This window comes from Calliphora vicina, chromosome 2 (assembly GCF_958450345.1).
Source record: "Calliphora vicina chromosome 2, idCalVici1.1, whole genome shotgun sequence".
Classification (NCBI taxonomy): domain Eukaryota; kingdom Metazoa; phylum Arthropoda; class Insecta; order Diptera; family Calliphoridae; genus Calliphora; species Calliphora vicina.
Window position 1 is genome coordinate 49,321,431 of NC_088781.1, and position 288,358 is coordinate 49,609,788.

General features: G+C 30.6%; 1 protein-coding gene, 1 long non-coding RNA gene and 7 other non-coding genes across 10 annotated transcripts in view; 4 read left to right on the top strand and 5 right to left on the bottom strand.

Annotated features, from left to right (window-relative positions):
* Positions 1–5,900: 5,900 nt before the first annotated feature.
* On the bottom strand, positions 5,901–108,622 carry LOC135951623 (uncharacterized). Its single transcript, XR_010575984.1, has 3 exons — positions 107,543–108,622; positions 42,034–42,074; positions 5,901–6,031 (listed from the first exon to the last, which is right to left on the bottom strand). It is a non-coding gene; the product is annotated as an uncharacterized LOC135951623 (long non-coding RNA).
* On the bottom strand, positions 19,691–19,763 carry TRNAK-CUU (transfer RNA lysine (anticodon CUU)). The gene has a single exon. It is a non-coding gene; the product is annotated as a tRNA-Lys (tRNA).
* TRNAK-CUU (transfer RNA lysine (anticodon CUU)) lies at positions 20,304–20,376 on the bottom strand. Its single transcript has one exon. It is a non-coding gene; the product is annotated as a tRNA-Lys (tRNA).
* TRNAK-CUU (transfer RNA lysine (anticodon CUU)) lies at positions 24,534–24,606 on the top strand. The gene has a single exon. It is a non-coding gene; the product is annotated as a tRNA-Lys (tRNA).
* Positions 24,761–24,833, top strand: TRNAK-CUU (transfer RNA lysine (anticodon CUU)). The gene has a single exon. It is a non-coding gene; the product is annotated as a tRNA-Lys (tRNA).
* TRNAK-CUU (transfer RNA lysine (anticodon CUU)) lies at positions 25,339–25,411 on the top strand. Its single transcript has one exon. It is a non-coding gene; the product is annotated as a tRNA-Lys (tRNA).
* On the top strand, positions 26,195–26,267 carry TRNAK-CUU (transfer RNA lysine (anticodon CUU)). The gene has a single exon. It is a non-coding gene; the product is annotated as a tRNA-Lys (tRNA).
* On the bottom strand, positions 27,361–27,433 carry TRNAK-CUU (transfer RNA lysine (anticodon CUU)). The gene has a single exon. It is a non-coding gene; the product is annotated as a tRNA-Lys (tRNA).
* Positions 108,623–219,406: 110,784 nt separating the features above from the next.
* CadN2 (Cadherin-N2) overlaps positions 219,407–288,358 on the bottom strand; it is a 408,037-nt gene continuing 339,085 nt past the window's right edge. For both annotated transcript variants that reach the window (XM_065501890.1, XM_065501891.1), the window contains exons 7-12: positions 287,182–288,358; positions 274,421–274,591; positions 255,120–255,361; positions 227,762–227,983; positions 227,218–227,388; positions 219,407–219,558 (exon numbers count right to left, since the gene is read on the bottom strand). The exon at positions 287,182–288,358 is cut by the window's right edge and continues 1,131 nt beyond it. In XM_065501890.1, the coding sequence (XP_065357962.1) occupies positions 219,407–219,558; positions 227,218–227,388; positions 227,762–227,983; positions 255,120–255,361; positions 274,421–274,591; positions 287,182–288,358 (2,135 nt within the window). The remainder of the gene's footprint in view (positions 219,559–227,217; positions 227,389–227,761; positions 227,984–255,119; positions 255,362–274,420; positions 274,592–287,181) is intronic.

Consider the following 288,358-nt stretch of genomic DNA (forward strand, 5'->3'; position numbering starts at 1 on the left):
ATCAAAATTGTGCAGTGGTTTAAAAAGCATCTACATTTTTATCGATTTTGTTGCCCTGTGTAAGCTAGTGGAAATCAGAGTAAAATTGTTCATGAAAAACCACATTCATCAAAATCATAGTATCATAGCACCAACTTTTGGAACACTTAAATTCAGAAATTCGATGAAAACAGGTTAAGTTCGGAAGGGCTTATGTAAGTTTTATTCTTTATTTATTTTAAGAAATTAAGAAATATTTTTTCTATGAAGCAAAGAATAATATTATCAGTTTTTCGGCCACCAAATGCGAATATTGACAATTTTTTTAAAAAATTAAACTTTAAAATTGATTATTTTTGGGCTCGTAAATGTTATTTGTACAGTATAAATTTATTCAAATTATTGTCGATTGTTAGCAGTGACTTTTTTCCATATTTCTGGCAACATATGGATTCCGAGCCAAAAGAGCTGTTCATCTTTTGAGGCGTAGAATGAATCAAGCCAATATGGGATACTCTGTTCCAGAGTGAAGCGTATCCCAGAGAGAGCTTTCTACATCGATCGAAACAAATATTATACGGACGGGACACTGTCTGGAATATGAATTGGATGAGGCAAAACTTCCCAACCACTTCATACTAAATACTTTTTAACAGGTATTGCAACATGGGACCGAGTGTTGTCATGATGGATTATTACGGCTTCTTATCTGGCCGTATATTCTGGGTAGTTTTGGTCCAATTATCAGTTCGAATGAATCAGTTACGTTCAGTACAAGTTCCCTGTAATGGTGTGGTTAGATTTCAGTAGCTCATAATACATAGGACCCTTTTGCTCCCACTAAAAACAGAAAATTACCTTAGCGTCATGGATATTTGGCTTTCTTGTCTTTTAGGCTTGTTGGCTGAGCTTCTCATATGATCACTCATGCTCATCTGGATCCGTAATGGATCCATTTTTCATAGCTAGTAATGGTTCAGTGAACAAATTATTTTCTTTTATAACGATCAGCCATAATTTCGGAAATGCAAAATTCTCTTTCAAGGTCTATCGGCCTCAATTCGTATGGTACCCAATTTCTTGATATTTCTATTGATTGCATTCCCCTGTTGAGGTTTACAACAATCTTCCTAGAGTATCCGATTATTGACCTTAAAATTATTTTTGACTGACCTGGGCGGTATTTGTCTTGAGTGTCAAAATAACAACTTCTGAACCGTGCGAAAGACATGTTTAACCCTCCGGCGGGTGAGAAGGTCCCTGGGGACCCTTTTCATTTTCAGACTGAAATTACTCCTTGATGCTCCATGGGAAGTATACCCGTATGTATTCCAAGGTAATTTTATCTAGAATCGTTTAAAAAAAATCAAAGCGATCCGACCAATAGTTTAGTTTCTATTGAGATTTAAATGTGTTTAAATCTGAAAAGGTGAAAAGGTCCCTGGGGACCATTTTCATTTTCAAACAGAAATTACTCCTTGATTGTGCTTGGGAAGGTATACCCTCCCCCCACATGTATTCCAAGGAAATTTAATCTAGAATCATTTAAAATCAAAGCGATCCGACCAATAGTTTCTATTGAGATTTAAATGTGTTTAGTACGCAAACGTGTGAAAAGGTACTTGTACTGAAATTTCAACAATAGTTTTTTAGGATTTTTTCACATAAAACTCATAAAAAATTAATAATGTTATATATAAAAGAAAATTTTTTTTCTAACATTCATTATACATGTATAATTAGTAAATAATAATAAATCAAAACAAAAAAAATGTTTAAAAAATGCGTTTTCATATAAAATTCCCTAAAGGTCCCTGTGGACCTTATACTTCTCCTCAACCGTCGGAGGGTTAATCCGATGGAACACATACATTGTAAGCTTTGGTGAGCAATCGGTGTTCTTCAGTGGTACTTTCTTCGAAATAAAGAAGTAAAGCTTAACTTCCCGCATATGACGCTTTGTTGGTACAAAATTCGACATTTTCGAAGCAAAACTTGGTTGTTTACACTATAAAATTCAATAACTAATCATAAAAATCGCTCACTATACACTGTGGTTCCAAATCAAAATCTAGGTGGACAAAATTATGAAAATCGGTATCTTCAGAATTTGGAAAAACTAAGTTTTTTCGGAAGCTGACAATCTGCTCTCCTCCAATACAAATGGGGTTTTCAATTGAACATTTTGTTTTCTCGACAGAAGCGCTAGAAGTTCAACAAATTTTAAATCATATTTTCGTTATTTTTTTAATATTTTACTGCTTTACTAAATTAAATATATCTCAATGGTTTTACCATATAGAAATTCATACTTCAAAACATAGAAAAACATTGATATAGGCTTTTATTAAATGTATATCTTATATTTATGGGCCTCTCCATTTTCCTGTTATAGTCCTTTAAACTTGGTTCTCAAATATACTGATATTTTTTTTTCTAAAAAAAAACCGTCGAATCCCGTCCAATGACTATATACATCATTTAAAGAAACTTCTGGGGAATGTCTTTGTAAAAAAATTGTAGCCGCCAGCACCCGCCGAAATACTTTTTTTTAATTTTTACGGAATGGAATTTTTAGAAATATTTCTTTATTTATTATTGATTTTTATATATCTAGACCCTACTGTAACTTCAAATATAGTAAATACAGACCTTTTTAAATATTTAGTTTCAGAAAGACATGAAAACGTATTTTTTTTTAATTTTTTATATGTATATCTAGACCCTACTGTAACTTGAAAAAAAGTTTATATTGATCTTTTAAAGATTTTTTTTGGAATCGGAGATATCAATTCTATATAAAAAGAGCACCAAATAATATTGTCCACCTAGATTTTGATTTGGAACCACAGTGCTATAAAGAGAAAAATATCACACTTAAGAATGTTTTATATAGGACTAATCGATTCTTTTTGTACTTAGAGAGCCCACATCACCACTTCGACCTGTTAGAATTGACAGATTTATTCGCAAACAAGTAAAAGAGCTATATTCGGCTGTGCCGAATCTTATATTCCCCTTACCAAATTATACTTCAAAATAAAAATTTTAAATATTTTTAGGTAAACAAAATTTTTTTTTTTCAAAAGTTGTTTTTTTTGAAAAAAAAAATTTTTTCGAATTGTTTTTTTTTTAAATTTTTTAAATTTCAAACATTTTTTTTTGTTTTTTAATATTTTTTTTAATATATTTCCTTAAAAAATTGGGTTAAAAACTTACTGTGGTCTTATATACGCCGCACGGTGGCTCATATCTCAATTTCATCGGCCAAAAGTCCAACTTTTTGTTAACTCCGATTTTAAAAATTTTAATGCCATTCAATAGTAAACACATTGAAACTAAGGTAGCCAAATAATTAGATAAAAATATTGTGAATTCTGTGCGTGGCATGCTGTTAAAGTCAAATATTTTATAACATTTTATAAAAATGTGATTTTTGTAAGTTTGATTAGAAGTAAATTATCATTACTTGGTAGGATAATAGTCTTTAATAGCTCATATGATTTGTCATTGTACCGTTTATACCTGATGTGTTATTAATTTTTTTCTCAGGTACTATACTTTAGCCAAATTTGAATTTCAGTGGAGTAAAAGTGCTTAGGGTCAAAAGGGGTTAAACAAATTTTACAACCAAGAGAAAGTCCAAAGTGTCCTCTTTAAGCCTATATATACTTGTTGAACTTTTTTTGATCTGTTTGTTGAACACTTTTTTCATTTGATGAAATTACTCCCAAATTTTTGTTCTATTTTTATTTTATTTGTTCATATGACTGGCGCAAAGTACAAGTCGCAATTTTGAAGATATTGCGATAAAATTTGGTACATACATTTTTTTCGGCCTGAGGACGAAGTTTATTGAAAATTACTGAAATCGGTTCACTATTTCACCTAGCACCCATACAAATGTCCTCCCGAAGTTATACTTTATCGGTCGTAAATGGTTAATTTATATATGTATCTACACAAATTTTGCTCCAAATAAGTTTTATATAAACTGAATTAATGTCACCTAATTTTATGAAGATCGGTCCATTATTAGTCATAGCTCCCGTATAAGACCCGCTTCCGAAAATCACTTTAACGAGCATAAATCTATTAAAAATGTTGGTATAAACATAAAATTCAATAGAAATAACATTCATATAGACGTAAATCAGATGACCTAATTTCATGGCGATCGGTCCATTATTAGTTATAGCTCCCATATAACACCCGCTTCCGAAAATCACTTTAACGAGCATAAATCTCTTAAACATTTTGGTATAAACACAAAATTCAATAGAAATAACTTCCATATAGACATAAATCACACGACCTAATTTCATGGCGATAGGTCCATAATTAGTCATAGCTCCCATATAAGACCCGCTTCCGAAAATCATTCACGAAAATAAATTATAGTGTAGGGTATTATATAGTCGAGCTTGGCCGAACATACTTCCTTACTTGTTTTTATCTGCTGATAACTTTTTTAATAAGTATAGCTGATTCAAAAAACAAAAAATTTGCATTTTCATACTAAATGCTATAATAAATTAAAAGTTCAACTTTAACCTTAAATTGCGCAACAACTGCTGAACCGATTTTAATGAAACTAAAACTGGAGAAAAATTCAAGAAGTTATCTGTCTATCGTCTATCTCTATCGGTTCAAAAGTTACAGAGATTTGGCCGATGAAAAACGAAAATGAGCCACTGTGCGCCGTTGCAAAGGTCTTTGAAATATCTATCATTAGATATCCATATTGTCTATATAAATAACTTAGTAATCCAGATATACCGTGGTGGCCAGGTAATTAAGACAACATTTTTTTGCTAAATTCCATGTAATTGTCAATTATTTTTTCAAATATTTCCACAAATATGTATGCATGAGGACTGTTTTAACACACAAGTGTGTTTTATTCGACTGTATCAATTCATACGTATTCACCACGAACTCATAAGATTTTTCTACAACTTGACCAACAATTTTTTTTTTTAATATTGTTTTTTTACTATTATTGTTATTATTATAAAATATTCGGAACAAATTGCGTATTTTTAGTTCCATTAGTTTCGGTCATATCATATTATTAACAGCGGATGTTCGCCGAGGTGTGTCAACGTATTTCCACATATATTTGTCCATATATGTTTTACCGATTTTTCCAAACATTTTTGAGAAACTAGAAACATTAATAATAAATTGCATACTCTTAGAGGTCCTTTTATTTTGGCTCTAACGTACTTAAAATTCAGTTGATGAAAAAAATTCAAGTATTTGTCTTAAATTGGTGGCCACCACTGTAGGTCAAGAATCGAGGTTGTCTTGGTTTTTTCTTATATCTCAGCCATTTGTGGACCTATTTTCCCGATTATATATAGCAACTGAGCCGGAAGAATTCCACATATACTGATGTATGAATCGTGTATGTAAGTTATTTGGGGGCTTCGGAAAGTTGATTTCCACAGACAGATGGACAGACAGACGGACATGGTTTAATCGACTCCGCTATCTATAAGGATCCAGAATATATATACTTTATATGGCCGGAAAATTATATTGTGGAAATTACAAACGGGATGACTAACTTATGTATACCCTTCTCACGAAGGTGTAGGGTATAAATATTTTTATTATGCCCTATTGTGCATACCAGACAGACACAATTTTCCTCACTATGTGTAGTTAAGCATGATTCTACAGCATTTTTTGCACAAATTTAAAGTATTTTTTATTATAAAATTGTATACACCTACTTGAAAATACTTTACCAATTCTCCTTAAAAAACCTAATGTATTTAACTTATATTCCAAATATTTTATATTGATTTTCTTCATACCCAAAAAACTTTTGTTCAAAATAATCATGAGCTGACATTTACATAATGTTTCCGCTCAACTTCTTACAAAATTATTGACATTTAAGAATATAATTTGGCACAATACGAAAACATTCATAATGAAATCATTAAAATAGAAACAATTTTAAACAATAAATTCTATAAGACTGTGTGGACTTACCTGAACTGAGGAGGCAGGATGTTTGTGAATAAACTTTCATCAACACCTGTAAATGAATCGTAAAAGAAACAAAATTAATATTTTATTTATTTATTCTGGTTCATTGTTGCTTTCGTTTTGTAAGAAAAACAAAGTAAAACCCTAGAAATCAAAATATTTATTTAAAAATTGTTTTTGACTTAAATACTGTTGGCTAAAAAAATAAGAAAAAACCTCCACATTTATGCAGACATAAACGGTGACAAGAACAGCAGAAAACATCCGCCTACATTAAAGATTTAATAATACAACCGAGAAAACAATGAAATAAAAAACAAAATTTAATCTTTCTTAAGTCTGGGGAAATTCAGTTTCTTAAATTTTCTTTTTGTGTTTCCGTTTTGTTCTGTAAAGGAAAAGCCTTGACTGACTAAATATAAGAAAATCTGTGGTATGAACAATAATTTCAAAATATCATTGTATGTTAAAAGGTAACTTTACACTATCTTAATTCTCATCTGAGTTAAACAATTAATCTGTCAGCTATTTTAGAGTGAATATGACTTCAAACTGATTTTTATCTTGGCAGTTTGATATGGAGTTGAGATTGATTTGAAATCATAGCATTTTTCAAATCTAACCTTTGAGAATATAATTGAAAATAATGATTTTCTCAACAATTACGTTCTATTTTTCTCAAGTTTTATTAAAGTGATGATGAGAGCTTTGAAATAACATTTCATATATGATGAAAAAATCATTATTTTTCGAACATTTTGTTTTTGTTTGCTGGGCAGATAGTGTAAAGTTGCCTTTAGCAAAATCACCAACAATTTAATGTGTGCGTTCAGTAGTCTTTGCCATAACAATAATAAACCTAATAAAAAATTATGATACAACGGATAATATTGATAATCTTATATGACGCGCAAAAAATATGAAGCTGAAATAAAATCAGAATCATACACACCCCGCTCATTTCAAATGTATTCTAACATTATCTTTTTTTTTCTTATTTTTTTCATTTGCCAAGTAGGGAGTCATTTTGTTTTCAATGTTTTCTTATATATCTAAGTAAGTGTGTATAATTTGCCAAAAATTGTTTAAGACAAAAAAAAAAAAAAAAAAAGATGGCTCAAAAAGTTTTTGCGTTATAATAAGTGTTTAACATAAATGCTACATAATCATTTTGTGTGTTTTTCTTAGTTTTTCTAAGTAAGTTTTATGATAAAAAGCTAATAATCATTGAAAAGAATTATAAATGGCAAGAATATTTTACACTCGAAGAAAAGAGATTATTCCCTAAGCGTAAATCATTAAAATTTAAAAAAATGTACCAAGACTTTTCCACACCAGTCCATAAAAAAGTTAATGACTCCTCTGACATTTCATTTAAATTCATATTGTCCGAAATACATACATATACACAGTAGCTAATCCGCACTTTTGGAATCCCTTTTTTTTCTAAATATTAACAAAAATACTTAAAAATCTTGATGTTAAAATTTTAGACTATTTCCATAGCTGGATGCCGTCAAACTTTTACTTCTACTCATTGGTAATGGTCCGCTAAAACTTGAACTAATACGGTGGGTCAATAAGTCCGCTAAGTTTTGAATTTCCCGGCTCTTATCTCAAAGAGTAGCACTGCTCCTATCAACAGGCATCTGTCAGTTGACTTCTGTCAAAATTTGAAAAAGCTGCGTCATCTATTTTGTGATTGACAGCAATTGATATCAGACTACCTCGTGACTTGAGGAGAAATTGGAAAAAAGTGAATTTCTTCTGCTTTTTGAAAAAAAACCATCAATTTCAATGGTAAAAAAGTGGTTTACTTAATTTCTTTGTGGCCGTACAAGCACGGAAGATACCGAATGTTCTAGATGCCCAGTTGGGGTCTCTACACCCGAAAATATTTAAAGTCTTTTTGATATGGTGCTGGCTGATCGAAGATTGAACGTGTGAAAGATTTTGAAGGCCGTATTCACATCACATGGCTCAGTGGTTTCAATTTTGAATGATCACTTGGGTTTGAGAAAGCTTAACTCGGCAAATCTTATTTTTTGAAAAAGATATTCAAATTGGAGAAAAGCTTGAAGGAACCTATGTAGAAAAATAAATTAATTTTGTATCCAAAAACCTGTGTTTCATTCAAAAAGGCAAGGACTTTTTGACAACTACTCTATTTGTGCAGAGTTTAGTATTATTTGTATAACCTTTAATTGTCCATGACGTTGAAACCATTTAACGGAAATACGTTTCCTTAAGAAACCATAGGTCTAAAATCAAATCCTATCTTGCGCATTATAGGATAAAAATAAGTACTGAAATATCATTGGATAAAAGACGAAATGCGCAAGATAGGATCTGATTTTAGACCTATGATTTCTTGGGGAAAATTTCTTAGAATTTTCGTAGAATACCTTTCCTGCCACACGATTTTTCGTGAAAAAATCGACCCTCTCTAACAGCCTATCTATCAACCGAGAAAGTTACTTCATTTCCGCTTGTGACGGTGACCATTACAAGCTGTGCGGCCGACAAGACAACCAGAAATATGCCCTGAAAAACACTTCTAAATCGGAAAGTCTATAATATATCCAATTAATTGTTCAGGTTATGTAAACCCCAGATCCAGTACTAGCGTGTGTCTTTAATATATCTATGAACACCGGATAATCGTTGTGAAATTTATCAAACATCATTTAGACTTCCCTATCCTTTGAGGATGTCCAATCAATGTTTCAATATTCGGATACCCAACATCGTAACACATCCCCGTTGACAATGACATCTTCTTGTCGTCACTCCCACTACATAGCCCTCAATTTATTGTAAATATAACATGATATATGTTGCCGTGAATAATGTGCTTCTTATGACACTAATAATATCAGTGTTTTCTTATGAAACTCTCTTTTCATAGTTTCCTATCCAAGAGCACTAACCGAGCTTTGAAGGCCTGAAACGCTTCGCTTCATATAAAGTCACATAGCTTCGCTGTCTGATTCTGCTGGTTGGAATACATTTTTCGAAATTAATATCACCACGTCATCGCCATAGAGACATTCGCGGATTCAGGAAGGTGAAATATTGAAATTATTCGCAAACCGATAAATCTTAAAATAAAAAAGTATCTGGATTCGCACCTATTTTGGGATCTCCTTCATAGCCTCAGTATTAACACACTCTACTATCTCACTTGTAATTTCCATCCGGGTCATGTTGTTGTTTTTGTGAGGCTAGCAATACCTGGTGAGGGACTTTCGGGGAACACTTGACGACGGAGGTTTAGAATTAAATCGACGGAAAGGATTCTTGGTTAAATTGTTAAAATTTAGAATAGTGACTTTGACCATACGAATATCTGTCTAGCTAATGTTGTCATTCAATAAGGCGCTTAGGTGGTGATGGTTCGTTGGAGTCCGTGGCTGAGGAATGAACTGGCGGGGACGGTTTTCGTACTGTATTGATCTAGCAAGCTTTCGGATGTAGTCAATCATTTGATTAGTTAGGGCTACAAATTTTTTAAATGTGACGGGGGCAGTAGCTGTCGGCCTGTGGCATGCTGGGCTATTAATTGCCTATATCTCAATATTAGAGAACGGTTCTTACTTATGTTTGCTGAAAACCTTGTTCTACGCCATGAAGTGCACTCCCAACAGATTAACCTTCCCTTTACCAATACCCACCCGGTTGATCATTACGGATTTAGTAGTTTAATATTTTTTTTTAATTTTGTTTCGATTTAAATGAAATTAAGACTCACTGAAAAAATTTTAGAGTTCGTTAGAATTTATTAAAATCATTTTGAACTTTTTATCAGGTTTTTTTGATTTTTTAAAATTTTTTTAGTCGCATATATGTGTAAAAGTGCTGTACCAGCCGGGTGGGTATTGGTAAACCATGAACATAAAAAAAACTTTGGTAAAGCGAAGGTTAAGCTGAAGGAGGATTGCACTGGTAGGGCTATCATTCAAATATGGCGATATTCTGCATGTAGTTTTTAACAAGATATATATCTGTTGTTGTAAACGATGTTCTAGCCATCTTATTTATATCGGCCTGATCACTGTGATAGCCTCCAAAAACTCAAAACAGTTTCCCTAGTTGCATCCACAATTATTCTGCCCGTACCATGATCTGCTCACGTCATAGTCAGCGCAGTTTCAAAACTTCTGACTCGGGACATAATCCCAAATGAGAAAAGAATATCCATAAATTATTACGTTTTCATGTAATACTTAGCATAATAAATTTGTGTATTGTCTAGGGTATTCATTCGACTAATGATCGTTAACTAATAATCGAATATTTTTTTATAATTAAAAATATAATAATTATTTGAACAATTTAAAAATTGCCATTTTCGAATAACGAATAATTCGAAAAATTTTATGTAGAATAATCGAATAAAACGAATAAATGTTCATATATATTTAAGTTTTGTAAATTGCTTAAAATTTTTCATAATTTCAAATTTAAATAAGTAATAAAGACTCACAAAAATTGTATTGTTTCTGAAATTCGACAAATAACTAAAGACAAAGGGACTTTCGATCACTGTATATGAGTGCAAGAAGTTACAATTCTAAAACCAAATCTTTCAAAATTTTTAACATAGGACTTGAACCAATGAAAATAAAAGGTACGGAATAAAATATTTGTTATTTTGCTGGCTAAATATTAGAAAAATCGCAATTAATAATCAAAATATTAACTTAGATTAAAGTGGAGTTGAATGTGATTTAGAAACGGTCGTCGAAAGTGATATTTAGGATGATATTTATATGATGACATTGAAATACATGAAGGTCATGATCTTAAAATATATGTATATAAGTGATGTTATTAACCGCGTACGTAAGTGTTGCAAAATATTTAATAAATCGAATGATAAACACAAATATTGCAAACTAACGTTTTGTTGCTTGATTTTGAACATCTTTGAACATCTTTGTCTAACATGTTAATACACTTTTTGCGTATTTGTAAATGCTTCAGTCTTGCACTGCCTGACTTCAAATTAGCCACGTTCACTGGCAATGATATCAAACTTTGAACAGATTGCCTTTATTGTGTAATTCTCCAAGACCACTTTATTAAGTAAAGTTTCGGCAACGTTGATAGAGCTTGATATATAATACAATTTGTTATAAATAATTTAGAAATAGTGAATAATTAATTTACTAAAGAATTAGTTACGTTTATATTGTATTTGAATTCAGGATCATGTCCAACTAGCTCAAATTTTTTAAAGTATAGCTCCAAAACGGAAACTAAAGGGTTTGCTAGTCAATTGTTTTGTAGATTGTTCCGAAGTTAATCTGATCAGAATATTTCTGTTGAAAATTTAATGATGGACTTTGTTTTCGAATGTTTTTTTAACATTATCAATACTTGAATTGTTAACTTTAACTTTAACATTATTTTTTGTTTTTCTTTAACAATTAAATATTAAAAAACCGACATCAAAACTTAATTCTTTACCTTTTTTAAAAAAAATAAATTATTCGAATAATTCGATTAATTTTAAAAGTGTGATCGAATTATTCGAACAAGTTAAAATCTCTTATTCGAATTATTCGTTTTATTCAAACAAGAGAAAAATCGAATAATTCGAATACCCTAGTATTGTCTGACTTTAATGAATGTTTCAAAAATATATACATATAAGGAATAGAAAAAGATAGTGATGGGTTTCCTTTTGAAAATAAAATAATGGTCAGGAAAAATACAATGAGTGTTATAATACATTCGTTTTCATAATGGAAAAACAAAGAAAACTAGTATATTTTCAGATAGTTTTTGAGATTTACTTTAAGGCGACACATAATCTTCCTTGCCACTGTTTGAGTTCATTCGTTAGGCTTAGTATGATATCTGAGTATTAAGAATCCGCCATTGATGTCTGACTCTTCTTTTCTTTCTTATTGGATACTCTAAAGGTTCTGGATAAAATTTAATGAAATTCTGTGAGAATCGAACCATAATTTACCATACATCGCACATACTTAGGAAAATCGCACTTTTTTCTCCATTTTTTTTTTTTGATCCTAAGTAATTAAGGTCTATAAATATTTTTGGTAATCACAAACTCTATTCCTTAACTTGACAAGCACATATATAAATGGGCATCCATTTCTGCCTACATGATACGTATACGATTTTATTTGACACCCTCTTCCTAGTTTACTCTTTTCAAAAAAGATTTATCAAAAGAGTAGCAAAATAAAATCTAAAACAGTTGTCGGCACTCATAGATCCCGCATTTATCAGAATTATTTTTTTTTGACATTCAGTGATTAATTTCATTTAAATTCATACTTTAAGTGTAGCCATTAAAAACTTAAACTTTTTTTTGATAATATGGAAAAAAAAGAACATAACTTAATATTTGTAAATATATTTCTCTCTTTTTCTATAAGCAAAATAAAAACTAACACATATTGAGTAGTTTTTCAATTCTTTTATAGACTCGAAACTTTACTACAAAAGTTTAAGTAAAATAAATATGATATCATTTTAACAACTTAAAAGCCATTTCCTTTAAAAACATTATACAATTACGGAAAAGAGACGCTGAGGAAAAACATTCATTATATAAACAAGTAAGAGTGCTATATTCGGCTATGCCGAATCTTATATACCCTTCACCTTTGTTGTGGATGCATTATTATTTTTTATAATTAGTATATAGTTATGTATGTACATTGCCCACTTTCAGCGTACAGCATCCTAAATTTACCAAGAACACAAACGAAACAGAACACCAAAAGAAAAAACAAAATACGCAAGGCAATGAAACCAACACACATCCAAACATACGTTTAATTGTATAAAAAACAACACCAACGCCAAAAGAAACAAAACACAAAAGAAAAACAAAATACGCAAAGCATGCACATTCAAACATACGATTTGTTGATTTTTTGTCAAAAAAACCAACACACAACCAAACAAAAGTTTAGTTGTATAAAAAACAACAACAACGCCAAAAGAAACAAAACATACGTTGCTTGCACATCCAAACATACGTTTTGTTGTTTTTTTGTCAAAAAAACCAACACACAACCAAACAAACGTTTTGTTGTATAAAAAACAACAAAAACGCCAAAAGAAACAAAACACAAAAAAAAAACAAAATACGCAAAGCTTGCACATCCAACCACACGTTTTGTTGTTTTTTGTCAAAGCATGCAATACATTGTGTTTTTTGATGAAATTTTCAGAGGTTGTCTCGGATTTTTGCTTATATCTCCGTTATTTATGGACGGATTTTGCTGATTTTAAATAGCAAAATTCTCGAAAGTATGTCTGACAGAATTGTTGAAGATTTGGATCCCGGAGATATCTGGGGCCTTCAGAAAATTGATTTCAACAGACAGACAGACGGACAGACAGACAGACGGACATGGCTTAATCGACTCCGCTATCTATAAGGATCCAGAATATATATACTTTATAGGGTCGGAAATGAAAAATGTAGAAATTACAAACGGAATGACAAACTTATATATACCCTTCTCACGAAGCTGAAGGGTATAAAAACAAAGACTTAAGCTGCTGAAACAGTAAAGGCTGAGGCGTCCGCAGCAGCAATGCCAGTAACAGTAACTGCTGAAGTAATTCTTGTAATATTAGTAGTTGTGCTTGTAGCCGGAATGGTAATTCTTATATATTTATAACCACCATCAAAAAGTAAGGGAAGTATATTGATTTTGTTATTCCGTGTGTAACATATTCAAATATTGCTCGTTGAACCAAAAAGTATACATATATATATTCCGGGTACTCATAAGATTCTTAAACGATATAGTTGTGACCGTCTGTCTATTTTTCTGTTGAAAATATGATAGGGCGCAAAGGAAAGGAGCTAGCTGGCTGAAATTTTCCACAAATAATCTCTGTTGACATGGTTTATTATTGAAAATGTTTAATATCGGTCCAGGATTTCACTTAGCTCCACACAAATGTCCCCGGAATACTGTTTGAACAACTATAACTATGATAATTATGCGCAATCCTGATAAAATTTTGCACTAATTAGTACTCTGAATTAATACTGTAAATTATGGGGAACATTAAACAACATTTGTCCCTAGTCCCCATAAAAGGTCCCCCCTCAAAAAATGACTTGAATATTTATAATTTTCTTATCTTCGTGATGAAATTTATATGGAAGCTAAAACCTTCTACTAACAGTTGTGAGAATCAGTCCGTAAATAATCCTATCCCCCTATACCAGAAAAACATTTTATTGTCACATATTAATGGTGGGTATACAAGATTCGGCTCAACCGAATGTAATACTATTACTTGTTTGTTATTTTTTTAATTTTCCTATAAAACACTTTAATGTAAACTTTTTAATTTAGATAAAAAGAAAAAGCCATAGAAAAAATAATGTTCATTTTTTTCTCACTATTTCCATTTATTTATTTAGAAAAAAAGACTAGTAAATAAAAAAAAACCTATTTAACAAAATAACCAGAAAAAAGTATAATAAATACAAGCGAGACTTTGAAACATTATACTATATTCGGTTAAAATAAAGAGAGATGTTACTTTAAAAGGAAATCATGGTCAGAAGGACAAAGACAAAAAAGCTGGAAAAATTTAACATGCTAGACGAATAGAAAAAAAATGTATTTAAAACAAAATAGATGATGAAGTTGATGTAAGTACTACTTGTATACACACTATGTAAGTCTAAAGAAAACAACTACATATGTATGTATGTTAATTAGGGTGGGCATTATTTTGCACTTTTTGGATTTTCAATACATCCAAGGTCTGAAATGATTCTAGGTTAGATGAAATTTAGTTGTTGGTTCAAATTTGTTCAAATTTTTTTATAAAAAATAAAATTTGACTTCAATTTCCGTGCTCTGTCTTAGGCCTCTAAATTGTTAGAGTTCCTGTCAGGAACTTTTTGAGCCTTCTACGTTTTTAAACCTGCATATGGTTTAACTTTTTGTACCAAATAGTTCGAGTACTTAGCTAACCGGACTGCTTTTCTACAGGATGTGTTGGGAGCTCTTTTGAAAATGCTTTCTCATTTATTGGCTTTAGAAACATCATTTGGACCATTCCTTCTACCTGAACCAGGTTTTCTATCAACGGACAAGTTCTCCCGATACTGTTTAATAACATTGGAATCAGTTTGACGGCAGACTTTTGACCAAGGACCAAGTTGTTTTTTGTTGAAAATATTTAATAATTTTAGTACGCACTTTTTTCTCGTCACTCATTTTAATCAGATTAACAACAAATGAACATAATTGATACTAAACATAATAACTGACATACTTTTCACTTGGGTTAAAAGTTTTAAGGAAAAACGTGTGTTAAGGTTTTTTCGATCTCATTCCTTACGCATGAAATTTTATTATACCCTACACTACCGTAGTGGGGAAGGTATATTGGGTTAGTGCTGATGTTTGTAATGTACTAAAACATTGTCCCAATAAATTATACCAATATGCTCAGAATCACTTTCTGAGTCGATTTCGTATAAGCTCTTTTTTCCCCAAGGACGGAGCCTATTGAATTCGGTTAGAATCGGTCCATTATTTCTCCTAGACCCCCTACGATTGCCATATCTGAAAATAATTAAGCTCTCATAAATATCTTATGTATATTGATATCCAAACCAAATACAGCACAAATAAGTTTTATATAAGCCTAATTCGCATTGCCAAATTTTGTGATGATCGGTCCATAATTAGTCGTAGCTCCCATATAAGCCCCACTTTCGAAAATCATTTTAAACAGCATAAATCTCTTAAAAATGTTGGTACTTACACCAAATTTTGTAACGATCGGTTCATAATAAGTCATAGCTCCTATATACAGTGGTGGCCACCAATTTAAGACAAATAATTGAATTTTTTTCATCAACTGAATTTTAAGTGCGATAGAGCCAAAATAAAAGGACCTCTAAGGGTACGAAATTTATTATTAATGTTTCTAGTTTCTGAAAAATGTTTGGAAAAATCGGTAAAACATATATGGAAATACGTTGACCCACCTCAGCGAACATCCGCTGTTAATAACATGATATGACCGAAACTAATGGAACTAAAAATACGAAATTTGGTCCGAATATTTTATAATAATAAAATTATAATGATATAAATATGAGAAAATATAAATTTTTTTGGTCAAGTTGTAGAAAAATTTTATGGTGAATATGTATGAATTGACACAGTCAAATAAAACACACTTGTGTATTAAAACAGTCCTCATGCATACATACATATTTGTGGAAATATTTGAAAAAATAATTGACAATTACATGGAATTTAGCAAAAAATGTTTGTCTTAAATTCCTGGCCACCACTGTAAGAGCCACTTCCGAAAATCATTTTAACGAGTATAGATTTCTTAAAAATATTGATATTTAAATAAAATTCAACACAAATATATGTATGTATTAGGGTATTCAATCGATTAACCGTTAATCGGTTAACCGATTAATTTTGGACGGTTAACTATTCGAATAATTTGAAATTGCCGATTTTCAAATAACAAATAAACCGACTAATTTGTGTCGATTAACCGATTAACCGAAATTCCTTTTTTTGCACTTTAAACAATTTGTTTGTATTTATTTTTCCGTTTCAATTCAAATACAAATTTCAAATTAAAATTAGATATTTTTGAACATCCAATAAAAATGATTTGTGAGTATGTATAACAATTGACATATTTAATTTACATGTATTTGAAACTTTGTTAATATGTATTTACATGTATAGACGAAACTTTTTTTTGAAATGAGTATTTTGTCATAACTAAAAGGAATATTCTTTATCATGCTTTTGATTTCTCCAACATATACAATCATCGAGAGAGTTTTTTTCCAAGAAAAGTTTTATTAAATCTAAAGAAAAAAATGGTTTAAATTATATTCTTTTTATAAAAGATTATTTCAGAAGATCTCACTAAAACCCTAAAAAACTCACACATCGCTCATTTGCTGCAACAACGTCATAATTCAAAAAAGTCGTTTCGAGATAAACGTTTATTGAATAGTTTATGACATTTTACTATTTCTTAAATAAATTTTCAACAAATCATGCGATTTCAGAAATATAAATATTAGATGTTAATATCTTTCTAATCTGTATTTAACCCAAATTTTTACTTATCAAATATACGAGAAAACATGAATTTTTATTTTGATGTTTACAACAAAAAAACACTCTCAAACAAAAAATAATTGACTTTTTTGAAAACTGATGAAACTATATGAAAGATTATAGAACAGCGCATATTTTCTATTACTCAGTTCATAACACACGGATTTTGAGTTATGACGTTGTTGCAGCAAATAGGCGATATGTTTACAAAAATGATCTCAAATAACTTATTTGATGTTTTTTATGTTTTTGTACACAAAATTCGTTGTTATATTTTCAATTTAAAATGAAAATAGAAATTATTCGGTTAATCGAATAATTTTAAATTAACCGATTATTAACCGAATAAATCTAAACAGAATAAATCTAAAACCTCGATTGTTTATATTTTTATACCGTAATGTTTATAACTCCAAAAAATATTAGGCTAACGTTCTCCTTAAAGTATACCGATCGACGCAAAATCATTTTCTGAGCCGATTCTTATGTAAACTTGTGCGCATAGTACAGGTCGCAATTTAGAAGATATTTTGATAAAATTTGTCATATGTACTATATTCTTCCCAAAGACGAAGGTTATTGAAGCCGGAAAAGATTGATCTGTTATTTCACAAATATTTGGTTGTGCTCAATCTAACACTCCCTCATCATCAATATGAGACAATAAAATATTTTTCTGATAGATGGAGGGTAGAGTCAACTATGAACCGATCCTCTCAAAAGTCAGTAGAAATTTCAGAGTACTTAGACATATTTTATAAAATTTTATCAGGAGTGGCGCATAATCAAAATATTTATGACTGACTATGTGAAATCATGGACCCACATTTCCAATACATTTCCAAACAAACCATATCAAGAGAGTATTTGTGAAAAAAATCAGCCAACTAGCTTCTTTTCATTGGACAAACAGACAAACAGACGGACGGACACAGGTAGATCATCTTAGAATCGTTTCGTACCCAGGATATACATATATACTTTTTGGTTCTACGGCCAATATTTTGATATTTTACAAACGGAATGACAAAATCAATATATATTTCTTGATGGTGAGTATAAAAAAAGAAAAAAATTACGCTTCCTAATTTAATGGCGATCGGTCCATAATTGCTCCCATATAAGGCCCACTTTCGAAAATCACTCACAAAAATAATTCATTGACATTTTAAAAGGAAAATGTTTCGCTATTTACTCAGTGTATGTTATTATATGGTCGAGTTTGTCGCCCATACTTTCTTACTTGTTTTTATTTAAACATCTATGGAAATACAAAGTCTATTTATAAGTGACATCTTTTTTAATAAACATTTTTTTTTAAATTTTCGTTATCCGATTTTGATCAAATTTTCAGCACTTGATTTTTAGATGATGTAGAAAAATAATCGGCCTTGGGAGCACCGAAAATCAATAAGGTTCAATATAAGGGCCACCCTAATATAATTACATGGAATATTCTGTAATACAGAAAAAAAAATAACTTTTATATGGTATATAATTTAATACCAATGTGTACATGGCTGTGTGTCTAAATGTTTATGTGTAAGTACTTTTATTTAACAAAACAATTTACAAAAAAATGGATTTGCAAAAAAAGTGCAACAAAAAAGCATGTTACTACAACAAAATGCACATACAATTCATAACGAATAGTTTATTTATGCATAAAATATTCACATATTGCTTCATTGAGGGTTGAAGCAAAAGATTTGGGTAGCAAATTTATAAGAGAGTATCGAAGTGTCTATACGAATGCTAATGAAACATCAGTGGAAACATGAAGTCTTCATTTAGGTAATTTACACAAAATAGTTTATAACGTTTTTCTTAGTTTCAGGCTTTTGAAATATTGAAACATTTTTCCAGCGTCCCTCGTATTGGATTTTCAAAAATTTCACAAGTCCATCAAGCAATTGATGTTTTCAATAAAACCATATTTCTATGAAAAAGAATGTCGTTACATGTAGATGAGGCCATAAAAGGCCACTGAAAAATTGTTTTTATTTCTTTTTTGTTTTTTTTTTTGGAATTGAATTTGTTGACTTTTACATGTTGTAAATTTGAGACAATTTCAACTAAAATAATTTTATAAAAAATAATGTTTTTCTTCCTTAGCCATTTTCTTCCTTTACCACCTTGGAAAACATTCCTAATACGATGTGGTGGCTTAGTGGCGACTGCGGTGTTTACCATGATGATGGATTCTGCTGCGAAGTATCAGTTTTCATGATAATGAACGAGATTATTCAATTTCCATTACATCTCCCATCCCCTTCAAATTTCTTTCATTCCTCTTTTTCAAAACTTTATAACCAATATTTTAATATGTAATATTTCGATTTTTTTAAAACATACATATTTTAATGAAAATTCTTTATAAGAACGCACAACCTATTACCATTACTATAAAGATGTATTCACCACCACGAGTATATTCGGAGAAACATTTTCTTTTCCAATTAATAAATACATTCGTCATTATTATTTTCTTATTGTTTTTAAGAAAATCTAATAACAGATTTAAATTTTCTTAAACAAACAAATTTTATTTATTTATTTTTTTTACAAAATTATAAACTCGCCCAACGTGGGGCTCGAACCCACGACCCTGAGATTAAGAGTCTCATGCTCTACCGACTGAGCTAGCCGGGCATATATTTTCCTAGCAGATATCAAGCTACCAAAAATCTCACATACACTATCTACAACAACAAATTCGTTAAATCTAAAAATAGAAATCAGTAGTCGGTTGGTTGTGCGTAGCATGTATTGTTGTTGTAACTAGAACGTGCTATGCGATCACACCTGTAAGATCAATAAGCACATGGGTTTCTCTAGCATAGGCATAGAAATAATGTACAACAGAAGAACAGCATGAATATTTTAGGCAGCCAGCTATCTATTTATAGATTTATATTTTGATACTAAAGAACTATTTTGTGTGTGAGTATGCAAAGAATTTTAATTGTTTTGTTAGAAAATTATTATTATTTTCGTTATTATTTGTTGTTGTTATATTTACTTATACAACAAAATAAATAGTATGTTATCGTTTTTAAATGGAAATAATAAATGGTGCTGGTGAACAAGCAATTTTATGTACGCTTATAGAGTTTTTCTTCAAAATAATTTGACCACAAATTACTTATTATAAAAAGTGATTTCTTTTTATTTTAATAAAAAAAACATATTCGCCCAACGTGGGGCTCGAACCCACGACCCTGAGATTAAGAGTCTCATGCTCTACCGACTGAGCTAGCCGGGCATGTACTAATATATAGATCGAAACACACACTTGTATATCATGTGTCTCTTTTTGAGAAAAAATTTACAAAATGTAAAATTTTCAAATATGTCAAAAGATATAACAATCTAAGTGTACTGTCTGTCTGTCTGTCTGTCTGTCTGTCTGTCTGTCTGTCTGTCTGTCTGTCTGTCTGTCTGTCTGTCTGTCTGTCTGTCTGTCTGTCTGTCTGTCTGTCTGTCTGTCTGTCTGTCTGTCTGTCTGTCTGTCTGTCTGTCTGTCTGTCTGTCTGTCTGTCTGTCTGTCTGTCTGTCTGTCTGTCTGTCTGTCTGTCTGTCTGTCTGTCTGTCTGTCTGTCTGTCTGTCTGTCTGTCTGTCTGTCTGTCTGTCTGTCTGTCTGTCTGTCTGTCTGTCTGTCTGTCTGTCTGTCTGTCTGTCTGTCTGTCTGTCTGTCTGTCTGTCTGTCTGTCTGTCTGTCTGTCTGTCTGTCTGTCTGTCTGTCTGTCTGTCTGTCTGTCTGTCTGTCTGTCTGTCTGTCTGTCTGTCTGTCTGTCTGTCTGTCTGTCTGTCTGTCTGTCTGTCTGTCTGTCTGTCTGTCTGTCTGTCTGTCTGTCTGTCTGTCTGTCTGTCTGTCTGTCTGTCTGTCTGTCTGTCTGTCTGTCTGTCTGTCTGTCTGTCTGTCTGTCTGTCTGTCTGTCTGTCTGTCTGTCTGTCCGTCTGTCTGTCTGTCTGTCTGTCTGTTGAAATCAGTTTTCTGAAGACCCCAGATATCTTCGGGATCCAAATCTTCAATAACTCTGTCAGACATGCTTTCGAGAATTTTGCTATTTAAAATCAGCAAAATCGGTCCACAAATAGCTGAGATATGAGGAAAAAACCAAGACAACCTCGATTTTTGACCTATTTTTTTACCTACATCTGGATTACTAAGACATTAATGTAGACAATATGGATATCTAATGATAGATATTTCAAAGACACTTGCAACGACGTATATAAGACCATAGTAAGTTGGACCTACAATGGGTCAAAATCGGGAAAAAAAATTTGAACCCGAATTTTTTTTTAAAAAAAAACAAAATTGAAAAAACGAAAAAAAAATTTTTAAAATTTAAAAAAAAATTTTTTTTTTAAATTAAAATTTTTTAAAATTTAAAAAAAAATTTTTTTTTAAAATTTAAAAAAAAAAAAATTGAATAACAATCGAAAAAACTTTTTTTCCAAAAAATTTAAAAAAAAACTGGAAAAAAAAATAAATTTTGTTTACCTAAAAATATTTAAAATTTTGAAGTATAATTTGGTGAAGGGTATATAAGATTCGGCACAGCCGAATATAGCACTCTTACTTGTCTTTCTTAAATCTGTTCTTATGTTAACCAAAAACTAATATTTGCTGATTTAAAAACGTATGAAAATAACAGGATTAAGCAAATGCAACAAAATTTGAAGAGAACTAACTGATATGTTACAAACATTTTATTTTATAAACTGTGTTGGAGATCTATAAAATTATGCGCCTAAAAATATGCAGTAACCAGTGAATGTCGAAACATATAAAAGAACGTCATTTAACAGTTTGTTGAAATATGTAAAAGAACGATATTAAAAGTACCTGTTACTTTCTCCATTTGTTACCAGTGATTTTGAATAATATAAAAGAACGACATTTAACAGTGCATATATTGAAAAATGTCAAAGAACGATATTAAAAGTATCTGTTACTACAGTTGTTCCAGTGATTTTTCAAAAACGTTACCAGTGAATGTTGAAAAATATTAGGGAACGACATTTAACAATATGTTGAAAAATATGAAAGAACGACTTAAATGTACCTGTTACTTGTTATATTCAGTAACTGTTGTTAACTGCGATTTTTCAATCACAGTGATTAAATCACAGGTATAATCGTCTCTAGAACTTATTATGCAATAGCTTTAAAATATGAACAGCTTATTTTTGTTTTTTAACGTACTGTGTCTATCTACACAGAGTTGATATCTAAATCAAGAGGGTAGTGGCTAAATTCTAATTCAACTGCATAATAATTTGGGGATTTCCTTAGCTGTAGATGGAATTATCTTGAGTACACTGTATGTTTGTTAACATGACTGTAACATAAGTAATATGGTTTCGCAAATCATAATAATGATTACAGTGTCCATACTATTGTCCATATTTTTTAACCCGAACTTTTCTTCACAAAAAAAATTTTATTATAAAATTTAAAAAATTAAAAATTAAATTTTGGAAAAAAAATTTTGCCATAACATTTTTTTTAATAAAAAAAATTTTGAAATGTAAATTAAAAACATTTTATTTTTATTTATATTAATGAACAAAATTTTATGAAGAAAGGACTTTGAAATATCTATCATTATATATCCATATTGTCTATATTAATGACTTAGTAATCAAGATATGGATAAAAAATAGGTAAAACATCCTGGTTGTCCTGGATTTTTCCTCAGCCATTTGTGGACCGATTTTCTAGATTTTAAATAGCAACCGAACCGTGTATATAGCGGATATATAGATGAGTGAATCATATATTTAAGTTAATTGGGTGCTACGCAGTGTTGCCAGGAGCTGGCGAAAAAAGAAGCTATATTGGCTTCAAAAAAAGGCCAGAAAAAGCTAAACCGCTTTAGAAAAAAAGCCAAAAAAAGATAAAATATTATAAATTAAGAATTTTGGTTTATATTTATTTTTAAATAAAAAATTAGAAAATATGTTCATAAAATTCATCTGCTTTACTTAAAAGAAGTACTAAAAAGTTAAATACTAGATTAACCATGTCAGAAAATGGACATTGTTGGTTCTATATTTGTCCATTTGTAGTTTAATATATTCTGCCCCTGAGCCTTAAGCTTCGTAATTTTATTAGCACTGTAATTTTTCACTATCAATATGACAAAATATATTTTTTTTGGTTTTACTACTTTATTATCAACGGGAAAAAAATTGATTTTGCGTAGAGTTTTCATATGGTAATCTTTGTCGCAATTGCTCAATTAGTTTAATTTGTCGTATTATTTTTGTCATAATCTTCAATAATTAAAACGTTCTTTATTTTATCTCTCATTCATCAAACTAGTATGAAAAATGTGTCAAAAACATTAAACAATTTTCAATTGGCGACGATAATGGATCAAATTCCTTGAATTTAAAATCAGAAAACAGCAAATGATTTATTTACTTTTTGTACTTTGTACAATACTGGTTTTAAAAAAAGATGGTACGCCAAATTATAATCAGTGTATTAATTACTTAAAAGTTTGGCTTTTTAGAATTGCTGGTTTGACGAAATTAAAACAAAATGGGTTTTAACTCGAAGCATAGATCCACAAGACGTTTAACGGCTATTGATCGCCATCGAGTAATCACAAGCCTTCAAGAGTTTGTGGGGCTCTTGTCCATTATATAATGATGAATATAATGTGTAATAACAATTTTGTCTTGAAAGAGAATTTGCTAGACATTTAAGCTTTCAGATATAAAATACTCTATTTCATTTTGAACCACTTGATATTGGCAATTGTTATTTGTTCTTTTAATACTGCACAATTCTTGAGTATGTTGAAAAGCTAAATGAAAATCAGTAATGAATTAAAATGAAAATGGTTCACAAATATAAATTTAGCCTTTTTATTTACTCTTTAGTCTCGAAATTTTTAGCCTTTTTTAATTTCAAAAAAGGCTATTTTGAAATTAAGAAGCTAAAACCAAAATTTCGAGGCTAAAGAGTAAATAAAAAAGCTAAATTTAGCCTCAAAAAGGCTAAACTGGCAACACTGGTGCTACGGAAGTTTGATTTCAACATACAGAAGGACAGGAGGACATGGCTATCTATAACGATCCATAAACGAAAAATGTAGAAATTATAAGCAAAGCCACTCTTGGTGAAGGGTCTTGCTCACGAGCGGCTATCACTGGGCCCAAAATATATTTGGAAACACCATAAAACAACCCTCTAATGTCCATAGGTTATTGGCCATATGAGTTTCGTTAACTGAACTTAATATTAATGAAAAAGTTTAAAAAAATTTCAATGAATTTAAATTATTAACAAATATTCTCGAACTTTGATGTTAAATAGAAATTGTCAACCAAATGAGAATTATATTAAAGTTTCAACGAAATATTTCTGGTTTGCAGAATGTATTAACAGAATACAATATGCCCGGCTAGCTCAGTCGGTAGAGCATGAGACTCTTAATCTCAGGGTCGTGGGTTCGAGCCCCACGTTGGGCGAATTTATTTTGAAGAATTTTAACTTTTAACATTTTCAAAATTATACTTTTAAAATAGTAATTCCAAAAAACTGTGAAAAATATTTAAACAAAAATTTTGAATTTTATTTAAATGCTTATTTAAATAACAAGTATTATTTGTTAAATAGTTATAAGCCCGGCTAGCTCAGTCGGTAGAGCATGAGACTCTTAATCTCAGGGTCGTGGGTTCGAGCCCCACGTTGGGCGCTGAAATAAATTTTTGAAAAAATCTAAATGTGAGATTAAAGTTTTCTGAAATTATGAAATATTGAATTAAAACAACATTTCAGAAATCTATACCGATATTTAAATTAATGCTAAGATCCATTTAATAAAAGGTTTTGAAATATGTTAAAATTTCTAAAAAAAAAAATGTAACTTAATCTATAATAAAAGTAAAATGCATCAGTTTAGAAAGAATTTTCTATATTTATTTGAGAGTTTTTAATAAAACGTTTAATCCATGTAATCAGCAGTTTTGAAATTTGTTTCAATTTCTAAAAAATCGTTTTTAATCTATAATAAAAGTAAAATGAAGCAGTAACAAAGAATTTTCTATTTTTATTTTGGAATTTTTAACAAAACGTTTTGGTATTTTTTTTCAAATAAATTAAAGAAAAAGTCGAAATTTTCAAAATTTGGATTTCAGATATTTAAAAAAAGTGTTTCTGCAATAATTTAAATGTAAAACTTATTCATCGTAATACTATATGCCCGGCTAGCTCAGTCGGTAGAGCATGAGACTCTTAATCTCAGGGTCGTGGGTTCGAGCCCCACGTTGGGCGCTGTAATAAATTTTTTAAGTGCCTTTGAAAATATAATCAAATTTGATTCTTTGATCTCTAATATAAATTATAATTAAGACAATATTTCATAGATATCATCGTAAATATTATATCGTTAGAAAGGTTGGAAATTGTGAGTAGAAAAGTAAGCAGAATTTCTTATGGAAGCATTTTGAACTATAAACACGGAATATATCAAGGAGTATATATATTTTCAACAAAAATTATATTTAATTTTTGCTACCCCACAAAGTTATAGATATCCGGGTCGATATAGCCATGTCCGTCTGTCTGTCTGTCTGTATGTTGAAATCAGCTTTTCTATATCCCCCAAATACCCTACATACATGAATAACACATCGATATATCCGCTATAGACCCAGTTCGGTTGCTATTTACAATCCAGAAAATCGGTCCACAAATGGCTGAGATATAAGGAAAAAACCAGGACAACCTCGATTTTTGATATATATAGCCATTAATATAGACAATATGGATATCTAATGGTAGATATTTAAAAATCATTTACAACGACGTATATAAGCCATTGTAAGTTGTACCTTCAAGGGGTCAAAATCGGGTAAAATATTTTTTAACCCGAATTTTTTTAGTACCAAAAAATTATAATTTTAAAAAATTAAAAAAAGATAATTTTGTTTACCTAAAACTATTTAAAATTTGTATTTTAAAGTATAATTTGGTGAAGGGTATATAAGATTCGGCAAAGCCGAATATAGCTTTTTTACTTGTTTTTGTTAAGTTCTCTTTTAGAACGTCAAATATGCCCGGCTAGCTCAGTCGGTAGAGCATGAGACTCTTAATCTCAGGGTCGTGGGTTCGAGCCCCACGTTGGGCGATTATTCTTTTTTTTATTTCTTCTTTCTATTATTTATTTACCCAAATTAAAATGATTTATAGAAAGTTAAACCTCTTGGTATTTTCTCTAAAGTTAAATCAATATTATAAATCACGTAATTTAAACAATCTTCTAAATTTAAAATAAATTAAACAGCACTTAAGAGCTGTTTCTCGTGTTTTCATTCATGGTATTCTTCGTTTAATATAATTAATTATGTGAAATATATTTAACTGCCTTAAATGTTTTAGACATTTATTTTTCTTTTTAAAATATTGTATTATTTACGTTTGTTTTGTTGTTGTTTACACAATTTTCTTCCACATCCACCAGGTTACTTATCGTCTTTAAAAAAAAAACAACTTGAAACGAACTCTTAATAAACAATAGTTGAAAAATGTTTTAAATGTTAATCAAGCACAAAGTAGTTAATTAGTTTTTAAGTCTCGCGTGGATAAATATTGATTTATGGCAGCAGCAACAACGAGAATCCAAAGAAAACAAAATGAAACGAAATAATATAAAATAAAATTCAATACACATTTAATGTCGTAAACTACATACACACAGATACTCCGTGGTGGTTCACTGGCGCACACCACGGAACTGAGTTATTTAAGGAGTGTTAGAAATGGTGTTACTGCACTGTTTTCTTTTTTTTTATTAGAAAACCAAATGAAAAAAACATGCACCATAAATCAAATGCTTTTAAAATTTTTTTTTCATATTCTTTCCTTGGATTTTGGTGTTAAGAAAACGTCTGTTAAAGCGATAATGTACAAAAAACAAAAAAAGTTGCAGGAAAAACGGAAGTTAAGGGTTTGGTCTAATGAAATGAGATTAACAGTAATTTGTATTAATTTTTTAGTTTTTCGTAAAGAAATTTTTAATCGCTAAAGCCATTGAAAATTGATACCAGCGTATTTATGTAGATGTGAATGAATATATGGGTGGGGTAAATTGAGTTGAGGTGCCTGAATAGAGGGTAGACAAATTAATATTTTAATGGGAAATTAACACGCAGATTAATAAGAAAATGAAGTGAAAAAAATATATATAGAGCATAAATTAATAAATCAATAAAATAACAGTTCGCCCAACGTGGGGCTCGAACCCACGACCCTGAGATTAAGAGTCTCATGCTCTACCGACTGAGCTAGCCGGGCTAATGCGAGCAACTCTGTACAAAATGAAATTTATTTTCCATATTTATCTAAAATATTGAAATTTTAAATATTTTTTTCTAAATTTAATTTTTAATTAAAGATTTTTACCAAATACATTTAAAATTTCTATTTTATTTATTTAAATGACAGATTTATAAAAAATTATTGATATTTAGGTAGTAGTTTAAAGTGTGAGTTTAATATTGTACAAATTCATTAAACGTTAAAAATTTTCCGGAAATTCTCCCATTAAAGATTTATAGTTGCATTCCGTTAACTTTTTGGAAAAACGTTTAAAATCGTATTTGTTCTGGCGTACCTTTCCTGTGTTCTTTAATTATTCTCTTACAAGAGCCCAATAATTTTCCACATCCCGGGTGGATTTGCCTCCTGTGGTCGAAAAATTTACACTATTGTTTGAATAGTACTCAAGGGCCTTTTTTTCATAGTGGAATGATGCCAAATCATGCCAGAAATATGAAGCCACTCTGTGCTGTTTTATGAAAGATAAAAACCTTTTTTGTAGACTATCCGAAATATATATTTTTGTGTTTTTCGTGCCTGATGTCACAAATGATTGGTTGCTTTTGCCACAACTGGAAATGGCTTGCCACACAAGAAACTTCTTGAGGAATTTTGTTTGTTTTTTTTTGTCTGGTATTATTCTTGAACATTACCTAAGTTTTATCATCCATCACACAACAGGTGTATTTCTTTATAAAATTGTATCTCAGTCCTTTACCGCATTGTGATCTGGAACATTCTGAACTTTATACGACTTTAACCCAGCATTAGCTTTGGTGCTGCCCACAAAGAGAATTCAATTTTACGATAGACATAATCCGTGTTTTCCAAAGAGTGGTTCGACTTCTTTTGCGATTTCTGAAGCAGTGCACGGTGGTAAATTCCGGCCAACTTTTTTTTTTTGTTTTTTTTAATTTTTATAAAATTTTGATGGTAAAAATTTCTTAACACTTCAGAATATACAGTATCATAATTATTTTGGCTATAAAGTAACTATATGGTTATTTGTAGAGCTGAAAAGTCAAAGGTTTTTTCTTGTCATTTTAATATTAGAAAAATGTGATTTTTACTTTTGCATTGAAGTAGCATGTGCTTTTTTCTTTAAAGCTTTTTCTTGCAAATTTGAACATGCTTTTATTAAAGAGTTAGCAGGTAACCATTCTACGTAATTATTAAGGAGTTTTTGCGTGTTATTTTTATATAAAAGTGAAATGATTTGGAACTAGTTTAAAATCTATAGAAACAAAATTAAAAAAGTTTGAAAGGCCAGAACAAATTAAATGGGGCTACTAGAGGTTAAGTGTAAATTACATCTAATACTGTAAAGTATCAAGAGTAAGTACTATAAGTTTCAGCTGCAATTATCTGCCATTCTAATAATAAGAACGATTTCAGTGCCTACATATTTTATACCTTTTTTTTGTATTTTTTTGGTCAATTTCAAAAATCATATAAGTTTGAGAGTTATTTACATCTAATGCTATTGGCCAAATCTTGTATTTGTATGTAGAAATTTTTTTTTCAATGGATCATTTATGTTATTTTTAATTATAAACCTAATTGAAGAAATTTACAAAAATTACATACTTTTTTCGATACTTTTATAACATCAATGTTTATTTGGCCAGCTCTCATATGCAATTTGTGATATTTTTTGCGATGGCTCAAGTATGTTTTTCTTAAATGTACACCAAATTTAAAATTTTACATGAATAACCTAATTTTTTCGATAATTTCAAAACATCCACGTTTGTTTGGCCAAACCCTGTATATGTATTCCGAAATTTGTATGACAATTTTTTTGAATCACTTATGCTATTCTTCATTTTTGGACTAAATTTCAGGCATTTACATGAATAACCTAATTTCGTCGATGTTTTTAAAACGTCCGTGATTGTTTGGACAAACCCTGTATATGTAATCCGAAATTTGAATGACCAATTTTTTTTCGATCACATATTTTATTCTTTATTTTTGGAATAAATTTCAGCCGCTTACATGCAATTTTTTGATACTTTTAGAACGTCCATGCTTTTTTTGACCAAACCCTGTACTTGAACATCGAAATATTTATCGATCGGTTGGCTATGTTATTCTTAGTACAAATACCAAATTTCAAACATTTTTATGAAGAAATAAAGAAGTTATGGATTTTTGACCGGAATTCACCACCGTGCAGTGTGACGATGATCCTTCAAATCTTTTGCTATTTTATCGAAAAATCCATTATTGGATTTTTAAAATTTTATTTTCAGTGACCATTTTGACAGAAATAACATTTGAAAATTAATGGTTTAGAAAACAAAATATCTGACATATTTTTAAATTCTCTGCGAGTTGTTAAGTTTTCCTTAATTAATTTGCCACGTAAAAAACATAAGGTAGACTTGTTATGTATCACTGGATAGGGGATTTTATCTACTTTTCAAAAGTATGTATAGCTTTTGATAATTGACAATTGAATATTTTTTTTAGAAATGTAACAAAAAATGCTTTTGTTTGAGTTTTTGCAAAGATAAAAATATTTAAAAATTAAATAAAAATTTTTTTTATGAATATATTTTAATGAAATTTTAAAGTTATATATTTCTATTAAAAATGGATAAAACAGACTTTTAAAATTGTAAGGAATCCCGCAATTCCCAAAAAAGTTTTGAAAAATCCCAAAAATTAAATTTTTTTTAGTTTTTTAGCTATAATATACAAACCAGTGGCGGGGTTATTGAAAACCTTTACAAGAAAATTAAGAACACATTGGGCAATCTAAAAAATGTTACCATATTTTGATATCGACTATGCGATTTGAGAATTTTTGCCCTAAAATTTAATTTTACATAAAAAATAGGCGTTATTTGGATGGACCTGGTCCCCTCGGTATCAAAAATTTTAAAATATTTTTCATTTGAAGTATATTGTGTAATGTTAGCTTTTCATAAAGTATAAATGCCTTGTAAAACTTTTTAGAAATTTTTTAGATAACTTAAAAAGAAAAAAAGTACTTTTTTCTAAAAAAAACTAGACAAAAATTGCCGTTTTTAAATTCCTTGAATTAAAATGCATATAACTTTGAAGTCGATTATGATTTTTCACATAACCTTTCTTTGTTTAATATACACTTTGGCTGTTAGTCCAATAAAATAAAAATGGAGAAAATCGGGAAATAGTTGGACTCGCTATTATCAAAAAACTGGAGTAGGTTGGGTAAAAATTATGAAAATTTAATTTTAAAATTCGAATATCTCCAAAGCTATAAGAGATTATTGATAATTGACTACAAGGTTTTCTATAGACCTCGACGAGTTTCTTTATATGGAAATCAGAAGCCAAACGAGGAAATATGATCGTTTCAAAAAAATAACACACACGAGGTCTCCTAATTTGGCCAGCTTGGCCCATGAGGTCAAAATTCAAAACTTAAACTCGACAACACTTGCTCTTTGGCATGTCAAATTTGAAATTGGACTAAGCGTCTAGAAGTTAGAGATTTATTTCCCTTTATTTTTTTTTTATATACCACTGTGCATCGGTCGATCTATATCTATATCTCTATATCTAATATTCATTGACATCGAGAAAGCATTCGATACTCGCAATCTCAGTGTGATTTGGAAAGATCATAAAGAGCATGTACATTAGGCTGGGTCGATTTTTGTGGCCGATCAAAAAGTAACAAATCGTATAGCAGGAATACAATCTACGGAAAATTCTAAGAAATATTCCCAAAGAAACAATAGGTCTAAAATCGAATCCTATCTTGCGCATTTCGTTTTTTATCCAATAAAAAAACTAAAAAATAAATACTGAAATATCATTGGATAAAAGACGAAATGCGCAAGATACGATTTAACTTCAGACCTATGGTTTCTTGGGGAAAATTTCTTAGAATTTTCCGTAGAATGCGTTTATGCTATACGATTTTTCGTGAAAAAATCGACCCAGCATAATGTACATTAATGCAAGCTGCCGCATTCAGCACGAAGGAATGCTTAGCAGAAAAATTACCTTTGGTACAGGAGTACGGCTAGATTGTGTGTTGTCGCCACTGTTATTTAATATTGTGTTAGATATTGTTATGACCCAGGCTATGTCGGATAATAGAGGGATCATATGGGGCCTTCGGGACCGGTTATGATCTGGAATATGTTTCTCTCTCATCGGTACTCTGACATGACCATAAAATTGCAACGTCTCACAGAGTTTGCTAAGAACGCTGGTCTGAAGACAAAAATTGGCAAGTGATGTGATACAGATGTCGCAAATATCTTTGTAATTCATAATAAGACTTTGGAGGAGGTTGATTCATTATGTTACCTTGGCGCTATTATCACAACATCTGGCGGCTCAGGTACTGATATTGCCAATCGAATAAAAAATGCGACGCAAGCCTATGGCTAACTCAATATGATATGGAATTCTTCAATTATCTCTCGCTGTGTCAACATAAATCTTTTTAACTCAAATGATCGATCTATATTACTTTATGGCTGCGAAACGTAGAATGCTACCCGTCATGATATGAATGCCCTGCAAGTATTTACAAATAAATGTCTTAGAAGAATCCTTCGAGTTTTTTGGCCACAGAATATGTTAAACATCAGATTATGGCATCTAAGGAACTAGTTACCTATAACTGTTGAAATACAAAGGCGAAAATGGAACTGGATAGGTCACACCATATAAAAGCCAAGCTCAGATATTGGTAAAACATTGTGCGCATTCTGGTCCTCAACGAGGAGACAGAGACATATCTAAGTAGCGCCAGATCTGTATACCAAAAGCGGTCCACAGGTTACATTACAACCATCTTGCCAAACAAATTATTTTAACGTTTTAGGATTTCAAAAATTATTTCTGATTTTTGCCAATAAGACAACGCACTGTGCAATGTGGCCATAATTACGACACTGTGTCATATTTATGTTTAAAATCTTTCACTTTTCAAAATATTTTTTTTTGAAAGTTTAGTTTTTCATTTATTTGTAGTGAAAAAATTTCATATTTATTTTCATTTATATTACAATTAAAACCGGCTTTTATTAAACTGTTATATAAAAGAAATCAATACATTTATAGTAAAATATTTATTTTTAAAAATATTTTTGTTAAATAAAAATTGTTGGCATAAATAAAATCACCAACAAAAGCTTGGCCAAAATCAATTAAGCAAACAAGCACTACTCACCTACACATGTACAATATTCTCGCAACCAAACATTTTCAAAAGAATATCTGTGCATATGAATCTGTTTCTATATATGATAATACAAGGTGCATCATTGTACAGCTTCCATTTGGTTTAGTTAGCAGCCGAACAAACCTGAAAGTGATTTTTATTCGACATGTAATTTGGCCTAAACAGAATCTATACATTGCGTGATGTCTAAAATTCATTACATTTCTGAATTGATATCACCTATACAGAAATGGCTTTAACTAAGCAGTGTATTTGAATGGTTATTTAAATGAATTTTACTAATGTTTGTGTTAAGTAAAAAACACAAACGAACACACAACAAAATTGAATCCGCAGGTGCCGCTTTACAATTTATACAATGATGAAGAACAAAAAATATAAAAAAAACAAACACATTTATATCACCAACTTCTACTACTGTATGAAAAATAAATTAATTTGAACAAAATATCAATTTTATTTACATACTGGTTGGTTGATTGGTTGTTTCGTTTGTTGTATCTAATAGTAGTTTACATTATCAGCATCACTATCATGACTCCTCTCATGATACCATGGTATTTGGTTACAATATAAAATACAAAAAAGAAAAAAATTAAAAATAACATTCAAACGAAACAGATATAAAATTCCATAGAAGTGCTTACGGTTAAGATCATAAAATGAAAATATTTTATAAAAACATCAAAGCCCTTTGTTACTCACATTTAGTTGTTTTAGCTTTGGCAGGGTATGGCGTTACAGCGTTTCAGAAATTTGAAAGAATGTGTTGTATAAATTATTGTTGTTTTAAATGGAAAATAATAATTATTTTTGAAATTTCAAAGGAAAAAAGCCTAAACAAGATAATAACGGAGCGTCAAGTCAAGCATACCATTTCGATTGTTTTCAACTATGTATGTATATTTTCATAAAATAACATGATTTTAATTCTTGATTTTTATTTTTTTTGTCAAAAATATTTTTTATTTTTTTTGTCGGAAATATCGGACTTGGATTAAAAACGATTGAAAAATTTTTTCTTCTATAAAATATTATGGGAAAAATTTTAACAGTTGTACATACATGTTTTGGATTGTCAAAGGGACCGATATGAAATTGACAAAATTCGAGTAAATTTTGTTTTTGGACAGATTTTTTTAAATTATTACTTAAAAATACATTTCGTAGCTTATTCTCTAATATTTAATTTCAGATTGTTTTTTTGAATTGCAAATTAATGTATTCGTAATATTAAATTTCTAGGACATTACTAACTAACCCTTTCATATTTGAACTAAAAGTTGTCCAAGACAGCAAAATTATTAGAACTCTACTCCAAAAATTATTAAAAATACACGAATTTTATTTTTTTTTTTAAATTCTGTATTTTTTCGCACAATGGCTTAGAATCCAAATATTTTGGAAATAAATTTAACATTTCTACCTGGTTGCTCTTATTAACGCACGGTGGCTCAGAACTTAATTTCATCGGCCAAAAGTCCACCATTTTGTTAAACCCGATTTCAAAAATTCAATAGTAAACATATTGAAATTAAGGTAGCCAAAAAATTAGATACAAATGTTGGCAATTGTGGGCGTAGCATGATATTAAAGTCAAGTATTTTATGTTATTTTAAAAAAATGTGATTTTTTTAAATTTATTGACCTGTTTTGACCTGTTTGTTGAACAAATTTTTAATTTAAGTGAAATTACACCTAAATTTTTTTATATTTTTATTTTATCTGTTATATGACTGACGCAAGGTACAAGTCCAATTTTGATGATGTTGCTATAAACTTTCGGAAATACATTTTTTTCGGGCCGATGACGAAGCCTATTGAACTGGCTGAAATCGATCCATTATTTTACATAGTACCCATACAAATGATATCCCAGATTTGGACTTTATCGGTCGTAAATGGTTAATTTATATAGGTGTCTCCACAAATTTTGCTTCAAATAAGTTTTATATATACCAAATTCATGTCACATAATTTTATGTTGATCGGTCCATAATTAGTCATAGCTCACATATAAGGCCCGCTTCAAAAATTACTTTAACGAGCATAAATCTCTTAAAAATACAGGTATAAACATAAAATTCAACAGACATAAACTTCATATGAACATAGATCACACAGCCTAATTTCATGGCGATCGGTCCATAAGTAGTCATAGCTCCCATTTTTCACGATTTAATTCCCTATTATACTCTTAATAAATCCCAATGAGATGATCAAAAAATTCTGAAATTTGTTTAACAAAATTTTTAAAAATTTGAAAATGGAGTTTTGAAACTGCCGTTAAAAAAATTAAATTTTTTTGTTCATACCTAAGAATAGGTTAACGGTATCCTACGAAGACAAAAACTCATATACAAGTAAATATGGACATATTTTAAGTAAAAATGAGCTTTTATTTTTTCTCAAAATATGTTAATTTTGTTCCTACATTTCATGTTCTAGTGGCCTGAGACACGTTAATGGCCTGGCGAATTTTTAATAACTTTAACATTTTTTGACCGATTTCTGTTTTTTATGTCTCATTAGAACGACAATTACGTACACATTTCGATTCTTTTAAATTAAATTACAAAAGTAATTTTTTAATGGCAAAATTTTTACAAAAACTGAAAAAAATGCATTTTTTCCCCTTGTAAATGCATCTCAAAACTTCAGAGGGCTTGCGGCACGTCTTAACCCCAACCGATTTACCTAAAATTTTTTCAGGATGATTTTTTTGCTAATGTTCACCAAACTGGAGGGTGAGAATGGCCAAAATCCAACTTTCGTTTATTAAGGGCCACCCTACTGTACACCCACATCGAAATTCAGGTAAACCGCTTTTTTACCATTGAAATTGATGGTGCAGATTTCGTATAGTATGAGACTATATTTGAGAGATGGTTTCCACAAATAGTAAAAGCAGACGAAAAATACTTTTTTTTTCCCAATTTCTCCTCAAGTCAAATGGTAGTTTGCTATCAATGACTTCAAACACAAACTAAATGACGCAGCTTATTCCAATTTTGACAGGAAATCAAAACTATTTCTGATTGCCCTAATAATAGATTTCTTTTAAACTTCTGTCGTGCATATCATATTACAGGTCTAACTGATTCCTTTATTTATATGTATATTTTGTTGCTATTAACATTGTAGGGCCAAGTAATAAAAATAAAATAAGCTAAAAAAATACAATAATATTTATAAATTTTTTGTTTTGATTGTTTCAATGTTTGTATTATCAAAGAAAATTAAATTACCCTCTTAATTGATTCGGTAATGGGCAATAAAAGTGTGTTGTCGTTGTCATCGTCCAAACAAACATTTATCTATTCAAGTGTCCGTCCCTCAGTTTGCCAACGTTTAGTCATTTCAATTGATTCCATAGTAAATATCTGTATTTACAAGTTTTTTTTTGTAAATTTGTGTGTATATTTTCAAAAGCAGAGCACTATTCTTTTGTATTTTGTGTATATATTTGTTTTTGTTTTTACATTTTCTTCTTTAAGAGACATTAAATGATGTTGAACAAATTGTTGATTTTGTCAACAGATCAATTATTTTGTGAAAAACAAAAGTGTGTAAATATTTACCACATTTGTTTTACATTTTAAATTTTAGTTTTTTTGTTGTGTTTTTTTATGAATTTCAATTACATTTTTATTCAAATTTAGTGTGTTTTTTATTGGAAAAAGATTTCTTTATTTTTTTGGTATTTGTTTTTCTTATTTTTTTTATTGTATAAATAAATAAAATTTGTTTTTTTATGCTTGAATTCCGCCTTTTTTGTTTTAATCAAGATAATGATAAGAAAATTTAAGTTGATTTTTTTTTTCTTTTGAGGTTTTTTATTTCATTTTATTGTGATTTGATTTCATTTTGAAAAAGTCTTAGTGGTTGAACTACTTAAATAAATAAATTTTATATGTGACATTCGGTCAATTTGTTTTCGAGTTAATAAAACAAAACTGGTTTTTGGAAAAGAAAAAAATTTAAATTTTTATAAACTAAAAATGAATACAAATATTTTGGGTTTTTATTAATTGGATTCAAATAAATTTGACACCCAAAGAAAGTGGATTGAAAAATTGTAACTAGTTTATGTACAGATTTGTAAATGTTAGCAATTGTGGGTGGATGTTTGAGGTCCCTAAGTCGGCTGAATTTTAAGCATGTCCATAATATATGAGACGAACTTATTTAGCAGAAGGACTTGCTGGTTTGTGAGCGAATGACTGTCTCTCAAAGTTGAGCCTTTTACCCTTTAGCTTACACTAATTTGATTATATCTTCATAATTTTCAGTGTATCTCCCTTCCTATTATAACCCAACTATTAAGCAAGTAGACAATGTTTCCCACTATCGCCACTAACGTCTGACTCCAATTTATACATTATGAATCATTTGACACATATGTGCTCTTTGTAGTGCAGAAAGAAGTCAATTGGTTACTTTATATTCCTAGCGTGAACCTAGCGTGAAGACAATTGTCACTGAAGTGTTTCTAAGTAACCTTGAGAGTAGTCACTTTAAACGTTTATTTTGAACTGCACTTTAGATAGTAGTTATTTTACCCATCAAAATTAATCTTTTGGAGTGATGACAGAGGAAGGTTTGTTTATAAACAATCAATTATTGGACTGTCTATGAGATGTCTTTTTAATTTATCTCTTTAACCAATTAGTAGCTGACCAAGTAACCAGTTAGGTAGCTAGTAAAGTAACTGACTCTATGTAACCTCGTTGTATTAAAAGATACTCAACGATTTCGTCCACTTTCATACAATATGTGAGAATTTGCCGGGTACTCAAATAATTACTGCTCATTCTATTCTTACTACATTTTGCAAACACCTCATTAACCCCATGTTTATTATAGTGACACACTAACCAAAAATCGTTTAAATTTCCTTTAAAATTCCTCAACATTTTTAATCAAAATTCATCTATGTTAGTTCACTTTTGGCATCAATAAACACTACACACAGTCTGTTCATCTTTTGATAATCGACCTATACTACTAACAGCTACAACAATAACAACAACAACACTAAATAAACTTTTTATGGTTTCCAATTCACTTTATATTTAGCAAGGATCACACACCGAAAAAAAAGAGCAAAAACATATAGATAACTTTTGAAATTTACTTTCGCAAACCATGTAACAATATTTTACCATGTCCTTCACATTTAACACTCTCATGCACACTCAACTTACACCTTGAACCCCACACATAAAACACCGAAGCACTAAAATAAAAAAAAAAAACTTTTTGCAAGTGAAAATGCACTCGAAAGGAAATGGTTAGTAAATGAGTGGTTTCCATGGTAGTGTCCAAGCAATAAAGTAGTCTCGATATGACTTGGTTTTAACAAGACCACATTACTTAATGAGATCGATTAACTCGATCGAGACTAGATGCTAGTGGAATACAAAGACACAAAGTTCGGTCTCTGATACCTCAGATTGATCGTCAAGCATATGATCGCTTTTAAATTCAAGTCTTCAGAAAAAAATATATAAAATATAAGCGTTGAAATGGCACTAAAGGAAGTCGAAGTCGGCTTTCATGTTTACTGATCTCTCGATGACTCGTTAACACTGCCACTTGCCTCGAAATGTCCTTCTGGTTGTATTCCATATTTCCATTTGCGCCATATATTATCATTCTTCTGAATGTAGTGTCTAAAGATTTTGATTCTGATACCCCTAAACGATATTGTGAAAGATTCTGCATTTGAGGCATTTAAAGCGGATCCTTTTCAGATCATTTGCTTGGTCAGATAATCTGTCTGCCTGATAAACCACCTTAGTGATTAATAGTCCTTAACGGTATTGTGACAGATACTCCATTTGAGACATTTAAAGCGGGTCCTTCTTAGGTTAGATAATCCGCCTGCTCATTAACATCATAGTAGTCTTTATCCTCAAACAAGGACAATATCAGATAGTTGTCCTTACCAGAACAACTTAGCCTTACACTGCCTCAGAAGACGTGATATAAGATTTAAAAGACATAAGTAGCGCGAATATTCCTTCCACGTAAAATTTTGCATGTATCCCAGAAAAATTGACCTGAAAGACATTATTGAACAAGTTATCTCCCCGTCCTGAAGAACTAAGAACTTTGAACATCAAAATTCGTAAGAGGCATTGTTTAGCCAGAGTTTTTATTTAAGAGAAATGAAGAAATTCACAAGAACCTTGCGTTTTCAAACGTTCTAGATCTCTAGCATCTAGATAAGCTTAAACTCAGTACAGGCGGATATAGACTTAAATTAAATGTACAATAGTATATTAGAGTTAGGTGCCTCTGAAGAACTAGTACGTATGGAACCCTTGGTTCTGTCCGAAAATGAACTTTTAGTCAGAGTTTTGATTTAGAAGCTAGGGAAACATATACAAAATCTTTTCGTATCAATACGTTCTTGATCCCCAACATCCAGCAAATAGTCTCACATCACTACAGACGGATATATACACAGAGAAAACAGATTCGTTATAGCAACCGAATTTGTTGCCAACCGAATTTTACAGTTGTGCCTACAAAATTTTAGAAGGGGTACAAAAAGTTTGGTTGCTACAACCGAAATTCTTCTTTATCAACTGCCCTTTTGTTGACAGAACCGAAAAATTTTATGTGTGCAACAAATTCGGTTGCTACTACAAATCCGTTTTCTCTGTTTACTTTTAGCTAAGATATATTGAAGCTAGCTACAAAATGATGATTAGATTATCTGAATAACTAGTAAAGATATCTCATTTCCTTACAGTTGATCCACAACATATTTCCTTGCTGTTGCAGTCAACAAAACTACAGATCCATAACTCAATATTGGAAGTATTACTGATTAACCAGCTTAGGGCTCAATACCCATTTTGTACCGAGGATCTTGCTAAAGGTATAGTAAGCAACACTTTTGATAGCGAAAGTTCACAGTCCAGTAGCCATGATAGTCTGTATAATGGTATATTGCTCTTTGTGCTAAACAGAACGGGCTCACTCCTATCCAACTCTCTTTGGCTAAGATGCTGAGCAATCCTAAAGTAGTGGTCAAACCTGAGGTAGTGGTAACCGCTAATTGATATATGACGAAACAGCTATGAACCGTATCATCTTAATAGAGATTACAACAATCAGCCAATATAGAACAGAGATCACCAAATTTTAACTGGTCTCTATCAACACCTAGATGCTCTAGGGTCCGTTATTATATTGTTGAAGGTTTCGTATACATATATCTAGAAAAACTGTCTCTTTATTGAGAACTATGGGATTAAATCCTACTTAAGGCTACGTAACTTTTGCTCGGCTCTTCAGGCGGAAGTTACGGCCATTAAGCGTTCATGGATGGATGATGAGGAGATCGACCCCTTTTCTGGTAATTCCCTTGTTAAATGCAAGATGGCTGTTCAGCGGATACTATATGAATCTGCACAAAGCAGGTGGACCAATGAGTCATCCTGTATTATAACAAGGTCTACTTGACCCGTATATGATGCCAGCTGGACGAATCTACTTATGGAATTTCGTCGTGAGCAAATAAGGCTAATTGTTTTCTTCATTACAGGACACTGAATAATTGGGACACATGCCAGGAGATTGGGCCTACGGTACAATGATTACTGTAGGAGCTGACATAATGAAGAAGAGGATAAGACTGTGTCACACCTATTCTGCCAATGCCCGAGTCTGATAAACCTGAGGGAACGCATCCTTGGAATACCATTCCTATCATGCTTAGATGAGCTATCAAGGATGAGTCTCTTTCATCAGAGAATCTGGTTGGTTTAGCATGGAAACACCGGACGTATAGTTAATACCCAGATGTTTACCCCTTGGGGATCATAATGGGTTCAGTTTTGAATGGACCCAAGTGAGCTGCTTGAAGAGTGGCTACCCATGGAACCTAAACTAACCTAGGAAACCTGTCTCCGTATATTGTTAAATTCAAGTGACGTATCAATATTGCTTAAGGCCACAAGCAGTGCAGTCTCCGTTGATCTACACTCAAGCTCTTAGTATTTCCAATGTTTTGTAAGAATTCTGGCGAATTATTTTTCCATTCATTATAATAAAATTAACCTTTACTATCTCCAATAGTCCTTACAATCTTATGAAGAGCAGTATCCGTGATCGCCCTTTAAAGTAGGAATATTGACAGATTAAAAGTCTCGAGAAGCTCTATATATGAGTACATTTTCTATAAATTTTTGAGAGATGCCGAATTTACGATATTTTATCGAACCAGTGAATAATGAATCTACCCCACTCTTCAAAATTTGCCGCAGAATGCATACAATTTTGTACTGGGAGACTATTTACCGTTAGAGCAATTTACCGTTAGCCACATCCGTGCAGGCATGGATTCAAAATAATAATAAGTTATTTTGCTGAAAATTCTGGCCAGAAATCCTAAATTTTTTTTGACATATATTGGATTCCCCCTTGGACAAAATACCACGAAGTCTTGAATTCTCTGTTCGTTGACTATATAAAGAATAGCTTTAAAGCTATTGAAATCAGAGTATAAACCCAAATTGTACAAACAAAAATCCATTAAGTCAAATGTTTTGACACTTAGTATCTAGAGCAAAAGAAGCATCACTGAATATGAAGTGACCTTAAACATTGTTTAATTTTCATGTTTAGTTTTTTTATTAAACATTTTCCTTGAGTGTTTTTTCAAAAACCCCAGCTACAAGCAAAATAATCAAAGTTTTTTCTAACATTTTTATAGATATAGACAACAATATAAACGAAAGAAAAGTTTTTAAAACGAAAATACCTTCATGCTCGATTTTCTTTTATTATTTTCATTTTATTTTTTTTTTTTTTGTGTAAAAATTCACACAAAAGGAAAAACAAAATTACACAGAAATATGAATTTGTAAAGTAACGGATGCCAGTAATTTTGTAAAGAAATGGAAAAATAAAATAAAAATTTTACACACAAAATGTAGTGCATCAAGAGAGAACATCTACAAGAAATTGTAAAAAGTTTTGATTTTTGTTTTTTTCGTAAATATTATTTTTTAACAATTTGTGTGTTAAACGCACAGTAAAGATAATAATACATATTTTTAATAGAAGTTTTCGTAGGGGGTTAGAGGGGGTGAATTGATAAGTTTAAGATACAGACCATTAGAAGAAGGTTTAATTACAATTTATTTTTGTTTTAAGAGTTATATGAAAATAATGCTTGTTATAAAGTATTTTTAAAAGCAGAAAAATATAGAAACTAAGAGCTTGTAGTAGTTTAAAGGTAATTGTTGTTTTTTAAACTGTTAAAAACTTTAATTAAACGCTATTTGTATAAGAAATTTGCTTTATAAACTTTAAAATAATTAATTTATAATTAATAAGGGGATTAGTTTTAAATATCTCTTACCTCTGAATCATTATGTGTAGTCACCTAAATTTGCATTTAACCTAAAAATAAAAAAAATATCAGTTTAGTTATTTATCAAAACTATTTATATTTTTATGATTTTGATTCAAAAGTATTGCATGTCCAAACACAAATGACTTAAAACAACAATTAATTTTAATTATTTTTTTTAAATTCTTATATTTAATTTAATTCAAACTCATTTAATTCTCCATGATGTACAAATATTTATGTAATAGGGTAGCCTTTATTTTCCACTTTTACGATTTTCAATGCTCAACTGAAATCAAATGCTGAAAACATAGAGAAACATAGAACGGAAACTAGAAAAAAACTCAACCCAAAAAATTACTCAAAATAATCACACATACGAGTGTTGTCTTTGTTTTCACATAGTTTTTTCTACTAATACATTCTCACCACTTAGGTTTTTGACAACTGAGTTAGGTCTTTGACAGGAGAGTTTCCGCTTTATGGCTGAAAACGTTAAATTAATGTAGTAATATTTTCAAACAATTTAATGGTGAGAAAAAACTCAAATTAAAACAAGTAAGAAAGTATGGTCGATCAAGCCCGACCATATAATACCTTACACTAAGTAAATGTTTTTCCAAAAACATTTTCCTTTTAAAATATTAATAATTTATATTCGTGATTGATTTTCGGAAGTGGGCCTTATATGGGAGCTATGATCAGTTATGGACCGATCACCATAAAGGTCGTGTGATTTGTGTCTATATGAAAGATATTTATGTTGAATTTTGTGTGTATACCAAAATTTTTAAGAGATTTATGCACGTTAAAGTGATTTTCGGAAGCGGGTCTATATGGGAGCTATGACTAATTATGGGCCGATCGTAACAAAATTTGGTGACATGAATTTCATATATATAAAACTTATTTGGAGCGAAATTTGTATAGATACCTACATAAATTAAACATTTATGACCGATAAAGTCCAACTTTGGGAGGACATTTGTATGGGGGCTAGGTGAAATAACATTTCTGTAATCGGGCCAAATTTTATCGAAATATCTTCAAAATTGCGACCTGTACTTTGCGCACAAGGTTTACATGGACAGACGGACGGACGGACATCGTTTAATCGACTCAGAAAGAGATTACAAGTCGATCCGTATACTTTAAGGTGGGTGTTGGATTAGTATTTTTGGTCGTTACAAACATCTGCACAAACGCATTATACCCTCCCCACTATGGTGGTGTAGGGTATAAATAGTTTTTAAATTGGGTTTAAAAAAACGTGATTCTTTAAAATTTTTAATTTTCATTTTGAAAAATTTGTACAATATAAAGTGTATACAAAATACCTTATTCAAAGTATGGGTCATTGTTAGCTATGATCTTTTCCTATCTTTATGGCAACATATGGATTCCGCTGATCTTTTGAGGCCAAGAACAAATCAATCTAATATAGGATACTCTGCTCCAAAATAAAGCTTATCCCAGAGACAGCGCTCTGTATCGATCGAAACAAATAGTAGCCGGACGGCCCAACCACTTTATTCTATTATTATTACTATTATTATGAGGCTTTACGCTACGTATGAAGCCAACTATTCTATTTGGTGAGATATGAATAACGTCCCCCGGGGCCATAAAACCCCTTCCGAGCCATTTAGATCTGCACAGTGCCAGCATTAGGCAGTCGCATTGAACAAGTTCAGAGGTTCCAGCATGAAGTTCACAAAATATTCACTGTTAATTCTCAACATTACCTAAAGTAAATTGGTGATACTTTAAACCATAGTGTCCGCTGAATAATCCATTAAGTATTCTCCAGTCACCCTTTCCGAGGGAAAGCAACGACTGGGATCTACATCTGGATAGGGCAATGAACAGTTTGGATCGTCATAGTCCTAGTAAATTACTCCAAAATCGGGCAAATTCCGATTCAAGAACGAATATGTTCCATAATGGATCCACATGGGATGCCAAAGAACGGTTCAGGACCTATAAACGAGCATAGAGCACCCCTGTTGGCAAGACAATCAGCTCGTTTATTGTCAGCGCGACCTTCATGCCAAGTACCAAGCACAATGTGAGTTCATTGTGTGCACCGAGTTCAGTCAAGGATGTCAAGCAGTACATAACAACACCAGACCTCACTTCATGTGATGATAAGGCTCTAAGAACAGCCTGGCTATCTGACATAACAAAAATCTTAGTATTCCTTAATCTCCTTTTTAAACAATCATTGGAGCATATAAGGATGGCGTAAATCTGCGCCTGGAGTATTGATGGAAATGTACCCATTTGAAAATTTATTTGGTTTTAACCCTCACGTTTTACCAAAAAGTCGCCGATAGTCTTACATTGCCCTAGTAGTTTTTTAGATAGTGTTTGATAAGTGAGAATTCCAAACGTCCATGGCGCTAATGTAATTCTGCTGCTGAAATCTGAATGCAGCTGATTCGTTGAAGCGAGTATTGGCCGAAAAACGCCTGGTATTTAGAATGAAGTGTTCTCAACCAAAGTCAAGGGGGCCGAAGAGCGATATACACCGGTGGCATAATGGTCTTGAGAAACTAAGGGTAGAGGCCAGACAATACAGTAGGGAAATAAGGAGATCAAAAAGATCAGCGTGGCGTAGCTACTGCGACAACATTGATAATCTACCGGAAGCTGTTTGTCTACAAAAGACCTTATCTCAGGATCATACCAATGGGGTCTGTATGCTGAAACGTCTAGCTATCCAAAAGTAATCACCGGTTTGTAGGTAGAATCTTTTGTGTAGAGTGGATAAAGTTGGCGTTATCTAAATTTAGCCCATTCAAATCCCCAAGAAAGAATAAAATTTGTCCATACTTTCTACAAAAAGGAGGTGACATTATCGAGAATCTTCAAATTAAGTTTACTGGCATATCATGTGCCAATGACTTGGCGAGAGGTTAAAGTGGTCTTTATAGCTGAGGCTGAGGGCAAATCTGAACAACTGCCAAAGTCGTGTAGACGAATTAGTCTCAGCTCGTTTTTCTTGAAAATGAGCTGAGACTAATCCCTTATATAACTTACTCCCTTATAAAACTACTCGATAGTTATATAAGGGATACCTATGTTTTGATGATTCCAGTACAGCGCTTCCAGTCTGCTTATCAACCTGGTAAGTCTATGGTGACTGCCATTCATCATGTGACGACGCTAATCGAGAATGTTCCAATTGTATATCTCTTTGTGCGTTTATTGGCATTCAGGGGGCCTTCGAAAATACGTCAAACGGTCATATTGATCTAGCACTGCATAGAAAAGGGATTATTCCTTATATTATAAGGAAATGGATTTTGGAAATGGTGTCATCTAGGGTTATTAAGTTGGATTTAGGAGAATCATCGAAAACCATTAGAGCAGCTAGGGGAATCTAATTGTCGATGAACTTCTGGAAGAACTTAACAACTTAGGATTTCGTACATATGGTTACACCGGCGACTTAAAATTTCTGTTACTGGGTGTGATGACCTAACGATATTGGATAGGATGCAGACTGTTCTGTATATAACCATCAAGTGGTGCTTGGAAAGAGGACTGACCATTAACCCAGCCAACACAATTCTTATCCCATTTACCAAACGTAGAGTTATTAGACGCATGGAGTGACTCATCTATAGGGTTTTCTAAGTAAGTTACCCTTTTGGTCCCACCAAATACAGAGAACTGCCTTAGCGCCATGGATGTTTTTCTATGTTGCCGATTCGGTTGGTTGGCTGGGCATCACATACGATCTCTTACACTTCGGGTTATCTTACACTTCGGGCGAGTAATGATAATTGGCAAATATTATTTTATTTTAATGTGTTCAAGCATCATTTCGGACAAGCAAAATCGACTTGCTTTTGAGTTATACAACAATCTTCATGGAATAATGCCTCCAATTCTTGGTCTTCAAACTTTTAAGGCTGGCCTGAGCGATTTTTGTCTTCGGTGTCAAAATCACCACTTCTTAGCCCCACAACCATCTCTCGCACGTTGAAACCGATGGAACACATTCACCATAAGCTTTGGTGAGTAATCGGTGTGCTTCAGTGGCACTTTTTTAAATTAAGGATAAAGCAAAGCTTTCCGCATATGACGCTTTCTTGGTGGAGGAAACAATGAGTTTATTGTTTACACTATAATGTTCTATAACTAAAGTTAGAATAAATGACAGATATGTAAACTTAAAAATGACATATAAGTTATTGAAGACAAAAACCGCGTAACCACGTACATCCAATGTAATGATTTATCGACGCACAGTGGCGTCATTTGAGTTTTTTCCTTGCAAAAGTCATAATTTGTGAACCAATGGAGATAATGAAAAAGTATAAAAGGCATATGATAGATAATTGCTCAACCTATGAAATGTGTGTTCGAAAAGGCCTTTTAGGTGCCTTTGGGTTAACAAAGTTGAAATTTGTGGAAAAATCCATTCTATGGGAAGTAAAATAAAATAGTTTTTAAAATTTTTGATTTTTTATGTTTCTTTTTAAAGGATTTTATAATTTAAAATTATCCCAGAAAAGATTTAATTTTTTTATTTATTTTTAAATATTTTGTAAAAATATTCCAGAAAAGAAAAATGTTTTTTATTGCCTAGTTTTTGAGATACTGTATCTGAAAGCGGACTAAATTAACAAAAAATTATATAATTTATTCATTCATTCATAAACATTCCCACGACAGCCAGTACGCACCGGACTGACCCGAGTTCACTCGGCCAAGGGCTGTCAACTCAGCAAGCACTGCTGCTAAAAGAACAACAATAACCTAAAAATAGTATGTTTTTTGCAACACTGAAAATCAGTCAACTTTGAAGAGCTATATCTTCTGAACCAAAAATCTGATTCTAATAAGAGTAGCATATTTGAAATCGATGGACAGTTTCCTGTAAAATAGTTTTTTTTTTATTTTCTCCACCTCACTTGTTCTACAGGCGCCACCGTGCGACGACAGAAACATTTTATATTTAATTTTTAAACATTTATGGGTAAGTTCAATATAAGGTCTACCCTAATATCGAAGCATTAAATTTGTTAGACTGAATTATGTATTTCAGTTTTAATTTTCCTCATTAAAGCTAAAATTGATTTTGGATTTTCTCTTTTTCAACAAAAATTAAAAGGGTCTACAAAGAAAAATACGAAATAACTTAATTAAGCATTTATGCCATTAATTTCAAAGAGATGACAACTCTTTGTTGCCTATTAACAATGTACTAATTAGCGATTTGTTAACAAGATAAAATTAACGAAATTTAATTAATCAAAAATAAAATACAACAAATGAGTTTACAAAAATTCTGGGAATTAGATTTTTGTATTTGAATGAATGAAAATAGTTTATTTAAATCCCTAAGAATAATATACAAGTAGAAGGTAAATGACTGATTTGTATCAATAATTTTAAATTTCGATCCATTTTAGTCTGCAAGAATTTACTTTTTCTTTCTAAAGGAATTCGATTTTCTTACAAATATGTTTATATTTAAAATTATATGCTGCTTACATTGTGACTATATTCCCATACTTAAATATTCTCATCTATCAATACTATATTTGGCTAAGACAACCATTATGTTCGCTGTCTATTGTATACAACAAATAAATGTTTTTATTTTTATTCTTTCTTATTACAACTTTTTTTCTATTTTTTTCTGTACAAATTTGCAATCATTGAATTGCTAACATGTATTTATTTCTCATCACAAAACTAATGACATTTAACATATTTGTAAATGTTTAAAACTAAATGGTATCAAAGATGAATCTTAAAGTACCACTGGCTGTTGTTGTAGTTTGTTCTCTGTAAGAACTCATGAATTTGATGGATACAAACAACCACGATCATTATTGTTTAGAATTGCAATGATCTAAAGTTAAAGAATATATAGATATATTTATATGTATGTATGTTTGTAGTCTGGCATAAAACGTTAAACATCAATACATTATGGAATTAAATAGGTTTGAATGTTTACAATCATTCAACTATAAAATATGCCCACTTTTTTTGTTGTGGCTGGCAATCCATGAAGAGTTAAGTTTTGAAGTAGAAATACATACAAGCAAACAACAGAAAACATCACGATCTTTATAATGATGATATTTTACCAGGTTAAATTACACGGAGAGAAATTATATATTAGTTTAGTTTTAAAAATAATGGTTTATTTCTGTTGAAGTCTTAACATTTTTAAAATTAAACTCAGCATTAAACACAAGTCTTCATGATCGATCGTAGTGATCAAGGTTATTAAAAAATTTGTATAAATTTTCTTAATATTTTATTCAACAACAAGTCACATTAATGCAATATTTTTGAAGGACGGAGTTTTAAAGTGGCATATTTTTTAATCTAATTGAGTTATTGACTTGAAATTATTTTTTGAAGACCAAATGTTAACTTATCTAAACAAAAAAATATAACTCGGAATAAATGTGGATCAAATTGTTTATAAAATTTGCAATCTTATTAAAATTTGGATACAAATTTTAGTTTTATAAACTCCACAAATATGTAATAAAATCTTTATAAATTAAGAAAACTCAATGAAATTTTCAACGTTTTTTAAATCGACCATTCTAAATAAAAAAGTGTAAAAAAGCTATTCAAAAGTTCAAAGGGAATCTCGCAATTCCTAAAAATTGGATCAGAAATCCCAAAAGAGGTATTTTTTAAAATTTTCCCATAAAGTTCACATTTCCTTCGGCGCTGAGAAATTACTTTGGGGTTAAATAGGGAACACATCAATGTTTCTAAAGATTTTTTAATCCCAACATTGGGATTTTAGATCTTGTGGCCCAAATTTTAAATTTTAATAAAAAAATAGGTCACATTCCGCAGGGCGTAGAGACGACATATTCGAAAAATAGGACATGTTTTTTGTACCAAAATTATCTTCGTAAAGATGCCTTACACAAAAATATAAAATTGTTATATGATCTTAAAGATATCTTATTTTAAAAAAAAAAAAATTAAAAAAAATCACATATTTTTGAATATTTAAATTGAAAATCGTTTATTTTTGGATCCATAATTGATATTGCTCTGAAATCTTTTGTATGTTATTCGAAATTTAGTTGTCTAACTAACAAGAAAAGTATGGGAAACAAAAAAATTGCACGTGTTTAAAAAATTTATATGTCGAATGTGTCCTAATTTTAGCCCCCATAGCGCCGCCCCTGGAGTATTTGTAAGACCCATTTTAATAAATTAAACTCGACTACTCCTTTGCTATGCTCACATCAAATTTTATCCCGATCGGACCAGACGTTTAGAAATGCCAGATTTATTTCCAAAAAAATTTAACAGTTTGGTGCACCAAATCAATATAAATATTGCTGTTTGCGTACAACTTCTATTTATATTAAAGCTGTAAAATTTTCAATAAACCTAACAAATTAATGCGCATGTCCAAAAAATAGTTGACTTTTCGTTAACAAAGCAGTACAAGCAAGGTATATTAATTATAACTAGTATAACCCGGTGCACTTCGCTACCCCTACCCTAGTAAAATTAAAAAAATATGAATGGAAATACGAAAATAACACATAAAAAATTTGAGAATCTCTCAATTACAGTTCACTTGATATTCGAAAATAACTAACTAATTTTGTATGGGAGATACCACTCCACTGCTCTGATCCCACCCATTTTTAAACCTCTTATGTAAATATCTAGCTACTAAGCTGATCATGCTTAGCTAAACTTCGATCAGGGAACAGGAATAAATAAATTTTTAGCTAACCTCCGTAGAATAGTAATAAATTGATTGATACAGAGTTAAAATTCTTTTAGAATTATAGTTCTTCAGATATTTAAAATTAATTATTTACATTGTGCCACAACCACTATTTCAATCGCGACCATTTTCAGGCAATCTGTGTAAAATGGTAAGAGAGTTATGCGGACAAAATTTGAAGAACCTTGCAATTATTACTTTGTATGGGAGGTGACTCACCTTCTTTTCCGACCCCTCCCATTTTGGTTCCCCAGATATTCGAAATCAGTATTTACTCTGTATGGGAGGTGCTATGCCTTCTAATCTAATTACGTCTATATTCAGATAACTCCGCACAGTAATAAGAAATTAATTCGATAAAAGTTTAAACACTTTTACAATTATAGTACTACAGATATTCGAAATTAATTATATACTTTGCCCCGCCTACTATTCCAATCCCGAACAATTTCAGCGAAACTATGCAAAATTATAAAAGAGCCATTTAGACTAAGTTTGAAGAATCTTGCAATAATAGTTCACAAAATATTTAGAAATAACTATTTACTATGTATGGGAGGCGACTCACCATTTTTTCCGACCGGTCCCATTTTTCATTAAACTTCTTGCAGTGATAAACTGTTGAAAATCGTCACAATTATAGTTCTGCACATATTATAAAATAACTGTTTACTTATGTACAATTACATATTTACCCCCATATGCATAAACAGTTTTTAAATTTGTCAAAGGTTTATAAAACAAATTTTGAATGGAAATTTTGTTTTATAAACCTTTGATAAATTTAAAAAATTGTTTATGCATATGGGAGTTAGAAAATAAAAAAACAACTTCAAAATATATTTATTAAAGCGAATTTAAATTACTAAAGTCTTCTTCTTTGTTTTCTATAACAACTCTCACTTAAAACAGAGCGAAATCACAACTGTTTAATTGTTTCTCTTATTTATTTACAACAACAAATGGGACAATCACGCATTGCTTTGTTTACTTTTTAGCTTAAGGTTCACATATACACGTTTTTGCATATGTGTTAGTAACATCTTTAAACGCTTATATCTCCTAAAAAAACTGAACCGATTTCAATAAAATATATATTCTGCACTTCTGTGAATAAATCCCTTTAAAATGGTATATTTCTTTCCCAAATTGAATATATAATGTGAGCGTAAAAGGGGTCTAAAGAAATCGACTTGCCTATTAATATTATGATTAATATACCTTGAGTACAAGCACCTACAACAAAACAGTTGATGTTGATTTAAATTCATTTTTGCTCAGGCATGCGCAGTAATGACTAAAATTCGATTATTGAAAAGAAACGCAAGTTTGTGTATCTGTTTGCAGAAATTTTACGCTTGTGCATCAGCTATTTATACTAAAACTTTAAACCGAAGCGTATGGGAATTTTTGTAACAGACATGCGCAGTCAGTTATTTATACTAAAACTTTAAACCAAAGCGCATGGGAAGTTTTTGTATTAAAGTGATGACCGAAAATGTTTGTTTGTGTGGCTGGTTGGTTTGTTGTTTGTTTGTTTGTTTGTTTGTTTGTTTGTTTGTTTGTTTGTTTGTTTGTTTGTTTGTTTGTTTGTTTGTTTGTTTGTTTGTTTGTTTGTTTGTTTGTTTGTTTGTTTGTTTGTTTGTTTGTTTGTTTGTTTGTTTGTTTGTTTGTTTGTTTGTTTGTTTGTTTGTTTGTTTGTTTGTTTGTTTGTTTGTTTGTTTGTTTGTTTGTTTGTTTGTTTGTTTGTTTGTTTGTTTGTTTGTTTGTTTGTTTGTTTGTTTGTTTGTTTGTTTGTTTGTTTGTTTGTTTGTTTGTTTGTTTGTTTGTTTGTCTGTTTGTTTGTCTGTTTGTCTGTTTGTCTGTTTGTCTGTTTGTCTGTTTGTCTGTTTGTCTGTTTGTCTGTTTGTCTGTTTGTATGTTTGTCTGTTTTTCTGTTTGTCTGTTAAAATTTTCTAAATGAATTAAAACATGAATTTATTTTGATTTTGATTTTTTCAAATCTATGGATAAATTTTTTTTAAAAAAATTTTAAGTAAAATTATAAATTCTGTTAGGAATTTCTCTACACAACCTTTAACCCGTTTATATATTGCGTTTCAATCGACTCAGTAGTTTCGGAGTTATAATAACAAATTGAAGCAAAAAAAAATTTTGTACGTGAAAATAGCAGCTTTATTGCAAAACCACATGTAATAGGAACAAAATGAGATATTGATCACAAAGGTCGATGGATTTTATTATTATTATTATTTTACTACGATAGGAGTAGCGAAGTGCACCGGGTTAAACTCGTTGATTACACTGCGGAACAGAGATTTTGGTGCCCGAGATCTGAACTACGTTTTGTACAAGTTGATGAACCCTTATTACTATGTTATACTTGTTTTTTTCCAGTCAGCTCGCGTTTTCGAAATATCGCGGTTTTTATATTTTCATTGAATACCCTATTTTTTTGTGTTTTTCTTCAAAATTTTGGGTAATGCAGCTAAGAATGTGAAATTTTTTTTAGCATGAAACTGGTCTACGTGAACATATGCTTCTTTTGAGTGTAATAATTCTAATGGATGTTTTGGCATATTTTCAGGAAATTTGAAATTTGACTCTTTTAGTTTTATCCTTAATAAAATTGTGCATTATGAAAATTTAAAAAATTTATATGCATATTCAAGGCATTATAGCGAACATAGTTTTTAATTAAAATGAAAAATTAAATAAAAAATTTAATGAAAAATTTAGATAATATCCCGAAATTTTACATCCTAAAAACCAATTTTTTTTATAAATAAATGTTTAGGTTGTTATTAGTCTTATTCTTTATACACATTTAAATCTAACTACAGCAATATAAATACTTCATTTGACGTTTTTAAAATATTGAGAATTTTGTATTTACGTGATTTACAGCGTTTTTGGTGAAAATATCTTAAAATTTTTATTACAAACACTAGTATTTTATAGAAAAAAATTAATTTTTTCAAACATATAGATTTATTTCTACATTATATATCAAGGAATTGTCTAAGTTGCGAATTTGAATTCCAAAGTAAGCAAAATACAATTGGAGAACAGTGTATGTAATTGATTTTCGCTGATCTTTTAACATATATTCGCCACAAATGTAACAAAACATATTAGGATCATTAACACAGCATCTCATCTTACTAGCCATAATGAAATAATATAACAAGAGAAATTAGATTTATTAAAAAATAATAAATTAAAGCAAATTTTTATTTTTGAGACTTTCAGAAAAACGAACCTTTAACCGAAATATTGTTTCTTATAATTTATACAAAATTCGAAGATATTTTGTGATCACGATAATCTACAAAAATAAATCTTCAATTTATAATAATAAATCTTCCAGATGTGAAACATTCAAGTTACGAGCATGTGTATAATTTTTTTAATACATATGGAAAATATTGTAAAACTCTGAGTTATTTGCCAAATAGTTTAGTATATTTTCAACGAATTTTCAATATTTTTATATAAATTAGTTTATTGATATGTTTTTATTGTATATAGTGAAAAAATTTTGAACCCTTTTACCATAGGTCAAACTTATAAGGATGAAACTGAAAAAAGTTAATTTTCAACATCCTTGCGATATCACCAATATATCCTGAAACTTAGATAAACAAAATTGATGTCAAAGAAAAGATAATTTTGTGTAGAATACCAATACAAAGATGCGTTTTTAATTTTAGTCTCCATTTATGAAATAACCCAACAAAAAGAGAAAAAAATACAGAATAACCAAATACAGAAAACCGCGATATCTTAAAAACAAGAGCTCCTCAAAAAAAACTAAATATAGTTTTGACTATGTAGTGTCCCATACATGTATTATCAAAAACATTTTCCGCGGCACCAAACTAAAATGTCAATTTTGTTCCTCTGTGTAATATAAACAATCCATATTTAAATTAAATAAAGCAGAAACATCGGTATTACACCTTTAAATAAAAGAATTTGGCTTTTGCTTTTAAAATTTCTGATGAAATTGGGATATGATTGTTTCATTGTTGAAAAAAACATGTGTAAAGCGCTTCTGTTCTAAAAGAAAGTATTATATTATGAAAATGGTTTAATACATAGGGTAACATAGAGACGGGACGTAATTGTCAGAAACCTAAGTCTGTTGTCAAAAACCTATCTCTGACAACAACAAAATGCATGCTAGTCAATGTATATTGTTTTAGTATCAGACATATGATTTGCTGTATTTTTGTTTGACAAATCGAAATGTCTCGTCTCTATGCATAATTCTCTATGGTTTAATATGTTCAAATGTTACCGAATCAATTACAGGTATTCAAAATAAATTGTTTTATCTTGGTTTTTGAGGACATACTCAAAATTTTAAGTTATTTAGAAGAACCTCTAACACACGCTAGGTCGTTTTCCAAGTTTTTTTCCACCGTAGCTCCGTGTTATATTATTTTTGTTGTATAAAATCCTGTCACATTTATTATTATACTACGATAAGGGTAGCGAAGCTCACCGGATTAAGCTAGTTGATTATTATAACACAATTATGAATGTTCAAGTAATTTTCTAAGATGGATCTTGTCTGGGGTCAAATGTTGACCGATTTTTGCCATAGTTTAGTGTAAATTTCGGAGTACCTACTTGGAACTAATTTGTACAAAATTTAATCTGGATTGCCGCACATAAAATTTCATATCCGGGGGGTTCATTTATATGGGGGCTAGATGAAATCATGGACCGATATTTCCCATACCAAACAAACTATATTAACAGAGAGAATTTTATAAAAATGTCAGCCAGTTAGCTGAACTGTCGTGTTTTCAACAGACAGACTGACGGATGGACATAGCAGTTTCGTCTTAGAATCTTATTAGGATCCACAATATATATATTTTTTCGTTCTATGATCAGTATTTCGATACTTTATAAATATTTTGTAAAAAGAAAAATACTATACAATCGGTTTCTTTAATATATGCAATATTTGATGGTCCTTCTCAGCTTTAAGGAGTTTTAATCGTTTAGCAAGAGATATGTTGCGTTATAAGTTTATTTAGAGAACGCAATGATGGCCGTTGAAGAATAACAAACAAAAATCTCTGGCATAAATTGAACCAGCAAGAACTACAATTGCAGAAAATCGTGCTACCAACTGGGACACTCTGTACATTTCGAATCGATTAATTCAATCTTCTACATAATTTTTAAAAAAAAAAACTGTTGGCTTTTTTCTATTTGGAATAACTATTATCAGGCTGCAAATGACATTTATTGTTTTATAACATTGCTTTGTAAAGCTACGTTTCCGCATACACCGTAATCGGCACCGAAAACGAAATTCCATACATTTGCACCGAAAAAAAGTTCGTTTCAGAACCGATTACGGTGTATGCGGAAACGTAGCTTAAGTGAATTTTAATTTGTGTTTATAAACCGGTTAACCGAAACAACGTTTTTTTGCGAACCGGTTAATTTAAAATGTTGATATTCGGTTAACCGGTTTAAATTACCCGTTTAAAATGTTTCTACAATTAGGGACTAAAATCAATTAATCTCATGTTTTGTTGAATATTCATTTGGTCTGATTTGAAATTCCGCACAATTCCTATAGAATACAATTTTGGGAAAAAGAGCTAATTCACTTAATTGTGAATAAATTCGAAAAGAATCAATAGCTTTTAATGATCGATATCTCATTTTGTTCCTATTATATGTGACTTTGAGATAAAACAATTTCTGCTGTTTTAAATTTTTCATGATTTTTTTTAAAACAAACAAATTTGCTATTTTCACGTAAAAAATATATTTTTTGCTTCAGTTTGTTATTATAACTCCGAAACTACTGAGCCGATTGAAATGCAATATATATGTGAAAAATTGTAAACAACATGGGAAAAATGTTTTGAAAATTCAATCATTCAAAAGAAGAAATTTAACTATTCATTTTTATGTATATCAAACAAAAAATGAGCGTATTCACTTAATTGAGAATAAATTCGAAAAAAATCCATGAATTTTTATGATTTATATCCTATTTTGTTGCTATTATATGTGGCTTTGCGATAAAGTAATATACCTGATAATTTTTTGCCGTTTTCGATTTTTCATGATTTTTTTAAAACAAATAAATTTTTGCTATTTTCGCTTTAAAATTAAATTTGTTATTATAACTCCGAAACTACTAAGCCGATTAAAACGCAATATATTAACGGATTAAAGGTTAGATAAATGTGGAGAAAATAATCACAATTTTATATAAAATTTTTTAGTAAATTTTTTATGCTAAATTCACAATTTTATTGATAAATTCACTGAAATTTATTGTTGGGCGATAAGCTAGTTCATATGCACTTTTCACTGGTTGCTTAGGCCAGATCATACGGAAACCTTTTCCCAAAAGGCTTTATTTAAATTTTTTTTAAAAAAAAAACCTCTCCATAGAACTTAAAATTTCAACCTAAAAAAATATGTTTGATTTTATAAATTTTGAGTTTGAATACGAATTTTAATTCTTTCTATGTAAACAACAAAATTTTTTATGGAAAATTTTTGCTAAGAGTTTTCTTTTCATGTGAAAAAATTAATTTGTGAAAAAGCTTTTGCAAAAAAAAAACAGTTTGTATGATAAATTATGTTTGTGAAAATAAATATTAAAAAATGAAAATACATTTTTTATGAAGTATTTTTTTTAAGAAATTTTCTAATAAAAGCCTCTTTAAATAATATGTGTTTGTGAATATAATTTTATTTTAGTGAAAACGCTTGTTCTATAAAAATCCAACTTTTGTAAATAAAAGCTTTTGGAAATGAAAGTTATATCTCACTTTATGGAACAAGCTTTTGAAAAAGTTTGCCTTTGTCTAGGTATATGTAATATTTTGCAAATAGACGCTTTCATGAAAACATATTTGCTTGGGAATTTTATTTCACTGTTTCCATATGAAATCCTTGAAATAATTGTAAAACGTCTGTATTATAAATAAAGTATTATTTTATGGAAAAGCTTTTGTTCAAACTTCTCTATTTGTTGAAAAGTTTTTATAAAAAAGCTAAAGCAATAAATGTTTTGTTCTTAAAGACAAAATAAAATAAAATTTTAATATTTTATTAAAAAAAAAATCTGTATAAAAAATTTTTGTTTGTGAAAAGAGCTTAAGTTTAATATTTTTTTAACAAATTGTAGGAGTTTTCTTTGAATACAAACTTTTTTTTAAAAAATTATTGGACATTTTGTAGAAAAATGTTTATTGGCTTAAATAATTTGTATCAGTGTACTTCATCAAAATGACATGAACACAAAATGTGTACTTTATATCAATACGCTGGTACTTGATCACTTGTTGTTCAAGTGAGATCATTCGCGAACTTAAGAAGTTTTCACAAGAAGACAAGAGATGTTTTTTTACAAGCGCAAAAACAAAACAAAAAATAAATAAAACAAAAATTAAACCTTGAAGAAGATGGAAAGCAGACAAGTTTCTTTTGTAAGATCTTAAAGAACACTTAGTGAGATTGTGTTGGCAACGTTTGTAGTCAGTTGCATGAAAGTAAGTTTAAGCAACATTCCCAAGCATATCGTTTAAATTTATTTGTATTTGTCAATATGTTTTGACTTTGTTTGGCATTCATACATAATAACATAGAGAAAAGAACAACAGTTGAGGAAAAAAAGTGTATTTTCTTTTTCCTTATTACGTTACATGAAAGACATTCTTCTAGGAAAGGAATATTTTACTCATTTTTGTAAGAAAGATTAAAAAAAGGTTTTGATTTTTTTTTTGCAAATATTTTCTTACAAAGTATGTTGATAGAACCCAACAAACATTAAATCAAGATTTATATCCAAATATAAACAATTAGATTGCATTACAAGAAATATAGCGATCAGAAATGAAAATAGAAAAATGGGTTAATAGAATCCTTAAATGTTTTTGAGAAGATGAATCGAGATTTCATTGCATAAACTTTTGAATTTTGCAGAAAAATTTGATCTTATCTGTAATATTCCATTTGTATAAAGTAGAAAATCTGACCGTCACGCTGATTACCAATAGAAAGTGTAAGTTTATTTTTTGAAAATCGGTTCGAGATAAATTTTCAATCAAACTCTTTCAGTCGCGCTTTGGTTAGTTTATTATAAAAAGTAAAAAAAAAGAAATTAAAACATTAAACAAGGAAGAAAGCATGTCGGTCAAGCCCGACCATATAATACCCTACACTAAGTAAAAGAGCAAAAACATTTTTCTTTTAAGATTTCAATAATTTATATTTTTGAGTGATTTTCGGAAGTGGGGTTATATGGGAGCTATGACCAATTATGGACCGATCACCATTAAATTAGGTCGTTTGATTTATGTCTATACGAAAGTTTACTATGTTGAATTTTGTGAGTATACCAACATTTTTAAGCGATTTATGCACGTTAAAGTGATTTTCGGAAGCGGGTCTATATGGGAGCTATGACTAATTATGGACCGATCGTAACAAAATTTGGTGACTTGAATTTTGTATATATAAAACTTATTTTGAGCGCAATTTGTGGAGATACATTTATAAATTAAACATTTATGACCGATAAAGTCCAATTTCGGAAGGACATTTGTATGGGGGCTAGGTGAAATAATGGACCGATTTCAGCCAGTTTCAACAGGCTTGGTCCTTGGGCTCAAAAAATAATATGTACCAAATTTGATCGAAATATCTTCAAAATTGCGACCTGTACTCTGCGCACAAGGTTTACATGGACAGCCAGCCAGCCAGCCAGCCAGCCAGCCAGCCAGCCAGCCAGCCAGCCAGCCAGCCAGCCAGCCAACCAGGCGGTCGGACGGACGGACGGACGGACGGACGGACGGACGGACGGACATCGTTTAATCGACTCAGAAAGTGATTCTAAGTCGATCGGTATACTTTAAGGTGCGTGTTAGACTAATATTTTTGGGCGTTACAAACATCTGCACAAACGCATAATACCCTCCACACTATGGTGGCGAAGGGTATAAAAACACCCGATTCCAAGGTTTTTTGTATAGTGGTTAGTTTACTAACCACCCAAAACAAATTGTCGTATCGCAGTTATGAATTTTTTTAAAATCGATTAATTCTGACAAAATTTTCTGAACAAACAAACGAAATAGCAAAGTACCACTGAATTCTATGAATGTGCTTTTTTATTGAATGCTTGAAAGTCTCTTAAAAAAACTTCGGTTTACAATATTTTCAAATTAATATATTTATCCAGCACCATCAGTGTGCTGGCATAGTTTTACATAAAAACATAAACCATGACTTCAAAAAATATGTAATTGTTTAGCAAAATGACAATCGAAGCCATTAAATTATGTTTTAAAGACTATAGAAAAGGTGGTTAGTAAAGTGACCACTAAGCCGCAAAGAGTTAACAAATGCATTTATTAAAAAGTCCTACCTATTATTCCATCCGTTTAATATGTTTACTGGGCTCTCTATGGCCAATCTATGTATGTGGACGAATAATGATCTCATCTTCCTTTAGCAGCCATCCATCTAGTCATCATTTAATATTGTCATTGAAATTGTTCATCGTTGATTTCCTTTCTTTTTTTTTGCTCTTCAATACAAAGTAAACAGCATTATGGAAGGGAAATAGTAACAACATAAATAAAATAGCATTACATTGCATTACAGCATTTAATGATTATTTAAACATTTTTAATTTAACCACAACTGAAATAAAATAACAAACAAAAAATTGATTTTTCCATCTAATGGTTGCCATGAAAGAGTCTGCATGTGAATTTGTTTAAAACCTTCATTTGTTTGGTCTAAATAAGGTTGGGAATGTACGTATGTGAATATTTTACAGTTGCTCTTTGTTTTTCAAATTTACTGTATCTGTTCAAGTAAAACAGTCTAGATTTCATGGTTTGTGAGATTTAATATGCAGTTTCCTTGTTGTGCTGTCGCTGTGTCACTAAAATCAGTTCAGTTTTATTGTTGATGATTGTCGATTTTTGCTCCTACAATCCAGCATTTGTGTGTCATGAAAGCACAGATGACGTTGTCTATGTCGATGGATGTCATGTGAATTGGAAATCAATCATTTACAAAAGTTATTGCTTAAAAGATTTGATAATAATAAAATAATTTCATAAGCATACAATGCACATTATTGTTAATTAGATTTGATTACATGACAACAGCAACAGCAACAACACAAACATCTCTACAACCATGTATGGCATTTGGTTTTATTTTTGTGTTGCGCCTGTGTTCGCCTCTCTGTCTGTCCGCATGTTGCAACAATTACAATTGATCTGTTTCGTTACCAACATATATATCACTGCAGGCTTTATCTCTGTATGATTTAAGTATGGCATGTTGCGATTGATGATGCATTGATTTATGTGAAAATGAAATTTGTGGGAAAATTATTGTAGACGGTTTGTCTTTGAGGGGCAAGGAAATGGGAAACATTTTACAACAAATATAAAATACTCCTTTATTTCAATTATGTTTGCAGTTGTTTGCCAACAAATCGCCCCCTTACCCATCCGAATGAGGCATTGTGGAAAATACATATAGGAAATCAAACAGACATTTCTAATTAGCTGGTTAGAAACTAATCGATTCCATATACATTAGGGTGGCCCTTAATAAACGAAAGTTGGATTTTGGCCATTCTCACCCTCCAGTTTGGTGAACATTAGCAAAAAAATCATCCTGAAAAAATTTTAGGTAAATCGGTTGGGGTTAAGACGTGCCGCAAGCCCTCTGAAGTTTTGAGATGCATTTACAAGGGGAAAAAATGCATTTTTTTCAGTTTTTGTAAAAATTTTGCCATTAAAAAATTACTTTTGTAATTTAATTTAAAAGAATCGAAATGTGTACGTAATTGTCGTTCTAATGAGACATAAAAAACAGAAATCGGTCAAAAAATGTTAAAGTTATTAAAAATTCGCCAGGCCATTAACGTGTCTCAGGCCACTAGAACAAGAAATGTTGGAACAAAATTAACATATTTGGAGAAATATTAAAATAAAAGCTAATTTTTACTTAAAATATGTCCATATTTACTTGTATAGGAGTTTTTGTCTTCGTAGGATACCGTTAACCTATTCTTAGGTATGAACAAAAAAATTTAATTTTTTTAACGGCAGTTTCAAAACTCCATTTTCAAATTTTTAAAAATTTTGTTAAACAAATTTCAGAATTTTTTGATCATCTCATTGGGATTTATTAAGAGTATAATAGGGAATTAAATCGTGAAAAAATTATGAAAATATCTCTTATAGTTTTTCCGTACCTGCGATTTAAATTTTGAAATTTTCGAGAAAAACCAATTATTTGGCAATTTTTAGGCCAATGAGCTCTATTTCCTTACTCTTATGAATTTTAAGTAAAACCTATTCAGAATATTATAGTCCAGATAATTCAAAATATACTCTGAAACTTCTACTAAAATCGAAAGACGTTAACCCTTAAATCGTGAAGGTCAAAGGTCAAATTTTTCAATATTTGGAATTTCTCTTGGAAAGATTTAGAAATGTTCGAAATGTTGTATATTTTTGGGCGGATTTTGATGAAATTTAACAAAAATATAACATAAACTCTAGGGTTTATAATAACAGCACAAGAATGGAAATTAATGCTTAATGGCACTTGGGGTTAAAATGACACCAAACTTTTAAAATCATAATTTTTTATGGTTTTAGAAGTTTGGGGTCATTTTAACACCAAGTGCTATATAGGGTTAATTTTAATTTTTCTGCTGCTTTTGTAAATACTAGGCTTTGTGTTATATTTTTGTTAAATTTCATCAAAATCGGCCCAAAAATATACAACATTTCGAACATTTCAAAATCTTTCCAAGAGAAATTCCAAATATTGAAAAATTTGACCTTTGACCTTCACGATTTAAGGGTTAACGTTTTTTGATTTTAGTAAAAGTTTCAGAGTATATTTAGAATTATCTGGACTATAATATTCTAATTAAGTTTTGCTTAAAATTCATAAGAGTAAGAAAATAGAGCTCATTGGCCTAAAAATTGCCAAATAATTGGTTTTTCTCGAAAATTTCAAAATTTAAATCGCAGGTACGGAAAAACTATAAGAGATATTTTCATAATTTTTTCACGATTTAATTCCCTATTATACTCTTAATAAATCCCAATGAGATGATCAAAAAATTCTGAAATTTGTTTAACAAAATTTTTAAAAATTTGAAAATGGAGTTTTGAAACTGCCGTTAAAAAAATTAAATTTTTTTGTTCATACCTAAGAATAGGTTAACGGTATCCTACGAAGACAAAAACTCCTATACAAGTAAATATGGACATATTTTAAGTAAAAATTAGCTTTTATTTTAATATTTCTCCAAATATGTTAATTTTGTTCCAACATTTCTTGTTCTAGTGGCCTGAGACACGTTAATGGCCTGGCGAATTTTTAATAACTTTAAAATTTTTTAACCGATTTCTGTTTTTTATGTCTCATTAGAACGACAATTACGTACACATTTCGATTCTTTTAAATTGAATTACAAAAGTAATTTTTTAATGGCAAAATTTTTACAAAAACTGAAAAAAATGAATTTTTTCCCCTTGTAAATGCATCTCAAAACTTCAGAGGGCTTGCGGCACGTCTTAACCCCAACCGATTTACCTAAAATTTTTTCAGGATGATTTTTTTACTAATGTTCACCAAACTGGGGGGTGAGAATGGCCAAAATCCAACTTTCGTTTATTAAGGGCCACCCTAATATACATATATGCACTAGGATGTTCCCTAATTTGCACTTTTTCCGCCGAGTCACGAACTATTAGGACATTATCACATGATAGGAGTAGTGTTTATAAACCGGTTAACCGAAAAACCGGTTTTTATTCGAAATCTCGGTTTTTTGCGAACCGGTTAATTTAAAATGTTGATTTTCGGTTAACCGGTTTATCCGGTTTTTATCACTCGGTTAACCGTTTTTTAAAATTTGGGACTAAAATTAATAAATCTCATGTTTTTGTGAATTTTTAATATTCATTGTGTAGTCATTATTGGTCTGATTTGAAACCTAAACTGCTGATTAACAATACAAACCTCTTCATATTGATATCTTTAAGAATTGGAATGATTCGAAATAGTAGAGGACGATGAGTTTACTTAAAAACTTGCACATAATGAAACTATTTAAAATTATAATTAAATTCCGCATAATTCTATAAGTTTAGGCTAAATCTTACTAATGATTCATTAAAAATTTAATGATGATTTTACCAAACGTTAAATTGAATTCCATGTACATACCTTCTTTCAATAAATTTGACTTCATTAGTGTGTTTTGTTCTTAAAATTTTAATTTATTAATCATTTCGTTAGCTTTTCAGAAATATTACAGGAGATACAAAAACCTTTCTAAAATCCATGATTTGAAATATTTATACCCTACACCACCATAGGGAGGGTATAATTTTGAAATCTGATAATGGAGTTTTATTAATTGTTTGGCATGATTTATAATGAAAATAATCACAGCTAAGAAGAAGTGCATTTGCATTTTATAGGTCCTTTTTTTGGGACTTGTACATTTTCTTTTTCATATCAGAAAGTCGAGGTGATAATAGATTTCAAAATAATCAAATATTTAATTAAAAAATTGATTTACATTTTTCGGTTCAAATTTAATGAATAAACCAATAATTAAAATAATTATTATATATTTAGTAACATATTTATACTCAATTCCATTTGAATGAGACAATAAATATAAAATTTTTACAAAATAAAATGGACTTAGCACTTTTGTATATTTATAGTTATTTAATATTAACCACTAAACACTACAAATTTTAAAGCTGTATATACTTTATTGGACATTTTATGTTTTTTCGAAGTCGGTTAACCGAAAAACCGGTTTTTTAAAAAGTCGGTTTTCTATAAACACTAGATAGGAGACGTTTTGTGTTGACACTAAACAAAAATAGTTTGTTAAAATAGTATGATCAAGTCCGCACTTCTATGTTGTGTTGATTTATATCTTAGTTCGATCTCTTTATCTCTTTTAGTTCAAGAGATATTTAGGTTAATGTTTCTTTTTTAATGTTGCCTGATCTTTTTTTCGTATTTTCGTCGAATATCACGTATATTTGCGGTAAACTTGTAAAGAAAATAAGACCAACCTGATAAAAATTATCTCGTCCCTATAAATTCAACTTTCTTTTATAGAAAAAAAATCTATTTAAAATTTTTATATGATCTGGAAATAAAATTGGATGCTAGAACGTTTAAAGTAAAATTTGACTCACTTAAGCGTACACTGTACACCCCCAGCCCTATCCAAACTTGGCTAATTTTAAAACAAAATTTTATGTTTGAGTAAAAATTCTAAAAACGCAAAGCACCGATCCTCGAAAACAAGGAATGACAGAAATAGTACCATTGACTTAATACCATTTGGATCAATACAACTTCTAAATTTTATTGTGATGTCGGTAACCGTTAAAATTTTAATTCAAAATTTATAATTTTCTTGATGAAAAATCACCGAATTATAATCTTTTTAGTTTTTAAGGTAAATGACGTCCGAAAAAAAACGAAATTCTTTCATTTCACTCAAACATCAATACTCAATTCCTAAGGTTTCCATCAATATCAAAAACTTATAGAAAAAGCTGATAAAAACTTATAACGAAGCTCCATAAACCTTGACCACTTTCAAAAATTTTAACGTTTTTTCATACCTTGCATCAAGCCAGTCATTTCCGAATCATTAGTAAGGTAATGATCTTTATTTGGTGTGACCAAAAGAGTCCTATCTATTATGAGCTGCTAAATTCTGGTTTCTGATTCGTTTGAAGCGAGCATTGGCCGAAAAACGCGCAGCATATGCGGCCAGACATGAAACCGTAATATTCCACATGTTGCAATACCTGTTAATACCTGTGCCTCACCCTTATAGTTCAGACCTTGCGTCGTCCGACTACTTTTTGCGATCGATGCAGAACGATCTCTCTGGGATACGCTTCACCTTACAAGAAAGTATCCGAAATTGGCTTGATTCGTTATTGGCCACAAAAGATGAGCAGTTCTTTTGGCTCAGAATCCATATGTTGCCAGAAAGATGGGAAAATTTCATAGCTAACAATGACCAATACTATGAATAAATTTATATTGTACAAATATTTAAAAAAAAGCTACAAAATTTAAAAAAAAATCCCACACAACCAATATAAATATGATATCAACTGAAACGTTGAAAATGTGTCGATAACTGTGGAAAATTTAACAATAGCTTTATAACTAACACTTATTGGTGAAAAACCCTTTCCTTGAGTTTTAATTTTCATTAATTTCAATTCATATGTAAGTTGTCTTTTCATCACATCAATATTCCTACACTCCTTTCTAACATTTTTTTCTTTTTTGACTGTTTCTATTTCATTTTAGTGGCATGTGAGCTAATCAATATCAAAATTCAAATTAGGCGGCATTAATAACACAGTACAAAAAAAACCCAAAAAAAAAAATTATGTATTTGAAAAACTGTGAAAAACTCCTAATCACAAAACACGTAAATATGTATATGAGACGCACTCACTCTCTGGCATTTTCAATGTCCGTAGTAAGTATGCAAGTATGTATGTACTTATGATTTGTTTGTGTATGTATGTTTCAGTATTGTATATCATTCCATAATCAAGCGATGCTAAAGCAACATTTTAGAATGTGATAAACAGAAAACTGGAAGAGACAGAAGACAGTCAGTCAGTTGGACTAAAAGCCTGCATTAATTATTAATTAATTAAGCGAGAAATGTGTTACACACATAGATAATACTCATATGCAACTGCATGTTGCTGCTATTAGTTAAAATTTGTTTATCTCTACATTGAAGGCGGTTGCGGTGCTGAGTAATATGGATACCCTACGGATACAATTTGAGGCATAGTACTTAAATGTTCAACAGAAAATTTTTAATTTGATTCCAAGATAAAATTTTACATTTAAACAAACATTTTCTCTATAAAATAATTTCATCTGTTAGATATATGATTTATCGATTTTTTCATTCCAAAGAAAATTTTTGCATGGAAAAAGTGTCTCTGATCCGAATTTAGGTGAAAAAATTTCAAAAAAAAAAATTTTAAATTTTTGTTTTCTAGTTTATTAGTGAACAGAGGATTTTACGGCAAAAAAAAATTTGACATATTTCAGGTCCGATTTACTATGGCCTTATACTATATCCATTAGGGTGGCCCTTAATAAACGAAAGTTAGTTTTTGGCCATTCTCACCACCCAGTTTGGTGAACATTAGTAAAAAATCATCCTGAAAAATTTCTAGGTAAATCGGTTGGATTTAAGACGTGCCGCAAGTCCTTCTGAAGTTTTGAGATGCATTTACAAGGGGAAAAAAAACATTTTTTCAGTTTTTGTAAAAATTTTCCCATTAAAAAATTACTTTTGCAACTTAATTTAAAAGAATAGAAATGTGTACGTAATTGTCATTCTAATGAGACATAAAAAACAGAAATTGGTCAAAAAATGTTAAAGTTATTAAAAATTCGCCAGGCCATTACCGTATCTCAGGCAACTAGAAGAAGAAATGTAGGAACAAAATTAACATATTTTGATAAATATTAAAATAAAAGCTCATTTTTACTTAAAATGTATCAATATTTACTTGTATATGAGTTTTTGTCTTCGTAGGATACCGTTAACCTATTCGCAGGTATGGCCAAAAAATATTTTTTTTTACGGCAGTTTCAAAACTCCATTTTCAAATTTTTAAAAATTTTATTAAACAAATTTCAGAATTTTTTTATCATTTCATTGGGATTTATTGAGAACATAATAGGGAATATAAATATGAAAATATCTCTCATAGTTTTTCCGTACCTGCGATTTAAATTTTGAAATTTTCGAGAAAAACCAATTATTTGGCAATTTTTGGCGAATGAGCTCTATTTCCTTACTGTTATCAATTTTAAGTAAAACCTATTCAGAATATTATAGTGCAGATAATTCTAAATATACTCTGAAAGTTTTAAATTGGAAAATCGTAATCCTTAAATCGTGAAGGTCAAAGTCAATTTTTTCAATATTTTGAATTTCTAATTTAAAGAACGAAGTGTTGTATATTATTGGACCGATTTTGATGAAATTTAACAAAAAATATAACACAAAGCCTAGTTTTTACAAAAAAAGCAGAAAAATTAAAATTAACCCTATATAGCACTTGGGGTTAAAATGAACCCAAACTTCTAAAACCATAAAAAAATTATGATTTTAAAAGTTTGGGTTTTTAATAACATTAACATTTTTTGACCAATTTCTGTTTTTTATATCTCATTAGAACGACAATTACGTACACATTTCTATTCTTTTAAATTAAATTGCAAAAGTAATTTTTTAATGGCAAAATTTTTGCAAAAACTGAAAAAATGCATTTTTTCCCATTGTAAATGCATCTCAAAACTTCAGAGGGCTTGCGGCACGGCACGGCACGTCTCAACCCCAACCGATTTACCTAAAATTTTTTCAGGATGATTTTTTTACTAAAGTTCACCAAACTGGGGGGTGAGAATGGCCGAAATCCAACTTTCGTTTATTAAGAGCCACCCTAATATCCATATTGTCTATATTAATTACTTAGTAATGCAGATATAGATAAAACAAGTAAGAGAGATATATTCGGCTGTGCCGAATCTTATATACCCTTCACCAAGGTAAACAAAATTTTAATTTTTTTTTCAAAATTGTTTTTAAAATTTTTTTTTCTAAATTGTTTTTATACCCTTCACCTTTGTGAGAAGCAACAAAACGTATGTTTGGATGTGCATGCTTTGCGTATTTTGTTTTTTTTATGTGTTTTGATTCTTTTGGCGTTGTTGTTGTTTTTTATACAATTAAACATATGTTTGGATGTGTGTTGGTTTCATTGCCTTGCGTATTTTGTTTTTTCTTTTGATGTTTTGTTTCGTTTGGCGTTGTTGTGGTTTTTTGTGTTCTTGATAAATTTAGGATGCTGTACGCTGAAAGTGGGCAATGTACATACATTTATACTAATTATAAAAAATAATAATGCAACCACAACTAAGGTGAAGGGTATATAAGATTCGGGATAGCCGAATATAGCACTCTTACTTGTTTTTAAATTATTTTTTTTTAAAAAAAGAATTTATGAGAAAAAAAATTTATGGATGAAAAAAAAAATTCGGGTTAAAAAATATTTTTCCCGATTTTGACTCATTGTAGATCCAACTTAATATAGCCTTATATACATCGTTGCAATGAACTTTGAAATATCTATAATTAGATATCCATATTGTGTATATTTATGATTCAGTATTCCAGATGTAGATCAAAAATAATCAAAAAATCGAGTTTGTCCCTGTATTTTCCTTATATCTCAACCATTTGTGGTCCGATTTTGTCCGGAAGAATTCCCTATATATTGATGTATGAATCGTGGACAAACGGGCTGGCGGACATAGCCATATCGACTCCGCTATCTATAACGATCCTTGCCATTCATGGTGAAGGATATAAAAATAGGTCCAAGATCGAGGTTGTCCATGTTTTTTCCTTATATCTGAGCCATTTGTGGGCTGATTTTGTTGATTTTAAATAGCAATCGAGCCGGAAGAATTCCAGATATATTGATGTATGAATTTGTATAAAATTGATTTCAACACACAGACGGACACGGCTATATGGACTCCGCTGTCTATAACGATCCAGAATATATATACTTTGAAAAATGTAGATATTACAAATGGAATGACAAACTTATATATAACTTTGCCACTCATGGTGAAATGTCCAATATCTGAGTTGAAATTTTTAAATAAAAAATATCCTCGATCCGTTATAAAATTATACATAGTAATAATTTTTTTCAATCCGAGGATATACTTTTAGTACAGAAATTGTCATTTAAATGGCAATCTCAAATCTACTTTTACCCACCAAAAATGGTAAAAATTAAAAAACTGTTTAACCTTCGCTTTACCAAAGGTTTTTTATGTTCATGGTTTACAAATACCCACCCGGGTGACACTACACTTCTATAAATATATGCGACGAACGAAATTTTAAAAAATTAAAAAAACCTTATAAAAAATTTAAAATGTTTCTATTAAATTCTATAGAACTCTAGAATTTGTTCAGTGAGTACAAATTTCATTTAAACCGAAACAAAATTAAAAAAAATATTAAACCAATAAAAACGATGTGGTCACCCGGGTGGGTATTGGTAAAGCGAAGGTTAAAGTTACCAACCGCTTCGGACAAGAGGGTCGTATCTAAGAAATGTTTAAAATCCAAAAAAAAACATATACTGATGGAATTTTTTGATATCAGTACAAATGATAATGTTAATTCATTTCACTATCTAATTTCTTTTTTTGGATTTTTTTCCAAAATATTTGAAATTTGTTCGATACAAAAACTTTTAATTTTTTCTATTAACCATAATCAAATAACTACAAAAACATTCATCTATAAAACACAATTCAACCAAGCCAGTCAACCAATCAACCAGCCCTCCATTCATTTGTGCATCCACTAAATTTTTCTTATACCCCGTGTGCGTGAGTACTTGTGCTAGTGGGTGAGTTGGTTGTATCTATTAAAAATTCCACAATTGTATTGAGATTTGGCTGTATGTTTTTCAGTCGATAGTTTTTGTGATCAAATTTTATTGATTAGCGTTGGAAATTTGAATGTTTATGTTTTTTTTTCTCTCATATACGTATTTTGTTTTGTGAGGCATAAACAAAATGTTAAACGTGAAAGTGAACTTGGTGTTGAAAAATGTTTGTTAGAAAGATTTTTCTTTTTTTGATGTATAAAGTAAGGAAAATTGATGTGAGTGATATCACAGCATAAATTTTGGAAAATAAATACATCCATGCATATAAATGAATTTTAGTTTTGAAAATGTACACAAAAAAACGACTAAAATATACATACAGCATAAATGCATGACAAAATAACCTGTTTAAATAATTAACAGAGCGTATCGCCCATTTTTGTTTAGATCAAAAAGAGACCAATTTAGATTTTGATTGAATGAACAAAAAGTTAACGCTTAATTAAGGGTGGTCAAAGACAAACATAAATAATATTTTAGTTTGTTTAAAATATGTACAAATGTACAAAGTAATGGCCGAATATTGTGTGCCCTATTCTATGTTATAACCAACGGTATTATGCCCCATTTTAATATTAGCACATTTTCTATTTTTGATATAAGTGACAAAATAAGAGCTGCTTCACTATTGTATCAAAAACTTTTTAATAATATGAAATTTGCAGCTTATTCTGCTGTGAATACCTTTAATGATTGCGTATTACTTTATTGTTTCAATGCCATTTAGTTTCAGTGGCTTAAAACACACAACTCAATGAGGTTGGTTATTTGTATGTTGTTAATTTTTTTTGTGTCATCGCTGTTAGTTTTTCTACAAAAGGCAATGGACAGACGGTAAAATTAATTGTTTAGCGATTACGGGTGACCATTTGATTAATTGTGGTAGATTAGGTCAACATACGCAGTTAACTGGGACTAAATTTTTAAATTTAGTAAAAAATTAAACAAATACTGGAAATAAAATTTGTGTAAATTTATTTCAATTTTAAGCAGAATGTCTATCTGGAAACTGTCACAGTTAAGAGCAACAATAGAAGTCTAAGATCAGAGCCAAATTTTCATAAATAATTTGTCTCAGATGAGAACAAAATTTCAAAAGAAAAGTTGTTTCAGATTGGAGCAGATTGGTAGTTAATTTTCTGCAGAAAATTAGTTCCAATTGAGATCAACATTTCTATAGAAAATTTTCAAAATTTCTTAAGGAAATTTGTCTCAATTGAGATCAAAATTTCTTTCGAAAATTTGTCTCAATTGAGATCAAAGTTTCTTTCAATTGAGACAAATTTCCTAATGAAATTTTTCTCAATTGAGATCAAAGTTTCTATAGTAAATTTATCTCAATTGAGATCAAAGTTTCTATAGAAAATTTGTCGCAATTGAGATCAAAGTTTCTATAGAAAATTTGTCGCAATTGAGATCAAAGTTTCTATAGAAAATTTGTCGCAATTGAGATCAAAGTTTCTATAGAAAATTTGTCGCAATTGAGATCAAAGTTTCTATTGAAAATTTGTCGCAATTGAGATCAAAGTTTCTATAGAAAGTTTGTCGCAATTGAGATCAAAGTTTCTATAGAAAATTTGTCGCAATTGAGATCAAAGTTTCTATAGGAAATTTGTCGCAATTGAGATCAAAGTTTCTATAGAAAATTTGTCGCAATTGAGATCAAAGTTTCTATAGAAAATTTGTCGCAATTGAGATCAAAGTTTCTATAGAAAATTTGTCGCAATTGAGATCAAAGTTTCTATAGAAAATTTGTCGCAATTGAGATCAAAGTTTCTATAGAAAATTTGTCGCAATTGAGATCAAACTTTCTATAGAAAATTTGTCGCAATTGAGATCAAAGTTTCTATAGAAAATTTGTCGCAATTGAGATCAAAGTTTCTATAGAAAATTTGTCGCAATTGAGATCAAAGTTTCTATAGAAAATTTGTCGCAATTGAGATCAAAGTTTCTATAAAAAATTTGTGGCAATTGAGATCAAAGATTCATAGAAAATTTGTCGCAATTGAGATCAAAGTTTCTATAGAAAATTGAGATCAAAGTTTCTATAGAAAATTTGTCTCAATTGAGATCCAAATTTCTATAGAAAATTTGTCGCAATTGAGATCCAAATTTCTATAGAAAATTTGTCTCAATTGAGATCCAAATTTCTATAGAAAATTTGTCTCAATTGAGATCCAAATTTCTATAGAAAATTTGTCTCAATTGCGATCCAAATTTCTATAGAAAATTTGTCTCAATTGCGATCCAAATTTCTATAGAAAATTTGTCTCAATTGAGATCCAAATTTCTATAGAAAATTTGTCTCAATTGAGATCCAAATTTCTATAGAAAATTTGTCTCAATTGAGATCCAAATTTCTATAGAAAATTTGTCTCAATTGAGATCCAAATTTCTATAGAAAATTTGTCTCAATTGAGATCCAAATTTCTATAGAAAATTTGTCTCAATTGAGATCCAAATTTCTATAGAAAATTTGTCTCAATTGAGATCCAAATTTCTATAGAAAATTTGTCTCAATTGAGATCCAAATTTCTATAGAAAATTTGTCTCAATTGAGATCCAAATTTCTATAGAAAATTTGTCTCAATTGAGATCCAAATTTCTATAGAAAATTTGTCTCAATTGAGATCCAAATTTCTATAGAAAATTTGTCTCAATTGAGATCCAAATTTCTATAGAAAATTTGTCTCAATTGACATCAAAATTTCTATAGAAAATTTGTCTCAATTGAGATCCAAATTTCTATAGAAAATTTGTCTCAATTGAGATCCAAATTTCTATAGAAAATTTGTCTCAATTGAGATCCAAATTTCTATAGAAAATTTGTCTCAATTGAGATCCAAATTTCTATAGAAAATTTGTCTCAATTGAGATCCAAATTTCTATAGAAAATTTGTCTCAATTGAGATCCAAATTTCTATAGAAAATTTGTCTCAATTGAGATCCAAATTTCTATAGAAAATTTGTCTCAATTGAGATCCAAATTTCTATAGAAAATTTGTCTCAATTGAGATCCAAATTTCTATAGAAAATTTGTCTCAATTGAGATCCAAATTTCTATAGAAAATTTGTCTCAATTGAGATCCAAATTTCTATAGAAAATTTGTCTCAATTGAGATCCAAATTTCTATAGAAAATTTGTCTCAATTGAGATCCAAATTTCTATAGAAAATTTGTCTCAATTGAGATCCAAATTTCTATAGAAAATTTGTCTCAATTGAGATCCAAATTTCTATAGAAAATTTGTCTCAATTGAGATCCAAATTTCCATAGAAAATTTGTCTCAATTGAGATCCAAATTTCCATAGAAAATTTGTCTCAATTGAGATCCAAATTTCCATAGAAAATTTGTCTCAATTGAGATCCAAATTTCTATAGAAAATTTGTCTCAATTGAGATCCAAATTTCTATAGAAAATTTGTCTCAATTGAGATCCAAATTTCTATAGAAAATTTGTCTCAATTGAGATCCAAATTTCTATAGAAAATTTGTCTCAATTGCGATCCAAATTTCTATAGAAAATTTGTCTCAATTGCGATCCAAATTTCTATAGAAAATTTGTCTCAATTGCGATCCAAATTTCTATAGAAAATTTGTCTCAATTGCGATCCAAATTTCTATAGAAAATTTGTCTCAATTGCGATCCAAATTTCTATAGAAAATTTGTCTCAATTGCGATCCAAGTTTCTATAGAAAATTTGTCTCAATTGAGATCCAAATTTCTATAGAAAATTTGTCTCAATTGAGATCCAAATTTCTATAGAAAATTTGTCTCAATTGAGATCCAAATTTCTATAGAAAATTTGTCTCAATTGAGATCCAAATTTCTATAGAAAATTTGTCTCAATTGAGATCCAAATTTCTATAGAAAATTTGTCTCAATTGAGATCCAAATTTCTATAGAAAATTTGTCTCAATTGAGATCCAAATTTCTATAGAAAATTTGTCTCAATTGAGATCCAAATTTCTATAGAAAATTTGTCTCAATTGAGATCCAAATTTCTATAGAAAATTTGTCTCAATTGAGATCCAAATTTCTATAGAAAATTTGTCTCAATTGAGATCCAAATTTCTATAGAAAATTTGTCTCAATTGGGATCAAAATTTTAATAAAAATTTCTATAGACAATTTTTCTAATTTTTTTAGATATGAAGGGAAAATTATTTAAATAAAATACCGCAATCACAACATTTTTATAATATATCAATTTCTAGTTGTTTGGAAAAACTTTAAATTATGTACATGAAAAATTTTGATTTCTCTTTACCAAACACATACTCACTTGTGATCAAACATACTCGTATTACCAACTTTTCTAATTAATAAATAATTTATAACAATAAAATCAAATATTTCATACTTTCATCAAAATATATTCCCACATTCATTAATTTTTCAGAAAAAAAACACAGCTACATGTTAAAGTTTTGGCAAATACTCGTTCTTGGCAAAATGTTTTCAACATCCACAAATAATAATTACTAGGCAAATATTTCGCCTAAAAACCTAAATACCAACATAATTCATTCCATCTTCATCATCGTGCTCATCATTCATAAATTCAATACTATGTACAAAAAAACAAAACAGTAAATAAAACTTACAACTCAATCTCATCGTAAACTATTTCAGTTAAAATTAATAAAGACAACTATTTGTTCATGTACGAAAGTTATTTTTTTTAAAGCCTCAGCGAATCATGTTAAAATAATCCTGCTTTAAATAATTTTTAGTTTACTATGCGGCTTATATGTATACAAAAACATATACTAAGTAATATTAATACACCAGTAGATGCTGCTACGGCTCACATTATTTTGGCCATGAATTTAAAGCTTGAAAGCATCAAAGTACCCAAAATAAAGTTGGCAAAAAAAAATTCAAAATAAATCGTGAGAATTTTTGTACCCAAAATACAAAATACACTACAATCACGAAATGAGTCGAAGTAGAGGGGAAAAATAATTCGGCTAAAATATTTTTAGTCAATGAATTAAGATAAACTACTAGCGGAGATATAACGTTTTTGAGTGCATGCATGCATGATGTTAATGACGATGATGCGGATGATTTTAACGCTGAAGCAAAGGATAGCAGATACAACGGAACCAAGAGATTGCAACTAACCTTCAATAGAAAATTTTGTCACAAAATTTCTACGGAAAATTGGTTACAGTTGGCAGCCACATTTCTACAGAAAATTTGTCACAACTGACAACAAAATTTCTATAGAAAATTTATCACAATTGGAAGCAAAATTTCTATAGAAAATTGACGATTTCTACAGAAAATTTGTCACGTCGCAATTGGGAAAAATTTGTCACAATTGGGACAGAATTTCTATAGAAAAATTTGTCAGAATTGGGACGGAATTTCTATAGAAAAATTTGTCACAATTGGGACAGAATTTCTATAGAAAAATTTGTCACAATTGGGACAGAATTTCTATAGAAAAATTTGTCACAATTGGGACAGAATTTCTATAGAAAAATTTGTCACAATTGGGACAGAATTTCTATAGAAACATTTGTCACAATTGGGACAGAATTTCTATAGAAAAATTTGACACATTTGGGACAGAATTTCTATAGAAAAATTTGGCACAATTGGGACAGAATTTCTATAGAAAAATTTGGCACAATTAGGACAGAATTTCTATAGAAAATATGTCACAATTGAGAGCAAAATTTCTATACAAAATTTGTCACAATTGAGAGCAAAATTTCTATACAAAATTTGTCACAATTGAGGACAAAATTTCTATAGAAAATTTGTCACAATTGAGAGCAAAATTTCTATAGAAAATTTGTCACAATTGAGAGAAAAATTTCTATACAAAATTTGTCACAATTGAGAGCAAAAATTTGTCACAATTGTGAGCAAAATTTCTATAGAAAATTTGTCACAATTGTGAGCAAAATTTCTATAGAAAATTTGTCACAATTGTGAGCAAAATTTCTATAGAAAATTTGTCACAATTGTGAGCAAAATTTCTATAGAAAATTTGTCACAATTGTGAGCAAAATTTCTATAGAAAATTTGTCACAATTGTGAGCAAAATTTCTATAGAAAATTTGTGAGCAAAATTTCTATAGAAAATTTGTGAGCAAAATTTCTATAGAAAATTTGTCACAATTGTGAGCAAAATTTCTATAGAAAATTTGTCACAATTGTGAGCAAAATTTCTATAGAAAATTTGTCACAATTGTGAGCAAAATTTCTATAGAAAATTTGTCACAATTGTGAGCAAAATTTCTATAGAAAATTTGTCACAATTGTGAGCAAAATTTCTATAGAAAATTTGTCACAATTGTGAGCAAAATTTCTATAGAAAATTTGTCACAATTGTGAGCAAAATTTCTATAGAAAATTTGTCACAATTGTGAGCAAAATTTCTATAGAAAATTTGTCACAATTGTGAGCAAAATTTCTATAGAAAATTTGTCACAATTGTGAGCGAAATTTCTATAGAAAATTTGTCACAATTGTGAGCGAAATTTCTATAGAAAATTTGTCACAATTGTGAGCGAAATTTCTATAGAAAATTTGTCACAATTGTGAGCGAAATTTCTATAGAAAATTTGTCACAATTGTGAGCGAAATTTCTATAGAAAATTTGTCACAATTGTGAGCGAAATTTCTATAGAAAATTTGTCACAATTGTGAGCGAAATTTCTATAGAAAATTTGTCACAATTGTGAGCGAAATTTCTATAGAAAATTTGTCACAATTGTGAGCGAAATTTCTATAGAAAATTTGTCACAATTGTGAGCGAAATTTCTATAGAAAATTTGTCACAATTGTGAGCGAAATTTCTATAGAAAATTTGTCACAATTGTGAGCGAAATTTCTATAGAAAATTTGTCACAATTGTGAGCGAAATTTCTATAGAAAATTTGTCACAATTGAAAGCGCAATTTCTGTAAAAAATTTGTCAGAATTGGGAACACAATTTCTAACAAAATTTCAATAGAAAATTTGTCACAATTGAAAGCATAATTTTTTAGAGAACAATTGGGAGCAAAATTTCTTTACAAAATTTATCTCAAATGAGAACAAAATTTCGCTCATCTCATTTTTCAGAAGTGGTCCTAGTTTGAAATTAATAAATTAGTTGGCCATATTATTATTATTGGGATGTTTTGTAAAATATTTTAAGTCTTTATCATGGCTGTAGTATTTTGTTGTGTTGTGAAATACGTTTGTATATTGAATTTTCATTCTCGCCGGAAACTATAATAAAATATGTTGGTTTATTTTCCTCTGTAGCTAAGTACTAAATACTTTTGCAATGATATATTTGGCATTGAATTGAAACTATATAAAACAAAACAAAAAACATTTTATTTAGAAACAATCTTGTTTAATGTTTTCTTTATCTGTTACTCCGCCATATACCCTCCCAGCACCCATTTAGCAAATATTTAAGCTTGTGCTTAACAAAGAGTGGGGTCTGTCAAGAGTATTAGTGGGGAGCCGAGGGCGAGAAGTGAAAGAAATATAAATCTTTCAACAATTACCCATGGTAATGTGTCTTCTTCATTTTTGGCTAGATTTTATTTCTACTTGTTTTTTGCTGCTTCTTCGTTCATTTGTGTCTATGTAATACAATAAAATCAAAGTTGCAACATGGATGATGTTGGTTGTGGCATATTTCAGACGATGATGCTGCATTAACACTAGCACTTTAAATGCATTTGGTAATACAACTATAGAGTGGCAGAGGAAGTCTGGTGTGTTTTATACCCGTATGTGTGTGTGTGCTGTTGACGTCGACGACTTTTAGATGACCTTTTATGGGTGATAGTGGGTTATATTGGCAATTACGTTACTTTACAGCAATTTTATCTATATATCATATGTATGTGTGTTTGTATCTGTAGTTTGCTCTGCCATATGCTGTTGGTTCTGCTTTCTGTAGAGTTTGCCAGTTGCTGGTGATTTCTTCTGTCTATTTGTTTTTTGGTGGGAAAAACAGCTAGCAGAAAAATAATGTTTTTAAATCCAATGTTTAGTCATCAATTTGACTTTGAAATTGATATTGTCTATTTGATATTGATGTTTTTAGTGTGTTTTATTTTCATCGTTGATTTCTTTAAAGCTTTTTAAGAGCTAAAAGAAGTTCTTCCCATAAGTATGGGTTGTTGGTTGAATAGATGGTTGTTTGATTGCACATGAATCAATTTGATTGACAGGTCTTAGCTTTGTAGTTTTTTGATTCACTCATTTATACAGAGATTAAATATAAACATATAATTTGGGGTTTGTAATACTTACGTGTTGGATTTTTTGAAAGAAATGAAAAATATGTTTTTTTTTGTTTTTTTATAATTACATGTTCACATGCATTTAGGAATCTGATGTGTGTTTAACAAAATAATTTGAAATTTTCTCCTATTTTCGTTAGGAAAAATATAAATTTATTGGATGCATGACTTAGAATTACGGGATTTTTTTTCTTAAATTTTTTAGTTTTTATTTTTAAACATTTGTGATATTCAAAGCAGTGGCCATTATTAGCTATGACCTTTTCCCATCTTTCTGGAAACATATGGATTCCGAGCCATAGTACAGCTCATTTTTTGAGGCCAAGAATTTCTATAGAAATTTCTATAGAAATTTCGCTCACAATTGTGACAAAAATTTGTCTCAATTGAGATCAAAATTTCTATAGAAAATTTGTCTCAATTGAGATCAAAATTTCTATAGAAAATTTGTCGCAATTGAGATCAAAATTTCTATAGAAAATTTGTCTCAATTGAGATCAAAATTTCTATAGAAAATTTCTCTCAATTGAGATCAAAAGTTCTATAGAAAATTTGTCTCAATTGAGATCAAAATTTCTATAGAAAATTTGTCTCAATTGAGATCCAAATTTCTATAGAAAATTTGTCTCAATTGAGATCCAAATTTCTATAGAAAATTTGTCTCAATTGAGATCCAAATTTCTATAGAAAATTTCTCTCAATTGAGATCCAAATTTCTATAGAAAATTTCTCTCAATTGAGATCAAAATTTCTATAGAAAATTTCTCTCAATTGAGATCAAAATTTCTATAGAAAATTTGTCTCAATTGAGATCAAAATTTCTATAGAAAATTTGTCTCAATTGAGATCAAAATTTCTATAGAAAATTTGTCTCAATTGAGATCAAAATTTCTATAGAAAACTTGTCTCAATTGAGATCAAAATTGCTATAGAAAATTTCTCTCAATTGAGATCAAAATTTCTATAGAAAATTTCTCTCAATTGAGATCAAAATTTCTATAGAAAATTTCTCTCAATTGAGATCAAAATTTCTATAGAAAATTTCTCTCAATTGAGATCAAAATTTCTATAGAAAATTTCTCTCAATTGAGATCAAAATTTCTATAGAAAATTTCTCTCAATTGAGATCAAAATTTCTATAGAAAATTTCTCTCAATTGAGATCAAAATTTCTATAGAAAATTTCTCTCAATTGAGATCAAAATTTCTATAGAAAATTTCTCTCAATTGAGATCAAAATTTCTATAGAAAATTTCTCTCAATTGAGATCAAAATTTCTATAGAAAATTTCTCTCAATTGAGATCAAAATTTCTATAGAAAATTTCTCTCAATTGAGATCAAAATTTCTATAGAAAATTTCTCTCAATTGAGATCAAAATTTCTATAGAAAATTTGTCTCAATTGAGATCAAAATTTCTATAGAAAATTTGTCTCAATTGAGATCAAAATTTCTATAGAAAATTTGTCTCAATTGAGATCAAAATTTCTATAGAAAATTTGTCTCAATTGAGATCAAAATTTCTATAGAAAATTTGTCTCAATTGAGATCAAAATTTCTATAGAAAATTTGTCTCAATTGAGATCAAAATTTCTATAGAAAATTTGTCTCAATTGAGATCAAAATTTCTATAGAAAAGTTGTCTCAATTGAGATCAAAATTTCTATAGAAAATTTGTCTCAATTGAGATCAAAATTTCTATAGAAAATTTGTCTCAATTGAGATCAAAATTTCTATAGAAAATTTGTCTCAATTGAGATCAAAAGTTTTTCTCAGATGAGATTAAAATTTCTATAGAAAATTGTCTCAATTGAGATACAAATTTCTATAGAAAATTTGTCTTAATTGAGATCAAAATTTCTATAGAAAATTTGTTTCAATTGAGATCAAAATTTCTGGAATAAAATGTATATCAATTTGCAAAATTTCTTTATAAAATTTGTGACAATAGAAAATTTGTCTTATATGAGAGCAAAATTGATATAAAAAATGTGTTATATGAGAGAAACATTTATCTAGAAATTTTTCAATTCTATAGAATGTTTATCTCACAACTTTTTTATCTCAGTGTGTCACTGAAACACTGAATTATTATTGGATATCTTTATAGCATTTAAACCAATCCCCTTGATGTGTGACTAACATCACTGGCATTAAGCCTGCATTTCTTAAGGTTTGGTCTTGCTTAACGCTACATAAAAATATATTTAATGACATTCTTCATATTTGACCCGACACAGCAACAACTTAAATGCCATTAAATTTGTTTTTTTATTTTTATTACAACAAAGATCATTGATGAAACATTTTACAGCCAGGGCGTTTATATGCAGCAGCTACTTGTGAATAAAACACATTTAATAAAAACGTCTTTAAAAATGACTAGATACTTGATAACAATAATTAATTAAAAGCTGAGAAGAAAAAATTATATGACACTCAACTCATCGAGATATCGAGAAGAGATAACGAGAGCCAGCATAAGCAAACGTTTATAATTTTAATGCGACGGTTTGGCAGATAGACAATTATAAAATGACCTCTAAAAGTCAAATTTGTGTTAATCAATAAAAATAAAATTCCACTAAACACTAGAAGCTTAAGCTTTTAAAGTCTAAATACCAATGATGATGATAAGACCAGGCAACATTCGCTGAAAAAAATGGAGCTTCAAATGAAACAAATATCTTTATGTTCTAGAGACAAAGACTCATAAATAATACATTAAAACGGAAATAACCAGGATATAAAAGAAATTAAAGACTTAAATGGCAAATGGTTTAAGCGAATATTAATGCATAGATTTGACATAAAAAACTCAAATGCGGCAACATCTTTAGTAAAATACTTAAAGACATTATAGTATCTAGTATGTTTTACACTGAGAAATTTCTTTCTCTTAATTCATAGAAGAAATCTGTCTAGAACAGATTGATATATTTGTGGTAAATTAAAACTTTGTATGCCTTTTATTCAGTATTAATTACCAAAACTTTATTTCAAATTAAACCACATCTGATCTAATTTAACTTTAATTTGTTTTGGGTTAAATGAGATACCTTTTATCGTATTTGCTAATTAATTTTAACTGACAATTTACCTAAAGTTGTAGTATTTTCATTTAAATAGTTGAACTAATTTTGCTTATGTTATTACTTAGTTGTTACTTTAGTTACTGAATATTTTATAAATATATTTGCTTAAAGTATATTTCAATGTAGTTTCGTTTAGTGTAACAGTTTAAATATTGCACGAGTAATAAAACGTGAACGTATTAACAAGAACAGACAAGATGGAAGGAAAACAGAATCATAAAGACAATAATGTGAGAATAAAAACAGTTTATTAAGATGCCAAAAGGGAAGCATAACAGTGACACAATAAAAGAAGAAAAAGCTACCATTAAAATAGCTTAGTAAATTGGAGAAAAGTTAAAGATTAAATAATGTTGGTCAGAAGAGAAAATAATGTCATGTTTATACACATTTTAGGTTAAGTTGTGTGGATTGAGTTCATGTATTTGAGGTTTAAGTGAAGTTTATAAGATCTATTCTAAATTAAATTTAAATAATACAAAAATTTTCTAAAAAGTCAGATGTAACTCGATGAAGTATTTCGAATTCCAGAACTGCATTATGCAGATTTGGTATCCCAGATCTTCACTGAAATAAATGTAGGGCTGTATTGACATATTATACATCCATTGGCCATCTGCTACTTTTTGAAATTCCCGGCTCTTAACTGAAAGGAAAACACTGGCCCTGTCAACAGGCATCTGCCAGTTACCTCATGATAAAAATTAAACAAGCCTCGCCATTTAGTTTATGTTCGACATGTTCGACAGCCATTGATACTAGACTACCTCATGACTTGAGAAGAAATTGAAAAAAAGTGAATTTCATCTGCTCATTAATCATTATTTTTTGGAAAAAAAAACATCACTCAAGCAAAGGCTAAGCTTGATAAATACTATGGAAACTCTGCACCATCAATTTAAGTGGTAAACAAGCAAGAAAGTATGGTCGGTCAAGCCCGACCATATAATACCCTACACCAAGTAAATGAGTAAAAATATTTTTCTTTTAAAATATCAATAATTTATATTTTTGAGTGATTTTCGGAAGTGGGCCTTATATGGGAGCTATGACCAATTATGGACCGATCACCATAAAATTAGGTCGTGTGATTTATGTCTATATTAAAGTTAACTATGTTGAATTTTGTGTGTATACCAAAATTTTTAAGCGATTTATGCACGTTAAAGTGATTATCGGAAGTGGGTCTATATAGGAGCTATTATTAATTATGGACCGATCGTAACAAAATTTGGTGACACGAATTTTGTATATATAAAACTTATTTGGAGCGAAATTTGTGTAGATACATAGATAAATTAAACATTTATGACCGATAAAGTCCAATTTCGAGGGGACAATTGTATGGGGGCTAGGTGAAATAATAATACATATAATTTGTTCGGTCCAAGGACGAAGCCTATTGAAACTGGATGAAATCGGTCTATTATTTCACCTAGCCCCCATACAAATGTCCTTCCGAAATTGGACTTTATCGGTCATAAATGTTTAATTTATATATGTATCTCCACAAATTGCGCTCCAAATAAGTTTTGTATATTCAAAATTCATGTCACCAAATTTTGTTACGATCGGTCCATAATTAGTCATAGCTCCCATATAAGGCCCACTTCAGAAAATCACTCAAAAATATAAATTATTGAAATTTTAAAAGAAAAATGTTTTTGCTCTTTTACTTAATGTAGGGTATTATATGGTCAGGCTTGACCGACCATACCTTCTTAATTGTTTTTCCTGAAAAAGATGCCAAAATATTGAAACATTTAATAAAGAATATATTTAACACAAAACTGACCTCGAGCTCAACTAAATTATTTTTTTTAATATGAAATAATTGGTCGAATAATAAAAACTTCAAAAATTATATTCTCTACCAAACCAATCAAAAAGGAGTATAACATCGACAGGTCTAATCTCCTTAATACAACTAGTACAGATCATTTGAATAGAGAATCATTGGAATTCAAAATAAAAAGGCAATGCATGGAAGTGTAACCTAATGTCACTTTAACATGACAGAAATTGTGTATCATACGAATTTAAACTGAGAGACCTCATTTTTGCACCAAATCATTATTTAGAATGAAGTGGTTTAGCCTTACTCACCTTATATTCCAAACCTGGTCCCTACAAATAGTCGACTACTATTTGTTTCTATTAATGCAAAACGCTCTCTCTGGGATACGCTCCAAGTCGGCTTAATTCGTTCTTGGTCTCAAAAGATGAGCAGTTCTTTTTGCGCGAAATCAATATGTTGCCAGAAATATGGGAAAATATCATAGCTAATACTTTGAATAAATTTATATTGCACAAATATTTAAAAATAAAAGCTAAAAACTTAAAAAAAATTTATCTTAACTTTAAGCAATATGAAAAGGTACCCTTAAAGGTAACTTTAACTATAACGGCAAGTTCTAATAATGGCCATAAAAAAGATAAATTTTTTTAAAGTTTTTAGCTTTTATTTTTAAATATTTGTGCAATATAAATTTTTTAAATGAATCATCCTTTAATTTTGATATTGGTCACGAAATTGGATTAAAATTATTATGAATTAATTTTTTAACAAATTTGTTTAAAATTCATTAATAAATTGTCAACTTTTTGTCAACAATTGTACAAGTGAACCAATCTGTCCTATTTTAACATGTCACAGGACTAGAGAGCATAAAACAGCAAATATCCCGCATGGATACAGCAGTCTCGTATTTTATTGTGAGTACTTATATGTATATAATAAGTCGCTTGTCTGACAAAAGCTCTCAATTAAATAGTAAGAGTGATAATACTAGTGTTTAGAGAATTTATAAGATATTCAGTTGGTGTCATCAGGTTTTTATATTGTTGCTGACTAGACATAATGCGGAGAATTGAAATCTAATATGGAAAGTAAAAAAACCGTTCAATATAAAAATTCTCTAAATTACGTAAACTTATTCAAATATTGTACAAATTCATTTAACATTAAAATATCGACATATTACTCGGAATTTATAAATTTATCCACTTTTTCCGGAAACCCACCCATTAAAAATATAATAGTTGCTTATTATTTTTTTTGCAACCGCGCAATTCTTTTCCATAGGCGGAAGTTCTGGAGAGTTGCTTGGATTTTCCACGCGTGTTACAAAAATTCCATATTGACGTGATGCCAAATCGGGCCAAAAATATGAAGGCACTCTGTGCTGTTTTATGAAAGGTAAAAGCCGTTTATTTAGACACTCCGTATATATATATATTATGTGTTTATCGTGCCTGGTGTTTAACCCAGATATGCCGACGGCTTGAGTTTGATCATTTTAAAAGTAATTTTATATTATTTTGGAAGCAAATGAGAAATAAAAAACAGTGCAATTAAATTTTTTTAAAAGTGGTCACAACAAAAAAACTAAAACGCAATAATGAAACATTCATGCATATAACAATCAAGCTACTCTTCATAAATATAAATTCCAAAAAAATATAGTATTTATTCACTTGTAAATGTACAAAATTTTACTTTCAGAACAAACGAATGACTAAATATGGGCATTTTGAAAATATCACAAACTAAAAATTCAATAACTCAAAAATAGTAGAAAAAATAATGCGATCACACAATCTCCCATGAGGTAGTGGTGAGTACTAAGTATGTGAACAACAAAAAATGATATTCTGATAAACGTGACGTATCCTGTAAACAAGAACTACATGTACTACAAGTAGTACAGTCGGCATATCTGGGTTAAAGTGACTGGCTTCTTTTGCCACAACTGCAAATGGTTTGCAACATAAGAAACTTCTTGGGAAATTTAGTTTGTTTTCCTCGTCCATAAGTCACATAAAAATCTTGACCCGGATATTATGAAAATTCTGCCAGTATATAAGTTTCATCATCATAAAAGTGTACCTAAATTTTTTCGCTCGTTCTTTTGCTTCTAAGTTCTTTACCGGGTTGCAATCTGAAACTATCTGAATTTTGTACGACTTCAACAAAGCATTACCTTTGGCTCTGCTCACAAAAGAATCAGAGCATTTAACTTTACGAGCTGCTTTTTTGATAGAAGTGTTGATACGGCGACTTCTTATGCCGCACAGAGGGATGGCTTCATACATTTTTTGCCAAAAATTATAAGGAGTGGTCGCAGAGCGCTGAAATTTGGCACAGAGCATTATATGAACCAAACTAAGAAAAAAATAAAATTTTATCAAAATCGACCACGCCCAATGCCCACTGACCATACAGTCCAAATGGTTTTTTTCGCATCAAATTTTTCCTATCCAAGTAAAAGTCCAGAAATTTGGTACATATATTTTATATTTTATTGAAACAAAAGAAGAACGTATGCCGAGTTTCAATAAAATCGGTCATGCCCACCGCCCACGAAACCCATACATAGATTAAAATTTTTTTGATATTTCGTTTATTATTCGACAAAAAATTTTAAGTTTTCATCCTGTTCCGAAAACTTCCGAAAACTATTTTTTCTTTTAATCGAAACAAGACACTCCCAACTTTCATTTTATTAAAGAAACAGTTTGGGGGAAAGTGGGGCTACATTTTTTTTTCTCCATGGAAAATCAAAAATAAAATAATTTTTAAAGACTTATAGATTTGGGCATATCTTCTTAACGGTTTATGATATCCCCATAATTTTTTTTTTGTATTTATGGAGAAATGTTATATTTTTAAAATATGTTAAAGGTAAATGGTGTTATTAGGAAAATTATACATATATAAACCACTGAATTGCGTGAAAATATAAGTAAATTTTTGCTAACAACCTTGCATGGACTTTACTTCGATTTTTTAAAAATAAAATAAAATTTTTCTTAAAACCATAAGTGTACATTTCATCTTTAAACATTTCTCTACAAAACTGCATCATTTGATTTTTAAAATTGAGTGTTTGAAAAATTGACTTTTTTGACACCGACTTTTGACATCGGCATGCCGTATCAATATATTTTAGACCTGATCCAGGTTTTCTTTTAATGTTCAAGTCTTCCTTATACTATTTAACGGCTTTTGAAACAGTGTGAAAGTGAACCTTCAATATTTTACTATTTTTTTGAAAGCCCATATTGAATTTTTTGGAAAAGTTTTAATTATTTATTTTCTCTATCCATTTTTACCGAATAACTGTTGAAAATTAATGATTTAGAAAACATATTTTAAAAGCTAATTTTAAAAAAAATAATAATTTGTTGGACAAAGGATAAGTTTTGGCTGGAATAGTGTGTATAAGTTTTTTCTGACCCAATCTTTACTTACTATAATGATGACAGTTTTCAAAAAATTATAAAATCGATTCCAAACTTATTACGCAACATTACATTTTGATAAAATTCTTATTCTTGGTAAACTGAAAGCAACATTTTCTACCAAATAAAAATAGTTATATAATAAATTCTAAACTGAATAAAATGTCAACACATGGTCTCAAATTTCTGCAGAAATTAGAATATTTAAGTCATATAATGTGAACTATGTGATGTGAAGAAATTTAACTTGTAGAAAATGTTAAATCAGTTAAGATTTACATGTACTTGTACTTATATACTTATTTAATACTGTTAGTTTTAAATTTATGACAACAACACCAAAATTTATTATTGCTTAGATGATTCCTCTGACGAACATCATCGTCGTCGTCGTCATGAAGAAGATGTTGAAAATGTGACGTTGGTAAAACAACAAAATTTCTCTGTGTTGTTTTATTTAAGCCACAAAAATTGTAGGTATGTACTGGAAGTTTAAAGAAACAAACCTTTTATAACAGTAACCGAAATATTTACACAATAACAACAACACAACCAAACTGGTGAGATTTTTTTTATAGAGGGTTAAGTCGAATATTGTTTGCCCATCGGTTGATTACAAGGCTGAATAGATTTATTTGGAATTGCAAAAATAATGGAATAACATCAGTAGGTACCAGAAGAACAAGTCCAGTGGAGACTTCTATTTTTAACCAACAAACCCTGTTACTAACATTATGTCATCAGCACTGTTGAGATTTATAACAGAATATTGCCACTAGATTATGCTGGAAATTGTGAGAAGATGCCGCTGGTATATAAATATTGTTAGCGAAAGGCGAATCTAGATTAAGATTGTGATCAAGTAAAAAACTAGAGGTCTGTTATAAATTTAAATGGTAATTAACGCTTTCAATTGCTGAGATTCCAAACCTTTATAAATACTGATCGCTGATTAAAAGGAAAATGCTTAAATCCCCTTCATTGTGACCCATATTTATCTGTGTTACAAACAACATGTCCAATTCAACATGCCATCTGTTCTTATTTGCTGTTGAAAATTCAGTTTTATGCTCGTACTAAGTTAAAACTTAAAGATTTTTGTTATCGTTCTGGGAAACTTTATTCTTGGGTGAAAGAATAAACGACTTCATGTACAACTACGAAACAAAAAACAAGAAAATGCAAACAAATAAGAATTTTTGACATCAGGCCAATGCAGTTTTGCGTTTTTTTATACGGTTGTTATTTAAAGTGTGCAGTAATTGTTTTTGTTTGTTTCGCTGGTTGGTTGGTTGGGTCTTCTGCAGCGTAAATTTATTCGCATTCGTACATATTTTCGAGTGTCAATGTTGAGTGTTGAGAATTTGAAATGTTTGTGTGTCAGGTTGACACTAATGACACTTGAAGACTTGTTTTCTTAACATTTTTTTTTTATTTCTTTCTTTCATTTTTTCTTCTTAGGAAGAAGAATTTTAGGGCATAAAAATCCTGAGAATTTCAACATTTCTGTTTTTTCTTTTTTTTTTTGGTTGAGCAAAATATACTATTTGTATTTTTGATTTTTTGTGCATGCTTGAAATGTTGTTAGCAACAACAGCAAAGTAATACCAACTTTCATTGTTGTTGTCCATGTTGTTGTGTTTGTTAGGATAGTGTAATCAAGCATGTTCAACTGTCAAATAAATTGTGCCACCAGCGCTTTTACGAGATAAAGTTATTGCCGCAACAAGAACAACGTGAACAACATCGACAATGACAACAATAAATAGCAACAAATTATTCCCACAGATACTTCAACCGGTATGACTCTGTATGTTTCCACATTTCTTTTATTTTTTTTTTTTGGTTGCTGCTCTTGCATTAACATCATTAGATAGTTGTGCTTGTTTCTTTAGTTACACTACTTCTTCACTCAACTCGGTTACTACTATGAGTATTTTCTCGTTTTAGTGTGTTTTTGTTGCACTAAAACTGCTCTAAAGACGACCTCTTCCCTTAAGTTGTTGTTTGTCTTGGCTTGGTGAGCCACACTGTCTGAACACGATTTAAAAGCGAAATTGTACTAAACTTTATTATAAACGTTGTGGTAAACTATTGAATACAATGTGGGGCTTTCCATGGATGAATATAATTTTTAAATTTCCATGTAAAGTAGATATTTATTACCTTTTGTCTGAAATCTGAATTGAAAAGTCCTACTATACCGAAGAAAGCATTAGTGATGATCAATAACTCAAATGTCGCATTTTTGTCAGTCATCGCTTTCGTGCGAAAACGCGCTCATTGACCATTTTCAGTTTGAATGCATTTAATTTCAATACTGTTGGAATTGCAAAGTATATCTTCTGACTGCACCAACTATTAAGAAGAGTTGATCGACGACAGAGATCGTTCCCAATTGGAACTTCGTTCCAGAATGATCGGAGTCTTAGTCTTCCAAAGTTTGTCAACTCAGAGACAGCAGTATCAACCGAAAGTTTTTTTCCCCAGAAAGAACTTTCAACGTCAGCAGAACTATTACAACAACAACGAAAGAGCTGAAGCATAAGTGGATGACATAAAAATGCGGAATTTTTAAAATTTTTTAGCTTTTAGTTTGAAACATTTGTACAGTATAAATTTATTCAAGGTACTGGCCATTGTTAGCTATAATCTTTTCCCATATTTCTTGATTGCATACGGATTCCGAGCCAAAACAACTGCTCATCTTTTGAGGCCAAGAGAGGATCAACTCAATTTCAAATACTCTGTTCCAAAGTGAAGCCGTATCCCAGAGAGAACGTTCTGCATCGATTGAAAACGGTATTCGGACGGGTAAAACAAGACTTCCTAACCACTTCTTTGTAAATAGTTTTTAAGGTACTGCAACATGTCACCAATCGTTTTGATGATGAAATATTATTGTTTCATATCATGGGCTTTTTTCGGCAAATTCTAGCTTCAAACAAATCAGTTGCATTCGGTACAGGTTCCCTTTGATGATCTGGCCAGATTTCATCAACACTTTTGCTCCCTCAAAACACAGAGAATTACCTTAGGGCCATGGATAGGTGTCGATTTGGCTGGTTGGCCAGGCTTCAGCTTTCATTCAGCTTTGGTTAGCAATCATTGTGCATCAGTTTCAAGCAAAACTTCTCACATATGACAATTTTTTGGCACAAAATTCGATATTTTCAAATCAAAAAAACTTTGTTGTTCACACTATAATGTTCAATAACTAATTGAGAATCACTGACAGATGTGTATCCTTTAAAATGACATATAAGTTATTAATAACCAAAACGGTGTTCAAAATATACGCTATCTATTGTATATTCCGCTTTAATTCGTCCAGATACTGGATGAAATCTATCTTTCATCTTGCCAAATTCCTCGTTTAGCGGGCTGGTACCAGCATGTCATTGAAAACTTTTCAACAGTGGTATTTCCAATCACTGAGAAGTTGTCAGCGAATTTTGTCTAATGGGATTTTCTCTCACAACTATTACCTGCATTGTGATATCAGTGACCAAGGTACTGGTGCTGATCTTACTGAACATGATAGGGAAGGTTTTCCCGCTACTCCCATAACGATTTTGTTTGAAAATAACTTATGAAATTTGTTCCACAACGTGTCTACCTAGAGCCTCAGATATGCTATTTCATTTCCCTTAATAGTGTTGCGATCACTGATCAGTAAGCCATGTGACTAACAACCAGAAGGTCTATGCAATAAGGGCTGACAACTGTTGATATATCATTCCTGATCCAAACAGCCTTATACAAGGTGGCGCAAAAGTAATCCTCCTATCAGAAAATGCTATAAATTTTGCGATTGGCCCCTAATGTCCGTTCTGTTTTGACATTTGTGTAGTAAACACATGCTAAATACACGTTAATAAACAATGTTACGCTACACTGCTCCAGAAAGCGGAATATTGCTGACTATTTATTTGATCAATAAGGAAGATGATTTTTCATCAAAAATAATCACGAGTGATGAGGCCTATTTCCATCTTAGCGGGTACGTAAATAAGCAAAATTTACGCTTCTGTGGCACTGAAAATCCGCGTGTAACCCACGAAGAGCCATTACACCCGCTCAAAGTCACTGTATGGTGTGCTGTTTTCGCTGGAGGAGTCATCGGACCTTTTTTCTTCGAAGACGTCGCGGGCCAAACGGTTACTGTGAATGGTGAGCGCTACAGATCAATGATCAACGAGTTCTTTTTGCGCCACTTGATGAATTGGGATTGGAAAACATGTGGTTCCAACAGGACGGTGCAACGGCACACACTGCACGTGCCACAACCGATATGCTGAAGGATGCATTTTCCGGGAGCCTAATCTCCCGTTTTGGAGATTTGCACTGGCCAGTAAGATCGCCTGATTTGACCGCTCCAGACTTCGTTTTGTCGCGGGTTTATGTCAACAAGCCTCAGACTCTTGCAGCTCTTAGAGACAATATCCGTCAAGAATGTGAGGACCTATTGCCGGAAGTTTTGGCCAAAGTGATGGAAAATGCCATCAAATGGGCTCAAATGACAATCAACTGTGGCGGCGGCCATTTACATGACATCATATTGTCGACTTGATATAAAAAAAATTAAAAGACCAAATAAAAATAATCCACAGGAAGAATCAAAGTTTTTCATTTTTTTTTAAATTACAGCCAAAAAAACATCGGAAGTTTACTTTTGCGCCACCTTGTACTATGTTTTAGACTGTTAAGGAAATATTTAAGTTATCAGTTGATAGAGCTCTTCACACAGTCTTTCGAAACATAATATAAATGTTTACAAGAGCTCCATATGATAAGCCTAATCCACTTGATATTCATGTCACCAAAGCTGCCAATATAATTATTCTCAATATATTCCGACATATTTAATATTAGAGCCATCATGAGTCTGCGCAACCAATGCAGTTGAATTAATTTCGATGGTGTTGTATCAACAGCCAGACGGATCTTAAGTATTTGATAGTAGTCAGACACTGCCACTTGCTGTTTTGCAAACACCATTACTCAAAGATTGAGAAGTGTGACGATATAAAATATAAGAGATTTACACAGTCCATTGAATCCTGGACTAGAAATCCGATTATGTTGTACCTACAACAGGACAAGAGAGATCTGAGTCTGCAAATATGGTTCAAATATAGAAACACGTAATGGTTCGGGAATTTTCAATGATAATATTTACCTTCTGGTATCTCTCAGATAGCCCTATACCTAACCGTTTTCCTTTTCTATACATTCCCTGGACAAGCTAGGACATCACTATGTGGAGCTAATAGAGGTTCCGGGACATAAAAATATCCGTGAAAATGATGACGAATGCGCAATAAACTGCTCATAATTAGGCTAATCTGTGGTTCGCAAGGACTTTTATATCCATTTGGTTTTGTCTCATGTAACCTAACCTAGCAAGTATAAGTCTTTTCTGGATTCTTTTTTGGAAATACCATTACTCAAGGATAAAGAATGACAGAAGTATGAACATTTAAAATATATCAGTATTATACAGTTCAGTCAATCATGTACTAGAAATCGGATTATATTGTACATACAACAATAATACTATCCTGAAAAGCCTGTCCTTCAGGCTTATGAGACCTCAGTCTGCAAATATGGTTCAAAGAGAGAAATCAGTAATAGTTTGGGAATTTTCTCTGATACTGTTGACCTTCCGGTATCTCTCAGATAGCCCAACACTTGCACAATTTTGCAGGCAGAACTCTCTCTCTCTCTCTTTGGCCTACAGGATCATGCTATCATAAGACGAACACAGATTTCGAAAATTTCCTTGATAATCTCAGCCCTATAGCCTTTTTAATTTTTTCATACCTTTTCTGGACAAGCTGGGACACCATATGGAGCTAATAGAGGTTCCGGCACATAAAGGTATCCGTGAAAATGATGACGAATGCGTAATAAACAGGCCATCCTTAGGCGAATCTGTGGCTCGCAAGGACTTGCATATCCTCTTGGTTTTTTCTCATGTAACCTAACCTAGCCTGTATACATCTACTCTGGATTCTGGGATATGAAGAGAAACGAAATTGCTAATATACTCCGATAATAAGACATGCAATGAATCTTTTCTAGCCAACTTCCCTGCTTTTTATATATAATCACGAGAAGTTCGTGTATTAACCGGTGGACAACATTAGGTGTCTATCATCAAACGTAAGCTTTAGGAAAAAGAAGTAACTGAAAGAATATAATTTATTTATATTAGATATGGATAAGAAATAGTTTAGGTCATTAGTAAGACAAATTACGGTAGCAACACCTAAGAAAAATTCATGTTTCAGATGAGAAGAAATCGGATGATATTGCAGACGGTGCTGTGAAACTGTAAAGATAAGGTTTCGAGTTTTATGTTTAGAACTTATTGAACTTTAAATAATAGCTTACTTTAGCTTTTGTCGTAAATAACGTAAATCTATAAGTTAAAATAATGACGTGATTCGATTCGTTGTTTGCCAAGTTCTGTTAAAAACTGCAGAATGGAGCATAAAAGTACAATGTTTTTGTTTAAAAAGATTATTCTCAGTGTTTGCAAGAACTCCGCGAATTCCAAAATCGTTTAATGGTATCGGTTTGTAAACTAGTGTCCTTCATATTTCTGTATTTACAACGGTTTGAACTGATGAGTAAGGATATGGTAACGAACCCAACAATTTGTTATTCCACAATTCATTCTGGAGAGCGAACATGAAATGGTGTTACTGACGGAATGGAAGGTGTAAATTTGTATAAAAATTGTTCCGTGCTGGCTATTACACAACATTTTCTACACAGAAATTCTGGAAAAAAGAACGTTTGGGAAAGGTTAAAGCCGAAAGCCGTATTACTTTTATGCTCAATTAACATCAGTCAAGCCACAGTTTATTGTTCTTGTTTCTGATAACTAGAATAGTTTTTGAAATCCGTTCATCTGGGATAATTGAGTAACTTCTGGGTTTAGCACTTTTATTCGAAATTGATATCCCCATGTAAACCCCCATATATTTAATGTTTCAAAACGTTTCTAGACCACAACTTTACAACTTATAAAAGTTCCCGTTTAAGGTTTCATTTTTTTCTTTCTTTCTGCACTCTTCCTCAATATATGTTTTTTTTTTTTGCATGAGAATCTAACAAACTACTTATTGCACAGAACAAAACAAGTGAAAATAACAAATGGGACATACATGTTAGCAAGAGATAAAAAAAAACCAACAAATATAAAGAATACAACTATTAAACGACTTCCAAGCATACGTACTTTATGCCTCATACAATGACGACAGACATAGGTATGTACAACACAAATCCTAAGCAGCAAAAGCAATAACTGAATAGAATTACAAATGGAGCAACTGCAGCAAGACATCCAGCGTCACATCCACTTCAAGTGCAACCCTATGAATAATACAATAACAAGTAAAACAGAACCACACCAGAATAAAAGTGTCGTGCGAATTTAGTTTTGGATTTATGTTGCAATTATGTTGCAAGTCTCTTCAAATACGTACTCGTACATTTGCTGGCTTTTTTTACACTCTTCTAGAGTGAAGTGGAGAAGAAGATAGAATGAATGCACTTTTCGAACTGGACCTTTGGCTCTTAGTTTTTAGTTTTGAATGTAAGTTGTTGCATTTTCCTGCTGCTGCTGCTGCTGTTGTTGGTATTATTTGTGATTGTGTTGTTGTAATTGCAGGAAATAAACGTGTACTGGTTGTGACTTTATAAGGGGGGCTAATGTGAGTGTACGTACAAAACATATACAAACATTGTATGAGCTAAATACTTTTGCTATTTCAAAAGTAAAGTGCAGTTGTTGTACACTCTCTTGTGCTGTGACACAAGCCCTAGCCAGTCATTCTTTATGCAACAGAAGATTTCAGGCAGGATGTTAAAGGAATTGCATCGGGTTTTGTGGAATGCAGTAAAACTTTTGAGGTTATGAAAGAGTTCACGTCAAATTACATTATCAGATATTGATCATAAGCAAATATCTTGAAAGTGTTTATGTCTTTTATTCACAAAAAGACTGTCTGTCAGCAAGCCTCAGTATTTGAATTTAAATCTCATCGAAATCGGTTACTTGTTTAATGTATATTGGTTAAAGAATTTATAACTACTAATAACAAAATGACTCAGCCGAGAGCGCAGTATATTACTAAGGAGTGTAAACCATTTTGAAAGTAGAATATCACTACTATCGTCGAGGGATCACGCTTTTCTAAAATTTCAAATTGATTTAAGCGCTCTTTAACATCCATTCCAAAATGTGGCTTCGGTTTGCTCTACTTAATATATTTATAGGACGCCAATGCACGAAAATGCCAATGATTGGTTTTAGAAGCAAAAAGCTATTTTTTTAAATAGCAATATTCAGCTGTTTTGCGATGTGTCGAATTTTCCCAATGCACAAACTCATATTGTCTACAACAACGTATTAAGAGAAAGTGGATATGTGTACAGTGCTATAAGGGACCTTAGTGGCAGACACTCCAGGACAACTATTATTCAAAAGTGAATACTGAGTTATCACTATTCATAAACTAAACGAATACCGTCATTGCATGATTCACCACAATAAGTGTTTTGTTACAAAGTGCATGTAATTGCTTGCATATTCTGTAAACTCTATCCATTCACAAAAGCAGCGAATCAGAGCAGAGTGTTATGAATATACGAAGAGCTTTTTGAGTAAATATACACTTTCTTATATGAGTATATTTGAATTAATTTAAGATTGTATTTAGAAGGATTTTTCTTGCATATTTCTATTTTTTCAATATTTTTTATTATTTCGCAGTTCATTGTATCAAAATAAGACGAAATTTAGTTCTTGAACCACGAGCGAAAATTTATTTAAAACAAATTAATGCATTGATTTTATTTTATGCATTCAACTTATCATCGCGCTTTTATGAATCATTTAAATACTTTGCATACAAATCAAAACACAGTAATCATTTTTGAGTTGTTATTGCTAACGTCATTTAAAAAATTATTGAGTAAATGGCAATCAATTGTGAGAGCGTAAGCACTGAAAGCTATATAATTAGCACATGTTGATGATTGAAAACACAACAAATGAAGTGATTGCATTCATATAGAAAAAAAGCGAATCAACTTATGTACATCTCTGGCTCCTACCACCACCCGCACAGCTCCAGATTTTCTTGTAGTATCTAGCCATCATCATCTACGGGAATTATACACCTCGCCACCCACACAGGTAGAAGTTCTTAAAATCCTCAATAGTCTGAGGTCCGTCGGCGTCGACAACATCCCCGCCGAACTATTGAAGTACGGTTCGTTACCATATCCTTACTCATCAATTCCAACCGTTATAAATACAGAAATATGAAGGACACTAGTTTACAAACCGATCTCATTATACAAAAATATAAAATAATCTTTTTGAACAATAGCACAATAATGCGAAGTGTATGGAACACCAATACGATACCCAAGTCATGGAAAGAAGGAGTAGTTGTAACAGTGTCCAAAAAAGTTGACGTATTCCAATGTAAAAACTGGAGAGGTGTAATACTGTTAAATGCCATCTGTAAGGTTATGTTAATATTTAAACTAGAGAGGCTCAGCCCGGTTATTAAACCATTGTTATCGGACATCCATTGAGCACAACTAGGGTTTTTAATTTCCCGACCTTTTTTGATTCCCGGGAATCGAGAAATTTTTTTCTACATTCCCGGGTACCCGGCTGTTCCCGAAATATATAAAGATACTGTAAATTAGGAATATTATAGCCAAATTTCATATAAAAACTTAGTGTTATAATTATTAAATATCAGAGCTTCGAATTAATTAATAAAATTTGAGCTTAGTTCACTAAATCTTAATCCGTAATTAAAGAATGTCAGCCTTTCATTCCATAAATCCATTCCTAATATTTAATTGTTTAGATTCATTCAAAGCCTTTGTTAAAACTGAATTAATTTTAAAGTTAATTAATAACAGAAGTTATACAAACTTTGAATCATTAAATTTTTGTTAAATCAAATCATTTACAACATTTATTGAAAAAATTGTCTTAAGCCTTTTTGTACTAGATTTGAATTGAAGACAAATTCTAATCAATTAATAAATTTATGAAGCTATTTTGTTATTGATTTGAAGAAGAAATTTAAAGAAATTAGAATGATTCAATAAGAAATAAATTCTATAAATATTGAATTTACTTTTTAAATTTTCATACGAAAAACCCCAAATAAATAATAATAATAAGCGGTCTATTATTGCCGAGATATAAGCAAAAACTGTAAAAAACGTTTCATTGTTTTTGGTAAAAAAATGGAGTTCTAACTTGTTTTCTATGTTTTTTCGTCAGTTTTTAATTCCCGGGATTCCCGACTAAAAATCCCGGGAATCGGGTAGTGAAAAATTGGCAAAATTCCCGGGAAATTTGTACCGGGAATTCCCGGGATAAAAACCCTAAGCACAACTCGCATGTATATTTTCTCTTTGTAGATTTCGAACGAGCTTTCGACAAGGTGTCTCAAAGTACTATTTGGAGAGCTATCGCTATAAAAGGAATACCGGAAAAGATAATAAACATAATCAAGGAGTTATACACAGTTTCAAAGTCCGTATTCCATTTTAATGAACATGAGAGTCAACCATTACAAACTACATGTGGCTACAGTTCGTTTCGGTTCAACTTCCTTCAAATTGTATAATGAGGCAATCTAGGACGTCGAATCATTTTGTTACTCGGAAGTATTCTAAGTAAAGATAGGAACTCTGAAGACGATACACACAACCGAATAAATAAGGCGAGAGTAGCATTCAACAATTTATATAAGGTATGATATGTGTACCAGGCGGAAATCAGATTATTTCTTTGTCAGAATAGATAATACTTGAGTTCATCAGGCTTTGGATTAATAAGAATTTGGCACAATATTAATAAGAAATCAAGATGATACTAACAATTGTGAAATTAATTAACCAACACAGTCTAAGTGGGACACATTAGTTAGTTTAGGGATACGACTACTTCTCTAGCTACTGTCGAAACCAAGATGGGAAGGATAATATTTAACAACTTCCCTGACACATCTCTATTTTGTTCAAACAACAACAATGTACCAATTCAGATAATAATTTCTTAATGACATTTTAAAATTTACGGACTCGAATATGATAACATTCTTCAGAAAAGGACACATTACTTATTAGGTTTATTAATGCTACAAATTCTGAAGTTAAAAGAGAGTCGTAGTTGGGAAGGAGTTTATTATCTTTTCTGAATAACAACGTGTTATATTCGGATTATAATTTCATAATGACCTTTCAGAATTGACTCAATTTATAACACATGATGATAACCTTCTCCAGATATCGGATATATTGGAATGTTGACCAAATATGGTAATATCCCTGGCTCCTTCAGAATGGATATTATAAGAATTCTGAATGTATTGTGTGTATGATTTAAAAATGCTGGATTTATATCTGGCGTATCTTTTGCACGAGGATTTTGTTTTTAATAACTTATATGTCCTTTTGAAGGTCACACATCTGTCATTTATCCTCACTCAGTTTTTTTGCTTCTAAAATGTCGAATATTATACCAACGAATTGCAATATTTTGAAAGAGATTTACTTCTTTGACTTAAAAAAAAGTGCGGCTGTAGCACACCGATTGCACACCAAAGCTTATTGTGAATATATATTTAATCAAGAAGTGGTGATTTTGACACGGAAGGCAAATATCACCCAGGCCAGACAAAAAAGTTTGAAGATCAAGAATTTAAGGTATAACTCGAAGAAGAGCGTTTTGCACCAAATCGTTACTAAGAGATAGTAAGAGATCATGTGAGATTCCCCAACCAGCCGAATCGACACCAAAGCCAAATATCCATGGCACTAAGGTAATTCTCTGTATTTAGTGGGAGCAAAAGGGTCCTATCTATTATGAGCTGCTGAAATCTGACCAGACCATCACAGGGAACCTGTAACGAACGTAACTGACTACTATTTGTTTCGATCGATGCAGAACTCCTTTCTCTGAGATACGCTTCACTTCAGAACAGAGTATACGATATTTGCTCGATTTGTTCATGGCCTCAAAAGATGAGATTTGGCTTGGTATCCAGATGTTGCCAGAGAGATGGAAAAAGGTCAATTGGCGTATTTGAGTATGAAACTTCTTTAGATTTAGGAAATTAAGGTAATTCAGCCGACTATTTCTATGAAACCAACCAAAAGATACTTCTCTCACTAGTTCGTTTCATTCCTTTAAGCCACTGCATTTCTGTTCATAATGAATATGTTTGTTTCTCATACAATCGCACTCACTTGAAAGTAGCAGGGAGCAGAAAACAGAAAGAAGGAAAAAAGTTCAAACAAACAAACAAACAGAATCGTTATTGCAGTTGTTCAGTTCAGTTATGGAAAATGGAGTGACAAGTGCATGTTGTCAACCTAACTAAGCATATGAATAGTTGGGATTTATGCTGCTGCTGCAAATGCTGCCCCATCTTCATCATTCATTTAGAGAATTTTATTCGTTTTGCTTTTAATTTTTTTTGGTTTCTTTTCTCGTTGTCATCGTACATTATGAGTAATTGTCTTTTATTGTCACTTGTGTGTTTGTAAATTCATGAGTATGAGAGTATGTATGTATGTATTTTTATGCCTTAACTTCATATTCATCATAATATTTGTTTGTTTTTTCTTTTGATGAATTCCTTCTACTACTTTATATGGAGCATATTTTCTTGCAGCTATTTCTATTTGCAATTTTATATGTCTGAATGCACGAAAGGAACTTTTTATATATTTTAATGTTGCATTATCTTTTTGTCAATTTATTGCCTTTAACCAACAATCTTCATGTGCAATAATGATGCTGTGCATCACAGATGTGCATTGTTTGCATAGAGTTGTAGTGGTGAGTATGACGACTAGATCTCAGATGTTTAAAATTGTTCTTGGAAATATTTAAATTTTTTTGTTTGACTTTTTTTCATAGTTACGAGAGTCAAAGCAGGAGTTTTTCTCAAAGCTAAAAAAGAATGGCAGCCACCCAGGAGCCAATGACACTTTTTAACATTAAGGTTTTAATATCAAGAATCTTAAATTTAAACACAACGGCTGACTGAAGGAAACATAACATACATATTAAATTCGATTACCACATAGATTACGAGGAAGTTGTTATAGAATTGGTACAAGGTAATTAAATTTGGAGGTGAAAGATTTTCCACACTTGTAATCCATGACGTTTTATTTTAGAATTTCACATTTTTCTTTAGAAATTTAATAATTTCAAAGACTTCCATAGTGACCTTCGCATTTGTATTATTTTTAATTTTCCTTTTTTTGTTTAGTAGGAATTGTGAATTTTTAGATATTGTCATAAACATAACTACCAACTATGATTAATTATGATTGTTTAGTTTATAAAACAAAATTCATAAATTTTAAAGGAATTTTTTAATGAATTGTTTTTACAAATTTGCCAGAATACATTTGTAGGAGGAAGGAAAGTACTACTCGTTATGAGTATCATTTCAAAAAACTCATGTTATTCTTTTAGATATTGTTTAGAGTTTCTAAAAACCATAGAGCAGAAACTAACATATTTTTTAAAATCACATATAAAAGCCCCTTTACATGATCACATTTTACGACACCTATTTGGAACAGTATTTTATTAAAGTCATAGGGTTGTCTGCACTTACTTTTCTTATATTTTCCATAGGATTTTGATAGCAGAGTTTCCTTTATAAAATAATACGATCGGGATGCTTAAAGAGAAACTTGGTCATGTCTACACCTGACGCGGCAAGAACTGTTTAGTGGACAAGCACTCGCAAACCTGAAGTTTTAGTGCGTTTGGTCTGAATGAATTTGAACCGGACATGCAGAAATTGCATAAAAATTGCGCCCAAAATTATCTATTAAAAATAAGTAAGAAAGTAATGTCGGACCATATAATACCCTACACTAAGTAAAAGAGCAAAAACATTTTTCTTTTAAAATTTCAATAATTTATATTTTTAGTGATTTTCGGAAGTGGGCCTTATATGGGGACTATGACCAATTATGGACCGATCACCATGAAATTAGGTCGTGTGATTTATGTCTCTATGAAAGTTTACTATGTTGAATTTTGTGAGTATACCAAAATTTTTAAGCGATTTATGCACGTTAAAGTGATTTTCGGAAGCGGGTCTATATGTGAGCTATGACTAATTATGGACGGATCGTAACAGAATTTGGTGACATGAATTTTGTATATATAAAACTTATTTGGAGCGCAATTTGTGGAGATATATTTATAAATTAAACATTTATGACCGATAAAGTCCAATTTCGGAAGGGTATTTGTATGGGGGCTAGGTGAAATAATGGACCGATTTCAGCCATTTTCAACGAACTTGGTTCTTTTGCCGAAAAAACAATATGTACCAAATTTTATCGAAATATCTTCAAAATTGCGACCTGTACTCTGCGCACAAGGTTTACATGGACAGCCAGCCAACCAGACGGACGGACGGACGGACATCGCTTAACCGACTCAGAAAGTGATTCTAAGTCGATCGGTATACTTTAAGGTGGGTGTTAGACTAATATTTTTGGGCATTATAAACATCTGCACAAACACATAATACCCTCCCACCACTATGGTGGTATAGGGTATAATAATGGGTTTGTGTGAAGTGAGCTGTTAAGAAGAACCCAAATTATTTAGGTCACCTTCACACATATTGATAGTAAATATTCAAAAGATTTAGCTTCTATTACAAATGAAGCCTATTTTTCAGCTTCTGTTTAATAACTAGTGCGTTATTCAGTCAACCACAAATTAATTTAAAATTTCAGAAATGTTCTCTATTAATTTTTTGTTTTTTTTTTCCTTGTAATTTCTAAATTTTGTGCGTAGTTAAAGTTTTTGACAACCTGTCTTTTTTTACACTCCATGTGCGCAGCACATGCAAATCAATCACTGTCAAAACTAAGCCATTTTAAATTAAATATGAATGAATTTACATCTAAATGTTAATATATTTGGCACAGCAATGACAAAGAGTTTAATTAATATTGTGATTTAAAATACAAAATTGATTTTAACAAATTTGTTATGAAATTGTTAATTAAAGTTAATTTGTTTAGCATAAGTACCCAAGAACAAAATAATTTCTAGAAAATATTCATAAATTAATTAATTAGACAATAAATCTTATGTAGACAAAATACCTTTCAAAGATTTGCAATTGCTATAAATAAGATGGGATTTAATGAATTTTCTAGTTGCAGACTCTATTTGGCACAACGTCGTAGTCTGAGTTTCGGAATCCAAAGGAAATACAAGATTTTTTCTGAAAATATTTTCTTGCATATGTCCGTCCGTCTATCTATTGAAATCAAATTTTCAAAGCCTTCAAATTAACGAACATGAATGATACATGAATATAACGGCAATAATTCTGATTATGTTGCTAAAATTGGTCTATAAATGGATTAGCTGCATATGACACTGGAGGTACAGATTAGAAATACTTTGTAGAATACATATCGCACTCGTTCAACAATACTGTATTAACTCAAAATTTTTAAAAATTCACTTTTTGCAAGAAATCAACTAACAACATCAATATCTATCTACTGTAAAAATTGCAACGTATTCATATTACTCTTTCATCTCGAAAACCACATTTGAGACCATTTTCGTGATAATTTGTGACTACCTTGTATCAACAAAAAGGTATTATTTTGAGTTAATACAAAAATTTAAATATAAATCCATCGTATATTTTCATAAAAAAATGTATTATTTTGAATTGAGCCTTTAGTCAGGTTAAAAATAATCAAATTGTTTTATTTAAATTTGGTTGTATTTTGAGTTGATACTGTTTTGTTGATAAAATAATTAAAAAAAAAAATCGAGAAGTTTCAGAAAAATGACATTAAAAAAATAGATTTATTTTGCAATAATTGCAACAAATTTAAAGAAAAACAATGTAAATATATTTTCCAATGGAATTTGCTTAATATGATGTATTCGGATTTTCAAATTCTCTTAAAATGTAATCACAAACAGTTTTTGCCCTCAACTGAACATTTTAAAATTTTGAGTTAATTTAGTATTGTAGAACTAGTGCGATATGTTTAATAAAACCAGACCAATCAGTCTATAAATGTGCGAGATTAATTTTTATGTCGGAAAATATCGGGAATTTCATTACAAGTTTTCTTCTTATAGTTACAGTATTATTTTTACACAGATAAAATAATTAGTTGTGAGTAGTTGACATCGAATCATTCTATTGTATCAATATTTGAAACAGAAAATTTCAGTTGACACAGTTTTAAGTAAGCCCAACTAAAATGTTTCAGACACAACTGAAAAAAAAATTTAAATTTTAAGTCCTTAAACGATTTGTTAAGATACTTAGCATTAAAACTTCTAAGGATACTAATATTGAGTAAAATCAAAAACATGTTTAAGATACATCAACGCATAACATTCTAAAGTTAGTCACATTGATATGTGTTTCGCTGAAATTGGCATCTGAATGATTGGCCGCGAAAATGACTTAGCACCAATTATAGTGCTAATTAAGAGCTATAAGTTAAGCCTATTGTCAAAATAAAAATCTGATTTATTTTGATATTTTTCACTTTAAATGTGAACGACGGTCACGTTCGACATGTTGGAATTGCCAATATGCAAATCCGTTAGTGTTAGTATATCAACTATTTAATTTCCCAATATAATATTGTGATCTATTTATAATACATACATAGATGTATTGAGATATCGCTTAATTATATCAGACTCTTGGAAGACAGCTTAGCTGTATTTTTAGAGATCGGAACAAGGAGCATTTATGGATAAATGCCAAAAAATAAAGGTTTTTCCTGATCGAATTTATTCGGTTGCAAGAACTAACATAATTCGATTAACATAACCGACTAATTCGAATATTTTTTTTTGATTTTCGGTCTGTGGGCGGAAGGGCGTGGGAAAATCAAATTTTTACACTATACCGCTAATAACATCACAAACAATAAAAAAAATTTGTACGAAATAAATTCTACAAGAAAATTTAGCAAAAATAAAAATTATTAATTTTGTCAAAAAAATTTATTTTGTGGCCAAAAAAAAAAATCTAAAAATTGTAATTCACAGTGCACAGTGGGGCGAATCGAAATTTTTTGGAAATAAATCTGGCATTTCTAAACGACTGGTTCAATCGGGATAAATTGGGCGTAGCCAAGGAGCATTCGAGTTTAAGTTATTAAAATGGGCCATACAAATTTTTTTTTTCTTCTTTTTACGAAGAACTTTTTGGTATAAAAAACATGTAAAATTTTTCAACTATGTCGCTCCTACGCCCTTCGGAATTCGACCTATTTTTTTATCAAAAATTCAACTTTGGGCCACATGTTCTAAAATCCCAAAGCTGCGATCAGATAACAAAAAGCAGCTTTGAAAACCTTGATTAGACAATAAATATTCCCTATTTATCGGCAAAGTATTTTCCCAGCCACGAAGGAAATGTGGACCCTATAGGTAAAATTGTAAAATTTAAAATTTTTGGGATTTTTGCTCCAATTTTTAGGAATTGCGGGATTGCCTTTGACTTTTGACAAGTCTTTTTACATCTTGTTATTTAGAATGACAAACATAAAAAACTTTAAAAATTTCATTGAGTTTCGTTAATATATAACGATTTTATTACATATTCATTGAGTTTCTAAAACTAAAATTAATATATAAATTTTATTAGGATTGCAAATATTAGGAACAATTTGATTCACATTTATTCCGAGCTATATTGGTTTGTTTAGATAAGTTAATTTTTGGTCTTACAAAACAAAATTTCAAGTCAATATCTCAATTAGATTCAAAAATATGCCACTTTAAAATTAAGTCTATCATAAATATTGCACTTTTTTCATACTAATTTTTTTATAATTTTTCTTAATATTTTATTCAACATAAGTCATTGGTTCTGACTCAGTCACATTAAGAAAATGTATACAAATTTTTTAGTATGAAAAAGTGCAATATTTTTGAAGGACGGCTACAATTAGTTCCGCTTGAATATACCGTTGATTACTTAAGTACTTTCATTAGACATGTGTTCTCAAGTTGGTCATTGTCGGGCGCCCATGTAAGAACTTCGAACTTTGTATTGTTTAAAAATACCTCTATCTCTTTTTGTCGATGCTAGATCATGAAGTACATTTTCGACCGATTCATGTTTGATGTATTTCTTCATGTCATGCTTCGGGAGATAAAAATATGCAGGGTATAAAAATATATATATTTTTATACCCTGCACCACCATAGTGGGGAGGGTATTATGAGTTTGTGCAGATGTTTGTAACGCCCAAAAATATTAGTCTAACAACCACCTTAAAGTATACCGATCGACTTAGAATCACTTTCTGAGTCGATTAAACGATGTCCGTCCGTCCGTCCGTCTGGTCGGCTGGCTGGCTGGCTGTCCATGTAAACCTTGTGCGCAGAGTACAGGTCGCAATTTTGAAGATATTTCGATGAAATTTGGTACATTCTATTTTTTCGGCTCAAGGACCAAGTCTATTGAAACTGCCTGAAATCGGTCCATTATTTCACCTAGCCCCCATACAAATGTCCTCCCGAAATTGGACTTTATCGGTCATAAATGTTTAATTTATAAATGTATCTCCACAAGTTGCACTCCAAATAAGTTCTATATATACGAAATTCATGTCACCAAATTTTGTTACGATCGGTCTATAATTAGTCATAGCTCTCATTCCGAAAATCACTTTAACGTGCATAAATCGCTTAAAAATGTTGGTATACTCACAAAATTCAACACAGTAAACTTTCATATAGACATAAATCACACGAACTAATTTCATGGTGATCGGTCCATAATTGGTCATAGCCCCCATATAAGGCCCACATCCGAAAATCACTCAAAAATATAAATTATTGAAATTTTAAAAGAAAAATGTTTTTGCTCTTTTACTTAGTGTAGGGTATTATATGGTCGGGCTTGACCGCCAGCAACGCGGACCGGGTTCAGCTAGTACCTTATATAACAATTGAATTTTTCTTTTAGATATACCAATATTTATTCTTCCAATCTCCTCTCCTCTTTGTTCTACAAAATCAAGAGTTACGCAAGTAAACTTATCATGTATGCACCAGCACTTAAAATAGACGAATTAATAGCACACATTTTATTAAAAGCTCAATTCGATTAAACGGACTAATTATGATATTTTCTGAACCTCTATTCTATTGATATTATGGTTTTTCAATTCTAAATATAGAAAATCTGGTAAGTTGTCGTTTAATCTATCTACAATATTTTAAAATTAGTAATGCGAAAGATTTTTTCTGTGAGCAACCTTTTAAAAATCGTTAATATCTCACACACAGTTTCTTTTATTCCATTTCATTATCGACCCTCCTCCTATGCTTGGGGCTACAATTAATTCCGCTTGAATATACCGTTGATTTCTTAAGTACTTTCATTAGACATATGTTCTCAATTTGGTCATTTGCAGACGCCCATCTAATAACTTCGAATTTTATATTGTTTAAATCTATCTCTATCTCTTTTTTCTATGCTTGATTAGTGTAGTTTTGACCGATTCATGTCATGATGCGGGAGAGAACTTTGTTTGATGCACTGTTTGTTTACTTGAATTTCTCAGTAGTCTTCGTCAAGTGTTTCAAATGACATCTACATGCTTTTAAATTTAATATATTGCCACCTAAATTGCAAAATTATGTAACATCATTTCAAATATATTTAAAGTGCTGGGCAAAAACCATTGCAAAATGACATATACCTTTGATAAAGAAGTGGCCACTAAAAATCCGCACGCACTATAGTAATCATAACAACGCCCCCTGTTATCAAAATCAAGTCTTTACATACGTTTTTAACAACAAATCTACCATTATTCTACAATGAACTGCAAGTCATTATGTTTAATTTTAAAAAGTGTAGACATAACGAAAAATAAAGCTAGAGATAAAATTGTGCCCAAATATCTAGAAAATCGGACTTTGTCGGGTTAAAAGATAGCCAAAATCTGATTTTTGGCAGATATCAGGTCAAAATTTTTAGGTCTCAGCAGCTCGAGGTTGTGTGGCCTTTAAGTTTGAAATTTAACAAAAATATTAATTTGGCAGGCAATCCGCAGCTGCGGTTTGATGAGTCAAGCTTTTCAGACATGTTTTTAAAGAATTTTCAGAATTATATATAAAAAGAGAGTTTGGAAAAGCGATTGCTGTCATTTATAAGACATCACACATCTGATACAAAGTTTCAGCCAACTTGTCATTACTCAATGACAAGTTTTCGCATATCTCAGCCATTTGTGGACCGATTTTGCTGATTTTAAATAGGAATCTTCTCGAAAGCATGTCTGACAGAATTATTGAAGAATTGGATTCCGAAGATATCTGAGGTCTTCTGAAAATTGATTTCAACAGACGGACAGACAGACGGACATTGCTTAATCGACTCCGCTATCTATAAGGATCCAGAATATATATACATTATAGGATCGGAAAATTATATTGTGGAAATTACAAACGGAATGACAAACTTATACATATATACCCTTCTCACGAAGAAAAGCCAGAATTAAATTAAGACACATAAACCTACAGTTATATATTTTTAAAAGCTTAATAAATTACCTTTAATTTCATGTATAAAATGTTAACATACGTTGTTTCATTTAAAAGTTATGCTCTTCTTTATAAAACTAATTTCTTGTATTTAACCCTCTGCTAGTCGCAACTGATCTGGCTGATACAGGCAAACCGTTTTTTATTGTAAATTTTTTTTGAACACCCTAATTTTAAGCTATTTTTTGATAAAAATATATTTTTACTGTGATTTTATTTTTATTACTCCTTTAAATACTTTAAATTAATATTGTTTTTATGTTTTCAAAATAAAAAGTGAAGAAGATATTTTCAAACGCGCCTTTTTTATTGATATCAATTTGATACATTGCGACTAACGGAGGGTTAATCTTTAAACACATTTCCGAATTAGTTTTTCTAGTTATTCATCAATCATTCGATTTTTGTATGTATTTTAATAGTCCTTGCACCAACATAATCAAATGTGCCAAATTTCACAAAATTAACTTTACAATAACGACATTTACTTTATATCGACTCAGAAAGCGATTTTAAGCCGATTGGTAAAGGAGAAAATGTTATTATGTATTATATTCAAAAGAGGATTGTCTACTTAATATTTATGTACCTTAAGCATTGAAATGATTCCTTTAAATTACTACGCCACAAATCATTTCACTACCTAAATCAAATATAGAAATACTATGTCCATTAAATCTGAAAATGGCCTCTGGTTAAAATCAAAATTGAAATTATTATGATATAAAACACAACACTTCCACTTCACAACATTAAACAGCTATGCAGAAGGCAGAAAAATATAAACGTAAAAATTGATAAAAATAATTACGATAAAATGTAAATTTAAAGAAGAGTTTAGGAAAATGAAAAAAAATATTCATACATAATAATACTTACCACTGTAATATTATTCCCCATGTATAATGCAAAAGATCTGATAAATGCTGGCTATAGCCCGGGGACGACAATATTAAATAAACCACACAGACTGCTAATAGTTTTAGCAGCTTTAGTCAAAAGTGACTAAGTGCTAAAGTAAGATAATCCAAATAAAATTTGCAAGAAGATTAAACAAAATTAAAGTGAAGTAGATGTTGATGAAGATAAAATCGCGAAAAAAATCACTTTTTAATTGAATACAGTTGCGCAGGGGTTGCAATTTTCTTTTTTCTTAGGAATTTTATTTTCTGTATTTTGTATTTTTTTCTGTTTTCTCTATTTTTAAAACTTCTTTTCTGTTTCGTTTAATAAATTCGAAATCCTCACATGTGGCATACACTTGAATTTAAATTTGTTCTTGTATTTTATTGCTTTCTTTTCACTTTTAAAAATAATTTTTATATTTTTATACAATTCACATGTTGTGCGATCAAAAATATTCAGAAACTTACACGAACACTCACATCACATACAAAATCATTGTATATACTACATATGTACTTGCATAAACCCCAACAAATGGCAGCAGATTTTCTTCTTTGGATGATTTTTTTTTTATTTTTTTCCTTTTTTTTTGTCTACAAAAAATTCACTTATTTTATTATTCTTTTTTATTATTTCGAACATGTAGTGTTTGCACTTTTTATAATGGAAGGGTGTTCTTGGCTGTTGCTTCTTCTATGCATGCTGCATCAGCGACTGCCAAACTCGGCAGAAATTCAAGAAGAAAATGTTACAGACACATTCTTACTACATGTGCATAAAAATTGCACTTTATGTGCATTTGTTTTGATTGAAATTTACAGTTAAAAGTTGGTGGCTGATGAGGGCAGCTTCAAAATGCTAAATATAAATTTCGCTATAAAATTTTGCCGTTATATATTACGCACACAATTACGCACGAACGAACGCATGCACACATTGGCAAACAAACGTACAGCGTCGTATAAAAAAAATCATAAAACGAAGGAAACGTACCGGAAGGCGCTTATAAACGGATGCTTTAGAAACAACAACAACCATAAAAACATTCTCATAGAAATTTATTTTAATATTTCGTGCTAGCCCTTTTTTGAAACACACTCCAAAAATAAATATTTAATTTAAATAACAGAATTTCACTTGAATTTGCCAATTTCAAATTTTTTCTAGCACTTTATTTTCATTCCTTTGAGTTTTATTTCCTACAACATATATTTTTTTATTCACTTGTTTTGCCGTTAGAATTTATTTTCGTTTTACGTAAAACGTTATTTTTACAACCAAAAAAAAACGCATAAACAAAATTCAACGAACAATAATACAGACTCCCGTTTTTTAAACCGTTCGCTATGTTTGTTTACATGCAACTGATGTTGGAAATAAAAAAACTTGTTTTTGGCGCCCCTTGCATTGATCGTGTTTGTGTTTTGTGTTGTTGTTGTTGCCGTCGTTGCTTATTACGATTTGTTTATTTTATTACCCCGAAGATGCTACTATTGTTCTTTGCTGTTGTTATTGTTGTGTTTACTGTTTACTCCATTCTCCCCATTTTTTAACTCATTCTCTCTTGGAGCATTCATTTCGTTTGCTCTTACGAGAGTCTATGTTTGCATGAATCCCCAAAACCAAAGTTAATTTTATCAGCTCCCCATGTTTTGTTGTATGTTGCTGTAATATTAGCACGTGTTTGTGTTGTATTTAATTGGTATTTATGATAGAGTTTATTTTGGTGAATGTGTTCATTTTGTTTTGAAAGAGCAGCAATTTTTTACTCTCATTTAATTCTTTACTCTCTAGAGTTCATGTGGGTTATCGATAATAGATGAATCAATGTTTTGTTTTGATAGAAATGCCGGTATTTTCAAATGTTTCAAATAAATACATTAATATGGGCATTTCCATGTCATCGTATCTGATATTTGTGCGCCTATAGAGTGAAATAGATTTTGCAAAAATTGGATTAATTGAAAAACAATTATGAAAGTATGGTCTGACTGATAAAATAGCAAAAAAAAAATTTTCTTGTTAAATTTCAATCATTTGTTTTCGTGAGTGATTTTCGGAAGTAAGCCTTATATAGGGGCTATGACAAATTGTGACCCAATGGTCATGAGAGTAGACCGCGTGATTTATTTCTATATGAAACTTAATTTCGTTAAATTATATTTGGATTCCAAAATTATCTCGTTAAAGTAATTTTTGGAATTTGACCTTATACGGGAGCTATGACCAATTATGGACCAATATGAACAACTCTTGTGAATATATCAACGCAATCTGAACATGTCTAGGCTCACAAAGATCACTTTGTACCTTAAACATTTTCGCTTTTTACTATTTTTTGACGCGAAAACAAAAAAATGTTGTTAAAAAAGTATGATCAAGTGTACACTTCTCTATTGAACTGCAATACCCAATAATCGGAAATACATTATCAGTATGATCGGGTCCTTCACCTTACCCAATGTTGATCATTCAAATACGGCTTGATGCAACATATGGAAAATCGTTAATATTTTGGGACAAGGTTTGTGGAGCTCCTGAAGGGTAAATATATGCTTTTTATGTAAGTTTTTGGTATTGGTAGAAATCCAGGGACTTGGAGATTAATATTTTAGTAAAATTAAATAATTTTATATTGCTTTTGCCTTCATTTACCTTAAAAACTAAAAAAGATTTTAATATGGTGATTTTTCATCAAGAAAAATATAATCTTTGAATTAAATTATAATATTAACGGTTACAAACATCACAAAAAAATTTGGAAGTAATATAAAGCTAAATGTTTTTAAGTCAATGGCATCACTATTGTTGCCATACTTCGTTTTCAAACACCGAAATTCCTAAAACGGAGAAATTGTGTTCCAAAAACTGAGTTTTTTTTAAAAGTGCCCACTTTGACGTTATTTACAGTGTAATAGTAAAAATGTTCTGTATGTATATAAACAACATATAGGGCTATACAAATATGAAGAGATTTTGAGGATCGCTGCTTTGTGTTTTTAGAATTTTTTACAATTTACAATTCAAATTGTTTCAAAATCGACCAAGTTAGGACAGGGCTGGCAATATACGCTTAAGTGAGCCAAATTTTACATTACATGCTTTAGCATTAAGATCTCTTTCCAGATTATAAAAATTCCCGAAGAAAATTTTTTTCTATAAAAAACGAAAAAGATATCAGAAAAATTAAAAAAAAAATTAAACCTAAATATTTCTTGAACTAAAAGAGAAATTTATGTTTCAGCTCATTCGGATTACAAATGGTTACTGGCGATTTTCTTTTTAAATATGAGATTTTATGACCAATTATGGACCGATCACCATAATATTAGGTCGTGTGATTTATGTCTAAATGAAAGTTATTTATGTTGAATTTTGTGTATATACCAACAGTGATTTAAGTGATTTAAGCATGTTAAAGTTATTTTCGGAAGTGGGACTTATATGGGAGCTATGGCTAATTATGCACCGATCGTAACAAAATTTGATGACATGAATTTTGTATATATAAAACTTATTTGAAGCGGAATTTGTGGAAATACATATATAAATTAAACATTTATGAGCGATAAAGTACAATTTCGGAAGGACATTTGTAGGGGGGCTAGGTCAAATAATGGGCCGATTTCAGCCAGACTTGGTCCTTGGGCCGAAAAAATAATATGTAACAAATTTGATCGAAATATCTTCAAACCTGTACTCTGCGCACAAGATTTACACGGACAGTCAGCCAGCCAGCCAAACGGACATACATCGTTTTTATATAAAAACTATGTTTTAGCGTTACAAAATATTAAAGAAGAAAATTTTTCAGGTACAAAGTGATCTTTATGTGCTATTTAGAGTGCCTAGACACGTTCAGATTGCATTGACATGTTCATATTGATATGTTCACCTTTGCCGTAGCTACAACGTTGCTAAATATTGTAAGTGAAAAATTAGGAGCTGAAAGTTATTCTAAAAAAGTGAAAAACTAATTTTTCTTAAAATTTTATTTCAATAAAATGTCACGAAAAGGCTATTGTTTTTACAAAAAATGTAAACAGAATTTATTTGTTGTTATTGCCATATATAGTCAGCGGTATATCAAGACTGAATTAGCTGTTGGCCAAAAAGTAATGACAGTAATTTTCAGAATTTTTAGAGGCCCATAATATAAATTGGTCACCTAAGTAAATAAATTGCTGAACTAAGTATAGGATTTTACTACCCTTTAGTAGTAGAATCGAATTTATACTGTCATGAGCTACAAAAGACTAAAATTGGTTAAAAAATGTTAAAGTTATTAAAAATTCGCCAGGCCATTAACGTGTTACAGGCCAATAGAACATGAAATGTAGGAACAAAATTAACATATTTTGAGAAATAATAAAATAAAAGCTCATTTATACTTAAAATATATCCATATTTACTTGTATATGAGTTTTTGTGTTCGTAGGATACCGTTAACCTATTCGCAGGTATGACCAAAAACAAATTTCAGAATTCTTTGACCATCTCATTTGAGATTTGTTGAGAAAAATAAATTATTTGGCCATATTTTGGCGAATGAGCTCAATTTCCTTACTGTTATGAATTTTAAGTATAACCTATTCAGATTATTATAGTCCATATAATTCTAAATATACTCTGAAAGTTTTTCTAAAATAAACCTTAAATCGTGAAGGTCAAATGTCAAATGTTTCAATATTTGGGATTTATAATGGAAAGATAGCGAACTGTTTTTGATGAAACTTAGGGCCGATTTTGATGAAACTTAGGAAAAATATAACATGAATTCTAGTATTTATAACAACAGCACAAAAATGGAAATTAACCCTTAATGACACATGGGGTTAAAATGACTCTCAACTTTTAAAAACACTTATCAACAAAAAGTATTTGTGTAAAATTTCAGTTTTGTTTTAAATAGACAGACGAACGGACATAGTTAGATCGTCTTCGAATCTTATGAGGAACCTGAATATACTATTACGTTTTAACCTTTTCAAAATGTTGGTTTATTTCCTTTAAATAAACTGGATACTTTTGATTGCAAATAAAAGCCATTTAGTAGTTTGAAATTTGTAACAACTATTTATTTATTTTAAATGTACAATAACAGAATTAAATAGTCACTCAGTTTTTTTTTTATACACGTTTATAAATTCGCAGAAATACAGACACAATCTACACGAATTCACTTGAAAAATACAGCACACTTTAAGGCACTCAGTTGATGTTTATTCGAATAGAATCTCTGACAAAACTAACTCACGACTGCAACCATGGCCACTATTTATACACACGCCATCTCTCGTGATCTTTAATGTTCTTTAACAGTCAAGACTCTTATTTTCTAGAGCTTTCGAATACACACGCCATCTCTGGTGAACTTTCTACAATGTTCTTTAACTGTCAAAGTTCGAATATACGAGTCGCAGCAAACATTCAGCGTTGCCATACCTACGATCAATGATGAATGAAAGCTTTTATTCAATGTTAATAATGCCCACAGATATGTTACAGTTTGAGAGGCACTGCTGTTTGAAAGCATTATGCAACTTTAAATCAGCCGTTAAAATCGTTATATTTGAATTCAAGTTGAATTTCGTAACAATATGTATACTCCAATGTGAGTCTGCTGCAAATATTTTGACGAATGATGGAGTTTATATTGATGGTGGTTATAAAAGATGCGGCACAGCCGGATTTAACACTTTTAAGTTTTTGTTTTGTATGATTTTTTTTTTGGGAATTATGGCATTATTTTTCTACAAAGTGTGTTAATTTGTATCATTTAAATATTTAGAATTACCTAAATGCATCTGTGCAACATTTCTCTAAGCTGTAGCTTCATATTATATGAAAGATATATTGTTAATAACTAATTAATCAAATCTAACACTTAATAAGTTTACACAAATTTTGCCAATGTAACCGACAAAAGAAATGAAGCGGAAACATAATCCACTTAGAAAGTACAGAATTCAATAGAATTTAAATTACTCTTAATAATGATCTATTTATTTTCACAAATCAGCAATCAATATTAATGAGGATTATTGTTTAGAAAACCACCATCATCTGAAAAAATCACAAATTATTTTGGCTAAAATCAAACACGCATAACCAAAAGGCGCTTAATTATTTATAATTAACTGATAACAACAAACAAGAAAACCAAAGAAATCCAATTTAACATCCGCCAATATTAAAGATCGATGTTGTTTAATTTAACAAAACATCTGTAATTATAAAACACACCTACAAAGAACCTTTAACAGAGAAACAGAAATAACAACAAATTTAACACATTAACTACGTTGGGAACACAGGGGTCTTTTACAGATCATTGCTAACACTGCGGGTGTTAACGCCATTGATTGAAGCTAAAGCTTAACGAGAAAAAGAATTTAATGATTAGATGTATGAAATTACAATAGATGTTTCGTTTGGTAGTGTTTCAAATTTTGTTTGGTTACCGAAAACTAAAAACCGTGTAACATGTAAGTAGTTTAGCTTTTGTTTAATAGATTTTTTTGAAAAAAATCTCATCAGTTGATTTCAACTAGAGACAATTCAGCGGCTTGATAAATCAGTATGAGTTGCATTATGTACCCTACAATAGTTAGAGTTAAAGTGTTACAAGGTATTAGTGTTTATAAAATGAAGTCATTCTGTAATTTAACCCTGAAATGATGATCCTTCGACACTAAAGCCAAATATCGGTTGCGCTAAGACAATACTCTTTATTTGGTGGGACCAAAAGAGGAACCTGTAGCAAAGGCAAATGATTTCTTTGAAGTCAGAATTTGCCGAAAAACGCCCAGAATATGCGGACAGACATGAAACCGTAATATTTTATCATGACAACGCTCGGCCTCATGTTGCAATACCTGTTAAAAAGTATTTAGAGCGAAGTGGTTGGGAAGTTTTGACTCATCCGCTTTATAGTCCAGACCGTACTAATGAAAGTGATCGAGGAAAACTATAAGTATTTCCGAACTCTATGGTCTCCAATACAACAGATTTGCTACATTAGAACCTGTGAACATTTTTGGTGTAGCTAAGTATTATTATTGTTTATATCTGTGATAATTACTTTGATGTTGTTTTAAACATTTCTGTGTGAAAATGAACTATTACCTTAATAAATCTTAATTTTATTATTATTTATTTTCTCATGTCATGTATTTGGTGTTCACATTATAAATTATATACAAATATTTAACTAAACATTGAAGTTCTTCTTAATTTAAGAAAAAAAAGCAAGAGAAATGGGTTTGGCCCACTCTTGTAACTTTACATATTTACCTACATTCATAGCCATAATTTACAAAATTTCCACAGTTTTGTTTCATGATTTCACACTTGCTGAGCTTTTGTCCAAATATTTATTTATTTATAAATTCTGCTACCAAACAAACATCATTAAGAAGATTTATGTAACTTTAAATTAAAAATTAAGCCCGTATCTTAGAATCACAAGCATTAAGCGCCATATGTGGTCAATTTCGTATTCAACTTACAAAAGAAGTTTTAAAAGAAACCACATTCTTGTTGAAATTAGAAAAATTATTAAAGTATGTATTTATTTTGACAAAGCCATAAAAAATCATTAATCGACACAAGAAATCACTTAGAAGAATCTGCTGAATTATAAACATTGACTACTGCATTGATGGCTAATAAAAAAAAAACTTCACTTAAAATAGTCATGTACAGCAGCAACGATATTTTGTCAAGAGTTTCTATTTAAAAGTTGCTTGTTTAATTAAATGCTTTAACTAGCAGCATTTTGTTAAAATGTTAATTAATGTTAGAAGTTTTTATTGGCCAAATGAAATGAATAAGCAGCTATAAAATACAACAAGACACTTATTCAATGCAAATTAAATTTATTTATTTGATAAACTTTTAACTTTATGTTTTGTTAAAATTTGTAATTAAAATAGCAGTAAATTCAAGTTTTATTTCTTGTGTGCCCTGAGGCACTCTTCACCTTTTCACACCTGGTTCCTAAACTTAATTTGCAAATTAGTTTCTGATGGCTGTTCTGAATTTATTGGGTCCAAAAAAAAGTTTGCGGGTTAGAGGGTTAAATAGCAGTGAATTCAACTTTTTTTATTGAAAAGTTTTTTTTATGAACTCATGAAGAATGTCTTCCTCAAGGATCATTGTTTAATAACACCGTCCAACAAATTGAGACTTTTTGATTGGAACTAGTGTTTATAAAAAACCGACTTTTAATAAATCCGGTTTGTCGGTTAACCGAAAATTGGCCTTTTTAGAAAACCGGTTTTTCGGTTAACCGACATCGTAAAAACCGGTTAACCGTCATATATGGGTAGAAAACATAAAATGTCCTACAAAATATACACAGCTTTAAAATTTGTAGTTTTTAGTAGTCAGGAATGGTTAATATTAAATAGCTATAAATATACAAAAGTGCTAAGTCCATTTTATTTTGTAAAAATTTCAAAATTATTATCTTAGTCAAATGGAATTGAGTATAAATATGTTACTAAATATATAATACTTATTTTAATTATTGGTTTATTCATTAAATTTCAACCAAAAAATGTAAATCATTTCATTAATTATTGTGAGAGACCCAACATCCCAAGATTTCCTAAGGACTCTTTGTATTTTAAGACAAATTGGCTAAAATATAGGAAATATATCAGCAGTCATATCCACACAAATCCTAATTTACAGTGTGAGGAAGACATAGATAGGACCGTCAATGACTTCACGTCATTGATTGTTTCGGCTCTGGAACACTCTAGGTGCCAGATCCCTCCAAAAACTAATACGCCTATTTCAAGTTCGGATATTGAAAGACTCCTTCTCGAAAAGAGAAGACTCAGAAGAGAATGGCAACATAATAGATCACCTGCTGCAAAGCAGAGGCTGTCCGCAGCAGTACGAAAACTGAAAAGAGCCCTTCATTTAGAGGAGGATCGCATAAACGAAAAATATATTAAAAGCTTGACGAGTACAAAATACACAAATTTCTCTCTTTGGAAGGCAACGAGAAACATTAAGCCACCGGTAGAGGCACAAAGCGCTTTAAGAAAAGCTGACGGAACCTGGGCACGAAGTGCTATAGAAAAAACTTCAGTATTTGCTGAACATTTAAGTGAAGTATTTCAACCCAACTCCACGGCAAATGAGTTTGAACTAGAAGAACTGCCAGCTTCAACAATGGCTAATGCAGCCCAATTCGATATTAGTCCTGAGGATGTTAATAGAGTAATTAAAAATAAATTAGACTTGAAAAATCACCGGGATATGATTTAATAACGCCATCAATGATTAAGAACCTACCAAATGTGGCAATAGTTGTGCGATCTTGAAACTAGGAATTTATCCAAAAAATTGGAAAATTTCTCAAATAATAATGATACCTAAACCGGGTAAATATTTAACCCTTCCATCTTCTTATAGACCTATTAGCCTACTCCCTTGTTTGTCGAAGCTATTCGAGAAAATATTCCAGGAAAAGATAATACCTTTTTTGAATGATGGAAACATTATCCCAGTACACCAATTTGGTTTCCGTGAACATCATGGCACCATTGAACAGGTCAATCGTTTAACTGGAGAGATTAGAAAATCTTTTGAATTAAAGAAATATTGTTCTGCCGTCTTTTTAGACGTTGCTCAGGCTTTTGACAAGGTATGGCATAAAAAAGGTCTAGTACATAAAATCAAATGTTTACTGCCACTATGTACTCATAAATTGCTGGAGTCGTATTTATCGAATAGACTTTTCAGAGTTAAGTACAATGATTATGTGACGAGAGAATACAAGATTGGAGCTGGCGTTCCACAGGGAAGTGTACTAGGACCTACACTATATTTGATTTACACCTCCGACCTCCCTACGTGCGATAAACTAACAATTTCAACATTTGCTGATGATACCGCCATTATTAGCTCAGACGAAAACCCTCTCATGGCATCTAGTCAACTACAGAATTACCTCGCACGTGCACAGAAAGAAAAAAGCACTTCTAAATTTAAGTTTATTTTACTCAAATTTAGCCAGAAGTGTACTTAAAAATTTAAGTATGATTCATACTCATTTGTACTTAGAATAAGTATAAACGGGATTGATTTCAAAAATCAAGCGGAAATTTTCTTAAAACAAGAACGAAATTCTTGAATTAAGTAAGAAAATCTTGTTTTAAGTATAAGTGAGAAGTTAAATCAAGTAGTTAATTCTTAAACTTCAAATTAAGAGTAAGATAACTTGAAATAAGAAAAAAAATTCTTATATTAATCCATAATAGAAAAAGAGCGGTATCAAATTTACTCTCTGAGCTGTTCTCAAAGTAATTTTCTACTCGCGTAATTTTCTACTGAGCAATTTCATCAGTCTGTATTGTGCATTCCGTGTTCCGTGTTGTTCTCTATAGTTTTTGGTCTTTTGTGTTTTTTTATGTTGTGCGAAAAAAATATGAGTGAAGCAGAAGTGGTTCCGGACAAAGAAGACACCCTCCTGCTCCAGCTTCTCCAGGAATTTGCGCATATCGTTTAGAAACAGGTTTTTTAAGACGCAAACAACAAAATTTGCACTTGTAAACAAATAATACAAGCATTTTGTTCTTAGTTTAAGAATTCTCGTGCTTGATGTTTGTGTGTCTATAATATAGACTCTATATTATAGGCACACAAACACCTATATATGTATTGACATGTGCACAATTTGTTGTTTGCGTCGTTGTGTGTATTAGTATAAATAACTGCGTTTTGTCCATGAACTGTTGGTATTTTTGTACCACAAATGAAAAATATGTTTCTTATTGCAAAAATACAAGTACAGTCACTTAGAAAAAATATAAAAATAACTATACGATATTAATGATTTATCCTCATATCAAAGTTTTATAAAACGAATTTTGTATGGAATTATAGTTTTATAAACCTTTGAAAATTGTTTATGAATATGGGGGTAAATCTTTAATATCGTATAGTTAATATCATATATCATTTGTTTGTACATTTTTAGCTTCTCAGGTAACATACAACAGCTTGCAATGGTGAAAACATTACCTCCTCTTGGTCTTCGAATCGAATTTAGGAAGAAGCTTTTAAGTGGACAAAATTCAGGTAAAAATTTAGTAATACAGATTTTTGCAAATATAATTTAACAAATCTTAATCTATAGTTTGGAGCCAATGACTACACAATTTCTGTTGAATCCAAAGTTGACAACTGGCTAATTGAAGAAGATGACTTCCGTGGCAAACGAGTTTTAAGCAAGGTAAAAATTGTTAAATTGTATTAAATTTAAATTAAAAAAAAAACAAAATAAAATTTATTAAAAATAAAAAATAATGTGTTTTTCTTAAATCAATCTTAGTTTGGCTTACATCAAGTACGAATTCGGGCTTAAAACAATCCTATTTTTGGATTATATCCAGTACGAATTCGTGCTTAAATCTAGTTCAGAATTCTTGAAACAAGCTTATTTTGCGATTAATTCAATCTCGGACATACTTAAATCAATCCGATTTTTGGATTATTTCAAGTACTAATTCGTGCTTAAATCTAGTTTAGAATTCTTGAAACAAGCTCATTTTTGGATTAATTCAATCTCGGACATTCTTGAATCAATCCGATTTTTGGATTATATCAAGTATGAATTCGTGCTTAAAACAAGTTTAGAATTCTTGAATCAAGCTCATTTTAAGATTAATTCAATCTCGGCCGTACTTAGAGAGAGCTAAAATTAAGATTTTTGGGCTTGATGAATCCGTACTTGAATCAAGTAATATGTACTCGGTTTAAGAAAATCCGTACTTACCCTACTATTGACACCGCTCCGGATTGATTTAAGTACGGATTACTCAATTTTTTTTATGAGTGTATAATTTAACAAATCTTAATCTATAGTTTGGAGCCGATGACTACACAATTTCTGTTGAATCCAAAGTTGACAACTGGCTAATTGAAGAAGATGACTTCCGTGGCAAACGAGTTTTAAGCAAGGTAATAATTGTTAAATTGTATTAAATTTAAATTAAAAAAAAAACAAAATAAAATTTATTAAAAATAAAAAATAATGTGTTTTTCTTAAATCAATCTTAGTTTGGCTTACATCAAGTACGAATTCGGGCTTAAAACAATCCTATTTTTGGATTATATCAAGTACGAATTCGTGCTTAAATCTAGTTCAGAATTCTTGAAACAAGCATATTTTGCGATTAATTCAATGTCGGACATACTTAAATCAATCCAATTTTTGGATTATATCAAGTATGAATTCGTGCTTAAAACAAGTTTAGAATTCTTGAATCAAGCTCATTTTAAGATTAATTCAATCTCGGCCGTACTTAGAGAGAGCTAAAATTAAGATTTTTGGGCTTGATGAATCCGTACTTGAATCAAGTATTATGTACTCGGTTTAAGAAAATCCGTACTTACCCTACTATTGACACCGCTCCGGATTGATTTAAGTACGGATTACTCAATTTTTTTTATGAGTGTGTGGAGTCATGGTTGAAAAACTGGCGAATAAAGGTAAATGAGCTGAAAAGTAAACATGTTACGTTCGCTCTAAGGAGAGGAAATTGCCCACCTGTCACACTCAACAACGTTAATATACCGCAGTCTGATTATGTCACCTACCTTGGTATTCATCTAGATAGACGGCTTACTTGGCGCCGACACATAAAAACCAAGAAACTTCACATGAAGTTAAAAGCCTCTAGCTTTCATTGGTTAATCAGTGACCAATCAAAATTAAGCCTTGAATATAAAGTCATCCTGTATAAGACCGTTTTAAAACCAATTTGGACATATGGAATTCAATTATAGGGAATGGCTAGCAACACCAGTATTGATCTTATACAGAGGGCCCAATCTAAAATTCTTAGGACCATGACGGGAGCACCATGGTACATAAGAAATGAAAACATCCACAGAGACTTAGAAGTGACATTGGTAAAGGAAGAGTTTAAGAAAGTCCGTGAGAAATATATTGTGAAGCTGCGAAACCATCCCAATACGCTTGCAAGACAACTTGTGCAGACCCAAACCCGATCCAGGCTCCGTAGAGCAGATCTACCACCCCGCTAAGATGAGTGACAGTTTACCATTATGGCTCTCTTGCTGAAGAGCAAATAGTTTTAATTTTAGTTATAAGATTTAAATACTTATTGTAAGGTCAAAATAGACAGATTCAATAAATCAATAAAGCGTTAAAAAAAAATTCATTAAATATTTCGAAATTTTAAAATTTATTAACACCTCGACTTTCTAATATGAAACAGAGAAAATTTACAGAAATGTATGTTAAGTCCCAAAAAAGCACCTACAAGATGCAAACGCACTTCTTTTTAGCTGTGATTATTTGTCATTTTAAATCATACCAAATAATTAATAAAACTCCATTATCAGATTTCAAAAATATCATGGATTTTGTCTCTCCTGTAATATTTCTGAAAAGGACTTTGTTCACTAAGCTAACGAAATGAATAATAAAATTAAATTTTAAGAACAAAACACACTAATGAACTAGGGTTCCTACGCGGGAAAAATTCCCGGGAATATTTTTTGTTAATTTTCGGGAAATGTTTTTCGGGAATTTCTTCATAAGTTTTCTTCTAAAAGTTACTATATTCAGATACGTTTCGATGGCCAAATTTGTTGGTAATTGAATTGTTCTATTATACATATGTCAGTTGGCAAAAAAGTATTACTATTGAAATAACCGAATTTTTTTCACTCAACCCAAGCCACAGCAGAAAAATTTGGTTATTAAGAGTGAATCAAATTTAAAATTTATGCTTTTAAGGGATATTCAATGATCATTATTAATATTTAGAGAAAATAATAACAATAATAGTGGTTACGCTTTGTTTATCTACAATCAGATTTGAAAAATTTCTCTAACTACGAATGTTTTGTAGATTTAACATGTCCTTTCAAAAAGGACATTGTAGGATTAAAATATTCTACCAAAATTTTTGCCGCAAAATCTCAGTGCAGGCCACTAATGATACAAAAGTTGTATGTTGTCATTCCGTGCGAAATATTCATCTGATACATATTTAAAGTTTCTCCAAAAAAAAGAGTTTTTTTTTTCCTACAAAATGTTAAATTTAGGAAACTGGTAGTTATTTAAGGTTATTCACTAATGAACATTGTTCAAATTAAAACGATCTAATTCATTTAACGTTTGAAAGTCACTGCAGGTTGCTGCTGAGTTATCGAAAGTGTAAAATATTTCCAAAATCTCTCAAAAATATTTATTTTACATTTTATCAATTTTCATCCAAATATAATTAAGAGGTTTTCAAAATATTAAATGTTTTGAAAACTACATTTCATTACCTTTCCATTGATATATAAAACATTATATCTTAGTCTTTATTATACTTTAAAATAATGCATGCAAATCACATACCTTGTAAAAAAAATCTCTATTATGTTAGTCAAGTCAAAGATAGCTTACTATGCGCTTCTCATTTTTTCATGTACCATATGTACTTTTATTTATTGTTGTTTTTTTTGCACAAGCATTTGCGAATGCTTAAGTGCGCTTAAGTAAACTTTTATTAACCGAACATTATCATTTGAATGACTTTGTGCGCGTTCATAAATTAGAAACTATTGCGTTCATAGAGGGCATGATATAGATTTTTCATGACAAAAATTTATTTGCCAAAAAATATTTTTCATATAAAAAAGATTTTTTACTCAAAAACAGATTTTTTACTCAAAAACAGATTTTTTACTAAAAAACAGATTTTTTACTAAAAAACAGATTTTTTTTACTAAAAAATTGATTTTTTACTACAAAATTTCAAAAACAGATTTTTTATTCAAAAACAGATTTTTTACTAAAAAATTGATTTTTTATTCAAAAACTGATTTTTTACTAAAAAATTGATTTTTTACTACAAAATTTATTTTTTATTCAAAAATTGATTTTTTACTAAAAAATTTAATTTTTACTAAAAAATTGATTTTTTACAAACTTATTCAAAAATTGATTTTTTACCAAAAAGTTCATCTAATTTTAGTAAAAATTCTATTTTTTAGTAAATTTTTTTTTAGTAAAAATTATATTTTTTAGTAAAAATTTATAGTAAAATTTAAATTTTTTAGTAAAATTTAAATTTTTTAGTAAAATTTAAATTTTTAGTAAAATTTAAATTTTTTAGTAAAATTTAAATTTTAGTAAAATTTAAATTTTTTAGTAAAATTTAAATTTTTTAGTAAAATTTAAATTTTTTAGTAAAATTTAAATTTTTTAGTAAAATTTAAATTTTTTAGTAAAATTTCAATTTTTTAGTAAAATTTCAATTTTTTAGTAAAATTTCAATTTTTTAGTAAAATTTCAATTTTTTAGTAAAATTTCAATTTTTTAGTAAAATTTCAATTTTTTAGTAAAATTTCAATTTTTTAGTAAAATTTCAATTTTTTAGTAAAATTTCAATTTTTTAGTAAAATTTCAATTTTTTAGTAAAATTTCAATTTTTTAGTAAAATTTCAATTTTTTAGTAAAATTTCAATTTTTTAGTAAAATTTCAATTTTTTACTAAAATTTCAATTTTTTACTAAAATTTCAATTTTTTAGTAAAATTTCAATTTTTTAGTAAAAATTTAAATTTTTTAGTAAAATTTAAATTTTTTACTAAAATTTCAATTTTTTAGTAAAATTTAAATTTTTTACTAAAATTTCAATTTTTTAGTAAAATTTCAATTTTTTAGTAAAAATTTAAATTTTTTAGTAAAATTTAAATTTTTTACTAAAATTTCAATTTTTTAGTAAAATTTAAATTTTTTACTAAAATTTCAATTTTTTAGTAAAATTTCAATTTTTTAGTAAAAATTTCAATTTTTTAGTAAAATTTCAATTTTTTAGTAAAAATTTCAATTTTTTAGTAAAAATTTCAATTTTTTAGTAAAATTTCAATTTTTTAGTAAAAATTTCAATTTTTTAGTAAAATTTCAATTTTTTAGTAAAAATTTCAATTTTTTAGTAAAATTTCAATTTTTTAGTAAAAATTTCAATTTTTTAGTAAAAATTTCAATTTTTTAGTAAAAATTTCAATTTTTTAGTAAAAATTCTATTTTTTAGTAAAAATTAAATTTTTTAGTAAAAATTCTATTTTTTAGTAAAAAATCTATTTTTTAGTAAAAATTTTATTTTTAAGTAAAAAATCTATTTTTTAGTAAAAATTTTATTTTTAAGTAAAAATTTGTTTTTTAGTAAAAAATTTGTTTTTTAGTAAAAAATCTATTTTTTAGTAAAAATTTTATTTTTTAGTAAAAATTGTATTAAGTAAAACTTATTTTTTAGTAAAAAATTTGTTTTTTTTTGCATAATTAATTTTTGTCATGAAAAATCTTTGTAATGGACTCTGTGAACTCAATAGTTTCTAATTTATGAACGCGCACAAAGTCAATCAAATGAAAATATTGCAAAAAAAACAACAATAAAACAAAGTACATATGGTACATGAAAAAATGAGAAGCGCATAGTAAGCTATCTTTGACTTGACTAACATAATAGAGATTTTTTTACAAGGTATGTGATTTGCATGCATTATTTTAAAGTATAATAAAGACTAAAATATAATGTTTTATATATCAATGGAAAGGTAATGAACTGTAGTTTGCAAAACATTTAATATTTTTAAAACTGTTTAATTATTTTTAAATGAAAATTAATAAAATGTAAAATAAATATTTTCGAGAGATGTTGGAAATATTTTAAACTTTCGATAACTGATTAGCAACCTGCAGTGACTTCCAAACATTAAGTGAATTAGTTCGTTTTAATTTGAACAATGATCATTAGTGAATAGCCTTAAATAACTTCCAGTTTTCTAAATGTAACATTTTGTAGGAAAGAAAAAACTATTTTTTGGAGAAACTTTGTCTTCCTTGAATATTTCTCAATGTTACACACGGAATGACAAACTTATATATACCCTCATTCACCACTTGTAGTGGTGGAGGGTATAAAAACAACTAAACATTAAATTGCATTTTTAATTATTTAATAAAAACGCTATTGCAGATATGATTAACTAGTAACAATATAATAATTCTATATGACGAACCTATCATTAAAATATCGTTGTAGACTGTTTTGTTGCTTAATATGACAAACTCAGAACTAACTTTGACATACGGTAGCTCATGTCTTTTTCAAACTTAAATCCTCCTCTAAGATTAGCTCATTCTTAATTTTATCTTTAGTGTAGAAAATACAGATCGTCTCCACTGTGAAACATGAACTAAATTATTTGACCGAAAACCAATATTTTATTGATAACGTAATAAAATTTGGTGTAAAAATTGTGTTGTTGAAGAGTCTGGTCATGGTATCAAGGAATAGCCTGTGTACCAAGTTTTACCAAATTTAGAACGGATAAAGTCCGATGGCTTTTCGAAAAATGTCATTTCCTCCTTCCTTAATAAAGGAGTATCATCAAACAATGTTCTATTGATATTTTTAATGTTACCATGCAGTATATCTACAGCAAAGAAAATTCTTTACTATCCAATACATTACTCAACTACTTAGTCTCCAACATTCAGGTTTACACACAAAAATATAGGTCAATTGAATGCAAACCACCTCTATTACCAACAAACCATTTAACAAAGATAATTTCTATCCAGTTACAACATTTTATTACATTATAATTATTATCTTCATGTTTTTTTTTTTCATTCTCTCATTGCTATTAACCACAAAATGCATTCAAGGAACACCCAGGTTGACACCTTATAATCAAATTGCAAACAAAAACCCACAATGTTCCACATTATGTTGCTGCTTCTGCTGCTGCTGTTGATATTGTTGTTTGTAGCTGTCTTCTGCAAAATTTATATTGCAACTCCTACAATTTCTTCGTTAGCATTTTGCTACTTTTCTTCAACTCGCATTTAGTTGACAACACCAATCAACAGTCAATTAATTTCAATTATACAAGCTTTCAAACACAATTTATGAAACTCACTTTAGGAGGATACAGCAACAAATATAAGCAAATAAAAAGACACAAAATCAGGCTGCAAAGTAAACAACACAACAACAAAAAAAACGCAAAAATTAAGTTAAAATGCCCACATAAGCAAATGTAGAAAGATGAACAGTAGTCCCTATGAAAAAGAGTAACTGCAGAGAATGTATTCTATATTTTAAGCAGGTTTATGAAATATTTGTATCAAGAAATACAACTGCAAAACATCATCGATATATCGGTGTAAAATATTTTAAAATTTAATTCATTTTATTCATGTTCAATTGCAGGGACACCTGTGCTGTTCTTGCGCTGAAAGAAGACGAGGATAATTTGTATTCTTCAATACATATATTAAAAGCTGTACGAGTATGAATAAATGTGAAATAAATAAATGCAAAGAGCATGATAAAAACATCATGCTGCACTTGCATGCTTACAAACGTATATATTAGGGTGCCCTTTTTATATATTTTTTTTGGATTTTCGATGCACCCAAGGTCTAATATTGTCATCTGTCATCCAGAAAATCAAATGCTGATCAAAATAGTATAGAGAAACAGTGTTTTTCAAAAGCAAGTAAGAGTGCTATATTTGACTGTGCTGAACCTTAAATAGCCTTCACCTACTAGCAGAGAAAAAACATGGTTCGACATGGTTACGACAACTATACTATGTTCGTTGTAACAATAAATTGCTGTTGTAAACATATAATTGTTATTTTAAATTCATTTCAACAATATTTTAGTTACTGTAAATGTTTATATATTCATGTACAATAGAGTGTCCCAACAAATTTTTTTTTTATAATTTCGGAACGCATACCCACTAATTTCTTTTTATATATATAAAACCATAGTTAAATATGAAATTTTGTCTTTCTATCATGATTGCAACCCGTGCCGACTTGCGATTTAGTTTTGTGGTGCATTTACAAGGGGAAAAAATGTAATTTTTTCAGTTCTTGTAAAAATGTTGCCATTAAATAATTACTAAAAGAATCGATTTGTGTACATAATTGTCGTTCTAATAAGACATAAAACACAAAAATTGGTTAAAAAATTTTAAAGTTATTCAAAAATCGCCAGGTCATTAACGTGTCTCAGGCCACTAGAACAAGAAATTTATGAACAAAATTAACATATTTTGAGAAATATTAAAATAAAAGCTTATTTTTACTTAAAATATATCCATATTTACTTGTATATGAGTTTTTGTCCTCGTAGGATACCGTTAACCTATTCGCAGGTATGACCAAAAAAATTAAATTTTTTTAACGGCAGTTTCAAAACTCCAATTTCAAATTTTTAAAAATTTTGTTAAACAAATTTCAGATTTTTTTGATCATTTCTTGGGGATTTATTGTCAAAATAATAGGAAATAAAAATGTGAAAAAAATTATGTCAATATCTCCTATAGGTTTTCCGTACCTGCGATTTAAATTTTGCGATTTTCGAGAAAAAATAATTTTTTGGCCATATTTTGGCGAATGAGCCGAATTTCCTTACTGTTATGATTTTTAAGTAAAAGCTATTCAGAATATTACAGTCCATGTAATTTTAAATATAGTGTGAAAGTTTTACTAAAATCGGAAAACGTCAACCATTAAATCGAGAAGGTCAAAGGTTATATTTTTCAATATTTGGAATTTCTCATGGAAAAATAGCGAAATTTTATATATTTTTGGGCCGATTTTGATGAAACTTAAGAAAAATATAACATGAAGTCTAGTATTTATAATAACAGCACAAAAATTAAAATTAACCCTTAATAGCACTTGGGGTTAAAATTACGCCAAACTTCTAAAACCATTAAAAAATAGTCCATTTCAATAGTGCTGATGAAAATTTGTTTTTTATAGGAAACAAACTTTAAAAAATTATGTTGTGTAATAGAAAATAGTATTTCGAAGCCATTTTGAAAAATGTTCACAATTTTGTTCAACTTTGACAACACATTTTTCAAACGGCAAAATATTGTATTCATACCTGATTTTTGCTTTAATAACGTAATTAATATTTTATTGAGGATTTTTGAATAATAAAATTGATTTTAACCCTTTAGTGTACTTTTGATTTATTAAATTTAAAAAATAATTTGAATGATTGAGTTTACTTAACTCTGAAAAACATTAACTCTGAAAACATTCATATCGAATGTGTTTTTCGTGATTTTAAAAGTTGAGTGTCTTTTTAACCCCAAGTGCTATTAAGGGTTAATTTTAATTTTTGTGCTGTTATTATAAATACTAGACATCATGTTATACTTTTCTTGAGTTTCACCAAAATCGGACCAAAAATATATAACATTTCGCTATTTTTCCTTGAGAAATTCCAAATATTGAAAAATTTGACCTTTGACCTTCTCGATTTAAGGGTTGATGTTTTCCGATTTTAGTAAAGCTTTCAGACTATATTTAAAATTACATGGACTATAATATTCTGAATAGCTTTTACTTAAAAATCATAACAGTAAGGAAATTAGGCTCATTCGCCAAAATATGGCCAAAAAATTAGTTTTTCTCGAAAATCGAAAAATTTAAATCGCAAGTACGGAAAAACTATAGGAGGTCTTGACATAATTTTTTCACATTTTTATTCCCTATTATGTTGACAATAAATCCCCAAGTGATGATCAAAAAATTCTGAAATTTGTTTAACAAAATTTTTAAAAATTTGAAATTGGAGTTTTGAAACTGCCGTTAAAAAAAATAATTTTTTTTGTCATACCTGCGAATAGGTTAACGGTATCCTACGAAGACAAAAACTCATATACAAGTAAATATGTATATATTTTAAGTAAAAATTAGCTCTTATTTTAATATTTCTCAAAATATGTTTATTTTGTTCCTACGTTTCTTGTTCTAGTGGCCAGAGACACGTTAATGTCCTGGCGATTTTTTAATAACTTTAAAATTTTTTAACCAATTTTTGTCTTTTATATCTCATTAGAATGATAATTACGTACACATTTCGATTCTTTTAAAATAAACTGCAAAAGTAATTACTTAATAGCAAAATTTAAAAAAAAAAACTGAAAAAAATGCATTTTTTCCCCTTGTAAATGAACCTCAAAACTAAATCGAAAGTCGGCACGGGTTGCCCTTCTTAGTACAAGCTAAAAATGTTAAAGATGTAAACATAATATGTTTATTTTATTGGATCATAATATGATTTAATTGGGTCATAAATATGATTACTTTGGGTCATATTATGATTATTTCAGAACATGTTATGATTGATTTGTATTATAATGTGATTATTTTAGAACATATTATGATATTTCATGATACTAATAATGATCATAATATGTTTTGGACTACAAGCATAAATCTGATCATAATATGTTGCTCTTAGTTTATGGTTACCACAACCATGTTTTTTCTCTGCGTGTAGATATAACAGGAATTACAAAAATTATACTAGGCTATGTCGAATCTTGTACACCCACCATCAATATGCAGTTTTGTCCTTCTATGGGAACTTGAATCAGTTATGGACCGAACTGTACAGAATTTGTGTGAATTTTGAAAACACTGGAAAAACTGGTCGACATCCATGTCAGGAATATCCTTTTGGTACAATTCGAAGATGAAAAATACCATGGTACAACAACGACTCATTTGGTACAATTATTTCTAGCTTAAAATATAAATTTAAAAATTTTATTTCATTAATTAATTCATTTTAGTTTCATTAACGAATAAAATGTTAATAGTTTGCTCTATAAAGTTATAGCAATGTTTGTAATAGTTGTTGAAATAGGAAAGAAATTACTTCAGATTAGGTAGGCAGTAGGTTCCACTCCCACCACATATATCTATTAAGAAGGAATATATTAATATCTTACAAACCAATACAGATACAAAAAACATTTAAAATAGAGAGTAGAAATTCGAACCTTTTAGGAGAGAAAACGAGTGAAAACTTTGTTTTGGTACTATTTTAAGCCAATAAACACAGAAATAAATTTTAAATAGTTTTCTTTGCTTACCAAAAAATACCAAATATTAATTTGGTATTTTTGAACTACGGAGTAAAAATCATTAATATTTGGTACTTTTTCCATAAAATATGATATTTTTATAAATTGATATAGGCATATGAATATTTTGTTATGAGCTACGATACTGATACTCAATGGGGGAAAAGGTACCAAAAAGAGAAGTAAACCTGAGAATAAATTGAATTCAAACCTATTAAGACAATTTTGATAAAATTTTAAACGTTGACTCCTACAGACATACGACAATTAATTAAATCTGGGTCCACAGTTTGGTACATTGTTAAAGATGGTAAAGGGAAATTGGTACTTTTTTTCTAATTATACTTATCGATAAAAAAAATTTATAATCAAGGATTATCAGCATAATGGTATAAAAATACCGAAAAAAGAGGCCTTTTTTATGGCTATGAGCGAATAATATTTTATATTTTATATCTTATTCAAAAAACTACAATTTTTTACGGTTGTTGGTACAATTTATAAATTTCATTTGTCATCCCTGCTCTTCCCTGATAATTTCTCTAGGGCACAATACTCATACCTTATGGGGTGGGATGTACTGGATGTACACTGCGGTCATAAGATATAATTTGACCTATGGGGCTCTTGTTTGATGGAGAGCAAGGCACAAAGACTAGCATGTTTTGGAATTACTGGATCATGGAATTGCACCAGTGTCCGGAGAACTGAAGCATGAACGTATTAGTCACGGCACCATCCCACGAATTTTGATAGAACTTTTAGGGTCACTATACCGACAAGAAATGCTGCAAAAATGACAGGAATTGACGAAGATATATTATATTATACTAGCTAAAACCCGGTGTACCTTGCTACACGTATCGTAATGAAATAAAAAGTATGGTTTTCGAGGTATTTAGAAATAACTGTTTACTTTGTATTTGAGGTGACTCACCCCCTGTTCCGATCGGTCCCAATTTTTGGTTTAACTTCAAGCGGTGATATGAAATTGATTCGTATAACGTATTAAGATTGTCACAATTATAGTTCTGAAGATAATGGTACCGAAATAAATTCCGCGAAGTTTTGCGGCTTTTACAATTATAAATCAACAGATATTAAATAATTACTATTCACTTTTTATGAGAAGTGCCACGCCCACTTTAAATTTCAAATTGAGATATAGAGGAATACACTTAGTAAAAATTTCAAGAGGATTGGTAAACAAAGAAATAAATAAACTGACATACATACATACATTTTTTATCATGTTCAATTTCAATAAAAATACAAAATAATAGTAATTGTTTTGATTGTTTTAGTATGTAAAATCACCATTTTTAATTTGCTAATTCTGATAACGGATTCGTAATCAGCGACACCTAAAACCCCCAATTTCTACATTTTTCGACTTTTGGCCTCACAGTGGGGCTTTTGGCCGCACTGTGCACAGTGGCAAATCATCATGAATAGATTGACGGTACCAAATTATTAAAATTTTCTTTGAAAATCAGTCATCACTCACGATATTTATTGGAGATTTATGCGTAAGTGGACTCTAAATAACCAATACTTAAGATTTTTATTGTATTTTACTTATATTTTGGCATCTGGATATGCATGAAATTTCAGATGACGGAGAACAAGTTTAAACCTTGGGCGCATTAAAAATCCAAAAAGTATAAAATAATGATCACCCTAATGTGTGTCTACAGTACACAATTGTGTGGTTGTATTAAACTTACATAAGTAAGTATCTATAAGATTGCTGCAGAGTTGCTGTTGTCGTGGCTGTTGTTTGTGGTTATTTTAACTAACTGAGTGTTAAAAGACTCTACGATTATGCTGAGTGTACAACAACAATAACAACTGCAACAATTTAGCACTGCACCAATGTCTTTATGAATGTAACACATGGTTTTATCCAATTCATACAAGAATGTACTTATGTATGCTTGGAAGTATGTATCTCTTTCCATGGCTGCCTGAACTCTACTCTGGTTTGTATGCACTAGCAGAGTGCTGTCGTTTGTTTTTGGTAGAATTGTGGTCAACATTGGTGGCTTCTTAAATTGTTGGCATAAAATAAATATTAATCCAAAAAAAGACGTTTTAAAAAAAAAGTAAAAAGAATTTACACTATACATATGTCTACATGGTGGTTAAACATGAACACGTACATATGAACGTATGCACACTCAACCAACTATCATACTAAAATAGCCTGCAACTATAAAAAAGGTCGTCTGCTAACGACCCGGTCAGCAGTCATCGTCGTCTGTCAGTAGTAGTATTGGCTAAATCAACAAATGAAATAAAAATCAGAAAGAATAAAATTTATTCATTGAAAAATTAATTTTGTTGTTGATTTTTTGAATGGAAAAATAATAAGAATTGTTGTGTTAAAAGTAACTTTATGTAAAGATACAATTTAACACTCGCTTGTTTGGATTTTACAAGTAACAAATTTACAGATCATATTTTAGAGTGGCATGATTGAGAAGTAATGCTTGCTTCTCTTAGTCTTAGGAGGAGCATGAGCCTGTTCTTGAAATATGAAATTAAACTGATTTTTAGAAACTGAAAGATTTAAAAACTAAATACACATCCGCTTCAAAATTGCGACCTATATTTTGCGCATAAGTTTGTATGGACAATCCGGCTGACAGACATCGTTAAATCGAAACCGATTTTGGTCCAATTCATCCAAAAGCAGGGAAATTGGGTACCATACTAACCGAAGGCAAGAGACCATGAAATGAATTATGCTTCAACGCTATAAAAGAAAATCATTTTTGCTTGAAGCGATCATTGGCCCAAAAATGCCCAGAATATATGACAACGCTCGGCCACATATTGCAATACCTCTTAACAACTATTTAGAATGAAGTTGTTAGGAAGTTTTGTCTCATCCGCTTTATAGTCCAGCCGTGTCCCGTCCGCCAACTATTTGTTTCGATAGCTGCAGAAGGCTCTCTCTTTCTGGGATACGCTTCACTCAGGGTATCCGATATATGCTTGGCCTCAAACGATGAGCAGTTCTTTTGCCTCAGAATTCATATGCTGCCAGGAAGATGGGAAAAGGTCATAGCTAACAATGGCTAATATTTTGAATAAATTTATATTGTACAAATGTTTAAAAATAAAAGCTAAAAATTAAAAAAAACCGTTTAATGTATGTATTTGTATCTGATTTCAGTCATAGTATATTTTATTATGTAAATTGGACCATTGAATTTGGATTAATCTGAAAAGAGAATAGTAGAAGGGGGATCATAAGCCATAGGGGCACATCTACCAATACAATTAACTTGAAAACAGAGCAATAGATTTTTACATTACATTACCAACTTTTGTTTTCGTTTATTGATGTGTCCTTAATGTCCTCAAAGTTTTGCAGTTTTTTTTTTACATATGATCAGAGGCAGAAGTTATTAAATGTTTTTTCTAAAATTTCCGAAAATATTTTGGTGTAAGTATTTTTATACCCTTCACCATGAGTGGCAAGGGTATATAAATGTTTGTCATTGCGTTTGTAATTTCGAAATTTTTCATATGCGACCCCACACCGTATATATACATATATTCTGGATCGTTAGACATACCAATGCCCTCATGACCGTCTGTATGTTGAAATTGACTTTCCGTAGCCTCAATAACTTACATACATGATTCAGACATCAATATATCGGGAAAGGTAAGGTAGAAACGGCACCATACGCCACTTGTTCTATTCTATTCTTATATTTTTTCTTGTTCCGGATACTTAGATATGTTGGCTTTAGTTTTGTTAATTTCAATCTTGGCTATCTAATCTTAACATACATACTTCTTTAACATTCCTGACTAAAAACTGCGATATCACCCCACCCATGGGGTAAATACGCCAAAAGGATATGCCAAATTTGACATTGACATAAAATAAAACAAAACATTGTCAGTCTCCTTTGTCTAACGTTTATCCAATTTTGTATTCATAATTTTTCGGAGTCAAATCTCTTTTCGCAAAGCCATTTCTTTAAGTTTAGAAACAAGATATAGTAAATCGGGTCTAAATCCGGATAATAGGGAGGATGAAAGAGCAATTTGTTGCCTAATTATGGATTTTTGCCATGGAAACAGCACATGTGTACACTCGATTGTGGGCAAACACGGATCATTCAAAATTGAAACCACTGAGCCATGTGAGATGCCTATGTCTTCCACAATCTGTCGCACTTTCAAATTCTGCAAACGGACAACACCATACACACAGTTACTAAAGTATACGTACGATTGACTTTTTGGGCCTTTTTTAAAAAATCTATATATTTAAAAATACAACTCATTCATTCACTCACTCCCTCATTCACTGCTTCATCAGTCATGATGAAGAAATTTCTTGGGCAGTTTTCGAGGTCTTACTCCCAAATGATGAGTTTTTACAGTAGCTGTCTCACGAAATTTGTTTATAGTTTTTAAAACTGCTGATATAGTAACTGAAAATACATCACAGATAGTCTTTTGCTTCAATCTAGCAATAAAATCATTTAATATTTGGGTTTTTGAATTTTCGCAAATCTTGACTCTTGCCATTTTTACTAAGTATTTAAGAAACTAAATGGTACTAAAAAAAACATAATAAAAACAAGTAAGAAAGTATGATCGGTCAAGCCCAACCATATAATATCCTACACTAAGTAAAAGAGGAAAAAAAATTTTCTTTTAAAATTTCAATAATTTATATTTTTGAGTGATTTTCGGAAGTGAGCATTATATGGGGGCTATGACCAATTATGGACCGATCACCATGAAATTATGTCGTGTGATTTATGTCTATATTAAAGTTAACTATGTTGAATTTTGTGTGTTTACCAAAATTTTTAAGCGATTTATGCACGTTAAAGTGATTTTCGGAAGCGGGTATATATGGGAGCTATGACAAATTATGGACTGATATTAACAAAATTTGGTGACATGAATTCTGTGTATATAAAACTTATTTGGAGAGGAATTTGTGGAGATACATATATAAATTAAACATTTATGACCGATAAAGTCCAATTTCGGGAGGACATTTGTATGGGGGCTAGGTGAAATAATGGATCGATTTCAGCCAGTTTCAATAGGCTTGGTCCTTGAGCCGAAAAAATAATATGTATAAAATTTCATCGAAATATCTTCAAAATTGCGACCTGTACTCTGCGCACAAGGTTTACATGGACAGCCGACCAGACGGACGGACGGACGGACGGACATCGCTTAATCGACTCTGAAAGTTATTCTAAGTCGATCGGTATACTTTAAGGTGGGTGTTAGATTTGGGCGTTACAAACATCTGCACAAACGCATAATACCCTCCCCACTATGGTGGTGTAGGGTATAATAAATAAAGTCTAAATGCAGAATAAAAAGAATTAAGATGCAAAGGCTCTAAGTCCACATTTTAAAATTTTATAGGAGAGACAAACAATGAAACTTTTTTTGCGTAAACATTTTTAAATTCTTTAAACCCAATTTATTTTGTATTTTCTTTTTCCATGTGCGTAAAAGCAAAATGAAAAAATAAGTATTTGTCAAGATAAAAGAAATGGTTAAACTGTACTTTTTATAGGGACTTACAGCTTTTTCTTGTTATAAACTGGACTAAGCGCTTTTGGTCAACACTACAAAACAACAAAAAAAAAACTAGCTAACTGCAATTATTTTCTTTATAATCGATGTATTTTTACTTATTGTACATTACTGCATTAAAATCTCAATTTCTAAAAAAGTGGACTTAGAGCCTTTGCATGTTAAGCCGGCGATATATATTTGGTAAACGGTCATGTTATTGAAAACTGAAATTAAGGAATATAATTCCAAATAAGTAATATTTCCCAAATAATATAATAATGTATGTTTTAACTAACAATTTTTGATTGACATTTTTAAAAAATGTTTCTATTTAAGAAACTTATGATAAGACCCACCAATGAACACTATTTAACAAGCATGAATATGATGATGTTATTTTATTTGTTTTACATTTCAGTCGCATGTTATTCAATGGCTTATTAACACTGCTTAACCAAGTCATGTTGTCATGTTTTTATTTTCGCAAACGCTAAGCAAGTATGTAAAACTGATTTAGTCTGCTTAACATGGCTTAAACACTGGCACAAACACACAAGAATTGTCCTTTTTCTCTCAAGTTACCAATTATGTATTGTGGTTTATGTTGTTTTAGTGTTTAGTGCACTTCTAACAAACATTTACTATGTATATCTATGAATTCACCTGATTTCTTTACACAATTTACAAGCCACGCATTCATTGCAAGTTGCTCATGTGTGTGTTCAACTGTGTCTTTAACGTAAAATGTAAAAAATGCTAAAATAAATACAATAACAATGATTTAAAAATACATAATAGGGCGGTCCTTATTTTGGAATTTTCGATGATACTATTTTGACTTGAAACTTCAAATAAATTAGCAAAATCAAAACGTTATCCGACTGTGCTTACACAGAGAAAACAGATTCGTAGTAACAAAAAAAATTGTTGCCAATCGATTGATTCTGCCTTGGTGACTGAATTTTACAGTTGTGGCTATAAAATGTTAGAATTGGGAACAAAAGGTTGGTTGCTTCAACCGAAATTCTTCTTTATTAACTGATTTTCAATTGTAAATTCTATGTGTGCATCCGAATCATTCGATTGGTAACAAATTCGAATCTGTTATCTCTGTGTATATTTTCACAATTTGATTTTTAGATGACGAATAATAATTTTTGACATTCGGAACATAAAATATTGCAAAATTGCAAAATAAGGCCGCCCTACTACCTACTTACATACATTACTCATACAACTTGTTGTTACACCCAAGGTTCTACTCCTGCTTGACCACCATCTCTACCGCCTGACCCTCATCAATTGGTTGGTGTATAAAATTTTCTAAAAAAAATAAATTCTTATGAAGACCGTATAGAATTTTTTGTATTTTTCCTGTTGCCTGTTACTAATAAGCGCTGTTGAAGTGTGTTAATTCATCATCATCATCAACTCTGCTGTTGTCATCATCTTCATACGCAGCAACAGCCACCACAGACTGCTCAACATCAAGCGAAAGATTTATTTATTATTCTGTTGTCTGTGCAGCATTTCTGTCTGGATGACTTTGTTTTGGTGGTTAGTCTAAAGGCGGAACCTGTTAAATAAAAAAACGTTTATCGCGTGCGGTGCCTCTTTTTGTAATTACATTTTTTATTTGTACCATTTTGGTGGGAATTTGTTTTGTTAAGCCTAATAAAAAGAAGATATTCTACTTCGTGGAAAAGATCATAAGATATAAATTAGACTTGGAAATCAATTTTGAAAATTACTTAAAATTGTTTGCATTCTTAGACCCATATGTAGACTCATAAGATTTATACTTATGTGTATTTAGAAATAAAATTTTAGTGAAATGTTTGCAATAGGTGCAATAGTTTAAATTCTTAGGTTGAAAAACAATTTTTAAAGATTAACAAATGTTCTTGTATTTTATATATACACGTGACAATTTTTTTCTATAAACTTAACAGTTAAACCTATTCTTACAATTACATTCAGGGATTGTCAATTTATACGAATATTCAAGCCCACTTTTAAGTAAATTTAATATGAATCGAAAGAATTTATTGCCGGCACAAAACAAAATGTTTAAATGACCTAACTTTAGGTCAGACATGTCGAAAATGTTGACGCGAAAGATACAACACTAATTATAATAGAACATATTTTGTTAATTTCAATAACTTCTTTTACTTAGGATAAAACACAGTAAATATTTAGTTTCATTTTATTTGATCATGTTTGCTCTTACAAAGCTCTTGCAAGAGTAAACAACAAAATTTACCATGACCACTTTTTCTCGATATATCTAAAATCGCAGAACGCCTGGCTATTTATTTTTAAATGTTCGCAATAGTCTACAAAAGTTTTATACGCTCACTAATACGCCCACTTATCAAATGCTAGAAATATGTGACCAAAGGTAGTGACATGGCCCAAACGCTGTTATACTACGAAATGCCAAGATATTATACTTGGAATAAATCGTCAAAGAAATTTCAACGGCGGAAACAAGGAATTCCAGTTTCCAACGACACATTATATCCATCCGAAAAACGATGAGTGTTTCTAATTGCGTTGGCCAAAAATCGATTTGTTTATATAAAAACTCACAATATCGAAAATCGCTAATAACTTGGTCAATAAGCGTTTAATCAAGAAAAGGAGCTCGATCTGTGATCACTCATATTTCTGGCCAAAAATCGTTTTTTTATATAAAAGCACATAATAATAACTTCGCCAATAAGCGTTTAATCAAGAAAAGCTGCCCGATCTGTGATCACTCTGAACAAAAATAGATTTTTTTTTATATAAAAACTAAAAAAAAATATATAAATTTGCTAATAACCTGGCTCGATCTGTGATCACTCATATTTCTGGACAAAAATCGATTTGTTTATATAAAAACTCACAATATCTAAAATCGCTAATAACTTTTCCAATAAGCGTTTAATCAAGAAAAGCAGCTCGATCTGCGATCTCTCATATTTCAGAACAAAAATCGATTTTTTATATAAAAATTCAAAATATCTAAATTCGCTAATAACTTGGCCAATAAGCGTTTAATCAAGAAGAGGGGCTTGATCTGTGATCACTCATATTTTTGAACAAAAATAAATTTTTTAATTAAAATCTCACAATATCTAAAATCGCTAATGACTTCGCCAATAAGCGTTTAATCAAGAAAAACAGCTCGATCTGTGATCACTCATATTTCAGAACAAAAATCGATTTTTTATATAAAAACTCAAAATATCTAAGCGTTTAATCAAGAAAAAGTGCTCTATCTGTGATCACTCATATTTCTGACAAAAATTTGATTTTTATACAAAAACTCAAAATATCTAAAATCACTAATAACTTGGCCAATAACCGTTTAATCAAGAAAAAGGACTAGATCTGTGATCACTCATATTTCAGACCAAAATTCGATTACTTATATAAAAACTCAAAATATGTATCTACATTGAATTACATGTATGCTGTTGTTGCTTGGACAGGACAACGTCTGCCGGGTCAGCTAGTGCTAAATATTTTTCTATAACAGATACCACTACTAATTTAACAACGAAATTTAAGTAATACGAGATGCAGTGGAATTTGTTCAACCAATTGCAATGAATATTTTGAAAAAGAAACTTTAACTAATTCATAAGAATTTGACTTTAAGGAAACTTACCTAGCAATTCTAGAAGACTTTCCCGAACTAGTGACTTTACCTATCATTTAGGAAGTCAACTATTTTAACATGCCCTAAGTAGGGACATGAACCTTTTGCGTTACAATTAGACTATCTGATAGTTGGCCTAAAGTACCGGATATATAGAGTCAGTTACATTACTAGCTAGTAGCTACATAACTGCTAGGTTACATGGAATGTCAGTATACTTAAGCAAAAAGAAAATAAAATGTATGCGAATTATATTAACAAAATTTGTATACAATTTGTATACTAATTAGAGAAAAGATCAGTACAAAATAAAAGTTTACAAAGACTACACCCTAGATTAGTTAGATACACTTGAGCGAATTGTCTTCACGCTAGATTACATAAGATGTATAAAGTAACCAATTGATTTATCTCTACACTACAAAGAGCACATAAGTGTCAAATTACCCAAAATATATAAATTGGTGTCAGTCAAATGATCAGACATTAGTAATGATTACTGTCTATAAGGTATACATTGACTACTTACTTAACCACTGGGTAATGTTATATTACCTACTTCAATCGGTTATTGATTTAATTTAGTAGGTAAGTACTTGTTTTCTATAGAATTTTTGTTAAAAAGCAGTATTTATGGATTTTATTAATTTTTGTTGGGGACAGATATGAAAAGTACCTGGCAACACTATATGTTGAAAAATACATACTCAAAATTAATCAAACAACTGAAATGGCAACATTAGGCATTCTTATAAGTTGTTGTCTGAACTTAAATATTTAAAGAAATTATATGTATATAAATCACCCTGTTATCGAAATGAATTTTGGATTATTAGTGTGGAACCTTCTTAAAGGTTTGTGAATTGGATAAAAAAAACTACTTGTGTGGAACGAAAATAAACTGTAATATTTTAACAAAAATTTACCACAAGCAACAATTATACCCACCATAGTGGTAAACGAAGGTATTTATCAAAGATCTGCACCAGACAAAATTTTGTACAAAAATTAGACGCACGGTTGCTCAGAATTGATTTTTATTGGCAAAACACAATTTTTTTGTAGACATCGATTTTAAAAATTTGAGTGCCATAATTAGTAAACATATCAAAACTACGGTGGCCAAAAGATTTGATCAAAATATTGGAAATTGTAAGCGTGAAATAATTTATTTAATTTTAGAAAAAAGTTATTTTTCATATTTGATCAGATATAAATGATCATTGCTGGTTGGATTGTAGTCTTTTAATCAAATATACATACATGGAAACTGTTTATTTTTGTCAAATTTGAATTTTAGAAGAACGTTATTTTTAAGGATCAAAATAATCAATCATCCATAGAAAGGTGAATGTGTCTAATTTAGAGAGCCTCAAAACAGAGTAAACGCCACAAACTACATATTTAATTTTTTAAGATAATAAAAATCCTAAAATCTATACATTTATTACAATTTAAAATTTTCGGTTTGTTGGAGATTGGGCTGAGTAATAGATTCGGTTTTCATGTCAGAAAGAAGAAGAAGAAGAAAAAATAAATCTTAGAGATAGCAAAAGAAGAAACAAAAAGAAAAAGCCAAATCTTCGTGAAGATTACAAATTCGAATTCACACTCTACAAAAAGCCAGTGTACTATTATCCCATTTACATATAAAATCCAAAATTGAACAGTGACCGGTTATCATTCAGACATTTATAAGACTACACCTATGCAAGCCAATTAGTGTCTTTGTTGCCTTTTCCTCCAGTTTTGGCAAAAAGGCTTTGTACACTTTACAATCCGTTCCACTATTCCGGGATTAGTTTTTGAAGTCACGGAATCTTTCAAAGATTAGCCTGTTGTAGTGACAAATAATAGGTTTTACTTCCCGGTCACTAATCCAGATCTGAACCATGTATGGCCAGTTCATGTGATACCTATTTTCCCTGTATGTTAAAGTGCACTGGTACCCATCACAATCTGATTGAATGGTATACTAATAACTCTTCAAGAGATGTCCTGCCATCATAAATTGTCACTATAGACCCCTCTGCGACGTGTGCTTTTATCAACTCCGTGGCTTTCCCGGTCACGAAGATCTCTGCCTGGAAGAAGCTGCATGTCTATTACTCGGAAGGATTTCGGGTATTTGACAGTCGTATTCTATACAAAGATATTCAGAAAATATGCATTCGAAGAATGCATATCTTCGAATTCTCTGGAGTTGCCATTTTTAGCTTAAAAATTTAGCCCAAAGACCTTGTGATCTGAATTTGTTCTATTTCGCTTTTTCTCTCTTAATTTTCGAAACAACGTCGTTTTAAACTTCTTACTTTTCTATTTTTGGAGTTGGCTTGTTTTTTCAAAAAAATGTATGGAGTTTTTACATAAACATAAAAACTTTTAAAGGCGTAACAATATCAAAATTTCGATCTGACAGAGTGATAGTAAATGAAACGAACTTTCCTATTTTTGGTGTTATCACAATTTTTGTAAAAAGTGGAGTTATCTAGTTCTTCAATACGGCCACAGAAATGTAAAATTTTAATTTCTTGGAATAAATAAAATAAAAATGAGTACCTGCATATGGTGTCACGATTTTTTAAAATATATACCAATAATAGTCAGATCCACTGTTGCCAGATTTGCCGATTTATCGGCATTTTGGCTATTTTTGATTGTAAAATTTGCAAAGTGCGATTTGCTGATTTTAGTCCTAAAAATTACGATTTTATGAAAAGTCTATATTTACATCAAGGTTTTCATATAATTATTTAATTAACAAATATAATGAATACAAACCAAATATTAATTGTTTTTGTAAGATAGAAAATATAATCCGAATTTAAAGAGCATATATTACTTGATTTTAATAATTTAATGAATCAAAATGAAAATTTTTTGTTAAGATTTTAGAAAAAAAAATTGTGAAATTTTTAATTTTTAGCCGCGCCAATATTTAGCCAAGATAATATTAATAAGCAATTAAATTGTTTCTACAAAAATTACTTGAGGGATTGTTATAAACCTTTACTAAAGACTTTTCAAAATTAATTAAGCCTGATACATGATTTTCCGAAATTGACATATTGTTGGTCTCACCATCGTATACGTCGTTGGGATGTCTTTGAAATTATTTTCGTATGATATCTGAATTGTTTATGTGCATGACTTAGTATTCGACATATAGGTAAGTCATATTATTATTGGATTAGTTTTTTCTAAAAAACCGAAAAATTTCACAAAACACTAGGTATTTATATTTTTCCGATTTTTTTGACGATTTCAAAAATATTTTGCCGATTTTGACGATTTTTTAGTCCAATTTTGACGATGTTATACCAAAATTATCTGGCAACAGTGGTCAGAACACTAATAATACAGTAGTTTTGACTTACCTGCCTTTCACTGAAGAGCATTTTGCATATAAGTGCACAAAACTTGTGTTTTGTATATTTTTTATTTACCAAACTCCATATAAAATCTGCACATTTAAGATAAGTGTATAATACTTTTGGAAGCTATAACTGGTTTTCATGAAAAAAATTTAATTTAGCTGCCTAATACAAAATTAAATCAAAACAAATAAGAAAAATACGATTTTGAATGAAAAAATATGTTGTACACTTCTTAATAATTTTAAAAGTAGCTAAAATATCAGTTTGACTTTTTTTTGACTGAAAAACCACAAAGCTTCGTGTAAATTATTTGCCCTTAGCTGCTTTTTTGGGCAGTAAACTGTAAATGCACTTACCATCAATGAGCAGGTAAGTGCTTTGAGGTTAACTGCATTTTTAACTTACCTGCACAAAATATCGTGCAAAGTTGATTGTGCAGGTAAGTCAAAATTACTATATAAAGAATGTAAAACACCTTATTTATTGTATCATGGATATAAGTGAGGCCACCCTGTATGTAAGTACAGTGTACAGTTTTGGGCTGTATTTTAAGTTATTATCCAAAATATGTTAGAATATTGTACAATATGCCATCCAAATTCTATGTTTATAGCCTTTGAGTGGAATGAGTTTTGTAAAGTCTAGACAACAACCTATTATAAATTATGAAGCAAAGCCTCTCAAATGTTTTTACTTAAACTTTTATTTAACAGTTGGGGAAATTATTCAGTGTTTTATGTTTTCTAACATGAATCTACGGTTGTACGTTATTGACAAAATGTATTATAATTTAACATAATTTATAAATCGTTGGGTAAAGCAAAACCAATGTAATGATAAGAATACAACATAGAAAAAAACTCGTAAACTTTTCAATCTAACTCAATAAAAGTAAAGCAGAAATATAATTAATAAGTCCTTTATTTTATCTTTCTGAAGTGGTGAGGTCAATTGACAATGTTTACAGTGATAGTAATATCGGCACAGGTGGTTGCTGGTTGAAAATCAGTGGGCTCTCAAAAAAAGGTGTCATCAGTTTTTGTCCAACAGCAAATTCCGCCAAATAAGAGTCCATCCACCAAATAAATTTTGTAAACATTTTTTCCCAAAAAATTGCTTTTTCGTGCACTTTTTTTTAAAAAAATATATTTTTAGAATTACTTCCAGGCACTTCTAATTTTCCACTAGCAATATTTAGCGAAGTTATAACTACGGTAAAGCTGAACGACTATTGTGAACATATCAATACAATCTGAACATATCTAAGCATTCTAAATAGATCACAAATATCACATTATTTTTTACTATTTTTTGACGCTAAAACAAAGATTTTTTGGTTAAAAAAGCATGAAAATTTTAAAGTTTTATCATATCTTTCATCAAGCCGATCATGCGTGATCAAGATTGGGTAACGTGGTGGGCCCGGATCATACTGATAATGATTTGACTATTTTTCAATATTGCATCACAATTAAATTGAAAAATAGTCAAATCATTATCAGTATGATCCGGGCCCACCACGTTACCCAATCTTGATCACACATGATCGGCTTGATGCAAGATATGAAAAAACTTTAAAATTTTTGAAAGTGGACAAGGTTTGTGGACTTTCTGAAGAGTAAATATAAGCTTTTTATATAAGTTTTTTATATTGGTGGAAACCTTAGGACTTTAAGAATGATATTTTAGAGAAATTAAATAATTTAGTGTTCTTGTCGGACGACATTTACCTTAAAAACTAAAAAGATTATAATATGGTGATTTTGATCAAGAAAAATATAAAAAATTAATTAATGTAAAATTTTAACGGTTACAGACGTGACAATAACATTTGTAAATAATATAGATCTAAATGTTCTTAAGTCAATGACATTACTATTGTTACCATTCTTTGTTTTCAAACACCCAAATTTCTAAAACGGGGAAATTGTGTTCAAAACAGAGTTTTTATTTTTAGAAACGTGCCCACTTTGACATTATTTAAAGAGTGATAGTAAAAACGCTTTGTATGTATATAAACATGATATAGGGCTATACAAATATGAAGAGTTTTTGAGGATCGGTATTTTAAGTTTTTACATTTTTATTTTTTTCAAAATTGGCCAGGTTTGTATAGGGATGTTTTTGCATTAAGTTGTATTTCCGGTCATACACAAATTTTATATAGTCCGAAAGAATTTTTTTTCTTGTTTTTGGGAAAAAAACTTAAAAAATACAAGCATACAAGGTTGAAAAATTTAACAAGATGCTTCAACTTTGGATGCGTGTAACTTTCTGTAGGGACAAAAATGTCGACCCTCCGTAGGTCCGTCATATATAAAATACGAAAAAAGATGGAGCAAAAAAAAATAAACCTAAATATCTCTTGAACTAAAAGAGATAATCTACATATATGTATATTTTTTGTAGACATTTTCAAGGACTATCTACATTTCAAATTTCGGCTCATTCGGAACAATAATGGATTTTTGGGAAGTTTTTTTTAATCTAAGACTTGTAAATCAACTCGAAAACACCTCAGCGGAGTAAAGATTACACGTCTGAAACTATAAATTTAATGGAGAAAAACTGCGTTTTCAGTAATCATTTCGTGATCCCGTTTGCTTTTAAAAGGACTTTAAATTTTCATAGGAGTACATTTTTAAAAATATGTTTTAAAATACTTCTGATCATCCTACTATGTCAAGTTTGGTGTCAAATGATCAAGAAGAATTGTAAAAAATGTCGTATTATTTTTATTTTATCCTGTAAGGATCAAAAGATGTCTAAAATTTGTATCCTTGAATATCCTTTTAAAAAAAATAATGAGTTAAAGATCCAAATATTGAATACCACATGCCAAAATTTCATCCTTCTATCTTAACTACTTAAGCGTTAAAAAAAAATTTAAATTTGAATTATTTTATTTTTTATATTTTATTTTAATATTTCATTCGAAAAAAAATATAACAAAATCCGTTGTGAAAAGCAACGAAGAAGACTTTTTAATAAATAAGTAAAATTGTATAGTCGGGCAAGCCCGACCTTATGATACCCTACACCGGGTATATGATTATAAAGAGCTTTCTTTTGATATGAAACTTATTTGCGTTGAATCTTATTTGAATACACACATTTTCGGTAGTGGGCCTTATATGGGAGCTATGACTAATTATGGACCAATCGTCACAAAATTTGGTGGGATGAATTGCGAATATATGAAACATATTTGTGTTGAATTTTATTTGGATACTGACATATTTCAGAGATTTATGTATATTAATGACATTTTCGAGAATGTTGCTTATATGGGAGCTATGGAATATTGTTGACCGGTCGTCACGAAATTTGGTCGTGAGAGTTCGGCTTACATAAAACTTAATTGTGCTGAATTTGGTTTGAAGATGATTATAATTAAGATATTTATGAGAGCTTATTTTCAAATAGGACAATTGTATGGGGGCTAGGATAAATAATGGGCTGATTCTAAACAAATTCAATAGCCTTTATCCTTGGGGCAATATAAAGGTTTGTGCTAAATTTTGTCGAATTATCTTTAAACCTGCTACCTGTAGTGATCCTGAGCAGATTGGTATACTTTAAGGTGGGTGTTCGGACAATATTTTTGTATGTTGCAAACAACAGCCCTAACACATTATACCTCCCCCACTATAGTGGTGTAATTTATAAACATGCACTTTTCTTAATCGCCTATTTGCTGCAGCAACGTCATAACTCAAAATTCGTGTTTTTTGAACTGAATAATTCAAAAAAGTCAATTATTTGTTGAGAGTATGAGAGTATTTTTTGTTGTAAACATCAAAATTAAAATTCATGTTTTCTCGTATATTTGATAAGTAAAAATTTGTTTAAAATTTATTTAAAAAATAGGAAAATGTCATAAAACATTCAAAGGCGGTTTTATCGAAACAACTTTTTTTAGTTATGATGTTGTTGCAGCAAAGATCGATGTGTGAGTTTTTAGGGTTTTAGTGAGACCTTCTGAAATAATCTTTTATAAAAAGAATATAATTTAAACGATTTTTTCTTTAGATTTGATAAAACTTTTCTTGGAAAAACACTCTCTCGATGATTGTATATGTTGGTGAAATCAAAAGCATGATAAAGAATACATATTCCTTTTTGGATTGCTTAAGCTTTTGATTAATTTAATAGTTTCGTTTAGTTATGATAAAAGACTCATTTCAAAAAAAAAGTTTCGTCTATACATGTAAATACAAAGTTTCAAAGACATGTAAATTAAATATGTCAGTTGTTATACATACTCACTAATCATGTTTATTGGATGTTCCAAAAATATCTAATTTTAATTTTAATTTGAAATTTGTATTTGAATTGAAAGGGAAAAATAAATACAAAAAAATTGTTTAAAGTGCAAAAAAAAGAATTTCGGTTAATCGACACAAATTAATCGGTTTATTTGTTATTTGAAAATCGGCAATTTTAAATTATTCGAACAGTTAACCGTCCAAAATTAATCGGTTAACCGATTAACGGTTAATCGATTGAATACCCTAATATATAAAGGATGCAATTTTGACATTTAGTATATAATATTTGGGTCTTTAACGCACTATTTTTTTAAAAGGAATTTATTGGCAATCTTAAAGGATATTAAAGGATAAACATTTAAAAGGACATTTTTGATGTTTACATGATAAAATAAAGATAAAACAAAATATTTTACAACTCTTCTTGTTCTTTTGACATACAATTTGTCATTGTTGGAATAGCAGCAGTATTTTTAAATATTTTTTGAAAAATGTACTTCTTAGAAATTTTGAAGTCCTTAAAAAATGACACAGGATCACGAAATGAAAAACTGAAAACACAGTTTTTCTCCATTAAATTTATAGTTTCAGACGTTCGTGTCTAACGATTTTTTTCTCTATTTGTCGGACGGTGTTATAGCACAACATAGAAGAGTTTCAGCGTCAAAAAATAGTAAAAATTAAAATTTTTAAGGTACAAAGTGATCTTTATGTACTTTAGAGTACTTGAAGACAACTTTTTTTGAGGGCCCACTGATGTTCAGAATCTTTGAAGGGTCATAAAAAAAAGATTGGTCACTAAAGTCGCAAAACTTATACTGTCATGAATCAAACTTATACTGGGTTTAATTAAAATTTTTAAATTCAAATCAAGCAATCATTGTAGCCATCATTTCTAAACGGAAAAGGAATGATTGCTTGTGATAAATTTTATTTCCCACCAAAAAAAAAAAAACAAAATGACAAACCTTAAAATTAACAAAAAAATATTCACAAATTTTTGTGTTAAATATTTCACAATAAATGCGTTATGTTAATTATAAATTATTTATATTTTTTATAATGGCGCTATTGAAAAAAAAAAAAAATCATAATTAAATTTACTCTTAATTAGCACAACTTTATTTTTTTATTTTGGTAATGAGAATACCAAAATACAAATAAAATATTATGAGTATGTAAGTATTGTTTAATTAAAATGTTTTAAAAATAACTAAAACATTTAGAGTAATGAGAATATTTAAAATTTATGGCATATTTGTTAAATGATGCCAAAAATTAAAAATCTAACAACTTATTGAAATGTGAAGTCAGGGAAGGAAAATGTGATTAAGTTATAAATGTAAAGAAAAACATAATATTACACTGTCCGACACACAGAGAAAAAATTCGTTAGACACGAACCGGATTATATACGCCTGAAACTATAAATTTAATGGGGAAAAACTGTGTTTTCAGTTTTTCATTTCGTGATCCTGTGTCGTTTTTTAAGGACTTCAAATTTTCAAAGAAGTATATTTTTAAAAAATATTTAAAAATACTCCTGCTATTCCAACAATGACAAATTATTTGATCCTGTAAGGATCAAAAGATGTCAAAAATGTCCTTTAAAATGATTATCCTTTCATATCCTTTAAGATTGCCAATAAATTCCTTTTAAAAAAATAGTGCGTAAATATATACTATATGTCAAAATTTCATCCTTTAAATAAAAAAAAAAATTATTAGTATACAAAAAAGTTTTATTAAGAAAAGTGCATGTTTATAAACTACACCACCAGTGTTGCCAGGAGCTGGCGAAAAAAGAAGCTATATTGGCTTCAAAAAAAGGCCAGAAAAAGCTAAACCGGTTTAGAAAAAAAGCCAAAAAAAAGCTAAAATATTATAAATTAAGAATTTTGGTTTATATTTATTTTTAAATAAAAAATTAGAAAATATGTTCATAAAATTCATCTGCTTTACTTAAAGGAAGTACTAAAAAGCTAAATACTAGATTAACCATGTCAGAAAATAGACATTGTTGGTTCTATATTTGTCCATTTGTAGTTTAATATATTCTGCCCCTGAGCCTTAAGCTTCGTAATTTTATTAGCACTTTAATTTTTCACTATCAATATGACATAATATATTTTTTTTGGTTTTACTACTTTATTATCAACGGGAAAAAAATTGATTTTGCGTAGAGTTTTCATATGGTAATCTTTGTCGCAATTGCTCAATTAGTTTAATTTGTCGTATTATTTTTGTCATAATCTTCACTAATTAAAACGTTCTTTATTTTATCTCTCATTCATCAAACTAGTATGAAAAATGTGTCAAAAACATTAAACAATTTTCAATTGGCGACGATAATGGATCAAATTCCTTGAATTTTAAATCAGAAAACAGCAAATGATTTATTTACTTTTTGTACTTTGTGCAATACTGGTTTTAAAAAAAGATGGTACGCCAAATTATAATAAGTGTATTAATTACTTAAAAGTTTGGCTTTTTAGAATTGCTGGTTTGACGAAATTAAAACAAAATGGGTTTTAACTCGAAGCATAGATCCACAAGACGTTTAACAGCTATTGATCGGCATCGAGTATCACAAGCCTTCTAGAGTTTGTGGGGCTCTTGTCCATTATATAATGATGAATATAATGTGTAATAACAATTTTGTCTTGAAAGAGAATTTGCTAGACATTTAAGCTTTCAGATATAAAATACTCTATTTCATTTTGAACCACTTGATATTGGCAATTGTTATTTGTTCTTTTAATACTGCACAATTCTTGAGTATGTTGAAAAGCTAAATGAAAATCAGTAATGAATTAATATGAAAATGGTTCACAAATATAAATTTAGCCTTTTTATTTACTCTTTAGTCTCGAAATTTTTAGCCTTTTTTAATTTCAAAAAAGGCTATTTTGAAATTAAGAAAAGGCTAGAAAAAAGCCACGAAGCTAAAACCAAAATTTCGAGGCTAAAGTGTAAATAAAAAGGCTAAATTTAGCCTCAAAAAGGCTAAACTGGCAACACTGTACACCACCATAGTGGGGGAGGTATAATGGGTTAGTGCTGTTGTTTGCAACATTCAAAAATATTGTCCCAACACCCACCTTTCTGGGTCGACTAAGCGATGTCCGTCTGTCTGTCCGTCCATCCATGTAAACCTTGTAATCAAACTACAGGTCGCAGGTTTAAAAATAATTCGACAAAATTTAGTAAAAATCATTATATTGCCCCAAGGACAAACGCTATTGAATTTGGTTAGAATCAGCCCATTATTTATCCTAGCCCCCATACAATTGGCCTATTTGAAAATAGTTAAGCTCTCATAAATATCTTAATTATAAACATATTCAAACCAAATTCAGCACAATTAAGTTTTATGTAAGCCGAACTCTCACGACCAAATTTTGTGACGATCGGTCAACAATATTCCATAGCTCCCATATAAGCAACATTCTCGAAAATGTCATTAATATACATAAATCTCTGAAATATGTCAGTATCCAAACAAAATTCAACACAAATATGTTTCGCAATTCATCCCACCAAATTTTGTGATGATTGGTCCATAATTAGTCATAGCTCCCATATAAGGCCCACTACCGAAAATGTGTGTATTCAAATAAGATTCAACACAAATAAGTTTCATATCAAAGGAAAACTCTTTATAATCATATACCCGGTGTAGGGTATCATATAGTCGGGTTTGCCCGACTATACCATTTGACTTGTTTATTAAAAAGTCTTCTTCGACGCTTTTTACAACGGATTTTGTTATAATTTTTTCGAATGAAATATTAAAATAAAATATAAAAAGTCAAATAATTCAAATTTAAAATATTTTTTAACACTTAAGTAGTTAAGATAGAAGGATGAAATTTTGGCATGTGGTATTCAATATTTGGATCTTTAACCCACTATTTTTTTAAAAAAAATTATTGGAAATCTAAAAGGATATTCAAGGATAAAAATTTGAAAGGACATTTTTGACATCTTTTTTACAGGATAAAATAAAAATAATAGGAAATATTTTACAACTCTTCTTGATCATTTGACACCAAATTTGACATAGTAGGATGCTGAGAAGTATTTTAAAACATTTTTTTAAAAATGTACTCCTCTGAAAATTTGAAGTCCTTTTAAAAGGAAACAGAATCACGAAATGAAAAACTGAAAACGCAGTTTTTCTTCATTTAATTTATTGTTCAAGATGTATATCATCCGGTTCGTGTCTAATATTGAGTGTCGTACGGTGTTATATTACAGATTTCATCCCATCTTGGACCAGAATATGACTTTTCTATATATTGTTTAACTAACAGACATTTTTTTTAATAAAATCGGTTATATATTGTGTCCGATATAAATTTGAATTTTATAATCCGTATCTTGAGGGTGCATGGTGTCCGTTATCAAAACAAAATTAGGCCAATCCGATCAGAGACGTAGAAATTGACCCCACTTTGGGACCAGGAGTTTCCACACCCACTGTTTAATGTCCAATTTCAAAACTTGAACTCAGCTTTTCCACCTCTATAGCTATGGGAAATTTTATTAAATGCGGACTACTAGTTTAGAAGTTACAGATTTATTTCCACATTTTTTGTTGAAACATTAGACTTCAATATTGTATTAGCTTTAGTACTAATTAATGTATATTTTCCACCCTTGCGTTCTCATTTTCCCAATTATATTTAATTGGCCCAGTTAAATATTAATTTAATAACATGCTCATATTATGTTTTCTACTATTAAATAGATAAATTGCCAAAAATATGTACATAATGTAAAATTACGTATAAAAAAAAAAAACACACCAACAAATTATAAATAAAATTAAAAATTGTTTGCTGTTTCCTAAATAATACACAAAATATGAAATTGATTACTGCCATGACTACTTGTGCCACCACTATTGATTACTGTAACTAGCACTGCCATTAATAGATATTCCGCACTGAACTATTGTAATTGCATCCGTAACAATGAATTATGCAGTTGTTACAGCAACTTTTTTTTTTTTTTTTTTAGTAATTTTTCACAATATTTTCATTTTAAAACCGACATTATAATGGACTTTATTATAATTATTTTCATTATTATATAACATTTTACTATTTGTTTGTTATTTGTCCCGAAAAAATAGCAGAAATATACATTTATATCGTATCAATTTGCCTGAGAGAAAAAGAAAAAAATTTAATTAATTATTGAAAAACCACAAAATGTTGCAAAACTTACTGAAAACATTAGTTGTGTATATTTTAGTGAAATTTGTAATTTGGGTGGGTGAAAATTTTATAATTTAGATACAATATGGACATTGTGATTGTTGTTGTACCCTACAGCACCATAGTGCAGATGTTTGTAACGCCCAAAACGCCCGTCCGTCCGTCTGGTTGGCTGGCTGTCCATGTAAACCTTGTGCGCAGAGTACAGGTCGCAATTTTGAAGATATTTCGATCAAATTTGGTACATATTAGTTTTTCGGCCCAAGGACCAAGCCTATTGAAACTGGCTGAAATCAGTCCATTATTTCACCTAGCCCCCATACAAATGTCCTTCCGAAATTGGACTTTATCGATCATAAATGTTTAATTTATAAATGTATCTCCACAAATTGCGCTTCAAATAACTTTTATATATACAAAATTTATGTCACCAAATTTTGTTACGATCGGTCCATAATTAGTCATAGCTCCCATATTGACCCGCTTCCGAAAATCACTTTAACGTGCATAAATCGCTTAAAAATGTTGGTATACTCAAACAAATTCAACATAGTAAACTTTCATATATACATAAATCACACGACCTAATTTCATGGTGATAGGTCCATTATTGGTCATAGCCCCCATATAAGGCCCACTTCCGAAAATCACTCAAAAATATAAATTATTGAAATTTTAAAAGAAAAATGTTTTTGCTCCTTCACTTAGTGTAGGGTATTATATGGTCGGGCTTGACCGACCATACTTTCTTACTTGTTTTTTCTGTAACATTTATTTTAAATTTATCACTAGATATCTATATTGGCTATATTAATGACATAGTAATCCCGATATAGATCAAAATATCCTAATATCTCAGAAATTTTTGGGCCGATTTTCTCGACAGATAGAAGAACATGGCTATATCGACTCCGCTATCTATAACGATCCAGAATATACATATATTCTTTGTGGGGTCGCAAGTGAAAAATTTAGAAATTACAAACGGAATGACAAACTTATATACGGAAGCAGGCCTTATATGGGAGCTATGACTAATTAAGGATCGATCTTCATATAAAACTTATCTGGAGTGAAATTTGTGTAGACAAAGCCTAATTTTGGCAGGACATTTTGGCAAGCAAATGTATGTAATAAATGTAATCGAAATATCTTTAAGATTGCGATCTGTACTTTGCGCACAAGGTTTACATTTGACTAAAGTAAGGCTGGATTGAAACATGCAAATGGTAAAGCTAACGTGTTAAGAAAAGTATCAAGTAAACAAGTATAAAGTAAAATCTCATGATTGTTTTTATACTTTCAATGGCAAAAGCATGGTATGAAATTAAAGACTAACAAAAAATTCGGGTATTAATTATATTTATTTAATTTTTTATAAAATCCTTTCACAAGAATCACCAAAGCCCCAAAAATTCAAGCGCTATTTTTACTGCAATTTTATTTTTATTAATCTTTTAAATACTTTGAATTTAATATTGTTTTTATGTTTTCGAAATAAAAAGTGAAGAGATTATTTTCAAACGCGTCTTTTATTTATTGATATCAATCTGATACATTGCTACTAGTCTCGAATGAAAATGATTGCGAAGGGTTAAATTGGGCTCTACAAATGCGCTCAAAATACCTTCGATATGTAGATTTAGTTTTCCATCCGATTTCAAAGATTTTTTGTATTTTTGGAAAGCGCTCGGCTAGGTCTTAAATTATAGGCATTACCGAGTAATAGACATTTAAAAATTGATATTTTAAAATTGTGTCCATAGCTTGGTCCGCTTTTTTAAAAATATGGGGCGTACTTTTGGACCGATTGAACTCGAATTTTTGTTAGGTTAGGCTATGACTAATTTGGACCGATCTTAACAAAATTTGGTGACATGAATTTTGTATATATGATAAAGTCCAATTTCGAGAGGACATTTGTATGAGGGCTACCTGAAATAATGGACCGAAAAAATTATATGTACCAAATTTGATCGAAATATTTTCAAAATTGCGACCTGTACTCTGCGCACAAGGTTTACATGGACAGCCAGCCAGCCAGACGGACTTCGTTTAATAGACTCAGAAAGTCGATCGGTATACTTTAAGGTGGTTGTTAGACCAATATTTTTGGGCGTTACAAACATCTGCACAAACGCATTATACCCTCCCCACCATGGTGGTGGGGAGGGTTTTTTTGAAAACTTATAAAAAACTACATGAAATACTATAGAACGGCGCATATTTTGTATTACTCAGTTCAAAAAACACGTATTTTGAGTTATGACATTGTTGCAGCAAATGAGCGATATAATAATGTTATGTTTTTCTGTAAGGTATCTTTACGGAGAACTTTTTGGTATAAAAAACATGTTCTAAAATCCGAAAGCTGGGATCAAAAAACGGAAAGCAGCTTTAGAAACCTTGATGTGTTCCCTATTTATCACCAAAGTATTTTCCCAGCCCTGATGGAAATGTTGACCGTATGGGCAAAAATGTAAAAAATACCATTTTTTGGATTTTAGCTCCAATTTTTAGGAATTGCGGGATTCCCTTTGACCATTTGACAAGTTTATTTACAATTTTTTATTTAGAATGACAAATTTAAAAAGTTTTTGATTTTTTTTAATAAATAAAGATTTCATTATATTTTACATATTTATTGAGTTTCTAAAACTAAAATTTGTATCAAAATTTTAATAGGATTGCAAATATTGGCAAAATATTGATCCACATTCCGAACTATTTTTTTCTGTATAGGTATGTTAATTTTTGGTCTTATAAAAAAACCAAGTCAATATCTCAATTCGATCTAAAAATATGCCACTTTAAAACTCCGTCCTTCAAAAATATTTCGAAATAATAATACGAAATTTAGGTATATGTATGTATTTCAAAATATCATTCTTGAAAGGGTATTCATTGAACCTCGATATAAGACAAACCTAAGCGAATTTAAAATTTTTGAACAATTTTAAAATTTGGGTCGCCTTATAACGACTTTATAGGAGTTGTCAGAATGAGGAAGAGTATGAAACTATTTCTCATGAGATGCATCTTCTTCAACATACCTGGTTTCTGCGATATCATTTCTTCAGCAGTATTTGTGAACTATGGGATATAGAATTGGACTGCAATGATGCCTATATCAGGAACTGGTGACTGGTTCATCGAATAACTGCAAATTCAGATATTCTTTCCGAATTTCTAGACTTTTCATAAATTTTATTTTCTTTACAAATTTCTAACATACACTTTGCTCTCTTCTGTACTTTTTTGGCAAAATGCATAAGCCAATTTAAAATTTTAGATAATTATTTCCATTATTTTATTCATTATTATTGGTAGTGGCTCTCAAATATGAAATCATAAATTTATGTATTTATTGATATCACATCATGTGTGACACAGAGACACCGTCACACATTAGTAAGATTTACATACATATGTTTGTAATGTTCTAACATCATAATGATTTATATAATTTGCAAACAATACTTTCATTTCATATCATTTATGTAAATGTTTTTGCATTAAAATTATAACAAAATGCAAATAATACCCACTTCCATCCATATCCATACACACATGCATATTTTCAATAAATATTCAGTTGTCGGTTGTCATTAAATTTTCAAGAGTTAAAATATGCAGTTGGCTTTTGTGCAAGCGTATTTTTGCACCATAAATGTGTTTGTTTCTAATTCTAAAATTATTTGAGGGTTTTTAGTTGCCGTATTCAATTGTACTAATGCTTATGGAATGACTAAAATGCAGTCGTCAGTCTATTGTAATGAAAATATCTTTTGATTGCGCCAAATAAGCTTATTTTAGTACCATTATGAATTTTCTATGCTAAAATAATTTCGTAACATTTATTGGAAAATTTGTAATTATACTAATATTTAATAACAACAAATTGGTAGAAATACCAACACATCTAACTATACATTTCAATTGTCCAAACAAAACTGGATCCATGCGAAATAAAAGAAGGAAAACACATTTTTGTTTAAAAAATAACATTTTCATAAAATTTATTAAATATTCATTGAATATGTATGTTTATCAATGAACTTTTATAGGAGGGTTGGGTTTAAAATTAGTAGTAATATACAATAGGTAGTAAAATAGGAGAAAATTAAAAAAAATGTTCTCAAGAATATAAAAATATGAACGAATTCAAGTAAATTTAATTTTATTGTCCTTATTTGGAAAAATTAAAAACAAAACATTTTTTCCAGTAAAATGTTGTAAGAGAGAAAAATATTTACTCTTGAAATGCCTGATATAGTTTATTCCTTGCATATATATCACCAAAAAGATGGAGGGTATATTGATTTTGTCGTTCCGTTTGTAAATTTGACATTTTGGTCAAACATGTGATTTTTCTCATCCATGTAACTTACTACCTATTGTTCTTAACAAAATGTGTCCCAAATAGTTTAGATAGCCATTCTTCAATCTTTCGAAAAAAATATTTAAAAAAAAATTAAAAATATTTTTTTTCGGAAATCAAAAACTGTTTTGAATTTTTTTTCGAAATGGGCCCTCTTTTTATTTTTTTTTGCTCAACAGAAAGCTCAGATATTTTCCTTGAAGACCTAATTAGTCGCTTAGTGGGATGCGAGTGGGATATCTATCAAAATAAATGTTTTGTAACTCAAAATATGCAATTTTTGACTTTTTTTTGCAAAATCTAACTTTTTTTTTAAGAATGGCTTTCAAAAGAAAGCTATTCCTTTAAGACCTATTTAGTTGCTTAGTGGATGCGAGTGGAATATATAGCAAAATAAAGTTTTGTAACTCAAGATATACAATTTTAGATTTTTTTTGGCAAAAATCATTGTGAAATAAGTCCCCAATATAAATTTTGGGGGATAATTTAATTTTTTAATTTATAAAGAAAACGTAAATTAATCTGTAAATTATGTTCCGATATATTAACAACTTGTATTTACCATTTACAAAAAAAAATGTGATATCAGTGTAGAGAAAGTTGTAAAGAATAAAAATGAATTTTGAAATTGAAACTGGGTTCAGAATTACTTTTTTTTTGTTCAGAATGTCAAAAAGTCAGTATACAATAGTACAAGTAAATAAGAGTACAGGAATAAAAATTGCAAGGCAATATTAAGTGTGCTAACAGCTGGTAACTGTTTAATTGCCAGGAATTATGTTGAGCACAACCACAAGAACGATGAAGAATTGTATTAGGAGTTAAAAGATCTTAATATAATTAAGGACGAAGTCGAAGATCTTGCAGAAATATTATGAGACGATACCTCTGCAATGAGTTTACTTTGCTTTTGAAAAATAGAACCCAACAAAAATAATATAACTTCCAATACAGTGAAATAACTCCTAATTCCAAAAATAAAATAAAACCCAACAATAATTTTATTGGGAGTTATTGCATTATGAAATAACTCCCAACAAATAATTATGAAATAACTCCCTATGAGATAGGAGTTGTTTCATAACGAAATAAGTCCCATGTTGTATGAAAAATTTGTTGGGTGTTATTTAATTTTTTCGTGGGGAGTTATTTCACGGTACCGTATGTTAGGGAGTTACAAAATATTTTATTTTTTATTTTTCACACAATTTTGATTACAAAACATTACAGTAATTCAAAATATATTTACAAATCAATATTTTAACAAATCTCATTAAAACCAAATAATTTCGTATTCAAATAGCTAGTTTTTATTTTATCCGAAAGTTTTAAAAGAGATTTAAACATAAAATGAGAAAGCTACAAGCACATTTGTTGGATTCAAACGGTTATATTGTCATAATGTCCTAATATATTATGATAGTTTAAACAAATTGTTGTTGTACTTCAAACAAAAACTGTTATTTTATGATAAAACAATAAAAATAGTTCAAAAAGTCTTATTAGTTTAAAACTTTTTTGTTTGAAAAACAACAAAAACGTGTTTAAACTATCGGACATTATGAAAATATGACCTTATAGCAGACCGTTTGAAACCCCCAATTGCTTTTGATCACCTTCACTGTGTTTGGGGACTTATTTCATTTTAAAAATTGGGGTTCTATTTAATATGAAATAAGACCCCTATAATGGGGTGTTATTTCATTTCTGTTTGGGCATTATTTTATTTCGTTGGGGTCTTATTTCATTTTCAAAATTGGGGTTTTATTGCATATGACATAAGGTCACACATTTTGGGGGGTTATTTCATTTTGTGTTCGGGGGGTTATTTCATGCCGCCGATGATTTGTTGATATATAATTCGCCATTTTCAAATATGGTTGTCACAAACATATACTTGTTTACTGTAACCATATATATATAATTGATCCAACATGTGAAACCTAAATTAACCATATTATGGGTACCACAATCATGTAAATTGTTACTGTGACTATAATATTGTTAAAAAACTTGTAACAATATTGAAATGGTTACAGTTAACATGCACAACTATATTTTTTCTGTGCGTGTATATTAATGACTTAGTAATCCAGATATATGTAGATCAAAACAAGTAAGAAAGTATGATCGGTCAAGCCCGACCATATAATACCCTACACTAAGTAAAAGAGCAAAAAAAATGTGTCTTTTAAAATTTCAATAATTTATATTTTTGAGCGATTTTCGGAAGTGGGCCTTATATGGGAGCTATGACCAATTATGGACCGATCACCATGAAATTAGGTGAGGTGTGATTTATGTCTATATTAAAGTTAACTATGTTGAATTTTGTGTTTATACCAACATTTTTAAGCGATTTATGCACGTTAAAGTGATTTTCGGAAGCGGGTCTATATGGGAGCTATGACTAATTATGGACCGATCGTAACAAAATTTGGTGACATGAATTTTGTGTATATAAAACTTATTTGGAGCGGAACTAGTGGAGATACATATATAAATTACACATTTATGACCGATAAAGTCCAATTTCGAAGGACATTTGTATGGGGGCTAGGTGAAATAATGGACCGATTTCAGCCACTTTCAATAGGATTGGTCCTTGGGCCGAAAAAATAATATGTACCAAATTTCATCGAAATATCTTCAAAATTGCGACCTGTACTCTGCGCACAAGGTTTACATGGACAGCCAGCCAGCCAGCCGACCAGACGGACGGACGGACGGACATCTTTTAATCGACTCAGAAAGTGATTCTAAGTCGATCGGTATACTTTAAGGTGGGTGTTAGACTTATATTTTTGGGCGTTACAAACATCTGCACAAACGCATAATACCCTCCCCACTATGGTGGTGTAGGGTATAAATAGGCCAAAAAAGCGAGGTTGCTAAACTACACTACCTCGGAAGAAATTCTATACTATTTTCAATTGTAAGAAATTATTTTAATATATCTATCTAATCTAACTATTTAAATCTATAGATATTTGACATTTACCCTATTGCTGTCATAGGTCGAAATATTCATATAAAATTAAACATTGTTTAATTTTATTAATAAGTTTATTTTTAAAAACGAATAACAATTATTAGTTATGAAATGATTTTATTTAATTATTATAAATAATTTAGTTATAATTAAACAATGAAATAAAGAGTAATTAAGCTAACTAACACTTGTTACAATTTTGTGAATTTTTATTATGAGATTCTTAAAATTTATTTAAATTAGTCGTCTTCAGAGTCTGATGAATCACTAGGAAGTAATGGATCCAACAAAAGTTGATAACGATAATTTCGTATAGATTTTTGCAACATACGTGGCCTAAGATCCAATTTTTTTTTCCCTATTCGCTCATATTAACTACCACAGACCTGACATTATGGCTGTTTGCGAAACTCAAGTTAGTGAATTGGCCGATCCATCTGATTTTCTTGTACCCGGATATCACATTACTACTGCTTTTAGCACAAACAGGGGTCTTGCTGTTTATGTGCGTGACAGTTTATTATACCAACCCATGAACCACTTGAATAACACTGACCCTGAGTTTACCACTATTTGGCTAAAGCTCAAGATCTGCTCACAGACAAAATATATGTGTTTTCTGTACCGGAGTCCAAACATAGGAAGAGATGCTTCCCATAATGGATTCGATGCACTCTCCAATACCATCTCCAAAATTTTGGAAGTTCACCCAGATGCAGAAATCACCATAGCTGGCGATTTCAATGTACATAATATCCCCTGGCTTGTACACTCTAGCCATACTTCAGCCGAGGGCCAGTATGCTGAACTTTTTGCGGTACATAACCATCTTACTCAGTTAATAACTGAACCTACACATATTCCCAACAGTGTTGGGGTGAACGGTAACATACTTGACTTATTTTTGACCTCTCACCCAGAAAAATATAATGTTGATATTCTTGCACCCATGGGAAATTCTGACCATAGCACCATTTCCATATCATTCTCGTATTCTGCCCTCAGGGGTTCCCAGAACGCTTCACCTGAACGTCTGGTGTTTCAATACGGTAAGGCCCACTGGAATGAGCTCAAAAGTTTCTTTGATAACTTTAATTGGAAACTATGCTTCCTCGATGACAACATCGACGCAGCTGCCGAGATGGTAGTGAACATAGTTCTATTGGGAATGAAACTATTCATACCAAGAAGGAAAATTTCCAGCAAATCGACGGACAAAAGTTGGTTCAATAGAACTTGTCGTGATGCAGTTCGAAATAAAAATAGTGCATTTCGGAATTGGTGTAGAAATAAGAATCCCCATACTGATCAACTCCGTAGACAAGCACGTAATGACTGTACGAACATACTCGATCGCGAAAGGCTTAACTACGAACATCGCATACGAGCTAGAATACTTGATGCCCCAAAAAACAGCAAAAGTTTCTGGTCCTTTGTGAAGAGGATTCGGAACAACACCGGTGCTTCAATCCCTCCCCTTCGTACGGGTGACTGTATTGTAAATGAAGCTAAGGAAAAGGCAAACCTTTTGGCTAAAATTTTCTCTACAAATTCATCTCTTCCCGATTGCAATCAATCGGTGCCAGTGATACCCTCTGTATCTTGTATTATGCCTAAAATATTCTTCAGAACTCGGGCAGTTAAGAAAGTTCTATCCGGACTCAATGTGAATAAATCCCCTGGTCCCGATTACATTCCAGCACTTGTTTTAAAAAAATGTTCATCATCGCTGGCCCGTCCACTTAGGAACCTTTTTTACCTTTCATATCAATCTGGGATTTTCCCTAATTGTTGGAAGGTTGCCAACGTCCAGCCAATCCCCAAAAAAGGTGACCCCACCAATCCCGAAAATTATCGCCCAATCGCAATTTGTTCGGCGCTCTCGAAGGTTATGGAGAGCATTTTAAACTATCACTTAGTCAATTATTTAGAATCGAACAAACTTCTAAATGACAGACAATATGGCTTCCGTAGTAGTCGTTCAACTGGAGACCTAATGGCGTTTCTTTCTGAACAGTGGTGTCAATCAATACACCGCATGGGAGAGAGTAAAGTAGTCGCACTCGACATTTCGAAGGCATTCGACCGGGTGTGGCATGATGGACTGGTTTCGAAATTGACCTCGTTCGGTGTAGGGGTAGAATTTTCTCGTTTTATCTCTAGTTTCCTTCGTGGTCGTTCTATAAGGGTAGTAATAGATGGTATTTGCTCCGAGAAATTCATATTGAACTCTGGAGTCCCCCAGGGTTCTGTTCTTTCTCCTTCCCTTTTTTTAATTTTCATGAACGATTTACTAACAATCACCTCAAATCCCATTTATTCTTTCGCGGATGACAGTAATATCTGTCACTCATATTCATACGACCACAGACCTACTATTTCTGAGATTAAATTGTCAAGAATGAATATGGACGACTCCATAAATCGTGACCTTACAACAATCTCCAGATGGGGTGAATTGAACCGAGTTAATTTCAACGCACTCAAAACTCAGTGCTGCCTGTTGACACATAAACGTCTCGAGATTTCACCAGAATCAATTCTTCGTATGGGTAACACAACTGTTGGTGTTTCAGATAACCTTTTGATTCTAGGTACGAGAATACAGTGTGACGTCCGTTGGAATCGTCATATATTCGATGTTGCGAAGGAAACTTTTAGGTGCTTGGGTTTCTTGAGACGGTGTCGGACATATTTCTCCCCTTCCGATCTTCTTCGTATATACACAAGCTTCATTCGTCCAAAAATGGAATATAATTCCCACATATGGGCCGGAGCTGCAAGGTCAAGTCTAGAGCTGCTGGACCGGGTTCAAAGAAGGGCGGTTGATCTTATAGGTGATGAGAATGTTACCCGGTTTATCGATACTTTAGAACATCGTCGTAATGTGGGCAGCTTATCCTTATTTTACAGATATTATCACGGGTGTTGTTCAGTAGACATAAGTAATCTTATACCCAATACGCGCACTTTCATTCGGAACACACGACTATCACACAGATCGCACCCATTTGCTATTAATTTGAGTACCGATCGCACGACACATTATAGGGAAAACTCTTTTTTTGGTCGTACCATACGTATGTGGAATCTACTGCCTGCCACCGTATTTCCGGCGGAATATAATATTTATCAATTCAAGTCAAACGTCAACAAACACTACTCCCTCTTTCCTCCTTCTCACAACTTTATTTCCTAACATCAACACAATGCACTGCATATATAGGGGTATCCCCTGAGTGTTGGTTATACAAAAAAAAAAAAAAAAAAAAAAAAAAAATTAACCTTCGCTTTATCAATACCCACTGATCACTACGGATTTAGTAGTTTAATATTTTTTTTAATTTTGTTTCGATTTAAATGAAATTAAGACTCACTGAGCAAATTTTAGAGGTCTGTAGAATTTATTAAAATCATTTTATGAGGATTTTATGATTTTTATATGTATAAAAGTATATGGGCATTTGTTTTTAGCAACTTGTAAGTAGTTAGAATTACATAAATTTAATTTTTATATAATGTAGTTACTAATAACACTTCTTATAACAATCTTAAAAAAAATAAGGAACAAACTTAGTACGAGATTTTACATCGTCCCAACGATAATAATTTCTTAAAAAAATTATATAAATTCACCTTGCACTTTTTCGCAGCTAAATTTTTCACCATATGTAGTCTATAATATAGCCTTGATATTGGTAAAAAAAATTAGGACTGCATCTCACAGCATTAGTAACTGGCAATCTTCCGAAAATTCAAAAAGTAAAAAAAAAATTCTATAAGAATATGGCCATTGGTTATCACAAATAGCGGAAAATATATTTTTATTTTTCTGATTTACAAAGCCTCATATTCCATCTACATAAAAAAAGTAAAAATACAAATTAAAGAAAACCTTGTACTAGCCTGCTTAATAAAAACTTTGAAAACAATTCTGAGAAACAAAATTTAAAAAAGCGGACCAAGTTATTGAAAATTTTTAAAAATTTAAATTATGAAATGCCTATAACTCGGAAATTGTAAGATATAAATAGCATACTCGAGCATGTTTTTTCAAGACCTAGCCGAGAGCTTTCCATAACTGTAACATCTTTGAAAAAAGTTGCACATATTTAAAAATTTTACATGTCGAAGGTACTTTGAGCTCCCATAACGCAGGAGCAATTGAGGGGTCCATTTTAATAGTATAAAATTAAATACTCCTTGTATATGCCCAAGTAAAATTTTATCCCAATCGAAGCAGCCTTTTAGAAATGCAAGATTTATTTCTAGAAGAACAACTTGTCACGGAACCTCACATAACATATCACAAATCTCAAACTGTAAAGTACACCCATTGTAGTTCTAATTCATCACAAAAATAGCCGATCTATTCTCAGCAGTTAATCAAATAATCAAAGCATGGCTGATCATAAACGCATTTTGCAGAGCAACAGAGGGTTGTTGGAGGCAGGTTAGTTTACAACCAATCGGTTATTTTTTAACGAGCCATAACAGCCAAAAAGACGTAAGCGCCATGATTATGGATTTTCGTTTTTTGACATAGATCGATAATTCTCGATCAGTCGCATCATCTCACAAAATACCATCTCTGTATAATGTACCGTTATGATTTTATACCAAAAACAATTTAGACTTAAGTACAATTTAATTTTTGTATACATATTTTATGACAACAAAGTGGAGCTTACGTCTTTATTCGTTTCAACAAATGAATTGAAATTAGCACAACGCGTTGGCAAATTTTGTTTTATTATGGAATATCTGGTGAATATGGTGGACTATAATTGTAAAAGCCACAAAACTTTACGGAATTTGCTTCGGTACAATTGTGCACTTGGCTGAAAATGGACGGAATTGGAAAAATGGGCATGGCACCACCCATACCAAGTAGATAGTAATTTTCGAATATCTAAAGTACTTTTATAGCTAGAGTCTTCTAACTTTTTATAAATTACGTTCCTATCATTGTAAGTAGTTTGACTAAAAATAGGCTGGATCGAATCTTGACCACGATAAATAGGATTAGCGAAACGCATTAGGCTAAAGCTAGTTTTAATATAAATATATATTTCGATAAATTATTATTTTGTGGTGTTGTAAAACTTTGTTTCAGTTTTCAATTAAAAATGGTAGCGATACTGATCATAATCATTATTCCGAGCAAAAAACTTTTTCGCAAACATGTTTTGCTGCGGAATCTTCAGATTCAGTACCTACAGAATCTGAGAATGAGATTGAAGAAGAAGGGGTTCCAAAAAGCCAAGAATGTTACCAAAGATATTACAAAATAAGAAACAACATGATACTAGTGTTCAGCCGTATCCGAGTGGAACTAAAAAATGTCAAAATCATTGTGGCGATAAGTTCACCGCATCAGATCGGTTAGCAATAAATTAGTATTTTTGGGGTATTGGCCATACGAAAGACCCTCCAAAGATGAAGGCAATATACCTATAATTATGTTATTCATTATAATGATAATAATAAAGTCTGCCAACAGTTTTTGCTGAAGATTGACTAGAAATAATGCAAGTGGTTTGAAAATTTTTAAATTTAAAATACGACAAATCTATTAAAGATTCACTACCTGAAGCTGATCAAGATGATATTTAGTATTTACTTTAAAGTTAATTGTTTTTTTAAAACCATTGAACCATTACAGGATAAACATTATTTATATTTATGTAATTTAGAATTAATTAGCATTAATTTTCTACTATATGAATTTAACCAATGAATTTAATGATAAAAACGTTAATTTTAGTTTTAGTTATTTCTTATAAATTATAACATAAAGTGTTTTTTTAATAAAATCATAAGGACGTAACCGCCTTAACATAAAATATTGGCTAGACATCATGACAGCAAAAAGGACGTAAGCGACATAAATACCCGTTGTCGTGGAAATATATGAAATAGAATAAATGCAATGTATAGATAAGAAGTAACAGTGAATACATACTCAATTTCACGGAAATACTTCGACTTGAACCAAAGATATTAAAAAAACCTTTCCCTGTAAAATCTGGTTTTTGACGCTTACGTCTTTTTTGCTGTTATGACTCGATATGATGCCAATTAGCACCCGTAAATGTTAAAATAACTATTAATATAGCTGATCAAGTAATCAGCGAGGTAGCTAGTAGGGTAACTGACTATATGAAACCGGTTTATGAATCCAATGCATTAACTACTTACTTTGGACCAGCTATCAGACAGTCTGAATACAATCCTAAAGGGTCATGTACTGGTTAAAGTAACTACATGCTCCGGTTAAAGTAACTAGTTGTCACCCTAGTTGTAACTAGTTGTCACTCAACTGCAGGATTCTCATAGGAACAGGCTCTGAAAGGAGGCTATCCTTTACGTCGATATAAATCTAACTTCTTTATTCACTATTTAAAGTCATTAAGTATTCAAATTATTATTTATAACTATTAAAATTAAATGACCTTTTAGCATCCCTCGTATACAAAAATGTATTGTGTGTGTGTGTGGTTTTCTAAATCCTAATGTGTATTAGTATTAGTGTTTCCCTATAAACGTGGCTGTATGCTTAGCCATTTCGTTACAGCAAATATTAATGGTGATATAATCATTTCAATTCATGGATAAATTTTTAAAATGTAATAAAAACTTTTTTTCATTCCCTTTTAATGTATAGTTTTGTTGTTCGTCTATGGCCAACAGCAATAACAAAAAAAAAGAGTAATAATAATTTTTGCTTAATATTCATAAAAAGTTTTTTTTTTCCTAAATTATTTGTATTTGTCAGAATTATACATATATTATTGACATTATTATTATAATGGTTGGCAATATTATAGATGCCTAAAACGTTTCGGTAATATTAGTGCAATTTAAAAACGGATATTCAGAAGAATTTATCATTTGGGGCTGTGGGCTTTTATTAAAGGTTTTTACTATTCAAATAATTCATATACATATAAAAACATAAAATAATAGCAAAAATTAATTGAAACAGTTTTGTGATTTTTATTAAAATAACAGCAGGAGTTTTCACAACAAGCTTAAAATAACTATTAAAATTTAGTTTTAAATATAACATTTAATTGTGTTTTAAACTTAATTTTGTTTACAAGCAAAAACATCAATCAATTTTGAGGTTTGTGTGACAACCTTGACCGATGTCAAGAAAAAAAAAAAATCTCTGTTTAATTACTTGTAATTAAAAATGTTGTCAAAATTCAATTAAATTTTCCTTAGACCACAAATCCCACAAGATTTGTACAAATAATTATAAACATTTAGTTTACTTTTGTAATATAATGATTATAATCATTTCACAAACAGTGTTTTATTTACTTACAATACATGACAGGAAAACCGAAACTTAAACAAAATTAAAAACTTGATTGAAAACTATTTGTTAACTTAAACGTATTGTTTGAGTATCAATTGATTGCTACAATATACATAAGTAAGATTTACATAATTTATGCAACAATTTCCAATGAAGAGGAAAAAAAATCTCAATTTCAACACATGTTCTTAATGTTAAAAACATGTAAATTTTTTGTAACTTTTTTTAGTTCTTCTTTCATGAGAAAACATTTTACCATAAATACCTTAAATATTTAAAATTGTATGGTGCTTGGAGAAAAAGAAATTGTAGGCTGATCTATAAAAGAGAAATAGATAACGTTTATATAAATATTTCATATACATTTGTATAGAATGGTATTCAAAATAATGTCTCATGTTGTTGTGGTATGATTATGAATTCATGGGTGTTGCAAGAAAAAAAAACTATGTTGAAAATAATAGTCGGTCAAGTGGGAAAATATTTAAGCTAAAAAATTAACAATTCAGTCTGATTCGGGAGACCGAACGATATACATACGTCCGTTTGTCAATTAGGGTGGCCTTATTTTAAACTATTTCGAGTTTTGATAATCCTTTTATGAATTTCGATGTTCTCCGTCACACAGTGGGGCAGAATCGAAATTTTTTGAAAATAAATCTGGCATTTCTAAACGCCTGGTCCGATCGGGATAAAATTTGACGTGACCGTAGCCAAGGAGTATTCGAGTTTGAGTTATTAAAATGGATCCTCCAAAGCTCCAGGGGCGGCGTTATGGGGGCTCAAATTAGGGTACCTTCGACATGTAAAATTTTCAAACACGTGCCATTTTTTTGTTTCCCATCCTATTTCAAAGATTTTTATATTTTTGGAAAGCGCTCGGCTAGGTATTGAAAAAACATGCATGTGCTATTTATCTCTTATAATTTTCGAGTTATAGGCAATTCAAAATTGAAATTTTAAAATTTGGCCATACCTTGGGGCGTAGTTTTGGACCGAATGGACTCGATTTTTTTTATTAGTTAGATAACTAAATTACCAATAATATACAGAGATTTGAGGTCAATATCTCTTACGGATCCAAAACTAAACGATTTTCAATTTAAATATTAAAAAAATGGTAGATTTTTGCTGTTTTTTGGTCGAAAAGGTGACTTAACTCTTTTTTTATTAAAAAAAAACTTTCTTTAAGAACATATAACAATTTTCTATTTTTCTGTAAGATATCTTAACGGAGAACATTTTGGTATAAAAAACATGTCCCACTTTTCAAATATGTCGCACCTACGTCCTTCGGAATTTGACCTATTTTTTATCAAAATTTCTACTTTGGGCCACATGTTCTAAAATCCCAAAGCTGCGATCAGAAAACGAAAAGCATCTTTGGAAACCATGGTGTGTTCCCTATTTATCGCCAAAGTATTTTCCCAGCCCAGAAGGAAATGTGAAACCTATAGGCAAAATTGTAAAAATACTATTTTTGGGATTTTTGCTCCAATTTTTAGGAATTACCGGATTCCCTTTGACCTTTTGACAAGTTTTTTTACACATTGTTATTAAGAATGACAAACTTTAAAAACGTTGAAAATGTTATTGAGTTTCGTTTATAAATAAAGATTTTATTACATATTACATATTCATTGAGTTTCTAAAACTAAAACTTATATCAAAATTTTAATAGGATTGCAAATATTAGGAACAATTTGATCCACATTTTTCCCGAGCTATATTTTTTTGTTTAAATAAGTTAATTGTTGATGTTACAAACAATTTCAAGTCAATATCTCAATTAGATTCAAAAATATGCCACTTTAAAACTCCGTCCTTCAGAAATATTGCACTTTTTCATACTAAAAAAATTTTATAAATTTTCTTAATATGACTGACTCAGAACCAATGACTTGTGTTGAATAACATATTAAGAAAATTTATACAAATTTTTGTACCCTACACCACCATAGTGGGGAGGGTATAATACGTTTGTGCAGATGTTTGTAACGTCCAAAAATATTAGTCTAACACCCATCTTAAAGTATACAGATCGACTTAGAACCACTTTCTGAGTCGATTAAACGATGTCCGTCCGTCTGGCTGGCCGGCTGGCTGGCTGGCTGGCTGGCTGGCTGTCAATGTAAACCTTGTGCGAAGAGTAAAGGTCGCAATTTTGAAGATATTTCGGTTAAATTTGGTACATATTATTTTTTCGGCCCAAGCACCAAGCCTATTGAAACTGGCTGAAATCGGACCATTATTTCACCTAGACCCCATACAAATGCCCTTCCGAAATTGGACTTTATCGGTCATAAATGTTTAATTTATATATGTATCTCCACAAATTCCGCTCCAAATAAGTTTTAAATACACAAAATTCATGTCACCAAATTTTGTTACGATCGGTCGATAAGCTCCCATATAGACCCGCTTCCGAAAATCACTTTAACGTGCATAAATCGCTTAAAAATGTTGGTATACTCACAAAATTCAACATAATAAACTTTCATAGAGACATAAATCACACGACCTAATTTCATGGTGATCGGTCCATAATTGATCATAGCTCCCATATAAGGCCCACTTCCGAAAATCACTCAAAAATATAAATTATTGAAATTTTAAAAGAAAAATGTTTTTGCTCTTTTAATTAGTGTAGGGTATTATATGGTGGGGCATAACCGACCATACTTTCTTACTTGTTGTGTATGCATTTGTTTCTCATGGATTGTGTGAAGATTAGCTGAGTCCCAAATTAGTAAATTTTGTGTATTCATGAAGTTTGAGCTCCTGTGTAAGCTGCATTTTGTACGCATGGAGGTCTTTTTTCAGAATTCATTGTGTAGTGCTTCGTGAAATTTAAAGTTGTTGAGAACGGAATTGATGTTTTCGGGTTTTCGTTGATACTCTTGTTTACAGCAGCAATGTTTTCAAGAAACCGACCGGTACTTTTTCGCACAGGAGTCGTTTCTTAAAATTTGTTGACCACTCTTAGAGTGGTTGACACATTAGGAGAACTTTCTCTACAGAAATCTCTGCGGTTTCAGCTTAAGTTTCCAAATTTTTGTATTAAGTTTTTATCAGAGACCAAAAATAACTGTTATTAAATTTTTTGAGACTGAAAAAGTTAGGCATAAATCAATGAATAATTTTTACGTTTTCAAATAAGAGTTATTCATAATAAATATTTTTTTTCGTTGATCATAACTTTTATTTTCGATTTATATTTTTTACGTTCCTAATAAGAGTTATTCATAATATATATTTTTTTACGTTGCTCATAACTTTTTTTTTAATTTGTATGTTTTTAAGTTGCCTAATAAGAGTTATTCTAAAGAACATATTTTTTTTCGTTGCTCATAACTCAGAAGAAGTTTCTTTCGTCACCTTGATTGCATTTTATTAGTACATACATTGTATTTATCCTTTAAAGTCGCAAAAAATAAGCTTGGTATGAGATTGATGGTTTTTATTGTGTGTTTTTTAATTATGAAGAATTTTGTTTCACAACCAATGTTTTAGCAAACACAATGCGTTTGCCAAGTTGCACCTTTTCTCAGTCAACAAATTACGCAAATCAGAAAATGCTTTTTCAACAGAAAGCCGTTTAGCCGGCAGTGCATAGACAATATGAACTAATTTATTTAAAAATTGCCAATATATCCTTTTTCTCTTCCTAATATTGCAACAAATCGGCTTCTACGTCCAGTCTGATAGGTTTAAAGCTCTCTATTTCAGCTATAGCTGCTAATAACTCTCGCGATGTATTGCCTTTGTCATCTTCTGAAGATAAATCCACTTCAAGTTCTCTAATTGATGTTCCGAACAACGATGACGTATTTAGATTCGTCGATTCGTCAATCAGAAAATCGCATATTGGTTGAAGTGGAGATACTTCAGGTGAAGTTAAATTGAAAATAAAAGTATACATAAAGTATACATATTCTGGATCCTTATAGATAGCGGAGACGATTAAGCCATGTCCGTATGTCTGTCCATCTGTCTGTCTGTTGAAATCAATTGTCTGTAGACCCCAGATATCTTCGGGATCCAAATCTTCAATAATTCTGTCAGACATGCTTTCGAGAAGTTTCCTATTTAAAATCAGCAAAATCGCTGAGATATGAGGAAGTAATAATGACAACCTCGATTTTTTACCTAATTTTGACCTATATCTGGATTAATAAGTCATTAATATAGACAATATGGATATCTAATGATAGATATTTCAAAGACCTTTGCAACGACGTATATAAAACCACAGTAGGTTGGACCTACAATGGATCAAAATCAGAAAAAATATTTTTTAACCCGAATTTTTTTGTTAACCAAAAAAAAAAATGTTTAAATTTAAAAAAAAAAATTTAATTAAAAAAAGAAAATTTTAAAATTTAAAAAATTTAAAAACAAAAATTTAATTAACAATTCGAAAAAAAAAATTTTTCCAAAAAATGAAAACAACTTTTGAAAAATAAAATAAATTTTGTTTACCTAAAAATATTTAAAATTTGTATTTTGAAGAATAATTTGGTGAAGGGTATATAAGATTCGGCACAGCTGAATATAGCTCTCCTACTTTAATAAACGGAATAAACATATGTGACATCTGCTAAATTTCATAAAATATTATGTTTATTTTGGTTAAATTTTGTTTCAATAACTTTATTTACAAGAGTTATCTGGTTGTTATAGTTATTTTGGCAAGTTGATCTTATGTGGGAGCTGTGGTATCTTATGAAATGATCATCAAAAAATCGGATCCAATTTCTTCAAAAATTAAGACGGAGCTTACGTTAGGTCAATAGAGAGCGTTACCACACCATGATCAATGATCTTTTGTTTAAAAATATGGATGACATTTATCCGGACGAGATGTGGTTTTAACAGAATGACACTACGTACAATATGGTGATCGTAACCATCGATTAATTGAAATAAAAAATTGGCGATAATCAAATTTCGAGAAATGGAACTGTAATCTGGATCCTTGCCATTTTCAGTACCCAAAATTTCTGATCAATAGAGAATATTTGAGAAATTCAATAGATAGTGAGACGGACAGATGAACGGTTATATATTGATCGTCTTAGAATTTTATAAGACCCCAGAATATTTTTGTGGGTCTGCAATTAATATTTTGATGTGTTACAAAAGAAAAAACAAAACCATTTTATATAGGTCATAGGTCCATTAAAACAAAATTTTGAACTAAATGTGCATCCGAACCACGGAAATAAATCTTCCATATCTTATTGGCTAATCGGATTATCATTAAATTTAACACAGACCCACACCGCTGCTAATGAGGGTCTTTGGAATCCATCTTCAAAAAGTAAACTCAAATGCTTTTCTGTTACGCCTGTGTGAAACTGGTCAATGCTAGGGAAACCTGTTGCTCCCTGATTATTATTTAAAAATGTGACTTTCTTACGGTTTGAAGCGCAAGTATGCCGTATTTTAGCTTTCTAGTATTTTACAAGCGTAGAAAAAGTTCTAAAAATATCAAAAATCCTGGAATTATCAGTGATTTTTTTAAAAAATGGAATTTTTTAATCCCGAAATGTCCCGGGATTTATGAAACAAATTCGGGATTTGTTAATCCCGGGATATTCTGGATTGGTATCTCTATTAGCAAGCACGGCCAAGCACGATAATATCCTGCATCTAAGTGATTTTCGTAACCAATCGCCATGAACTTAGGTCGTGTGATTTATGTCTATAGGAAACATATTCCTTGATACCAACTGAAAATTTATACTTAAACCGCGTCTAAATTACTGATCACAAATTTATATAAAAAAATTTTGAAATGACAGATACAAAGGATTGCAGAATAACAGTCCACCCTTTCGTAGAGTACCCGTGGAGACAATAGTTACATAAAAATAAAAGAAATCATGTAAAATTAAATAAAAGAAATGAAAAAAAAGTAGTCAAGAATTAAATAGTCATATTATATGAAATTTGCATAAATAAGAATATACTCCTATACATATGAATACACAAAAGGAGGCACAACAGGATGTTGAAAGAATATAGAATACGAAAAAGTAATATCAAGCTTCGTGCAGAACTAGAAGCAGTTGTAAAACCACTACCACAGTTACAAGCAAGTAACTGTAGCAGTGTGGTAAGCAGCAGTGACTACTAAGTCTTAGTAGTAGAATCAGTAGAAGTAGTGGAAGTAGTCTGATTTATTTAACAATAAAATAAAAACTCGTTATACATAGTATAACAATGCAACAAAGTATATATAGACTACATACAGAAACACTTGAACAAATACATACACAATCTACTCAACAATACACACACACATAAAATTACACATACGCCCATAGAAAAATGTCATAAAACACACAGCAGGATATATAAAACAAACTTCCGGTATTTATCATTGTTCACAAAATATATGAATTTTCAATACTTTTCTCTTATTTTATTTTCGTTACATACTCTTTTATATTATTTTAAGTATTAAATTTATGTTTTGTGTGGATATATACGAAATAAATTGATAAAAATATAAATTTCACGTCCACACATACCTCTGTACTTATGTGTGTAAGTATTTTTATGTTTAACAAAATTTTTATGAATATTTTAACTTTCTAGCTTATTGGGTGTTATTTGTACTTAGAAATACTAAATTTATTTAAATAAAATTAAATTTATTTGTTCAACATTCAAGTGTTTCAATTATTTAAAGTTTATATGTTAAAATGTTTATTATTATTGGGTCAAAGTTCAGCGGATTAAAATGCATATTGCAGCAAATGCAATTAAAAACTATAGAATTATTGTATAATAGATATTATTAAAAATATTTGCCAGCCAAAGTCATGTAATTGTTTAAAGCGATTAACAGTGCCAAAGTTTAAATTAAGCAAATAAAAAATAATTTAATAAAATATATTATAATACTAGGGTAGCATTTTTTTACATCTTTAATGCAGTGTGAACATATTAGCTTTGTTCGAGCTAAACTTAGTTTTATAAAATTACAAGTAATCAAACTGCAGTTAGCAATTTCGAAGGTAATTTGATGAAATTTTACACATACTTTACTGGTAACCTTCCTCTTAACTCTTTCAGTTTTTCTCTTCTTTCTTTTTCATTTCTATCTGTCCCTCTTTTTCTGACATTCTACTTTCAGGTAACACAAAGGGATCTACTTTGGACCCACGTGAGCTGATCTTCTTTTTTTTCACTTCGCGGCTGCCTGGAAACCTTACCTTACTGATAACCCAAGGACGAAGCCTATTGAATTTGGATGGAGTCTGTACATTATTTCTCCTAGCTCCCAAACAAATGTCCTAAGGAAATATTTATCGGTCATATATACATATCTTGTTTGGCGGCATGAAATAACCTCCAACGAATTAACACCCCAAAAATAAAATGAAATAACCCCCGGAAATTTGGGGCCTTATTTCATATGCTATAAAACCCCAGTTTTGAAAATGAAATAAGACCCCAACGAAATGAAATAATTCCCCAAACAGAAATGAAATAACACCCCATTATTGGGGTCTTATTTCATATGAAATAGATCCCCAATTTTTAACATGAAATAAGTCCCCAAACACAGTGAAGGTGATCAACAGGGAAACCGGAAATATGCTCTAAAAAAAGCGTTTTAGGCGCTTTAAATATGCAGTAAAAACTTTAAAATATGCTCTTAAAATTTAAAAAATATGCTCTTAAAAACAAACTTTTACATATCAGTTTTTTAATTTTTTGGAAAAAAAATTTTTTTTTTATAGGTGAAAATTTTTTTTCAGTTTTTTCATTTTTTTAATAAAAAAAATTTTCGAATTGTTATTTTAAATTTAAAAAAAAAAATTCTGTTTTTTAAATATTTTTTTTTGGTGAAAAGCCATATTTTTTTTCAATTTTGAATTTTAAACAAAGGAAGTAAAAACAGCGAAAAATAAGTACGACAAAATTTGTTTTTGATAAACTCAAAATATGCTATTAAACAGTAAAATATGCTCTAAAAACGCAAAATATGACATAAATATGCTCTTAAAACAAATATATGCAAAAATATGTATTTAAGGGTAAAATATGCAAAAATATACACTAACAAATCGATGCCAAAATTCTTAAATAGTTCTGAAACGTGTAAATATCTTATCCATGTGCTCATTAGACTCACCAGAAAAAACATGCATTTGCATATTTTGGTTTCCCTGGTGATCAAAAACAATTGGGGGTTTCAAACGGTCTGCTATAAGGTCATATTTGGTTGTTTTTCAAACAAAAAATTTTTAATCTTTTTGAACTATTAATATTTGTAAAAAATCGCTCGATTTTTTTAATTTTTTACACAATTTTTCGACTGCGGCGCTTGATTACAAAACATTACAGTAATTTACAAAACAATATTTCAACTAAACTTGTTTTAAGTTAAACCTTATAGCTCTTACTAAAAAAGTTGGAGCAGACTAAATATACAAAATTAAAATCTTATTATTTTTATTTAATTAAATATGAGAAAATAAATTGAATTGCTTTCTTGGAAAGTATTTTAAAACACCATTAGAAATTTAGAAAAAAATATTTTTCAACGCCCTAACAAACAAATTTTACGGAAAGAAGATTTTATTAAGCTCATTGCAAAGGTATTGATTCATAATATTCCTGCAAGATCTTCGCATTCGTCCTTAATTATATTAAGAGCCCTTAACGCCTAATACAATTCTTCTTCGTTCTTGTGGTTGTGCTCATCATAATTCCTGGCAAGTAAGCAGTTACCAGCTATTAGCACACTTACTCTTGTCTTGCAAGTTCTATTCCTGTATTTACTTGTACTATTGAATACCAACTTTTTGACATTCTGAACTAAAAAAAAAGTCATTCTGAAACCCAGTTTCAATTTCAAAATTAATCTTTATTCTTTACAACTTTTTTGCACTGCGAAATTATCACTTCAACTGATATCACAATTTTTTTGTGAATGATAAATACAAGTTGTTAATATATCGGGACATAATTTACAGATTTTTCGTTTTCTTTATAAATTAAAAAATGAAATTATCCCCTAAAATTTATATTGGGGACTTATTTCATATTGATTTTTTGGGGCATTATTTCACAGGAAATAATCCCCCAATTAAAAAAATTAAATAATACCCCAAAAAATTAAATAACATCCCAAAAATCGTTGTTGTTGCTCTCTGTACTAATTTTTGGGGGGTTATTATTTCATGCCGCCATCTGGTTTATTTCGCCAAGTTTTATATACAAATTAGTCATATTTAAACATTTTGTGCGAAACGCTCAATAACACTATGTAAACTTCTCATGTATAAATTCTGTTGTATTGAAGACCATATATTTCGGAAATACTCGTAGTTTCCATATAAAATCCACTTCTGAAAATAACTTTAAATATAATAATAGTTAACACAATATATATAGGTCATGCTATCTAATTTTATGACAATCGGTTTATTTCACAAATTATTGAAATTATTGAAACAGTGGAAAAACACACGGTCATGAAAAAAAAGCTTCTTACTTAGTTTGCCGATTGCGGTGAACAATTTTTTATGGGCCTCCAAAGATTCTGAAAATCAGTGGGGCCTCAAAAAAAGGTGTCATCAGTTTGGGTAACGTGATGGGCTTGGAATCTTAGCTATATTATTGCCATATATAGTTATGCCGTATCACCAACTCTGAATTAGCTGTTGCCAAAAACAGCTTTGAGTTTCCACTGATTTTCAGAATCTTTGAAGGCCCATAAAAAAAACATTGGTCAGCTAAATCGAAAAAGTATTTGTCAGCTAAATCGAAAAAGTATACCCTTTTGTAGTCATGACCCTGTGTTTTTCTACTGTAGCACTGTGGTATGAGCCGATCGTCATAAAATTAAGTAGCATGACCTATGTATATATGAAACTTATTTGTGTTAAATTTTATTATATTTTGGGTCATTATTACAACTTGCCGTTATAGTTAAAGTTACCTTTAAGGGTACTTTTTTCTATTGCTTAAAGTTACCTTTAACTATAACGGCAAGTTGTAATAATGGCCCTTAAAGTTATTTTTGGAAACTATTTGTTGCACAGTGGAATTAGTAATAGTTCCCATATAAGGCAAACTTTCGGAAATCATTCACGAAAATAAATTATTGAAATTTAAAAAAAAAAAAAAACTCAAAAATTAAAATAGAATGTGCAACCTCCAAACGATTTTTCTAAAATATTCAGCAATTGATTTTTAGATTACAGCCAACTTGGTAGAAACCATAATCTAAAAAATTAAAAATAGGGACCACCCTATCTTAGAGGTTATAAATATCAAACTAAATATAGAATTAATAATATTTTTGTGTTCATACAACAGGAAGCAAAAATTATATATTTTTGTCGATTAAACCATTCAAAAAAATATTGAAGTGGATTGAAAAGGATGAGGTATGTTAAACTTTAGAAATTTTGAAATTACGTCGTGTGACACTATGGTGGGGAGGCTATAATTTTTAAGCCAAATGATTTAAAAATGCAGAATTTTTTGAAAATTTTTAGCTCTTATTTTGAAACATTTGTACATCCAGAGAAAAAACAACTTAAAATCAATAAATAGCTTATTCAATCAATAAGAATCATTAACGAAAGTATAGTAATGTTGAACATTTTTATTAAAATATCGCACACCCAGTCAATAAGAAACATTAACGAAAGTATAGTAATGTTGAACATTTTTATTTAAATATCGCACACCCAGTTACACAACTCAAAATTTAAATTTTTCAGAAATCGAAAAAAAATATATACATACCAATTGAAACATAATGAAAGACATTAGTGTTTTTTTTTAGCAATAGCAATAGCAACTGCAATAGCAATGCACTGATATTTTTTCAATTCAACTCAAAATTAATTTTGAGTTGTGTAACTTTTGAACTGCGTGTGCGATATGGAACAATATTAACTTTAAGTTGAAAATATTGATTTACCGTATTTCAATGAAATTCTTCTATTATAATGAACATTATTGAATTAATATGTGTTCTTATTATATTCTTCACCATTAGTAATTTCTACATTATTCATTTGCGACCCTATAATGTATATGTATATATTCTGGATCGTTATAGATAGCGAAGTCGATATGTCCGTCTATCCGTCTTTCCGTCTGTCTGTTGAAATCAACTTTCCGTAGCCCCCAAATAACATACTCTTACGAAATTGTACTTTAAATCAAATGTAACGATTTTAACGGCTGATTTAAAAGTAGCAGAATGCTTTCAAATAGCAGTGCCCAAACTTTAACATATCTGTGGGCATTATTAACATTGAATAAAAGCTTTCAGTTGACCGTTGATCGTAAGTTGGCAATGCTGTTTGCTGCGACCGTATATTCGAATTCGAATATTCAGTAAAACAACATTGTAGAAAGTACACCACAGATGGCGTATGTATTAGTAAGATCTAGAATATTCGAACTTTGACAGTTAAAGAGCAATCCAGAGTGCAGATGGCAGTGTAATAAATAGTGGCAGAGGTTGCAGTCGTGAGTGAGTTTATCAGAGACGCTTTTCGAACAAACATCAACTCAGTGCTGTGTTTTTCAAGTGAATTCGAGTGCCTTAAAGTGTGCCTGTATTTCTGCGAATTTATAAACGTGTATAAAGAAATATTGAGTGACTATTTAATTTTGCGGTTGTTGTACATTTTAAATAAATAAATAAATAAAAAGTTGTTACAATTTTTAAACTACTAAACGGCTTTTATTTGTAATCAAAAGTATCCGGTTTATTTAAAGGAAATAAACCAACGTTTTGAAAAGGTTAAAACGTAACAATACATACATGATTCATACATCAATATATCGGGAATTCTTCCGGCTCGCTTGCTATTTAAAATCGTAAAAATCTGCTCACAAATGGCTGAGACATACCGGGACAACTGATTTTTGGGCTATTTTTGATTTATATCTGGATATTTGATTTATATCATTAAAAATAGTCAATATGGATATCTAACGACAGATATTTCAAAGTCCATTGCACCATTGTCCAAAATCGGGAAAAATATTTTTTAACTCGAATTTTTTTTATTCAATTTTTTTTTTTTTTAAAAAAAATTAAAAAAACATGTGGAAAATTTTTTTAAAAAAACAATGTCAAGATTACAACTTCTGAACCGGACAAACCATCTCTCGACCATTGAAATCAATGGACCAGATTCACCACAAGCTTTGGTGAGCAACCGGTGTACTTCAGCGGCACTTTTTTTTTAAATTAAAGAAGTATAGCAAAACTGCTTTGTTGCCACAAAATTTTACATTTTCGAAACAAAAAAAAAAATGTTGTTTACACTATAATGTTCAATAACTAATTGAGAATAAATGACAGATATATGCTCTTCAAAATGACATATAAGTTATTAAAACAAAAACCGCATTCAAAAGATACACCATATATTGTAAATCCCACATTTTTAAGTTATACATCCAATAAATAAGTGTTGTAAGGCACTCTCATATTTTTCTGGGTGATTTATTTTTTGTTGATCCCTTTTGATCCTTAAAAGTTACGTTGCTCTGAGTAGTATCAATTCTGATGGTAGCAATAAGACCAACGCTTCTGACCATAAGGTTAGCAGGAAGAAATTTTGGCAAAGATGTCGTCGGTTTATGTCTTATCCTCTTTATACATTTCCTTTTGTCATAAATTTAACATACCACAGTAATTTAGAAGGATTTTATTTTGCAAATACTTTGTTACTTCAAGATAACATAACTTATTGAAATTTAACATAGTCAAAGCTGAGGTGTTACTGAGTAGATTTATAGTTGGAGTCGGTTTGTTGTTGGATTGGAAGATATCTTTTTTGAGATTTCCTTTGTTCAAGGACGATTTTCTATGATATATCCGGTTTTGATGATATAGTTTTCTTAATAATATTTAACACAGTCAAAGCTGGAGTCGTTCGATGTTGGAAGGGAAGATACATTTTTTTGAAATTTTTATATGGTAGATCTTATTTTAAAGAGAAACGAATTTCTAGAAAAAGCTTTAAAATATTCGATTCATTAGCTTTAATATGAGAATTCAGTAGAGTAAATGTTCGAAATGCATTAGTTTTAATGCAATTTTTCGTTTCCTCACCATGATATTTTAGATATTGGTGACGATAAAGGTATGTTTTTTGTGAAAATGAAATTTGAAATGAATATTAGCTACAAACCAGAAAATAAGGATCAAAATATATGTATATTCTATTTAAACGTGTATAAGTATTCATGGAAGTTTTACTGTTAATTATTCAGCACTAACTTGTTTTCATTAATATTTTATTTCAAAATAATATAAATTAGGGCTTCATTTCCACGCTAGTGAAACAAAGGATTTTAAAGTAAATAAAATCAAAAGAAAATATTTGAATTGAAATATGACTAAACTCATATTTTCATATTTTTTTAAGCTGAACTCACCAGACATTATTTAACTTTTATTTCATGATTTGTATGTCTGCCCTCAATTTGAGTAATAAATATTTAACAAATAAATAGCAGAATAATCTTAGAAATCTTCTTATTTAAATATATTTTATATAAATATTGTATTTGTTCACTAACTAGGCAAATATGTTTCTTTCTGTGCCCATTTCAATACATTGTAGTGCTTTAGAATGAAGAAGAAAATAAAATGGATGCAAAGGTTTATTTTCTATTTTTATTTCTTAAATTTCCCAGTCTAAGTAAATAAGGTATTAAAAGGCAATATTGTTATAAAATAAATTGATAATAATATTTACAGGTTAAACGTTTTAAAGATTTATTTATGTAATAGGAGTTATTTTAAGAAGAAAATTTAGTATGTAGATTTGCAGTATAACCCCTTTTCCTTGTACTTGAATTGTTTTTTTCTTTTTGTGTTTAGAACTTCTGGATTTTATTACTTTTATGGGAAAAAAACTCAACATTTTGCTGCTCCAGTTTTAATGCTTTCACCATCACTCACTTGCATACAGAACGTATATTTTTTAAACTAGATTAATTTCACTTGCTCTGTCATGCACAACTTTAAATTCTAAAAACCTCAAAATAAAATAAAAATATATTAGAATCGTACATATAGAATCCGGTTGTTTTGTACCTACAAAAATCCTGTGTGCTTGAATATGCATAGAGTTCCTATATTATTTTTTATTTTTTTTTGTTGCTCAACATCCTTTAATAACAAACACCGTAACAACTACATGTAAATGTAGTTGTATGTGTGCATGCATGAGCAGATGGTTGTATGTTTGTGTTAGTGCAATAGGGTGGCCCTTTTTCGAGGCCTAAAATGCAAAATGCTTAATTCCATTGAAGTTTCCAGTTTTGAGTCTTTCGGTTACCAGATTTTGCTCAAATATTCAGCACTTGACGGAGAATAATTTTAAGAATAGGGAGTATCTGTCAACAAAACAAGGGCCGCCCTAATGTGCATGAGAAAGAGTTTTTCTCGATACAACTAAACATAGTTGTCGTAAAACAAATACTTAAACTAGATTAAACAAAATTACTCAATTGCATAGTCGCACACACAAAATCAAAAGCACTCTCCTCTAAGTCTAGCAGAGTCATTGTTACATGTACGAGGGCACATTTAAAAGTGTGTATAATAACATGATGTAGTTTCCGTTTCCCTAGTATTTGTTTTGACAATGTTTAAACGATTACCTCCTAGTAGTTCCAGGAGACTCTTCCAAACTAGTGATTTTATCAATCATTTGGAGTGACAATTAGTTACATAACTGGCTACGCAGGAGGTCAATTGACACTTTTTATTTACAACGAGACTGCCAGATAGCTGGTGCAGAGTTGGATGCACATACCGGTTACATATAGTCAGTTACCGTAAAAGATATCTCATAAGCTGTCCAAAATGATTCCCACTCTAGATTATTAGAGATATTAATGGTTACATGTGATGTCAGTATATTTAAGCAAAAGGAAATAAAACAAGTAAGAGCGCTATATTCGGCTGTGCCGAATCTAATATACCCTTCACCAGGTAAACAAAATTTTATTTTTTTTCGAAATTGTTTTTTTTAATTTTTTTTAAAAAAAGTTTTTTTCAATTTATTTTTAAATTTTTTTAAAAAATTTTTTTTTTTTAGAAAAACAAGTAAGAAAGTATGGTCGGTCAAGCCCGACCATATAATACCCTACACTAAGTAAAAGAGCAAAAAAATTTGTCTTTTAAAATTTCAATAATTTATATTTTTGAGTGATTTTTGGAAGGGGGATTATATGGGGGCTATGACCAATTATGGACCGATCACCATGAAATTAGGTCGTGTGATTTATGTCTATATTAAAGTTAACTATGTTGAATTTTGTGTGTTCACCAACATTTTTAAGCAATTTATGCACGTTAAAGTGATTTTCGGAAGCGGGTCTATATGGGAGCTATGACTAATTATGGACCGATCGTATCTCCGTTATTTATGGACGGATTTTGCTGATTTTAAATAGCAAACTTCTCGAAAGCATGTCTGACAGAATTATTGGAGATTTGGATCCCGAAGATATCTGGGGTCTTCAGAAAATTGATTTCAACTAACAGACAGACAGACGGACATGGCTTAATCGACTCCGCTATCGGAAATGAAAAATGTAGAAATTACAAACGGAATGACAAATATATATACCCTTCTCACGAAGGTGAAGGGTATAAATATGAGAATTGTACCAACATAATTTGTAGAAAACCAATGTATACGACTTACTCACAAAAAAGTGAAGTACAAAATAAACGTTTAAAGTTACTACACTTTAGATTACTTAGATACACTTAAGTGACAATGACTTCACACCAGATTACCTGAGATATATAAAGTAACCAATTGACTTCTCTCTACACTACAAAGAGCACATACGTGTCAAATGAGCCAAAATATATAAATTGATGTCAGCTGAGTGATCACACATTAGTGACAATTACACTCTATAAGGGATACATTTACTACTTCCTTAACTTCTGGGCTCTTCGTGTAAATAGTTTTCAACTGATTAATTTCTTGAGGTTTGGAAAAAAAAATAATTGAAGGGAATTTTGCCTACAAGATAAGTCGGATAAATATTTCCAACAATTTCAAAAATAAACACAAACAAATTTTTCAAAAAATATAAAAAACTGTACAATTTGATTACCAGTTGGTACCTCTTTTTCAGATTTCTCTCGTATCATGATGATACTTTTTTTAATTTTGACAACTACAACTACCAGTGCAATAGGCAGTTAAATAATGAAAACATTTCGACCATAACCACACACACTCATACTCGAACATCTACACTATGATAAAGTAAGAAAAAAACTGTTGTACACATACATCCATGTAAATACATTATTCAAATGAACATATAGATTAAGGTGGCCCCTACAAGAGTTATGAATGTTCACAACTAAAATAAAAGTTTAATTTATTCTAAGATACCGTTTCTCAAAATGTTTGTCCTGTTTACAGTTTGATTAGCAAATAACGTTTGTACATAACTTTCAACATATCCAAACCTCCAATTCCAGCTGATTCCTACTTAATTTAATTTTTCTACGTCCATTATTATAAAAAATCAAAAAGTACAATTAAAATAAAGAAAAAGTACCATTCAAAAAATATCATTAAAATAAAGAAAAAGTACCAAAAAACGTTGATGAAGAAATTACAAAAAGTACCATTCGAATAAAGAAAAAAATATCATAAAGTCTAGCCCTTGGATTCTTATTCACTCAGAACCATATATGCTTAATTTCATATTTCTCGGTCCATTATTAAAGAATATTCAAAAAGTACCATCAGAAGAACGAAGAAGTACCTATAGTTCAGTTCTCACATTTTGGTACATAAATATTATCCGCTGTTCCTAACTCTAACTTCACACAGATACATATCAGCTAACTTTAATATCGATAAGTTAAATAATTTAAAATATGAAAAAGTACCATTAGGGAAAAAGTACCAATTTCCCCTTTTTTCTTGAACACCCGTAAAAATGTTTGTGTTTCAGTCTGAAACTTTCAGACATGTATCAAACGATTAAAATATGTGTTAATTACCCCTTGACACTCGAGTGGCAAATAACACTCTGTTAGTTAATTGTTGTATGAATTCAGGAACCAATGTTAAAAATTATTATCAAAATTGGCTTAATAATTTCAAATATAATCTATTTTCCTGTTTTTGGTACCTTTTTTATCCCCTTGTGATGGTAAAATGTTGTTTAAATAAATTTCTGTATCGTGGTGGTAGCTCATAATGCAATATTCGTATGTCAATTTATAAAAAAAAAATATTTTATGAAAAAAGTACAAAAAATAAAGCAATTTCATTCCCTTAAGTGTTTGTGTTTCCAAAAAGTACCAACTAGATATTTCTTATTTTGTGATAAGAAAATAATACGATTTAAAATTTGTTTCTATGTTTATTGATAAATATGGTGCCAAAAAAGTACCAAAATACAGTTTTTAACCGTTTTGTCCCCTAAAATGTTCGAAAAAGTGCCAAACACCACTCAGATTTGTTTACCCCTTAAACGTTCGAATTTACAAAAATCCCTTCTTAGTGTATCGTTTTGAGGAGGGAGGAACCCACAGTTAAAATTTTATGCTTCTGGCTTCAGTCGTTTGGACTGTGTGATAATGAATCAGTCAGAGACGTACTCTTTTATATATATAGAAGATAGATTAATTTAAACTAATTATTTTAACCCTCTAAGTAACCAGCAAAAGCGCCTCAAGGCATGCATTGCAAAACACCAATTTTCTCAAAAATTAATTATATTTTTTTTTCAAATTTAATGGTGGCTTTACTTACAGACTTTTTAACATTTCCCTCGAACATCGAAATGCATTCTGACTTTTAGTTTTTGTTCTGAGTCATGTCATAATTTTAGCATGTGAAATTTTTTGTGTGAATTTTTTTTTTAAATCTAAGTTGTACTATCTTTTAGTCGCCCGATCTATTCGAAATATTTGTTTAAGGTAAGATTTTAAAAAGTTAACAAAAAGCGTGCTGAGAACGCAAAACCTAAGTTATAATACTTTTTTGTTATATTATTTGTTATAAAAAAATTGTAGTAATGGCAGATAGAGACCGCAGATGGATTAAATTATCCGCCTTGACTCATGATCAGTTGGTACTCCACAAGAATATCCACAGCCAGGACGTTCAAAAGTTGGCGAAAAAGCAAAACATCCAGTTAACGACGTACGTTATGACAATACCGACCACTTTCCAATCTGGTTAGATAAAAAACATTTTGCACCTGGTTCCTAAACTTAATTTGCAAATTAGTTTCTGATGGCTGTTCTGAGTTTATTGGGTCATAATTATGACTCTTTTTATTGAACTTATACGAAAATGTATGATACATTATTTAAACTTTTCACGTGATACCAATAGTTTACTAGTTTCTTTTACGAGAAATATAAAAAAAACATACGAAAACCTTCAAAAAATACGTCTTTATCTAGCTCACCGACTACTGACGCCACACAGTGCTTTGTTCAATGGACAAAAATCAAAAACAAGATCATGTCTTTGATGTTAATGAAATTTATATTTTTCAATAGACAACTAAACTTATTCGTGTAAAAGAGACTTTTTTATAAATATCTCTTTTTGTCGTCACTAGAGTTACTAAAGTTAGTACATTTTCAACATAAATTTTATGGACAAAAATATATTTTTTTTAATGGTTAACTAAAATAATTGTTAAAAGTTCGTTTTAAAAGATATAAACTCGCGATTGGCTGCAAATGAAAGAATATGAATGTGGAATTATGGAAAATTACTATTTTTCTCAAAAAAGTCTAACGGTTTAATCTGCGCAATTTTTAATAATTAACATTTTTTTTATTGTAATCCGGAAATTCTAAAACTTTGTTGGAATATTAGTAAAATATGTTAATCTATTTTGATTATGTTTTACTATAGAATAGCCTTAAGTATTATCTATAAGAAAATGTTGGTTGTCCTTTCGTAAGACAACTATTAAAATTTTGTTTTTGTTTAAATGTATAAATTACAATTTGATGGTATGCGGAAATAGCTCCAGATTTTTGGTTTTTTATAAAATTATACCGTTTTTTCTTTTAAATAACTAAGAAATATTGCATTATTTAATAAAAGAAGATAAATGGCATAAAGTGTATTAATAGGTCTTTATTTGGTTCTTGATGTTGTATGTTTTTTTGTTGAAATCAAAAAAAACAAGTAAGAGTACTATATTCGGCCGTGCCGAATCTTATATACCCTCTACCTAAATATGATGGTATAACAACTGAAATAATATAGCAATTGTTAGAAAGACTAGTTTACGCAGAAGATATTTTATTTCAAATGTACAAACAATTTTATCTAATTCAGCAATTTATAATTAAAATTCCTATTAGAACGTATGAAAATTAACAATTTATATACTTAATAATAAGTTAATACGTTTGGATCAACATTTTTCCTTTTTAACATCAAATGAAGAAACAGAGTATAAAAAAGGGTATACAAATATATTTAGACAAATTTCAAAATATTTGGTTGTGGGAATTATGTGGGAGCTATGACCTATTATGAGTCGATTGTCATAAAATATTTTAACGTGATTTTTATGTATTTATATGGGAGCTGTTGCCAAATATGGACCGATATTCACAAAATTCATTTTGATATCGATTTGTTTTAAATATTTATTAAGGTTAATATCTTTTTCGGAAATGGGCCTTATAGGGGAACTATGACCAATTATCTGCCAATCGGCATAAAATTTGGTACGGTGATTTCTATGTATATGCTTATTATTTGTGTCGAATTTTAGCATAATAAAGCTATTTATAAGAGATTTATGAGTACTTAACTGATTTTCAGAAGTGGACCTTATATGGGAGCTATGGTCAAATATGGACCGATATTTGCCAAATCCTGAAGTATGATTTCTAAATATAAATTAGAGATTTGTATAAAATTTTGTTTTGATATTTATATTTTTCAGATATTTATGTAGGTTAATGTGTTTTTCGGAAGTGGTCCTTATATGGGAGCTATAACCAATTATTGGCCGATCTTCATAGAATTAGGTATAGCGATTTTGGTATATATGGGGACTATTTATGACGAATTTAAACTTAATAGCGATATTTATAAGACATTTATGCTTATTTAAGTGATTTTGGGAAGTGAACTTTATATGGGAGCTATGATCAAATATGGGCCGATACACAAAAAATTTGGTGTTGCGATTTTTTTAAGCACGAAACTTATTTTTCCTGAATTTTGTGTGGATATTGTAAGGCATTTATAGACCATAGAACCATATTTCGGGTAGAAATTTGTATGGGGGCTAGGTGAAATCATGGACCGATTCCTATAATTTTTACCAGAGTTAGTCCTTTTAACATAAAAATAACGTATGTAAAATTTTATGGTATTATCTGTAATATATTTGCAACAATACCAAAAACAATTTTAAAATTATCGTGTTTTTTTTAGGTTGTCTCAAATTTTGGTTCATAACTCTGGTTTCACTAAAGCGATATTGCTTATTTTCAATACCAAACTGCTTAGGAGAACAGTAAACATTTCTCTTGCAAGTTTACCAATTTTGTTTGTCTATTTTGAACGTGTTTTACACAGACATACAGACAGACGGACATACCTCAATCGACTTAGAATTTCATAAGGATCAATAATATATATACTTTGTTGGGTCTCAGATGAATATTTCTCAATGTTACACACGGAATGACAAACTTATATATACCCTCATTCACCACTTATGGTGGTTGAGGGTATAAAAATGCCAAAGTTTGATTTAATTTTGAAAAAAACATGTTAATCAATTTTAATTTTTCTTTAATTCTATATAATGCCTATCTCTTATTTATTATAATGTGAAATCATTATTAGTTCGTTTTGACTAGAACGTTAAATAAATAATAAATTTTTACCGTAAATGTAAGTAACTCAATAATTGAATATAACCTACATATTTTTAGGTTAAAATATAATCCAACATCAAGTTTCTAATATTACAGCCGAACCATAAGGCTATCAACATTTGAAAATGTCCGTCCATCCGTCCTTCCGAATTTAGAAAATATACAATAATATATTTCACTATTTTTTTAAAAAAAGGATATATGGCAGTTATGTAAATCCTTGCTAGAATTGAAATGTTAATAGCTAAATTAATGCTTGGTTCCAAAATAAAAAACGATTTTTACGAATTTTTTAAAAAAAAATTAGATGTTATACAGGATATTGAAATCTTGATGTGTTGGAATTATGAATATCCTCCGATAAAATTTTTATAATTTTGCATCTAATATAATAAGAGAACAATAATTTCTGAAAATTAATATTTTTTTTCAGGTTTATAAGTTTTTTAAGGAAAAGGATGTATGGCAGACACCCGAATCCTTGCTGCGATTGTAATAAAAATTTTCACAAACAAAAATATCTTTATTAAAATGATTATAACCAAATTTTAAAATGTTAGGAGTATAACCGTGAATTTTATTAAAAATTATATGTTCAGGACATATGGGAGGTACCCGTGTCCTTGCACGGATTTCAAGAATTATATATTTTCTTAATCTTACCAAAAGTTAATATTCTACTAATTTTTAATCGTATGCAATAACTCCTTCTATTTTTGTCCATTGCCTATATGAAAACAAAGCACTGTGCGCCAGCGCAAAAATATTGAGAAATGTTCTCTTCCAAAAAACCTATAATTGGGAATAACGACAGCTTGTTTTTCCTCCATACAAACGGTGCCACCCTACTATATACACTTACTCATTTGCACTTGCATATAAATTTACAATAAATAGTAAAAAGCTAAATGGTTTTCATGTAACAAAACATCATTTACACTTTCCCTCTCGCATACACACAAGTTTACTCACATGGAAACTATTTACATACATGTGTATGTATGTATTTTCACAATATCAATTTTTACACAAAACTCGTACTTTCAAAATAGAGTTTTTCAATTTCTGAAAATTTTCTCATTCCGGGATATAAACAGATAATATTTGTGATAAATACTCGTACGTTTGGGCCCATGGTGTTTTCAACAGACAGACATACGGACGGACATAGCTAGATCGTCTTAGAATCTTATGACGATCAATTTACTTTTTGGTTCTACGACCAATATTTCGATACGTTACAAACGGAATGACGAAATCAATATTCCCCCCATCTTTTAAATAGAGAGTATTAAATTTTGTTAAAATATACTTTATTATAAAGTTACAAGATATTAATAATGTCATTTTATTTTCAAACAATTATAAAAATATCTCATTCAATTTCAAATAAAATTCATGAGAAATCTGTGAAATCCCAGATAATTGTCTACCGATATTCTTTTATGGAAAACTCTTATTCCATAGAATACACATGTGTTTACAACTTGAGTTATTCCGTTCAATTTGACTTTAATAAATTCTGCAAATACATTTATATGATGAGCACTAGTTGTTACTGTAGAAGTTTTGTTTAAAAATAACAAATACTTACTTTTATTTGCTGTGGATTTTGATGATATTAAACAACAAACAGTTTTTAGATTTTTTGAATTTTTTAAAACTTATTAAAATATCGATATTTAGTGAGAAAACTTATTAAACAATAAGATCTATATTTGAAGGGAATAACAAGATTTATTATGAAATCTACTGTGCGTATCTGTTGAAATATAATTGTGAAAGCAGAAAACTTCGCGGAATTCACTTCGGTACCATTGTGTGCTTCTTGGCTAAAAATGGGCGGAATTGTAAAAATGGGCGTGGCACCATTCTATTATCTTCAGAACTATAATTGTGACAGTCTTCAAACTTTAAACGAATCAATTTCTTATCACTGCATGAAGTTAAACCAAAAATTGGGACGGATCGGAATGGGGGTGAGTCACTTCCCATATAAAGCAAACAGTTATTTTTAAATACCTCTAAAATCATATTTTTTATTTCAATACGATACGGGTAGCGAAGTACATCCTCCGTAGACCCGACATATAATAAAACTAAAAGATCGAGCAAAATTAAAAATAAATATATAAATGTGTATATGGCTTTTGTACATTTTCTCTAGGAATATTTATATTTTAAATATGAGCTCATTCGGATTATAAATAGATTTTTGGCGAGTTTTTTAAAAAATATGAGACTCAAGGTGGCATGTAATTTTTCTAATTGACCGTAAAGAGCTTTAGTTACAACTTTGGTATCTTTGTAGACCCTCACTAAAATTTTTCGGCAAACATTTTCGTGGAATACTTTAATCTTTAAATGTCCTTTTTGAAAGGATTTTTTTTTGGATTTTTACGAAATAGGGGGTCAAATTAATCCCTAAAGAGAGGAAGTAGAGGGTTAAGATCTGCCACAAAAATGATCCTCATAAAATTTCACCATACAACTCTGATAACAAGAATTCTCTTACAACTTTTTTTGCATTTAGTATCATGTTACCTTCGATCAAAAAATTAAAACTTTGAGCCACTGCACAGTGTTGCCAAAAGCCAATCTGGCTGGAAAAAAGTTATAGTTTCTCTTTGGAAGTAGCTAGAAGCATGAAATTATGGAATTTTTTATTTCTTATCGAAAGGTTTATTTGTGCCAAAAATGGGTGTTATAGGTGGAGTGGGCATGGCATTTCTCATAGAAGCATATAATATATAGTTTTTTCAAAACGACCCTTCTAGGGCTCTATGGAGATCCTCCCACTCATTTTAAAAGACATTTAATCACTTTTTTATTACAATTTATTACAAAAATAACTTAAAAAATTTAAAACATTGTTTCACATTATTATATTATTGAACACAAAAATATTTTTATTCAAATTAATCTTCATCTTCCTGTATTAAAGGGTCCATAAGTATTGACATCTCTTCGTCACATAATAGGTCTTCATTTCTAGATCCAAGAGCTGGTTTTGTTGAAAAGGCCGAAATTAATGGATCCGATGATAAAAGTAGATAATGAAAAAGATCTTCCATTGTTTTTTCTCTTGAAATTTTTCTTGTATGATGTTCTCGAATAAATCTAAAATCTTTATTTCGAGATTCAAGTGCTTCCTCTGACATCATTCCAATTGGAAGCGCAGCATTTTGAATTATGTCTGCGCCATGAATTAAAATTTTGTGAACACTTGATGGCATGCAGTACCATATATACAATTCTATGTATAATTTTGCAGTATCCATCGCATACTCTCGGAACACTTCCACATTAACTGCATAGCCACATGACATGGTTTTCAAAAGTACTGCTAACCTTTTGATCAAATTTTCATTTACACCTGTTATTTTAGATGCTAAGGAAGGTAGTTGAAAAAATGTTCTTGTAGTGTTACCGTCGTTGGTGCTTCCCTCTCCTGGTTTAGGAATATCAATCAGCGAATGCATTTCAAATTTCAAGGCATTAATTATCTTATCCTTTCTGATTTTTTGTAGAGCTTTATCAGATTCACCGCGAGCTTGCCATTTTTTAATTTCCAGCTTGTACGATATATGTAGAATACATTCTAAGCATCTTATCCACGCGTGCAAGGTTGATAACCCATATTCGTAAAAACTGATGTTTACATTTAAATTAATTAATTTTACTTAATTTATTCATAATGGTTGGGGCTGCTCCACATATACCACACCTTCGAGGAGAGCAATCATTAAGAGTGGAAAAAACCTTGCCATCAATCATTATCAAATGAAAAACATGTTTTACTATAACTGCATTGTGTTCGTAGTTAATAGCTGTCGAAATTATTGAATCAATTTGACTTTTTATGTAATCAGTTTCACTTTTAATTAAAGATCTCGTTTCTTTTTCTAAAAGCAGTTTAATCGGCCTGCAAAATCGTGTGGAAGATGGACGTGAATTTTCCCATATAATTTCGTTACCGTGTTTCAGCTGCAAAGGTACTAAGCAAATTGCAAATAAATATTGATCTGTTTTACTAGAATCGGTTGAGCTGAAATGTGTTACGGTCCGGTTGGACTGGCGAGGTTTCCAACTAGCTCGTTGCATGTATTGACCTCAGGGAGGTCCCAACCCTCTCACCAGCCGCGAATCCGTACGGTAAACAAAAAAAGTAAACACTAAACAAAAACTACACTGACAACTACACCACATGAAGAATTCTCAGAGACAAGCTGTGCGTCTCTCTAGCCCCCCCTACCATGTCGTAGGCGCATCCGCTCAAAAGTTCCTACGACCCAATACCCTGTAGTGTCTCTATCTCGTACATATTGTTTCCAATAGGCTTGACTATTCTACATTTTAAGAATTTCTTGCAGAATTTCGAATTAATGTTTTTACTGAAATTGCTTAATATCGTATTTCTACGATATACTTCCTGTCCTGGAACAAACTTTGTAATTCGCGCCCCCCTATTATACCTCTCAGCACTTCGTTCATAGGCCCTGTTCATATTTTGACTCATTTTCTCGCGTATGAATTGCATTTTCTCATGCCTATTTAACTGAATTATTTCATGATCGGTCAATGATTTCAATTTTCTGCCTAATTTATAATCAGCACCACTAGTATACATATGATACCCAAATAAAGCGAAAAATGGTGTCACTCCTGTGGCTGAATGAACTGACGTTCTAAGGGCACATTCGATCTCAGATAGATACAAATCCCAGTCACGATGGTCTTTGTCTAGATAGGCACGTATTGCTGCTAATATTGATTGATTCACGCGCTCACTTGCATTGCTCTGAGGTGAATACACAGCCGTTCTCAAATGTTGTATTTTGTATGTTTTGAGCAAGGCCTCAAAGCTTTTAGCAATGAATTGACAACCATTATCGCTGTGTATCACCTCAGGCACTCCAAATTTATGAAATATCTCGTGAACGAGAAAATCAATCACATTAGCAGTAGTCGCTTCTTTCATCGCCTTCAAAAATGTGAATCTGGTGAAGTGATCAACAACAATAAAAATGTAAGAATTACCCTTTTTCGACCTGGGATATTTTCCCATAAAATCAATATACAATTTTTGGAATGGTCTTTCAGTTATTACCGGGTTACCAATTTCGGGCCGAAGGTTAGTATTATTAGGTTTTGTTTCCTTACAAATTTGACAGTTTGCTATAAAATTCCTCACTTGTACTGACATTTTTGGCCAATAGAAATGTCTTTTTAGTCTCTCTAGCGTTTTAGTGAGCTGTTGTTAATTTCGCATGTGCATTTTCGATAATAGGCTGGGTGATTGTGGCAGGAATCCATAACTTCCAAGGTGAATCTTCTCCATATTGATCAAAACTTGTTTTCTTATACACCAATCCATTATCAACTTTCAAATCAGGCAAATTCTCAGCATTTTTTTCAATATGCGATATTAGCTCTAGATATTCGTCATTTTCAAATTCTGTTGTTTCAAATCCAATCACATCAGTTATATTGATTTCATCTACATTTGGTAGCCTTGACAACATATCTGCAACAATGTTCTCTGAACCTTTTCGATGCTGAATTTGAAAGTCGAAGGCCTGTAACTGGAGTGACCACCTCGCCAATCTTCCTGTGAGATCCTTCATAGACATCAACCATTTCAAACTCGCATGATCGGTTACGATTGTGAATGGCATCATTTCAACGAATTGTCTAAACTTTTTCACTGCCATCACCGCCGCTAAGCATTCCTTCTCGGTTACTGTATAATTTCGTTGACATGTGTTTAATTTTTGCGAGTAAAATGCTATAGGGTGTTCGTCCTTTTCGCCACTGATTTGGTACAAAACTGCCCCGATGCCATAGTCACAAGCGTCACATTGTATATAAAACCTTTTTGAAAAGTCAGCATGTCGAAGAACAGGGGCTGACGTTAAAGATTTTTTTAAATCTTCAAAAGCTTTGATTGCCTCAGGTGTCATCTCAAATTTGTTTGATTTTTTTAAGGTATCGGTTAAGGGAGCAGCTATAACTGAAAAGTTTCGTATGAACCTTCTATACCATCCAGCGGTTCCTAAAAAGCTGCGCACTTCCCTTACCGATTTCGGGACTTTTATCTCCTTGATAGCCTTTACCTTTTCTGGGTCAGTTTTTAGTGTACCATTACCAACTATAAAACCTAAATACTTTAATTGTGTGAAACAAAACTGAGATTTACTTAGTCCTATTGTTAAATTGGCCCTTTTTAGACAATTTGCAACTTCTTCCAGTAAGCGTAAATGGTTTTCAAAATCATTTGAAATGATTAACAAATCATCTAAGTATATGAATACGTTATCCTTCAGTTCTTGCGGTATAACTTTGTCCATTAAGCGGCATAAACGCTGTGCCGCGTTACACAGTCCGAACGGCATCACACGGAACTGGTAAAGCGGCTTACCAGCAACAGTGAATGCGGTGTAAGGCCTACTCTCTGGCTCCAATTCTATTTGCCAGAATGCATATTTCAAATCGACGCTACTTATAAAGTAAGTCTCGTTGATTCGACTTAAAATGCCGTCAATGTTCTGCAAAGGATATGCATCTTTTACTGTCAAGCTGTTCAATTTCCTTGCATCAAGGCAAAATCTATTCTTTCCAGGTTTTCTGACAATGGTGGTTCTATTGCTCCAGGGGCTGTCACTGAGTTCTATTACATTTAACTTCAGCATGTTATCGATTTCCCTATATGTAATTTCCTGGACGGCTGGAGATATAGGATAATACCTATCCTTAATTGGTTCTGCACCTTCTATCAACTTTATGCTATGCCTTTCAACATTTGTTATGCCTAATCCCTTTGCTTCAAACGTGTCAAACTTTTCTATCACCCCACTCAATCTTTGCTTTTGATCATCATCTAATTCGTGGGGACCTAATCTATATTCATTTTCCCTATCTACAAAATCTTATATTACCTTACCTAATTCTATTTCTCCTACTCCAATAACTTCCGGAGCTAAACTAAACGAGCGCCAAAAATCTATTCCTAAATATAATGTCTGTTCCAAATCTGGACAAAGATACAGAAGTATATTATTATTCTGACCCTTGTACATTATGGATGTATTTACTTTACCTAATATTCTATGTTGAAGACCACTGGCGGTCTTTACATTGGAGAATATAGGTGTTATTTTTAATCCTAATTCATCTACTATTTCCCTACAGTTTTTCCCTAGTATGCTAACTGATGCCCCACTATCTAATAAACCGGACACGATCTTTCCCTCTAACTCTATATCTATATAAACTCTATTATCATAATCATTACCTATTCTATTCACGGAATCTAAAATCTTTCTCCTCATTATACGTTTTTGCTTAAAACGCTCCCTAATCTTTCTAATACGCTTTGATATCGGCCTTTTATGAAGTCCTAATCCAAATATTCGTGTCTTAATATGATCGTAATAGTACTGTCTCATATTTAGTGGGACCTTATGTCTCATTTCTGGCATATATTTATCCATTTCCTCTATTATTGTTGAAGACTTAATCATATTTTCTTTTGTTTTCGCAGAATTCAATTCTCCATTGAGGGGTTTTTGGATGGACGTGGGTCCCCTAGCATTCCCACATCCTGTAATCGGTTTCCCTGCTGGCAATCAGGACATTTTGGAGCAATCACGTTCGGTTTTCCGCATCGGTAGCAAAACAACGCTCTTTCAGTTGAATTGCAGTCTCGAAAACCATGTCCTTGTACTTTACAGTTCCAACATACAATTGGCTGTTTTTGTTGGCTGACTTTAAAGGCTGCAACTTCTTCTAAAGGCATTCCAGTTTCATCTACATTTTCAAAGCAGACTTCATTTACGCTTCTTATTGGGCGTTGGTTTGGTGTATTAATTCGCATGTCTCTTCTTGGGAAGTTCCGTTCAGCTTCCAAGCACTCAATCCTCAGTTGCTCTACAGATGACACACTGATTGGGTATATTATTCTTGCAACACTTTCTCTGACATTTCGTTTTAATATCTTTATCATGTCATATTCGGGAATCGGTTGTACCAACCTTGAGCGAAGTTTGCACATAACGTGGAAGAATGCTTCGAGGGATTCATTTGGTAATTGTTTCCTCTCTACAAGGTCCCTCATTATTTCGAAATTTGACGTGTTGGTGCGGTATTGATTTGATAATTCACATCTGAGTGTCGGCCACTTCATCACACCATGGCTGCGAATGAGAAGCCAATACCAATCTTTAGCTGGACCAGTGACAAGAAGGTGAAAGTCTCTTAAAATCTCATCCCAACTGATGTCATAATGTGCCTGAAGATGTTCAATTCTAAATATGAAATCTTCAATACTTAGGTGAGTATTATTCCCGTCGAAAACAATGCCCCATTTATCAACCCGTATACTGATTCTTTCTAAACTTCTATTAGTATTTTCTGAAGCTACACGACTACCTGGAGTACCCCTATTATCAACTATTGGATCAGCGTTTATTGCACCGTTTCCTATGTTCGGTAAGTTTCCCCTTTGTAAATTGTTCACATTATTTCCGATTGGTTGAGGAAAAGCTAAACCATTTGTTAATCCCATTGATGGGTTTTGAAAATTGAACCTATTTTCTGATGGGAAAACGCAAGTCCTATTCCAATTGCCTACTTCATTCGCAATATTATTGTTGGACATTTGTGAATCGACAGATTCCTGTGTCCTAGACCTGATCGAGATTTCCTTTACAACTTTCGTTAACTCCCCCATTGATTTACGGATCTCGTTCATTTCCTCTTGAACCAACTTTTTGACCCTTTCTTCTAATGCCCTTTGTACAATTAAAGTTTCGTCAACTACTAATTATCTTACTTCGGGATCAATAGCGACATTTGGAGCACTAGTAGATGGACCCTGGAGCAATAGAACCACCATTGTCAGAAAACCTGGAAAGAATAGATTTTGCCTTGATGCAAGGAAATTGAACAGCTTGACAGTAAAAGATGCATATCCTTTGCAGAACATTGACGGCATTTTAAGTCGAATCAACGAGACTTACTTTATAAGTAGCGTCGATTTGAAATATGCATTCTGGCAAATAGAATTGGAGCCAGAGAGTAGGCCTTACACCGCATTCACTGTTGCTGGTAAGCCGCTTTACCAGTTCCGTGTGATGCCGTTCGGACTGTGTAACGCGGCACAGCGTTTATGCCGCTTAATGGACAAAGTTATACCGCAAGAACTGAAGGATAACGTATTCATATACTTAGATGATTTGTTAATCATTTCAAATGATTTTGAAAACCATTTACGCTTACTGGAAGAAGTTGCAAATTGTCTAAAAAGGGCCAATTTAACAATAGGACTAAGTAAATCTCAGTTTTGTTTCACACAATTAAAGTATTTAGGTTTTATAGTTGGTAATGGTACACTAAAAACTGACCCAGAAAAGGTAAAGGCTATCAAGGAGATAAAAGTCCCGAAATCGGTAAGGGAAGTGCGCAGCTTTTTAGGAACCGCTGGATGGTATAGAAGGTTCATACGAAACTTTTCAGTTATAGCTGCTCCCTTAACCGATACCTTAAAAAAATCAAACAAATTTGAGATGACACCTGAGGCAATCAAAGCTTTTGAAGATTTAAAAAAATCTTTAACGTCAGCCCCTGTTCTTCGACATGCTGACTTTTCAAAAAGGTTTTATATACAATGTGACGCTTGTGACTATGGCATCGGGGCAGTTTTGTACCAAATCAGTGGCGAAAAGGACGAACACCCTATAGCATTTTACTCGCAAAAATTAAACACATGTCAACGAAATTATACAGTAACCGAGAAGGAATGCTTAGCGGCGGTGATGGCAGTGAAAAAGTTTAGACAATTCGTTGAAATGATGCCATTCACAATCGTAACCGATCATGCGAGTTTGAAATGGTTGATGTCTATGAAGGATCTCACAGGAAGATTGGCGAGGTGGTCACTCCAGTTACAGGCCTTCGACTTTCAAATTCAGCATCGAAAAGGTTCAGAGAACATTGTTGCAGATATGTTGTCAAGGCTACCAAATGTAGATGAAATCAATATAACTGATGTGATTGGATTTGAAACAACAGAATTTGAAAATGACGAATATCTAGAGCTAATATCGCATATTGAAAAAAATGCTGAGAATTTGCCTGATTTGAAAGTTGATAATGGATTGGTGTATAAGAAAACAAGTTTTGATCAATATGGAGAAGATTCACCTTGGAAGTTATGGATTCCTGCCACAATCACCCAGCCTATTATCGAAAATGCACATGCGAAATTAACAACAGCTCACTAAAACGCTAGAGAGACTAAAAAGACATTTCTATTGGCCAAAAATGTCAGTACAAGTGAGGAATTTTATAGCAAACTGTCAAATTTGTAAGGAAACAAAACCTAATAATACTAACCTTCGGCCCGAAATTGGTAACCCGGTAATAACTGAAAGACCATTCCAAAAATTGTATATTGATTTTATGGGAAAATATCCCAGGTCGAAAAAGGGTAATTCTTACATTTTTATTGTTGTTGATCACTTCACCAGATTCACATTTTTGAAGGCGATGAAAGAAGCGACTACTGCTAATGTGATTGATTTTCTCGTTCACGAGATATTTCATAAATTTGGAGTGCCTGAGGTGATACACAGCGATAATGGTTGTCAATTCATTGCTAAAAGCTTTGAGGCCTTGCTCAAAACATACAAAATACAACATTTGAGAACGGCTGTGTATTCACCTCAGAGCAATGCAAGTGAGCGCGTGAATCAATCAATATTAGCAGCAATACGTGCCTATCTAGACAAAGACCATCGTGACTGGGATTTGTATCTATCTGAGATCGAATGTGCCCTTAGAACGTCAGTTCATTCAGCCACAGGAGTGACACCATTTTTCGCTTTATTTGGGTATCATATGTATACTAGTGGTGCTGATTATAAATTAGGCAGAAAATTGAAATCATTGACCGATCATGAAATAATTCAGTTAAATAGGCATGAGAAAATGCAATTCATACGCGAGAAAATGAGTCAAAATATGAACAGGGCCTATGAACGAAGTGCTGAGAGGTATAATAGGGGGGCGCGAATTACAAAGTTTGTTCCAGGACAGGAAGTATATCGTAGAAATACGATATTAAGCAATTTCAGTAAAAACATTAATTCGAAATTCTGCAAGAAATTCTTAAAATGTAGAATAGTCAAGCCTATTGGAAACAATATGTACGAGATAGAGACACTACAGGGTATTGGGTCGTAGGAACTTTTGAGCGGATGCGCCTACGACATGGTAGGGGGGGCTAGAGAGACGCACAGCTTGTCTCTGAGAATTCTTCATGTGGTGTAGTTGTCAGTGTAGTTTTTGTTTAGTGTTTACTTTTTTTGTTTACCGTACGGATTCGCGGCTGGTGAGAGGGTTGGGACCTCCCTGAGGTCAATACATGCAACGAGCTAGTTGGAAACCTCGCCAGTCCAACCGGACCGTAACAAATGTTGCTTATAGGTTGGGTGGTTGCTGCTGCCGTCACATTCCCATTTATAAATCAAAGTCAGTTCGGTCCAATTCGACTGCAGTATGACTTCTTTCTTTAGCTTTACAATTCTTCCTGCAGTATGATCAACTAAATCTTGTAAAGAAACTTCTGCTGATACATCGGATGTCTTTATACCATTGCTTGGGTAGCACTTTTGTTTGGCTTCCAAAATTCTTCGATATGATGGATATATATCAGCATTACGTATTTTAGCACCAGTACGCATAGTGGCTATCGTAAACTTACAATCAATAAACAGTCGTAATGCTTCATCATCTGTATATGGCATTGGTTCCTTACATGGTGCTTTCAATTTTTTTTCATTTTAGCTGCTTTCGTTGGAGACTCATTCACATTCCTAAGAATAGCGGAAGCATACCTCTTCCCAGATTTATAAAGGCTAACACCAGCGGCGAAGGTTAGTTGTTCAGATGAACATTCATTTACTAGAGCTCGTTCCCCTTTTTCGGATTTATTTGAAAACTCTACTCGAGGTCTACCAAAATTTGATATTGACGGTTCGACCATTAACTCTTCTGGAATTTTAAATGAATTTTCAGAAGGAATACAAAAGAATCCATCCAACCAAATTTCATTAGCGATTTCAAAAGCTTTTTTATTCCGATTAGCTTTCATCCACTTTTCATTAATTGAATACGTCAATCTTCGTAAAGATGACTTAACTTTATTGCAATAATCTTCAGAACGGATTTTTTGCAACTGACTTTCAATGATCCATGCGTTACAAAACTCTCTTCGGGTTATAGGTGTGTAATCCCGAAATGCATTTAAAAAGTGCATTTTTGTTTCTAAGGTGGACATTTCACAGATTAATAGACAATAACACTTTTCACGGGAATCGACGGGAATCATATTTAAAAGTTACACTGAATATCTGACAATATAAAATATTTACTACACAAATAGCTTACTATCTATCACCATTTTTACACATTAAAAAACGTTTCAAATCAACAGATAATACATACTCGACATGATTCTGTAAAAAAAATAAATAAAAAATGTTCAATAGTTTGATAATACGATCCGTTCAAATATGATGCTAAAACTAGACTGCACTTCTATAAAAACTGGCACAATGCAATTGCTCATATTTGGATCAACATTACAAAGCAAATAATTTAATACATAAAAAAATTGACTTTTTTCCAGCTAGATTGGCTTTTGGCAACACTGTGCACTTTAAAAAAATCAGACCAGCTGGACTATAAGTTTATTCTACAAAAACTTGTGGCTTCAGTATGGGTTTGGAGACATGAGGGAATCCGGGGAAATAAAATCGCATGCACATGCAAAGGGAAATATCCATAGGGAGGAAGGGATAACATCGATATCGAATATGAATATGATTCATGAGTGGGCGTTAAAACACTAATAATCTATTAGTACCATTTGTATAATAGAACAGAAGCAAATACTTAAATATCTTGTACAGGCCTCTTCACGATCTAGAATATGTCAATGATGAATCTGATCAAATTTGTCAAAAGGACCACAAGATTTACTAAGTCGTCCGGATTAGGTAGGGTCAAATTTTAGCTTTAATGAATAATTCTGATGAATTGTAAGTGATAATTTGTGCATCAGCCCCATCACTATGATGGTATATGGAGGGTAGTATATCAATGTGAAGACGTGTAAGCAATTTTTTGCACAATATCATTCTATAATACTAATGCATGAGTCGGATTTCCAAGAAAAGTAAATTTTTTCCTTTCGTTTCTATGAAATAATATTAAAGTTAAAAATGTTGCTTAATGCAATTTATTTGTATGAAACTGAATAATTCACATTAATGACATTTATTTATATTGACAAACAAATTATGTTTTTTATTTCGAATTTTTAATAGGAATTATTGAAATGTTGCGAATGTAATGTGTTTCTATGATTGTTTTTTTTTCCTAAAGTAAACGTTGACTGTTGATACAAAAAAATTTGTCTAGTCAAGAGAATTATTGTCTTAATTTCACTTTTCAAATTTTAAGACAAAAGACAATAGTCCTGTGGATTTTGAGAAAAAAATGTAACAAAAGTTGAAGTGAGAAATAAATGTGTGTTATGAAAAAATTAATCTTAAAAAAAATAAATAAATAAGTGTTCTAAAGACACGATTAATTTTTTTTGTCCATCATTTTCTTTTGTTGTTGTTTGTGTTTACGTTTGTATGAACAAAAAAAATAATGTAAGAAAATGAAAACAAAACAAAAACAACTTTTTTGACAGCTTTATGCACTGGGCTAAGAATGATAACGACCTTCATCAGAAAACGACAGCACAGCACAATAAAACAAGAGAGGAAAAAAACACACAGCACGTTAATAGGAGCAAACAAATATTTAAGTCAAACACTCGGACAAACATACACACACACACACAAAACAACAAACGCACAGTCACTCTCTTGTACAACAAACAAAAAAAAAAAAACAGAGAAAAATCAACACCAGAGGAAGACAAAAGACAAGTGTTTATTTGCTAACAAGGCTCATTAAGGCTCAAACTATGGGAACAAGGAGCACAACAAAACAACAAAAACATTGTTCATCAAAAAGTAAATGGAAGGTAAACAACAAATTTTGGATAAGAGGAGATATAAATGACTGAGTGAATAAATGTAAGAGCGAGTGTGTTTTAATCAGTGAAAAAAAAACCTGATACATTTATTATTTTGTTTTTCACAGTTCATAACTGAAAATTAAGTTTGTTTCCAATTCACTAAAAGTTTAAAAATATTTATCTCAATAACAACAATTGGAAGATGCTGAATTTTCCATATCAAAATGGCTTCAATATGTTCAGACATTTCACACAACTCATAGCTACTTGAAGCTTTGGTACAATTTAGTTCAAAAAAGTACTTTTTTTCAATTACATTATAACAATCAACAACTTTCATTCATTTTTCCCATTATAAATATACAAGCAAACTCTGAACAGTGGGTTATTCAAAAAGTAGTTATCAATCTCAATTATTTAAATCGTAGAGCAGGAAATAGGCTTTAAACCTAATGTTTTGAGTGAAAATACAAATATTATCAAATGACTAAAAACTATTTGGTGATTATTCAGCAAACGAGCGGTTATCACTAGGCCGTTATCACTTCTATCTAAAGTTATTGTCGATTGTGGGTTGGTCCGGTCCAATCAGACCAATAGCTTAGAAAACTAAGATTTATTACCACTTTTTTTCGATCGACCCCACTGTGTTGTTACTATGTGTTAGAAATGTGTTTGCTGCTGCTGAGAATGTTTATAATGACGAAAGTAGACCAACAGCTGGACTGCATTTTAAATGGTGAATTAAACACTAGAACAATACCTTGAATAGAAATTGCAGAAACACAAAAAACTGTATCTTCATCTTGCAGGATATTAGAAAAATATAAGGACGTTAATATGTGGGTAACAATTTTACAACAACTAAAAAAAGATTAAATGGAGCTTGAAAATACATATTTATAATGAAATGAAAAATGTATATAATGAACACTGGAGGGGAGTAGTTGAGACTTAAATTGTTACAGAGGCATTATGATGTGAAGGTACAATGAATATGAGAAAGTCGCAAGGTGGCATAGTGACATTGTTCAAGGTTTTAAACAATTAAATTATGAGAGTTTGAGTGTATTTAAGTTAGGAGATTTGCTTATTTTAATATAAATGATAAGGGCAATTATTTTACAGTTTTTTTTTCTACAGCACAGATGAACAAATGCAAATTCGGTATGGAGAGAAAAAAATATTTGCATAAATATTGAAAATCCAATTGCTTTTAAAATTTCCAAACAATAGAATTTTGTTTAATTTGTATTAATGCTGAATTTAAATTAAAAACACATAATATCAAAATACTACATCCTGTAGCAATTTTGATATTTTTCCGTAAACAATGAAAAATCTATATATCGTTAGCTTAGTATGTAAACTAGGGTGGCCCTTAATTCACGAAAGTTGGATTTTGGCCATTCTCACCCCCCAGTTTGGTGAACATTAGTAAAAAAATCATCCTGAAAAAATGTTAGGCAAATCGGTTGGGGTTAAGACGTGCCGCAAGCCCTCTGAAGTTTTGAGATGCATTTACAAGGGGAAAAAATGCTTTTTTTTCAGTTTTTGTAAAAATTTTGCCATTAAGAATTACTTTTCCAAATTAATTTAAAAGAATAGAAATGTGTACGTAACTTTCGTTCTAATGAGACAAAAAAAAACAGAAATTAGTCAAAAAATGTTAAAGTTATTAAAAATTCCCAGGCTATTAATGTGTTTCAGGCAACTAGAACAAGTTATTTTGGAACAAAATTAACATATTTTGATAAATATGAAAATAAAAGCTCATTTTTACTTAAAATATATCCATATTTACTTGTATATGAGTTTTTGTCTTCGTAGGATACCGTTAACCTATTCGCAGGTATGACCAAAAAAATAAAATTTTTCTAACGACAGTTTCAAAACTCCATTTTTAAATTTTTAAAAATAATTTTTAATATACTCTGAAATTTCTACTAAAATTAGAAAACGTAAAACCTTAAATCGTGAAGGTCAAAAGTCAAATTTTTCAATATTTGGAATTTCTAATTTAAAGATATCGAAATGTTGTTTATTTTTGGGCCGATTTTGATGAAACTTAAGAAAACTATAACATAAACTCTATGGTTTATAATAACATCACAATGGCACTTGGGGTTAAAATGACCCCAAATTTTTAAAATCATAATTTTTTGTATGGTCTTAGAAGTTGGAGGTCATATTAACCCCAAGTGCTTTATAGGGCTAATTTTAATTTTTCTGCTCTTTTTGTAAATACTAGGCTTTGTTTTATATTTTTGTTAAGTTTAAACAAAATCGGCCCAAAAATATACATAATTTCGTAATTTTTCCAAGAGAAACTCCAAATATTGAAAAATTTTACCTCTGACCTTCACGATTTAATGTTTAACGTTTTCCAATTTTAGCAAAACTTTCAGGGTATATTTATAATTATCTGGACTATAATATTCTGAATAGGTTTTACTTAAAATTCATAACAGTAAGGAAACAGAGCTCATTCTCCAAAAAATGGACAGATAATTGGTTTTTCTCGAAAATTTCAAAATTTAAATCTCAGGTACGGAAAAACTATAAGAGATATTTTCATAATTTTTTCACATTTTTATTCCCTATTATATTCTTAATAAATCCCAATGAGATGATCAAAAAATTCTGAAATTTGTTTAACAAAATTTTTAAAAATTTGAAAATGGAGTTTTGAAACTGCCGTTAAAAAAAATTTATTTTTTTGGTCATACCTGCGAATAGGTTAACGGTATCCTACGAAGACAAAAGCTCATATACAAGTAAATATGGATATATTTAAAGTAAAAATGAGCTTTTATTTTAATATTTATCAAAATATGTTAATTTTGTTCATACATTTCTTCTTCTAGTTGCCTGAGACACGGTAATGGCCTGGCGAATTTTTAATAACTTTAACATTTTTTGATCAATTTCTGGTTTTTATATCTCATTAGAATGACAATTACGTACACATTTTTATTCTTTTAAATTAAATTGCAAAAGTAATTTTTTAATGCCAAAATTTTTACAAAAACTTAAAAAATGCATTTTTTCCCCTTGTAAATGCATCTCAAAACTTCAGAGGGCTTTCGGCACGTCTTTACCCCAACCGATTTACCTAAATTTTTTTCAGGATGATTTTTTTACTAATGTTCACCAAACTAGGGGGTGAGAATGGCCAAAATCCAACATTCGTTTATTAAGGGCCACCCTAATGTAAACGTGCTAAGTCCAATTTCACATATATTTTACAAATGACACAAAAAAACGTTTTAAATATTTTTTAAATCTGTTAATGTAGTTTTATTATTTATTATGTTATAATGATTAACAATCACAGTTTAGGACTTTCTATTATTTGTTTTTAATTTATACTAGAGCACATTTTTTTATAAAATATTTTCTTTATTTATACCCTCCACCACCATAAGTGATGAATGAGGGTATATATAAGTTTGTCATTCCGTGTGTAACATTGAGAAATATTCATCTGAGACCCAACAAATATATATTATTGATCCATATGAAATTCTAAGTGGATTGAGCCATGTCCGTCTGTCTGTTCGTCTGTCTGTCCGTCTGTGTAAAACACGCTCACGTCCAAAATGCGCAAACAAACTTAGTAGAGTTGCAAGAAAAATTTTTACTATTGTCCCAAGCAGTTTGGTATGGAAAATCAGCTAAATCGGTACAGTGCAACCAAAGTTATGAATTAAAATGTGGGATAACCTCAAAAAGAAATTTATAATTTTCATATATTTTTGGTAATTTTTGTAAATATATTGCAGCTAATATCATAAAATTTTGCACTCGTTACCTTTATGATAAAAGGAGTAACTCTGGTGAAAATTATAAGAATCGGTCCATGATTTCTCCTAACCCCCATACCAATTTCTTCCCGAAATATGGTTCTATGCCTACAGAATAGGAATATCCAGAGAAAATTCAAATTCAAAATAAGTTTCGTGGTAAAAAAAATTATATTACAAAATTTTTTGTGGATCGGCCCATATTTGACCATAGCCCCTATATAAAGTATACTTCCGTAGATCTCTTAAATAAGCATAAATGTTTTACAAATGTCGCTATCAAGTTGAAATTAGACAATAATAATCCCCATATATACCAAAATCGCTGTACCTAATTCTATGAAGATCGGCCGATAATTGGTTATAGCTCCCATATAAGGACCACTTCCGAAAAATACAATAACCTACATAAATATCTAAAAAATATCAATATCAAAACAAAATTTTACACAGATCCGTAATTTATATTTAGAAATCATACTACAAGATTTTATGAATATCGGTCCATATTTGACCATAGCTCCCATATAAGGTCCACTTCCAAAAATCAGTTAAGTATCATAAATCTCTAATTTTAGCATGATAAAGTTATTTTATTATGCTATATCACTGTACCAAAATGTATGCAGATTGGCCGATAATTTGTCATAGCCCCCATATAAGGCCCATTTCCGAAAATGATGTTAACTTTAAAAAATATTTAAAACATATCGATATCAAAATGAAATTACGCACAGATCAGTAATTTGTATCCAGTAATCATACTTCTTGATTATGTGAATATCGGTCCATATTTAACCATAGCTCCAATATAAGGTCCACTCCCGAAAATCACTAAAATCCTCATAAATTTCTTACAAATATAGTTATCAGGATGAAATTCGAAACAAATTTATTCAATATAGTTATACAAAAGTCGATGTACCAAATTTTATGATGGTAGGTCCATAATTGGTCATAGCCTCCATATAAGAACCACTTCAGGAAAACACATTAACCTGCAAAAATATCCAAAAAAAATCTGTACTGAACCAAAATTTTACATCGATCAGTAATTTGTATTCGAGAATCGTACCACAAGATTTTTTAAATATTGGTCCATAATTCGGCGTAGCACCCATATAAGGTCCACTTTTGTTAATAGCGTTGTTTATATGAAATTCTACAAAAATACCCCTCAAATACTTAGGACTATAATGGGTTATAGCTTCCATATATTGAACCCAAATAGTACACAGTTCAGTAATTTGTACTCAAAAATCATAGTACTGAATTTTGGGAATATCGGTACATAATTGGCCACAGCACCCATATAAGTATATAAAAATCTCGTTAAAATATTTTATGACAATCAAATCATAATAGGTCATTGCTCCCATATAAGTCCCACAACCAAATATTTTGAAATTTGTCTAAATATATTTGTATACCCTTTTTTATACACTGTTTCTTCACTTGATGTTAAAAGGGAAAATTGTTGATCCAAACGTATTAACTAATTATTAAGTATATAAATTGTTAAATTTCATACGTTCTAATAGGAATTTCAATTATAAGTTGCTGAATTAGATACAATTTTTTGTACATTTCAAATAAAATATCTTCTGCATAATCTAGTCTTACTAACAATTGTTATATTATTTCAGTTGTTATACTATCATATTTAGGTGAAGGGTATTTAAGATTCGGCACGGCCGAATATAGTACTTTTACTTTTTTTTATCATTTTAGCTCTGTTATTTGATTTAAAGTCAACATAATGCACTCGCGATACTATGAACACCCCAAAATATGAACACTTTTTACTTCCATAGGTTACTCTAAAATATGAACTTACTCGACTAAGATGTTCATATTTTAAAGCTTTTAAAGATATGAACAGCTTATATTTGTTTTTTTAACAGAGTTGAAATCTAAATCAACAGGTTAGTGGCTAAATTCTAATTCAACTGCTTAAACAATTTTGAACTTCCCTAGCTGTTGATTAGATGCCATTCGCAAATATGAACAATCTTGCAAAAATAAACTGGCCGGGTTTTAATTAGTTCATATTAGAGCGAGTGCACTGTATTATCTATAAAGTTGCTCCCAAAATGTAGTAGAGTAAATTTTTTATGAAAATGATATGAAAATAGATATGAAAATGATCTAATACTTCCTCAAAAAGTTTTTGATTTACGATTGTTGCTTAAAATTAAATGATTGAAATTATAATTAAAACAAGTTTGGCTCTATTATATATTTAATAACATAGTTATAGTCAATTTCATTTGATAAAGATCATAATTTTACAATCTTGTAAATCAAAATGGACTTTGCATACCACAAAATGGAACTCAGTTTTTTTTAAAAGATTGTCAAATTTTAAAGGATAAACAACATTCCAAAACTTACAGACTTACAAAATTAACTAAGAAAAATCTCTGCAAAATTAAAATTAACAAACATTAGTATAAAGATGACGTATGCTCATATTTATATTAATGTTTGTTAATTTTGATTACCTATTAAATGAAATTCCCAACATTATCAAATTTAACTAAATTTTAGAATCTTTATGGGGGATTTCATGTCAAGTGAACCAATTTTTAAAATCGATGTCTTCCGATCGGGATGAAATTTGCACCAAGGTTAGACCTTTGGATAGTAATTTATATACAATTTTTCAACAAGATCGGTCAAGAAGTCTCTGAGTCTCTGAAAATTTTACATTTTGGCCAAACATGTGCTTTTTCTCATCCATGTTACTTATTTCCTATTGTTCTTAGCAAAATATGTCCCAAATTGTTTAGATAGCTATTTCTTCAAGAAAAAAATAATTCAGAGAGTTCTTGACCGATCTTGTTAAAAAATTGTATCTAAATTACTATCCAATAGGTCTAACCTTGCACGGTGGTAAATTCCGGCCAAAAATGTTTTTTTTTTATATATTTTATAAAATTTTAATGGTAAATTTTTCTTAACACTTCAGAATATACAGTACCATTATTATTGTGGCTATAAGGTAAATATGTGGTTATTTATAATGCTGTAAAGTCAAAGGTTTTTACTTGTCATTTTATTTTAATATTAGAAAAATGTTATTTTTTTACTTTTGAATCGAAGTAGCCTGTGCTTTTTTCTTTAAAGTTTTTTTGCAAATTAGCACATGTTTTTATAAAACAGTGCTAACCATTTCACGTAGTTATTACGGAGTTTTTGCGTGTTCTTTTTATATAAAAGTGAAATGATTAGGCACTAGTTTTAAATCAATAGAAAATTAATTTAAAAAAAGTTTGAAAGGCCAGAACAAATTAAATGAGGCTATTAGAGGCTAAGTGTAAATTACATCTAATACTGTAAACTATCAAGATATCAATAAATTTCAGCTGCAATTATTTGCCATTCCAATAACCAGAACGATTTCAGTGCATTTATATTTTACACATTTTTTTTCTATATTTTTGGTCAATTTCAAAAATTATGTAAGTTTGAGAGTTATTTACGTCTATGCTGATTTGGCCAAACCATGTATTTGTATGTCGAAATATTTTCAATGGATCATTTATGTTATTTTGAATTATAAACCTAATTAAAGCCATTTCCATAAATTACATACTTTTTTCGATACTTTTATAACGTCAATGTTTATTAGGCCAACCCCTGTATGCAATTTCTAATATTTTTTGCGATGGATCAAGTGTGTTGTTCTTAAATGTACACCAAATTTCAGGCATTTACATAAATAACCAAATTTTTCCGATAATTTCAAAACGTCCATGATTGTTTGGCCAAACCCTGTATATGTATTCCGAAATTTGTACGACCATTTTTTCAATCACTATTCTTAATTTTTGGACTAATTTTCAGGCATTTACTTGAATACCCTAATTTTTCCAATACTTTTAAAACGTCCATGATTGTTTGGCCAAACCCTGTATATATAATCCGAAATTTTAATGATAAATTTTTTTTCGATCACATATTTTAGTTTTTATTTTTGGACTAAATTTCAGCCACTTACATGCAATTTTGTTGATACTTTTAGAACGTCCATGCTTTTTTGGCCAAACCCTGTATGTTATTCTTAATACAAATACCAAATTTCAAACATTTTTATGAAAAAATAAAGAAGTTATGGATTTTTGGCCGGAATTGACTACCGTGCCTTGGTGCAAATTTCATCCTCTTATAGTTACTCGGGCGTATGATTAATAATTAAATAGTATTATACGACGTATACGTACTAGGTAATTCATTCGAATAATGTTCGTTTGAATAATTATTAACAGAATTAAAAATTTACCGTTTCGGAATAATGCAAATAATGTTGTGTAACATACATTATTTTTATTTTAATTTGCAATCAATGAATGTTGTTGGCAGAGAAAACAAACAAAACATTTCGCAAACTTTTGCAAAATATACAAAACTAATCAAGAATTTTTAAATTGTATTTTAATTGTATAGTCGTATACTAAAGTTGGTTCCTATAAAAAATGACTTTAAATTAAAAACCTTTTATTAACTATTCAGCAATCATAATTAAAAACAATTAAGAGTGCTATATTCGGCTGTGCCGAATCTTATATACCCTTCACCAAATTATACTTCAAAATTTTAAATATTTTTAGGTAAACAAAATTTTATTTTTTTTCAAGTTGTTTTTTTCAGTTTTTGGGAAAAACATTTTTTCGATTGTTATTTTAAATTTTTTTTTTTAAATTTTCCTTTCTTTTTTTAAACTTAAAAATTTTTTTTTTTTAAACTTAAAAATTTTTTTTTGTGAAAAAAAAATTCGGGTTAAAATTTTATTTCAAATGTCTTTGAAATATCTATCATTAGATATCCATATTGTCTATATTAATGTCTTAGTAATCCAGATATAAGTCAAAAATAGGTCAAAAATCGAGGTTGTCTTGGTTTTTTCTCATATCTCAGCCATTTGTGGACCGATTTTGCTGATTTTAAATAGCAAAATTCTCGAAAGCATGTCTGACAGAATTATTGAAGATTTGGATCCCGAAGATATCTGGGGTCTTCAGAAAATTGATTTCAACAGACAGACGGATAGACAGACGGACATGGCTTAATCGACTCCGCTATCTATAAGGATCCAGAATATATATACTTTATAGGGTCGGAAATGAAAAATGTAGAAATTACAAACGGAATGACAAACTTATATATACCCTTCTCACGAAGGTGAAGGGTATAAAAATTATGTATATTTTAAAACGAACCATCTTTAAATGGGTATTGATACAATTTTATTTAATGCGGAAGGTGTAATCTCTAATCAGCTGCTATTAAGAATTATAAACTAAACTCATAAAGAAAAGGGAAATTTGAAAGCAAACAATTATATAGAAAAATATGTGATTGCTATGAAAAAAATAGAAAAGCTAAGACTAAACACAAATACGTTTTTTTGCACTCCACAAATTTTTCCTTTTTTAGGTCTAAAACTTATTGCATCTGGTGATTACAATGCCAAATAAACATTATGGGGCTCTCGCCTTTCCACTCCTAGAGAGAGGAAAATGGTGGAAGCAATATCAGCAGATTAAACTCGTGGCCTTGCTCTTATATATCTGTCGTCTCATTACTGAATCTCTCATCAAATAACTCTCCTACAGTATTGATGTTAATAAATGTTTCAAACAACATGAAAAACCATATAACTTGTTTGACACTTGTCACAATGTTTTTTATTGAGAAAGTGCTATCTGTTGTTAATATTTTGTGTAGATATTAAGATCGGCATTTTTAAAATATCTACACCTCCAGTCTTCTAGGAGAGTAAAGAACTTTCAAAATATCCTGGAATTATAGACTCTCTGTTAAGACAGAAAATATCTTTCTGGCGTTAATGACAAGAGTCACGATCTGCAAACCTAAAACTCAGCTGAATCAGTGTCTAAAAATTACGTGTAGATAGCCTCGAAGACTAATTACCCTATAAGGAAAAACTAATTTAATCAATGGAAGATCGTCCGACATCCAAAACGGTTAATGGGTGAAAAATACAGGCGAAAAACTGGAGGTAATTGCTGATCTCTTAGGTATTGTATTTAATCCTAATAGAGCTAATTATGGCGTTACTCCTGTAATTACACTGTGCTAGTTGAAAAAACTGTCAAGCGGGGCACCCGGTGGGTTAAACTAATTCGGGTACCCTGAATTCAGTAAAGGTAATTTTGTTGCGGAATTTCATTTTTTTCAGCTTATTCAATAAACTAAACTGTTTTTGAGTTACGCGAATATATGTTGTGCAACCTCCTCCATTTTCGAAATAACGGTATATCTCGGAAATACGAGCTAACCTAAAAAAATGGTTAGCACCACTGAATTCAGCGTACCCGAATTAGTTTAAGCCGCTGGGTGCCCCTCTTGACAACAGGAAAATAACCTGGTAGGCACTCATAATGGTGTCGTTTATTTCAATTCCATATTAGGCGTTGTATACTTTCCGTCCTCAACAAAATTATCAGGGATAGTTTTGATTTTCAAACCCGGAAAAGACGTAATTCAAATGACGTCAGTTTGATGTCGATATCATCTCAGTTGTTTTGAAGGTTGCTACTTGAAAGGCTGATACGTCGTCTGGACACTAGTGGCGTTATTTCTGAACATATATTTGGTTTCAGAATTAGACACAGTTTTATCAAACAGGTACATCAGATAACAACCCTTGACCGTAAAATGGATATTTATATGGTGAAAAGTTGTGATATCGTCACGTCGCCAAATATCCGATGGTATACGGATGATGTCGCATTCGAAAGTATTCACAAAACTCCCTAGTTACAGACGCCTCAGAAAAAGAGAAACTTTTTGCTGGCTATTGCAGTGGTAATAACAACTATATTTATAACTTAGATTAAGTTTTTTTTATAGATATAGTAAAACCTGAGTTATGGACCAAAGTCAACCTCGCAAAAAGTTAATATTTTTAAAAAATGTGTTGCCATTTTCCTCAAATATATTTTAGATAATATCATGAAATTTTGAGCATATTGTTCTTTACAGAAGGGAAAAAATCGGTCCATGATTTATCCCAGGCCCAAAAAAATTTATTTCCGGAATTTAACTCTATAGAATAGCAGTATCCATACAAAATTCAGCAAATATAAGTTTTATGTAAAAGAAATCACACAAGAAAATATTTTAAGTGGAAGATTCGTATAAACGCAGACGTGAAATTTGTTTTTAAAAAAGTTACCAAAAATAAAATATTATCAATTTGAGTTTTTTTTCAACCAAAGGTACGTTTCTAATAGCAACATCTTAATTTACTGCAACTTTTTCTATTTGAATCAAAAAATTTCATAACTTTTAAAGATGCCCAAGGGAACTTTTTTGTCCGATCAAGATTAAAATTCAAGTTTTTGACGACCAATGATGTTCCAATATAGAAATTGGACGTAAAATCGATCGTTCGGAAAGTGTGGTGCGAAATTTCTTGAAGAAAGGTAAAACTTATGGAGTTCGCAAACCTACAAAGGGAAATACAAAACTAACAAGAAGACAACTTAATGTAATAAAACAAGAAGCAAACCGCAACAAATTGAATTCCACACAAATAAATAATAAATTGAATCTTCCAGTGACTTCCAAACACGTTGCACATATACGAAACGATGAAAACATAAAATGGAAAAAGCCGAAAAGTAAACCAATGCTAAAGATGCACCATAAAGAAAATCGTCTAAAATTCGCAAGAAAATATATGAAATGGACAGATGAGTGGAAAAAAGTAATTTTTTCTGACGAAAAAAAATTTAATTTAGACGGTCCTGACTCATACTCATGCATCATACATTGGCACGATTTGAGATCAAACGACGTTCGGATGTCAAAACGTAATTTCGGTGGTGGCGGTGTTATAGTTTGGGCAGCGTTTTCTGCAGTTGGCAAGTCGAAAATATGTTTTGTTCCGTCAAAAATGAATAGTGCGATTTATAACGAACTGTTGGAAGATGCTCTTCTCTCATTTATGGATGAAAAAATGAATGAAGATAGCATATTCCAACAAGATAATGCAGCAATCCATGTTTCTAAGCAATCGAAATCTTGGTTTAATGAACATAGAATTCCTCTGTTGGACTGGCCGGCTTTTAGTCCAGACTTAAACCCAATGGAGAACTTGTGGGGATATATGGCCCGTAAAATTTATGCAAATAATGCCCAGAATGAAAGCATAATGACTGTGACAGAGCTGAAACTAAAAATTCAACAAGTCTGGGAGGAAGTTGATTCCGATCTGCTTAAAAAATTAGTGGAATCAATGCCAGACCGTATTTTTGAAACAATCCATAACAAAGGATCATAAACACATTATTAATAATGCTACAGTGCACAGTGGTTTAGAAACTTTTTTTTTGGAAATAATTCGGTATCTCGGGAACTATTGGAGATATTATTACAAAATTTCACGGGTCTCAAAAATTTTTAAAAAAATCCCCAAAAATTCATTTATGATCCGAATGAGCTGAAATTTTAAAAAGTCCTTGAGAAGATCTACAAAAAAAAAACGCTTACATGTGTAGGTTATCTCCTTCCGTTGAAGAGATATTTAGGTTTATTTATTTTTTTTTTAATTTTGCTCGATTTTTTTTTTGTTTTTTAGATATGGCGGCCCTACGGAGGGTCGAATTTTTTTTTCAAAATATCAGCTATATTGGCAATAAAATTCTAAATAAAATAAAATTGGTAACAGTTATCTCGTCCGTGTAAAAAGTTACACGCATCCAAAGTTGGAGCATGTAAAATGGGCCTAATTTTTTACGATTTTTCCTAAAAAGTCCCTATATTTTTTCTTTTGTAGAAACAAATTTTCTTTGGGACTATATACAATTTTTATATGTTTCGGAAAGAAAACTTAATGCAAAATCATGTAAAGTAAAATTGGGCTCACTTAAGCGGACACAGTATCCCCCAGACCTATCCAAACTTGGACAATTTTAAAAAAAATATTTAGGTTTCAGTAAAAAATTCTAAAAAGGCAAAGCACCGATCCTCGAAAAAGTTCCGGATTTGTATAACCCTATATGTTGTTTAAATACCTAGAAAGTTGTTTTACTATCACACGGTAAATAGCGTCACAGTAGGCACTTTTCTAAAAAAACTCAGTTTTTGGAACACATTTTCCCCGTTTTAGGAATTTCGGTATTTGAAAATAAAAAATGTCAAAACTTATAATGTCATTAATTTAAGGACATTTGGATCTAAATTAGTTCCCAATTTTGTTATGATATCTTTAACCGTTAAAATTTTACATTAAATCAAATTTTATATTTTTATTCGTGGAAAATCACCATATGAAAGTTTTTTTAGTTTTTAAGGTAAATGAAGACCCAAAATTTTATAAAATTATTTAAATATCAATCCTCAGGTCATAGTGTTTTCAACAGTATCAAATACTTATATAAAAAGCCTTTATTTATTCCTCAGAAGTTCCACAAACCTTGCCCACTTTGACAAATTTGTACATTTTTTCATATAATGCGTACAAAATGTTATTAACATATCAAATGTAAATTTTGAATTCAAACACATACTGACTTAACAGAAATTTTAGTGTAACAGATTTTTGCACGCATTTGCTCATTCGGATCATAAATGAATTTTTGGGTATTTTTTAAAAATTTTGAGACCCGAGCTGACCAACTTTGAGGGGGCACAAACTGGCCCGTATTACCTCTAGCAAGCTGAACAAATGTAATTCAACTCAGAAACACCTCAGCTCTAACCATGTGAAATTTTGTAATAATATCTCCAATAGTTCCCGAGATACCGAATTATTTCCAAAAAAAAAGTTTCTAAACCACTGTGCAGTGGCCCATAAATAAAAGTGCGTTTATAGGTAAATACCCTGAAAAATGGCTGTTAATCTCGAAAATTAATTAAAAAAAAATAAATAAAGTACAAATGAATTTTTTTTTTGTAAAGAATATTTTAAGTGAAGTCTTAATTTAATAAACAAATTTGTAGCCCCCTAAATATAATAATGGACCGATTTCAACCAATTTCAATAGGCTACTGCGGGATAAATTGTCGACCAATTAAATAATCAACTTTTCAACAAGCTCATAACTTACCAGTTTTAAACATTAAACCAGCTAAATTCAAATAATTTAAAACAAATTCTTTGTTATTTTTTTTTTTAATAATTTAAAATTATATTTATTTGTTCATAAGTTTAGCATATTGTTTAAGTTTTCTTCATTTTTTTTTTACTTCCTTTCATGTTTTAAACAGTTTAAAATAAACAAAAAAGAATCCATTACGATTTAATTCACTTAAAATTTAACATTTAACAAAAAAGATAAATTGTTTAACTATTAATTTAAACTAATTTTGTATCATTTTGTTTTTGTCGTTTTGGTTTTGTTATAAATGTCTATGTTTGTGGGTTTTAATGTTAATTATATTAATTATAATATTTATAATATTATTTTGTTGTTGCTGCTGTAGTTGTTGTTTATATTAAATACATACTATTGTAGTACAACACACTTTAAAGAAGTTGTAATAAATGCAAATTTATTTTAATTTTTTTTTTGGTTTTTTATTTTAAATATTATGACTATTTTTGGGTTTTAATGTTAATTATTAATAATGATTTTTTATAATATATAATATAAATATTTACTAACCATAAACTATTAAATAATTGTAATAATAATTATAATAAAAAGTTGCTTAATTTGCTACTATTTACAAATTATATACAATATAATAAATACATGCTTAAATATACGAGTAATATGCAAGTTGCAGGGTTTTTGTCTGCTTGTTGGGGTTTTTATTTTGTTTTGAATTTTTGAGCCTTTTTTTCTAGTCTGTTGAAGAGGGGGAGTAGGAAAATTTATGTCGTCGGCGAGCGGGGAAGTAAGATGAAGATGAACATTATTTACATTTATTTTGTAGTTGTTACTGCCAACACAATTTACGCGTTCATCAACAACTTGGATGCTGCTGTTTTTTGTGTTTTTTTTTTTCATTCAAAATATTTTTCTTTGTTGCTTGAAAGACAGATGGTTAGAGGAATAAAATCATTATTTTATGATGAAGTTTTAAAATTGCCTCGTAATGCCATGATGCAGCAGGTAAAGCTGAAATTTCAATAAGTCGTAGAGTGGTGGAAAGGAGTTTGGTAAAAACTGAAGAGATTGTAGCAGTGAAAAGTGAGTCAACTGCTTACCGAGTTAATGCATTATCCCTAAATGTCCCATTCTGAATGCTACATATATTATTTTAAATGGTGCAATGAAAGCTATCTTTTTTGAGATATCATTTGTCCCTGGACAATTTTCTATGCTCTATTCTGTTTAGCTTAGAGAAATTTTTCAAACATTAATTTCAGAGATCGACGATTTTCGTTTCATTTCTATTATACGGGGCCTTCCAATAGGGACCGCCAATCTACCAATTGACTGAAGGCTCTATTTTTAAATATCCATAATTTTTCAGTAGAGGCGAGTTTTATATGAAACTAATCACGAGGTGAAAATGCTAAATATTAATATTTTAAACAAAAACTTATAAAAATCAAAACAACCCGAAAATTTTTTACTCAAACATGTTAAAAGCGTGAAAATTTTGTAAAAATTCCAAAATGTTTGTTAGTGGTGAGTTTTTCATAGAAACTGACCACGAGCAATAAATTTTTAAAATTTCGAAGTTTTTCGTTTCATCCCTTTTATAAATGGTCTTCCAATTCTTCCATAACTTTTCAGTAGAGGTGAGTTTTTATATGAAACTCACCACGAGCTAAATATGTATTAATATTTTAAACAAAAATTTATAAAAATCACAAGTACCCGACAATTTTTTGCTTAAACATGTTAAAAGCGTGAAAATTTAGTAAAAATTCGTAAATTTTTGTTAGTGGTGAGTTTTTCAAAGAAACTCACCATGAGCTGATTTTGCTAAATTCAACTATTTTAATACAGCAAATAATTATTTAGCTCTAAATTTTGAAAATTTCTTCAAAATCGGAATTATCAGTTAGTGGTGAGTTTTTCAAAGAAACTCACCACGAGGTGATTTTGCTAAATTTAACTAATTTTGAACCGAAATTAAATATTTAGAAGTAGATCTTATAAAATTGCTACATTTTACTGAAGGTTTTATTGTTTCATGAAATCCAAAAATTCGTAAATTTTTTGTTAGTGGTGAGTTTTTCAAAGTTTTTTACCACGAGCTGATTTTTGCTAAATTCAACTATTTTAATACAGCAAATAATTATTTAGCCACAAATTTTGAAAATTTCTTCAAAATCGCAATTATCTGTTAGTGGTGAGTTTTCTAAGAAACTTACCACGAGGTGATTTTACTAAATTTAACTTATTTTGAACCGAACTTAACTATTTAGCAGTAATTACTATAAAATTGCTACAATTAACTGAAGGTTTTATTGGTTCATGAAATCCAATTATTTCTACGTAAAACTTAATTGGTCTGACTTAAATTGCTACAAATTTTAAGAAATTCATATAATTTTCTTAGTGGTGAGTTTTGAGAGAAACTCACTAAGAGGTAACTTTGCTAAATATTAACTTTTTTAAACAAAACTGTATAAAAACAAAAAAAATCTGCATTCTTAAACTCACCACGAGTAGATTTTGCTAAATTTAACTATTTTTATGAACTTTCTTGAACTCTTCCTTTACCAATGGCATTTCCAAGTCTCTGTGGACATTTTGATTTTTTTATGTACCCTGCAGCTCCCGTCATGGTGCTAAGAATTTTATATTGGCCCTCTGCATAAGATCAATACTAGTGTTGCTATCCATTCCCCATTATTGAATTCCATACGTCCAAATTTGTTTTAAAACGGTCTTATATAGAGTGACTCTATATTTAGGACTTAATTTTGATTGATCACTGATTATCTTATTAAATGAAAGCTAGAGGCTTTTAGCTTTATGTGAAGTCTTTTGGATTCCATGTTACGGAATTGAATTTATATTCAAGACTTAATTTTGATTGATAACTGATTAAACAATGAAAGCTAGAGGCTTTTAGCTTCATGTGAAGTCTTTTGGATTCCATGTGACGGTGCCAAGGAATCCGTCTCTAATTTGGAACGATAAAAATACAAACTAGACGATCAAAGACCGTCCAATGCCGTCCCTAAATAGTCACAGTGTAGAGGGGTCAATGGCGATGGCCAACTTTTTTTGGACTTAATTGGATGTTTTGGACATCAATGTCATGTGGTTTCAAGAGTACGGTTCATGCCACTCAGATCATTCCCCATTGGACGTTCTGCACGAGGGTATGGACATCTCACGTGGACGTGGTGTGAATTGGCAACCGATATCGTGCGATGCAGCCTTGATAGCATGAAGTAGGAATCTGCTTAATAATTTAAAACTCATACAGATCTTTTTGGTTTGTGTTCAACAATTTCACTCCTTTAAACCACCGCTCGCAATAAGGTAGTAATTTTCAGTTGTAATTTCCTATAAAAAAAACAAGAATATCGCAGGCAACAAGACTGTGGCAGGCAAGTCTTGGATGATTTTTGCTTTTCTGATGGCTGATTTTATTTCTGTTGTATCTACATTTTGTCTGTCTGACTGGGTGTCTGCTATACAGAGCCGAGTTTTTTTCATAACATTTCGACTGAATTTGTAAATTCATTTCACTACCCTTCCCCTCCACATTAGGTTGGTTTATTTTTGTATAAATGTACAACAGACTGTGGATCTTTGAGTGAATATGTATGTGTTCAACTCGAATCTCTATTCACATTGTGTAGGCCATAATTACAAACCCTTTTGTATGCAGTTCATTCGTTCGTTTAGTATGGCTTTTTCCCCATTTTTTTTTACTATTTCTCTTGTGTTACTTTTGTTTGTTGCAGCTTGAGGCTTATTTATGTTTCAGTTTTGTTGCTGTCGTTCGTTCTTTTTTTCTTTTTTTAGTTGTTACAAAAAATGGCTGCTTCAGTATCTGTAACTGTATCTATTTTCTACTTACTAACTAAATGTAAAAAAGATTTTAATTGTAATTCCTTTTTTTATTTTTTTTGGTTATTTTTGTTGCTGTTCATTTTGATTTTATACACATTTTGTTCGGCTTAATATTAGTTTTGCTTTTTTGTTGCCTTTAGTAGGCAATTTAATTTTGTTGTTTTTTTTTTTTTAAGATTTTATATTTTTTAGTTTTTTTGTTAATTTACAATTATTTTAGTTTTTTTTTGTTTTCTTATTCTTATGTATAAATTTAATTTTAATCTAATTTTATAATACACCATTTTCATTTGTTAAATCGTCAGCTGTTGCTGCTGTTGTTTTTGTTTTCGTTTTGTCTTGTATGTATAAAGCTGCCAAGGCATTGAAACGTGGTCCCCACGTTTCCAAATAATTAAAGTCTTGATTCTCATCATCAGTGCCTAAAGGGTGAGACAGAGAACAAAAACAAAGAAAATTTAGTGAAATAATTAAATTTTGTTATAAGTATTAAAAGTAATAAATATGTTGGTTAAATATGTTGTTTCATTGCAATTAAAATTGTTTTGGAAAAAAGGTTTAATTAACCCTTGTTAAACACATTTAGATATTATTATTTTTTGGAGCTTAATTAACTTGAACCCAGCTAAAACGTTATAGACTATAATCAACTAATTGTTTGTCAATTGCAAAGAAAAGTAAAAACAAACCCATTTTTTTGAATACACACTTGAGAGACCCTTCAGTGAAAAAAAAAATATTATGAAAAAACTCCAATAAAAACAAGAAAGTAAATGAGCAAATACATTTTTTTTTTAATTTCACTACGATAACTCCGACAGCTGCATAAATTTACAATCCAGGAAAATCTTTTTGATTTAAAAAAATCGTGAGTTTTTCGAAATTTAAATGAACAAGGAAGTGTCCAAAGGACTCCATAGGTTATAAACTTCATGATAGGGATCCATTAAAAGTATGTTACGTTGACACTCAGGCAGCAGTATTGAATTCCGGTATTCAACTTATTTTTAAAGTACTAAACTGCTGTCATTAAAAACGTTGCTTGCTACATTTCAGACGACAAAAATATCTTATTTAATGGCGAAGCGGATGTACTTGCGATAGAAGGAGCAAGTTCAACACCAAAAACTTCGAAATCTGACTTTATGCTTTCATTGTGGCAACAAATCAGGAATCTAGGTTACAGTTGAGTTATGGGAGGAGTGCGTCAGCTGCCGTATTCTTGCCTATTTGAAAATAATATCAAGAAAAGTAAGATACTTTTGGAAATAGATAGAAGGTAATTGAGAATGATTACTAATCGGATTAGGCTTAATTGAAGAAATCGCTATTTTGAATCTTTATGTAAATATCCTGTACTATCTTATAGACGATTTACGATATCTTCAGAACCTCATAGATATTGAAGGAGTAATGCTTCTTTGACGTTCCAACTCTGAAGCAAGCAATATAAAACTGGACGTGAGAAAAACACGCTTTTCCTAATTTCAAACCAGCGATATTTAGCGATTGGCGTTGAGCCCTGTTGACAGTTATGGCGAAATCCATTACTAACCACTCAGTTTTTCTAAAGTAGAAATATACTTGTCTGATTTGAAATCGAAAACTGAAACTAATATATCGGAATTCAAATTCTTGTTTTAGTAAAATTGTTTTATGCTAAATTCCCAATTTTTAATTTGATAAATTCAAATTCGACAGTTTAAAAAAAATCATTTACGAATCAGCAAGAAAAATTAGTCCAGGAACTATTATGTTTCAAAAAGTATCGTACTATGCGCAATTGACCCGTTTTAGTACATTTTTGTTTGTCCCTCGGTAGAAAAAAATATTTCTTCATTAATTCTGTTTTAATGGAGTGGTTTTTTAACAACTTTTTTTATATTTTTTTTAAAAAAAGGTACCTAAAACTGGAATCAATCCCTTTATACGTTCATATTTCTAAAAAAAGTGCCAAAAGCAATTTGAAATTTTTTTCTAGGATATGAGATATAAAAAAGTACCAAAACTCAGTGTTCGCCCATTTTATACCCTTAAAAGTACAAAAATAACACAATTGTTATTTTTGGCATAAATTCCGATTAAGTTGGACTTATGGTGCTTACTTTATTGGTTATGGACATGTAGAAATACTGTTTTTAGCTTTTTTTCTCCACTTAAAAATGGAATATAGAAAAATACCTTCTTAGTGGATCTATACATCCTAAGAAGTGCACACATACAAATTTTCAAAAGTTCAAAATTAGGAAAAATGTTTGTATGGGAAAATACGAAAATCGGCTTCACGAATGGGGCGAATGGACATAATGCAGTGGTTTATCACATCTTCACAAAATTGCCTTTCTAATAAAACCGATATGGAGCTCATCGGTCGAATGGTTTCAGAGTCTATAACGGGCATCACCAAAGATGGAGGGTATATTGATTTTGTCATTGATCATAGTATTTGTCACATACCCACATTAGTGTATGTCTTCCGGGTCCTCATAAGATGATCTAGCTATGTCCGTCAGTATGTCCGTCTATATATTCGCCTATCTATCTGTTGAAAACACAATAGGGCCCAAACAAAAGAAGCTAGCTGACTGAAATTTTCCACAAATACTCTCTGTTTACAAGGTTTGTTTGATAATGAAATATATGTTTGTTTTATAATGAAATATCGCGCCCATACAAATATCCCACCGGAATACTGATTGAGCAGTCATAAATATGTTGATTATTCGACAATCCTAATAAAATTTTGTCCAAATTATTTGTAAGTACTCCGAAATTATATTGTAAAGTTTTCGCAAATCGGGCAACATTTGTCCCTAGTCCCCATACGAGGTCCCCCTTAGAATTTACTTGAAAATTCATAACTGTCTTATATTAATTAATATCGTGATGGAATTGGACATAAATAAGTTTTATATGGACCTAAATCTTTCTACAAACTTTCGTGGGGATCGGTCAACAAGGGAGCCTACCCCCATATAACCCCTTTTTAGGAAAGTATTTTATTGTCACATATTGATGGTGCGTATAAATGATATCTTCTATCTGTAATTGACACATAATTTATTGCATCCGCTTTTAAGTTTTCGCTTTTTATAAAGAAATTAAATACATATGTAGTTATTTTCTTGCTTTTGCTCAAAAAATGCAGGTGAATTGAAGACCTTAAGTTGGAAAACCTAATAAAAGGCAACCATTTGCCACATTTTTCGATTCTAGCAAGAGATAGTCATATGGAAAAAAAACATTATGGTTGAAATAACCGATTTTTTTGACTCATTAAAAATAAATCAAATTGAAATTTTATGTTCATAAAGGATTTATTAAGGTCCGTAACATTTCAGCTTTTAAGAATATTAATATTATTATATTAACAATAATAATGGTTTAATTTTATTTAACTACAATCGGATTTGAAAAACCGATCTAAACCCTTAAAAATTTTAGGCAAATATTGTACACACAGAAAAAAGTTTCAACATAAATATTATGATTTGATTTCATAGATTTCAATTCATAACATTTATTAATACTTTCTTAAATAGTATGATTGTTTCATATTTTATGTTTTCAAACAAAATTTAGAAGGCTTGGAAAATATAATTTCAATTTCATTTTTATTTTTATATTGTTCAAAAATGTTTGAAAATTTTCTTGGAATTTTTTTTTATTTTTTTATGTTTTTCAGCTTCAAAATGAGAAAATATGCGCGAAATTGACACATTTTTTTAACAAGATGCTATGCTTCAATATTTATGAATGTTTTATCATGTTTAATGATGTTTTTAAAATTTTAGATATTGTTGATTCATCTTATGCAAACATTTTTGAGCTAATTCATTACACAATACAATTATAATGTAATTTATTATAATATATTACGAAATTTATATAAAAAAGCAAAAAATTGCGTCATGTACAAATTAATAATATTTATGAACATGTTCTTATTCTGAATGAAAAAAGTTTCGGAAAAAATTCAAGTTCGATTAATAATATTTATTACAAAATTCATTTCAATTATGAATTTCTTTTTTCTGTGCAACGAAATATAGTTATTTTATACTTCTTTTAAAACGCTGGTAAATGTACAAGTCAATTTATTGAAAAAAAAAATTAACTAGTTTTTGGTTTAATTTAGTATTAAACAAGTAAGAGAGCTATATTCGTGCCGAATCTTATATACCCTTCACCAAATTATACTTTAAAATAAAAATTTTAAATATTTTTAGGTAAACAAAATTTAAATTTTTTCCAGTTGTTTTATCGAAAGTGTTTTTTAAATTTTTTTTAAATTTTTATTTTTTTTTTAAATTAAAAATTTTTTTTTTTTTAATATTTAGTGAAAAAAAATGTTGGTCAAAAAAAAAATTCGGGTTAAAAATTTTTTTTCCGATTTTGACCCATTGTAGGTCCAACTTACTATGGTCTTATATACATACGTCGTTGCACAGGTCTTTGAAATATCTATCATTAGATATCCATATTGTCTATATTAATGATTTAGTAATCCAGATATGGGTCAAAAATAGGTCAAAAATCGAGGTTGTCCTGGTTTTTTCCTTATATCTCAGCCATTTGTGAACCGATTTTCTCGATTTTAAGAAGAATTTCGGAGATATTGATGTATCATTCGTGTATGTAAGTTATTTGGGGGCTTCAGAAAGTTGATTTCAACACACAGACGGACAGACGGACATGGCTATATCGACTCCGCTATCTATAACGATTCAGAATATATATACTTTGTGGGGTCGCAAATGAAAAATGTAGAAATTACAAATGGAATGACAAACTTATATATACCCTTGCCACTCATGGTGAAGGGTATAAAAATGCATGGGAATGAAAAGATTTTCTAATTTCCTCCCGGGAATGGAAAAGGTCCGGGAAATTTGGAACCCTAGTTGAAACCTATGGAACACATTCACCATAAGCTTTAGTAAGCAATCGGTAAGCAAATTAAAGAAGTTAAGCAAAACTTCCCGCATATGACGCTTTGTTGGTACAAAATTCGATATTTTCGAAGCAAACAAAAACAGGAAATCTATGAAAAGATAAACTCACTGTTTATTGTTGGTGTTTTGTGTAAGCTTTGATATTTTTACAAATAAAGCTTGAGTGACTGTAATTCTCATTCACTCTATAGTTTTATTTGTATAATATCTATAGTTTTTCTAAAACCTTTTGGGAAAAGGTTTTCTGATGATCTGGCCTAAGATACCATTGAAATGCGCATAGGAACTAGCTTATGCACCATCAATAAATTTCAGTGATTTTATCAATAATTGGGAAATTTTGAACAATTCTTACTAAAGAATAAAAAACATTGTTGTTTACACTATAATGTTCAATAACTAAGTGAGAATAAATGAGAGATGTGTACCCTTCAAAATGACACATAACCGAGTTCAAAAGAGACGCCATCTATTGCAAATCCCACATTTTGAAGTCATACACCGAATAACATTTTTAATTTTTACTGATGTTATGACTAGATTACATACACTGAGAGAAAAATAACGTTGCAAAATCGACAACGGTTGGTGTCATTTTGACACCATACGGTGTCACTTTTTTTCGACACCGTACGTTTACAATTTGCAAACAAATCGATACAAATCGACAACGCAATGTTGTTAAATTAATCGCCGACGCATCTCAACGTGAGTTGCTGACAAGTTATTGTCAAAGTGTTGCGGCGAAACTTTTTGCTCTGCTTTGTTTTTATAAGTGAGTTTTAAATTTTATTTACATTAAAAAAGTGAAAATATGTATAAAAGAAAGTGTAATTGTGTTTAATAGTGAATTTGTGTTGATGCAGATGAAGATCCAGACAGTGCAAGAAATGAGAAGATCACCGAATCCACTGACGACATACAACTCCAAAAATTCCTGGAAACAATAAACATACAGTTTTTGTACATTTAAAAGGAAAGTAGAGCTATATATATAATTATCAGCAAAGTAGAATACAATAAGTATTTGTTTTATTTTTTAGAATGATGACATGTGGAAGCAGTGCCACAATTAGGGATGCTATTTGAAATTTCACATACAGGAACTCAGACAATTGCCACCAATGTTTTGCCACATTTAAACATGAAATTTATATGTATTTTATATTTAAGTATTTATTCGTATTGTATTTAAAAATAAATGTTAAACATAAAGGAATTATTTATTTCAATTACCAAATCATACACGAACGGTATCAAATCCACAACATATGGTTTCAAATTGACAACGGTGCGGTATCAAATTGACAACGGTGTCAAATCAACAACGGATGGTGTCAATACGGCAACTGAATAGTGTCATTTTTTCGTTATCAAATTGACACCGTTCCTATACAATTTGTGCACATACGGGGTTGACATACTATTGACACCGAATGGTGTCAAATCGTACATGGATGTGTTAATTTTTTCTCTGGGTGTACCATTCCATTTTTGGAGTATTCACAGAAATACTATTGTAAAATAATTTTTCATCCTGAAGATTTGTTTAGCTTTCGTAATATAAAATTTTCTAAAATATATTTTCTCTTACTATAATTTTGATATTTATTTCAGTTTTGTTTTACTACCACTTTTCTTAATTACTTCATTAAACTTTGGCCTGAGCGTTTTAATTTTTGATTATAAAATCTTTATCCTTTTTCCAACTAAAGCCCATTGGTGTTTTATTTAATCATTGTGACATAGAACATCTCTGATTTATTTAATGTCTCCTAATTTATTATCATATTTATTTCGCTTAAGGAGTGAGATCGAAAAATTCTTAACACACGTTTTTCATTACATTTTTTAACCCAAGTATTATTTGAATTTTTTTTTGATCAAGTTACCTTTGAAAAACATGTCAGTTATTATGTGTAATGTCAATTATATTAATTTTTTTGTTAATCTGATTAAAATGAGTGACCAGAAAAAAGTGCGTACTGAAATTATTAAATATTTTCAACAAAACCCAACTTGGTCTTACAAAAAGTTGGCCAAGCATACAAAGGTCTGCCGTCAAACTGTTTCCAATGTTATTAAACAGTACCGGGAGAACTTGTCAGTTGATAGAAAACCTGGTTCAGGTAGAAGGAATGGTCCACATGATGTTTCTAAAGCCAAAAAAATAGAACGCATTTTCAAAAGAGCTCCCAACACATCCGGTAGGAAAGCAGCCCGGTTAGCTCAGTGCTCGGACTATTTGGTACGAAAAGTTAAAGCTAATGCAGGTTTAAAAACATACAAGGCTCAAAAAGTTCCTGACAGGAACGCTACTAAAAATTTAGAGGCCAAAAACAGAGCACGGAAATTGAAGTCAAGTTTTATAAAAAAATATTCTTGCTGCATAATGGATGACGAAACGTATGTTCTGGCAGATTTTTCGCAACTTCCAGGTCAAAAATTTTATGTTGCTGATGCTCGAGGGAATGTTGAAGAAAAGTTTAGGACCCAAAAGCAGACAAAATTTCCCAGAAAGTTCTTGGTATGGCAAGCAATATGCAGTTGCGGCAAAAGAAGCCACTCATTTGTTACAACGGGCTCTATAAATACCGAAATTTACATCAAGGAATGTTTACAAAAAAGGCTGCTTCCATTCATAAGACTTCATAATGTGTCCACTTATTTTTGGCCTGACTTGGCATCCTGTCACTATGGCAAACAAGCCCTTGAGTGGTACAAGAACAATAATGTGGTATTTGTACCAAGAGAGGCAAATCCTCCAAACTGCCCGGAGCTAAGGCCAGTGGAGAGATATTGGGCTCTTGTTAAAAGAGAATTGAAGAGTACAAAAAAGGTGTCCAAAAGTGTGGTAGATTTTAAACGGAGATGGACTACATGTTCGAGCAAAGTGACAGAAAGCACTATAAAAACGTTAATGGAAGGGTTTCCGAAAAAGGTTCAAAATTTCATCACTAGTGATTAAAACTATAAAAATAATTTTTTTTGTAAATTGTAATAATAATTTCAATCAAATAAAAAAAAAATTAAAGCTGTAAGTTTAGTGGTTTCTTTTTTATAAACATATATGTATGTTAAGAATTTTTCGATCTCACTCCTTATAATAAAATCATTTTAACCTACCTGATGCCAATGAACTTAATGATTCAGCGATACTCCCACTACCCTCGTATGTGAAATTTCTTAAATCATCAAAGGGTGGTGCGTTCAAATCTTTATCGCAGCGCTTTTTACGTTCCTCCATTAAAAAGCCCACATTTAATTCTTGGCCCGGCATTAAGGTAACAACAGGATCTATAAAGATTATTAGAAAAAAAAAAACAAGGAAACACAAAAAACAACAAAATTAAATTACAAATCACAGGAATTAGTATTAGTAGGAAAATGAATGAATAATATTTGTAAGGATAATGTAAGTAAACACAATGTAGCAAATGTAATATTGCATACAACAATGTCTACAACTTTATGACATCAACCTGAACAGAAATATAAATCCCCAACTTTTAATATTTTACGTGCCCTTGTTATTTTTCTGTTCTTAGTGTAATTTTGTTTTTTTTTGGGGTAAGAGCTTGTGACTACATTTCATTTGTAATCAATATTTAAAGTTGGGGCCAATTGTTAAGGGAGTTTTTACTTTACACTAACAGAGAAAAATACTTACATATTATTGGCACTTTACAGGCAGCTATATCAGGTGGCATGTTACCAGGCTGTCCTATGGGTATTTGCAGTGGTGTAATATCAAATGCTGTCATATCATCCTCACCGCCACCTTCGTCATCGTAACTAATCACTGTTTCACGTACATCTTTTTCTGGGCCATTACGTTTTTTATTTGTTGTTTTACGTTTACGATTGTACAGCACAAAGATAAGAGCTAAAACTGTTAAAAGATACAAACAGATAAATAAACAAACCAAACCAAACAGAACGAAATAGAAAGAAATACGAAATACAAATTAGTATGAGTTGGCTTTAAGTGCTGATGCTTGGTTGAGAACTAATTGTTTTATGGTTCAGAGGTGAATACGTTAATAAAATTTTTGTCATAAATCAAATTACAAATAAGAGAAAGTAAAAACAATAACGAGTATCGCTTGCTTATAGCCTGTATTGCTGATTAGCATTTTTAATGAGTTGTAACTACAAAATGTTTCAGAGTTTTCATTTGGTAATTAAAATTATTACCTTATTTTATGGTGAAATTACATTTTTTACGACCGACTATTTGTAAGGTGTTAGTTTGGGGGGAAAAGGATTAATGTAAAGAATTATGTTTTCTGAAACTCAGGATTAAATTATAACATTTTGTTGAAAAGAAGTAATTTAATTTCCAAAAAAAACTATGTTCTACAAAAGAAAACGTGTTTTGTTATAATTTTATAGAATTCTCCATCTATAACTTTTTTATTTGAGTTAGTAAAATTGGTGTACGATTTTCACTGCACAAAAATTAGTAAAATTTTGAAAAAAAAAATCTAATTAAAAAGTTTTTGTTGTTTTATTTACTCATAGATGATTATGATCATGGATTATATTCATGAAAATTATGTTTGGATTCAAAATATCTATTAAACTTGCCCACATCTGTGGTACAAATTTCTAAAAAAAAACTAATATTTTTCACAATTTAATTAATATTTTTATAATTTCTGTATCTTATAAAATAATATTATTTCTGAATGCAAACCCCTCTCCCTTTTTTAAAAATTACTTTTTATTTCAATTATTTGGTTAATTTTTACTTATATTTATTTTTTTAAATTTAAAAAAAAAAAATTTTTTTGGTGAAAAAAAAATTTGGGTTAAAAATATTTTTTTCCGATTTTGACTCATTATAGGTCCAACCTACTATAACTTTTATACATCATTGCAATGGACTTAGAAATATCTGTCCATATTGTCTATACTAATGACTTAGTAATACAGAGATAGATCAAAAATAAGCCAAAAATCGAGGTTGTGCCGGTTTTTCCTCACATCGCAGACATTTGTGGGCAGATTTTCCGATATATTGATGTATCAATCATGGTTGTAAGTTATTTGGGGGCTACAGTAAGTTGATTTCAACATACAGATGGACAGGTCTATATCAACTCTGCTATCTATAATGATCCAGAGTATATATATTTTGTGGGGTCGCAAATGAAAAATGTAGGGAATTACAAACGGAATAACAAACTTATGTATACCCTTGCCACTCATGGTTACAATATACAATACATTCTGGGTTCTCATAAGATTCTAAGAGGATATATCTCTGTCCGTCCGTCCGTCTGTCTGTTGAAAACACGATAGGGCCCAAACGAAAGACTAGTTGGGTGACATTTTTCACAAATACTCTATGTTGTTAAGGTATATTTGGTATTGAAAAGGGACAATAGCCTTCCATGATTTCACCTAGCCCCGGAATACTGTTTGAGCAGTCATAAATTTGTTGCTTAAGTATGTGGCAAGCCTTATAAAATTGTGCACAAATTAGTTCAAGGTACTCTGAAATCTTTAATTACACTAGTTTACAAATCAAACATTTTTGTTTGCTCATGGAATGAAACTTATATTTTTGAGAAGAGCTAGGGACGCTAGTTAATTGACCATTTTTTGTTTCCCACCTATACGTCAAAATTTTGAGATATATGGGTTTTTATTTTTCACCTGCCCTGAGTACTAAGGAGTGAGATCGAAAAATTCTTAACATACATATATGTTTATAAAAAAGAAACCACTAAACTTACAGCTTTAATTTTTTTTTTATTTGATTGAAATTATTATTACAATTTACAAAAAAAATTATTTTTATAGTTTTAATCACTAGTGATGAAATTTTGAACTTTTTTCGGAAACCCTTCCATTAACGTTTTTATAGTGCTTTCTGTCACTTTGCTCGAACATGTAGTCCATCTCCGTTTAAAATCTACCACACTTTTGGACACCTTTTTTGTACTCTTCAATTCTCTTTTAACAAGAGCCCAATATCTCTCCACTGGCCTTAGCTCCGGGCAGTTTGGAGGATTTGCCTCTCTTGGTACAAATACCACATTATTGTTCTTGTACCACTCAAGGGCTTGTTTGCCATAGTGACAGGATGCCAAGTCAGGCCAAAAATAAGTGGACACATTATGAAGTCTTATGAATGGAAGCAGCCTTTTTTGTAAACATTCCTTGATGTAAATTTCGGTATTTATAGAGCCCGTTGTAACAAATGAGTGGCTTCTTTTGCCGCAACTGCATATTGCTTGCCATACCAAGAACTTTCTGGGAAATTTTGTCTGCTTTTGGGTCCTAAACTTTTCTTCAACATTCCCTCGAGCATCAGCAACATAAAATTTTTGACCTGGAAGTTGCGAAAAATCTGCCAGAACATACGTTTCGTCATCCATTATGCAGCAAGAATATTTTTTTATAAAACTTGACTTCAATTTCCGTGCTCTGTTTTTGGCCTCTAAATTTTTAGTAGCGTTCCTGTCAGGAACTTTTTGAGCCTTGTATGTTTTTAAACCTGCATTAGCTTTAACTTTTCGTACCAAATAGTCCGAGCACTGAGCTAACCGGGCTGCTTTCCTACCGGATGTGTTGGGAGCTCTTTTGAAAATGCGTTCTATTTTTTTGGCTTTAGAAACATCATGTGGACCATTCCTTCTACCTGAACCAGGTTTTCTATCAACTGACAAGTTCTCCCGGTACTGTTTAATAACATTGGAAACAGTTTGACGGCAGACCTTTGTATGCTTGGCCAACTTTTTGTAAGACCAAGTTGGGTTTTGTTGAAAATATTTAATAATTTCAGTACGCACTTTTTTCTGGTCACTCATTTTAATCAGATTAACAAAAAAATTAATATAATTGACATTACACATAATAACTGACATGTTTTTCAAAGGTAACTTGATCAAAAAAAAATTCAAATAATACTTGGGTTAAAAAATGTAATGAAAAACGTGTGTTAAGAATTTTTCGATCTCACTCCTTACTAATGCATACTGTAGTGTACCGAATTGTAGTAATTAAGTATTTACATCGTTTTTGGGTACTCAATACTCTGGTGAAGCTGCCAGATACTTTCAGAGTTGTATTCTTTTGACAAATTCCAAAAAAAATGAACGGGAAAAAAATAAATACGGTTTAAAAGTACGTCTTTCCTGTAGATAAAGGTTAATAAATCGCTGTTAAATACAAATTTCTAAAGTAAAAACTATATCAAAATGTCTTCTAGAAAGTGTAAAATAAACCCAGACCATTTTTGTTTTATTTGCAGAAAAATTATTCAGTCAAATCGAGGTTTTCCTATAACACAAACACAAAATGCTTATTTACATACATAAAATTATTTCGTAAAAGCTTTAGATAAGACAAAACAAGCATTTCAATATTTATGCGTTTTCTCGAGTCTGTCTGAGGCTAAATTAAATGATGGGATATTTGTGGGTCCGCAAATAAGAAAAATTTTGGTTGATACCAAATTTGAGTGTCTGTTAACCGGTGTTGATAATGCAGCATGGAATTCTTTTAAACTTGTTGTTCAAGAATTTTTGGGGAATAAGAAAAGTCAAAATTACAGAGATATTGTTGCAAATTTATTACATAATTTTGAACAGATGGGTGTAAATATATCCCTCAAGATTCACTATTTAGATTCTCATGTGGATTTTTTTCCCGGAAAACCTCGGACACATGAGTGACGAACATGGAGAGCGTTTCCATTAAGATTTGAAGTTTTTCGAGAGGAATTATCAAGGTTTTTGGGATCAGAATATGCTAGGAGACTACTGTTGAAGTGTCGTGAGGGAGACAAATGAAAATAATTATAAAAAGAGGACTAAACACTTCACATTTAATTTTTTTGTAGTAATTTAATGTACATTTTTATATGTTTCGTTTTTAATAAATATCTCAAAAGTTTGACGTCCAGGATTTTTTGTTATATTTTTTCCAAAGTTAGAAGACCTTAATACACAAATCCCCATATGTTTCAATTCATGAGCAAAAACCTTGTAAACTAGTGTTATTGATATCGACACAAACTAGTTTTGTATGAAACTAAATGAGTCAAACAACACTTATACACACTATTCCTGCCATAACTTATCCTTGGTCCAACAAAATATTATTTTTTTAAGCACGTTATCTTTTAAAAATATGCCAGATATTCAATCATAAATAAAAAATCCGCGGGAGTTTTTTTCCTTTTCCCATTCTTTTTATATACGCTTCAACAAATTATACCTTAAAATACAAATTTTTAATAGTTTTAGGTAAAAAAAATTAATTTTTATACCCTTCACCATGAATGGCAATTTATACATTTTTCATTTGCGACCCCACAAAGTATATATTGTTACGAAATTGTACTTGAAATCAAATATAACGATTTTAAGGACTGATTTAAAAGTAGCATAATGCTTTCAAATAACAGTGCTGTAATAGCAAACTGTAACATATCTGTGGGCATTATTAAATAAAAGCTTTCAGTTGATTTGATCGTAAGTTGGCAACGCTGTATTCGAATTCGAATATTAAGTTAAAGAACATTGTACAAAGTACACCACAGATGGCATATGTATTAGTAAGATCTAGAATATTCGAATTTTGACAGTTAAAGAACAATCTAGAGTACAGATGGCAGTGTTATAAATAGTGGCAGAGGTTGCAGTCGTGAGTGAGTTTATCAGAGACGCTTTTCGAATAAACATCAACTGAGTGCCTTAATGTGTGTTGTGTTTTTCAAGTAAATTCGTGTACATTATAAATTGTGTCTGTATTTGCGAATTTACAAACGTGTATAAAAAACATTGAGTGACTATTTAATTCTGTTGTTGTACATTTGAATAAATAAAGAGTTGTTACCATTTTCAAACTACTAAACGGCTTTTATTTGCAATCAAAAGTATCCGGTTTATTTAAAGGAAATAAACCAGCGTTTTGAAAAGGTTAAAACGTAACAATTATTCTGGATCGTTATAGATAGCGGAGTCGATATAGCCATGTCTGGCAGTCCGTCTGTGTGTTGAAATCAACTATCCAAAATATTAACTTACATACACGATTCATACATCTATATCTCCGAAATTCTTACGGCTCGGTTACTATTTTAAATCGAGAAAATCGGTCCACAAATGGCTGATATATAAGGAAAAAACCAGGACAACCTCGATTTTTGTTCTATTTTTGACCCATATCTGGATTACTAAATCATTAATATAGACAGTATGGATATCTAATGATAGATATTTCAAAGACCTGTGCAACGACTTATATAAGACCATAGTAAGTTGGACCTACAATGGGTCAAAATCGGAAAAAATATTTTTTAACCCGATTTTTTTTTCACCAAAAAATTTTTTTCACTAAATATTTAAAAAGAAAATTAAAAATATAATTTTTTTTTTTTAAATAAATAAAAATAATTTTTCAAAATTTCAAAAAAACAACTGGAAAAAAATTTAAATTTTGTTTACCTAAGAATATTTAAAATTTTTATTTTAAAGTGTAATGTGTGAAGTTTATATAAGATAAGGCACAGCCGAATAAAGCTCTCTTACTTGTTTTTTTTTTTTCAAAATTTTTTTTTTTCTTTTAATTTTTTAAAACAAATTTTTTAATTTTTTTTAAATTTATTATTCAAAAAATTTTATAAAAAAAAATTTGTTAAAAAAATTCGGGTTAAAAAATATTTATCCCGAAAAACTTAAGTCAAATTTTATAAAAAATACACATGTTGTGTGATGGATGATGAAACTTTTGTACTGGCACCTCGTCCATCAGCCACATAAAAAGTGGCTGATGGACAAAAATCTAACAAAATTCTCCATGGGGCTCTTGTAAAAAAGAATTGAAGAACACAGGAAAGGTATCACAGGAACTGTCCAAATTTAGGCATCAGTGGACCACCTGGTCCAAAAAGGAAACGGAAGCAATTGGAGGATTTCCGTAAAAAGTGGATAAATTTATAAATACCGAGTGGTAGCCAATATTTTAGTGTCTAGTGAATTTTTTTTGGCTCACTCATTGATATAAAATGAAAAACACTGGTGTCATTTTAAATAAACACTTAAGTGAATTCTCTCGCCTATCAAGTAACGTTTGATGTATTAAATTAATTATTTTAGGCCAAGAACGAATCAAGCCAATTTCGGATACTCTGTCCTAAGATGAAGCGTATCCCAGAGAGAGCGTTCAAATAGTCTTTGGACGGGGCAAGATCAGGACAATAAGGCGGGTGAGGCAAAACTTCCCAACCACTTCATTCTAAATAGTTTTTAACCGGTATTGCATTATGTGGCCGAGCGTTGTCATGATGCAATTTTCATATCTGGCAGCATATTGTGGGCATTTTTCGGCAAATTCTCGCTTCAAACGAATCAGTAGAAACCAAATTACCTTTGCGCAATGAATATTTGGCTTTGGTTTCGATTCGGCTGGTTGGCCGCTCTTCACATACAATCTCTTGTGCTTCAAATTATTGTAATGGATCAATTTTTAATCGCAATTATTATTTCGGACATACAAAATCGTCTTTCTAGGTCTCTCGGCTTCAATTTGTATGGTTCCCAATTTTCCTGCTTTTGGATGAATCCTGCTTCTGGCAAACGTTTTGAAATTACTGTTTGAGTATCTCCCAGTGATTTGCAATCTCTTGTTTAGTTGTACAACAATCTGCATCCAGAGCTACTTTTTTCAAATTAAAGACGTAAAGCACAATTTCCCGCATATAACAATTCGTTGGTACAAAACTCGAAATTTTGGAAACAAAAAAAGTAACATTATTGGTTGCACTACAATGTTTAATAAGTGAGAATAAATGACAGATATGTAACCTTCAAAATGACATACAAGTTATTAAAACAAAAACCACTTTCAAAATATAGGCCAAATATTGTAAATGACACATTTTTAATACTTTTATATTAAGTTTTTGTTGATTTTATTGTGAAATTGGATTTTTTTATTTAGTCCATGGAATTAATGACTTTATGGTTAAATTAGCGATTTGTTATGAAAATAGCAATTGATTGTGAAAATAATTTGTCACGTAAAAGAATACAGGTACTGATTTATCATGGAAATTGAATTTTTTTATTAACAAATTTTGAAACAAAAAACCAAACATGAATTTTTTCTCATTTAACAAAAAAATTATTGAAATATATTCCTAATCATTTCACATCAAATTGTATTTCATTTAAATTTCCATAAGCTTCTTAAAAACAATTTGATATACTTTCGTTTTTTTGGCAGTTTAAAATCATGCGACAAGGCCATTAAATTTCATTGTGGTACTTTTTTTCTGGCTTATAATGACAAACATTTAACTATTTATTTAGTATTAAAGTAATTTTTTGTTAAATTTCATAACAGCTAAATAAGCAAAATGAAAGCGATACAATAAATGCAACAACAGCATAATCTTCAAAAAACAAAAATGTTTCAAATAATGTTAAGGATTATACTGTAAAGCTTTTTTTGTTTCAGTTTTTTTTGTTTAACTTTAAGGCAATTGTTTCTTTTATTATTTTTTTGGTGTACTTATGGTATTATAATGATTTGGATTTTTTTCTATAGAAATAGAAAACGAGGCATAAAAAATCTTTGTTAGAGGTGGGGTAAATTTGTTTAATTTACAACTTTATTAGCACTTCATAAGATTTAAATAAAGCAAGAATAATGGAAAAAAGCATAAATAAAAGAAAGGCAATATAAAAAATGATGAAAAACCCCTAAGAAAAATGCCTTAAATATTATGGTTAGCCAGAAACCATTGGTGGTGTTGGCTGTTAAGTTTTTTTTTTTTTTTTTTTTTTTTTTTTTTGAAGAAAAAGAAATAAACCAGCAATTGTATGGATTCTTGGCTAAAGGAGATTAAGCTTAACAGCTAATGAGGGTTCACCAAAGTTAATTTATGGTTTTTTAGGGATAAATTTTTTTGTGATTAGACTTTTGTTAATATTTTAAATTTGCATCAAAGATATTAAAATTAAAAGTAGAAGATTGTTTTTTTTTGTGATTATTTAATCAAGATTGTAGGGAAAGTTTGTGGTTAAGTGTAAGAAATTAAAAATTATAAGTTAATTTAAAAGAAATGAAAACTAAAGTTTTGGTTAAAGTATCAGGCAAGGTTGAGATAGCATTAGTAACATAACATGGTTTTTATATTATTCATACAGATGCCGCCAAATTTAGCAATGCTAAATCTAACAAGTAAAAGTGTTATATTCGGCTGTGCTGAATCTTGTATACCCACTATCAATATATAGTTTTGACCTTCAATGTAGACTTGTAACAGTTATCTGGTTTTGTAACAGTATACAGGATTTGATGGATAGATGATAAATGAATTTTGTCGAAATTAATGTTAATATCAATATACATATAAATTATTTATTGATAATAAAATATTTTTCTGATATAGAGGTTATAGGTTGTCTGATTTTCGCTATATTTCACAGTATAATTTCAGAGTACTAAAATTTAATTAGTGCACAATTTTATAAGGATTTCCGTATAATCAAAATACTTAAGACTGCTCAAACAGCCCATTTTGAATATCTTAACAACGTTTAGGACCTATCGTGTTTTTAACAGACAGACGGAACGACAGACATAGCTAGATCGTCTTAGAATTTTACGAGGACTCAGATTATATACCAGATGTAGGTTTCCGGCAAATACTTTTATTTGTTATAAACGGAAAGATAAAATCGATATTGTTGGAGTGTATAAAATGTGAGTTTATCAGAAGAAGCTTTCAAAGTTTATATGTGAAGTTTTAAATATGCAGCTGTATTAAGGTGATCCTTATATTACACAAGATCTAAAATTTGTCCACGTCATGCAAAATAGAGTTGTGTAGCTTATGAATGACCTAGTTCAATTGCACTATTCACTTAACTGAGCGAAATTAATCATTCATCATACTAAGCGTTTTCAGCTCAGCACTAAGCGTTTTCAACTGAGCTGTTTTGAAATATGCTCATACTTCTTTCAGTACTCATGAAAGAGCTGCACAAGCACATTCATCTGTCGTCTTCGATGTTTCAATGTTTCACATGTTTCACTTTACTCGTCAATGCTCTAACATTATTTCGCTCACTGACATTGACAAGTGAGTGAGTATTGTGTCCAACAAAAATAAAACAATCTTTATGTATGTATATGATCGTATATTCCCATGCTCTGCCGCGTATATATTTTTGTTTTGATATGATACAACATTTGTAATACATAATATACATAAGAATGCTTTTAGAACTATTTTTTGGAAATAATTTGGTATCTCGCGAACTATTATATACATTTTTACGAAATTTCACATGGTTGTAGCTGAGGGGTTTTCGAGTTTATTTTCAACTTTCTAAGGGTAATGGTTGTAGCTGAGGGGTTTTCGAGTTTATTTTCAACTCTCGAAGGATAATCGGGGCCAGTGCGTGGCCCCTCAAAGTTGGTCACCTCGCGTCTCACATTTTTTAAAAAAAATCGTCAAAAATCCATTTATGATTCGAATGCTGAAAGCTGAAATTTAAAATGTAAATAGCCCTTTAGAAGATCTACAAAAAATACCCTTACATATGTAGGTTATCACTTTTGGTTGAAGAGATATTTGGGGTTATTTATTTGCTAACAGTGATCTCGTTCCTATAAAAAGTTATACGCATCCAAAGTTGGAATATGTAAAAAGGGCCGTTTTTATACCCTACACCACCATAGTGGGTAGGGTATAAAAACGGAAACACTTTGTCCGAAGTTTCTCCAAATTTTTGTATTCCTTATAAAAGACCAGATTTTTCGAGGTTAAATTGATTTTGAAGATAGTCAATGTAAATTACACCGCCTGTATCTCAAAACCACCCTATTCTTCTTTGGCTAAGGTGATCATGCTAAATTGAATCCACTTAATCATGTGTGATGACTATGGCTTCCACAATATCTCTCATTTTTAATCTGCGATCGGCCAACGCGATGTAGAGGACTCAGCAGGGAGTTCAAAACGTTTGGCATCTTCCGGGCTTTTACGGCCACAACGTATCAATGATGTATGTAAGTTATTTGGGGTTTCGGAATGTCGATTTCAACAGCTATATTACCATTGTTAGCTATGACATTTCCCCATCTTTCTGGCAATATAAGAATTCCGAGCCAAAATTACTTTTTATCGCTTGAGACCAAGAACAAATAAAGCGATTATCGGATACTCTGTTTCAAAGCGATATCCGAAAGTCTATAAAGCGGGGAGGCAAAACTTTCTAACCACTTCACTCTAAATACTTTTTAACAGGTATTGCAACATGTGGCCGAGCGTTGTCATGATGCAATATTACGGTTTCATGCTGGGCGTTGGGCAGAGGTTCCCTGTGGTGATCTGGCAGCTCATAATATATAGGACCCTTTTGCTCCCACACAAAGAAAACTGAATCGTTGTAGTAACTGAATTTATTGCCAATCGAATGATTCTTCCTTAGTCACCGAAATTTACAGTTGTGGCTTCATAATTTTAGAAGGGTTAGCAACAGTTCGGTTGCTTTAACCAAAATTCTTCTTTATCAACTAAATTTCTGTTTATAGAAGCGAAAAATTCAATTTGTAAAACAAAATCATTTGATTGGAAACAAATTCGGTTGCTAAAACAAACAGTTTTCTCTGTACACCAAATACAGAGAATTATCTTAGCACCATAGATATTTGGCTTTGGTGTCGATTCGGCTGGTTGGCCGGGTTTTCCAATACGACCACTTATGCTTCTAGTTATGTATCCATTTTTCATCGCAATTAATAATTTGGTGCACAAATTATTTGCTTTTATAACGTTCAATCATAATTTCGGACATGCAAAATCATATTTGAATGTCTCTGGGCTTCAAATCGTATGATACCCAATTTCCCTGCTTGTGAATGAATGTTTAAAAATAGCTGCTTGAGTAGCTCGCAATGATTCCGCAAGCTCTTGTTGAGTTTTTCAACTATCTTCATTAAGTAGTACCTAAAATTCTTCAAACGTTTTTGGCTGGCCTCTGAACCGCACAAACCATATCTCGCACGTCGATATCGATAAAACACATTCACCATAAGCTTTCGCGAGCAATCGGTGTGCTTCAGCGGCACTTTTCTCCAATTTAAAGAAGTAAAGCAAAACTTCCCATATATGAGTTTTTGTTGGCAAAAAATTCTAAATTTTCGAAGCAAACAAAAACTTTGTTGTTCACACTATAATTTTCAATAACTAAGTGAGAATAAATAATAGATATGATAGAAAGATATCCTTCACAATGACGTATATGTTATAAAAAACCAAAGAAACGCCATCTGGTATAACACCCAATATAATTTGGGATTTGAAATATTCATGAAATTTCAAGAATTTTTGCTATCAAATGGCAGGTTGTAGAGGTCAAAAAAAGTTTGTATTTTGCATTTAATCAACTATTTACATTTAAACAATAGTATTTAATTGAAATTGTTTTTCAACAATTTTTCTTAGAATTGTTTTTTAAATATTGATACATTGAAACTCGAATCATTCTAACTGGGAGCATCGAAAATCTATAAATTCCATCTATAAATATACATGTGTTATTCCATAATGTTTAATATATATTGAGATGTTAATAATAGTACACCGTCCATGCTAAGTAGACATAGAAAACATGATTTTTATATTGGCATTCAAAACATGAGATTTAGAAAGGAAGTTAATCAAATATACATAAGTACATTTTTGCTTTAAACTTTTGAATAGATTATAAATATTTACACTCCAGAATTTAGGGAACTTATTTAAAACATAACAATTTTACAAATCAATCGCTAATTTCTTACAGATTAGAAGTTTTGCTTGTTTTATGTTAATTTCAAACATTTGAAAATCATTTGTTTGTCATAAAATCAACCCAACACTTAAATCCCAACTATGTATATTTGTAAAAATACATTACTGAATTAACATCAAGTATTTATCACAAAGCACGGAATAAAACCACTACAATTTAGAACGTTAAACCCCTTTTAAATGAACTAATTATCACATATACAACAGCAACACAAATGTAAGGATACACCTATCGTGATATAAACCGAAATATTTGGGTCACCCACCCACTCAACGTATAAGTGTTATTGATTTTTAAAGACTAATTAAAAATAACGTATACGCAATGTTAAACCCTGTGTGCAAAAAACATCAAACATTTCAAATGCTTAATAATTGAAAACAAATACCTTTTTCTCTAATCTAAATTAATTTAATTTTTATTCCGGTTAAATATTACACAGGAAAAAAATAAAAGGAAAACATAAAATCAAACCCAAAACTTGTTGATGTCACTAACACTCATTTATTTATTCATTCATTCATTGCTTTATGCTTTCATTCATTAATTCATAAAATTGGCATTTCAGTATGTTGTGCCCATTGAAACTTAGTTGTTGATGCTGCTGATGCTGTGTTTTTTTGTTTCGTTTGAATATAAAACCATTAACAGTTTGTTCAGCAAACCCCAAACCTTTTAAACTAATTAAAAGCATTAAAATTCCTTTCTTTTTTTTCATCTTCTCTCAATGTTGTATGAATGTGTGTTTGTTTATTTGTTTGGAATTTCAATGCAATTGAAATAAAAAGAAGTAGAAAATATTGTGTAAAAATGTTAACGCAATAGACATTTCCAGCAGTTTATATGATTCTGTTCCTATAGCTGTGCCAAGCCTTGAATATACCATTAAAATGGGACAAACATGTGTTACATTTACACTGGGATTTAACGTAATAAAAATGCAAAAAAATAAAAATAAAACAAAGAAAAACAATTTGGTATTTTAGCTTTTATTAACGTAGTAAGCAGCGCTAAGAAGTAAAGAACGTAGTAAAAAGGGACTATAAAAAGGGCTCTTAATTTTAATGAATTTTTTTTCATTCCTTATTACTCGCAGATCTTGTTGTTTGTGTTCTTTTTTTAGCGGTTTTTGTATTTGTTTTGTGCTTTTTTTATTCATCTGCAGCGAGATTAAGTATAATTTTTCAATAAAAATTAATAAGTTGGAAAGTAGATTTTACTGCATTAATTAACACTGCGAAGGTTTTTTTCATTTTGTATAAGATTTATGATTAATCTAAGGGAAACAAGAAAGCCATAATCAGTTGAACCTCAAATAATTGAGTTTTTATGTCAGTTTTATTAGCAGTTGGTAAAAAATTGCATTGAAATGTGCCACTAAATACAGCAAATAAAAATTGAGAAATATGTTTGATGTTTGACAGTATGATGTCAAAGTACTATTTATGTAAACTTAATACGTTAGATATAAAACACAAATCTATGTCAATTTTTAAAATTAATGTTAGTTATACCCTACACCACCATAGTGGGGAGGGTATTATGCGTTTGTGCAGATGTTTGTAACGCCCAAAAATATTTGTCTAACACCCACCTTAATATCCCAAAATCCCAAATTATACCGATCGACTTAGAATCACATTCTGAGTCGATTAAGCGATGTCCGTCCGTCTGGTCGGCTGGCTGGCTGTCCATGTAAACCTTGTGCGCAGAGTACAGGTCGCAATTTTGAAGATATTTCGACCAAATTCGGTACATATTATTTTTTCGGCTCAAGGATCAAGCCTATTGAAACTGGCTGAAATCGGTCCACTATTTCACCTAGCCCCCATACAAATGTCCTCCCGAAATTGGACTTTATCGGTCATAAATGTTTAATTTATATATGTATATCCACAAATTTCGCTCCAAATAAGTTTTATATAAACAAAATTCATGTCACCAAATTTTGTTACGATCGGTCCATAATTAGTCATAGCTCCCATATAGACCCGCTTCCGAAAATCACTTTAACATGCATAAATAGCTTAAAAATGTTGGTATACACACAAAATTCAACATAGTTAACTTTAAAATAGACATAAATCACACGACCTAATTTCATGGTGATCGGTCCATAATTGGTCATAGCTCCCATATAAGGCCCACTTCCGAAAATCACTCAAAAATATAAATTATTGAAATTTTAATAGAAAAAGTTTTTTTGCTCTTTTACCATACTTTTTTACTTGTTTTAAATTAAAATTCGCATTTTATTAGACAAAGTTATGTATATTGATGAAAATATAAATGTATTTACTCATTGTTGTGATGTCCAAGTGCTGGTTCTCACACGCCAAGTTTACTTGAGCAAGTCTTAAGTTTATAGAAGAGTGGGGAAAAATCGTATATCCGCTCTCATCTACAAACTCAAGACCTGCGGTCGTAGTTGGTTTCATACAATTCCTAAAATGAGTTTGAATGTGATTTCCAGCGGTCATCCTACTTACTGGCCTACTGACCCAAAAAAATACCGGATATTATTGATGCAAAATACATATGGAGAAATGTTTCATATAGAATCTTTGCTGGCATTATCTTTAGATCTCTCACCATTGCGCCCAGGAGAAATTTTATCCACGATAGGCATAATCATTAGTTGGCCTCAATATTAAAACTCAGTACAGAATGCTCGAAAAACGAAAAGTGATTTTTTTGATTTTAGTCATATCAAAGTGTTTAATTACACAGTGCAACTCGAAAAAAATAACAATATACGGACACCACTAGGTGATAAAATACCAATAAAAAAGATCTGTGCCTCCCAGTTTAGCCCAAAGCTATGCTTCTTTTTTTATCGGCCCCCAAAGATTTGGGGCATCGGTGTCATATTTGTAGAAAAGTGATAATTTTCTCAGGCTCATATCTTGCAAACAGTTTGGAATTTTGAATTACTTTCTGAGGCAAAGTTGAAGACCTTGTCATAAAGAACAAAAATTTTGAACATATAAAATCATAACAAGTAAGAAAGTATGATCGGTCAAGCCCGACCATATAATATCCTACACTAAGTAAAAGAGCAAAAAAAATTTTTCTTTTAAAATTTCAGTAATTTATATTTTTGAGTGATTTTCGGAAGTGGGCCTTATATGGGGGCTATGACCAATTATGGACCGATCACCATGAAATTAGGTCGTGTGATTTATGTCTATATTAAAGTTAACTATGTTGAATTTTGTGTGTTTACCAACATTTTTAAGCGATTTATGCACGTTAAAGTGATTTTCGGAAGCGGGTCTATATGGGAGCTATGACTAATTATGGACCGATCGTAACAAAATTTAGTGACATGAATTTTGTGTATATAAAACTTATTTGGAGCGGAATTTGTGGTGATACATATATAAATTAAACATTTATGACCGATAAAGTCCAATTTCGGGAGGACATTTGTATGGGGGCTAGGTGAAATAATGGACCGATTTCAGCCAGTTTCAATAGGCTTGGTCCTTGAGCCAAAAAAATAATATGTATCGAATTTCATCGAAAGATCTTCAAAATTGCGACTTGTACTCTGCGCACAAAGTTTACACGGACAGCCAGCCAGTCGACCAGACGGACGGACGGACGGACATCGCTTAATCGACTCAGAAAGTGATTCTAAGTCGATCGGTATACTTTAAGGTGGGTGTTAGACTAATATTTTTGGGCGTTACAAACATCTGCACAAACGCATAATACCCTCCCCACTATGGTGGTGTAGGGTATAAAAACATCATCTTCAACATCAAAATCGCAAAAAACTATAAAAATCGGGCAACTGGTTAAAAAATATTCGGAAACATATTTTGGTTGTTCTTTAATTATTCCTCAAAATATTAGGAAATGTTTACTGAAAGATTATTATCTCCTGATTCCCTTATGGCCACATTCTGAATTTTGTATAGCGTTTTATAAAAAAAAGAATAGCTTTTTATGGAAAATTTGTTGAGGGTAAGAATACCAGCATTGCTGTGAGGCCAATATTGCAAGAATTGGAAAGCGAAAGTTGAAAAATTATTTGATTTTAATTTTAATTGAGCTCTTTTACATCATTCTTATATAAAATTTTAACTTCGAACCTCGCATTTTTAAATTTTGAATGACCATAAGAGTCTGTGTACCAAGGTTTATTAAATTTACAACGAAAAAGTTCCAATGGTTTGTTGAACAATTTAGTTTCCCACAGTTAATATAGAAATTTATTAAATTAGATTTATCAAATTAAAATTCAACTGAATTTGTTGATAATGCAAATACATAAACTGATAGCTATAGAAATAGTTAGACAATTAAAAATAGGTGAAAATTAACCTTAGTCACTTCCAAGCTGAGTTCGAAAATAAACCGTACTTTAATCGTACTGTACATTTAAAGAACACATTCCCTTCATTTGTTTTTAGTGTTTGCGCACATGTACATATACAATATACCGAACACTACGTTTGTGAGATGATGTTCGCAAACACTACGAATAAGGTACGGAACATTCTAGACATTCATTACCTCGTAGCGTTTATATACTTTTCGAAATCTACGCTACGTTTAGTGTTCTTTTTAGCGTACATGTAGTGAACTTTTTAGGGAAGATTTTAGCGAACACGTAGTGAACTTTTTAGGGTACATGTAGGTAGCGAAGATTTTAAAGTACATGTACGGTATTTTTCCATGTGTTTTTTGTTTGTCTGTTTCATTTACTTGTATTGTCTATTAGAAATATATGCATGCCGTTGTTAAATTTTTCATTATTTTTGAGAGTAAATTTGTATGAGTTTTTAATTAATTTCTCCATTTCAATAATTTGTTGATATATTTTAGTTCGTCATTTTTAGATATAAAATGAAGGCAAAATAGAACAATTGGAGTGGCTTGAAAATTATTATACTAACAAGTTTGTGGGTTGCGTATGTATAGGTATCTTGAATAAAATATTAAAAAAAATGCAACTGAATACAAGAGAGCATTGTTGGGAAAAATTTAATTTTATTATACTATCTGTTTCAATCAATCCATTATTTGCAACCATTTCAAAAGGGTTTTTATAGTACTTACAAAAATTGCCAATGCAAATTTCATGGAAAGTGTTTTTCAATAGATCTATGTACAATTCAAATTATAACAAGTAGTCCAACTCTCTATTTTTTAAAATTACTCTCTCACATATACGGGTACTCATCAAAAGTCTCGAGATTTTAACTATAAATTGTCGAATAAATATAGTTTGATACACGTAAATTCACTAACACACACTATTTTATAATTTTTTTCAACACATTTAGCATTTTTTCTTTTCCGAATCACATCCATTTCGGACAAACTAAAAAATATTTTTTTTTAATAATTTTGACGTTTTATTTTGTTTGTGGTAGGTTTAAAATATAGAACAGAGTTCCAGTTTTTGGTATTGAAAATAGAACAAAATTTAAATAAATTAATATTTAAAAATTTTTATAGAACTCTGTGTGTCTGGTGAAAATTAAAAAGGAACCAACACATGTACATTTTTGTTACTAACACATATTTAGACTTAGGTACTTTTTCACTAACACATGTATAGAGTTAGGTACTGCTTTCAAAGAGTTGGACTACTTGTTATACTTTGGTACAATTTATGATACTGACAGCTGTAAAAAAGATTTTTTAGCTGTAATAATGTGTGGAAAACCCCAAACATGAATGTATTGATTTATTGCCTTTTTCAAACAAAACTCGTATATATAATTTTTTTGTGTTTTTTAGTTTCCGCTCTATGTACAGTTCTCTATAAAAATTCAAAATATAAATTATTTTTGATAAAAATTATTTATAATTATCTAAAAAATAAAAATCTTTAAATGATTTTCGATAATTCATTCTTATATTTTATTCAAGTCCTATTCAAAAGTAAAAATCTACAAACATGTCCTAAACAATTTTAAAATTTTTCGCAACATATAAAAAAAAAACGAAATGAATTTACATTTAAACACATCTATAAATACATATCTTTCGATTTTCTTACTTCTCCGACATTATTTTTGTATTAAATATATCAATTTCTGCCTTCATCAATACTCCACATGTTCAACAAAATCTTTGCTAAATGTACGCTAAAAAATACACTAAACTTAGTGAATGTGTACCTTATTCGTAGTGTTTGCGCAAACTTTAACATTTTTTTAAGGTATTTCGTACATTTTGTAGCGAATGTGTATGCGTACTGTACATGAAGATTTAAACTACACTACACTAACATACGGTATGTTAGTGTTTTTTTGAACTCTGCTTCCAAGTGTTTAACATTGCGTATACTTAATATTTAACTTTTCTATATAAATAAATAATACTCATACGCTAGTGCAAGTAAAAAATTATATTATCAGGCAAGCAGTGTTGCCAGTTTAGCCTTTTTGAGGCTAAATTTAGCCTTTTTATTTACTCTTTAGCCTCGAGATTTTGGTTTTAGCTTTTTTCTAGCCTTTTCTTAATTTCAAAATAGCCTTTTTTGAAATTAAAAAAGGCTAAAAATTTCGAGACTAAAGAGTAAATAAAAAGGCTAAATTTATATTTGTGAACCATTTTCATTTTAATTAATTACTGATTTTCATTTAGCTTTTCAACATACTCAAGAATTGTGCAGTATTAAAAGAACAAATAACAATTGCCAATATCAAGTGGTTCAAAATGAAATAGAGTATTTTATATCTGAAAGCTTAAATGTCTAGCAAATTCTCTTTCAAGACAAAATTGTTATTACACATTATATTCATCATTATATAATGGACAAGAGCCCCACAAACTCTTGAAGGCTTGTGATACTCGATGGCGATCAATAGCCGTTAAACGTCTTGTGGATCTATGTTTCGAGTTAAAACCCATTTTGTTTTAATTTCGTCAAACCAGCAATTCTAAAAAGCCAAACTTTTAAGTAATTAATACACTGATTATAATTTGGCGTACCATCTTTTTTTAAAACCAGTATTGCACAAAGTACAAAAAGTAAATAAATCAAATTCAAGGAATTTGATCCATTATCGTCGCCAATTGAAAATTGTTTAATGTTTTTGACACATTTGTCATACTAGTTTGATGAATGAGATATAAAATAAAGAACGTTTTAATTAGTGAAGATTATGACAAAAATAATACGACAAATTAAACTAATTGAGCAATTGCGACAAAGATTACCATATGAAAACTATACGCAAAATCAATTTTTTTCCCGTTGATAATAAAGTAGTAAAACCAAAAAAATATATTATGTCATATTGATAGTGAAAAATTAAAGTGCTAATAAAATTACGAAGCTTAAGGCTCAGGGGCAGAATATATTAAACTACAAATGGACAAATATAGAACCAACAATGTCCATTTTCTGACATGGTTAATCTAGTATTTAACTTTTTAGTACTTCCTTTAAGTAAAGCTGATGAATTTTATGAACATATTTTCTAATTTTTTATTTAAAAATAAATATAAACCAAAATTCTTAATTTATAATATTTTAGCTTTTTTTTGGCTTTTTTTCTAAAGCGGTTTAGCTTTTTCTGGCCTTTTTTTGAAGCCAATATAGCTTCTTTTTTCGCCAGCTCCTGGCAACACTGATAATCAGAGCAAGTATAAATAGGCACAAAAATTCAAATAAGCGAACAAAAAAGTTCAATAAAAACTTTCCAAAATGAAATTATCATTATTTGTTATATAAAATGTCAAGAAATTAAATTTGGTAAAAAATATTCATGACAAAAATATTGGGTGCATGACTTAGAAATGAGATTTTTTTTTTAAATTTTTAGTTTTTATTTTGAAACATTTGTACAATATAAATTTATTCAAAGTATTGGCCATTATTAGCTATGACCTTTTCAAATATTTCTGGAAACATATGTATGTATTCCGAGCCAAAAAAACTGCCAATCTTTTGAGGTCAAGGACAAATCTGACGAATTTCAAATGTTCTGCATCGACCAAAATAACTAATAGTCGGACGGGGCACGGTCTGGACTAAAACTTAGGTGAGCCAAATCATCACAAGCACGTCTTTCTAAATTATTTTTAACAGGTTGTCATGATGGAATATTATGGTTTCATGTCTGGCCGCATAACCTGGACGTGTTTAGGCCAATGCTCCCTTCAAACGAATCAGTTACATTCGGAACAGATTCCCTGTGATGGTCTGGCCAGATTTCAACAGCTCATAAGAGATAGGACCCTTTTGGTACCACGAAATACAGAGCATGGCCGGACTTCGAAGTCATCATATTTTAAACACTATTTATAAGCATATTTCTTAAATTACGATGTTCATTCCGCTTGAATTCCTATAATTCTTTAGCTTGTTGCCATTTCATGTATTTATGTTTATGTTCAATTTATTTATTGAACTTATCGCCATACTTATATGTATTCACGTACATATGTGTTGAATACTTGTATCACTAATAGGATTATAAACAATGTAATTATATGATATCTATATGTGGTTTTCAAGTTAATGGAATTTTTCACCTGTAACTGAAAGGTATGTTAACTGATATTTAGTAAATTTATTTGAACACAAAAGCAATATGTTATTGAACTCGATATGATGGTTACCTTTTGCCCCAACATAGACAACCTGTAACGTAGACGACGTATCTGATGCTGATGGTTTAATTGAAGGGCCACACAAATAAAATAAACATTTGTGAATGAATATTAACGAGTATTTTACTAGTTAAGAGGCTTAAAGGGCTATATATTCATATTGATATTCAATAAAGCAATCATGAATTAATTGAAATTTAAAAAAAGTTGTAATCAATAATAATTGGTATAATAAAACACATAAATACATACATAAGTACGTGAGGTGAGCTAAGCTGAGTGAGACAGCCGGAGAGACAGATAAGCCAAGCATTAAATTATATTTTTATGGCCATCATAATTAATTAAAAAAAACACATTTAAGTAGACGTTCTAACATACAGTATGTGTTTATAAAAACCAGCAAAAAAGATAAATGCATGAAGTATATCTTTAAATCTTGAAGAGAATCCAAAACTACTTAAAAACCTCTTAAAAGTTTTGTCATTACTTTTATTAAACAACTTGTGTTGCTGCTGCTACAGTTGTTGCTGGCAATTAAAAAGCTGTATATACACTTCAAAAAATACATTTTCACTTAAGTTTGGCAGTAATATAACAAGAACAAAACAACAACAACAAAAACAACTAAAGAAAACGCCAAGCTGTATGAAAAACAAAAGTTTTATTTAGAAGTGAAAACAAACAGAATAAAAAAAAGATGAAATAGACAACAAATTATGAATGTTCAAATCTTAGCAAGTTACAAAATGACAACAAGATGTTTATTCTTGTTAAATTTCAAGTTATTAAAACATGCTCTAAGAATTTCTAAAGATAAACTATTTCTACACTTTACTGTTTGGAATCCAACTGTGGCAGAAACGGAGCAACGAAACTTTTATAATGAGCGAAAAATTGTCGCAAAAGATAAATAACAAAAAAATTATAATAACAATAATAATAAATAGAATTTATAACAAAAAAAAGGTTATTTTCTTTTTAGGAGAAAAATAACAGTAAACTAAATTATTAAGACACGTGGATTTGTGGCAGATTTGCAAAGAAAGAAATGAAATATTTATAAAAATATTACATGAAATAAAAGTTTTTTGTTTTATGGTACATATTTTTACTTTTTCTTGTCCTTTTTTGTCTAAAAAAAGACAAAACTGTTAACCATTTGCCGTGCTGTCTTCTTTTTGCAAAAAAATCGCCTAAAAATATGCAATATTTAAATTTTTTGGATTTTCAATGATTTGGATTTTCAATGATTCAATGAGGTTGCGCATTAATGGGTCAAAGTGGAAAAAAATTAACAAAATTATATGTTAAAACAAATTACAATTAAAAATAGTTTTGTATTTTATTTACCCATAAATATTTAGTTGTGAAATATACATAAGCATTTTCTGACATTAATTTTTAACGAAAAAATTTCCTATATTTTGTCTAAACTCAAAAAAAAAATTTACTTGAATTCAGGTTGAAAGCAAGAGTAATTCTAGCCTTGAATTACAGTTGTATTACACTTTATTTCAATAGCAGTGTCCAGTAAAAAAGAAACAAAAATGTTTTGTGTTTGAAAAATATATAATTTTTCAAATATTTTTCAAGTTTAAAACATAATTATATTTGCATTCAAGTCAAATTCCAACAACTTGTTCAAGTGCTTGAATTTTTGGGTCTTTGGTGCTTACTGAGTATAAATAAAAGTCAAATGTCGTGTCGCATCAATTGAGAACGCACAATATTTCTTTTAAATGTTCATCGTAGTTCACCTTTTTTCGATTAATCTAAAATCGAAAAAGGGCGGCACCGATAGGGATAATTTTTTTTAAATGTTTGTAGTAATCCAATTCAAGTTCCTACTGAAAGAAAAATTGACCACGCCCACTTTTTTAGATTTATCTAAAATCGGAAAACGGCAGCACGGATTTGGCTAATTTTTGTTTTAAATGTTCGTAGTGACCCAATTTAAGAAAAATTGACCACGCCCACTTTTTTTGGATATATCTAAAATCGAAAAACGGCTCCACAAACGTTTTTTTTTTCAGAAAGAAAAATTGTCCACGCCCACTTATCACATACATCTGCAAATATGTGACCAAAGGCAGTGATATGGATGTGATTGGAGTTAGTGCGGAAAAATCCAACGATGAAGTCACTCACTTTCAAATGAAATGAAGCAATTTAGCGCATTTTTTCATTTGCAATTCATGAACGATATTCAACTGTTGTTCATTTAGCCATACATTTGAAAAAATTGTCAAAGAGTGTACCTTACTGAGGAGAATGCAACGAGTTTCTAAATGTGCCAAATGCTTGGAATCAATCGTCAAAGAAATTCCAACTGCGAAAATCCAGTTCCAGCTTTTCGCCATTTATTTTCCACCGAAGCATTAGGTCGCATTTACACAGTCCATCCATGTTTCTATTTGAGTTTGTTACTACTTAGTCAAAGTTCGTGACCCAACATCATTCCAAGATTTGCGAACTATAAATGGTAAATTACGTGACACGTATAGGGAAGCATGTCAACCCTTGCGATTGTTAGAGAATGGCGCTCATTGGGAATACACCCTCGATGATGATGTGCTTTCGTCAAATGCTCATCAAATACGAACACTGTAATCGATAATTATCTCAACGTGCTTCCCATTCAAACCGTCTGATTTGTGGAGCAACTACAAAGATGCCATGTGTGATGGAACAAACCTTTCATTGTTCAAACGACAATATGCGTACGACATTTTTATGAAAGTTGTGAAAGATGGAACTGGAAAAACTTTTTTGATCGCATTGATTTCGGCAACGTACTTGCAGTTGCTTCATCAGGAATTGTAGCCACGTTAGTAGAAGACGGTTGAACTGCTAATTCAGCATTCAATTTGCCATTGAATAAGCAAATCAATGAAAATTCAGCATTTTCAGGAACATTGCTATGGCCAAAGTTTTGCAGCAAACAAGTATTTAAAGGCATTAGACAAAACGTTGCAAAATTTACGAAACAATCAAATCTGGTTTTGTGGTGCGATGATTCTATTGGCAGGTGATTTTCGACAAACATTGCCAGAATCCACGGAAAACGCCTGCCGATGATCTTAATTCAAGTCAAGAAACTCAAATTGACTGTGAACATATCGTCGTCCCGAAGTTATCTTCACGTGTATCACAAAATCAAAAAAAATGAGTTAGGACCATTTTCTGGGGTAAAATTCTTAGATCTATCGATCTGTTCAATCGACAGGTTTATATCTCTTATAATTTTAGAGATATTGTGGGGCAATTTTGTTTTATATCCATTTTTGCTAAAAATTTAATGAGTTATGATACCGTCTGAGCCATTTTTGTGGATATACAATAAAATTTGTATGAAATTTTATAAATATAAAAATCTTGTGTTATCTTCACGTATGTGATACAAATATTTAACAAGTTCTTAAAAAAGAAAAAAATATTTGATTTTAATTATAATAGGCATATCGAATTCTTTCTATATTCGTGAATTTTAGAGCATACAATCTATAACGGTTATTTTTATATATAGGGTGTCTCAGTAAGAATGCAATTTTTGATTTTAAAATAAAAACATGTATTTTTTGAGATAGTTGTGATTATTTATTGGATTGTAAAGACGACATGTTCTGATTAACTACGGAATAAAATATCTGTCAAATGACCACACGGATCTGATGACGAGGTATACATATATGCTTTGAATATCTTTAATTTTGTCTTGAGAAATATTTATTCATATGTGTGAATAAAATTGCCAAAAAATTGCTCGTATTTTAAAACATGATGGAAATTCGTTTTCACTTATAGATGTTTTATAGACTAGAGAAAATAAATTGAATTTATTATATTTGATTACTTTAATTTTGGCAAATGGAACTTCTTTAAAATTATATTGGCTTGCTAGTAATGAATAAACTTTCAAATCTTCTGACCTATTTCCATAATTTTTAAAATGAACTTTTTGGATTGATTTTGTTGTCGAATCTAAAATGATAATGATTTATTTTAATTTTAGGAATCGGTCTATTGAACTATGTACAGGCTGTGAACATTTTTGAAAAATTGTTTTCAAATTACTTCTTTTATACAAAATGTCAAGGAAAGTAGACGATACTATTTTATTTCTGTTTTGTGGCACACAGGAGTCGCTCCAAAGAATCATATGCTCAATATTATAAAATTTTGGAATACATTTTCCAAAATTTTAATAATAAAGGGTGGTTTTTAAGGCCCGCCAGAACTTGCGAAAGGATGAAATATCTAATGAACTGTACCACTGTTGTCACTGTTTGACATTTAGAATCAGTATACTCTGTCAAATCATTATAAATATATTGATGCTTGAACAACGCTACCAAATTATCCATATGTACTTTGAAAATCAGTTACTGATTCACCTTATTGTCGAATTTTTTATCGCAAAATTACATTTAGCGATGAGGCTCAATTTTGTCTTAACGGGTTTGTTAATAAACAAAATTTACGCATATTGAGTAAAACCAATCCATAACAAACTCAACACTTTTTATTACATCCAGAAAAATTCACCGTTTGGTGTGGTTTACATGCTGGTGGCATCATCGGATCTTATTTCTTCAGAAATGAAGCCGGAGCTCGCGTTGCGGTCAATGGAGATCGTTATAGAAACATGATCAACGATTTTTGTTTGAAAATATGGATTACATATAGCCGGGCGATATCTGGTTTCAACAGGAGGCGCAACGTGCCATATGGATACCGCAACCATCGGTTTATTGAAATGGACCTGGCTATTGGCCTCCAAGGACGAGCGATTTGACATTTTCGATTATTACCTGTAGGTCCACGTGAAGTCACTGGTTTATGCTGATAAACCAGCAACAATTGACGCCTTGCAGGCCAACATTGTTCATGTTATTTGTGACATACCATCAATTCAATTCCAAAGTGGTCCAAAATTTGAAGTCCATAATGCGCTTCATTAAAAATAGCCATGGTGGCATATTCCCGAAATCATCATGTTTTTTGAATAAAAATTTTTTTTGATTAAAATTTACTTCTTTTGTAAATTTTTTACAATTTAAAGTTCTATTCGGCTTAAAAAAACACACTTTAGAACTTGCCATAACATTTCCAGAGCGATTTACTAAATACAAACGTTAATTTTGAATACTGAAAGTATAACTCATATACGTGAAGATAATTTTGGAGAAAAATATTAGTGCAGTTTTTATCAGTACATTTTCACGTATGTGCCATAAATTAATAAATATTTCGTAAAAAGTGGCGTATACAACAAAATTGTAAATTTTTTTTCGAGCTAAAAATGCCAATAACTTGAAAAATTTCTTCCATGACTTTGAAAATTTTTACACTAATCGATGTAGAATTTCAAACACTACATAATACAGAAATATCGAACCACTTTTTTCGACTCAATTTTTTTATATAAATCGTTAAAACTTTAAATTCAATTTCCCAAAAAAAAACTTTTTGGACTTACGTGAAGATAACTTCGGGGCGACGATATGTGTCGAGCTGCAGAATGATCAATATGGAGAAGTATTTTCCAAACAATTGCTGGATATTGTTTCCAAACCTTGCATAAAATTACAAAAATCATGATCAGTTGAGCGAACGTGCTATGTTGGCTGCGAAAAATATTTATGTCGACGAATTGAATTTTGAGATTCTAAGTATGATTCTATGATTCTATGATACTATGATTCTAAGTATAAATGTATGTCGAATTGATGACGTACAAATCGATGGAGCCCATTACTTGCCAAGATAATGTCGTCAACTATCCAACCGAGTTTTTAAAATCGTTGGAATTACCCAGATTACCACATCAAATCTCCAACTGAGAGTCGGCTCGGTAATCATAATGTTACGAAAACCTACCACTTCTTTGTAATGGCAACCGACTTGCGGTAAAAAAATCTTGATGAATAACGTCATCGAAGCAACAATACGTATAGGAAAGTACGAATGAGAAGACTTTTTGATACCACAGATCCCGAAGGCTCAGACCGACATGCCATTCGATTTTAAACGCTTACAGTTTCCGGTACGACTTGCATTCGCAATGACAATTAACAAATCTCAAGGGCAGTCATTATATTGAAAGTCCATGCTTCTCACATGGTCAATTGTATGTCTTCTGTTCCCGACTGCATCAGCATGATTTGCTTATACGCCAGACAATAAAACAAAGAATGTCGTGTATCATTGTACACATTTAAATCAAATGTAAATCAGACATAACCCAAATCTATATGAATAAAAATTATCATCCAAAAATACGTTTTTTTTTCTGTTTCTAACAAATACTCAAATCGAACAAAAACATTTTTTTAAATTTTTTCGGGTCAGCTAGTATGTAATAGATTTAAACATTATTTATTAATATGGAGGATAATCTTTATATATTTATCTTTAACATGTCTAAATTTTTTCAGCTTTGAACTTCATTTATTTCTTATTTCAATTATCTACTTACTCATTTTATTAACGTTACATTCACCCCTATTTATTAATATAATCATAATGTACATTCATAAATAGCATAAATAATAATATATATTGTATAATTTCCTTGAAATGGCAAGCAAATCTTCCATTCATTTTCTTACTTACTTAAAATAATAATAAGACACACAAAGATGGCACCCAGTGCACCCATGCTCAACTTTAGTCTTTGACCCTCCTGCACCAATTCACAGTTTTCACCCCAATAACCTTCGGGACATATGCAGCGATAACGTAAACGTGGCTCTAGATTTATACAAGTGGCACCATTAAGACATGGCATATCCAGACACTCATTACGATCTACACATCCTTTTGTATCGGCAGACATGACACGACCTTCACTGCATCTACAAAAAAGAATAAAAAGAAATAAATAATAATAATACTGGGAATGGCTTTTAAGATGTTTTGTTATGATGAGTATGAAATGTATGTACTTTAAAATAAATATGAAATATTAATAATAATTTGTCTATGTCTAGTTTGATGGTTAGAGTAAAAGTAGAGAGTTGTGTGTTAGTTTGTATTTCTATCAGAAAATGTAGGAGTTGTTGGTTATAAACAGCAAGCAGGTCATAGGACTTCATTTTGCATATTGTAGAGTCTGTCTCATTTGTCTTGTACATAGTTTAAATATAATTTCATGCTAGAATGCATAAATACAAATTGTTAAATTTGTTGTTTTACTAGTTGCAATTTATTAAGAGTATGCTCTTACAAGTTGTTATTAAAATTAGTTATATTGTTTATAATTTATAAACAATAATTTGATATGCTGGCATGAACAAGAAGTTTAATTTGAGCAATTATTATTTCTGAAGATTACTGTGGTGATTTGATGTGGGCTTGTTGGTTCAAATGCATTTAATCATACGATATTAGTGGCCTATTGGCTATAATGAATCAAAAAATGGTGTGACTAGGAAAAATTGTTGAATAGTCGTTGTTCTGCTTCTGGTGACACTTAATATGAAAAGATCTATATCACTTTAACATGGCGTTGACCATCGTTGCACAGTGGTATGAGAAAAAAAGAGGGAAATAAATCTGTAACTTCTAAACCCTTAGTCCGATTTGAATGAAATTTCACATGCTCAAAGGGGAAGTGTTGTCTAGTTTAAGTTTTGAATCTGAGAAGGCCATATATAGAATCTTCTCACCGAGCACTACATAAAACCTCGTCATAGCTCTCAATTATCTCTTATAGGGAATCCCGCAATTCCCCAAAAAGTGTTGAAAAATCTCAAAAATGGGATTTTTTTATTTTTCTGGCTATAATATCCATACCAGAGCGGGGTATCGAAACCCTTTACAAAGTAATCAAGAATATATTGCGCCATCTAAAATTGGTTACTATATTTTGATATCGAGTATGCGATTTGAGAATTTTTGACCTAAAGTTGAATTTTACATACAAAATTGGCGTTTTTTGAATGGAACTGATCCCATCGGTATCAAAAATTATCAATATTTTTGTACTTTTTTGAAAAGTTTCATTATACATCCTTTTATAAATTTTTTAGATAACTTAAAAAGAAAAAAGTACTTTTTTCCCAAAAAAAATAGCAAAAATCGCCTTTTTTAATTTAATTTTTTAATTTTTTTCAAATCAAATGCATGTAACTTAGGACACAGTCATATATACATCTGTTGTTAATCTTGCGAAGTTTAGTTGGAAAATCCGGAAATATTTAGAACCGCGGTCATAAAAAAACTGGATTAGGGTGGGTAAAAATGTTGAAAATTTAATTTTCAAATGCGAATATCTCCTAAGCTATCAGAGATAATTGATTTTATGTAGTGCTCAATGAGAAGATTCTATATATGTAATTTTTTTGAAATCGGAACACATTTATCATTTTTAAAATTGACCATACCCGAGGTGTCCCACTTTAGAGACACCTGGCGCAGCTCCTGGTGAGTTCATGAGATCCAGATTCAAAACTTAAACTCGACAATACTTCCCCTTTGCGCATGTGAAATTTCATTCACAGCGGACTAAGGGTTTAGAAGTTACAGATTTATTTCCCTCTTTTTTTTCATATCACTGTGCGTTGGAATAAATGGGTATCTGCTACATACTCGCTGATAGTGACAGTTCACCGAACTAACCCTTTTGAATATTTTCGAATTTTCAAATAACTTTGGTGATTTTGCGTTTTGTTTTCTGGCAAACTTTCATTAGGATATTTGCTGGCAGCCTCTCCCCATGTAGATCCACTAAGAAGGGATTTTTGGAAATTCGAAAGTTTATACTTTAAAAATGGGTACAATCGATAAACTTATATCTTCTAAACTAATATAGATCCGAACAAAATTGAAAACGCATATTAATCTACTTAAAAAAATACTTAGTATACAGGTCTCTGGTGCTTTTTTGAAATTCATTTAGAGAAAACGGGTAAAAACTATGCCTATCTTCTACAAATATTGAAATAATTTTTAAATCATATATCTCAAAAAATACCATGTACGAATTTGGTACTTTTTGAAAATTCGATTCTTAAAGGGTAAAAATTGTACTTAATTTTGGTACTTTTTCATAAAATATATTTTTCTATAAATTGTTATAGACATGTTATGAACTCCTACTACGGTACTAAAATTTATTTGAACGAAATTTGTATCATCGCAATTTGTACAAAAAAGTACGAAAAAGAGACAAAAATTGCAAAACTACGTATTATACGAAATTATTCAGCGAATTTTTACAAAATTTTAAACATTGGTTCCTCCAGTCATGCAAAAATTTACTATAGGGTTGTTATCTGTAAATTGTGTCCAAATTGATAGATTTGATTAATCCCAGGAAAATAGTTAGGTACTTTTTTAAAACGAATGTCTTTTTAGAAAATAAATATAAACTTGAATGTTTTGAGATAGTATATCTGTGTCACAGAAACATTCGATTAAATGGATTATTTTGATATTTCAAACTTGTCGTGTGTTCACGAGGGAAAAGAAATTGATACGTTTCCTCTTAATGGTACTTTTTTGTAAATTTTTAATTATTTAACATATCAACATAAAAATTAGCTGATGAGCTGCCGAGTGATATAAGAATTAAGGATAGGGTGCCCAAATTTGTTAAAGTACCATAAACAGAACAAATAGTATTTTTCCTCTAATGGTACTTTTTGAATTTTCTATAATACGAGTCGTATTAGAAACAAGAAATTAAGCATATATTGTACTGAATGAGTTAGAATCCATGGGGGACCCCATATGGTATATTTTATTTGTAATAGTCACAAATATATTGAATAAACTTCTGTCATTTATTCTCACTTAGTTATTGAACATTATAGTGTTGACAACAAAGTTTTTTTTGTGCTTCGAAAATGTCGAATTTTGTGCCAACAAGGCGTCATATGCGGCAAGTTTTGATTTACTTCTTTAATTTGAAAAAAGTGAAGCTGAAGTACAAAGATTGCTCACCAAAACTTATGGTGAATGTGTTCCATCGCTTTCAACATGCCAGAGATGATGGTGCAGAAGTCGTGATTTTGACACGGAAGACAAAGATCGCTCAGGCCAACCATAAAAGTTTGAATACCTAGAATTGAAGGTATTACGAGCTTTCAAAATCATTTGTAGCTACACGGTGAGCAATTTGCGAGCAGAAATATTCATTCAAAAGTAGGTAAATTGGGTACCACATTGAAGCCGAGATACGTTGAAAGACGATTTTCCATCTCTTTCATTCACTGAATCATTACTTGCGATAAAAAATGGATCTATTATGATAAGCCGAAGCGTAAGAGATCGTAAGTGCAGCCCGGACTACCATTCGAATCGAAATCATAGCAAAATATTCATGGATCTAATGTAATTCCCTGTATTTGGTGGGAGCAAAAGGGTCCTATCTATTATGAGCTGCTAAAATCTGACCAGACCATCACAGAGAATCTATATCGAATGCAACTGATTCGTTTGAAGCGTGCATTTGCCAAAAAATGAAACCGTAATATTCAATCATGATACCGCTAGCCCACATGTTGCAATGCCTGTTACAATGAATTTGTGTTGAATCAACTAAACGTTTGTTACCCCTTCTAAAATGTTGTATCCACAAGTGTGATACTCAGTCACTAAGAATCATTCGATTGTCAAAAAAATCGGTTGAAAAAGAAAAGAGTATCCAAACTTTGCTTGATTCGTTCTTCGACTCAGAAATGAGCGAATCTTTTAGCTAGGAATTCATATGTTACCAGAAAGATGGCAAAAGCCATTTATATTGTATAAATATTTCAAAATAAAAGTTAAAAAAAATCGTAAATTTTTAAGATATACACCCAATACTTTTCGATTTCCTTATTACAATAAAGCAATAAACATGAAATTGGCAACATTTTATGATGAATTAATGAGAATTCATAAAAATGAGATTAATAGTACCTATTTTTTCTTATATTGATACTTTTTTTTAAATCTGTATATTAAGAAACTCATGCTTTCCATTTGGACTATTATTTACCGACTTTAAGTCCAGTTAATTTTCATTGTACTACGAATGTACGGCGAAGCGTAACGGGTTAGCTATTAAAACCATAAAAGGAATTCTAATGGTATTATTGAAACCACTTTATAAATATAAATGACATGCAATGTTTACTGAAAAAACTTTCTAATCGTATCCCTATATTAGCAGAAATAACATCACTACTTACGCAGCTTAATTTTTTAGATTTCAGCCCGAAATCCTCACCAAACTGTGGCACATTGAAGAATGTTTATTCAGTTGGAATATTCTAATTGTTAGATATGTAGTAGGACGAAAGTATGGAATCACCACGAACTTCAGGAATAAAGAAGTGGTCACTTAAAATCGGTACGCACTCTAGTAACCATAACAACGCCCGCTGTTTTCAAAATGTAAAAAGGTTTACATATGTTTTTAACAACAAATCTACACTGGTGCATATTCCTATAAACGCACTTAATTTGTTTCTGTATTTTTGTTATATCTCTGTTGTTCTCATCCAAAAGAAAAATTTAACTTTTTTAATAAGAGACAACTTAACGGTACTTTTTGAAAGTAAACAAGTTTTTTTTTATATTTTCCTTGTTTGCCTTAATTATGCGATGTTGTTGATGCTATTTTAAGTGGAAGATTCGTATAAACGCAGACGTGAAATTTGTTTTTAAAAAAGTTACCAAAAATAAAATATTATCAATTTTAGTTTTTTTTCAACCAAAGGTACGTTTCTAAGAGTAACATCTCAATTTACTGCAACTTTTTCTATTTGAATCAATAAATTTCATCGCTTTTAAAGATGCCTAACGGAACTTTTTTGTCCGATCAAGAAAAGATTCAAATTAAAGTTTTTCACGACCAAGGATGTTCTAATAGAGAAATTGGACATAAAATCGATTGTTCGGAAAGTGTGGTGCGAAATTTCTAGAAGAAAGGTCAAAATTATGGAGTTCGCAAACCTACAAAGGGAAATACAAAACTAACAAGAAGACAACTTAATCTAATAAAACAAGAAGCAACCCGCAACAAATTGAATTCCACAAAAATAAATAATACATTAAATCTTCCAGTGACTTCCAAACACGTTTCACACATTTACGAAACGATGAAAACATAAAATGGAAGAAGCCAAAGTGTAAGCCAATGCTCAAAAAACAGCATAAAGAAGATCGTCTAAAATTCGCAAGAAAATACATGAAATGGGCAGAGGAGGTAATTTTCTCTGACGAAAAAAAATGTAATTTAGACGGTCCTGACTCATGCTATTGGTACGATTTGAGATCAAACGATGTTCGGATGTCAAAACGTAATTTCTGTGGTGGCGGTGTTATGGTTTGGGCAGCGTTTTCTGCAGTTGGCAAGTCGAAAATATGTTTTGTTCCGACAAAAATGAATAGTGCGATTTATAACGAACTGTTGGAAGATGCTCTTCTCTCATTTATGGATGAAAAAATGGATGAAGATTGCATATTCCAACAAGATAATGCTGCAATCCATGTTTGTAAGCAATCGAAATCTTGATTTAATGAACATAGCATTCCTCTGTTCAACTGGCCGGCTTGTAGTCCGGACTTGGAGAACTATTGGAGTACATGGCCCGTAAAGTTTATGCAAATAATACCAAGAATGAAAGCATAATGACTTTGACAGAGCTGAAACTAAAAATTAAACAAGTCTGGGAGGAAATTGATTCGGATCTGCTTAAAAAATTAGTGGAATCAATGCCAGAACGTATTTTTGAAACAATCCATAACAAAGGATCATCCACACATTATTAATAATGCTACAGTGGCCCATAAATTATAGTGCGTTTATAGGAAAATACCCTTAAAAATGGATGTTAATCTCGAAAATTAAGTCAAAAAAAAAAAAAATAAATAGAGTACAAATGAATTTTTTTGTAAACAATATTTTAAGTGAAGTCTTAACTAATTTAATAAACAAATTTGTAGCCTCCTAAATATGTTCTTGTTTAATTTTTACAATTTTTTTTTTAAAAATGTAGTGTGCGTTTATAGGAATATGCACCAGTGTACCGTTATTCTACAATCAATTGCAAGTCATTATGTTTAGTTTTAAAAAGTGCAGACATAATGGAAAAAGCAGCTAGAGAAAGAATTGTGCACAAATATCTAGAAAATCCGAATTTTCTGATTTTCGCAGATATCAGATCAAAAATTTTACGTCTTGGCAGCTCGAGGTTGTGTGGCCTTTAAATATGAATACGTAAAATTTAATAAAATTATTAATTTTTCTGGCAATCCGGAGCTGCTTTTCAGACATGTTTCTAAATAATTTTCACATATCTGATATAAAGTTTTAGCCAAGTTATAATTACTCAATGACAAGATGTCATTACTCAAATACAACTATGAATGAGAATAATATTGATATTATACCAAAACACATCAATTATCGTTCAATCGAGATATATTGACAACTGTTAAAAGTAAATTGAAAATGAGTGCAGGTACAGTAAATAACCAGATTTTGATGAGAACAAAGTGGAATAAATATGCTGGAATAACCGTAGAAGTGGGAAGAAAAATTGAGCAGCTATTAATAGGAGGCATAAGAAGAAAAGCCAGAAAATATATTCTCAATAAGGATACACAAACCTAAAGTTATATTTATTTAAATGTTAACATATGTTGTTTCATTTAAAAGTTATGCTCGCTTTAATACGTGCCGATTTTAAGTGGCCACTTTTTAATTGTTGGTTTTATATAAACAGTATTTTCAGTAATTTACTTATATAAATGATAATGAATATTGTACTTATTCTAAAATGACTTTTGTTATTATGGAGACAAAGCCATCTACTCTTTTTAATATAATTTATTTATCTTGTAAATAACAGCAAGTTAAAAAATTTCAACTTCAATAAATTTCCTTGCAATCATTCACACAAATTTCTTGCATTTTCTCAATGTGATCTTTAACAAATTGCCCTTTTATATGTATTCACATATATTTATATTTTATCATACCCAATATATCATGATTATGATTATTATTTTCTCTTTGACATGCTATTATTTATTTGTATAAAACTAAATAAATTATATACAATTTCTACTTTCTACTTCATTGTACACAAAATATGTATAAATGAAGTATGTATGTTGGAAACAGCAGAAGTGATGATGTGCAGCAGAGTACGAGTACTAAGCTGTTGTCTACCCTGACATTTGTTGCATTTGGCATAACTAATGATGTGGAAAATGCTTTTGCTTGTTTGTTGGCGTGACTTGCCGGTAGATTATTTTTTTTCTTGTTCATTTTTTATATTTATATTTTTTTTTTTGGTTTGCATCCAGTGGTATTAATGCACTGATGTGTTAAAGGCTTTGAAACAAAGATGCTTGTACTTGTATCTATACCGGGCGGCAGCCTTGGATTGTAGCAATAAACATGGAGCAGCTGTTTCTAAAATGATAGTTTAGTTTGTTGAGTAATATTCTGTTGCAGTATTTTAAGTGGTTGTGTGAGGAAGAGGCTGGGTAATAAGAGTGGAAATAAGGATTATTTTATATTTATGAAGTCATAATAAGGTTCTGACATTAATGCAATAAGTTTTTTTGCTTTCTAATTATATATGAAAAGGGTATTTTATTAAGAGCTTCCTATCTTTAAAATTAAATAAAACAAAGTTTGAGATATCATCGACATTTTTTATTCGTTTGAAAGGACTATCAAAGCAATATGAGTGGAAAATGTCATTTTGCATATTCCGCCATGGCTTCGCTGAGTGGCTTGCATCCGATAAGTCCAATTTGATGACTCTGGCACATAAATCTGGCTGAATTTGACTGATATCATGGGTTATCTGTGCTTTGAGGGCCGCTGTGGTTTGTAGCAAGAAAAATTCTAACGTGGCCAAATTACATGACCTCGGTGGCCAGTTCACATCACCTCCATATGAGATGACCATGTCCTTAAATCTCTCGTGCAGAATGTACAATGTGGCATGAGCTATGTGGCACGATGCGCCGTCCTATTGAAACCACATGTCATTGGTGTCCATATTATCCAATTCAGGCCAAAATTAGTTGACAATCATCGACATATAGCGCTCGCCGTTTACGACGAAAATCGCACACCAAGCAGTAACTTTTTCGAGATGTACTGGATGCTCTTTGATGGGTATCGTATCATATTCGACGATTTTGTTTGTTGACGTACCCATTCATCCCATTCATAACGTTGACTATGATTTTTGATGACAATTAGTGTTATTTTCCAAATGCTGCAGGTTTCCAAATGCTGAACAGCTTTTGTTATTTATAATAACTTGATTATTTACATTAATATTTTTGTATCCTGCACCACCATAGTGGGGATTGAACCGGTCGATTATTTCTCCTATCCCCCATACAACAGATCTATCATTTGTATAAGCAGAACTAGCACTACCAAATTTAGTACCGATCGGTTAATCTTTAAGTTATATTTATATGTGGAAATCATCCTACCAAAATTTGTGAAGATCAGTCCATGATCGGTCCAAAACACAGTGATACAAAATCGAACTTTCCGAATCGGAATGGAAAGTTAACGCTTTCCATAACAAAACCCTCAAGGTTTTTTTTTAGTTTAGTGCTTTTTACACGCATTTGAAATTGGTCATTTTGGAATGGTGTCTAACAAGAAAAAATCATTAACAATTTGATAAAATAATGCCACCTGGTATCTTACTATATTTCTGGTCGAAGAATCCATTTTTGATATTTATTTTTACCTAAAGCTCACGCTAGATGGCGCTGTACAGTGGTATATAAAACAAAATAAGGAAATAAATCTGTAACTTCTAAACGGTTAGTCCGGTTTGAATGAAATTTCACATGCACAAAGAGGAAGTCGAGTTTAAGTTTTGAATTTGACCTTATTGGCCCCTACTAGTCGTAGCTATCAATTATCTCTTATAGCATAAAATTAAATTTTCAACATTTTTACCAATCCTATTTTCCGATTAGATTAACAAGAAAAGTATGTATTAAATCAAAAAAGAATTGTTTAAAAAGCATGACTGAGTCCAAAGTTATATGCAGTTAAATTTAAAAGGCGATTTTTCGCTATTTTATTTTTGGGGAAAATACTCTTTTTTTCTTTTTAAATTATCTAACAAATGCCTAAGAAGATGTATAAAAAAATGTATACGTTTTGAAAAGCTAACTTAACATAAAATATTTGAAATGAATAAAACAACTTAAAATTTTTTTACCGAAAGGACCAGGTCAATCCAAAAAACGCCAATTTTTTATATAAAATTCAAATTTAAGGCAAAAATTCCCAAATTTCATAATAGATATCAAAAAAATAGCAACCCATTTTAGATTGCCCAATATAATCTTAATTATTTTGTAAAGCGCTTCGATAACCCCGCCCCTGGTATGGATATTATTGCCAAAAAACTAAAAAATCTAATTTTTGGGATTTTTCAAAATGTTTTTTGGGAATTGCGGGATTGCTGATAACAAATTTCAAAATTTGTTTCTAGGTTTGCATTTTCAATGGAAAACTCTATATAACTGTAAAATTTCATAAAAAAATATTCAAAAATAAAAATTTAATTTCAATTTGAAGAATTTGTATCTTCGGAAAAACTCAAAAAAAGAATATTTGTCATAAGTACGTATTTCAAAAACTTTTAAATTGTCAAGAGTTATATATATCGACCAAAAATGTCTTAATGGAATAGACCTAAGCTTTCTTTTGAGGTCCATTTTTTTAAAAAAAAATTTGATTTTTCAAAAAAAGTCAAAAATTGTATGGCTTGAGTTACAAAACATTTATTTTGATAGATATCCAACTTACATCCCACTAAGTGACCAAAAGGTCTTCAAGAAAAAGTCCTATGTTTTCTTTGAAGCTAAAAAAGGGTCCAATTTGGAAAAAAAATCCAAAAATTTGAGTTTAGATAGCTATTTCTTTAAGAGTGAAGAAATAGCTATCTAAACTATTTGGGACACATATTGCTAAGAACAATAGGTAATAAATTGCATGGGTTATGAAAAACACCTGTTTGGCCAAAATGTCAAATTTGACCTCCTCTAGATCAGAGAGTTCTTGACCGATCTTGTTGAAAAATTGCCCAACGGGAAAAATATACCTTGAAGAGGCCTTCCTCAATGTCTCATTTTGCAGACACAAGGACTTCTAGCCGCATTGCAAAATCCTTTCATTGGTTGAAGTTCATACAACGACCGGCTAAAAATAGAAGAAGTTGTCCAAGGACAATGAAACTTGGCACATAGGCAGTTTTAGTTTGAATCAAGAAAAAATTGAAAAATCAAAATGATACGCCCACTTTTACGCCCACCTCCCATACAAAGTGAAAATTTAATTTTGACCTACGGCATTGATTTTTGGCACATAGCATTTTTAAACACTCAGAATCATTTGTGTGAAATTTGAAAAATATCCGCCCACTTCCCATACAACTTGTATTGAAAAAGTTTCATAACTCCCTTGATTTTTAATGCAGCAACTCAAAAAATAAATATTATAATTGTAGAATGGGCTTCTGAAAATATATACCTGTTCCGCCCACTTTTACGCCCATCTCCCATAGAAAAAACATGAAATAATAAAAAATAATACTAAAGAGGACAGATTAAGACTTTTATAGTACGATTTGTCCCTTTAAACAAATAAATAAATAAAAAGTATTACCCAGCTTTGACGTTGATCGACTCGCTTGGGTTTACTTAATAATTTAAGTATACAAAATAATAAAATAAAAAAACACCCAGGAAAGGAGATAAATTTCAACATGCATGAACGAAAATTCATGTTTTGTTACTTTATCACTATATCACTTTATAGTTTTTACTGGTTTTTTTGGGAAGGAGCAGCTGAATTTTTTTTTAACTTTTAGCTGAGACTTCAAGCTGTAATTTGACATCTTTCGTTAAACAGCGCTCCACAGCGCCAAAAAGATGCAGTCCACTGAAGTTGATGAACATTGAAATTTTGATGTTGTTTATATTTTGTTCTACGAAATTTTTTATGTGGAACTTTTTCCAACTTTTTTTAATGCAAGTCTTATCTATGGCAATTGTCATTTACGAAAATATACAATAAAGTCAAATCATAAGTTTACTGTGATTGTACCAAAAGATTGAATATACAGTAAATTTGCATGCCATTTTAAACAAGCGAACATATATGAACTTCGATCGTGTCTGTCCAAACAAATAATAAATATATTAGCCTAATATTATGGAATCATAATATTCTGATATCTGACAACAAATTACCAAAAAATTATCCAAATCGGCGAACATGAAAAAAATGAATTTCGGCCACTATTCAACCACTGTGCGGCATGTCAATGCGAGCCAAGTCCGTGCAAGATCCTATACTCATTCTACTCTGCCTGTTCTTAGAATGTGTTCAAAAAGCCCTATGAAACCCCTTCTAACAAGAAGTGAGTAAATGAAAATAGTCTACATCAAAATATAAATTACTCTGCATCTCTTTGATTAATTCTCCTTACAAATTTACAACAATAAATTGCTGAAGTCCTATAATTTTTTCCCGCTGGGTGTGTCTGAAGTACTATCAAATAGGACTAACCTTTTCGTCTTGCAATTAATGCTAATAGTACTAGCACCTTTAAAACTAGTAGGTTTTATTTAGTCATACTGCTATTTCTTTAAATTATCTTATTTTATCTCTCACTGTATCTAAACAAATATGTATAACAAATATTGCAAGTTTGATGTTGTAACAATAGTTTTCATTTTCATGCAACAAAGTAAACGTGTGTTTGCTTATATTCACACATTCTGTAAGCAGCAGTAATGGCAACATTTGTAAAAGTAGTAACTGCATTCAATATGAGAGAGTATCAAGAAGCAAACAATTTGATAATGTTTTACAGTTTGCCATACTTGCCAATATTCCTTCAACAGCTGTAAGTAAATGTGTAAATATGTAACAACATAAATGTATACGTTGCATTGTTATAGAAAACACTTTAATGAAATTTCTATTGAATATACATATTTTACACATCTACCACAACTTGTAGCATTGAAATTGTATATTCTGGAAAATACTTGTGCAAAGTACATATTGCACCTACTGCATGATGTGTTATCTTGATGTTTTTTTGTTTGCGGCTCCTTTTGGTTTTAATCATCATCATCATCACTCAATAACCAATAATGCAAACCATGATTGTTGTGTTTTATATCTAGATGCAAGATTAAATATAATATGTATGTATTTTGTTTGCATTAAGTCCCCCTTAATATTTACCTGATACTTGTTGGAATAAATAATGAATATTCATTTATAATTTAGTGGTTTAATCAATTTACTGGTTAAAACAAATATGTATGCTATTAATTAATAGTATCGATAAGATTGTTTCCTGATTCAATACGTTAGTATTGAATGCATTATAACGAATTTCATGAAGTTGTAAAATTCTGATGAAATTTCAAGATTGCTGGATAATAAATGAACAAATTTACAATGTTTTCAATGTTCTGATAGTGTTTATGCATTTTACATTGAGTATGCAAGTGAAGAAAATTCACTTGAAATTGAACTACAAAGTATTAAAATTTTAAATCCAATTAAAATCATCTTACGGCATTATTAGTTTTCTGTTATACTTGGATTTGTACCCTCATATTCATAATATATTTGTATACCCTACACCACCATAGTGGGGAGGGTACAATGAGTTTGTGCAGATGTTTTGTAGCGTGCAAAAATATTAGTCTAACACCCAACTTAAGGTAAACCGATCGACTCAGAATCAGAAACAATTTCCATACAAAACTTGTTTTATAAATCTTTGATAAATTTAACAAGTAAGAAAGTATGGTGGATCAAGTCCGACCCTATAATACCCTACACTAAGTGAATGACCAAGAATATTTTTCTTTTGAAATTTAAATAATTAAATAATGAGTAATTACGGACCGATCGCCATGAGATTAGGCATTTTTTATTTCGCATAATTTTTAATTTTTCATGTACCCGACCCTTTTTCGCGCTTAAAGCAGAAATTAAAAACTCAAGCTCAGCTGCATCTTCTCTATAGTCATTTATATATTAACTAATTAGCCCCACTGTGGCATCGTTTAATCAACTCAATTATTCAGCTGTATTACGAAAGTCAGCGTTCTGCAAGGAATGTTTTTCGTTCACTTTGATTAAACATATCGTTATGTTTTTAAGGAAATACAGAACAAATAAATCGATCCATTATTTCACCTAATCCGCATACAAATGTCCTCTCGCATTTGGAGTTTATAGGTCATAAATGTCTAATTTATATAGCAGGTATCTACACAGAAAAAACTATTTCTTAAACCGTTTCAATTCAAATATTTGTCACATATTGAACTGGTTTCAATTATTTCATAATTAAATCAAGTATTCATTTGCTCAAAAACAAAATTTCTTGATATTTTCTATTGAATTTTGAGTTTTGAATTTGATTATTTTGACAATTGAATATACAATTTTCGTTATTGGATGAATTTCAAATACAAAAATTATTGAATAGACAATTTTCGTAATTGAAAACACATTTTTGTTATTTTTTGTGTTTCAATTACGAAAATTATCTATTCAATAATTTTTGTATTTGAAATTCAACCAATAACGAAAATTGTATATTCAATTGTCAAAATAATCAAATTCAAAACTCAAAATTCAATAGAAAATATCAAGAAATTTTGTTTTTGAGCAAATGAATACTTGATTTAATTATGAAATAATTGAAACCAGTTCAATATGGGATAAATGTTTGAATTGAAATATAATTTTTTCTGTGTACACAAAATTTACTCAAAATAAGCTTTATTTATACTGAAGTCATGTCACGTAATTTGATGATGATCGGTCGATAATTAGTCATAGCTCCCATATAAGGCACATTTCCGAAAATCACCCACGAAAAGAAATTGTTGAAATTTGAAAAGAAAAAATTTTTTTGCTTGTTTTTACTTGAATTCAGCAATGAATATTAGCTGTTTTCGATGTAAATTAAAAAATTTTACACATTTGTGCTGATGAGCAATTCGAAAAGATTCTCGAACTACCATAAAATTATTAAAATGTAGTGTTTGGGGTGGTTTAGTTTATGGGCTAGTGAAATCTTTATAACCTTCAATTACAAGCGATACGATCATGATCACGTTCTTTTTGTTACCTGAAATTGAAACCCGTGATGCCGGAGACATTTGGTGTCAACAAGACGGTGGTACGGCATACACATCGGGATAAAAAATGGCTTTAGTGAGAAATCATTGGAACTGTCAACTGTTCGCCTATATAATATGCTATCACAGGTTTGGATTTTTTTCTTTGGGGTTATGTAAAGTCTTCGGCGATAAAAATAAAGTTTTTCGAGTTTAAGTTTTGCAATTTGACCCATATGCCGGGGGTCCCCAAAGTAGGACACCTCGGGTATATTTAATTTTAAAACCATTATGTTTCTTACACATATAGAATCCTCATCGATCACTACAAAAAACCTTGCCGTAGTTATCAATTAGCTCCTACAGTTAAGGAGATATTCGCATTTGAAAATTAAATGTTCAACATTTTTACCCACTTTTTTGATAACTTAAAAAGAAAAAAGTACTTTTTAACCAAAAAACTGGACTAGAGTCGCATAGGCGTTATCAAAACATAATAACCCATTTCAGATAGCCAAATATGTTTTTAATATTCCTGTAAAGGGTTCCGATAAGCTCGCAACTAGTATGGATATTATTGCCAAAAAACTAAAAAATCTCATTTTTGGAATTTTCAAAGCTATTTTGGGAATTCCGGGATTCCGACAGCAAATTTCAATATGTGTTTTTATTTTTGCATTTTAAATAGAAAAATATATATAACGGTAAAATTTTATTAAAAACTATATGAGGGGCTTAGAGCACAAGGGGTTCAAGTGCCTTTTTTTCTCAAACTGAGTTAACATATGGAGTTAGTAGGTGAAGTTCAGAGAAGTTCATAGCACAAGAGTTGAATGTGGGATTCTCATCCGTTAGCGAGATATGGCAACCAATTCTAAAATACCTGTTTCGGTTGGAGCACATGGGGTACATGAGCACTTAAACCCCTTGTGCTCTAAGCAAATATTAAAATTAATTTTTCACATGGACTGATTTAGTGAATTCAGATGAGTGATCAGCTAAAATCTAGCAATTAATTCCATCACTTGTTTTCAAAACACCTGTTTCAAATACATTTGTGGATTATTTTCCAAAAAAGAAAAAGTAACATAAAATAATGGAATCGAGTATATTAATAATTGTTGATTTTTTATTATTTATGGTACGTAAAATCATTAAAAATAAGTGAATCTGAAAATAATATTGACGAATTTTCTGAATCTGATCATCTTATACAAAGATGATCTTATGAATGTGCAAGAAAACTTCACCAAACTAAATCTGAAAGCTCGAAATGTTGACCGAGTCGTGTAGTTACTACCACAACTTCCTCCAAAAAACTGCGTCAAAACAATAATATTCCAGAAATTCTAGAACCTACAGGATCTTCTATGCTATATACCATCAATTTACCATGAATGGTTTAAAGCAATTCCTCACGATGGAATGGAATAAATTCCGGAAAGAATAGAAAGTCAAGGTGAGGATGACCCCGATGATGTCATGGAATCTGATTATGACGACTAAAAAATGTACCAAAGAACCATAAAACCTTTTCTTAATTAAATGTTAATAAAAAAAATTGAGTCTATATGGTTTTCTTATTAGGTAATTCAGAACTTTGAAAAAAATTAAAGCACAAGGGGTATAAGTGCGACTTTCCTCACTTCAAAGGTAATTTTTGGGTATTTGTATATATAAATTATGGTATTTTTTATCATGTTAGATTAAAATATATATCAGGATCTCTATTAATTAAAAGACAATATTCCAGATAGCATCTAAAATTTTTTATTGTAAATTAACTTTAACCTAATTTTTCTCTTTATTAAACATTAGTCACTTGAATCCCTTGTGCTCTAAGCCCCTCATATATAAATAAAAATTTAATTTCAATTTGAAATATTCGTATTTTCGCAAAAATTCAATAAAAAGCATTTTTTGTCAACTTTTCAAAATAATATTCAATGAATTTCTTAATCTTCAAAAAATAAATATATGGTGGATTTCGATGTCTTCCAATCGGTGTGAAATTTGCATCAAGGTTAATTCTATTGGATAGTAATTCAGACACAATTTTTCAACAAGATCAGTGGAGAACTCTCTCAGTTAAAGTGGGTCAAAATTTGACATTTTGGCCAAGCTGGTGTTTTTTCTCATCCATGTAACTTATTACCTATTGTTCTTAGCAAAATGTGTCCCAAATAGTTTAGATAGCTATTTCTTCAATCTTTCGAAGAAAAATATAAAAAAAACAAGTAAGAGAGCTATATTCGGCTGTGCCGAATCTTATATACCCTTCACCAAATTATACTTTATAATAAATTTTTTTAAATATTTTTAGGTAAACAAATTTTAATTTTTTTTTTTTAATTGTTTTTCAAATTTTTTTTTTTTTAATTTTTTTTTGGGAAAAAAAATGTATGACAAACAAAATTTTTTTATGAAAAAAAATTTCGGGTTAACAAATATTTTTCCCGATTTTTACCCATTGTAGGTCCAACTTACTATAGCCCTATCTACATCGTTGCAATGGACTTTGAAATATCTATCATTAGATATCCATATTGTCTATATTAATGACTTAGTAATCCAGATATTGATCAAAAATAGGTAAAAAATCGAGGTTGTCCCGGTTTTTTGATCATATCTCCGTTATTTATGGACCGATTTTACTAATTTTAAATAGAAAACTTCTCGAAAGCATGTCTGACAGAATTATTGAAGATTTGGATCCTGAAGATATCTGTGGTCTTCAGAAAATTGATTTCAACAGACAGACGGACAGACAGACAGACGGGCATGGCTTAATCGACTCCGCTATCTATAAGGATCCAGAATATATATACTTTATAGGGTCGGAAATGAAAAATGTAGAAATTACAAACGGAATGACAAACTTATATATACCCTTCTCACGAAGGTGAAGGGTATAATAAAAAAAATTTTACATTTTATTTCCGAAATCAAAAAGTTTTTTGACTTTTTTTCAAAATGGACCTTTTTTTATCAAAAGAAAGCTTAGATATTTTCCTTAAAGATCTATTTGGTCGCTTAGTGGAATGCGATCGATCAAAATAAATGTTTTGTATCTCAAAACAAGAATTTTTGACTTTTTTTTGCAAAATCAAAAACTCTGTTGACTTTATTTTTTCTTAAGTGGACCTTTTTTTTACTTTTTGGCCTAAAATAAATCTTAGATATATTCCTTGAAGATCTTTTTGGTCTCGTAGTGGGATGCGAGTGGGATCTCTATCAAAATTAATATTTTTAACTCTTTTTAAAAATTGGCAATTTTTTAATATTTTTTTGTTCAAAAGAAAGCTTAGGTTCATTTCTTTCAGAGATTTTTCGTCGCTTAGTGGGATATCTATCAAAATAAATATTTTGTAACTCAATACATAAAATTTTTGGTTTTTTTTTTTTTGCAAAATCGAACATTTTTCAATTTTTTTTAAATTTTAAATATTTTAGATTAGGCTTATTCCTTTAAGAGCTTTTTGGTCTCTTAGTGGGAAGCGACATTTAACATACCCGAGGTGTCCTTTTTTAGTGACCCCTGGTAGGCCAGTTTCAAAACATAAACTAAGCAACACGTCCTGTTTACGCATGTGAAATTTCATTCAAACCAGACTAACCGTTTAGAAGTTACATATTTTATCATCGGCCTCTTGGAGCTTTTGAATATACCTTCCGATTGAATGAGGTTATCTTATAAAATTAATTATCAGATATTGTTCTTTCGGGTAATAATAAAGATACCGACAACCAATTAAAGTATTTTAGTGTTTTATTTAAAATACATAATGTAAATGAATCACCATTTATAAATGTGTTTAGCTAGATTTCAGATTGGAACCACAGTGCATAGTGGGGGCAAATATAGCAAGTGTTGGCACATAAAGGCTTTTAACATTTTCCTTAAGTTTCCAAAAACATTTGACTAACATTTTTCTATAATCAGTCATCATAGGGGATATATATAACTACTCTTGCTCTGTCCATGAGAATCTAATTTACATACCTCTGTCAGGGCTTTAAATATTATTTTAGTTCACAAAATATTCTTCTATCTTATGCTAATGTATGTCGGAGTAATGTATTCATTGAAAAGTATTTCTTGGAATAATCATTATAGAAAAATTACAGAGCAGACAGCTTTAAACTTTTTATTTTTGCATTTTTTTAATTTTTAGTTTCCAATGAAACATTTATTGCAGCAATTATTCAAACTACAATTAAATGCCAATATCAGTGAAGCATCCCTTATGTAAAGAACATGAACTTTTGGTATTTAATTACCTTTAATAATTTTTAATCGTAATTATAGGAAAATGGTTAGGAAACCGAATCAAAAATCTTGTATTACAAAAAAAAAAATTGCATTTTCTTGAAATATGAGTTAAAAATTTAAGTTCATAGAAACCCAAAGGTAAAAGTATTGTTGCATATGCTTCGAATAAGAGAGTTTAATTTCTAAAGATTTGTTGGAAGATCAACAAATTTGGAAAACTAAAAACACAGTAGGTTTAAGTATCTGCAAGACTCTGGTAGGTATAACTAATGCAGTATTTTTTTTCTAGATTTTCTGTTTAAAATTCCAATATGTTGTTGCAAAACATTTATTTTAGAACAAGTGCTGCAAAACTGTTCTATAAAACTTACTCTTTCACTCTTATTTTTTCCTTATTGTTTAATGTCTATGCTAATGATACTCAAATGTTTTTCAAATGTGTATGTTGTTTTGCTTTGCTTTGTTATTAGCAATTTTCAATACTTACGTGCATTCATATTCATTCCACAAATCCACACAATCAAATGGATCCGGACAGATTATATTCGAACATGGACGATTTGAAGGACAGTTACGTTCTAAATTTCTGGCCATTGTTGCTTGTCCCCATTGAGTGCCATTCATGGAGGGTGGCAATGGCAAGTGCTTGCCATCCAATCTATAAGAGTAGAATATGAGAAAAGATAAAAGGAAAAAAGAAAACGTATTATTATTGTATGCAGGGTGGAGACGAAATGAAAACAAAATTCTTGACAAAATTTCAATTTTTAGTGTGATGTTTTAAATATGCATAGTAAGAAATGTCTTTATTAGGGGAAAGACAAGAGTAAAACATGAAAGCACATTTTTTTTTTGTTATTTCATTTTCTGTTGAAAGATGTAATTAAAAAATCCTCTTAATGTTCCAAATGAGTGATATTAAATACCCCTGGATAGATATACATAAGGGTGGTCCTTAGTATGCTGCCAAGGACTAAAATTATTCTAACTAAATGGAGAAAATTTATGCAAAATCTAATAAAGTTTAGAGGTTGCACATTTTATTTGAAGTCGCAAGATTTGTGTTAAATATTGCTATTATTTCCAAAAAATTAAATAAATGTGGAAAAAAATCCAATAGTTTTTGATTTTCATTTACTTTTTTGTTTAAATATAACAAGTAAAAGTGTTATACTCGGATGTGCCGAATATTATTTACCTACCATTATTGACACCGATTTTTTATACCCTACACCACCATAGTGGGGAGGGTATTATGCGTTTGTGCAGACACCCACTTTAAAGTATACCGATCGACTTAGAATCACTTTCTGAGTCGATTAAACGATGTCCGTCATTCCGTCCGTCTAGTTGGCTGGCTGGCTGTCCATGTAAACCTTGTGCGCAGAGTACAGGTCGCAATTTTGAAGATATTTCGATCAAATTCGGCACATATTATTTCTTCGGCCCAAGGACCAAGCCTGTTGAAACTGGCTGAAATCGGTCCATTATTTCACCTAGCCCCCATACAAATGTCAGTCCGAAATTGGACTTTATCGGTCATAAATGTTTAATTTATAAATGTATCTCCACAAATTGCACTCCAAATAAGTTTTACATATACAAAATTCATGTCACCAAATTTTGTTACGATCGGTCAATAATTAGTCATAGCTCCCATATAGACCCGCTTCCTAATCGCTTAAAAATTTTGGTATACTCACAAAATTCAACATATTAAACCTTCATATAGACATAAATCACACGACCTAATTTCATGGTGATCGGTCCATAATTGGTCATAGCTCCCATATAAGGCCCACTTCCGAAATCACTCAAAAATATAAATTATTGAAATTTTAAAAGAAAAATGATTTTGCTCTTTTACTTAGTGTAGGGTATTATATAGTCGGGCTTGACCGACCATACTTTCTTACTTGTTACATTATGTATCTGATAAAAAATGTTTTTCTTTTTAAATATCAAATTTTCTATGAATAGCTCATTTATGTATAGATGTTATGAAAAATCATGGACCGATTCTTATCATTTTAAACATAAATTGTTCTCTTATAATAGGAATAACGAGTTTAAAATGTTAACTTTTTATGGATATTGTCTTAGATTTGGCCATGTTGTATGGAGGGTAACTGTGAATTAAATATGCAGTGACGGACTACTCATTGGATTGGACGCCTGACAACGTGTCACTTTAAATTATGAGTGCTGTAGAGGCTCCTTGTCATGGCGAAATATTGTCGCCATTCAATAACCAATGCCAAGGAATTTTTATTTCAGGTCCCTCGCCTTTAAGCAGGTTGGGCTGTGGGTTAATATCCCTCTCCCAGAAAAAAACCCTTATCACTGAAACGTCTACAATGAATTCAACACGATCTCTCACCACGACAACAAAATTTGGATTTATAAAACGGATAAAGATTGGATCAATTCTTGAACAAGTTTGCTCAGAAATGAACAATTATAATATCGATATTACCAAGTGAAGTTGGCAATACCTTCATATTTTCTGGCAACAGTGATCAGTGTTAGTCTAATACTCTACACAATGGCGAACAAAGCATACATGCACTAAACATCAAAATCTATGTGATACAGCTTCGCCAACGGAGGTAGGAGATGTTGACGCTAAGGATATATTTTATAGTCAACTTGAAGCTGTTATACAAGCGATGCCGATTGGCGACATCAAAAGCGACGACATTGCTCGGAGTCTTTAATCCGAAGGTAGGCTATGACTACAAAGATCTCCAGCCTTCTATGAGGTCCCAAGGACTGGCCGCATATTCTGGGCATTTTTCGGCCAATTCTCGCTGCAAGCGAACAAGTTGAATTCGGTACAGGTTCCCTGTGATGCTCTTTTCAGATTTCAGCAGCTCATAATAAATAGGACCCCTTTTTTCACCTCCATATACAGAGAATTACCTTAGCGCCATGGATATTTGGCCATCGGCTGGATGGTCGGGCTTCATGTACGATCTCTTAAGCTTCGTCCATTTCGACCCATTTTTCATCGCAAATAATGATTCGGTGCAAAAATAATTTTATTTTATAGCATTCAAGAATCATTTCAGACATACAAAGTCGTTTTTCGAGGTATCTCAGCTTCAATTCTTATGGGACCCAATTTCCCTGATTTCGGATGAATCCTGCTGCGTGAAAACATTTTAAAATTGCTGCTTGAGTAGCTCCCAATTATTAAGCAAGCTCTCGTTGAGTTTGACAATAATCTCCATGGAGTATTACCTCCAATTTTAGGTCTTCAAACTTTTTGGCTGGCCTGTGTCAAAATCACCCCTTCTGAACCGAAAAAACCAGCTCTCACACATTGAATCCTATGAAACACATTCACCATAAATTTCGGTGAGCTTCAGCGGCACTCTTTTTTTTCAACTTATAGAAGTAAAGCAAAACTTCCCGCATATGACGCTTTGTTCGACATTTTCGAAGATTGTCACTCAATAACTAAGTGAGAATAAATAACAGATATGTTGACTTCAAAATGACATATAAGTTATTAAAAACATAAACCGCATTCAAAAAATACGCCATCTATCCAATATATATATTTGTTAAGATTAATTTTTGTATTCTATTGAACGGTTCGCAATTTTTTACTGAAAAATGTATATAGACTAGGTGATTAATTTAGAGGTGTTTTTTCGTTTGTTTTTTTGTACAGATAACGCGTGACTGATGTCATACTGTCATGTTATTTTAATCACTATTGTTTGACAATTCATCAAGGAGAGACTCATACTGAAAATACGTCTTCGATCAGTTTACGTTATTGTTTGACACACAATCGAATTGACCACACGATTTTCCAAAATTTTTAATTTCCCTCATATGGGTAAATGAAAGACAAAAACTATTTTTAAATGGAATTTTTTTCAACATTTAATTTTTTTTTTTAAATTGCAACTAGGGTTTTTAATTTCCCGACCATTTTTGATTCCCGGGAATCGGTAACATTTGTCTCTACATTCCCGGGTACCCGGCTATTCCCGAAATATATAATAATACTGTAAACTATGAATATTATATCAAAATTTCATATAAAAACTTAGTGTTATAATCATTATATATAGAGCTTCGTATTAATTAATTCAATTTGAGCTTAATTCACTAAAATCTTAATCCGTAATTAAAAAATTTCATTCATAAATCCATTCCCAATATCTAATTCAATAGCTTCCTTCAAAAGCTTAATTTAAATTGAATTAATTTTGAAGGTAATTAATAACTGAATTTTTTCAAACTTTGAATGACTAAATTTTTGTTGATTAAATCTACTACAAATTGAGTTAAAATGTTTTTTCTTCATTCAGTTTTATTAAGCTTTTAATCATTTTCAAAATGAATTGAAAGAAAATTTCTTAAGCCTTTTATTAAAAGGAATGACTCCAATACATTTAACTGAATAGTTAAGAGATAAAATTTATGTTGATCTCGAAAATTTCCAAATTATTGGATTCATAGGTGAATTTTTATAATACAACATCTGCAAAACACACTCATTATAATTATGTCATTGTTACCAAGGACTATTGCTGAGTTTCCTTTCAAGGCCAAAATCAATTCTATACTTGAAAATACCAAATGGTGTGCCGCCATCAAAAGTAGGGGCATTTGTTCTACTAGTGTTTTCTGGAATAATTCGCACCGGTCAATCTAGTTTTTCATATGCTTTTTTAAATGTTCATTCGAAAAACCCCAAATAAATAATAATAAGCGGTCTATTATTAACGAGATATAAAAGAAAAACTGTAATAAAAACTTTTCACTTTTTTTTAAAAAAAAAAATTAGAGTTCTAACTTGTTTTCTTTGTAGTTTTTAATTCCCAGGAATACCGACTAAAAATCCCGGGAATCGGGTAGTGAAAAATTGTCAAAATTCCCGGGATAAAAACCCTAATTGCAACGTTATCCGATTTTGCTTAAATTTTCAGTATTTGATTTTAGATCTTGGTGCATCGAAAATCTAAAAATAAGTGCCACCCTAATCATGGTAATACGTCAATACATATTTGAACATAGTAATGTCATTTAATTCACATAGATACGAGGAGCCGCAGAACAAAAGGTACTTTTTCGAATTTTTTTACAAATTGAATTTTTGGTATTTTTATAATATTTGGGTTGAAATCTTCTAGAAAAAATAAATTTTCCAAAATATTTAAATTTTCAAAAAAGTAGTAGTTCATACGTAAATACTCTGAAAAAAAAACAACGAATTGAAGAAAACTTAAGCTGTTGTTAAGCAATAGGTCCCAAATAAATTTTTTTTTGCCAAAACTTTAAAACTGTGATTTTTCTAGATCTTTCAACATTTTTATAAAAAAATATTTGCTGATATAAAGGTAGTCACTAGACTATCAGTAGTGCGATTCACTATGCTTTTTAAACCAGAATTGTTTCGTTTAAAAATGTTAACCACAAAATTAACCATTTTGCTATTCACTAACTCCTTAAACGATATCTGCTGGCGTTTAAATACAGCTGTTTCAGTCAGCTGTTATTTTTAGCAAAACAAATTGTGGTTTATTAACACCAGCATTTTTGGTGTGGTTTAATCAGTTTAGAAAAGTGTTTATCGTTATAATCGTGTAATGTAATGGCTTCGAAGTATATAGCCTACAATTTATTTGATTATGAACCTGCCACTGGTTGACCGCTTTAACCGCCCCGCCAAGACAATTAAGGGCATTCGACAATTCGCTCCACTTCTTATCGCACACCAATTTTCCGCGGAGCTTTTTAAATTTGTCGCCAGCAAGTCCCGGGTTGTTTATCATGAAGTCATCCACGTGACTTAGCTGCTCGGCAGACGCTCGGCTTCTTTTAGTGGAAGTACTAGCCATTCTAAAATCATTTTATTTTAGAATGGCAACAAAATTTTACAAAAAAGTTATTTGTTTTGGTTTTTTTCTATTCTTCTTTGTTCTTTTCTCCTATTTTTACATTTCGCTTGGCAGAGTTGCCACGTAATATCAATTTGAAAGCACAGAAATATAAAACTGTTTACCATGGTTAAAAATAAGTTAGTGAATCACAAAGTGGTTAGTGCAAACATCTGAATGTGTGGTTAAAATTAACACCTGCTAAAGTGTTAAAAGTTAGTGAATCGCACTACAGCAAAAGTGTTTCAAATGTAGTTTTTAGATTAAAGAGTAATCGGAATACATTGAAATATTTCAAAATTTTAAAAAAAATTGAGTTAATACAGTATTGTTCAACGAGTGCGATATATCAAAATATGTTAAATAAAATTAATTTTTTTTGTCATAAAAATGATTTAGATGGCTTCGTAAAAAATGTTGTTGTAAAAGGCGAAATTATGATGATAGAATATAACTCTCCATTGGGACCTACATATGTGCAATAGCGGGACTCACTTAAAACTAGAGTTTCCAAAAAACCGAATTGGTACTAGAGTGTCGCAATTTTTTTTTTGGAATTTCGGAACACATACCCTCTAATTTTTTTTGTATATATAAAACTATAGTTAAATATGAAATTTTGTCTTTCTATAATGATTTAACCCGTGCCGACTTGCGATTTAGTTTTGTGGTGCATTTACAAGGGGAAAAAATGCATTTTTTTCAGTTTTTGTAAAAATTTTGCCATTAAATAATTACTTTTGCAATTTAATTTAAAAGAATCGATATGTGTACGTAATTGTCGTTCTAATAAGATATAGAACACAAAAATTGGTTAAAAAATTTTAAAGTTATTGAAAAATCGCCAGGCCATTAACGTGTCTCAGGCCACTAGAACAAGAAATGTAGGAACAAAATTAACATATTTTGAGAAATATTAAAATAAGAGCTTATTTTTACTTAAAATATATACATACCGTTAACCTATTCGCAGGTATGACCAAATAAAAATATTTTTTTTAACGGCAGTTTCAAAACTCCAATTTAAAATTTTTAAAAATTTTGTTAAACAAATTACAGAATTTTTCGATCATCACTTGGGGATTTATTGTCAACATAATAGGCAATAAAAATATGAAAAAATTATGTCAATCCCTCCTATAGTTTTTTCGTACCTTCGATTTAAATTTTGCGATTTTCGAGAAAAACAAATTTTTTGGCCATATTTTAGCGAATGAGCCGAATTTCCTTACTGTTATTATTTTTAAGTAAAAGCTATTCAGAATATTATAGTCCATATAATTTTAAATATAGTCTGAAAGTTTTACTAAAATCGGAAGACGTCAACTTTTAAATCGAGAAGGTCAAAGTCAAATTTTTCAAAATTTGGAATTTCTCATGGAAAAATAGCGAAATGTTATATATTTTTGGTCCGATTTTGATGAAACTCAAGAAATGATGTCTAGTATTTATAATAACAGCACAAAAATTAAAATTAACCCTTAATAGCACTTGGGGTTAAAATTAACCCAAACTTCTAAAACCATTAAAAAATAGTCCATTTCTAAATTTTTCTACTGAAAATAGATTAGAAGAGAAAAATGAAGAATAATTGTCGGTTTCGGTTTTAGGCCTTGAAAAACCGCGGTTTCGGATAAAACCGAACACGAAACTCTACCTAAAACCTACAATTAGGCGATTACTTCATAAATTTTTACACTGAGACATTTTGAAAGGACTTTTAAGTTGGTCTTTATATATGTATGCATGGAGATGTGAAAATGTGTTTACTTTTTTTTTGTTCTTACAAGTAACATGTGTTGTTACGATTAATGACCATGGTTACACAACAAAAAATTTTACACACAAACAACCATAAAAAGAAATACAAATCATCTTCATCATCGTCTTTACATTTGTATTAAACACAGTCACTAATACTTGCTAATATTGTACATGTGTATGTTTGTTAACAACTATAAGCTATTTATTTGTATTTGTTTTAAGTACTTGTACATATTAGGGAGACTCGCAGTATCCTTAGGCTAATAAATAATTGACAATTTATTATCTATCTAGCAAAGTGTCGCAATCTATTAGTGTTGTTTTTTTTTGCCATAAATCAATCGCTACATGTTGCACGTTTGTTACTAGAAATTGCAACCGCATTTAAGGATGATTGTTTTGTTGAGAAGTAAAGAACAAAACATAATTTTTTATTGGTGGCATGTTTTAGCCAACAGGAACGTGAGCTTGTTAGTCATGTTATGGTCTTAGCAAAATTAGATTAGGGAATAAGATGACTACTGATCCTATTGCAAAATGATGTATGAACGAATCATAGAGAAGCACCAAGCAAGAACACTTGGTGAGATACAGGCTGGCAAAATCGATTGATTTGACCTACCGTATACACTTACACAACATCAACAAGGAGACATTCAACACAATTTGGGCTATTACGGCGGTCGCTGCAGAGAATTTTGACTTGTTCCCATACATAGCTCAACTTGTGTAAGGATTGAAGACGATAGACTACCAGCAACGGCTTGATAATGCCATTCGATTCCATGAAAAAGCAGAGGAAAATCCAGACTTTATTCACATTTTCTATTAAATGAATCAAATTAATGTTGATTGAATTTCGAGGATACAATACACTCTGGTAGCACTTTCCTTTACTGAATCAGACGGAAATGGACATCATGAAGCTTAACAGCAAATTTCGTTTCCAACTAATTTTACTGTTTTAATTTTTTCTGATTAGTCCTATTAATTAACCAAAAATATTACACTCATTGTATAAACCATCGTCGACTAATGCTTGTAAATCTCAAAGTGAATGTTTATGTTTTTATATTTTTACATATCTTTTTCTCCCCTTTTTTTTTGTTCTAAAAATACAAAATGTTTATTTGTGTTACCTCTTTGTATAAAAGTGATTATGACCATAATTATATTATATTATCTTGTTTTATTCTTTAACAGTTTTTTATAATGAACATTTTATAAATTTCATACAAGAAGGTATTATGTGGCAAAAACTGTTTCGTTAAAAACCTGGTTACTTTGGTTCACAATTAAAGGATTAACAATATTACTGGCAATTTGCTCACAAAAATGAGGTTAAATTTGTATAATTATAGCAGGCTATTTAGTTTTTATTATTAAAAGACTAATATAAGATAATTAAGCTCTTATAATTAACTGAATCATTGGCTAAATTAAGAGCTTAATTTAATAAACAAAATGAATTTGTTATTAAAACATCTTAAACATTTAAGTACTAACTCTGCTGTTAAGAATTTAAGAAAAAACCTTACAAATAGTTTTATCCCAGAGTAAATCATGGAAGTTTCTAAATTGGATACTTTGTTTCTGTAATTTCATATCTAAAATTTGTCATCGTATATTTTCCCAAAATTGATGCACAACAAAATAAAATCAAATTGAAAATATATCCACAAGGGACAATAAAATTTCCTATTAAAATTGTATGTATTATCCTGTAAGTGACAAACAATTTCATATCAAATTTTCTGGACGACAACAAATTTCCTATAGAAAATTAAAAACACTATGCGCCAAATAGTAGGATCAGTTGTCGGTGGGGGTTCTGCCCACCGGGAAATGATAGATCGGTAAAAAAATGTTATACGTGTCCCGGCGTTTCTCTGGGTCAGGTCTAGGAATCGAGATATATCGATTTGAAATTAGTATATAAAATTGTAATTCTTTTGCCTTTTTCATGCATTTTGACCATCTAAATGTCCGAATATTGCAAAGTTATGTTCAGTAAAATTGTTAAGCTCAACGCGGGCTACAACATAGTCAACAAAGAAAAGTGGTATTATCTTACAAAACTCAACTTTGCGATATTCGGACTTTTAGATGATCAGAATGCATGAAAAAGGCAAAAAAAAATTTAATTTTTCCTATACGATACATACTAATTTCAAATCGATATGGGTCTTGTAACTTGTTTTTTACTGATCTAACATTTCCCGGTGGGCAGAACCCCTGCCGATCACCGACCCTACTATTTGTCGCATAGTGTAATTTGGGGCGACAAAATATTCTTTATAGAAAATCGTATGGACGACAAAAAATTTATTATAAACATTTAGTCATCTGGGCGCGAAAAATATTCCCTATATGAAACTAATCATCTGGCCGACAAACAATTTTATATAGATGATGTATCGTCTGGGTGACAAACAAATTTCTATACAAAAATGTATCGTCTGGCCGAAAAAAAATTCTATAGAAAATGAAAATATGTATTCTATAGAAAATGTATAGTCTGGTAGGGAACAAATTTTCTATAGAAACTTTTTAGTCCAAAAATTTTATAAAAAATGTTATATTGAGAAATTTATTATTGGTCGACAAATGAATTTTGCTATTGTTGATATTATCCTCGCGAGACTAAATATTTTCCTACCAAATTGTATCGCCTGAGTAACAAAAAAAAATTTACAGACAGGTCGACATTCAATTTCCTATAGAAAATTACGTGATAAACAAGGCGATTGAAAATGTCCCTAAAGATATTAATCGTCGAAATATTTCTTTCAAACGAAATTATTCGTTGAGGCTATAAACAATATTCTGTAGGATATTTAAATGTCCTATTGTATGTGAAAAACACACGGACTGAACAGTAGATATATATTCGATTGTACTACCAAGTGGTATTTAAATCCTACACTCAGTTTGGCGATTTTGGTTACCAATATTATTTTATTCCAAAGAATCTGAAAGTCAGTCAGTCCTCATAAAAAGGTGTCATCAGTTTTTGGCCAACAGCTAATTCAGACTAGGGATACCGCTTAACTAGATATATATGGCAATTATATACCTAAGAGCCCACCAAACAATATATGTTTAACTTTTTTTGGAAAAAAATATAGGAAGAACATTTTTTGTTTACTTTTTTAAAAGTACTTACATGGATTCTTAATTTTTCTCTAACAATATTTAGCAATGATATAGCTACGGTAAAGCTGAATAACTCTTGTGAATATATCAAGGCAATCTGAACGTTTCTAGGTACTCTAAACAGCTCACAAAGATAACTATGGGCCTTGAAAATAAAAATAGTAAAATAGTATCACACTTTTCTATGTGCTGCAATATCGAAGAATGAGGAAATCATTATCAGTATGATTCGGACCTATCACGTTACCCAATCTTGATCACGTAGGATCAGCTTGATGTAATATATGACAAAGGTTTGTTAAACATCTGATGAGTAAATATAAGCTTTTGATATAAGTATTTGGTATTGTTGAAAATGTTAGGACTTGAGGATTAATATTTGAGTTAAATGTAATAATTTTATATTTTTTTCGGATGTTAATACGGTGATTTTCAATCCAGAAAAATATAAAATTTGAATTAATGTAAAATTGTAAGGGTATCATAATAAAATTTATAAATAATATAGATCTAAATTCCTAAAACGGGGAAAATATGTTTCAAAATCTTAGTTTTTTTTAGTGAAGTGCTGTGACGTTATTTACAGAGTGATGGTAAAAACGCTTTTGCTATACAAATATGGGGCCTTCTCGAGGATCGGTATTTGCGTTTTTAGAACTTTTTTCTCAAACCCAAAAATTTTGTTACAAAATTGCCCAGGTTTGGATAGGTCTGGGGGACAATGTCCGCTTAAGTGAGGCAAGTTCTTTTTTTTAGATCATATAAACATTTAATATTGTCCCGAAGAAAATTTGTTTCTATAAACGAAAAAAATATAGGGACATTTTTGGGAAAAAATGTTAAAAGATGTTTCAACTTTGGATGCGTGTAACTTTTTATAGATATTTTAAAATTAAAAAATTAAACCTAAATATCTTTTGAAATAAAAAATATAACCTACACATATAAGTGCATTTTTAAAACATTCTCAAGGACTATCCTAAATTTCAGCTCTTTCGAATAATAAATGGCTTTTTGGCGATTTTTTTTTTTAAAAAATTTGAGATTTTGAGGGGCCACCTACAACTTTTGTGATATGTTCACAAGAGTTGTTCAGCTTTACCATAGCCACAAATTTCATAAATATTGTTAGTAAAGATTTAGGAGTCCGTGAAAATTATTCTAAAAAACTATTCTTATATTTGTTTCAAAAAATGGATACGAAAAATCTATTTTTTGGCAAAAAATGTAAACACAATTCGTTTGGTGGTGTATTAGCTATATTATTTCAATATAGCGTTAAGTGGTATCACCAAGTCTGAAACTGATGAAACTTTTTTCCCAATGATTTTCAAAATATTTGGAGGTCCATTAATAAAATTGGTCACCGAGTATAGGGTTTGACTACCCTTTGGTAGTAGTGTCAAAACTATATTGTCATGGCCGTGTTTTTTTTGCCCTGCTGCACTGTAAAATTGCCTGTTTATTATTTTTAAATAACACTTTCTAATATTTTTTTGTTTTTAAGAATTTTAAATATCTCCTTAATAATCTAATATTTAACTGAAAAAAGGTTACTTCTTTAACTCTAATTCATAAGTTTACTTTTAATTATTTTTTTTTTTTTCATATGAACATTAGACCCTTTTACGTATATTTATGTATAAGTACTGATAGTGTATGTAAGTGAACATAAATTTTAATTGAATAACATCAAAACTGACTAATAAACTTTCGTGACATTAAATAAATAAAACGGGTAACTGTGTCACAGACAAATATTAGTAAAACATAGTAAAACACTACGAAAAGTAACCTAAAAGTAAAATCAAATTTAAAAACTTCTTAACAGGTCAAATGAAATAAGATTAGTGACACAATAAAGACCGACAAGTAAGACCAATACACATAAGGGCAGAATATATACAAACTAAACCATTTCCAATTGTATTTGACAAGTATGTAATTGACTTTCAGAAATTTCGAAAAGCTCTAAACTACAAATAGAAATTTTTGAAAAACATTTGGAAAATTCAGAAATATAATTAGAAATTCCTGAAATATAACTAGAAATGGTGTAGTCTGTTCTATATATTTTTGCAAGGGTAAATGAAAACTTTTTAAGAAGCTTACCTAATGACACATGTGAAAGAAGTAGATAAAGTTATTAAGGTAAGAGCGTACAAACACACAGCAGCATGCAAGCAGTTGTTTAAAGTCAAGCATTCGTTCAATAACATATTTTGGTTTAAACATTTAAGTCAAACAGCAACGACTGCTTCTCTGTTTGATTTCAAGTACATAGTATATTTTCAAACTTATTTATATGTTTCAAACATGTTTTCAATCTTTTAAACTTCTGCCTAACTTCCCCTAATAAACACTTGCCCCATGCAACCTTTTTTGGGGTCACACAAGCAATCACAAATTATACATAAATCATTCTTACCTGATATCATCTAGACAGGAACGTTGAAAATCGCCCAAAACTTCAAATGTCTTAACGCCTGTATACTCGGCCTTGCCACCGGCATACACACCCTCCTGTTTGTCAATCGTCAGCCACTGATGGCCATGATAATTAAATGTTTCATTGTAACGTCTACCCTCACCGCCATCCAGTTCAATTAGGGCAGCTGAACCGTAACGACTCACTTTCACCACATGCCACTGGCCATCATTCACCGTTATGGAGGTGAGGGCCAGCTGATGTTCCTCAGCCCTCAGAGAGTTAAGATTGAATCTGAATTGTAGATGACCTTGCTGCAGTTCCAGCAAGGCGTACTCACGATGGTGTTGGTCGGAGACACGAAAGATTTCGCCCTGCATTTCGCGTGTACGAAAGCGTAATTGCAGTTGGGTGGAGAAACGATCGGGTTCAAAGGATAAGGCAAATTTTACATAGCTTTGGGATTTGAACGTTGTAGGTATGGTGGGTATGTTACACATGGGTCCCGTCCAGCCGGGCTGACAATGGCATTTGGCCTGCACTAAACTGGCCACACAATTGCCTTGTTCCCAGCATCTGGCAGTGTGATCGGTTTTCAGGCATACCTCATCGGTTTGAGGGCAGCCGGGATAGCTATTGCGTGCCAAGGCGGGAAATGCTAAATCATAATGTTCCGAATTGTGCACAACGTTTCTTATGCAGCCATCAAATCCTTTAGAGGTAAAGGCATATTGCCAGTGGAAGAGTGTTTGATCAAAATGCTGCCTATAAAGACCGCCCAATTGTAAAGGGGTGTTTAAGTTAAGAGTTTCACTAAAGGGTGGTATAATGCCTTGAGCCTGACAGGAGCTATCATCAAATTCAGGAATGGAGCCATCTTCCATTTCATAGATATCAGCTGAACGACAAAAGTCCACCACTAGTCGTATGTGTTCCGTATTCCAAAAGACATCTAGACGATGCCAGACACCATCATCTAAAGTCTTTTTGGTTTTCACTCTCAATTCTAAGGTGCCCGAGCCAAAATCTATAAGCAAGCGGGGATAACCCTGCTCCAGTTCTATGGCTATAAAGTCGGTGAGCACAAACTCTTCAGCCTTGGGAGGCACTATAGGACCATTGTATAGGATTAAGCCATCTGGTTCTTTGGTGATAAACTCCAAACTCAAATGGGACT